The 272930-nt window shown below is 43.3% G+C and overlaps 1 protein-coding gene across 1 annotated transcript; it reads right to left on the bottom strand.

Annotated features, from left to right (window-relative positions):
• Positions 1–18739: 18739 nt before the first annotated feature.
• Positions 18740–205239, bottom strand: HS6ST1 (heparan sulfate 6-O-sulfotransferase 1). The gene is made up of 2 exons (XM_064666937.1): positions 204347–205239; positions 18740–25337 (listed from the first exon to the last, which is right to left on the bottom strand). Exons 1-2 carry the CDS (start codon positions 204862–204864, stop codon positions 24629–24631), a joined length of 1227 nt encoding a protein of 408 aa, XP_064523007.1. The 5' UTR covers positions 204865–205239; the 3' UTR covers positions 18740–24628.
• Positions 205240–272930: the final 67691 nt, after the last annotated feature.

Below are 272930 nucleotides of genomic sequence, written 5' to 3' on the forward strand. Positions count from 1 at the left end.
CCAGATGTATCCAAATCTCTTTAAATGAGTTGGGTTTTCACTCCCCACTCAGAAGCTGTTCAAACCTCGCCACACTGAGCGATGGAAATCACCTTCCAGTTGCCCACCTCAGCTTACCTGTAGCAATGTCACACTCTTTGTCTCTCACATCTGACTTTAACTTTTACAACTTTTCTTTTTCTTCCCTGCCACCACTCCCCTTTACCCTTTTTCACTGACTAAACAAGACAGGTTCTTAAAATAGGGTGACCTTACAGTAGGTGACCCAATTTTCTGTTGGCAGCTGCTTGCTCACAATCACACTGCTGCTGGTCCTTTAGTGAAGATAACCCAAAGAAAGGACTCCGACCGTGCTGCCCAGTGATCTCAGCAGATGTTCGGAGCTGTAGAGGGAGCACTTGCACTGCGGAAAAAAATCCACAAGTGCCTGCTGACCCCTCCCCTGCCAACTTCCAGCAATTTTTAAGCTGGGAAAAATTTGTCACATGTGGTCGACTATGGCGTTCCATGGGGGGAAAAGAAAAAAAAAAAGAAGAAAGTGAAAGAATGAAAAGAGGAAGAAAAAACCAAATTCCAAAGCTGGAGTGTGTCAGGCTGCACCCAGCCCAGCCCAGGGAGGAGGAGGAACACATGCTGGTGTCCCATCACTGAACACACATCAACATATGCAGTGAGCACCAGCTCTGTGGAGTACTAATGCAGGCACCAGGTTTGATAGCAGCAAGTCAGAAGGCTTTTCAATGAAGTTCAAACATAGTTACCTCGAAAAAGTGCAAGTGCTTCCAGGAAAAGGAGCAGCCAAACAGACCAAATTGTGGGTGGGTTTTTCTTTTTTCTTTTTCTTTTTTTTTTTTTTTTGGTTGCTTTTGGTTGGTTTTTTGTTTGTTTGTTTGTTTGTTTTTGTTTTGTTTTGTTTTGTTTTTTACTGTTTATTAACAATAAAATAATGTGAAACTGCTATTTCACTTACCATTAACTTTCTAGTGCAAATCATGAGCAAAATCATTTATTCATTCAAATGAAGAGTATCATCCCCTTTTAGCACTACACTACAGTTAGGATACCCCTCTTACAAAAATGGATTGGTTCTAGGAGAAATGGGCTGGAAACACAGAGATCTTCACAGTACATTGAACCAGGTTTATTTGGTCCACTGCCTTGTATCCAATCATGACTATCACAGGCTCTTTGACAAGAGTGGGCAAAAAATCTTGTAGAAAGTAATTTAGAGACACCTGCATAGTTCAGAATCATCTTCCTACTGCCTGCCATGGCAGAAAAGACTCTGATGTAAAGGCAGAAGACTGACCTTCCTACAGGAAGACCCTATTTCCAAGAGAAGCTGTCGTCTCACCTCCCACTCAGGGAAAGACTTTTCCCCTGACAACATTAAAACATAAAAACTAACATAATACTTCAAATCAAATATGTATTTTCAAGACATTCATGCTGTCACTGATATAACTGATAAATTTAATTTCCTTGAAGGGTGAGTCCTGGATATACAGTGTGTGCTGTGGACGTGTGTCCCCCTTTTTTCGTGTTTGTAAAGCAACCAAGAGTACACAGTGATTAAGTCATAAAAGTCCATGTGCACAGGAGAGCTGAAGCTATGCTCTGTCTCCACTCTGAAGCAAGTCTTGTCTGAGCTTCAAAGTGCCTTTCTGCTTACTTCTGTTGGACAAACCCACTGGGGAACAAGATGCAATCCTTCTCTTCCTCACTGTCAGAGTTCCTGCCTTGCCTGTTTTCTCTCCAGCAGACAGCTGATGCATGAGAAACCTCTCAGCAGCTCATATCCGTGGAATAATAAATGTACCTGATCACTTTTTGTTGCTGATCAAAGCAAAAACTACATTCTAAAAGCAGAAATCAGGAGACAGAGTCAGCCCCATCAAGTATAAACTGAATATTTTAACATCTGGAAGTTGATTTTAAAAGCTCTTCAGCAAAGCCCAGGAATTTTGCAGATGAAGGTGTCAAAGAATGAGTATTAGAAAGCTCTCACTGTTGGGATCCAACCTTGCAACCACCTAAACACTGTCCAGCTTATTTGCTCATTGGTTCACTTACTTAAGGCTGTAAAGCTTCGTGTCTGTGTAGCAGAAAATAAGAGAGAAGCAGCTCCTGTAAGTCAGCATTAACCAAAGCACTGATCAGTGCATGTGGATCAGAAATGCTCAGAGAAATTCATCTGCTGCCAGCAAACAGCACAGACTCTGAGGAAGAAATGAAGCCATTGCTTTAGATACATCTCACTATCCTAAACTATCACTAACTGGCCTAAAAATCCTTCAAATAGGCACTTTTTTTTTTTCTTTTGTTATTCCTTTCTTATCCCAAGCTATACTGGGGAATGACAGGGAAGTTCTCCTCTCCATGTACCAGCCCTAAAATAGGCAGGGCTCATCAGCTTCTGGTACTGAGACAGAATTGATATGACAGAGAAAAGGCCATTTCAAAATCTTCCAGCCCCTTTAACATTAAAAGATATCCTTCAGACAGACAATTCAACCAAAATAACTCATCAAATCTTACATCTGCTTTTCTTAATTGGCAAACCCTAACACAGAGAGCTCAGCCACTGCAGATCTACTTGCAGAGGGGTCCCAGTGCCTGAAGCCAGCACAGAAATGAGAGGTACAGAAATTGCAGGCCACTAAAGCCAGAGAGGATCCACGCTGACTGCTGACATGCCAGATGTCAGGAAAAGGCACACAGTTCTCCTGCAGGACCAGGGGAATAAGAGGAGGTGACACTTGGCTGCAGGGACTGGAGAATTGCTGCAGATGAACTAATCCAAACACAGCCCTGCAACAGATCCAACCCCACTGACACTGTGGCTGTGCACCAACAGGCCCTTGGGGTGGGAACAGGGAGGGCCACCTTCAGAAAAACTGCACCCAGGACTGTTAATTAATGTAGTAATCATGAGCACATATCTTAAAAGATGACAGAATTTTCCACAAAAATTGAAGAACAAAAAAATAGTCACTACCCTACAGCAGCCACAGAAAGTCATAACTTAATAAGTACTTGTCTTTCTTCCTTTTATATTCTTACTTTCTTCATATTTGAGCACAACAGAGAGATGAATCTGAAATTGGTGTAATCCCAGTGTGGCATCACATTCAAACTCAGACACAAACTCCCTTCTGGATCTACAGTTTCCCGAGATGGGGAGGGAGAGGACAAGGAGTCATATGCCTGGGACCTACAACTGCAACCTGGAACCTACAACCTACAGCAGGAACCTACAGCTCAAAGGGCCTTTCCAAGACACTGCTCAGCCCACCTGCACTAATCCAGGTGTGCCCATGGAGAAGAGGGAGAGGTTTCACAAATTCTCTCCCATGCTTTCTCCAGCAAGAGTTCAGAGGTGTCAGACTTGCTCCACAACAAGTGCTCTGCATGCTCACAGTTTGTATGTCACAGGAGAACTGCAAGTAAGTAATTGAAGAATTACTGAAATCAGTAGCCAGGCTACTCCAATAACAGAAATCCAAAGCAGAAGCAGAAGGGAAGGAAAAGAATTAATTCATCATCTAATTAGAAAGCAACTCACAACCTTCTCTAACTAAGCTAGTGGCAGGAGGCAAAGTGTTCAGATAAAAACAATCAGTACTGAACAGCAAAGATAGAAAAACAGTGCAAAGAAACCCACTACTGCTGAAATGATGGACTCATGACCTGAAAGCAGATACATTACTAATTTCAACTATTTATGTCCTTTTTTATTGCCTTTTGGCTCTGGTTTGCTCTCACCGGCACATTAGAAGGTTATTAAGAACACAAGCAATTAATAATATATCCACAGTCACACCAACTCAATTTTGTTTGTTACTGTGGCCCCGTGAGCCTCTTAAACTTATTGTACTTGGGGCTTTTTCTGAATGGGGGCTAAGACCTGTATACACGGACTAGTTCACACACAGAAAACAACAACAATATTTTGAAGTTAGTTTCCGGAGAAATAGCAAACCTGGAAATACTTGGTTGTGGGTTCCAGCTCTGACAGCTGCCAGGGGGCAAGAACCAAGGCACCAGAGCTTTGATTACACAGTCCCATACCAAATACCTCCTCTGTCCTTCAAAGAGCCTTTTGGAGCCACAATTTGCAGGAACATTTTCAACTGTTTGAATTTATCGCAAAAAATGCACACCCACACAAACCACACGATCCACCAGCTCCTGTCTTCTCCTGCACTTGAAATGGAGTTCCATGGAGCAAAAGAGCTCCTCTGGAATGTATGGAGTGTCATTCATTCAAAGCCTTGTTCCACACAGCTCCATCCAGCTTCACTGTGAGGCCTGGGTGGAAAAGGAATCCCCCAAAACACAGCCTAAGGTTATGTTGGGAACGACCCCTAACAGCACACAGTGAACTCCTGAGCAGCTCACGAGTCCTAAGCATTTGTGGAGGCAAAAATAAAGCCAATACTGAGAATACCATATTCAGTCATGTAAAAGCAAGAAGTGACCACACTTATGTGTCCAGAGCCAAACCAGAAGTTCAGTGTACAACAGGAACACAAAATAGAGACATCTGAGTTTCAGAAGGTAACATTTGGATTTTAGAAAAAAACAAAAAAACCCCTACCAATCTAGCATTTTGCTAATGTTTTTTATTTTTATTAGCAAAGTGTAAATCAATCCCTTCTGAACATCTCACTGTGAGCAAACTGCAGGATGGAGTAAGACAGGTCCAAGTCTGACCTGTGTCTAGTTCAAGTGTAGTTCCAGAGTTGGGCGCAGGCCCAGCCCCATTTCTTTCACCCACAGCATTAACCACACACCTGGAAAGCAACTAGATTCACTAAGTTGATCTGACAAGAATAAATGTTTGGAGTTTATTTTGGTGGGGTTGTTTTTGCCAGGCCAAGTTTCCAAACAGGCTGATTCTAAGGCCACATCATCACACAACAGAAGGAACAGCAGTGGGATCACATGAATTAAAAAAAAAATTTAAAAATCTATCTATAGTGGAAGAGCAGAGAGGGGGCAGTGGGATGGGACTAACCTCATTTTTCACAGGTGCTGAAAATTATATAAAATTAAACGCAATGTAGAAACAAACTTTTAAAGTTACAGCAAGGAATTAAATGAAACAATCCTGTAGCTGTTACTGAGAATACAAATGAACTTCCTGATGCCTGAGCCAAGTCACTGAATTGACAACTCTTACTTCCATTAAAGCTGTAAATAAGCAGTCTAGAAAAACTCCCTCTGTGTGTATTCCTCTGGTGCTGTGTGCCATATTCACATTCTAAGTGTTTACTGAGCAGTCCCCACGTTTGAATACAGTACAGCAAGGTATGATCACAATCCAGAACCGCATCAACTCCTCGCTAGAAAATGCAGAAAGAATCCTGAGCTGTCACTGAACTGTGAGTTAATTAACGAGGAGAGGAGGAAATGGTAACATCAACCACGAGACTGCCAACAAATTTCAAACGTAACAATTATGACACAGCTGCATGCCTGTGCAGAAGCAATATTTATTTGGACAGTTCAAAAGCAAAGCAAAGTAACTTAACAGAGATCCAGGGTCCTGACGCTGCTTTGAGGTCAATAGAAAAACAATTTGTGACTGACCTAAACGTTACTTACCCGCAAGGAGACGAGTGCTACATCACCAGGCATCAGCTTCCAAGCATTTCCAGAGACCAGATCCAGAAGAGGTGCTCATTTTCTCTGTTATCATAGAGCCTGTAGCAAAAAGCAGAGCTCAGTCTAATCAGCAGCTTCAAGGTAATAATTTCACACCACTCGGCTGAGGCAGAACTTCACAGCTCATCAGGTGGCAAGTGGAAAAATCATTTTTGTCCTAAATTAGTTTCTTTTCCCCTAGTGAAGATACCATCAAACCCCCTGTCATCAGGTTTTATTGGAGGCCTGTCTAGTGTAGAGGCTGTGCACAGGAAGAGATTTCATCACAGAGCTCAACACTCACTGACCAGTGACCACGAATTCTCACTTCTGCTCATCAGTACTCTGAAAGATGCTAATAAACATCATTATGGATAACAGCCTGTGTGTGTGTGTTCTTAATACAGGCCATAGAAATGGTCTGTGCCCAGTAAAAGGAGCATGTGTTCAGTTGTAACACAGCAAATAAAAAGCCCAGGTTAGCTCTGGCAGCCTGGACCTCACCCTGCAGGCACAGGGACACCTTGCCAACAGCTGGGCTGCCTGAAACCTTCCCATCCCATGTTGATTTTTCCTACAGTTCAACCAACATAAAGATGCCCATATAAAACACTCCAGGCAAAGCCTGCCTGGCAAGGAGGTTTGAATCCCTTTGTTAAGGCAGAGGCAGGTTAGGGAAACTCCACACAAACCACTTTCACCTGGAGGGATCCCAGCTCCTGCCATCACTCCCTTGGCAAACAGCACAGGAGGTATGGTATGATATGAGAGTGGCTAGTTTAGCCACAGCCTTCAGTAAGTTCACTGCACCTCTGTGATCCCTACAGCTCTCAGCAGTAATAGACTTTGTTGTTTTATTATTTTTAAATCTAAACCAGTCACTTTTAAACTGACCATGGGTGAGATTGTCACTTTAATGGGTAATGAGCTTCTGCAATAAAATCTACATATTACAAAAAGTCCAGTCCTGCAAGGAACTGTGTGCTGTGGCTCAGTCACAGTGAAACCACCCAGGAGGTACCAGCTCATGAGCAGCTGACACCAAAACACCCTGCTCTGGTTATCCTGATCCGACAGCCTGTGCTACAGGAAGGTTCCACAGAATCCAAGATTCACAAAATTAACCAACACAACACAATCCTATTCCTTGTACAGTTAAATCATGATGTACAGTGGTACAGAACTACCTCAGAAAATAAGAATTATTAGCCTGCAAAAATAAAAGTTGAATCCTACTGCTCTAGACTACTTCAGTACCAAAGGCAGCATCCAAGTTGTGCCTTTGCTTACATTCATATCCAAAACCAGTAGGGACTATCCAGAAAAAAAATCCACAGTAAATCCCCTGAAAACTGACTGCAGTTCCAGCTTGTCTCTGTAACACTGGCACTCTGTTACCTGTTAATCTGCTGTAGGGTGTCCAAAGCTGCATGTCTGGTCAGACTCCTATGGCATCAACATCTGAGGGGAGTCATTGCATTGTGTGCACCACAGAAAACCCCAGACTCCAGCTAAGAGAGAGGATTTGCTAATTCCAGCCTCCTCACACCCACCAAAGATGGGCACTTTGGGCCCCTCACACACTTTCTTGCAAATGTTATAGTGGGATTTGGCTCCAGGGGCAGAAGAGGTGAATGTAAGAGCCAAGTTTTCAAGCACAGCCTGGAATATGGAATGGCCTGGAGACCTGCACCCCCTGCCTTGGGTGATGCTTCCACAGCTGCTCTTGCCAGCCTAGGAAGACACATTTGTGAACTGTTCTGTCCCTTCCCAGAGGTATGAAGAGGCAGGTTTTGCACAAAGGGAAATAGTTCCTGAAAATTTAAACACCTTTACGATTAGAACCCCAATTTCCAGGAAACGTAAACACTTGTCTCAGACCAGTCAGGAGAGCAGAACTCAGAATTAAATAAATGGGCGAGAAGAGCTTCCTAAAGCCTTGTCTGGGAGGCCTGACAATGCTCACGTGGTGTACAGAGACAGTAACTTTTCCAACAGAACTACAGAGAAAACCACCCAATTCTCCACTACCCTGGGCACAGTATCTAAGGCCCCTTCCTGTAACTGCCTCCAAGCTGAACTGTACCTTCCTATGCAGATCATGAAATCCAAAGGGTTTACTCAGGCCTTATTCCAGCTGCTCTGCTCTGTACATAAGCAGCAGACCCCACTGACAAAGGTTTTCAGACACCCTCAATACATAGATGGATTTAGGATCTCATTTTCAGCTCTGACCTGCTCTCTCCTCCCTCACTGAAGGGCCAGGTTCACATGGCTCTGTGCACTTGAGCACTTCAAGGGCAGTGTCACAGTCACTCAGCAGCTTATGGACAGGCAGACAGGCTTCCAGACAGCTCACTTACTCAAGCTAGTTTTAAATACTCTTTTTCTTCTTTCTCCTCCCTCCTTTTTCAGAGCAGAGTTGTTTTTCTGCCTCTCAGGCTGAAGGGCAGGGAGGCAGCCATGCAGACACGGATCTAGCAGCTGACTGTGCTTGATTCTTGATTCCCTCTGGCAGCCCTGTCAGGACCTCGGTGTTCATATTTACGAGATGTCACTCCAGGAAAGGTTCTTACACCTGTACTGAGCCCCTTCAAAATTCACAGCCAGGAAATATGCATTACAAATCAAAAGTCTTTTAATTTCAATTCTCATTCCTTGCTGCTTTTTTTTTTTTTTTTTTCTTGAGAGGAGCCCAAGATAAAAGTTGACCCTGGTCTTCCACAACAACACATGTGGGTTTCCTGAAGATTTCTGGAAAAAATTCAAGTCCTGTAGCAGCTCTCCCTGGCCTCAGAAAACACACATGACCCTCTCTCTAGCTGCACCAGAGCAGCATTCTAACAAACTCCTCCTTAGTATTATTGTGGGAAATTCCCTGACCTGGAAAGGAGATTATTCCTTGGAGTTCTGACCAAACCAGATCACTTTCCTTCTCACCAGCACACTTCTCAACAGGGAAGCATGAGTAATTTCTCAGCTATCTTTTCCTTTTTAAATATACTTACTAACATCCCAGTTGGGCAAAACGCTTTCAGGGCTGAACACAAGCCTCTGTGTTTTCAAGTCTGGCAACAACCAGCAGGCACTGATATTTCCCTGGGGCTCCCAGGGAGAAGCCCTGAAATACTGGTTACCTTTGTGAGCTCCAGCAGGAACAGCCTCACATGGAGCCAGTGGAAATGCTCTCAGAGATATTCCACATTACAGTTTACCTGATCTACAGTGCAGGCAATGAACCATAATTTCATATTGCACAAAACACAAAGTGCATGAGCATGTGCTCCTCGCTGTGTGTGAAGTCCCTACTCAGCTGCCACCTTTGAGAGCAGGTACTCTCTAATCCTCACTTAAACCCTAGCTCCCTTCCTCTCCCACAGGATGAAGGCTCACTCAACCTTTCAGAAAATTCACTCATTTCCCTGACTTCTGTATGGGCTTTGTCAGCCTGGACTGGAAATTCCTTCAGTACTGCATGCTGTGCCAAGTGTCATACAGTAGGGCATGGGGTAATTAAAAGGAGCAGATAATTTTGACTGAAAGGCAATGAAACCTGAGCTTTGAAAGGAGCAGGGAAGGATTCATTTGTAAGAAGCTCTGCTGTGATAAGAAATTTAAAATTAGCATGTAGGTTGCAATCAGGATAACGTGCTGTTGGATACAGTGGTTACTATGGCAGGCATGCTGAGAGCTGCAGAGGCTTTGTGCTCCTCACACAGAACGTGTGTGTAACAGAACAGATTCATGTCCAATCTATCACTTCTTCATTTGCAATTCAAAAGCAACCCAGGTTTGGCTCCCCACACCTTCTATCAGCAGCCACAAATGAACACCACTACTGACAACAGTCCACGCCTACACATGGACTTTAACTCTCAAACAAAAACATGGAAGCAACTTATTTTCTGCAGTTTCACAACTAAAACTCTTGCTGCTGGGGCTGTCAGGACTTCTCAGCTCGATCACCAGAGCCTCCCCTCTCCAGGCTCTCCCACACCCTGCTGTCCTCTCCTCTCCCTGTCCATGTGACAGCTGCTGCCCACAGCTTCCTCAGGCTCACACCACACCACTGCTCCTTCTTTCTCTCTCCTCAGCTCTTTCTCCTGTACTCATGGTATTCAGACTTGCTGCTTCCCTCAAACTGTCCCCTGTCACATCCTCCCCTCTGCCCAGCTCACAACGTGGGCCTTTCTTCAGTTCACCCAGGCCTCCTTCTGACTCGCAAAAAGTCATCCAGATGCACAGTTTAAGAGCTGGTCTACAAGTTTCTTTCTAACAGCTTCCTAAAATCACACTATAATGCTTATAAAGCAGACAGATGGATTTGGAGTAATGCTCTAACTATGCTATCTCCAGTTCCTTCGATCCTAGGATTTGAAAATGATGTAAAACCCAAAATTTAAATCCCCACATTCTTCATCTGGCTCATATTTACATCCTTAGGATCTAAAAAAACCTCCAACCAAAACACAAACAAACAAACAAACAAAAACTCAACACCCTCTCTTAAAAATAACCCAAAATCAAATAAAAAATTACAAACCCTCCTGCCAGATTGTTGCTGGCAGCACAATTTGTGAGAGGCACAGCTCCCTCCGAGCTCTCTTTAAGTTTTTACACCTTACCAGTCCTCATTCCTCAAACTGAGCTTGCTCTAGCACTGTTAAGGGATCTGGAGATGCAAACCAAGAAATACTTTTGGTTGTTACAGTGGGTCAGTCTTTCTCAACTGTGGTGCTCAAAATCATCTTCCAAGTCAGTCACTGGGATTCAGTCAGGTTCCAATATCCTCTGTCTAGAGCGACAATCAGAACTCACAATTTTCTGTGTATAACTGCCTCTGAAATTCCAAGCTGTAGTTTCAAATCTTCACTTGTGTGAAGAAAAGTATAAACTTGGAAAGTTTTTTCTCAAAGAAAAGAAACTATTATTTTTTACACTTATAAAAACCTCACCTCATAACATGACAAAGTTTTGAGGGAGGAGAAAGAACAGTCCATCTGGAGATGGTAATAAATCTGACAAGAGACAGAAATTCTAGGCTCCAAGACAGAACTTCATTATATTAGGAAAAATGACTAATTACCTTGTGATTCATGCACCCTAATGGAGTTTGAGAGTTCAGTCTGCCCCATCAGTGTCATCAAATCATTGTCCCCTCAAAATTATGGCTCCTTGCCTGCTCTGTAGATCAGGAAAGTATGACAGAATAATTGGGTATTTAAACAGGGTGACAATAATTTTAAAGAGCAATTCTGTGTTTTTTACACGCCTCAATAGGCCATTTTCTAAAATGCTTTGAGGAAAATCTTCTGAAGTTAGTAACATTCACTTTTTTGGGGCCTAAATGAAGATCCAATAAGAGCTTTTATTTACACTTAACGACTTTGCAGGTCCTCACATCATCTACAGTGAGTAGCTCCCGTCTTACCTCACTGTTAAAATCACCAATTATGGCAGAGCCCAGGGGTGAGGCAGAACCCATTTTCCTTTCTCATGATCTACGTTACAGCATTCTGAGGCAGGGGCTCCTTGTGTTCTGTGTTTTTACGGCACAACAAGGGCATACTTGATGAACAAGGATACAAATGCTAAAGCACTTCAAAATAACATGATGCACAAAAACCTGTAGCATTTATTAGTATCAAAACCCAAGACAGGGCAGGTCTTTTTGCTGTTTTGGTTTGGTTTTTTGTTGTTGTTGTTGTTGTTGTTGTTTTTGTTTTTTAATTATTTAAGCCAGAAGCCCTGCAGAGAGAGGAAACAACTGAGTTCTTAAACAGATGAGAAAGGCACACTGACCTCCTAGGTCACTGTTTTAAGCAAGTTTCCATGCAATTCTTTATTACCACACACCACCACTTAACAATACAAAGGACCTTAAATGTGATAGGCAGAATAATTTGGCCTGTGTTCAACATTTAAATGGAAGCTCCCTGATATGACTGACGACTCAGAGGCGCCTGCAGCTATCAAGACGGCAGGGAGATCAAGACAGAGTAAGAGAGAGAAGAGGTGGGCAATTAACCAAGACCACCTTTCCATTTATTTTGTCACAGAGCATCCTTTCTGCCAGCAGCCCGTGCATCACCAGCTTTGGCGTATTTCCAGCCAACTGCAGCCAACGCTTCCCTGTGTCACCTGTTTATAAACAGCATTGCAGAGTGTCCTGGTTTAATGACAATATGTTCAGGAGGTGGGACCTCTGGTGAGGTAAAATCCCCCTTCTCTTCGGCCTGTTTCCCTCCCCCCAAAATATTGACCAATATTTTGAAGTTACAAGGAGTCTGAATGAGGGAGGAAAAAAAGATGACAATTTTAGTAAAAAAATTACAACGGAGAACAAAATAGAACAAACAAACCCAAACAATAACAGAACCAATGTCACCTAGACTTTGGTTAAGACGGGAAGAACCTGGAATAACAAAAAAAGAGAAGTCCCAGTGCCACCGAGGCAGCAGCGCTGGTCCCGAAGGACACCCCGTGAGCGACAGGGATGGAGCCAGAGCGGCACTGGGAACTCCTCAGAGTCCTCTCCCGTCACGGCCGCCACGGCGACAGGAATTCCTGCCCGGCAGGAAAACTGCGGCCGAAGGACGCGGGGGTGCGGGAACTCCCGGGAGCGGCCGGCGGGAAGCGCTGGCAGGGTCCTGCCCCCGTACCCGCTCCCGGGACAAGGGCAGAGCGCTCCAGAAACGCTGGGGGGGTGTCTTGTCCTCTCCTCCCTCAGCTCTTACGGTGTTTCACCTCAGGGATCCCCTTCCCACTCCTGCCCCTGCCCCCGGCACAGCCCAGTGGGGTGGGGGGGCCTTTCGTGCTCCCGAAACTGCGGGATGATATGAAAAAAATTAAACAAAAAAAAATCATCCTCATTTAGCTAAAGGATAACACAGTGTCTGGAGAACAGCAGCTACGGGCACCTCCTGGCTTCTGCTCTTCTCCACTATTGCACATGGAAACCTGCACTGGGTTACCTCCATGTAATCCAGGATCCCTGGGGGAGAAATGGTCCTTTATAACAACGTCGGGATGTGCTGCCTTTCTGTCACCTCCCACCCTGCAGCAAGTGAAGCAAATGTAATGGATGCTTACAGAAGAACCCAGGCTTACCCCAGCCTCGGCCTCCAAGAGCTGGCAGACATCTTTTGGATGTGGTTCAGAGCATCTCTGTACTCCTCTTTAAGGGCATGAAGGGAAGGAAGGTCACAATCTCTCTACAGTTACTGAAGTTCCCACATAACAGTCCCTGGGTTTCAATGATGGAGTTTTTCCTGCCACCACAAAAGAGCTTTGGATTCCATCCTACCCTTAAAAAGCCTGACATGGTTTGGCAACCAGCAGCTTGTCTGTCTTTATGCCCTTATGCTTATTCTCTCCAACCCTTGCCCTCCAGCTTTCCAAACATTTCAGCATCATTTCAGTCACGGAAACCTTTGCCTTAAATACCAAAGGTAGGATATGACTGAATCTATGGAAGTGCCTAAAGCATCAGACACCTTACAGGCAAAGTTCTTCCCATAAGACATCTGTGCTCAAAAAAACCCCAAATAGAACATCAGCATGAGAAGAAGGACTGAGGGGAAAACACCCTAGACAACCAGAAAACAGATTTTGGAGAGGAAGAAACACACTTAAGCACTTTTAACACACAAAAGGCAGCTCTGGATTATCTAAGAAGTGAACGATAGAGGCAAGGGCTGCTGTAAGGAACACACCATCTCCCACCTCCCACATTCCCATCCCACCTCCCCATCCAAGAGGATGACTGCCTCACTGCAATGAATACTCTCATTGCCAGTTTCTTTGGGTTTTGGCTAATCCAGACATGCAGGTCACCTTTACAAAGAACAAGGAAGAAAGATGAAACAATTTGTTTTCACAAAGAAGCCACAGAGGGTGGGGGGGAAATAACCCAAACCCCAGAAAATATAAGACAGCTAATAAGATTCCTGAACACAGAGAAAACAAACAAAAAAGAAATATGCTGATGTGGTTTGTGATTCCAGTCCTGCCACAGATGTTACAGGGACTGTGAATTGTAAGTGCTTCTACTTAATAGAGTTCTTTTCCCTTGTCAAGATGACTAAAATATACACAAAAGCAAGAATGGGCCTAGAGCAGAAAGCCCCTGACATGCAACTGCTAACAAATGGCAGATCATGATGAGACAGTAAAGCCTGTTGTGTTGGCATGTAAACAGAAAGCTTTATTTAATGCTGTAATTGTTCCTTCCAAACACTGTCCCTGTGGATGCATGGTTTGATTTTCTTGTGAAAGTCCTTAAATGTACATATAAGAAGTCCAGACAACACGAACACATGTGCAGAGTTTAGCTGGCAGGCCAGCAGCCATCCCTGCTGGAGGACACTGCAGTACCACACACAGCCCAGGCCACAGAGCTCAACTTGGCCAGAGTTTTAGCCCACCAAGGCCTGTCCCTGTCTCTGTGTGCTGCCTTGGCAGAGCTAATCCTGGATTTGTTCCTCCCTGGAGAAGGTAGCCCTGCTAGTGCCTTTCACTGCCCATGGCATGGCAGGGCACACAGCACTCGCCACAGCAGAGGCAGGCAGGTGATAGATGGTAAAAACAACCTCTAAATTATTAAGACACTGCAAAGAAGAAACAAAAAAGCCTAAATGTGCTCAGATCAAACCCTGTTTCCAAAAGATTATGGATGTCTCTCTCTAAGGGTACCACTGAAGAACTACAGACCAGGCCATGCCCACCAAGGCCAGGACTTCAGCCAGCACTCTGCCCCCCTGTTTTACATACATACTTTCCTTTGAAAAGCTTTCCACGTGGAAGAGCAAAATCATTTGCCTCACAACAGTATTCAGAAACAAAAGCATGGAAAACTATCCAGAACAGTTGCAATAAAGGCTCTAGTGATAACGTCAGGGAGGATCCTATCAAGAGTTTCTCCTCAAACAGGATCACTGTCTCCATTTTCACCCCTGAAACAACTAAATGTTGGTCATTTTAGCTATTTCAGAAGGTCAGATTACCCTCAAAACAGAGGACTCTCGAATTTTTGCAGTCACTTCACACTTGATCTTGAGCAAAACCTAACAAGCAGCAGAACTCTCAGTGTTGCATATCTCTCCCAGTGGCACAGTTTTCCAAGATCTAGGTTGTGCAGTCCTGGAGCAAAGCCTCAAATAACTAGCTCCAGTAGCAGCATGGCTTTAGTATTTCCAGCAACAAAAAAGGTTTGCTGATTCATTAACCTAGGAAAATTTAAAAGCCTACACAAAGTTGTGGCATCAGTTTATAAATTCTCACTTAGCACCCAAATATTTGATATTAAGGAAAGAAAAAAATATATGATCAGTAGAAATCAATACTGATGGGGGCTGCTGTAATATGTAAAACATCTGAGCATTCACCAGTTTGGCTGCGAGCTCTTGTTCAGAAAACAATGTCTGGCAATAATTATCTGATCCCAAAGTAAGGGCTCTACAGGGAAGTTATTTACCCTCTCACAGAGGCCATGTGACTTATACATGTTGTCATTGCCTATGCCAGAAAACTGATGACTGATTACCACACATTCATTTCATGATCAGGTATCCAGACTGAATTAACTAGATTGGGCTGCATGGAATTTCTTTACCATTTACAGCACAACTGAGCATAACATTTGGTTTAAATCAATAAAAAGAAGGCGCTTTTAAATGGAATCCAGCAAGAACTAGAATATGTTAAAGCTACATGAATTAAATATTTATTATTTATCACTATTACTCATTTACTGCACAAACATATGGATTCCATAACTATAATCTGATACAATGTATTAGTGGGGAGGGCAAAATAAATATATAAATAACATCCAGTTCATTAAACATTTGCAAAGCACTGCTATCCCTCATCCATTCCCAGCTCGTGGAGGACAGGTATTCAACTTTTCCCTTGTGTTGTTGGCTGGATATTGATTAAAAAGCATCTCAGTTCTGCAGCTCCCTGTGCAAAGGTCACAAGATCCCTGCCTGGGATATTGCATGCCCTCCATCCCTGGGGACAGATCTTCTGCAGAGCAGGACTATGGGGTGGGCAAGGGTAAGGCAGGGACATGAAAGCACTTAAGAGTAGAAAAGCTATTGAGAAGCATCAGAGAGAGAGAGAGAGAAATGAGTAAATTCATGTCAGACAAAGAATTCCTAAGCCCTAAGAAACACACACCTAAGTATCACACACCAAAGCTCCTGAATATGCCAAAGTATAGTCTGATTAATGAATAAATATTGATAATCTTATTCATTTTAGGCTTATAGATGATGTCTGCAAAATATGAAGGCATGATCTCTTTTCCAAGCCACATACTTCCCAGATCAATGAAAGCACACAGGACCTTGCTAGAGAAGCCTTCCTCACTGGAATCTCTGATTGCTTTAACAGATACATAGCAATGCTCTATTCAATACTGTTCAATTCATGAATATTTCATGACTACACCCCTTTTAATTTGAAGTTTATGAAATAACTACTATAGTAAAACTCAAACTGTTTTACTGTTAAGCCCACAATATATTTTTTTGAGTTTGTGTATGAATGTGTCTCAGTTTCCCCTTGAGCTGAGAAGGTCTAAGCTGATATGCTGGCTTGTACCAGCTGTGTGATGCTCCCAGTTAATTTCTGGCAAGTTGAAGTCCCCCATAAGGACAAGGGCAGTTGACTTGGAAGTGTCCCTTAGTTCCTCAGAATACCTTGTTGGTGTCATCACCCTGGCTGGGAGGTCTAGAGCAGAATCCCACAATGACATCCACATTATTTGCTTGCCCCAGGGGCTCCCAGCTGTGAGCTCCAGACATTCCAGCCCTTCCATTACATACAGTGCCACCCCTCCACCTCTCCTGCCCTGCCCATCCCTCCTGAAGAGCCTGGAACCATCCAACAGGCACTCCAGTCACAGGGCTCATCCCACCAGGGTTCACTTATGCAGTGATGTCAAATCTCTGGGACTGGGCCAAAGCTTTGAGCTCCTCCTGTTTGTGATCAATCAGTGTAGAAAATTGTTGGCATTTCAGCGTTAAAGAAGACTTGCTCTGCTTTTCCTCCTCCAGCAGACAGTGGCAAGAAAGAGGTTATTAAAGAGTTAACTCTGTGTGAGATCGTAAGCCAGAGAAACAAAACACAACCTCTAACAAAAGCTCAGTACCACCTCCTCTGACAGGGTACAGTGAGATCAACTTTTCTATTCAGGAAGAGCACGGCTGTCACCTGGGGCAGAACAGTCAGGGGCTGCTTATTGTTAGGAGAACAGCAGGATGTAAAGGAGGGCACTTACCAATTAACCTGAGGCAGTACATCCCCCAGAAGCAGCCCTGGATAGTGTAAAATGACCAGATAGAATAGAAACAGGGACATCCTGGACACAAGCATAAAGAAACTGAATAATCATCAGTGTGACCAAGGAAAAAATCAAACTCTGGAGGTCATCCCCTCAGTAATTAATTTCTCTGCTTCTTTTAGCCCTCCTTCAAGCATCCTTTCTGCCCCTTTCCCTTTTTGCAATAGCAGAACCCTTACTTCCACACGCTTGCTAGCTATCCTTCCTCCTCTCCTTTTCCTGGAGGTTTCCATTGAGAGGAAGAAACACATTAAAGATGGTGCAAAAAGACCATGTGCAAATGAAAGCAATTTGCCAGCACAGACTTCTTGTGCCAGAGCACCCTCCAGGCTTTTGGGAAGGCAAAGGAGACAAAGAGCAGTTTCAAAGGGGAACAGCACAGGACCCCACGCAGCAGGACAAGCTGTGTCAGTACCTCGGCAGCCGCGCTGTCTGCAGGGAGGGAATGGAGCCGGGAATTCCTCTGGCAGCTCGGCAGAGGGACCATCCCAGTCACGGCGAGAGGCAGCCCCGGAGAGCGGGACAGGAGGGCTCTGGGCAGAGGGAGCAGCACAGCCGGGAGGGACTGACCGCAGGACTGTGACTGTGCCTGCCCCTCCCCACGGGACCACAGGGGGACCTCTGTGAGATCCCAGGTGAACATCCTCAGGATCCCAGGTGAACCCCTCAGGATCCCAGGGGAACATCCTCAGGATCCCAGGGGAACCCCTCAGGATCCCAGGTGAACCCCTCAGGATCCCAGGTGAACATCCTCAGGATCCCAGGTGAACCCCTCAGGATCCCAGGGGAACATCCTCAGGATCCCAGGGGAACCCCTCAGGATCCCAGGGGAACATCCTCAGGATCCCAGGGGAACCCCTCAGGATCCCAGGTGAACCCCTCAGGATCCCAGGGGAACATCCTCAGGATCCCAGGGGAACCCCTCAGAATCCCAGGGGAACATCCTCAGGATCCCAGGTGAACCCCTCAGGATCCCAGGGGAACATCCTCAGGATCCCAGGTGAACCCCTCAGGATCCCAGGTGAACCCCTCAGGATCCCAGGTGAACCCCTCAGGATCCCAGGCATTCCTCTCACACTGTCACTCACCTGAGCCCTCTCCCTGTACCTGCACGGCCCCTCAGACAGGTGTAGTGGAAGGTGTGAGCTGTAATAATGCTTTGCTAAAATCACAGTGTTGTTACTTGCTACACTTTGCATAAATACCTTGCTGTTCTCAGGATACTGTGAAACACTTGTACCATCACTCTCCTACCCCTAACTTACTTTCACTGTACCAACCAGGCACGAGGCTCAGTTCAGTAACTGCAGAACATTCACACACAGCAGTTGCTGAAAGCAATTCTGAACATGAAACAACAAAAAAAAATCCTGTTAATTATTCTGTAATATTTGGTATAACAACCTCCATTTATTGCCTGTGAATATGTCCATTGCAGTGACTCTGAAAAAGAAAACTAAGAGGACTGTACAGTATCAAAAGTAATTAATTTTTAAAAGATTAGAGGTTTTAGGGCGTTTAAAGGCTTTTTGCAATGCTGGCTGAAATGTAACAATAGGAATGAACAGACTGCAGTTTCTGTTTGAATGTTTCTTGTTAGGAGTCTGTTTTTGTAGCAGAAAACAAATATTCTCCATCAACTCCACTGGCAGCTTTATCTCTCTGTAATACACAGGCAAGACATATTACACTGAAACAACATCCAAAGGCCAATTCAAGGATAACACACACACCAGATGCTCAATTTTAGGGTTTATTTCATCTGCTAACATTCATTCTTGATCTAGACAAAACAATTTTCATGATTTTTAATTCAATTTTTCTTGTGGAAGAAAAGAAAAAAAACATTTTAACACTTTTTGTAAGATGTCATAAATAAATATATAAAGTTTTAAGTGTTACTTGGCTCAAGTTAAAATTTGCCTTTTATTTTTTGTTTGTTTTTTTTTTAAGTTCCTGAAGTGGGGGAAAAAAGTGCAAACCATACATATTCAGCTCAGTGGAATGACTCCAGCCACAATCACTTTCAGAGAAGCTGAATCTGTTTGATCTACAATATGGAGGATGGAAGGTAGGTGGGGAACAGCTGTATTTTTTTACCCTCAGTCACACAACTCCTAGAAGAACTGAGTTCCTTGGTAGGTAAAGCACACAAAAAAGAGGAGAGGAAGAAGAAAATCCTGCCTGCATTGCCCCTTCTGTGCAGATTGTGCAGCAGAGAGGAAAGAAGAGACAATATAAGCAAAGCCTCAGATGAAAAGAAATTACAATGGAAAATAAAATAGGATACCAATGGAGATGGAGAAAAAATCCTGTGGCTATTGTGTGTTTGCCTGGCAGACTACACATAAACACAGAGGAAGTTCACATTGAGAGAGGGTGGGGATTTTTGTCTTGTCCTTATGAAAAAAAAAAGATTAAAAGGGGCAATAAAAATAAGTTAAATCATATTCCAATATGTACAAAACAAATCATGCTCAGTAAACCATTTGAATATAAAATTATTCATTATAGTACAACTCTCTCAATCCAGTCTGCAGAACTGACACCTGGGGGAAAACGGGAAGGGGGAGTTGTGGGGCTTTGAGGAGACAGACTCATTTGCAAATCTTGTTTTTTTCAGCTTGCATGGCTAAGAATTACAGAGAAAACTGCCTGCAGCTGGGATGACACAGGCTTTAACACCCACGTGCTTATCTGGGCTGCACTCACCTTGGCAGAACTCCTGTGGCTGGGGCAAAACAGCCCCGGAGAGCTGGGACTGTGTGCACAGGCACGAGCTCTGCTGCATCCTGGTTCACCTGAGCTGCTGCTCACTGACCTGTGCTATAAAGGCTTGGCTCTACTCCTGATCAGGCAGAGAATCCTGTGTTCACTTCTGCCTCTGGAACATGATCTGCTAAGATTAGTGAAAACAAGAACAAAAAGAGAACGCAGCCCGTCCTGTGATTTGAATCCAGCAGGTAGTGCCAGTTGTATTCCAAGCTATAGCCCTGAGAATACAACATTTAGCACAGTTTGGGTGGTGAATTCCTGTTACCCTTTTTTTGTGACATTTGGAAAATTCTGTGGGACAGGAGGGGTTCTAACACCACCAGTAGGAAGCTAGAGATGCTTTAACCCCAGGATATGAATCTGGGCCAGGCCCTGTGCTGTAATGTTAATCATTACCTCCTGTAGCTGTCCAGTGACCTCTATGAAGTGACTTGATGGGCTCAGAATTGAAAACTTCCTAATTGTCTGTACTGCCACCGTGGTGTCCTCCTACCTCGCTCACACTCTCTGCAACTGCAGCTCTTTCGTGCTCCAACAGGACAGTCCTGGGAGAGAGGATGCAAAACCTTGTTGGGATCTTCCTTATGCTGCTTCCATTGCCATCCCAGTTTTGTAAGGGACTATGGAGTGCAAAAACATCAACCTGAAGCGCTTCTCATTTATTCCAAAATGTTGGGCATGAAGGGAGAAATTCAGACAAGCCAGAAATTCACACTGATCCTTTGACGAAGTACTTTTTTTTTTTACGATTTTGAATCCTGTGATAGTCTGGGTTGGCAACCTTACCAGTCAATCCTGCATTTTGTGACCCAGGCCAGGTACAAGATGGCACCTGACTGTCTGGAAAATTTTGGAGAAGGCAAACTCCTTCAAGAGAGCTAGCTGGGACGAGGCGAATCAGCAATAAAAAGTTTTCTTCAGCAACAACACCCACCAAGCAGTGAAGTTTACACTGTTTAGGTGACTAAAAGCAAAGAAGATCTTCTTAGCACTGCAGCATGTCTTGGCCTTTCCACCTGCCAGAGCAGGACTGGAGTCTGCTCAGAAATCCCCACTCCCCATCCCCTTCTGTGGGTGTCCAGGGTCAGCACAGATTGCAGAGCCCAGGGGCCATCCATCCTCTGTGCCCTGGTACCTGAGAGCTGCCTGCCTGAACTGCTCACTCACATAACACTGCACAAACCCTCAGGAACATCTCACACAGCCCCAGCTTCCGTGGAGGCTTTCCAGGGGGTAACCCCATGGGATGGATAAGCATCCAACTAAGTAAAACCTGAATTCAGGGGGAACTGCCTCACCAACTCCCCACGAGACAGGTCGCAGTCGTGCACCTGCCCTCAGCACTCCAGGGCTCACCTGACCTGACCTGGGTCATGATGCATTGACAACCCCCTGAAGAAACACTTCTTGTAGTGAAGATGATCTTGATGTGTCCGTAAGTCACGGGAAACACATTTTGGAAGAAAGGGGCAGATATTGAACAAGAATGTACTATCTGGCCACTACTTCTGCCGGAGTGCCTTAAAGCTGTTGGTCTCCATTAATTTTAAAACTACACACACATTTTCCATGTTATTGTAGCATCAAATTATCAATCCTAAAAATAAAAAAAATAGTACCACTTCAAACTGTGGTACATATAAACCACAAAAAACTACATTCACATTATGTTAAAAAAGTTCCCTTGAACCCACTAAAGGAGGAAGGTAGTGCCAGGTACATCCTGCAACCTGTGCTCTGGCACACAGCACTTAGAATAAATTAATTCATGGCCTACAGCCATGACCAGATCAGCACAACAGCCAGGGTGAGGGATGGCTTTTGGGCCATTCTCTTCCTTTCCATTATTTAGGATCTGTTTCAAAATGCCCTATACTTTTATACTTTGGAGTACCTTCTTAGAGTCTATAAATTTGTTATTCCAATATACAGGTGGGGAAACTGAGGCATGTGTTGGGTGCAGGATTTAAATCTAGAAAATTCTGCCTCAGTGCTCAAGTGAGGTTAGCCCTCCTTTTGTGGGTTGAAGTAAAACTGTTAACAAGACAGTTTTCAATATAGTTTCATTTCTTTTGCTTGTTACTGCAATATATTACAAACAAAATGTTGGAACAAGGTCTTCTACTGACATGCTTTTAAGGTCAGAGGCTGCCTCTGATTCAGACAACCCTGCAGACAGATCCATTAACATCCAGCTGGTTACTCAGAGCCTGTAACACAGGAAGAGCTCAGGCAGACACGGCCTAATCCCGACACAGTCCCGACAGTGCCACGTGGACGAGCTGCAGTAACCACTTGTGCATTATGGACCCGTCCCGCAGGACGCACGGCGGAACGCCTCTGGGCAAAGCTGGGAACTGGGCACAGGAACAGTTGCTTTTTATATCTTGTGTATTGGTTTTGTGGGTAAACAGCCTGTAAAACTGCATTTTTAAAATACAAATGTTTTCTTTAGTTACAGCAACACATAAAAGCGCTGGGAACCAGCAGACATAGCTTCTCCCAGTCTTGGAATCGAGAGATGAGCAAATGGAGTTGTAATACCTTCTGCCCCCAAGCCAACCACCAAATACTACTTCATTTTGCTTCCCAATTTTCACCTAGGAGGAAACAGGGGCCATTTTGTGGCAGAAGTACTGACACAACCTTAAAGACATCAACACCACCAGCACATTCTGGTACCAGCTGAAGGCGTGAGTAACAACGTCCCACTGTGCCTGCAGACAGGCGAGCATGTGCTTGAGCACTTTGCAGCAGCAGGATGCAGACCTGACCAAAATCCATCTGAAATCAATAGGAAAGACATCCTTTGACTTTGGTAGACTTTGGCTCAGGGCTGTAACAGGGCTGTAATTGAGCCCAAAGTGCTGTTTGTATTTTCTGTTCTCAAGTTTTCGGTCGTCTTTACTCTTCTGGAGAAGAACATCTCCAAAAGTAAGGTGTATCCCCCAGGGTGTGCACAAAGCCCCTCTTTTGCAAAATTCACTCTGAATTTGAAACTGTTGGAAACAGTGTACAGAGGCAGAGAGAGAATTAAAATACAAACCGAGCAGCATATCAGTGGATTTGTGTGATGGGAAAGGGATGCAGTAAAAATGACATGTTAAAGTTGAATGCATCAGCTCTCTGCCTCTCCTCCAGTGATTTCAATGCCATATTTGATTTGCAGTTAACATGGCCTTTGAAAATCAAATCATATTCCATTTGGTTCAGAGTTTGCCCTAAACAATAGCTGGTTCAGGTCTTACAGGCTGAGCAATAACGGGGTGAGACATGAACCAGGCAAAAACTACTTCATTTCCATGCTTTCAACCAAAGAGAGAAGTGCTTGCAACAGCAAAAAAATAAGCCATACTTTAATTTGGTGAGTGGGAAGAGGAATTAGAGAAGTCATTGTTGTTCTATGACTCAAAAGTCAGTAAGCAGAACCTGGTTAGACTGTCCCCACACTGGAGGATTAAACTTACATGAGCCTCTAAAAAACAGCATTGAAAGAGAAAGAGTTCTGCTTTGAGAGTGGTCTGAGACTAAAAAAACATTATCCATGATTCTCCTTTCCAGTTTTATGAACACAGCTTGTTCATTTAAAGTAAGAGCTGCAGAACAGGCACCCTGCCAAAAGACAATGTGCACCGTGTCATAATTAATTCAGACCCATAGTCAGAAATTTTCACAGCTCTGGAAGAGAGCTCCATCCTGTTCCCACTTAAATCAGTTCTACTGACTTCACTGGAAGCAAGCTGATGCCCATTATCTCTTGATAAAAGCAAGTAAAAATAACTGTAAAAATACAGATAGGGTACATCTGTATGCTTATTCTGGGTCAGTATTTCACATAGCAACAAACAAAACAAAATCACGCCCTCATCATGTTCCCATTAATGATTGATCATTTGCAGGGTCTTCCTGGAACCTTGTTGTGCAGATTTATGAGGGAGTGTTTAATTTCATCTTCCTTTCCCTCAGTATGTAGGATAGGGTTTTCATGTGCTGTTAACACATAATACTGATGCCGGCATGAGCAGCACTGGTGTAGGGTGACAGGATGGTATGGGAGTGCATGTTTGAGCCCATGTGGAATTTCGTTGGCTTTTATCTTGTTTTGGGACCCGTCTGGGAAACAAATCTGGGAGCTCTGTGCATGAATTCTCTATTATTTTTGGGATGAAGTTGCATATGTACATGTGATACCAGTGCAACGTATCAAAACCACTGTGCTAAGTACATATCCCAGGCCATAGTCAATCTGCTTTAATGTTTCTCATCCTCTAGCTATTTTTCTTCTTCTTTTGTTTTTATGGTGCTCTGTGTTCTGGCAGTGGCTGCCAGCTGACACACTGTGACTGCCCGTGTGCTCAGCTCAGCCTGACAGGAGAGCACATCCTCAACTCAGTCACCATTACCAGTTACAAACAACACAATTCTATCCCACCTCCCACACAAAAGAAAACCTCAGTTTCCTTGGTTTTTAATTGTGTGTCTTTATATCATTATGCTCAGGGAATAAATAGATTTTTAAAAATCCTACTTCTGCCATTTGTGTTTGAATTGTGAGGATAAGAAACATTCTTCTGTATTTGGCCTTACAAGTGGGTAACTGCATTTGTGCATTTTTTACCTCTGCATTAGAATGTTGACCCTTTTTTTTATTTTTATGTATTTATTGTTTTTTTTAAGAATCTCATCGGTCTTGTAAGAAACAGTAAAAAGACCCTATGCTTAAGGAAGCAATCTATCTTCTGTTTTACAGACTTGCTTTTAAATAAAATATTTTTTTGTTGTTTTTGTAATTTTACTTCCATGATCTCTTATATGGAAACCCTAGAATATCATTAATATAAAAGTCTGCCTAGGCTACCACTTCTCTATAATATGGCTCATGTAGTCCTCAGTGGGCAAACGTCCTTGCTCTTCGGTCTCTTCCTTGGGAAGTGCTTCATTGGACCGGTGAAGAAGCCTCTCTTCCCGATTCTTTATCCTCTGCTCCATCCTCTCCAGCTGCCGTTTGTACTGGTAGCGCTGTTGGAAGAGGTCCTTTGCATAGTCATAGAGCTGCATGTCCAAGTCATTGAGCTCCTCGATCCTGCGGATGGTGTCATTGTCCACCTCCACCCCTCCTGCCCTGGTGCTGTTGTACTGCATAAAGGGCCGGATGAATTTCAGGTTAAAAGTTCTCTCAAACAGGTACTGAGTCTTTCTCTGGAACTCTGTCAGGCCGAAGAAGGCCATGTCTTTGAGGTTTTTTTTTGCGCTCTCCAGCAGGATCTGTGCTCGCTTGTTCTCTGGGATGAAGGACATGTTGTAGCAGCCCACCAAGCTCAAGTCAGCCAACATCCTCACTTGGCGGTTGTTGGCCAAGTTATACGGGCAATCCATGAACTCCTGCAGTGTGCAGCCCGACCAGTCTGTGCCTTCATAGCACGATGGCAGCTCTTCAGGAGTTGGTGTCCTGCCATCACACATGTGCAAGGAGGTCTTCCAAGTGGCTCCTCGTTGGACGTGACGCCATTCGCTGAGGTAACGAGATACGGGGTCTCTCAGCAGCGTGATGTAGTAAAATTTTCTACAAGAGGAAGAGAAAATAGAATAAATATTCTGCTAGTAATAAGAAAGATGCTTGGCAAGCAGAAATCTGGTGCAGACAGCAAAAAAAGTTGAGTAAATCAACATCACAACATCCTTCCCACCGTATTCTTGGATTATTTTCTTTCAATATCTCATGCGAAGGAGGTTTTGCAACATTAGACCCACGTTTCCGTCTCTCACAGCCCCACATTTTAGCCTTGCCAAGTAGTAACACTTTCACCAGGACGACATCCACTTCCAGCAACAGACTGCAGTGTCAGAACAAATCATCAGGATTGAACCAATCTACCACCTTCAGAGAACAACTGTGACTCCAGGGACTGCCTGGCCTTTCACACCAACCACCACGTGCCCTCTGCATCAGCCAGGACTTGCTCCACAGTACAGCCCAGCAGCCCATCTGTTTATGAGCTGGGCCTATCACTTTCACTTCATGCAGATGCTGACCAGGACACCTACTGCTTGATTGATCTGCTGCCGAGCTGGAATCTGGGAGTCTGCAGTGAGTAGCAGGATAACACCACAGGAAAATAAGTGAAAAACAATGGGAAATCAGGAATGCAATATGCTTTGCAGAAAGAGAAGGCTAAACTGACAATGAGCAATAGCAGCAATAATTTATTCCCATTTCAGCCAACCTGATATCAAATCAAACAAACTTTAGATACACTTTTGACACATGAGACTAAAAAGAAAGAAAAAGCAAGACAATCAGGAAGAACACACATAGTGACATGGGGCATTCCTGCTGTTCCAAGTATAATGCAGTCCCCAACAATACAAACTGTCCTAGAACTGAAAACATGAAAAGCTGTACAGAGACCCTCCAGCTTCAGCCCACCTTGAGCCTGGATCAAATTCTGGGATTGACAGTGGTGGCAGTCTGCAACAGCCCTCTCCAGACATAGGGAAATGGGTCTTTTCTTCTCTAACTACCAGCAGCTCGGGACTAAGGAGTCTCTGTGCATTTCTAGAATGAGGAAATACCTCTACTTGCTAGGGCTGGCAGGGAATTAAACCCACATGCAGGTGCAGGGGGCTGTGTGACACCTTGCTTTGGCAGGTAATGCACACATGCTGCTGGAAATGTTTCCTATGGGGTGGTGGAGGATCTACCTCCCCATCAGGAGTGCATCTTTGGAATGCTGCTCTGGCTCACTGCCCTGCCAGCATGGCTTGGGAACACTGGATGTGATGGCCATTGCGAGGCCACTGCACAGCTTCTTGAGGTAAAGAAAAAGTAAAAGTATCCTGCTGTGGCTAGTTTTAAACCACCCATGTTTTCCTAGCACATTCAGTATTATTCTTCCTAATAGTAGCCTAAGTTACTGCAATAAGAGCAATTTAATTAAAAAAAAAACACATCAAAGTCATTGCCCAGGAAGTCTGATATTAATGAATGCTTGCTTTCCCAATTTATTACTAACTTGGAGAACGGTTGCTCCAAAGCAGTCAATTTTGGTCTTTCCAACAATGGCAATGGATGTCCATTCTGGCTCCAATTCCTCTCCTCCTCCTGCCTTCAGAACCAGGGCTGGTAAAAACATTTGCTATTTTTGGAAACTTTTCCATCTCTCTTCATAGCAAAAGTATCAGGCTGTCTAGTAATACTGCCCAGTACTGTCTGTGTACAGGGAGAGGGGAGAAAGAAGGGGAGCAGAGTACAAAAGAGAAACACTTTCCTTAAATCTACCTCTTTTTCATTCCTTTGCCTTGCAGCCTGTAACGATTCCACTACCCTGACTGCGAGGCAGCCGTGATTTATACAGTCTGAGCTAAGAAACCTCTAACAGATGGGGATAAAATATGACAGTGGAAGGAAAAGGAAGGCAGTGATGAACGCCAGATGTTCAAGTGACAGACATTGATGCTAAACACTACCAGCAGTTTTTGACTTGGGAACTGCAGTGGACTTTTTATTTACACCAATGTAATCCAAAGGTTGCATTTATCCCTGAGCAGGCTGAAGCCCATCATTATTTCGTGGCTTACAGAAGCAACAAGGTTCACCTAAGATTAGGGGCTCATTTATGAGGTATCCAAAGACACAGGAGGAGCTGATTCCTGTCCAAACCTGCTGTCTGTACAAGTATGGATAGGGAAAAAAGGAAGAATTAGCATCTGCATTTGGTAGACAGGGGAACCACAAACATTAATAAGCCAAATATACAATAATAAATATATTATTATAAATTATAAATATAATAAATTCAAATGGGTGTTTGTGGCAGAGCTGGCACAAAACTGATTCCTGTAAGCCTGAGTCCAGCTTATGTTCTCTCTGTCTCTGTTTAAATTTTAGGAGTCGATTAGTAAATCAGGTTAATAAATATCATGCAAAGCTTCAGGAGTCCACTGAAACAGAGACAGCTTGAACAGGACGTGGATTGAAAAAAGCTTAAGGAGCAAGTATTTCTTTCTTCACACCTGCACTGTAAGAGTTCCTACCTTAGCTGAGGCGATACACTAGTAAATATTTTACCATGAGTGATCTCTCTCAAAGATTCATCTCAAAAATTCATCTCAGGAAAATAGGTTACATTTTTTGAAATTTTACTGAACTCTTTCCAGCTCTGTCACACAAGAAAGTGCTTGAAGGAAGGAGCCTGCCTCCTAACACAGAAATCAAATTTATCTTTGGAAACTGGAATACAGGCACTGGAACCAGGCCCCTGGAGGTACTTCAGGAAGCTGCCCCAGTGGGGTATAAATAAAATTAAAAAAACCTCAACAAACAAACCCAAACAGAGACTTCAAAGCAAAAGAACAGTTTAAACTGTGTAAGTTGAGACCCACCATTGACACAGTGAAAGTTTCACTCCCAAACTTGTATTCAGCTTTCTGGAAGGATCTTAGTTTCTGAGGTACAGATTAGATTCCCTCAGCTTTCAGGCAAGTGAACAGCTCATCTTCAGGAAGACTGGGACCTCAGGAGCCAGAGATGTGCCACTTAGATGTTAGATGGATGACCATGGAAGTATGCACCCAGGGCACTTAAGAGGCTGAAGTTTCCATTCCCAAAGTGCAGTACTTGGGGATTGCTTTCAAGTTTAGAGAAAAGGTAGGTAACTCTAAAGCATCATCTATTAGCAGTGTTATTAGAGCCGTGAGAAGGTCAGGGGAACTCTGTGCCAGCGTGGCTGAGAACATGGGCAGTGCCACTTGTCAGCAGGGGCTGGAAATTCATGAGGAACCACACGCCAGTTTGGCCATGCAGTGCCAAGTCTCACTGGCCTTCCTGGACTGAACAAGCCTGAGCAAGAAAAATGGACATTCGGGTTAGTAAGATACTTTTGTTTTTCCTCCCACATGAAGTGGGGCAGAACCTCATGAATGCTTGGGGTTGTGATCCCCAAGGGGACAAAGACAAGCAGAAGCTGAAGTCACATCTCTGCTTTTTCTTGCATCACCGTTCCTGGCAGCCCCAACAAGAAAATCCACCTGAAGCTCCCTGAGGTACTTGCAGAGTTGCAACCTGGACCTGCACGCAAGCAGCACAGTTTTGTACAAGGAAAGAATCTCTAGTGTATCTATTAAATAGAATAGAATTAAAGAATGTTTTTGATAAACAACCCTGTATTAGAATTGAAGTTTCAGGAAGAACAAAATCCAATATTAGAAAGGAAGGGCAATCTTGTGGTTGTAGTGCACAAATGAATTCAGGAAACCTCAGTTTAAGTGCCCCTTCTGTCAAAATTAGCCTGTGTGTCCCAGACAAATCTCTCTCTCTGCCCCTGTTTCCCATGTGCGAAGGGCTCACAATGTTTCCTTTGTCTGTTTTGGAAATTCAAAACATAACATCTTTTGGAGCAGGAGCCCTCTCCTTCCCTGATTATGCAAAGCCCCTGTTTCAGCACGGATGGAGGTCAGAGGACAACAGTTAACTGAAGGCATATTTTCATGACACAGGCGTCAGAGGCACTGCTGCCCCACAGGATTCCCATCCGGATTTCTCCTTCCCACTCTCACAGAGCAGCACAAAGCAGCCTTAGTATTGCCAGCAGAGGTATTTTGCAGGGCCATGCTGCAAATGCAGCCCCTGAGCAGCCCTGGGTTAAAAATAACCCTTTCTTTTGTGGCTGAAGCCCCCTTTTAGTAATATTCTGTCTTAGTTCCTGTAAGCAGGTTCCTCAGCTAATGAAGGGAAAATGCAACCCTTCTTCCTCTAAAAAAACAATTCCTTCTCTTTTGCTAACAACCAGTCAACATAATTCTGATAAAATGACAGATTCTAAATATGATGCTATTATCTCTCTTCATTTCCATGCTTTCCTACACTCTGATACACTTTTCGTACTTCTCACTGCTGGTCTCTAAAATCTGCCAAGAACTGCTTATTTGACTGTGTAATCCCCTATTCTTTGCTATGCTTAAATGCTTCCCTCCCACACAGCCAAAATATCTCATTTTTTTTTATTTCTGCAGGTTCTTCACTGAGCTTTCAAGCATCCCTCACAGGAAAAGCAAAATCTGTAACAAGTCCTTCTTGACTACTGTGATGGCCTTCCACCAGATAAAGAAAAAATACAGATAGCCACTTCCAACTATAAATGCTTCATCTGTCTGCCAGGAGGGGGAAGGGTAAGGAAGCTGCATAGGTCAACTTCAACCAAGTAATCCCAAATTCTCAAAGCAACATGCCCCCAGGCTATAATTTTTCTCCTGATAAAGAATTTAAAAAAATGTTAAAAAGTCTTTCTCTACCCTTGCTGAATTAACTGAACAGGGTGTCTGCCAGCTTGCAGGAGTGAGGAATACTGTTTTGTTTAAAATTTGTGGCTGATTTAAGACATCCTTGTAAGCCAAGCCCATGTATTACACACTCCTCAAATCATTCGAGAGGGTCCTTATTCCATTCCTGCTGGCTCACTGTAAATAGTTTATCACTGAAACAACCAGGGATTTTGCCTCCCACCAGTGAAATTCAGATGTGCACCTTCCCTGCCCTCAGTCTGCAGGGACTGAGGGAGGAAGAACCAGAGCACTCAGCATCCCCCCTGCGACCACCTAAACCCTCACCTGACAGACACTGAAGGAGACTGCCAGGTAAGGGTTATCTCCACTGAAAACAGACAGTGTATCCTCAAGGAACAGGTCCAGCAAGGACTTACAGGTAAGTCAGGTGTCTCTAATGACAGACGAGCTGAGAATGTGGCAGATGAAAGATTACAAAGAATTTATATTCTCATTATAAAGTCATACTAAATGTTACCTACAAATAACAGATGTATGAAAAACTTTTTTCCCCTTCTGCACAGAGAATAACCTTCTGCACAGTGGGAAACTCTGGGATGCAGAACCCCCTCCAGCCAACCCCATCACCTGGTTCAGTAAAAGCTGCTTCCTGGCTTATTCACCAGCAGTGCAGCTAAGCCATCCTTACCATTTTTAAAGTCCAACCTTGGGAAGACTCCACATAATTCCCTTTTCCCTCTACAGTCAGATTTCTTGCATAACAAACACATTCTCAGTTAGAGATTGGAATTTAATATATGTACAATGATTACTTCCTTTGGTAGCAAATAGCCCTAATTTTCCTGAGTCTATTTCCTCTCATCTGGTGTTCATTTACACTCTTCCTGCATTTCACACACAATAAACTCTTCAGTCCTTTAAAACTCATAGAAACAGAAAGAAACCCCCAAACAAACAAACAAAATAAACACATCTTTTCTGTCCCCTGCATTTAAAATAAAGGTTGCAACACAAAGCCCCCAAAGCCAAGAAACTGAATAGCAAACACAATCCTCCAGCTCTCAGCCTGGGTAAACACCTACACCGAGGATCTTCTTTGCCAGGAAAGGAGAAGGGTGTCAGTGCTTGCCTTGGGGGCTGGGTTTGTTTTGCATAGTTGTGTTTGTTTTGCCTCATGGTTTCTGCATTTGGGACTTGGCTGTATTAAAATATAGGATGTCTGGAAAGGTAACAACCAACCCTTATGTAGGCTCTGCTCACCCTCCAGATCCTCACTCAGGGACTCGTGCCAGGGTCTGATTTCACCACGGGCCGTTCCTGGGGCAGTGGTGCCAGGGCTGTGCTTTGACAGCCCACTGAGAGCCACCCCAAACCACCCTCGGGCTACTCCAGGAGGCAGAGGCAGAGGAGAAGAGCCATGCCTCTCTTTTCCCCCATGTGTTTCATGAAATGTGGAGGATTTTGAACACTTTGAAATCCTGGTGAGGCAGCTTTTCATCATCCCATGACAGTCACACTGCAAGTGCCAGCCCAGGCCATGGAGCTCCTCTGTGTGTATCTGTGTGCACCAAATGCCACATCTGTGTGCAAGGGCACTAGGAGCCATAACAGAGGCTGACAGTGAAAGAAGAGACAAAACAGCAAGCAGCAACTCAGGCATTTCACAATAGGGACACCCACCTCCCCATCCACCCAAAACAATCTTAAACAAAAGCTCCCTTTTGGTGTTCACAAGCCACGCATGGGCTGAGTCACGGCTTAAAAACACCAGAGAGAGTCAAACAGAACTGCAAGGGCCTTCTCCAGCCTGGTGGTGAAGAGACCTGCAGATGTGAAACCAAGGAAGAGATCCATCTATGTGCTTGATCCAGTCACCCACAGCAATGCAGCTTTGATTTTGGAATCTGTAGGAGCAGTAATGCCGTGTGTCTGCACACACGGCGGCTGCAGCGCAGTGTGAGGTGTCTCTAAAGCTGACCTACAAAGAAAGGCAGGTCTGCAAAGCAATAGTTAGAATAGTACTGCATCTATACTCCTGTTACATAGAAATTCCTTCTGAATTATACAGGCAAAGGCAGCAGAGCTGGAGTGGAGACACAAAGGATGTAAGCCAGACACAAGGGCAGATGGGTGGAATGAGGTTTGTCAGAAGGCTGGGAGGGGATATGGAGCCTTGGTGCCCACCTTGGGACTGGCAGTATGGTCCAGGCTATTCCACACTGATTGGATACACATGGTAATACCAGGGAAGGTTTCATGCCTGGAATCAAATGCATCAAGACAGGTATGGCTCACTCCCCTGAAGCCATCAGAAATGGACACTTTCAGGACCACCATTTCCATGAATGAAACGAGGGTGCACTTTTACCTCAGATGCCAATGTTCATCCTACACTGTTACACACGCAGCCCCGATTCAGACTTGTTAGCAATGTAATAATAGGCTTCTACCCAGGAAACAAGTGTGGTCCTATCACTCTCGTGTCTCATGCCTCTTTTATATCCAATTAACAGAACAGAAACAGACTGCGAGTTTTAACAGCATCTCTGCTTTTCATAAAAATTGCGCTGCTGTGTAAGCACAAGAATTTCCTGTTGAACTGTCTCTTTGCAAACAAGTTAATCTAAAAAAAGATACATGGCATGCTCTGAACCTTAGGAGTGAACCGCCAGTTCATTTTTCAAAATGACAGATGTGATGAAAATTGGCCAAAGGCTTGTTAAAAAAAAAGTGGGGGTCAGGGTGAGGGGAGCAGATGGGGGCGGAGAGGAAGGCATTCCAAAGCCCTCTGGAGCCTTGGACTCCTCTAGGACCCATTAAAAGCTTATGTTACTTGCACCGTTTATAAACAAGCGCTTTCTTTTGCCATCATAACCTTCCTCATATCAAGAGCTTAGGAAGTGTTGACTGCTGTCCTCTACTGAAGCAAGGCACCAAAAATGATGGCAAGTTACAAATCAAATGCCTTTGATTTATTACCGTTCCCAAGTTCAGGAGGTTTGTTGTGATTCCTAAGTGACCTCAGCAAACTGCCTAATCAATAGCCCATCGGAGCCAGAAGGATTACATCAGTGCTGGCAGAGGACACACGGCAGAAAGGTGGACTGCAACTCCTGCCTCTTCTTTGCATTCTTTTGCTTTTACTACTGGCCCTGCTGTCATCAAGGTAGGAAATTTCAGGAAGGAAAAACACGGCTGTTCTCCAGAAGAAAAACTTTCACTCACTTCACGTACTGGTTCTATCACAGAGACTGCCACTTGTATTGATTTTGGCATTACATAAAATGCAGATTTCAGTAACACATTACACCCATATTTGCTCTAAAATATTTGCTAGAAGGATACTGTATCCCTTTCTTTTTTTTAGTAGTTTCTCCCTGTATGTGGCCACATTAGAACCAAGCAAGAAACAAATCAACCCCTCAAGAGTAATGAGACATTTGCAATGAGACACTGAACTTTTCATCCCTGTTTCAGTGTCCCACTGGACATGTAGCATAGGATATCAGTTTTCACCCTAGCACTAGGTAAGTGGAAAGCATTTGGGATCTCATTCCAGCTGCACTGTAAGTGCTGTCCCCTAATACATTAGCAGAGCAGGCTGCCAGGGCACGGAGCCTTCCCCATGGCACTGGGACTGAGCTGCACTGGTTCTGCACAGAAACCTGCACACCTTCATGAGTCTCTGCCCTGGGGAGAGAGAGACTGCCAGGCATTTAGCCTCCCCAGGTGTCAAGATGGATGCAATTAATAAAACACGTGAATATTTAAACTAGTAAAGCAGGATTTCTGCATCTGATCCCTGCACACTTCAGGATGCACAAGAAAGAATGATCAGAATATTGCCACACGGAGAAAAGAAAACCAGAAGCAAGTTGATAAAGTGCAAAGACAAAGCAGAAGTAACTATGCAATATGTAAAGATATTTATTTGAAACAACTGTAAATAAAACAGATAGGCTGGAATTTGCATTTTCTTTTGAACTGTAAGTCAGCTTCTCTTGCGAATCATAGAAGCTCCACTGGCTGTGAGATTCAAAAAAGATTCAAGGAAAATGTAACAGCATGATAGACAGGAAATATGGTTCCTTGAAGAAGATTAAATTATAAAGAAACCATACAGGAAGATTAAGGAAGCAAGAATAGTCAGAGGAGCAGATATTGATCGCTTATGCAGGACAATTGAATTTTTCAGCAAAGGGAGGCAATATTTGTGTCAGACAGCTGCAGCTGCAACACTGCACCCCTGAGTTGCTGATTGATCAATCTTGTTCCAATCAAAAACTGATGGATGGCTACTTTTATTGATCTGAGTGGCAAGACTCTGGAAACGGAATGGAGATGCACAGAATTTTTAAACTGGATTGACATACCCTGGACATACAATGGACTAACATTACAACTTTCAGCCAGCCAGTGAACATCAAGAAATGAGACATTCCAAAGAAGAAAAACAGCAGCTCGACCCCTTCCTGGAAACAGGTACAGTGCAAGGACTGGTTTCCAAAGAGCTCTGTGAGCCACATGGGGCTGTCAGCAAAAGGGAACAACCAACTACAGCCCAGCACAGCCCTCAGTGTGAGCTCCACACTGCCACACACCCACGGCATCAGGCAGGGCACCGGCCCTAACTCCATTTCCCCAGTTCCTTCTTAAAATCAGAGCCAGAAGAGGTTCCCACACTGCTGCTTTTCTTGTGAATAGTCATATTAATGGCTTACAAAGAATACCCAAACTCTCTCTCCTCAATGAACTGACTCTCCCTTGCTCAGGAATAGCAGATGCTGTCAAGCAGCAAAAGATAATCCTCACCAAAGCAGAGCTACTAATCAGTCACTTTTACATTTAAGATCACTTGGAGTTGCCACTGCCTTATACTGTTTTTCTAATTAATTGCACTGGAATGCACTTAAGCAAGACCCAGATCAAAGAATCATCTGCAGAGATTGAAATAAATCCTGTCTGTGTTGCTAATGCCTTGGAAATGGATGACTTTCTAAGCCTTCAAAATCCTGAGTACTATGGTTTAAAACTCCAGATACTGTGAGATGCTTTCAAAGGAACAGATTTAAGGATGAAAAGGAAAAATCTCCCTTCATTTGATTGTAAGACAATTAAACAAAGGCAATTGTTCAACTAATTTATTGTGAAGTTTGTGTATCTAAAGTTCCTTATTCTTCACTTTTCTATCACTAGAAATCACAGTTCAGGAGTGTCAATTTTCAGTACAGCAGAATTGTATCATCTTTACAGATTTTTTTAATTTGCTTTTATGAAGGGTTGAAATCTTTTCAAAATAATGATAAATAAAAATGACTGGGGCTGAATGTGTTACCAGTTGGTGCAATAAATCACTGTCTCTTCCTCTCTTTCACGGTCTAGAATATCATCAAAATGCTTTGATTGATTTACAATTTAGTAATCCAGCCATCATCATCCATAATTCTACAATAAACCACGCCACTTAATGTAGCTGTTACAGATGTTCAGAAGTTCATTCCCTGCCTTTCAGGAGGAGATATTGACACAGCAGCTGCAGACACCAGGACTAGCTGGGGAAGAAAAATTTGTTTTCAGCACAGGAAAACATCCCATTTTCCTCTAACAGTGCTCTGTCTTTAAAGCTGAAAGACACGCTGCTAACCTTGATACATCCAGGTTCAATTATTAAACACCAAATATCTGCATGCACGTGCACACCCCCCCGCCAGCTGGCAGGAGTAACAAGATGTGTGGCTTCTGTCTAAAACACATAATTTCCTGGGAAATCAAGGCATTACTAAAAGCTGTATGCAACAAATCCATCAAAGGGTATGCAGTGAACAGCAACGCATCTCAGGCCATCACGAACTCCACTGTGTCCCGGGTCAGCCCTAAGGAGGGAAGTGCTGGGAGTTTGCTCTTAAAACCACCACCAGAGCTGAGCTGGGCTGAGCAGAGGGGGCTGCAGCCCAACGAAGAGGGGGCTGCTCATTATGCAGTCTCTGTAACCAACACCAGTCCTTCCCCACAGCACAAGTGGAGACTTCGTGGGCATCGCTGTTCATTTTTCTCACAAATTATTGATCTGAAAACAGTAGGTTAATTTTCGGTTTCGACTTCTTTTGCTTGAGCCTGAAAACAACCCAGCATGAGCTGCCCTGCAATTAACACTTTTGTTAAAACTGTTTCCTAAAGAGAAGGAGAATGTGCAACATGCACAGTATGAGGGGTGGGTATTTCATTCCAAACAACAAGAGTACTCCCTGCCAGCCTCAGCAGCCACTGCTCATTTAAAGCAGACATACAGACACATCCAACAGGAATTGTCAAAGTGATGGTCTAGCTCACAGAAACAATTTCTCTCCTAAGTGAATCATTGTGCTGAGGAAGCTAACAAAGACTGCAAAATTCATTAGCTGAGCAGTGCTGGAAAGGGCTGCTCCAAATCCATCACTGCTCCATCCTGGCCAGCCAGCATCCTGTCCCTGGGAGTGACCTGTCCCAGGCACTGCCGAGAGAGGTGCAAAGCTATTTCTAATTACAGGAATCCTCCTGTTTCCTCTCAGCAGCACTTGCAGGCAGCACGAATCAGACTTGTGGTTTGGGGCTTCAGAGGGACATCTGAGTCTTCAAAACTTCAACAGCTGCAGGATTACTCTGCTGGGTGATTCCTCAGACCTGCACACTGTGAGCCTTGAGAGAGTTCTGAAACATCCAGTGGGTATTTCAGAGGGACAGCTCCCCTGCACTGGGAAGAAGGGATATCATGTCCTCACAAATCTTGGGTTCTTCTGCCTCCAAGGGTGGTTAATGGGGTTCCTTGCCCTGTGCTTAGCAGGAATACCTATGAATACCAGAAGAGCAGCAATATGTTGAATGTGATTTTGAAAAGCTGCTTTTTGATTAATAAATCCTTGAAAGGCTTTCAATACAGGCCAACGTTATTCCCTCGCCTTCCACGGGAAGGACTCCTGAGGTGTCCCAGCCGGCCAAAAGGTAGCCAAGCTCTTCTGCAGCTAATTAATAAGTCTAATTATAACAATAAATATAATAAATAATAAAATAATAAATAATACAATAAATAGAATAATAAATATTATTATTATAATAAGTCTAATTATGTGCTTAAAAGCGTAGGTTGCCATTCCACAAAGCGCTGCTTTCAACTTAGAAAATCTTTCTGCATCTCTCCAGAGGAAATACACAGCAGGACTATTCCTGCTCATGTTGCAGCCTGGGAATCCCCCGACATGCCAGAGCAGAGGGAATCCCCGGCTGTGCCCAGCCTCACCCGGCCCCGCTCCCACTAGATGGCACCTGCCTGCTATGGAATGGCTCTGGCAGGGAGGGACCGCTCCTTACACCAACCTTCCTTCCCTTCTCATGGGATTTGTCATGTCTTACACAGTAAGGCCACAAGTGCAATCTCATTTAATTGCCGGGAATTGGTAATTGTGCCTGTGTCCCTCTGCACAGCGGCGCTGGAGGCGGCAGTGCCCGTGTGCCACTCCCCAGCCTGGCCGAGGTCACCCAGCTGGGTACCACCACCAAGGACCAGTCGGCACAAGCGCCTCCTCCCAGGGCAGTTCCCTGCTCACACAGCTTTCCTCCCAGAGGGACTGCCGGCACTTGCCCCGGGGTATTTACATTTCCAATTCAGCAGCTATCCCTGCTTACAGCCGCTGCTCCCCCCCGCCCGCTGGCCCGGGGTGATGTGGCACACACAACCACAGCACTGGGGTTTGTGCTGGGGCATTACAGCTCTTTATCCACGCAGCCTCTTGCTTAAGTCTCTGCCTCAGGCTTGACTACAAAACACCACCTCTGAAAAATTTACACAGGCATTTTCTCCTTCCTTAGCTTAGGTTACATGAAGAGTTTTGCTGGCATAGTTGTACTGTGAGAAGTAAATAATAAAAGAATATTGCCAGCCAAATAGCAATGCCAACAAAAAAGGCTGTGGGTAGCTATATATGTGGTTGTGGGTATGGTTTATCCTGTGCAGGGAAAGGGGTTAAGCTATGGAGCAGAGGAACCTTGCCAGTGTAAGTTCTCTCCCAAAAGGGGTTTATCAGCACAGCTCTACTGAAATAACCACAGTTTGAATGCAGGCATGTGCTTGGTCTCCATCAAGACAATTATCACAGAGCAAAAGTTTCTTGTGTTTCTTGGTGAATTTTGGAATAAGAATGTGGCAATCCCCATCCCTAGAGCATGCTGTGCTAAGTCTCTGCCCACTGGGATCTGCTGGGCTGGGGCCGTTGGCTCTTTCACATTCGCTGGCAGCTGCTGAGCTTCGAGAGGCTTTCAGGCACCACCCACTTGGGAGGGATGAGAGCTGGTGATCCAGTCATATGAGGCTCCATATCTCACAGCCCTGAATTTATCTTTTCTTTGTATATTTTGCCAGTGGGAGCTGGAGCGTGGCAGAGCCATTGCAATCCATTTCTTTGAATGCTCTGTGGGATCTCAGCTTGGTGTATTGCACTTTTTCATCCCAAAGAGAGGGTGGTACAAAAGCAAGAGATGTGGAAAGCTTTTAGCATCACAGAACTGCCAGCACTGCTTCCTTTGGCTGCTCCCTTTAACCTGAGGATGTTTTTTATTATCAATTAGCTCAAACACAAAAATGCTACACCTCTCAGTCACCTGCGGGACACAAGTGCTGGGGTCCAAATTCCCCTTGCTGGTCTTTCTGAGAAGCTGGGCTGATGCTTGTGGTGCATCCTGTTATTCCAGTCAGCCTAGAGACAAGTGCCAGAGCTGACACAAAAGGTATGTATCAGAGACAGAGAAAACCAAAGGTAAATTCCTCCCACTCCATGCTTGGGCTCGGTGTACCTGTCACTACATGTGTATCCTCCTTATGCCAGACACAATGAAGGCAGAACAGCTGTAGAGAGGGATAGAAAGGGGATTGATAATACAGAAAATTAACAGTGAAAAAATCAGTACAGTAAAGATTCCCAGTGTTCGCTCTGGGAAGACGAGGTGTTCCTTCTGGAGAATTCCCTGAAGGGAGGAACAGTAGCAATAGATTTCAAAACGAACAAGAAATAAATAAAAAAAAAAATTCCAATCACATACTCTGTATCTCTATATTTAAAAACTAAAAAGACTACCAGATGCAATTACATTCATGATTAAAAGATCTAACAGAAGCATATTTAAATTCATTAACTTAGTCCACACTTTCCTACCTCAGGAGACCAGCTGCTCCTGGAATACAGGGCAGCAAAATATAAACTACATCTTGCTTGTATTTGATCAAAACCTTTTCAGAGTTCCAATGATCTGGCTGTTAACATCTCTTAGGTGATAATTAGGCTCTTGGGGGAGGAAAACATTGTTTGGGAGAGAAAATGCACTGAGGAAACATAAGTAATGGAGCCTTCTGCCTTCCTGAGGAGTCAGTTATTCCACTGTATAAAAAAGGCAGGCAAGGGCAAAATGAGACCATTTTCAAACAGAGTCTCATTTTGCCTGGGTATAGCAGCAATCAGCAGATGCTCACCTCTGTGCAAACTGTTTACTTTAGGTTTTTCTCATTTCTCACAACATATGTTTTAACCAAGAGATTTCAGCCCTTGTGCACTGCAGCTCACGAGCACGGCTCTCCTCTGGCAGACAGGCACTGCGTGGTTTTTCCATCACTGACTGACACATGTTTGGTAGCAGGTACCAGCTGGGGCTGAGCAGGTACTTCTCCCAATTTCTGTCTTCCTAAGCAGGGTCCCTGGGCCACCTTGGCCTCCTGGTCTCTCTGCTTAGGGGACCTGTCATCCAGGACCTCTGGATGAGGCTTCAGGGCATGTTCAGAGGTGCTGTGAAGAGACAGAACGTCCCTGTGGGATGAAGCCCGTTATCAGGGACAATGCATAGTGATATTCTCTGTCCCAGGAGGACACTAAATTAACAGCAGAGGCACTGATTTATTTCTATTACTGCCATGGGACCTATCTCCCCCTGATGGGACAGGAAGAGACTTAATTAAAGATCACTGGGAATTTCTGCTTATCGTTGTGTCCATCAGGTGTCTGTCCTTCTCCCTGTGCTGTGCCTGGTTCTGGTCTCCTCCACCCTGCACAACAGAGCTCACTTCCTCTGGATAACGACCTTCCTTCTCAAGAGATCTTTTAATAATTCTGACAGTTGGAGTCTCTCCTACCCTTCCTGCACAGTTCCCTGTAATCAAGCACAAGAAACATCAAAGGACAGAATTGCTCTTTCAGACAGACAGCTACACCTGTGTCTGAACTGCTGGGCAGACATTTTCAGGACCCAGTTTAGGATTTTCCTCTTGTGAGTTAGTTATTATCCACGGCAGAGAGTTCTGAAGTATGGAAGCATCTGCTGTCCCTCCTCTGGGAAGCAGGGAGTGCGTCTGGGAGGTTGCACCATTCCTGAAGAGCTGTAATTCAGCTTGAAACCAGCAGATTGAGAGTCCAGCCTTTGGTGCCACGTGAAGGTCAGGTCCTCACTGCAATGTGCCTGAAGTGCCCAGCATCTTCCCACAAGGCCAAGGCAGCCCTGATGGTTGCACAGGAGCAGGAACAGTTTCCTGCTGTCTGTGCCTCTTTGTTCCAAGGAAGTCAGTGGAGATGTGGCTGCTCCGGCAGCGCGATGTCCCACTCAACTTCAGTCCTCCTTTTTCACTGCAGCACTGGAGAGATCTCTTTCATTTTGCTTTAAAAGCCAATATAAGGCAGCTGACATGCCTTGACAAAAGTCTGAAACCCAAAAATAATTTTAGGTATCAAAATCCCAGCTTCAGAATGTTCCCTGTTTGAGCGCTAGCCTGGGAATACCTCACAGCTGAGGGTATGGAGGGGAGAGCTCCTGAGAAAGACACTGCCACGACTCATCACCATCCCTCTGGTGAACAAGGACACTGGGACAGAATTTGTCAAAAAAATTGTAACTGTGACCAAAAGCAAGAAGAAGAAAATAAAACAAAAATAGGGAAAAGGATGGGAAATTGCAAACACTCAAAATCGACTTTAAATCCTAAAACTGTTTCTAGTAATTAAATTCCAGACATGTGATTCTGGACATGTTTCTATCTCATAATCAGATTTAAACACAGTCTCACATCCTCATTCTGATGAGTAGGAACTACATGTTTTCTTCTTATATATGGGAACATGCATTATACATGTTATATTGTGTTTCAAATGCATAAGAAGATTCCCCCTATTGCCATATTTTTGGGACAATCCTTCATATTGCTCCAAAAGTCAAAAAAGTCCATTACAACATGAGATCACTTTCCTGAGTGGGTTACCTACAGCAAAACTCACACATATTTCATGCAGTACCTGTGTGGTGCATGTAACCTTGAAAATAGTGGGATTATACTTTGTGAGGAATTTATGTGAAATCGTGAGTGTTTTCTTCTCTTTCTAGTGTACACAGTCTCAGAGAAGTCGAGATTATTTGCATATAAGAGCAAAATGCCCATTATTACCATGAACACACAAAACTGTATGGATGAGACCTCTGATGGCACTTACTGAACCTGGGTGCTTAAGTCCCACATACAGAGATGTGTCTTGTTCTCATCGTTGAGGAGCCTGTGAAGGCTGCTGTGAGTTCTTAAGATTGGGAACTGAAGATGGTGGATGGTAGATTTATGAATCACATTCCAATTTTTTAACTCAAAGAAGCTTCAGTACCTTTTATTACCCGTTCCCTTCATGAGAACGTTACCAGTTATCCTTGAAGACTGATAGCTCCATCTGTGCTTTTATTCATCCCCAGTGAATACATGGATTTTCTTTAACCACAGACTTTCATCTGTCTGAGCCTTTAGGAGTAGCAAAATATGCTGGGAGAAAAACTCAGAATGATCCAGATGACGGGGTAGGGAAGACAAGGAAGGAAGACAAGAAAAGGCGAGCTTGAGATGAGTTGTGATTATATTTGTTAAGTTTAAATTTGATTAAATTTGTTAGATTAAATTTGCAAAATTACTTAGAGTATTGAACAGATCAGCCTTGAGTTCATCATCAGGTCAATCTGGTTATAAAACAAAGGACTTCCCTTTTGAAGAGGTGAAACAAAAAATATTAGAGACTTTCTCTTTTAAAAACAGTTTGTGCAGGAGAGGATGTTCTGGCTGCAAATGACACTCCTGGTTCTCTTTTGGGTGAATATTTGGGGTGAGGTGAGCTGAATATGTTAGCATCCAAAAGCTTTATCTTCAGAACTGTTATTTACTATAATCTGAGCTTTCCTTTTTCTTTCTGTGGATAATGTTTTCACAGGTCTTAAAAACTTCACTGATGCCAAAGTGAGAAACTCTGATGACGACTTTTTCAAACAATTACTGTTAATACACCTGAGCTACAAACACCTCTGGCCTCATTGCAGGCTGAAAGCTGAACACCTCAGAGTTTGATTGTCACTTTTAATTGACTGAGAATCAGTAACTCTGACAGAGAACTGCAGTTGTTACCAGTGTTTTTCTGGGCACCAGTGCTGACCTCTCCATTCCTTCCTGTGCTTGGCCTCTTGCACTCAGCTCAAGGTGCTCCAGCCACTGTTGGTTTGCTGAAATCTTTCTGCCTGACTCTTACATCACAGCTACTACATACTTCTGCCAAACTTGCATTCCATAAGAGCACAATCCACAGCTCACTGAACTCAAAGGAAAAGATTTGCACTGGCTCCTAGAGGTTTTGGAACTTATTTCACCTATCTCCTGCCAAATGCCTTCCTTGAAGGCAAAGCAAACACTGTGTATCCCTTAGGAAAGAGAAAAACGTGATGAAAAACGTGGGGAGAAGCTTGAGGAGACACAGGGAGGGCCAGACTGCTGAGGGTATGTGGGGCTGCAGACATGCTTTTGGAAGGAGGGATGCCCCTGAGGGACCATGGCCCATGGAGGACTCATGCCAGGGCAGGACTCTCCTGAGGGAATGCAGCCTGCTGGGGATCCATGCGGGGCAGCAGCAGTGACAAGAGCAGAGCAGAAGATAAAACCAGTAAAAACTGTGGGACAGGGACAGACAGAAACAATTGTACCATTACACATGACAACAATCACACTTGATCCTCCCATTTGTGCCCAAACCCTAATTTCGAAGAATAATCTCTAGGTAAAGTAGGAGCTCATATCTCCATTGTTTCAATGCTGGGCCTTTCTCAGAGAGAGACAACCAGGACCCCAGTGGTGCTATCACCTTCCTGCAAAAAGGACAGATATGTTTAACTGAGGATGTGTGGACCTTTCCCAATCCACGTTCAAAGAAATCTTTTGAAAATCACTTGGAGCTGCTTTGCTTTCTGTGCCCTCACCAGCTCCCTTAGTCTATGTCTACACCATCAGATCCAGGAACTCTTATCTAGGTGGGATAACCAGCTTGTCCAGAGGTCCAGAAGTACCCCAGCCACCCCATGCTCTGGTTTCAATGGGCTGGAGGAGAGCTGTGGGCTGCTCCAGGCAGGCACCTTGTTAACATGACAGAGGGATTAGGGTATAAAACACACATATCCCATCCCTTAGACAGAAGTAGTGTTAAACATCCTTTGGAAGGACAATTTGAGGAGAAAATTGATTGTCAAGCTTTGTTTAGGGAGACAAATACTGTTTTCTCCCCAGAACTATGTCTTATTTGCCATCATCACAATGTCAACCTTCTATGCCCAGTTTGTCACCCGGGACTCTGGTGATCTCATTGCCTTCTTCAGGAGCACTGTGGACTCCCAACAGTTCAACAGCACCAAGAAAACCAAATACTTCTCCCTTGCTATTTCACTAAGAAGTTAAAAGGTAGAAAATAAAACACTCAGTAGAAAGCTGAGGCCTCTCAGTTCAGTCAGTACTCTGCCATGAAAACATCAGTCTGTCAGTCCATTCATGTGGCATTTACTGACCCTAAATTCCCACCTCCACGTGTACATGCAAAAGTGGGTTTTATACTGTTTGTGGTTGATAGTTATAAAAGTCAAAGGATTTATGAATTGCCAGATTCATGCATTCAGAAAATTTGACTCAGGCCCCTGGAAAACCACTGGACCAGCTGAAAAATTCCACCACATTAAGCTGACCTCATTCTGCTTAACTCCAAGTACTCTGGCAGGGGAGCCCAGGATCCTTCCAGCTCTAAGTAATTCGCTCTAGTAACTACAGGAAAGCTGTGGGAGGTGTCCTCTGCCAAAGCTCCTTCCCTCCCTCCCAGCAGCGATGCCTCTGTTCACAAGTGAGCAGTCATGATTTCTGTTAGTTGTGGCCCAGTTCTGCTCTATTTTAGGATTTCTAGAAGCTGTTAAAAACTAATATCCTCTCACTTTCTCCTCCTAGAACCTAATTTATCACTGACTCCTGCACAGTTACACTTCTCTCTCTCTGCACTGGCACTTTCTCTCCCATGGTATAAATTTTGGACAACCCTAAGGGACTGTAAGCACATGGGTGCAGTGGACCAGTGACAGGGAAAGATGTAAGCAATTGGGACTGCTAGGCAGGGGGGAATTGTGCTAATTAGAAGGAAAAGGAACAGTAAATAGCCAGAGACAAAAATGCACAGATCCTCAAGCAGAAGCCCTGTGGCAGTAGCAGAGCTCCCTGTGGTCTGTGACCCTCTGAAACAGGGTTACGAAATGCACCAATTTAGTAATAGAAAATTCACTCTCTGAGTGTATTCAGTGTCATGTCTGCTCACTTGCAGTATTTTTGGTACATTTTTACAACTGTTTGCGTTACAGTCACCATTAATTACAAGCATTTAGCTGGATTCAACTCATAAATAAAACAATTGCTAATGAAGATTGATGACCAATTTGTGTCCCAAATGGCACTTGGTTATCCACAGGGCGGTGCAAGGACAAAAACAGTGCATGTAGAGAGTTAGCAAATATGAAATAAGGGGAATATTTTGGCTTACAGAATCTGCACATTAAGGAGTGATGCTTAATATAGTGTGGCTTGATGATCTAACACCAGGCTGCATTTGTTGGGCTGACACAAGAAGTTCCACCTGCACTCTTAGTGCACCCACATACGACTGCCCATCTCATAAGCATTTCTAAAGACAAGCAAATGCTAACTACAAATTAGATGTGGAACCAAGAATTGGCACCTGGAAAGGGAGTCAGTACAGGAAGAAAGGAAGCTTTTCAAAACCATTGGACTAATTAGGCTACATTATTTCTAAATGTCAACTAAAGTTACTGAGCCCTTCCCCTATGAACAGCTCAGCTTTGCACTAAAATACCTATTTACCTGTGTGCATAGGCACAGAGAGCCTCTTCTGGGGCAGCTGCTTTCTCAGGTTGGAGTCCAGTGAAATAAGTGAATCTCTGTCCAAATCTAACAGGGGCTTTATCTCACAAGTGGCACCAGTCTTCATACACTGACAACCCACTGGTTCAAAAAGTCATGGAACACAATTGCTCATGGGACTGTCACTTGGTATAAAGCATTTGTATGCCATGAAACACAACCGATCCCCAACCTGCTCTGCCTCCAAGCACGATGGCACAGCCAAGAAATGTGTAGTACAGGTCAAGAAAGGGCCAGAGGTAGCTGCCAAATGCCTCTGATCACAAATCTGCCTTATATAAGGTTGGCTTAAGTTTACAGGCTGTCAGAGGCTCCTGTGGGCCAATAAAGTACCGGGGGATCAGTGGTAACATGCAGAGAAACACACTCTGACTCCTTTAAATTACCACTGGGGAGCCACAATATAAATTCCAGGATGCAACAGGGCTCCCCTCTGCTGAGAGGATAATTCAGGGATCAATTGCACTGCTGGAAGTCCCTGCCCTAGCACCAATGTGGATCAAAGTGAGCACCATGAGACTCCTGTCTCTGTCTGGAAGGGCAATGGAGGGTCCACATCCCACAGTCCCCCTAGTGCTGAACCAGGGTGTGACTGTGAACACACTGCTCACACCACAAACACCTCTGAGCCTCCCACTCCAGCACAGCTCACTGTTTTGCTCTCAGACAGTCAGTATTCCTTCTGCTTATTTTGCACATTCACACACAAAAAGCAAACAGACAAAGACAAATTTTCCCTTCTTCTCATCTCATTACTGAAATTTTCCTTCAAGCTCACTAATTTTATTCTCTTTCAGGTATGAGCACTCCCAGCAGCAGGTTTCCAGCAGCAAATTAGACAAGCTAAATTACTGGAAGTTTACCAAAGGAAAAGGAAATAAGACCTCAAACACCTTGTAGACTTTTCTCTCCCTCAAATCGGTAGCTTGTTTATCCTAATAATAATAAAGCAGGCAGAAGGATGTAATTAATGTCAAGCACAATTCATTCCTGTTACTTTGAGGTACTAAAATCAAAACCAGAAATCCTGACTTTGAAACAACATAAGAAAACTTTTATATGTACTATTTTCTAATTCAGGAATGTCCATGTGCAATGTGAACTGCTCAGCAAATTGAGCCAGGAAATACATTAAGTGAAAGCTAATGTAGGGCAAAACTATTTTACCTCATGTTTGAAACTGTTCCACCAGGTTATTTCTCTGCAGCAAGGGTAGAACATTTTGGAGAGGAGAATGAGCATGCTAAGGAGAAGAGAGAAGGGAGAAGATTTTGCACTGTGGGTTTTTGGCTAAAATGGAAAGAAATCTATTTCTGGTGGAGTGGACTCTCCCACACACATGATTAATGGATAAATTGTGTAAGAAAAATGTCTCCATCCCAAAGCAGACCCAATTATGTTCTGCATTAACTGAAACATATGGGAACATTTCAGTATAAACAAAAACTGCACTGTATGAGCTTTTTTCTATGAGCTTTCCAGTTCATTTAACCCTTGCTATGGTGAACATTAAGAACAGTCTGAGATTACTGGTGTAATGCTCCACTGTGTATTTTTTGGCTCAGATAATGCAGCAGTATCTCCCACCTTTTATACTGATAAACTGGAAGCCTACTTGTGTTTCAAAACCCTGTAGATCCTCTTCTTTATGCCAAATTTTCCAGGTGAAGGAGGTGGATATTACAGTGGGCTTCCTGAGAGCACCCATGCTGAACAAAAGCCAATTTTTTGAAGAGAAGGATGGCAACACTGTAAAACCATCTATGCGAAAAATCCTATTCATGTGAGCTTAGACTCCCAAATTACTCGTCTGCTTCCAAAAATACTGCCACTGTGTAATTCCTAGATTTTGTTTCCCTTTCCAGACTGTGCCCTTTCACCTCCATGCTGGGATTTCAGAAGCACTTCTTCCTGGTTGCAACAGTGAACACCAGCAGCCATGGTGAATCAGGATGACTCAAACCTCTGCTAAAGTTCATGCATCTCTGGGGTTCCCGAGCAGTGAATCATTGCTCTGCCCTTTCTTCTCCTTGCTTTCCTTGCCCAGACTTGCCCTGCTGAGATGATCAGCTGCCCCATCACATTTTTCATCAGGTAGATGAGGAGCTGTCAAGATTTAGACAATTTTCTTATGTTAACTAATCTACTTATGTTTCAATACTAATGTTTACCATGTCAACTAGTTTACTTTTCTCTTTGAGAGCCCACTGACATCAGATCAGTAAATGTACCTCCAAACTCTCATATCCTCCTGACTGCTAAAACAAGCAAACACCAACAGCCTGGGCATGGCTGTAATGAAAAGCTTTGAGTTTTTATACTCATACAGTGTGTGTGGCAGGAACGAAGACTCCCAAATCAAAGTGAAAGGTCCTTCTGCCATGGAAAACAGAAAATCTCTTCAAGTCGATGGCACAGTATCAAGTGACAGGATACACACTGATTCTCATTTCCTGACCAAATCACAGTGAAACCAGGAACTTCTTCATTTCACTGCCATTCATAGAAAGTAATACACACTGATTCTCATTTCCTGAGCAAATCACAGTGAAATCAGGAACTTCTTCATCTCACTGCCATTCATAGAAAGTAAAACCACAAAAGACTACTGCATTTTTGACTTCTGAATTACAAGGGTCATTGGGCTCCTATGACTTCATTTTTCCTTGAATTCAGCATGTATTCTTGAAATAACCTTATTTTAATTGAACAGTTGTCAGCAATGCTCAACCCAGTACAATCCAGTGAATTTTCTACAATCTTCAGCCTGGGTTTGTCCAGCTTCATCAGTCTTTATTAGTCTACTGCCAGCCTGCTGTTCTCCTTACAGACTGCATATCAATGGTTCTTTAGACTTTAGACTGAACCCAACAAATTGTGCTCTTCAAGCTTCTTCCAAAGGCCTGGTTCCCAATCTTTTTCTTTCACCTAACTTTCCAATGAATCCTCCTCTATTTGTTTTCTGCCTTCTCCAAGTGTGGGCACCAGAACTGAGGAGGGTGAGTGAATGTTACACTCAAAGCTGCAGGAGATGCAGTCACAGCTCCTGGGTGGGTACTTGCTGTGTACCTATAGTACAGCTCACAGAGGAGGATCCTGGCAGCAGATCCCACTAATATCCCCTGGCCCCCTTCAGATGTTGTTAGGATGAGCCTCATGCTGCTGTGCTTGGGATAGTGTCCATAAACTGATCCCATCTTATCAAACAGATTGACATTCTCAAAAAGAGCATAAATGAGGTAACTATAATGATGGAAATACAGACAAGGATATTCTGGGCAAATTTCACACTGTGCTACACAGCGGAACAAGGACCTAAAATTGCCCAGGACTGAAAATGAGATGTTACAGCATTTGGCTTCTGGATCAGGAGTTCAAATCAGATGGAGGAGGGTAATGAACAAAACCTCATTATCATCTAGCAGCCACTAATGAGTGTCAGGAAGTAGATGAATACAGGACTTTGCTGACTAGCAGTGGCAGCTCCTATTTTAGCAAGAGCTGTCTTTGTAAGAAGGTCTGGAAAAATGTGCCAAAATTCTGAAACCAAGTAATCCTCCAAGTAATTCTTGCAAGATGGCAAGTTAGGGGCAATGACTTTATTTTTAGGTCATGTGCTTATAACCAGCCTGGAAAAACAGTAAGGGGAAGTAGTTAATATTTAGACACCTGTGGTGTAAGTCAGTCATTTACTTCTCCACTCCAGAGGGCAAGCACACAGGGTTGTTGCCATGGGCACCAGTTTCTCCAGAAGCAATGGAGGGGTATATGTGCCCACCTGCCCACACTGAGCCAGCAGGGAGGTGCAGCAGTGGTACTTTCTGAGGAAATCTATGGCACAGCTGCTGGCACCGCTCCAAGGCGGGAAGTCCGGAAGCCCACAGGCCTTAGCAACCATCAGCTTTGATGATTTTAATTTGGCTGGCAGGGAGGAGGGGAGGTCAGTATGCAGCTGTTCTGCAAGCTACAGTCTCATAAAGATAATTGCATTCTCACTTTTAAAGAGGACTTTCACTCCATAAGCAAATGTCTTTTTCAAGGATCTGTGACACAAATGAGTGTGCCCATTCTCCCTCCAAGCATGGACTGTGACAGTGCTGTGACACAGAGCAAGTGCCCACTCCTATCCCTCTGTGTGCTCTGCCTTCACTGTTTGACTGCCTGAGAGGTTTTCACCTTTCTTTCCTAAACATCCTTTTTGGGTACCTTTTCTTTCCTACATGAAGTGCAAGCCCAGTAATATTCCAGAAGACGACAACTGTCAGACCTACAGCGTTCGAGTCAGCGAAAATGCTGATGAAACGTTTTCCTTGTCCCTGACATCCATTGCTGTCAGTTATGGCACTTTTCACACAGTTTGAGTTCACTTTCAAATGTGTCATCTTGGCTGAGGCAGGCTCTTTGGCCTGAGAATCACACCCAGACACCTTAAACCCTTACACCCCAGACCAGACCTGCTGCTAAGGAGCAGCTTTGCTTGGTTTGCAGACAGAATTCCCTAACTAACTCCAACCATGCATTTCACTGCTCTGCCAAGGCTGGCTGTTGGCAGCAACGATACACCAAGAGAAAGAAAGCCAGAAGAATTCCCAGGCAGAAGAACCCTGTTGCAGGATTTGCAGCAGAGGATGGCAACTGGAGGGAGCGCAAACGCGGTCTGTGTAACTCTGCTGGAGCACTAGGACAGGCTTGGGAAGAGAAGCAGCGCCTTTTCTAGTTATTAAAAGTGTTGTAAGAATCTTCTCATAACCTTTTCTCCATTCTCCTTAGTTAAACTTTCCTTGATGACCTTCCCCACTCCTTCTGAGGGGTGGTGTAAATCACAGACATAAAATCACACGCCGTTCTGCACGAGCAAGCATTTCTCTACAGTGAGTCCAACTCACTCTCTGGATAACCGAGGATATTAACAAGTTAAATCTTTCAAACTACTGTTGCGAACAGCAACACTTGACATGGTGACCCCAGACTGGAATAATCTTGGACTCTGATCTAGTTAAACATCCTTGTCTAATAACTGCCTCAGGCTGTCAGACTGCAAACCCTGGAAAATAAAGCAGCATCACAACACAAAAAAAAAAATCTTACTCGTGTCATTCCTGGCTAAGAACCCGCTCACCTTGAGCTGCCAGGTCAAACAGGCAGGTAGGAAGAGCAGGAACAGAGAATTCAGGCTGCAGTTTGTCTCTGAATGAAAACAGCAACCCTTCCAATGCTCTCATAACTCTTTTTTCAGTCTGTTACACCTGCTCTGTAAGGTGTGCTCCTCTGCTCAGCAAGGTGGGCTTTGCTGAGGGTGCGAGTCAGGCCCTGCCTTGGGCCTGCCAGGCTTCACATCCACGCTCACCTGAGAAAAATTTAGGTGATTTTTTTCTGGAGCAAAAATCCCTGGATAGTGACATTCGTAAATGGAGTCAAGAAAGGCTGTTCTCTGCAGGTCTGGGAGCACACACCCTTCTGGAAGCTGCATACTGCCAGCATGTTTGTGGGAGAACTGCAGGATAAGCAAGAGCCTACAAGCAGAATGATGTCACACAGCAAGTGGTCCCTAGAAAGCACAGGAAAACTTAAGAGCAGGAGCTCTGAAATAAATAATAAAAACTGAGAAATCTGGAGTAAATGATTAAACAAAATGAGGCCCCAGTCAAGGAGGCAAAAGAATTCATGACAACAGGCCGTATATCCCATTGGTGGTGGCTGTGTTTCCTGGATCACGTTCTTCCTCTTTAAAATGCCTTATCAATGGATTAAGGCTTTGACAGCCACTCCCAGACCTGCCAGCCCGGGTTAGGACTGCCTCACTGTCAGACAGGGACTGGGTGAGCTGGAATGCCAGGCTGGACCAGACACATGGCACCCACTGGACCCTGGGACCCTCAGAGGGTGAGAGTGTGGAACATCCCTTGGGGCTCCCGTCCTGCTCCAGTCTCACGCTGATCACAGCACAGCGCTCTGTCAACGCCAGCACAGGATGGAAAAATTAGAGCCTTTGAGGTTCATTTACCACATGACAGGTGTAATATTCAGAGTCGTTAAGAGACCTTTCTTCTGCTTTTCAAGAGTGGCAGCAGTTCAAAAAGACCCTTAAAAATTCTTTTTTGTGCACAGTCCTAAGAGCTGCAACTATACACACCCGCTCCTGGATGGGATCCAGAAGTGTCAGCAACAGCCCCAGGGTTAAATCCCTTCCCTTCTTACTGACAACAATAGTCTAAAGCTCCCCATGAAACTCTTTGTTCCATATCCTCTACAATGAGGCCGAATGAGACCCCAGGGAATCCCACAGTGATAATCCAGCTGCATGTAACTTGCCTGAGGGTCTGTGAATTAACATTTGCAGTGACTGGGTAGGTAAAAACTTTCCTCACAGCCATTTTTTGGCACTGCAACACCCATCAGAGCCTTGAGCATTCCTACGGTGGCCACACATCGTGTAATGTTTGTTATGGGCTTTTACTCTGTGCACACACTTGGGTAGAAGTCCAGTATATGATTCCTCCTACTCCTGCTATGCTTTTCTGGTCTTCTGTCAATTAACTTCCTTAAAAATACATATCCCACCTCAAAGCCTATTTGAAAACCCTATATTCCTAACAAGTTTTTAGTCTATCCTGGGTGCGAACAACCATCTCCTCAACAATTCCCAGGAACCCTCATACAGTTGATTTAATTTCTTGTGACACACTTGCAGTTTCTGTCATTTTGCCTCTGGCGCTGGCATCCAGCCACAGTGGTGAGTCATTGACAATTCCATTTCAAGGGTTAAATTTACATGTTTTACATAATGACTACACATATTTTTCAGTTCCTACTAATTAAATTCATTGAGTCTGCTGTGACTCCACTGCCACTATGTAAATGGAGGCAACCTACCATTGTTGAGAGAGGCGCAAGGCTACCAGGTCCAACCCTCTGTCAATCACTCTTTGGAACACAGCCAGGCCTTTGCAGGGCTGCAGAGATGACCTAGACACTACAGCATGTACTTCTGGACCTCTGAGAGGGGGAAAGTATAAAGTTTGGAAAAATAGTATTCTCTTCCAGGTTTGTCAGAGACCAAGACTGTCTCTGTGCAAGCTGGGAAGCATCAGGACTTCACTATTTGCCAATTGCTGGTTACATACAAAAGTGCTCATTACAATAAAATTTCCTACTTTAGTTTCTGTTACTTGTCTTCAGCGAAATTCTGTGCTTGGAAATTGTCAGAAAATACACAGCCCTGCCTCTCCACATCTGCACATTTCTGGATTCCTCCTGCAAAACGTTCTTTTCCCTGAGTGTCCCGGTTCGTGAGGAACAGAAGGTACTGAAAAGGCATGAAAAGGCATCAAGCTCTGGGAAGGACTGGTTTGGAGATATTTCACCTCAGACTTGGCAGACTCCCAAGTGGCAGACAATGCAGTGCAAACCAAAGACATGCTTGTAACAGAGCAATAGGAAGAAAACACTGCCAGCTTTCAGGGAGAGACAATGCCCCTGCCTGTCTCTGTACACCTATCTCTGTATATTCTGATCTTGATTGGCATCCCCCCTCTCAATTATCATTTAAACAGGCCAATATATGTGATCTTTAAACTACTGAGCCTCCTCTGACAGTGGAAATTCTCTGGAACTCCTGTGTGAAGGGAAACATTAAGTGATCTTGTCTTGCTCCTTGCAGTCCTGGACAGATTTCCTGCTCCAAGCTCCAAAGCCCCCTCTAAGCTGTATTCATGGAGTGCTGGCAGAGCTGGGAAGCAGCAGGAGAAAGAGCCCTGCTGGCAGGGCAGCACTGTGTCCAACACACTGCTGGGGGCTGCCCAGGAAAACCCAGCCTCCTCTGCTGGGAGAATCCCTAACAGCCAATGGTTAGGGAAGACAAAATATCAAATGTTCTTCCTAATTGGACTTCTTGCACTCTGAATGGCCACTAATTATTTTGCCTCCTTACCAACATCTTCCCCATCTGGCTTTCAAGTTATATTTCTATACCTGCTGTAAGATGTATAATAGTCACTGAGGAAATTATAATCTTACCTTTAAAGTAGTGAAGCAGATAGGATCACACAGTGATATCAAAGCCACCAAAAGACAAATCCAGGTCAAAAGGGAAAAGGAAAGAAAAAGAGAAAAAACACAGTTAGATTTGTATTTCACGATGAGCTAAACAGGAAAAAAGAAGATAGTTTAATTAAATTTAGTTTGCTTTCTCCAAGCAAATGATAAAGTAAAAACAATGGGGCAAATGGAATAGAGTGACACAAAGTGCTTTTGTCAGTGGATAAAAATTTCAGAGATTTATGCAAATAATCTTTTACCAGCATTCCTTCATCACACTGATGTGCTGTCATCAAAGGAGTAATAGGAAGATCTTTTATGCACTATGGAATTTAACACAGACACACCATTCCAGCAAAAGTACTGGGTGCAGACAGAGAGCAAAGGCAGGGTATGTATCAATACCTCTGTTTGCACACACTCAGCAGCATTAACCCCTTGGCAAAGCTCCAGTTCCTGGTGGTACCAGCCCAGCCCTCTGCATTTGCCAGGTTATCCCAGAGCCCCAGGCACAGTTCTATCATCCAGCCCTTCTCTTAGCAGCCTACTTCCAGCACAAACCATGGAAAAGGCTTTGGAGACCTGGTAATGCTACAACAAAAATCCATAAACCAACACAAGTTTGGTGCAAAGAAGGGATCAAAAGGGCAGGGGAATAATTACTTGCAAGAAAAGAAACAAAGACTGTTCTAAAGCTAGAAATTCTGTGAGTTTCCTGGGGAATTCATCAGTGAGACTGAAAGGTTTCCAGTACTACTGACGGAAGGAAGCAGGAAGCAAGCTCGAGTCCTTCAGCTGCCTCATAATAAGTGCTCCAACACTGTGGCAAAAGGTTTTACATGAGTGTCTGGGAATGAAGGAAAAAACCAAAGCAAATGGGAAATTCTTTCTCCCATCACCTGTGTCCCCCCATGCCTGCATATATAAGGAATCTGGTGTGGCATGTTTGAATTATTTTTATAATGTTTTTCACTTTCAGTGATGATAAAAATTAAAACTACAATTTATTTTTTTTTAATACTAAGAGGAACCTTTTCTGGGAGTTGTAAAATCAAGTTTGCTTGAATATTAAAAAAACCTGACCAAAATGGTGTCTTAAAGTATTTCTGCTTTTCTCTACTTGAGCTGCAATGCTTGACCCTAAATGGCACACAAATAAAGAGTTGTTCTTCCAGAGAAATTAAGATCATACTGTAGGAAAAAAGACCACAGACAGATACAGAAAGCAACTGTAATGTGCTGGAGAAGTACAGCTAACGTGTCTCCCACGGTGGCTGGAGGAAGACATGCACTCTGTTCATCCCAGCCTCGCAGGAATATGTTAAGGAGACCCCTGGTTCAGCTGGGTCGAGGCTCTGATTCCTCGCTGCTGCCCCAGAACTAATTATCCCAACATGCTGCTGCCTGGGCACCTCTGTGTTGGCTCCAGTTCACAGGGCAGGAATGCTCTGTGCCAGTGAGATCCTCCTCTCCTCCCCCAGGCCCGAGCCGGGTGTTGGGAGATCGGCCCTCCAGCCTCGGGACACATGTGGGGGCAGGCAGCAGAGGAGTTTCAGGGATGATGCTCACTCTCACTCATCGAGAGGCTGTGAGGAAAACCAGAGCCTTCTGCCAGAGCATTTCTGCCAGAGTATTCTTCCATCCACCTTTTTTCTGTTTATGAAAAAAGACAGGGAGGAAATGAAATCTTGGATAAAGTCACTGTGCTGAAGGACCCAACAGGGTGGAGAGAACACAGCTCGAAATGAATTCCAGTTATGATCTCACCCCTCAGTAACCACTGAGCAAAGATGAATGAGAAATGAGCAAGGGCACAAGTAACGAGACATACATTTCATACGGTCACAGAATTAAGTGGGAACATGAACTGTGTCTGACTTTCACCCCAAAACCTTCACAAGCTGTCTATTATTGCCTTGACACTCACCCATGTACTGAATTCATTCAGTGAATTCAGTCTTTGATAAGAAAGCAGTGAGAATGGAGGAAAGCAGTTAAAAAACAACATGGCAAGTGGAAGAGTGAGCTCTTCAAGGTAGGAGAACCCAAAAGGTCTGGAGTTCGGGCAGAGTTGGTCTGGGGGCTCTTCCCTCCCACTGAGATCTGCCCCCAGGTGGTTTCTTGTCTCTGGGCTGGGGTGAATACTGCTGGTTCAGTTTGTGTTTGAAAGGGACAGGAAGTTTTGTGAGAACTTCTTTCACAAGATTCTTTATCTTTTCTTCTGTCTCAGCAGGGGCCTGTAGCTCCACATCCCCATGGGGAGCTGAATGAACTATGGAACACGTCCTCTGCTACAGGGCCTGAAACATGGCACAGGAATCAAGGAAATTTACTCTGTATCTCTAAGATACTCTGATGCCTGGAGGTACAATATTAAGGCTGTACAATATTAAATCAGCAGAAGAAGAGTCCTACACAACTAACTCCAGAAAAAGATACAATTTTCCAGGTGAACACACAATGCTTTGTGTCTCTCCAGTTTGGCTCCAGCCATGCTGCACTACTGGAAGATTACACACAAAGGCAAAATGGAATTACTAGTCTTTATTCCCAGGCCAAACACTACATGAGCTGCATGAACATGTTTGCTTACAAAGGCAACCACACATGTGACAGTGTCTTTGACACTTGAGAGCATCTCCTACTGCAGGGTCAGAGGAACTTCAGGAACATTCATAAAAACAGTCCTGCAGCATTCTTGGCCAAGACTTGTAATTCCAAAAGGCAGGCAAGAAACTGAAGTTTAAGGGAGCCATAATTCCAGATGCACAGAGTGGGTGCACTCAGGTCAGCACAAGGCCCTTCCCCATGGTCAGGCTCCTGGTGCCAGTTGGTGCTGATGCCCCGTGCCGAGCAGGGATGGGGCAGTCAGGGTGTGGGAAGGGGCTTGGGAAGGAGGGAAGGGTAAGACATGGTGGCAGCTGAGACCTGGTGCTGTGACCTCCCCACTGCCTGTGTCTCCACCACATACAGCTTCCCCTGGCTGCTCCCACCCTTTGATGATGGCTGGCAGAGGCCGGAGGAGCCCGGGGAGCCCTTGGGACAGGCATGCTGCTCCCAGAGCACCCTTGCTGCTGTGTGGATCATCCCCTACAGCTGTAAACGAGTGGCTGAGATGTAGGAAACGTGTGATCCTTGTCATGATGGAGCTCAGTTCAGGCTATTTTAAGCATCATCACTGCATTTCTCTGGTCCTGCCACACGAGCCAGCGCAGGTATTTATACCACAGCCTTGATCCCCAGAGGACTGTAGCATGGCCACAAACACAGCTGAGGTATCAAAGGGATTTGGAACTTTTTTTTGTCTCAAATGGCACGGTACTGGTGGAAATACTGTTACTAGAGATGAGCTGAAGATAATGTGGTTTGTATGGAATTGGACATGCACTCTGTCTCCAGCGCTCGCTCTTAAACAAGAAAGCACTGCTCTGTCTGCTGCACTTCACTCCCTGCTGAGCCTAGGGCAGATTCCAGTCATTCCAGAGCTACAGACCGTTTTAAGGGTCTAAGATGCAAGCACATCAAAACTCAGATTTCCTTTTAATTTATTTCCTTTTAGCCTGTGCTAACAGGCACAGTGTCTCCTATCAGCAAAAATAAGAGCATCACCCAGTAAATCTCTTTCCAGGGGTCAACATGAGAGCAAAGAACAATTGTCTACAGAGAGCAAGATTATTTGCTTAATTCAAAACCATTTTTTTCTCATTAGCTGGCAGAGAAAGGGAAGGGAGTAGGAAAATCAATAAATAGAATAACTTTAATAATAATCACATAGGGAAAAGTTGAAATGAAGTTAAATAAATGAAGTTTAATAATGATTTTTAATTACAGGGGCTTTCATTTCACTTTTCAAATGGATCTTAAAAACCTTGCCCTTAGAAACCTCACTGTATTTATGAAATAATGAATAATTCAACACAGCTGCAGCTGACACTTTACACACCACTGATAGTAATAGCATTGGTATGATCAATCTGCAGAATGCCTCTTTAAAGTTCCTACATCTGGCTGCTAATACAGCTCTGAATCACAACGCCTTTTGCAGTCCCTCATTTTGTGAAGAGATGCATGGAAGCAGAACTGAACTTCCTAAGCTTCTGCGTGCCATCCTTCAAAGGCTGGATTGCTCCACGAGACATCTCATTCAGGGCTGCAGCAGGAAGCATGAAAGAGCGGGCTTGGAAATTCCAGCAGGATGGATCCTGGTGGTTGGCTTTGGGCAGGGAAAGGAGAATGCTTAAGAATGTGCCTGCAGGAGAAAAGATGATGTGCCCTGGCACGCCAGTTGTACAAGTGAGAGTTTTGTCTCTCCCTGGACAATAATTTCTGGAATCTTATAAATGGCAAATTGTTCTTAAGGTCTGAACAGGAGAGTAAGAGAAGTTCCCTGCTCGATAATCATACAAGAAGCCTACCCCAGCCCCTTTTCCTGGAATATCCCTCCACCATCAATGCACTGAAGCACTGTTTGTATTCAACAAAGAGAAAGCTGCACATTGCTGAAGTGAGCTCCTCACAGACCAGTGGGACTGCCAGCAAAGCACTGGGGATGGACAGATCCTTAAACATAACAGAAATGAAAGGACTACCATAAAAAACCAGCAACAAGAAAACAACCTCCAAAAAACAAACAACAAAGACATTCAAACTTCAGAAGGAAGTTCTCCTGTGAGTGGCAGAGTTCTCACTATGTTCCATGACAGTAAGACAGGATACAGCTTTAAAGTTCTGCCTTAACCAGAGCAAAGCAATGACTTGAGAGTGTACTGTCTGCACTTGATGCTTTTGTTTTTAAGGAACCGCAAAATTATTAAGAAATGGTGTCATGTTGCATATTAATCCAGCTTTTCAGATGGTGGATTCTTAACTCTGTGGTACTGTTCAGAGGCAAACTCAAGGGATGGGCAAACTCAAGCCACTTAAATAATTTATGCACGTTTGGAAACTCAGGTGTACATGTGATACACGTGATGCAGACACTGCTCTGGAAACAGCCACGTGGCTGAATAACTTCGTTCACAGGCAAATTAATGTGCAAAATATGCTCATTGATTTTGACTGCCAGGATTGGGATGCCTTGCCACAGACATGAGGGGAAATAGGGTGTGATTGTAGTTCCTGGGGTTCAGAAAACTACTCACAGCTTATTAGCAAACTCTGTGTTTTGCTCAAGTTCAGTCACTCATTCCTTTCAACTTGCTTTCTTGACAACTAAATAGAAAGGCCCTTCAAAACAATTTCTACACTTAACTTTCAATCAAAATTTTTAAAAGATATCTAGAATATGCGTAGGAAATATTCAAACAGTAATGTCCCTTTCATTTGGGGCTAATCCTAGGGAAAACCCCTAGGTCTCCCAGGAGATTTCAGGTTTTATTGGTCATTTGGAAATTTAGACATTTTAATGTAATTCATAAAAAAAACTTTGGAAGCTTGTGCTCTCATTTATCTGCCAAATTCAAGAAAGAAGTAGTGTTAAAGCTTACCAGGCAGCAGAAAAAAATATCCTGAACAGCTACAGGAAAGAAATCTGTGCTGAGAGCCCTTTAGGCACGCTGGAGGAGGATGAGAAGAACTGACTTTGTGGTGGCACCTACCAAGATGTCCCTGTGGCTCACTCAGAGGCTTCTGTAATGCTTCCCTGCAAGGAGCTCAGAGGTATCCACTGACATGGAGGGAAGAGAGATTGTGCCTTTGGATCCTTCCCTAAAGATACTGACATAGGAACACCAACCCCAGCAGGGCAGCAGGAAGGAGAACAAACTGTACTCCCCACAAAGATTTGGGATTTAACCATTTCTGTCACTTTTTGCAGTGCCTCATCCTAGCAAAACAGGATTTCCTCTGTTACAGAGCAGGAATATAATATTGGTCCAAAGGTTTGGTAGGTAACTCTAAGAAAAGGTTACAAATGCTCTCTTTTCCTTTCAAAATCAATGAAGAAACAACAGAAAGCCCAACAAAATGGGATTTAAAAATGAATCCTGCTTTAGGTGTTAGACCTGCTATTGGCCTTACATGTCTCCTGTGTGAAGTCAAACTCCAGGGAATGCTTTCCAAGTGTGACTACACACTTGGTAAATTCTGTCATCAGTTGGGGATCTTATTGGCACAGTTTGGGTTTGATATTCAGAAAATACCACTGAAACTTATCTTAAATGCTAATAAGAGAAACAACTACGCAGCAAGTCTTCCGTCTTGAAGAAGCTGCGTGAGTTTTGCTGCAGCTCCCCTCAAGAGCCTCTTTCAGCCAGGGTTTTTATCCCTACAAACCACAGCCCTGCTATTCCAGTCACCCAGTTATTTACCCAGTGATGGGTACAGAGCATTCAGACAGGCCCAGGTATCAAGCAAGCCTTCAGGTCTGTGAAGTCACTGAGACGGTGCAAAGCTCCAAAGCTCTGAGGTGCTGGGAAAGCTGAAGTGCTGTATCACTTACAAAGCAAACATTCATTTTACAGGAGAGCAAATTCTGTGAAACTGCTTTTAGATGGAAATGGAGTTCACAAAAACTGCTGCTTGGGAGGCAAGCTTTGGTTCTGCAGTACCAGCTCCTCTGCAACCTGATTTTTCTCAGCCAAAGAGAACAAAAAGCAGAAAAATCTTGATTGAACAGATTTTGTTTTGTTTCTTTTTTTCTCTTTCCTTCAAAAGAATTGCTGATGTCAAAAAATGTCAAAACACAATTAGGGAGGCCTTTCCTCCCCTTCTGTATGCTTTCTGACAGTATTAAATCATTACCTTCCAAATTAGTTTCAGAATGATCACAAATAAATGGGAAAAAAAGCACTACTAGGGATATGGAGCCAACAGGGCTAATGCTCAGTTTGAGCCTCACGTTCACTGATTTGGCAAGTCTTCCACACATATTCTGGCCCCTTCCTGAGACTGTTCACTTGACATCTCCTCTAATTTTGGTGTTTCAGTAGAGCCCATGATGAAGCTAAATGAATGCTGAAGCAATCTACAAATAGCAAAGCTGGTCCTACAAACCCCTTATATTTTGAGAAACAGAAAGACAAACATTGTCTTCAAGAGGACTCTGCAGGTTTGAGCCCAAGGGCAGCACTGGTGCAGCAAAGATCAAACACAAACCTGACCTACTGCAGTGCCTGACCTTTGCTCACAAGGGCTCTGACAAAAGCCACCATCACAGGGAGTTCTGCCATACAATAGTTTCAAGAAAAGCTAAAATAAGTAAGTAGGAAAGCACTGACAGGAATTTGGGGCTGGAGCCAGCACGGTGGGACTGATGTGGCTTTGCCAACATGTAGCAGAATAAGAGACTGTATTTTGAAAAAAGTCGACAGGGGTTTGAGGGCCATGTAGTGCTGTCCTGGGTTCAGCATCATTGCTGAGAGTCAGTCCAAGCCACTCTGCATCACACCTGACTGAGAGAAAAAGAAGCTGGCTTTCACCTACTTTTGTTCTTCCCACCTGCAGGCTTAGGCTGCTGCAGACAGCTGCAATGAGCCCCCTCTCCAGGGGTTCATTTCTGGCAGACAGGAATTCCTGACAGCACTGAACTACTTTCCAGCTACCCCTCTTTCCCCACCTGGAACGTCCCTGCAGCACATCCTCTGGGCTCCAGAGCTTGTCACATCTCATGCATCTCCTTAGGCTGGAAGCAGCTGAAGCTGGTACTTTACATGTTTTGCAAAGCACCTAGTCCATCCAGGTGCCAGATAAATCACAACAATCATTTCACTTCATGTAACTTTGTCTTCTGCTGCTAAGTGGAAATGTCAGGGAGAAAATGGGGGGGGGGGGAAGAGGGCTGCTTTTTTTTTTAACACCATCCAAATTGCCTGGGTCTGCAGGATGCCATGGAACTTTCTCTTTGGGGAGTCTTTCTTCAACACTTGTAGCTCTGTGATTCACAAATGCTGTAGCCTTCTTCTATGTCCCTGCCTCTGGAAGCCTCATTAAAGGACAGAAAACTACCCAAAGACAGAGCAAAGTGTGCAGCTGGAGGGGAGAGGGGCAGCAGAGCATCCCCCAAAGCTTGCCTGCCCTGCTGCTCCTGCCTCTGCTGCCCAATGGCCTCGCAGAGGATGCCTGGGGAGCTGAGTTTGCAGTACAGGTGATGACAGCAGCGCTGCTGATAACAGATCTGGCATTAAGGAGCTTTGCCATTTATCTCTCAAAACCTCTTAGTTTAACAGACCAGGGAATAGATAAAATCTGATCAGCTGGATGATGGGCCTACCCACACCACTGGAGACAGGGGTGCATGAGCAGTGACTGGAGGGTTTTCCCTCATGTTACTCTACTATACAGATTTCAGCGAGAATTTAGGCAGATCCATTTCCCCCTCTGTCTTCTCTTTGCACACCCATGTGTGCACCACTCACAACAGTGCCAGGCCAAGTATGGAATGAGTTAGGACCCTCCACCTACAGACATGTCTGCACACAGTCACAGCTTTGATGGTACAATAGTCCCAAATTTTAAAAACATTCCTTCCTCACTATAGGGGGTGTCCAAGGTGAGACTGCAATCTCAGTAGCTGAGATATAAGGAAAAACTCTACAGTGGTACTATTTAAAAAGCCTCCAATTAGAAATAATGCTATGATCACACATACTAGTTCCTGATTCTTGTGCATATTTGAACTATTCCAACTCAATTTACTGGACATGACTCCCCCCTGTGTACAATATATAGCAAAAAAAAGCTCTACTTTTTGCAGGTGAACTCAGTGTAGTCAATAATTAAACAAATATATACATATTTATCTCCCATCCACCCATTTGTAAAATGCTTGTGAATATAATTTTGGTTTATGGATCACTCACAGCTGTTTCCTTCACAAAAGAAGAAAGAAGACAGAAGAAATACCCTAGCAGGACAAGGTGACTGTTCAAAGCTGAGCTGTAACTTGCAGCAACAGTTTCTCTGAAACACTCACCCACCTCCAGAACTCCAGCCCAGCCCCAACCTACACTTCCAGGGCCTCTTCTTTCCATAAAGACAGAAGTTCCCTCAGAACAAAAAGTCTCTGTGCTGAGGATTTTGGAGAGGGAGGAGAGGCATCTACCTTTGCTGAAATACCTCCACAGAGGTTTTCCCCTCCAGTGCCCGGGGTGCAGCCTCAGGCATGCAGTGCAAACAGGGTACAAGAGGAAACCTCTTTGCAGAGTGGGAAAGCAATATCAGCTCTGTCAGTCAGGGTGACTGAAGCACAGCTCTTCCACATGTGCACCTGACCTGGCTGCTGTACATAGCACAGTGTTTAACAAAGGTCAGGAGCCTGCTGCCCAGAGCTGCTGCCCAGTTCTCACAGCCCGCCGTGTTCCGGAAGCCAGCGAGAGCCTCATTTAGAATCATGTTTTCTTATGCACCAGAAAATATTGGTCCTGCAAAGGACTCCCAAAGCCACTTGCCTAAAGAACTTCCCATTTTTTGCTAAAGGGCTTCCATCTGCCTTTTTCTGTCCCTTTTTCTGTCCCCGGGCAGCAGGCACTGAGAGCAGATGAATGTGCTGCATTACAGTTTTTTCTTTTCCTTAGAGAGACTTTTGGGGCTAGTGAATGATGACAGTAAAAATATATGGAAAGGAAGAGTGATCTGCTGGCACCAAAACATGGATTTTCTGGCAAGTTTTGATGAAAATTAATGAGAAATACATGCAGTCATGGTCATATCAGCCAATATTGACTCTCTTGGACTAGTTACCAGATGAAATCATGCCCTGGAATGCAGGCTGCTCTGCCAGAAGCATTATTTCTTTCTGGAATTCAATTTTTCAACCCAAGAAACAACCACTTTCTGTCTAAACTGAAAATACCAGACAAGAGTGTCACCTTTTAAGCACATACTGAAAGTTTGAGTAAAAAGGAAAACAAACAACTCTTCTGCCTCTTTACCTAGCTCTGTCAGTCTATTCAAATACTCCTTTCAGGCTGCAAAGAAAAAGACTAACACTTTTAGAGATCTGGCTGGCTTCCAGCACTGACAAAAGTCAGGCATGGCCTATTCTGCCCCACATTTTCCTCAAAATGAGGCAACCTCTGGCCACGAGACCAGTAGGGGACACACCAAAAAGTGAATTCTCTCAACCCTGACTCAGAGCAACACTTGAGCTGAGCCCAGACCATTTCCCACTTGGGGTAGGAAGACTTTAAGCAGATCTTTAACTTCAGGCATGTGCTTAAGCCATTTGCTGCCAAGGGTGGAGCACTGAACTGGGAGAATGTGCCTGTGCAGGTGCACAGGTAGTGGGCAGTGCTGGAGCTGCTGTTCCACAGCCCTGGCCCAAGGACTGGCACACACCAACACTGATGGGCACTCTGGGGTGTCCTATATCAAACCCAGCCACTTAGCTGAGATTGAGGAGCATCTGGCAGCCAGGACATCAACAGGATGTCACCTAAAGGTGTAATGTAGCAGTTTATCCCTAAAACCTGTGCAGTCACACAAGGATATACATTTGCCCAGGGAATGACTGAATGTGGGTGGGTAAGAACTGTATATCATTGTGCTAATTCTAGAGCACAGAAAGATGAGTGAAAGCTGGTGATGATGGACTTTTTAGAAAGAGACTGCTGGTAAACTGCCTGGGAATCACACTGTAAACAACTGCAAGTTGTTTCTGGTCACCTAGTCAGGAAAATCAAGCCCTAAGGTTTGCCAGGTTATTCTGCATCTATTTGCATGAATGGGAATAAACTCATGGGTCAGGGAATGAGCAAACTAAGAAGCAAAGCAGAAAGCAAGCAGGTGGCTGCAGGATGTGCCAACCCTGTGCAAAAATGAATGTGCTTCAATTCCTGCCTTACAATTATAATTTAGTTGGCTTGTCCCTGAGAAAAAGCTCCTAGAACATGAACAGAGTGGGGACATCACTGATATGGGCCCTATATTTGCATTCAGACCAGTATTTGCTTCCTTTGAATGACTTTGCTGCATGCAAGTACAGCTATGGCACATTTTCAGTGAGGATGCATTATTTGGAGACTGCCAGGGAGAGGCTGAGAGCATGAGGCACAGCTGTCTTCCACTTGTTTAGACTGAGTACAGGGATGTGAGAGCAGCAGTGGGCTGTGCAGGGACATGCATATCCCTACAGGAGCTGTTTGTTGGAAAGATGTGCTGTGGGAGCAGGGGCCAGAGAGGTTTTTGGGTTTCCACAAAGGTGGTTGGTACTGACAGTAGAACAGGAGAAAATGTGCAGCTTTTCTTGGGAGACTTGCTCAAAGCAAGGGAAGAATGAGAATGAGGACAAGACAGCCTGAGGGGACTCAGATGTGCCCTGGCCCAGTTCAGCTACTGCTGAACTCCCACAGAGTTTTATCAGGTAAATCAGTGAGGGCAAAGCCAGTACCAATGGTACTTCATTTGTGGCTGTGCCTTTGGAGGGACATCCTTTACATTTACCTCTCTGTATTACAATAAAGCACCAGATAAAGGCACTTAATCTTCATGTGGGACAGCAGGAGCCTTTTCCCACTGATTGATATGTCAACAATGTCCTGTATTTGATTCTGAAAGGGCCCTGATTCCCTTGCAGCAAATACTGAATAGCTGTCATGGAGGTGATGGGTTCAGAATAGGGAGACAGAAAAGGAGAAAAAGGAGCCAGCAGCAATCTTGCTTATCTGTGCCTTGCTGTGTTCACAGTCCAGGAGAACTGATATCTGTATCATTGAGATATGGCCTCATTCCTTTTGGGACTGCAGTAACCATCTTCACATGGAAAACAGCTAACAACATGTTACATATAAAAGAGCTGATCCCCAACTGCTCCACTTGAAGACTATTAATCTAATTTCTTTATGATTATCTTTTCAGAAATTGGATCCAGCTGTTCAGCAATCTTCTGGGGGAGGTTAATGAATATGCTGAGCTTGCAGAACAAAATGTTGAGCTTCAAAAAACTTCTGAGTTCATTTTTAATGAAATGTTTTAAATTATTTGCTTTTATCTATCTTGCAAGCTTCAGAAGTAGCCCTGGCACCCTTTTAACTTGCTTACTTGATATTTTTTGTTAAAAGAAACTCAAAATGCATGTATTAAAATGCATCATGATGTTGCCCTTTTAGCCCGACCAGTATGCAAAATTCAAAGCCTTCCTGTCTTGTTTCCATGAAAAATTGATAAGGGTCCAATATTTTCTTTGTAAATAAGGGAGGACTGCACAAGAATCTACAAAAAGTCATCTTCCCCCCGAAAACAGAAAGAGTAAAAAGAAGGATCAAAACTACTCTTGGAGGCTGGGAGGATTTTAGGAGCAGGTATCCTACATGCCTGACACACTCCTGGCCATCCCTGAGCAGTGTTTCTAACTACCATGAGGAACAGCTGGATGTGGCTTGACCCAGTGAGGCTGTCCCCCACCTTCTCCAGAACTCCTGTGTCTCAGGAAGCCCTGCCTTGGCATTCTGAAGGACTAAAGCTCCTCCAGGGCTGCTTTCACTGTGGAGAACCCGAGAACTCGCTAACACAGCGGCCCTGCTCTGCTAAGTAACATCCATGGAAAACATTTGGGACTTAGCTTTGGCTCTGGCCTTCACTGCCAGACTGCAACGTCAGCAGGGCCTTCTGGTATTAAACTGTTACCAAGAAAGAAGCATAAATGGTTTCATTATTTATCCTCAACGTAGAATGCCTACCACACACACAGATGCTTGCCAAGTCTGTGACTGAGGACTATTTTTATCTTCCACCACCACAATATATTTATTCCCCCAGGAAAAAGGGAATGCAGCAGTGTAACCACCTCCTTGTGGAACATTTGGTCCTTGATAATTACTGCATGGCTTCCTCCATGCCCAGTGCTGCAGCTGGGATGCACGGCACAAACACACAGTGAAGGCAGTCCCTCACCTTGACATCCCACATGGCACAGCAAAAGCATTTCTGAACATGCCACAGAGAAATTTCTGCCTGGGGCCCCAGACCAGCTGATACAGGCTCTACCTCCACGAAGCCCTCCATCAGTTTGGGTTATTTTGCTTCTGATTTTAAGGGTGGTTTCTGCCTCACAGCTCCTGTGTATACTCAAGGTGCACAATTCCAGTGCTCAAGGATTCACCAGCAGGGTCTAGTTATTCACCTGTATATTTACTGCAGGTATTTCACCCTGTTCTCCTGAGCGAAAAATTGACTGGGTGACCTATGATTACATACCCTCAGTACAATCCTGTTTCAATTCTGTGTTCTCCTTCTCATTTGCATCCCTATCCGTGAACTTCAAAGTAGACTCTAAAGAGTGGAGACAAACTTTTGTATGAGGAGCATCACTCCCTTGCTCACCTCCAGGACCAGCTCCAGGCACAGCACCACAAACTGCTGTGCTGTTTGTTCTCTCAGGCCAATTTTTCCCATAGCTGTATTGTTGGCCTTACAAAACCATTTGGCCAAAGAAGTCAAGAACAGCTCTAATCTATGCTCATATGTATAATTTTTGCATTTTCCAGCATTAGGCATTTACAGACGGACCCTTGAGACAAGTTTATTACTTCCCATGTTTATGTCCCAGGCAAATGCCAGCAGGCAGGAGCAGCGTGCTTCTGCTCCAGTCCCTGCCTGCCGACCTCTCGCCAAAATAGTTTTGGAGGATCCGACTGCCTTTTGGGCAAGCCAGTCCTCCTGTCTGTTTATCCCCTAACTAAACACTGGCAAACACAAAAAGGACACACCACCTTTCTGCTGGAAGAAATAAACTGACCTTCAGTCTGGCTTTGCCCTTTGCTCTATAAAATAATAAAAAGAGTAGGAAAAAATATGTACTTGGTGCACAGCCCCGGTGACTTTTAGACAAATCTAAAGCCAATCTGCAGTGCACGAGCGGACATAGTTTATTACAACTCTGGCATTTTTACATTGGTTTGCTATCAACAGGAAGCAAACTGTTTGAGAAATGCCAGACAAATGGCCCTGTGAAATCCTGCAGCCTCCTAAAGAAGTGCTTTTAAGCAGCTAAACTGGGGAAATTTCTCAAAAGACACTAAGCAATAGCTCACAGTCAGATGCACTGACAGAAGGACAGAGCACTGTTTCAACCACAAGAAAATCCAGTCTGCTATCAAGTTAGAAGCTGCACTAAGCTAATTATGAATCTGGATAATAATCGTGAGAGGAAGCATGAGAGAATGTTCCCTACGAGTTGCATTTATCCTGCCCAAAACTCCTCCTGCAGCTCCGTAGGAACACGGGCCTGCATCCCAACAGCCTGACTCCCAGCTCAGTGCAGAGTGCTTTTCTGGGGTCTTGCTCATCCCTAACTTGTTCTCTCTCAAATCACTCTGCAGGGGTACAGCTTTCATCACCAAAACCACAATGAGAGTGGAAATTCAGGCTGTCCCAATAAAAGTCCCAGCTGAAGAGCCACTTTTATGTAATTGCCTATGAAAGATAAAATACTCTTCACGTTCATGCTGTAAGTTTCATGCTTTGCTGGGAATAGACTGCGTAACACTCTGGTGGATCTCATATACAGAGACATCATATCCTTTTCCAAAGTTGCCAAAGTCACATTTTTGTAACCTCTTTCCTCTTTGCCTTGGACTGGTGGGTAGCAACCATAGAGAAGGGTGAGCTTTAAAATACTGCAAAGATTTGCAGTGGGAATGTATCCTTAACTTGCATTTCTTTCTCGCAGATTGAGAAGTCCAGTTCAAAATGCCCCTGTACACAACATTCTCCTCCTTAGGAATACTCAGGATACCTCTAGAGCACTCAGTGCTGCAAATTACTTATGGGTAGACTCCAATCTTTCAGTATAATTGCTGGATACTGTGGTATTATAAACACTGGCAAGGACATCACAGGTGGAAAAAGCCTCCTCATATATAAGGCTTACAAAGATCTTACTCTAAATTGACATTTAGCTCCTTCCTAATGGTAACAGAAAGCTTCACGACTGGTATGTATTTCTAGAGCAGCTCTGACACTCAAGAGTAGGGGCACGCATTTAGAAAGATGTCATTTACACTTTGATTCTGAGCACATGCAACACCCACTCCATGAAAGAGTTGACTTGTCCTCTATAAATATTTTTGAGGTGACTTCAAAGGCCAGATGGAATCTCTTCTATGGAAGATACGCAAACTCTAGGATTAGACACGTGGGGAGGGAGACTCAGCTCAGGGGAAAGATAATGAACAGCCACGCTCTCCTTCCAAGGTCACAGTCTCATGTCCAGCCTTGATAGATGTTTCTACCTAGAGACTGATCAGAACATGACATAAACTGGGGCACTCCTAATCCAGTCCCTAGGCAACAAATATCTATATTAAAAAACAAACCCTGACACAACTTGGTGGACGGTAACTGGCAAAGGCAGGAGAGACACAGAGGAATGAGGACATGCAATTTAATGACCATTTTGACCTACATGCATTCTCATCACTGTAATAGCTCAGCTGATGTTCTTAAAAGGGTTTCTTTGTGCCAAAGAGGAAACGCTCTGCTTGTGGACTGCAGGGAAAACTATTCTTTTTCTCTCTGTAACGAGTCTAAATGGTGAAGAGGGAGCCCGTGCACCGGCGTTTTCCGGGCAGCACTTCTGCGCTGCATTCAGGTGCAAGAATGATCCACATTTCTTTTGGCAGCAAGGTCAACTGAAGTAGCTCCTGCCATCCCTCCTTGCCCTGCACGGCTCTTTTCCACCCCCAAAGCACTCACTCCAGCAGTGTCAGAACAACTGCTTCATGGAGCTGAATGCTGGGCTCCATCAAGCAACTGAGCCAAGTCAAAAATAACCCAGCAAAGAAGGGAGCCCTGACTGCTCTCCTGATCCGGTTCAGTATGCAACCCTGGAGCCAGCAGCTGTGGGAGACAGGGAGAAAGGAGGGCAGTAAAGGAACTGTTAGCCAGTGAAGCCACCAATAATCAGATTTTCAAACCATGCCCTAATTTGATCCTCACATCCTCCAACCTTGTGGAATCGCACTATTTTTTTCCTCATTTTATATATTAAGGAAAGAATGAATTAGTGAAATATCCCAGCCTGTATAACTGGAGAGTTGGGAGCTGACAGAGTTAAACTGCCCCTACTGCACTCCTGGGGTGTGCAGTGCCATGGGATAGGGTCAGTCAGGCTCCTGCCCCAACAAGGGATCAGAAAGGGAATTATACACATATATACATAAAAAACACCTTGTGTAGCTCCAACTTACTAACCAAAAGAAGATAACTCCAGAAACATCATAGAAACTCCAGCCTCTGCTTTTTCACAATGTTTTTGGATATTCCCTGTCAGAGGAACTGTCTCTCTCCTCCTTGCAGTTCAGCTGTACTTCCCCTAAACACGGGCAGAATTTCCAGCAAATCCCACTCTCAACCTGCAATACTATTACATTTCCTTTTCCAGATTAAAAAAGCAGCCTCAGAATTCTTAAACGAATACCCAAGAGACTGTTAGGACGAGAAGACTCAGAAATACCACAACAGAGTATCACAGTGCACCTCAACACAGGAAGAGCCTATCAAGGCTCCAGGGATGCACACCAAAGCCAGACATCCACCCAACCCTCGCTCCCCCTTCTGCTCTAGCTGGATATTTGTCCACAACAGACTGGCCTCTCACTGGGTGTTGCCTTGCTCCACACAGGTGCAGTGACCACTGGCAGGACTTTGGGAACCTCCACTCTCAGAGGTTTTAAGAAGTTAGCTAAAGACCTGTGAGGAGCAGTTTATTTGGAATAGATCCTGCCTGGGGGCAGCAGAGTGGAGTAGATGACCTCCTGTCCTTTCTAGGCCCATCTCCTGGAATTCTGATGAAAGCAGAGAGAGCGTGGAAGTCTGATTCCAATCCTGTCTCTGACACTGTGTTTTCATTCATCCTTGCAACCACCATTAGCTTCTTGGAATGCTCTACTTGCCATAAAACTGGGATTAAAGCATTTCCTAATTCATATAAACATGTAAAGCGCATATACTAACAGACAGAAATACATACATGATGTATATCTAAAGCTGTATTTGTTTCTATAATCATTTATCCACAAAACACACATATACTGTTCCTATAAACAAGAGTCATTCCAGATGAGCATGAAAACAGTACATGAGAAAGCAAACGGAAAAGAAAAGCATTAAGGCTAAGGATACCATAAAAATAATTCCATAGCTGGTGCTTCTGACAGCTATTTTTGCAGAAGCAAGTCCCCATCTTAGACTAGTCAAACTTTGCTGACAATACAAGTGAGCGACTGTAACTCCTGAGGCCAGAACAAATAATCTACTGTCACAGTACGCTGTAAGCATGGTATTCCAAAACATCAGATGTATCAGGAATATCTCCCTTTTGTGCCAACATGTGCCAAACTGAGCACAACACAAGCTCTAAGATTAAGGAATATTCTCCAGCTCGTGCTATACTGAGAGAGGCTGTATGAGAAGGACAGACTTACATAACAAAACTTCTGTTTGAAGGCCCCCAAGGCAGAAAACCTGCATTTTAGTGGGTGCTTTTCAACCAATGACTGAACAAAGCAGGCATTTAAACTGCACTTAAAAGCACTCCAAAGAACAGGAACAGAACACAGAAGAATCTTTCTTGGCTCACCTGTTCAGCTGTTGCTTTGCTGTGCTCCATGCCAGCAGCATGGTCTTACAGATAATACAATACCATATAATACATGGTCGTGCATCTCACATATAAAATGTAGGTTACTAAAATACATTTTACAGGTACAAAATACAGGATGCATACATAACAACCAGCCTCCCCTTCGGTCTGTACAAATGCAGGGCAGCCAAACCTAATGGCTGCTTGTTGAATCACGTTCACTGCAGCTCTAAATCTGCCTCTGCTCCCTGCAGAGGAGCACACACAGACCTTGCAGGAGCATTCATGGGGCCAGCTGAGCTTTCTGGTGTCCTGCTTGTATCTCCATACATTATCTATGGCTGTGCAACAGCTAAATGCATATAGACAAGTTTTAAACACCACATAATGATTTCACAGGCCCATTTCTGCAGAGATTAGATGTCTGTTCTCGAGAAATGACAGGAAATGACTGGGGAAAATTTATGAAAACTGAAATAATCACCATGCAAATCACCAAAGTGGGTTTGAGATGCAAAGGGATTTAATTCATCAATTTGCACAGATTAGGCAAAACTGAAATTCACTGCATTAAGAGCTCCTATTTATTTCTTAAAACCTTTCTTGGCAGGAAGCCATTAGGTACTTGTAAAAGATTAGAATTATTGGTGTTTGATGGGCTCTCCTAAAAGGAACAGAGGGAGAAAATGGCAGACTGGAGTCATTAGGATCATCTTCTGTTAACTCTCGTATTTTACAAAAATATACTTTTAAAAGCATAAATAGATGACAAATTGCCTATCTCCTAGCTCAGTTCCTGGACATTCCCACTCTCCATAAGCAAGCTTCCAGGCAATCTGCCTGCACTCTGCAAGTGTTCCTCCCTCCTCACACTGACACATCCCATAGGCTCAAAGATTTGTTTTACAGACTGCTGTGTTTTGTCCTGCCACGTGAACACCCAACCACTCCACTGTAACAGCAAATCAGCTGTTCTAGGCCACTAAGCTGCCTCCCTTCTTCCTTTTAATGATGTAAATGGGCTGACTTCAGTCCAGGAGCAGGACAGCTCTCCTGGCTGCCTGCAAACCTTCCTCATGCAGCATCTGTCAGTGCAGCTCCAAAGCAATCAGCAACTCTTTCCTGCTCTTCTTACCCCAGACATCCCTTGTTGGGATGATGCTGCCTGTCCCAAACCCAGTGTTTTGGGATGCTTCTAGGAAAGAACTACAAACATTCCAGCCAACTTGACTTACAAGCTAATCTCAGGTTTTATTGGGCAAGAGATTAGCAACCTAATGCACTTCATTAGCTGTGCATCAGCAGACCCTTGTTGTTAAACAACTGTAGTGATGTGATTTGCAAGGTTTCTGGAAATAAATGCTCATGTTGACCAAAAAAAGAAGAAAACCGGAAATCTCTAAGACAGTTTTACAACACAAAGACATACCCAGAGTAGACAAAGCAGTAATTTGTGGTTTTCAGGTAATTAGTTTTCAAAATTACATTTGTGCAGACCTCCTATATCTAATAATTTAAAAAGATCCTTTAACTTGCCTTCAGTGCTGCTTCTGCACTAGAATACTGACAAATGGAACTTGAGAAATAACCTGAACTCAAAGTGCCTGATCTTGAAAAACTTATTTTGAGCTGCCTGTTTGAGCAGCTGCCTGAGCTCTCAGCACATATGGGACTGTATGAGACTGGGGTTACTGCTTATTCCAGAAAAGTGGGCCCAAGTCTAATTTCTTACATTGTTTCTCCTTTCCCTTAATCTGTTTGTCAGCCTGAAAAATGGTTTGTTATGCTCACTTATAGGATTCCTTTTATTTTGTCCAAATTTTGTAAAAGAATCTGTTTTGAATGTCCAGATCAGAGTGAAAGCCACCACAAATTTTAAAATTCTTCTGCAAACAGGTTACATGGCATTTTAAGATGTTGCCTCCTCTGGATTTCACTCAGCTATCTCTGATGCATTATCACTGCACTGCTTGTTGTAGCTCACACAGGCACTAAAGGAGAACTGGCTAAAAACCTGGGTGAGACAGAAGGGATTTGTCAACAGTAATGTTAGCTGTAGCCATGTGGCTGCTTAATTCCAGTGTTTTGTGAAAATTAACTGTATGCTGACACTACCTCCTTGTTTTATAGTTTGTATAAGGTGCTAATAGCGACTAAACTACAACTAAAATAAGGGATGGGATAAAACGTGGCCCGTGAAGAGGAGATTTGGCAGCAAGACAGTATCAATCAGCTGGGGCCCAGATCTGTGCTGTGTGTTGCACTACTGAAGGCTCAAACCTGCAGCTCTTCTAGAGACTTTCAGTCTTGTCACCATGCACTTCTTGTATGATCAGTCAACAGCAGGAGGGAATCTTGCATGAGTTACAAGAGTGTCCTCTGTCTCACCTTGAGAAGTTCCAAAGAAACCACGTGGGGCTTGCGCTTCGTAGGATGAATAAACAAAGCTTAAATGATAGGGGGTTCTGAGATTCTGTGGTTTTGCTAAGTTTTTCCCCTGCTTTGTATGTATAATACAGATTTATGTCTTGCTTACTCTGAAAGGTCACGCCAAAAACTACGACAGCATGAGAATCGAGAGAATGAGAGCTGCGTAACAGAGAAGACCTTTCAATTTAGGTTCCTTAAAACCTCTAATATTTAGTTTAAAATTCCAGCAGTTAACAAGCATTTTTCAGAAGGGATGTCCTTGTTAGGAATTCAATAGCTCTACTCTTTCAATTATCAAGTAGAATCACACTCATGCTTGAATACCTAGGAGCAAAAATGGGTACAAGCCTCAAGCACAAGAACATCCTTTGAAAAGGTCACTTTTAAAAGACATTCCAGAACGCAAGACAGGGCAGCTGTGTTACCTCCCCCAAGAGCCTGGCATGTTTTCACTCCTTTTAAATATAATTCTGGGGAAATGAACAGGCTTCATTTTTCTCCTCAGCTTTGCAGAGACCTTAGCCCTTGGAACACAGGTACTCCTGTTCTACTGCATGCACAGCATCCAAATTTTGATATTTATTCTAATTGCCTGTGCTGGGAGTACAGCCTTCCCAGCCAGTCAAAGGAGAGGAAGACTCCCCTGGAAGGTGACACAAAGCTCATCAAACAGAAGCCTCTCTCTCTGTTAACAATATAAAAAGGCTGAAGTTTGATGCTGTGCTGCTGTTCTGATGATGTGAAGTTGTACATTAGTGCCAATTAAGAGTGAATTAGTATGAATATACATCACTGTGCTTAAGCACCTTCAAACCCAAGGACATTTTGGAAAACGCTAGACAAAATTCAGTTATGATTTACAAACTGTATGTTCTTAGACCTTATGTTCATATACATACATATACAGCCCCTGTGCGTGTGCCTGTTTGGAAGTTTTCACTCTACTGAAGGTGCTGGAACCTCTACCTGCCTATGGAGCTCCAGAGTAGGATGCCAGACATTTCATTTCAAATTTGGCTTTGCATTTTTTTCTTACCTTTTTGGTTTCAGTGCTGTTGGTAACAGCTGGCAGCCAGCAGGGAGGGCTTTTGAGTTTCCCCCTGTGCCTCTCATCTAGATCCTGGCCCTGGCAGAAACTATTTTTATTATTGCTTAAATGTCCTTCCCCAAACTCCACTTTCCTCAGTGTGCTAATAATATTAAAATCATTAACAGCAGTAGTTCAAGGTAGGAGTCTGCTGTGCACTTCAACTCCTCTGCTTTACACTTATAGCAAGGGAAGAAAAACGGAGCTTTCATTAGAAGAAGACAACAGTGAGGTTGGGAGGCACTGGGGTTTTTTCATTTCAGCTATTATCTGTATTTTGGAATTTGTTTCTACAAACTGTCAAAACAGATAATGTTTGAGACACAGAGGAAAAAAATAATCACAGTATTTTGAAGCTACACAGCTTTAGGAAAAGCTATAGTCACAAGGATGACTGGTATCTAACCAGCTCACAACTTGGAAAGAAAAAAGTATAGGACTTTGGAACCATGATTCACATTATACGACAGCAGGACAACCAATCACTGCTGTTTCCAAAGGGTACTCCTGAGAAACTGCCCTCACTGCTCTGAGTGACAACAGGAAAGAAAAAACAGGATGGGGAAAGGTTAGTCTATGCTGTATAGATCCAGCATATAAACTGGGTAAGGTTGCTTTTACTCATCTTGGAAAAGCTGAAAAAAAAAGGATGAAAACTAAGCAAAGGTTTTATGGCATAGAGAACCCTGACATGCCTCTGCAAGTTCACTTGATGCTTCCCACTGAAATGTGGGACAAAATGATCTAACTCAAAAAAAAAAAAAAGCTAATGGAAAACAATGCTCAAAGGAACAAAGGCAGAGGATGCTCATTAGCCAAGCTCCACTCTACATAATGCCCTGTCCTGGGGGAGCTGCTGCCCTGCCTGCACAGCTCTGCCTCTCTGGGGCTCTCAGGTGGGGCCACGGGGTCTGCCTGGAGCAGAACCCTTAGAAGGAGCTGGCAGATCTTCCCCTGGTTTCTCCTCCATAAGAAGGAAATAAAGCCCCACACATTCATTGTTCCTTTGCCAAACAGTGACATGCAGACAGGCACATGGGGAAAGGGAGATCCCGCCAGGAACCAGCTGCTGCTGCTTCTCCCTGCTGCAAAGGAAAGCATGTGTGTTCCTGCATGTGTGTGTGCATGGGCTTGGATGGAGAGAGAGGATGAAGTAATGATTCCCCCCCAAACCAAGCCAATTAACATTCTCTTGGAGGCTTTTAATTAAAGTGAATGTCCGCCCAACAAAGAAGGCGAGTCTGGGAGGTTGACATCGCATCTCCTCAAAAAACACACACAGACACACCTCCCAGATAAAGGCTATTTATTATCTGCTCAAGAGACTTTCTGGGATTCAGTCCCCTCTTTTGGCCTCACTGTGGCCAAAGAGCCCCTTTCTTATCTGTCTGACAGGTCTGTACAATGCTTAATTGACTTGCCTGGGGTCTTGAGTTTTCTTTCTTTAGGGGAAGCAGGGCTTTGGGGTGGTGATGGAGAGAGATCCCGTCCTGCTTTTAATGAAAAGACTCCCATAATAATGCCATCCATTTGCAACCATGACCCCCTAGAAGATACTGTGTGGACAACTGTTTTCCTCACACAGTTAGTGGGAGCTGGGAAACACATGGGGTGGAATTCTCAACTACTTTGGTTTTTGTTTTCCTAATACTATAAAAAATACAGCATTCAGGAGACGGAATTTCCCTTACACTGAAGCTGATTTCACAAACACCAAAACCTTCAAAAAGGTCAGCCTTGCTCAGATATAAGCATGGCTTACTGCAAACACACTTTTGACACGTTAGGAACTTTGAGAAGTGTCAGCTATTGCTGAAAGCCCAGAGAAATCCTAAATGGTCTGAAGGCACCTGAGGTGAGTACTGAATGTTCACAGACCCACAGGTATGAACACAACAGCACTCAGTCCCCAGAGGTGCTATCACTGCCTCAGTAATGACTCGGGGACACAACTTCTGTCCATGGATCTTAGGATTAACTACATTTTCCCCCAGCAGCACTGGATGGCAGCATGGACCCTGTGAACATGGTCTGATGAGGAGCTGAGCCACCTGAACCACATGCTGCTGCCAGTAGGAGCCACACTGCTGTCCCCTCACCATTTTGGGACAGGAGGTCTTGGCCTCTCCTTCAGCCCTCCTCTGGCACCCATCCGATGCCTCCTCGAGCCACATCAGCACATCAAGCTTTTAAGTACAAAACCACGTCAAGTCAGGGTGCAATTTGCACTCCCACCTTTTTTTCCAAGTCAGTGAGGCAAACCCACTCCCTGAGATGCCAATCACCCAGCCAGGCATGGCCTGGGGAGTGGCAGCCAGACAAGCACCACGCCTGCCCCTCTGACAGCGTGTCATCAGTCGTCATTTCAGCTCAGAGGTTCTGAACGTGCACCCCAGGCAGTGAAGGGTGGTGGGATGGGGCAGGGTTTGAATGGCTTCTTTCCCATAAAAGAGCACCACAATGGATCTTCCTTAGTGACAAACATCTCAGGATGTGTTCCCAACCAGTTCACACACCACCGCAGACTCATCCGAAACTTTGCCACAAATGTAGTCTCAGGGACTGCAGACGAGAATATTCCTTTATAAACTGACCAGGGCTGGTCTGGGTGGTCCCTGGCTCCCCCTGCTCCCCATCCCTGCAGCACAGCAGGGCAGCAGCCAGGACACACTGCTCCTGCCCTGAGCAGACCGACCTGCTGCCAGGCTTGCAATCCTGACTAGGGCCAGAGCTGGGAAGAAGCGAGGAGATGAAGGAGTTGGCATTCCTTTTTGGCTGCTGCTGTAGCCAGACATTGGTGAACTCACTGAACCTGGTGAAATCTGGCTGCTAAAAATTTGCTTCTCTTTCCCAGAAGAAGAGGGAGGTGGCTTCCCTACAGGAGGGGGAGCAGCCCACCTCTTCCACATGTTGCCTGAAGAAATTATTTTATCTTTGACCCTGTGATTGTGAAACTCATTTTTTCCTTACTGATGGATCTGTGAGAGAATGTGGAAATGGTGCAGCAAAGAAATAGTAAATAAGCTAGGAGGGAGCGCTCGAGGGAGCCTTCCCCTTCTTCCCCCTCACAGCTTTAGGGCAGCACTTTGGAAAGGCTGCTGACAGCCCAGGGAATGAGCCATATGTTGCCACAGGGTAGGTGAAGGCAGAGCACTTGCCATCTGTGAACATCTGTGAGATTCATGGGCCTTTAATACACCCTTGGGCTGAGTGAGGTCTGTACACTCTGGCAGTTGTATGGAATAAAGTTCAGGAAATTCTCAATAGAAAACCAGGAAAACTGGGATTCTTATAGTTACTTGCAGTTCAGAGAACTGGCCCATCACTAGTAGTTTGTTCCAGGACTAAAAACTGTCCCTGTGACTCACATTCACTAAACATACTTAGTGTCTATTTGCTGCATTATGAAATCAATTTTCATAATAAGGTAACAAAAAGGAGAAAACTGAGAGATACAGGAAGTCTCTGACTGCATGTTAGGAAAACATCCAGATAATGTAGTAAAACCGAAAGGAAATCTGCAATTAAGAACAAGGACATCCCATAAACTGTTTCTCCAATAACAGCTTAGTATCTTTTCTATCTTGCATTCTGAAATTAAAAGATGCTGCTTTTGCATCCCACCAGAGCTTTCCCTGCTGCTCTCGTGCAGAGGTGTAATTCAATAGCCCAGAACTGTGTCCCAAGTTCCCAGCTGTGCCCTGTGTGCACACATCAACCCTGCCTTCCCAAGGTATTCAAATACAGCAGAGGCTTTCTAAAGGTCCCTGTCCTCACACAGCAGCTTGTACACACCTAAAGGCAGACAAAGTATATTGAGATCCTCAGGTGAAAGTATACAAATGTAAAGAATAATAATTATAAACTAAGTTAAAGAACAAGTCCATTTCAGGAGATAAAAGCATCATATATTCTATGTTGATATATTAATATATGATAATTAAATCCCTCTAGCACTAATGCTGGCTTGGCCTGGAACCAAAGCAGCTGTCTTGGGGGATTCTCTGCATGGCACTCCCTTTTACATACACTAGAAGCAGACACTTATCCACTTTTAGGCCTTTTATAATGTTTGCACGGACAAAAATAGAGAAAGAGGCAAAGAGGGGAGGCATGGGGAGAAAAGAATATGAATAAAAACAACAACCAAAAAGAAAGGCAGCCTGGAAGTCAGGAGAGGCGAGTTTCCCGCAGCACAGCTCCGGGGGTGCTTTCTGAGGCTCTCAATGGTGATTCAGAGAGCTGGCGCTTACTGGAGGAAACCAGGCTAAAGAGATTATCTGAGTTTGCAATTGTATATTGCTTGGGTTATTATACAGGCGGCTTCTGATGTCCATTTCTATTCCAGAGACAGAGCTAAAAAGCGCAGCTTTGTTTTCTCCAGCTCAGAAACTGGGATGTGGGGAGGCAGCTTTTAGCAGTGCTGCCATGGAAAAAAGTCCCTAACTTCCCTAAAGTCCAGTGTTACTTTTCCTTGTCTGCTGCTATATCAAAGCTACAAATTCCAAAACGGTTTTCAATGTACATGTTAATGGGTGCTGCAATGCACCCCCAGGACCTACTGGGATCTGACACTCTGCACTAGCAAAGAGTCCCGTTATTTAACCTCCTGAGCTGCACCGTGACCTGAGCTGAGACCAGGAGAGTGCAAGGTGCCAGGCACAGTGAAAACAAGTACTTCAAAGGAAGACAGAATGATCTCTGCAGAAAACATAGCAAAAATACAGCAAGTGAATAATGAATAATGTATTAGGAATTCTGCATCGAGCAATATATGCAGCACTGTATTCATAAACTTTGCAGAAAGGAAGGAAACACCAGACTTTAAGGAATATTAACCATTGGTTGGCCTGTTACAAATCATTATAAGCTAAGTTTAAGAAAATAAGTTGCTCAGGTAGAAAGGGTCTAATCACAGGTGCAGCTGAGACCCACTTCCTGCAAAAAGATTTCTGTGTCAGAGAAACCTCCTCTCTTACCATCTTACAGACTAAAGCACTGCTGCAAGTACAAAGGGACATTCTTAATGTTATCACCTTGTCTTCAGATGATCAGCCCTACCTTTAGTCTGGTGTTGTGGTTCTGTGGGTAAGTTAACCCGCCTGACTGTGTACCCTGTGGTTAAACCAGTTTATTTGGAGGTGAAGAGTTCAACATTTCCAAAGCTTCTCTCCTGTGACTGTTTCCCTCTGACCTACTTCTCCTAGAAGCGTTAATTTATAAAGTATAAAACTTATGTCCATATAGAGCATCCAAACCCCCACTAAAAGGTCTGCAACCTCTACCAGCATTACTATAAGACCCCTGCCTTTTGTACTGGCCTTCCTTGCTCTGCAGGATGGCTCTGTGTTCATCCCTGTGTGCAGAAGGCCTGGCCTGTAGCTGGGAACATAAAATTTATTGCCAAAGGTCAACATTATTTTGCATTTCGTCCAAGGCTGTCAAAGTATTTTCAAGCATATAAAATAGCAGTATCGTGGCGAGGGATTTCATGGACTATCCTTTCACATAGTTTCATATAAATGGATTAAATTACTGCAAGCTGACTCCATCAGTGAGATACTGGTCTCCAAACTGCACACATATGTGTAACAGAGCACAGGAAGATACAGAGAGATTGAGGTCACACTGAATAAACAAGAACAAGCACAAAGTCCACAAACCTCTCTTTGTCTGTGGATGGCTCTTTACAACCCTGCAAATTGAAGCAGCCATGTAAGAACCACCTGATACTTGGGAAGCTGGGCACAGCCCCAAGTGCAACACAGAGAGTGCCCCAGGGAGGCAAGGTGATGATTTCATCTTGGCTATTGGGCAGGTGTCCCTGCACACACAGGGAGTGCCTCGGGACTGCCAACCACGCCATCCTCCCAGCTCTGCAGCTCCACAGCAGGAAGTTTGCTCCTATTTCAGCACATTCCCCAAACCTGGCTTTGAATGGTGCTGAAGGAAAGGCATGCCAACATTGCTGGTTCTCCTAAGCACCACTCAATCCAGCTGGGTCTTTAGAGTACCTTGTTCAGCATTTGGAAGAATATGGGGCTCTGATAAGAACAACTTGTTTAAAACAGGATTGTGCACAGCAACAACGGACACACCAACACCAGCTCCCAGCTTCTCCTCTTAGAGCATTTACTGTTCACTGGTAGCAGAGCTGTTGCCACCCCCAGACAGGAGCAGATCCCAGAGAGGACTATAGCAACAGCAGTGGGAAAGGCATTTTTCCAGCAGACACTGAAGCTTCTGCACGAGAGAGGCTTGTTATCAATGCCAGTTTCAGTTACAGCTTTCCAAATCTTGCCACACCAAAAAATCAATCCACAGGCCACAACTCTTGAAGAAGCCAGGGTTCTGCTTCTCTGCAAAAAGCAATATTCTGGGACAAGGCTTTTTTCTCACACAATATCCTCTAATGCTGCCACTGGCAGCTTCTGCTGAAAATGTCAGTGTTTCATTGCATCTCCTTCAGCACACAGGAAAAAACATTCACCTCCACTGAAGTCACTACTCCTGCAATCTAAATTTCCTTTGCCTAGCATGCACTGTTGATTAGGCAGAGTGACAACACGGTGTGTCAAACTAAAGTAAACTAAACTAAACTAGCACAGCTCAATTCTTTTTGTATCTTTTACTATAGCTGCAACTAAAAATAAATATCAGCCAGTGACATACCAGGCACTAATAGGAGTCTTCCTTTTTTTTATTTTAGGAGACCTTACAGTATATTGTTTGCTTTCTGTCAGGAAATTTCCAGTCTTAAATCTTACATCTGCTAAGGTTAATAAATCTCACTGTGTCATCCTGTTCTGCTCCTTATTTCTCCTTTTCTCTCTGTGCTCATGCATGTTTGGAGATCTGTGCTGTTATTATTTATGACACTACCAACCCCCTTGCCTGTTCAGACATTTTTATGACTCGTGACCACATTCCAAAGCACAACGTTAAGGGGCTTAATGGCTGCGGCAGAAAACTTTTCAGATATTACATATGTGTCAGCCTAATATTTTAATCATGCTGTGCTTCAGGTACAAGGCGTTGCCCTCGGGGGTTTGTCAGGTTACAGCACACTGATATATGTTCCAACAACTCTTTGCCTCAGGAAGGCTTAATCAAAATTTATAGCAGGGCAGTGCATTCTGTTCAAGGGCATGAGCAGGCATGAATCCTGCACCTTGAGCTGTATCATCTTCCCCAGCTGGTAGTTGGCTTTTTCTGCATGGAAACAGTTAATGCAGCTGACCAGGCAGTTGTTTGTGAGCTTGCCCCCATTCCCAGCACTCCCCATTAGGGTGTATTTTCTAACCTGCTTGCAGCCCCTGTGACAGGGGTGAGTCGGTCCTCAAGCAGTGTGGGGATTCTCGAGGGTCTCCTTGTGCTGGGAGTGTGCAAGGCAGTGGAAGAGGCAGTGGAGGGGTGATGGGGAATGAGGCACACAGAAACCCAGAGCTCCTGGTCCATCTAAGGAATGGATTTCTAGGATTTACTCATTTGGGTGATTCTGCACACGTCTCCAGTATTTAATAAGACATTAATATAGAAGTAGACCAGGATTAAAAACCTGTCAGTTCAAACAGAAACACAAAGCACAGCCTGAGCAGGATGCCCTGGAGCTGCAGGCAAGGCCCTCACTTGACCCTTTCAGTGCCATCTGGCCATTTCTCAGCTCTGGCGCCAGCGAGTTTTCAAAAAGCGCCTTTTAAAAGGCAACTGAAACCGTGGAAAGCCTTGAGGCATGGACACATACCCAGCTACTGCCCCTTCAAAGCTCTGAAGGCACGGCTCAAATTATACCAATCATCTCTTAACTGATGGGGGTTGCTCCCCAGAAGTAACCAAAATACCTCACATGCATTTTCCCCTGCCATCTGCCCAGCCTGCCACACTACATAATTATGCTCTGCTCAAAGGTTGGCCCTGATTGTGCAGAGGTGAGCCATGAAAAGGAGGATTAAGTCTCCTGACTGGAAAGCTTTGTAGGAAGGACTGATCCAAGGTCAGGCACACACATCTCTTTCCCACAATGCCCAATGGAAAAAACTGAACTGCAGATTAGGAGAAATGGCCAAGAGAGCTGTTGCTACCTTTTTTTCAAGCTTTTAAAAATAAAACTTGCACCAAAATTAAAATAACGTATGCAAGCAGGATAAAAATGTCTCTGCATGTTGGGAATCATTTGACCATGTGCTTTAGCATCTAAACTCAGACTGGCCCAAAGGAGAAGCCTAAGTACAAAACACAGCCTAAGAGAGAAGACAAGCATGCTCAGACTGGCCACATTTGGAGAAGACCTTACCAGAAACTGTTTCCTGGGGCTACATTTAAACCAAATATTATGACAAAAACTTGCATTCAGAAAGCTATTTTCTGCCTCGGGATGCAAACACACCTGCCTTCAAGCTCCTGCAACTATCAAAGCCCAAAGTGGCCACTCTTTCTACTGGAGAGTCCAGTGCAAATTCACATTTCTAAAGAGTATTTCAGACACAGGCGCCTAAGTGAGAAGTTAACATATCACATACTTCAAAAATAAATTAACATACACTTCAATACAAAACAAACAAAATCAAAAGGGCACTGTTTAAATATTACAGAACAAAGAGATCTCAGTTTTACCTGTCTTCTATTTTTAACAGCCTTCCAATTAAAAAATTACTACAAGAATATAATGACCACTATTGCCTTCTTGTGTCCTTGAATGCCAGCATCCAACTGCAACTGCTGATCTTACACTCAAGGTAGAAACTCTAAAGGACCAAAAATGCTGGATGTCTTTCAGCTATGGTTGCCCAGCACCAGCACAGTGAGTTTTCTGCTGCCTGGGCTCCTGTGCAGCGCTGCAATGGGAACGTGCAGCAGGACTGAAGCCAATGGCAGTGCCACACAGCTCAGATCAGCCCCCATCCTGGTGTCTTCCTGACCCAGGGCAAAAAGAATATGGCCAAAACAAATATAATGTCATGTGCTCTCTGCATTTATGACATTAGGAATGTACAATGACCAAACGATTATTCCTCAAGGGAAGGGAGGAGCTGGAGGCAAGGACTGGAGAAGGCTGAGAAAGAAGGGAGCCTCCAGAGCTGCACTCCTCGCTGGGAAACTGCTTGGCATCAAGGCAGCATTCAGCACAGCTTGAGTGCAACCACCACTCTGAATACGAAGAAAAAGACCTTCTGGTCTTCAAGGGGAAAACAAAGAAACACCTCCAGCCTTGGAGGGACAGAAAAAGGACTGTTCAGCCCTCAAAAGAACAGCAGAAACAGGCCATTGAGGAGTGCTGCTCTCTGCAATGCTTACAGTCCTTATGAAAACCTCTGCAGGAAAAAAGAAAGTAACTCTTATAGCACAAAGACTTGCAGAAATGCAGCGTTGCAAACCCAGCCAGCCTTCCTCCCCTGCAAAAAGCTGTCTGCTCTTCTCAGGCTGAGCTCTTCCCTGCACTGCCTCTGAGACGAGATGCTTCTGCCACCATTGTCCTGATGCAGAGAAACTATCTCTGCCAACAAATTGACAGAGAATTTCAGTCTTAATAATCATCCTGCCCTGCACTTCAGCCTGATCCACATCCCAGAAGGAAGATTAATCCTCTAAGCCTCTCAGCTGCTAGAAACGATACTTACAGGCAAACAACTATCCCCACTCATTCTCTTCCCTCAGATGATAATCAGAAAAATGTCTGTATTTGGCTCACTATGACAAGCTGATTTTAAACCTCCTAAGGAGCACAAGCTTGTTGGCTCCAAGGATAACCCCGCTCATCCCTCTGCTTTAGCCCAGCAGCCTGGGAAAGAACAAGCCAGGCCACCTCAGAGGTCTTTTCCAACTTAAGGACTCCGTGTTTCTGTGCCCCGTGGAAGGGTTAACACAAGCTGGTCACACAGGCAAATCCTGAGCAGTGCAGCACATCCCAGCATGTCAGGCCTCTGCAGGCACCCAACAGCTAAGGAAGGCAGGCCCTGGTAATCCCTGAGCTCTTCTCTTCTCCCAGACAGTACAATCACAGGTGCTGTTCAGTTTGACTTCAGTGTATTCATCACTATTAATGCATTCCTTTGATTTGCAAAACGACAAGTAGATATGGAGAGATTATGGACATCTTGGCACCCTGGTGAACCAGAATGCATTTGCAAGGAAGTTGGAAGTTAGATGGCTTGTTGGGAAGCCAGCTCAAGCCCTCTCTATAAAGAAATCAATACCTTTGAACTTCATCATGCCATACCTTAGTTCATCATAGGTATTTTGTAGATCCTTTGCAAGGATAAGAAAAGCAGTGAATAAAGATGTGAAACATCATGATCACAGCATTTAAGAAAGAATTGGGTAAAATTTATTTTTTTTTTTTAATTCTTAATTTTAAGGAAATTATACTTTATCCTACAAAAGTCAACTTTGTTCTTATTTAAAGTTTAAACCATTTGAGTGATGAACCTGATTTTTTAATGTATTTATAATACAATATACAAAGCTGTCACAGGGACTGGAGCTAGTAAATCATACATTTTTTTCATATGTAGATAATATACACAATTTCTGGGTGAAGAAAATTGCCTTCTGGTATTTTATTTTCCCTTGGCATCAAAAGGGGCTGGAGGAAGACAAGACAGGCAATAAAATATATTCAACACACAGAGCTTGCAATACTCTGTGGCTGCTTCACATTAAGAAGGGGTTAATTAGAGCAGCAATATAAAGGAGGCAGCAGTGGAAACTACAGTATTCAGTGCAGGGAGAGGAAATAACTTGCCCAGCCTGCTAAGCACTCACCAGGCACCAAGGCATGGAGAGAGTGCAGAGCAGACAGCCAAGGAGTTCTGTCCTCTGACATCTTAATAAATCCTCCTCTAGCTTTGGCTTCAAACGTACGGCACAACAGGTCAAAGCAAACACTGCATTTCTGGGAGGGAAGGTGAAGTAAAAAGGCACAGCTAGCTGAGGTCTTCCATGGAAAGTAATTTGGTTGCTCAGCATCCTGGGATTTGGAGTCTGTGTGCCATTTCATTCTAGAGTCAAGGTTTGTCTAGATTTTTGTCACTGAGGAAGGTCATCACTACCCTGTTTCTAGGAGATTCAGCAAACATGACATCTAGATGGAGCCACAGCTTTGGAGGAAGCTGTGTCCTCCATTTGAAAGGGGTTAACAGAAGGCCCAGGAAGAACCTGTGGGCACTTCAATGCAGCAAAATGAAAACGAAAGCAGATGGTCATGGGAGTGACAGGAGTAGGAGAAGAGTTTATTCTCAATGTTTAATTATCTGGGAGCTAAACAAGTTGGGAAAACCACACAGAAATAACAGGTCTTCATCTAAATATCTGAGAAAAGAAACACTTTTCTTTCAGCAGCTTCACGTTTTGTTCTCGCTCTTTCTGCAAAGTGCTTAAAATGTTTAGGGATCATCCATTGTCTGAAGGCCCCGGAGCATACAAGCCAGGCAGGTCATTCAAGAAAACTGTGAACTCACAATTTTCTCTAATTAATTCATTTCTTTGTAAATCACTCTGAGGAGCCTTGATTACTTCAACACCTTCCTAATCCTGCTCTCAGGCAGCTTTCTCAAACTCACACCTACATTTTGTAGTCACAACAGTAATCCCTTCTGCAGCGAGCTGGGTAGTTTCTAACACATTCTCCCCCTCCAACTGGGCTCTTTTAAGGATAAGGAATCATTCAAAGGGCTTTGCTGTAACTAATCCTTCTACCTTTCAAACAATAAAAATCAACTCAGCAAGTTCAATAAAACTAATGGTAAAAAACCATAAGCCTAGAATAACTGAGTTAAACAGAAGATTTTACAACAAACCCTCAGCCCTTCAGTGTTGAAATTCAACTACACAGGAGGGCTCCTTTTTTATCCTTGCATTTCTGAAGGCTTTCTTGATAAAGTTCTGTGACAGGACTAATTCTGTGTAACCAAAGTGTGCTAATTGAAATGCAACCCATCATTTCCTTCTAGGTGATTTGTTCTTAATATCTGTTCTGCAGCAGGGTTTTGATACTCAGATGCACCCACTGTGCCATTGGGAGGGAGGAAAAAACCCTATTAGCTGTAGCAGTGATGATGAAAAGCAGAGAAATCAAAGGGGAAAAAAGACAGAAGGCTTACTCTCTTTAGTCAGGGCTATTCCATATTCCCCATGACTCTCCAAAGCTGGGCCAGTGCAGACAAGTTGGCATTTAGTGCCCTGAAGGAACAGGATGGGAGTTTGGCACGAGGCTTTGAAAGACAGGCTGGGTTTGGATCCCATCCTTGCTCTCCAGCTGACACCTGACTTTGGACAGAGCTCAACAGGAAGCAAGGCATCTGTAAAAAAGCCTTATCTAGGGAACAATGAGAAGCTAATACAGCAACCTAAATGAGACATGACTCAATTAATGAGAGCTGATGGGGCTAATGACTAAACAGATGGTATTCCTAAAAAAAGACAAGGGAGGGGAAATATAGCTGTGATAATCGACTTGCTGCAGTGTAGATGGCAACTCTAATCCTGTCTCTTGCAGAGCATCGAAGCCTCTGAGAAAAAGGAGTGCTCTTTGCCTCAAATGCCTCAGAGCAACCTGCAAAAGGAAGCTGTCTGCACACCTGGACTAAGGCACCACATCCCTCCTTCCTGCAGGCAGAAGACAATTTTATTAAAAAAGCCTCCTACTACAGCCACCAATAGGCCTGGTAGGAATTTTGCTACAACCATGACTTCTATCTCTACATATACCCATTCTTTGGTTTTTGATTGACTACACTAGAACCCCTTTGCCAAAGTCTTTCAAAGACAGAAGTGCTTACAGCTGAGACATGGCTCGATCCGAAGGAGCTTCTAATTGCAGAGCACCACACAGTGCTGCTGTCAGCATCCTCATGTAATGGTAACTCAAGGACAGGCAGGCTGGCCCCTCCTGAGACACTCCTGTACATTCCTGGAGCAGCCTTCAGAAGGTTTGACTAGATTTGATCCCACTTACTGTTGTAACTCTGCTGAGATTACAGGTCAGATGTTATGGGCCACTGGACTCTCAAGGTGACTCAACATTAGGGTAAGGAGTAGCTTCTGTCCTTTTTGATGATATGTCAAATACAATTACATTTGTGACATCTTATCATAGGCCCGAGAAACTAATGAGCTCAAACCTACAAACCTGATCCAAATACAATGCTTTCAGCTCCAACCAGCAGCCTCCTTTTAAGCATTACCCATATGTTCATTCATCAGCCTTTCTTTGATGAAGCTGCTGTGATCAATACATACAGTGCTGCTAAAGCTTCCTGTGGATTAAATATGCCACTGTAGCATGTCTGTTCTGATAACAGGTTTTGCAACAATGGGACCCTCTATGGTGTTTGCCAGCAGGAGGGAGGAGGGAAGGTTCCTCCTGCTCAGCGATGTGTTATGACTGACAGGAGTGTCTGCTCTGGGGGAACTCTGGATTTCCTCCCCTGCACCCTGGGATCGCACACGGCTGTCTCCCCCCACGACAATCAGCCTAATGCAGCAAGCATCAGAGCCACTCACATCCCTTCGGATTTTTGCATTCAGAAACAGAGGAGAGGGAAAAACAAATTAAGAAAAGCAATTTTGCTACTCCCAAACTTACAAAAATACTCCCCTAAAATGGGCAGTGCCCAACGCATCCCTTTTCCTACTTATGGGCATCTCTGAATTTGACACTCTTGTGTCACTTCTCACCCATGTCCTGGTGCTGCCATCAGGGGGTACCTTGCTCTGACACTCAGCAACCCACAAGAGCCTGGTCGTGGAAGAACCACCAGCATCAAGAAACCTGCCCACTCCTCCAGGTACTTTTCCCAGAAGAGGAAAGGCTGCAACAGTTAACCATTATGTTCTAGCCAACCAGTGCAGGATATTTCTATCTCTGTAAGAGGGGCACTAGGATATTTGTGAGATTTATAGTTGAGACATACAATAACATCTTTTCAAGGAATATTTGAACAGCTGCCATCCATCCCATTTTCTAAATGCAATTGTCTTGATGTGCCTGGTGACTAAAGACAGCCTGTGACAGGAAACTCTTCTGAACACAAGTGGCCTCACCAATTGCCACAAACATACTGGACACAGTCATGAATCATTTTATGATTAAAATGGAGAAAGGAGCTGTTCCTTGGGGATGATTCTGGGATGAATCTGCTGGGTGCATGACATGCCCAGGGGATGGGTGAGATTCTGCTCTCTTAGCTCTCCTCAGCTCTGACTGCTGGGATGAGGCTGACAGGGAGGTCAGTGTGCAGGTTCTGCCCAGCTTTGGACTGTCTAGAGCGGACTTTCAGCCTTTTCTTTCCACTGGAAAAAAAGAAAGAAACAGCAGCATGGGTATGTCCAGGCTTGAGTTCTTTTTGACAAAAGAACATTAAAATATGCTCATTAAATTCACAAAGATTCAGCGCCTGATGCAGGTACAACTTATGAAAGAACAAATCCAATAAAATAAAATGAAATTTGCTGCTTCTGTTTGATACCTGCTATTGAGTGAGTGCCCAAAGCCAACAGGGCTGACTTGCCTGAACCTTTCCGCTGACTCTGGCAGCAAGGAGCATTGTCTGGCTGCTTCCCAGGGAAAGAACACATCCACAGAAATTAAAAATGAGTGTTTGTGGGATGGAGAAGAAAAGAAATCTCTCATGTGAAGTCTGAAGTTACAGATCATAATGCAGGATTCATTGTTTTTTCAGCCTTAGCTACACTAAACAATTATATCAAAACTATTTAAAAAAAAAGAAATATTTTCTTTGTTTCTTTGTCTCTGTTCCTCCATTTCCACTTCCATGAAGCACATGGCAGCATGGAGCACACCAAGACTAGTTCAGATTAGCTTCACAAGTTAAAGACAGGAAACCATCCCTATAAAGTAGGTGACCCATTCCCCTAAATTAAACTGCAGAATCTTTCTCAAATAAACAGCACTGTTCCTTTTACTGCAGTAAAAGGAAGGAATTACAAATAAAGAAAATCTTAGGCAAAAAGCATAGAAGGGGAATTCTTAGGCAGAAGCACAAGAGAATTAAACTGAACATACTGGCACAGCATCAACGAATCTTTCAGAGAAAGGCTGACAGTCCTGCACAATAAATCTGCTCCCTCTTCGTTACAAGCCTGTCTGTGAGAACACTCTCCACTAAAAGCATTGCTATTGCGAAGTTCTATTTATAACAATCCTCATGGCAATTCCCTACTTCTCCTCTTTCCTACCCCTTGTCAACAATCACCATCATTATCTTTCTTGGATGGTATTGAAACAAAGGTGAAGCCTGTGTTTCCCAGTTTTAAGAAATGGTTCGTATTACACAGAAGGACCAACCAAAAGGTACTGAAATAGTGACACTCAGGTTTAACTGATGTCAAAGTCAGTTCATATGCATATGATTTCCATGATTTTGCCCTCACTCCCACTCCTTTCTTTTAATGATATCCCTCCTGCAGCAGAACCAGCCCCATAGCTGCTTATCACGCTCCAGGGACAATTCATGCAAGTGCTCATCATCTCGTGTGTGTGTCTGTGTGTGTGTGTTCAAGTGCATTTTAAGGCCCAGGTTTTGAAGGGACTCATTCCACATCTCTGACTGATACCTGCAAACCCTGTGCTCCTGTATCATGCAGGAACAGGGACAGCAGAGGCAACAGCAGCACAGTATCGTCCCCCCAGCTTCACCTGACCTGATGAAAGCCTGGCCACTCTGCAGCTATATTAGTCAGTCCCACAAAACATGCTAACTACCCCTACAATCCTTTTTTCTCTTAAATCTTTTGATCATTATGGCCATAAAATTCTCACTGTTACAACTGATGCAGCAACACTGGAGCTCGTGTCTCATCAAGGGAAGGTGGTTTGTGTTCTTTATTTGTTCATTCCTTGATCTCTGAGTGAGAGCAGCAGTTGGGAGCATGGCAGGTGGCAGGGGAGTTGCAGGCAATTCCCACATTTGTTACAAAATGGAGCACTTCTTGATCACTGTCTTTTTAATGAGCAACGAATCATCCAGGAGTGAGGCTGTATGTGTGCAGCGAGATCCTCTGTGCTTCCTGTCCTTATTCTCCTAGTTTTGAAACCAAAGATTCTTCCTTGCAGTCATACTCCCCATATGTGGTTTGAGTTTCTGGGCCAGGACTGCCTGCATTTGAGGATTACAGAGAAAACCAGGGCAGGGACACCACTCTTGTGGTTCTGACCCCTGGGCACGGGTTATTCAATTGCTGGGAGAGAAAAGAGTGGAAGCAGAATAGTCATTATTTTTGTTCCCAGGAATTTACACTTCTGAACAAAGATTCTGCGGACACACACAGGTTGCTAAGCTTTCAGTTTGCTGCGTGCAGCTCCAGTTTTAGCACTCCAACAAAAGCAGCTGTGGCTAAACATCTTCTTTCAGACACTAGCTGTTTCCTCCAACCACACTGTCCCAGATGAGTGCTGTCCCCCCTTCCCCCTGCTTCCCAGTACATTCAGGGGCCTTAAAAGCCATCACAAACAGCATCACAAGCTCAGGGCAACACAAACCCACTCCACACAGTGAGGGAGCAGGATCCTGATTAGCCAAAGGGCAGCCCAAGAAACAGAAGCCTCTGTGAGAAGGGTTAATGAGGGATTTTAAAGGTATCTAAAGAATCAATACATGGTGACAAACCAGGGAATAGCTGCATTACCCATATATGCCTCCTGATTCAATTTTCATGATACTATTTCAACTTCATAACGATTTTCATGGTTTTCTGCATTAAATTAAAATGCAAACAATACTCTTTAAAATATTTAAAACAAGTGATTTCAACTTTCTGTAAAAGAGGCAGGTATCTGCTTTTATCTTAGGGTTACACTTCCAGCCTGATACCTCCATTAAGTAACTTGAAACGGTGAACTCTTTAGGTTTCACTGTAAACAGCAGAAATGAGATGATGGCACCTCCTTCACAGGCTCCACCTGCAGCCTCAGTTTATATTCAGACAGGGATTACAAAGACCTATCAGGTGAGTTATGTGTTATTAAAAGGAAACTGGCCAAATGCCAAGTAGACCAGCTCTCAATATCCTTTTCCATTCATCTTTAATGCTGCTTTACCTCGTGTCTGTAAGTTTTCCAAAAACTTTTGTGGTCTTTCAGGTTTTCAATTATTAAAGTACAATTGAGGCCCACAGAAACAGGCAGGCAGATTCACAATAAAACTCCAGCACCTTCTGGAGTGTGAACAATTTGCCTTGGGGAGCACTGCTGTTACTATAATGTGGATTTATTCTCCATTTATAAACAAGAGTGAACAAATGCTACTGCAAAATTTCTTCTTGTCATCACAGTCAACGGAAAACAAACTATCATGAAGGAATGAGATGTCCCTGGATACTGATTATGCACACAATGACATCCATTTGAGCTTTGTTTTGGAGTTTGAATGTGAAATTATTAAACAACACTGATGTTTTTCAGTAACCTCCTGGCAAGCACTTCGGAATTTCTTATCTTTCTTACAGTAAATGAGACTACACAAAATTACCTGTTTAGTTTTTTTTTTTCCAAATGACAGTATTTGGTACTACTGCTCACAGATGATAGAATCTGAAAAGTAATTTCTTCCACTTTCCCGACTCTTTATGGGAAAATTGGCCTTTTGTGCTTGTGCTCAGTAAAGCACTCAGTGTGGGTCCAGCTGTAACCGACACAGGAGCCTCCAGCTGGGAATCCCTGTACTGCAAATTTTCACTTACAGCTTCAAATGCCACTTTAATAAGCACAGATTTAAAACAGGATGTCAGAAAATGAAGAAACATACCCAAAGCAAAGATATACAGGATTAATGAACATGAAAATGCTCCTTTGCTGAATTTCTTTTGATGCTCGGCAATTGCTTATTTGCAATCAGAAAGAAAGGTGTTATAGGTGATGTTATACCTTCCTGTATGTATTATATCTGTATCTTCCATACACGTAAAAAAGTCATATTAACCTTCCTTTTTTTTTTGATTTCAAAATGCTATTCCTTTCATTTAGCACTTTAATCCCCCAAAGGTTTTTGTATTATTTTAAGTGGAAAAAAAAATTATGCCAAAGTCACATTTGTACTGCCAGTAATCACTGTAACAGGCTCTCTGGCCAAAGCTGGGGGGATGCAGAGTGTCAGCAGAGCTGCCAAACCTGGCAGTACCTGTGGGCAGGCACTGCTCCTCCAGCCACAGCTTTCTCTGCTCCCAGGAAAGGTGAAATGAGCTGAAACAAACCGAACTTGGGCAAGTGTGAAGGAAACACTAATAAAAAACCAGAGTTGCAGTTTAGTCTCTACAGTGAGCCAAAGCCTGGGGAAAAGAAAAAAAAAAATCTCAGATAGTCCAACCTGTTAAGGTAATGAAAGATTAAGCCCACTAATACAAAAAGGCTGCCCCAGGTCCCTGGCACAGCCCCACTCTGCTGTGTCCAAGCCCATCTCCACGGGGCAGCAGGTGGGAAAGGGGCAGAGGGAACGGTCAGACCAGCTAATGCTGCCTCCCTCACAAAACTGGCACTGTCTTGACATGGAAGGCTGACTTCTTCTGTTTAATCTCCAAGCAATTTTATTTCCTGAAGAGTTCCTTTGAGAGAGGTGGTTAATAAGAAAGGCGCTACAGAAATGAAGAATACAGCTGATTGCATACACAAATCAGAGTGGGGATTTTCTTTGGGGAGGGGGATTTGCAGCTGAATGGGTTAATGATAAAAGCAATTGCTGGCTTGTTACTTCTTTTCCTCCCCCCTCCCCCCAAGCTCCACAGCTGAACAGGATGTGATGTGAGGGGAGGAAGGATGGTTAGGGACAGAGAGATGAAAAAGTGCAAAGCCATTTTGACTGCTTCAAATATTTCTGCCAAGCCTGATAGCGCCAGTAGCAGAGGAACTCAGCATTGCCTTGCTGGAGGACCTGCCTTTGGACGTGACTCCCAGACAACCTTTTTCCTCAAAGCCTCCACTTTTCATGATTCGGGAATGAGACAAAGAGCAAGAGAGGAGCACGCTGTCGGAGGGCAGCAAGCGGTTATTCTCCCAGGCACGGGGGGCTAATGGGAAGGATGCCTGTGTTGTGAAAGGCTGGAAAGGAATAAAGAAACAGAGAAATAAACTGAGAAATTAAAAGGCAGGAGCCTGAGCCCTCTAGAAGCAGTAAACCTTCCCTTCTTTTCTTTGCCCTGATATCTTTGGAAGCTGCTGTTAAGACATAGTGAAAGGGGTTTTTGTCAGAAGCCCTCCCTGCAGATGTCTTCTGATCCCTTTGGAGGCATTGCAGCCCCTAATACAGCTGTCACTTTCTCCCCGCTGCTCTGAGGAAAAAATGGGGGAAAATATAATACTAATAAATTTCTGCCTAACCGCCCGAGCTGCCACTGACAGCCACCCACTGGGGACTCTGGCCTGCCCGGGACACCCCGCTGGCTGAGAGAGGGGCCCAGCGCTTTAAACTGCTTTCACGGCACATTAACACCCTGCCTGGCAGGAGCAGGATGGAAGAATCCAGGGCTGTCTGATCCCCTGAGCTACGGGAGCTGTTGCTCTCTCCCACCCTCTGTCCCCCCTGCCCAGCCCTGTACAAGTGGAAGCAAACAATACTTTTCTCTCGATGCAAATGCAAGGGAGAGGGAGACAAGGAAGCACCTTACCCTCAACCCCTCCTCCTCTTTGTGAGTTCAAGCAGATAATAGTGAAAGCCAAGGCCCATCTGTGGCTTCTGAGCAGACTTTGTCCCAGTTACTTAGGCTCATCTCTAAGCCTACTTTAGGCTCCCTGCAGTTTAATGCATCTTTAAGAATTGTCATTCCATGGCTCCCTCTCTCTGCCCCTTCCTTGCTCCCTCCTCTATTCCAATCCTGCCTGTTCTGAGCCTCCCTCTCCCCCCATTAAAAATTCTTCACATTTGAATGAGTGTATTTTCACCATTGCTGAGCTTGGAAACGGGTCCTTCCCCCTCTCCTTTGCATCCATCCTCCTGCTGAATAAAAACTGGGCTGGAGGAGCTCTTTTCACACATTATTTATTTCAAAGCTCTCTCTTGCTTTTCATACCAAGCCATCAGTGTGTCAGGCTGCCTTGGGACATCCTGGTGATGCTCACAAAACCAACACCTTAACGTTCCCAATGCACTTGACCATCTTCAAAATTCAATTCTTCTGCTTTTATTCTCTCACCTCATGCTGTACAGAAGGGTGAGGATCAGGTAAGAAAGGTGAAAAAGTACATTTTCTTGAGGATTATTAACTTACTTTACTCCCCTCCCCCCCCCCCCCCCCCAGTGCTGGCTGGAAAACATTGAAGGTCTGATAATTTTTAAAAGGACTGAACACATGAAATCACTGAGAGCTGCTGTCTGGGCTCAGCACCTTGGAAGGGCAGCATGAAAAAAATGCTGAATTCCGCATTTATTTGTAGTAGGCCAGCACCAAGACAGAAAAACCCTGTCACAAACAGAATATATAATGCCCATCCCACTGCTCCCTGATGGGGGCAGGGACAAAGCTCCTCCATGGCTGAGACAAGGCTTGTTCCTTTGTTCTGCTCTGCATAGTCCCCTTTTACAGTGACTCCAGGTTTACTGCACAAACCTCTGCTTGTTCAAGGACTTAAAAACCCAGTGTTGCCCAGAGTTTTGGGTTCTGTTCCTCAGGGAACCGGAAAGCATTGGCAGCTTGTAGAGGCGTGTACATCTGAGGTGGGTGTTTTACAGCCTCTTCCCTACTCTGCAGGGTGTGACTGCCTGAACCTACAGCTGAAGAGAGAATTTTCAGTCTTGGGCTCCTACACAGAGAAAGCAGGAAGAGGATAGGAAGGAAAACAGCAACTTAAGGATGTAGAGACTTGCTGGAAGTCATGGCAGACCAGGGGTAGGGCAGAGAATTAAAGTCCAAGTCCTGGTTTTGAAGATTTCCCTTCCAATCAGGATCTCCTCAGTATCAATGGGGAGGGCTCGAGCACAAAGGCCTCAGATCCGTCAAGGGCAAAAGCTCCACTCCACATGAAAAAGCCTTATTTCCAACATTAGAAATCTGAAAAGGAAAAGGCCTTGCTCTGAGGCTGGAAAATCCTTTGAGTGGTTACAGGGATGGCAGATCCATTTAATTCTGAAAGCTGGAGAGCCAACTTCAGCCAACATCTGACCACCACCCCGATCTTCCCTCCCTCACTGGAGTTAAACCTCTGATGTCACGCCCTGTTAAGTGACAGTGACCTTAAGCATGGAATTAAAGATGGTAGTAGCTTTTCTAATTAAACACTGTAGGGTCCATTCTAAAGCTGGGGAGCAGAGTGGAGCACAAAGGGTGCTCAAGACCTAACCTTAGGATTTGCTTTAGCTAACAAGTCACCCCAAGCAGGAAAAGAAACCAACTCATTTGTCTCCTTCCCTCCTGCTGCCCATCTGCCTGACACATAAAAAGGCTGCTAAATCCCAGACTGGATTTCTCTGCTTCCTCAGCACTACGGTTTTGACAAAGTTCTCATGACATTGGCAAGACACATTTGCAGAAACCCCAGCACTGCATATTTCTCCACACAAATGAAAAATGTAATACTCAGAGCAGAGAGAATGACTGCAATGGCATGGAATAGTACAGCTTTCTCTGGATGGACTGGTAATGATGTTTGATGCACGGAAGAAATCCTGCTGGAAATGCACTGGATTTGTTCACAGACCTGATGCTTAAGTCCTAAGACCTCTTTGTATTCAAGACAGATATGAGCAAAAGGATATTATTCTGAAAATAAAGCCATTTGTAACATTTCTTGCACACAGAACAAGACTGACAAAAGTGGAAAGATCCATAACTGCTTTGAAAGAAGTGGGAAAATTTATTTTGTGCTGTTATGGAGGTGAAGAAGGAACCTGTGTGACAGCCTGTATGCTCCCTGTCAGAACATGCAATAACAGTGATCTATTTTCTGTTTCCCACTTTGGAGCTGACTGAAAAGCAAGTAACAAATTAGAAGCAGTGTTATGGCTGCCTCAAACACATGAAATCAGACTGCTTTTGTAATCCACATGTATTTGTATTGCACATATATATTGCACATTATATGACTTGTACTTAAGCTGTAGGAAGGGAAGCTGTCTGAGGCTGCTGTTTCTAGAATGGGGCTGTGTGACATTCTCTTAACAGCATTTAGGGATTCAGATGCTCACACCAACATTTTCTGTGAAAAGCACAGTCATAAAGCACCAAATCCTCACTGTGGTGTAAGTGAGCTTGTTTCACCAAAATTTAAGGGGTGATGTTGATTCATATCAGCAATGATCTGGCTCACTCTGTCTGCAATGTAATGAGGATTACCCACCTGTACAAGTGATCAGTCAATATAAATAAAGACTGCAGACCTCGAATGAGGATAAGAGCTACACACAGCAAGGTTCTCGAGAACCCAAGTCACAAAGTTCACTCAGACACTTGTGAAAATTTCAGCTGACAAGCTCTATATGCTCACAGTGACCCTAAGAACGTGTATTGTGGAGGGAAGCAAGTGGCAAGTGCATTAAGAGGCAGGGTTTAATAGGTTTAGCAAGGATTAATAGACACACTGACATGGAGAGGCTGGGGTTTGTGAACAGCACTGTGCCACACTACACTCAGCATCACAAGGACTTTCTAAAAGTGGATGAATAAACAAACTCAGCCTAAAATAAGGCCAGGCACATATCATAAGCTCCTGCTGGCAGAGCCTGTGTGAAGGTGAGAAGAGGTGGGTCTCTGCAGGACAGTGCTGTGCCAGCTGAAGCCCCTCTGTGCAGACATGTTTATTCTGGCAGCACATGCTTTTGGCTGGAAAGCTCCTCTCATGTGTGTGCACTCCAGGGAGAACTGTTACTAAAACAGCACAAAGAACATTTTTGCTAGTACAGCTGATTCCATAGCAAGAGCACTTTGTCAGTATGGTGCTTTCTTCCCTGAAAAAGCACTTCCAGTGGAGCTCTCCTAGCAATTTTTAGGTTAACCTTAGCATTGACTCCAGCTTTCACACAGGACTTGGAACTTGAATTCTGAAACTTCGAAAAAGCTCCTTTAAAACAAACCACCTCAACCAATTTTGCCTTCAGGTCGAGCTCTGTATCTCTGACACGTTCCACTGCTGGCTGATGTTCAGCAGCTGTGTGAGGTAATTAGTACTCAGTGTTCAGACACACATGGTGACAAACTAAAACCATAAACCCACGTACATACCAAAGGCAAAGAAATGAGGCATCCGATTTAGTTACGGCAAAGGATGGACTGCTGTGAGGACATCAAGCCTCCTTTCCAGATGAGAATATCTGGGCAAGCACTGAATCAGACCACTGTGCTGCCTTGTCCAATGCTAATTATAATCATACTTCCAGTTCCACACCCTGGCAGAAGCACTTTTGGGGGTTTTAAGCCAGAGAATGGATTAAAGTTGACACTGAAATGTAATGTTTTGCTGCCTAACTCCCCAATTTCTTCATAAATAAAATTACAGAAACTCTAAATAACGTATTTCAGTTGCTAACCCTTTGAAATGGGAGGCACTCTTCAGTCAAGCCTCAGGATGGAGAGAGAAGGAATAGCTTCTAAAGACAGGGTCTCTGTGGACTGCTCTGAACACCATCCCGGTCTCATTACCTTTCCTGGATTGAAAGGAAAAATGCAATTGGCCATCAATTAGGAAGAGTTCCCACTGAACCTGCAGAAACTCAAATTCATTGTTAGCTCATTAAATGTGCTAACATTTGTAAAGGTTCAAATGGGCTTTTCAGGCTTCAGCCCAGCAAGAGAGCTATTCCTGTTGCTTGTTAGATAATTGTCAATTAATGAGTTTAAATGCTATGTGGCAGTCTAAATGAGAAACTAACAGCTCTTCACAATTCAATAAAATCAGGTGAAATGAAGAGAAATAAAAATGTTTTACAGAGTATCCCCAATAAATTGCACTTGGGAAAGCACACATGTATGAAAAATGTGTGATTTCAGAGTCTTTGCCTGGTGCCACTTTATGGCTGTAACCATCAAGAAAGTGCCTGATGAGATGGCTGCTACATTTCCAAGTGGCAATGCATCAAGCAAGACCTTACAAACCTCTGGTACCTCCTTTACCTTGTTCTGACTGTTAGTGTCAGAGCCAAATAATTTACAATTCAAACCACACACACACATTTCCCTGTATTTTTTCCTTCCCATTTCCACCAAATGTTAGTAACAAGAGGAATTTGCTCAGAACTAGTCAGCACAGGTCTGAAAAGCCTACAGAGCACTCACCACACATCAGTGTGCTTTCACTCCGTGATCACTTCCCCTGCCTGCAGTCACCTAAATGCCAGGGCAGGAGTGAGATGCACAGCACAGGTGAAAGCAGGCAAGTGTTTACTTAGAAATAAGAATCTTCCCGAACAGAAGAAAGGTAAATATTTTGCCTGGGGCCCTGGCAGGATACACATACCTTCTTTAAGTCCATCAAGGACTTCAAGTTCTGCAGGAGAAGTGCTGCAGTTCTAGTGTGCATAATTCCCACCCGTCCTGGGCTCAGACTGACAGCTGTCTGGGGGTCAAGAGGAGGGTGACTCACTGCCTTCCTACCCCCCCAGACCCCCTGCCATGCCAAGAGGGGTGTATTCTGTACATCCCAGATGCTCTTCATGCTGAATTTACTACCTGACAATCAAAAAGGAAAGGACTAAACAATGGGCAAAGCATAGTGAATGACAGTGAGATGGGGCAGAAGAGGGAGGAGGGGGAAATACGCCTGGGCTTCCATTGCTTAAAAAAAAGTTAGCTCTGTTAGATGTTAGATTTTCAACAGCTCTTAGGTAACTTGAAAGATCAGCAGAGCAGTATATTTGGGGTTAGAGAAACCGAAAAAAGAAAGGGCAGCTGCAGCACTCTGTGACAACTTAAAAAAACTCACACAAAAAAAAGGTTAGATGGTTTAGCTCATAAAGATACAAGAAAATTCTGGGAAAAACTAGATCAGTTCCTATCCCTGAATCAGACCTTATTCTAAAGGTGAACTGAGTAGTCAAACCAGATTGCAAGGCTATCAGAAATTCAGTGGTTTCCCTCACATATGGTATCCCCTGCACTCCTGCAGAATATTCCCTATTTCACACTACTTGTAATTTGGGAAGAAAATATACAGTAAAGAGAAAAGCTGTCTCAGAAACCAGCCCCAAAAGTGTCACTGGCCAGCGAGAACTAGAACTGCTGATGTTCTGTCTAAGCAGATGTGGACAGAAGTTCAGCAATCCTATCCCAAATGGTTTAAACTGCTGGAGAGGAGACCAAAGGACATGTCTGCCTCCATGTAATCCAGTTTCAAGACCACCAGTTAGTGTTCCTGTTTGGAACAGCCACAAGATGCAACATCAGCAGCATCACGGAGAGATGGGTTGGCAGCGAGGACAGGCACTGTTCCAAACTCTCACACAGTTTTTCCTGGTTTCATTACCCCAGGCAGATGCCTCTATATAACACAAACAGGTCTGTGGTTGCCAGTTTTCAACTACTACTGTCCTCCAGGACCCAGGCATGTCTGTCACCTTAAGCAAATAACTTCATGTTCCAGCAGTCTCCTCTGCTTCAAATCCTGTAAAAGAGCCAGCACTCTGCCTGCTGAACTTGAAATGAAGATGTATGATTCAATTCCTTACAGCCAGTCAGGAGCTATAACAGCAGGCTCTAATGTTTTATTACCTCCCTGGAAGCTGGAGTCTGTAGACCTGATTTTCCCAAACCCTTTACTGACCTGCTGTGTGCAAAGCACACTCCCTCACTCTCCAGCTCTGTATTTCTCCTCTTGCCTCGGGTCTATTTTTCTGCTGGTTTGCACTGGTGGTGGGTTCTGCAGATAATCTCCCAGTGCACCCAACCACCAGGACCACCTCTTGTCTGGACTGTGGTTGTTATTCCTAGTGTTGATCTAACAGCAGGAACATCACGCACGAGGTGTAGAATTATGGAGCAAATTCAATCATCTTTCTGTATGTTTAACATACAGTAACTCTACAGGCTGGACTCCTCACTGTTTGTCTACAATACCTGAGACTGCCAAGCAGTCTCCCATCCCTGTGCTGGACAAGCCCAAGACACTTTGGTTTCCAAGAGGTCTGAGGTGCACTGAGTCCACAATAGTCAGAACAGTTTTGGGCTATGGCCCCCAAACCCCCTAAAGCTACAGCTCCAGAATGGGCCCCTTCACACTGTGTCTTTTGCTTCCTTACAGAGAGCTCCTTCCTTATAATACTAATATTATTAGCACTGAAACCTTACTCTGCTGTGCAGTTTACAAACAGATTAATACACCATTTTCCCTCCGACCAGAGCACAATGCTGCTTATCTGCTGCCTTTTAATGCACCATTTAGCTTTAGTGACAGGTCACAGAGGCAGGGAAAATCGGGGAAAAAACCTCAAGAACCCACTTGACAAAAACCACTTGTTAAAAGGAGTGAGCTCCTAATTGCAGCTTTCTGGTGTCCCCTCAAAGGAGCCACGAGCTGTGTCTCTGGCAGGCTGGAGCAAGCAGTGATAACTGTACCTGTGCAGCGGTGGTGGCAGACACCACAGAGCCTGTGAAGGTGACACAGCACACTCACTGCCATCAGTGACCACTGGATTAGTCCCTGCCATCTGTTCTTACAGAAAGGTGAATGTGCTTATTGAGGAAAGTTCTTGATTTCAATGCTGGCTGAGCTGCTGACTGCTGTGACCTGTGTGATTGATGCAGCTGACAAGGCTGCAGAGCTGGCAGAAAGCCCATCTCAGAAATGGCTGCTGAGATAAGGCTATCAAGCCAATATGATTAAAAAAATAAATAAATCAAGGAACCAGAAGCAATTCCGTATACTCTTCTCCATCCAAGAACACAGTCTTAAAAACAAGGCTGCCAGCTCTCTCAGGATGGCCACAGCAGAAATGCTGTGGTATTCTCAAACCCAGGTTTGTTAAGCTTTTTGGTCCTGGCAATAAATATGGAATCCACAGGACAAAGCTCCAAAGACCCTTCCTGCACTGTGAGGTACATCCCACAGCCATGGTGACTGCTCAGAGTAAAAGAAAATGCTGCAAGCAGAGGCTCACAATCTGACACAGCTACACCAGCGGGTGTCCACGTCGGGTTGGGACTGCAGGTGACACTGAAATCCTGCTGGGCATCCAAAGGCTGGCCAGCAGGGTCAGACAACACCCCACTGACCAAGGCCAGGTTAGAGTCTGTGACAAGTGAACAGTATTTTGATGTACAAATAAACAGCAGTTTCTAACCTTCCCACGTGCAACATGGCACCAGTCACTGCAGTTTATACATTCTGGTGGAGAACACTTAGGGATCCCCCCAGGCCTGGTGAGAAGGGTTTGTTAGCCACAGATTACAACAGTTTACTTGGAAACTCAGAGCAGCAACATTACTTTGTGCTGCTTCGCAATATTTGAACCACTTGAAACATTTCCTGGCTGGCTTTTTAGAGCAGGATGCACAGGGAACACGGAGCCTCAGCAGTTTGAGGAGGGGGCAGGGGAATCCTGACCCCTGTCAGTTCAAAGGTAAACCTAAGGGTATGGCTAAGAAACCCCCAAGTGTTGCTTGCTCTCAAGTATGCTGTGTTCCTGCCTCAGTGACTGTTGAACCCCCTAGCCAAAAGCTGTGACTAAAAACTTGGATTTCCTTACTGTACATCAATTTGTGTCCCATCCTAATGGCAATAAAGGCTGTGGAGTGCTGATGCCTCATGATTAGTATTTTAAATGCCAAAGCAGAACATGTAATCTGAAATGAAACTATGGTTTCATACTGAGGTTTAACAGCTATAGCGAATTCCAACAGCAGCCTTACAGCACAAACCATGCAGGATGTTTCACACTATGTGCCTTTGGTTTGATTTTGCAACACACTTTCTCTTTTATATTTTTTGAGACATTTTTGGACATACTGATGTAGAGCCTTCAAGAGGACTTCCTCCTGCTGTCAGCAGGTATGTCACAATTTTCCTAAAAGTGACTCAAGTTAATTAAAATGTTGTTGCAGATACTTCATGAAAGTAATTTTATTTATCCTTTGCAACAAAAACCCAACTAAATATTCTATGAGCTGCCTTTATTATTGCCCTCCAGCAGGTAACTGCTGAGAGAAACAGATGTGGCTTATGCTTGGTTAGAGTATTTCTCTAAGAGGCTTAAGTCAGGCGTCCCTTAAAGAACTGAACTGGCCCTACACAACAAACTATTTGACCTTATCAGTAAGGTTGAGGATTCAGTGAAATACCACAAGAAAACAGCAGGTCTAATAGGTTTAGGCACAAACTGGACAAATACCTATGCAAAGAACCCCCTGCCAAGCAGGACCACCCAATTCCACCTTTCCTAAAGACTTTATAAAAAAATAACTCACCTCCCCCATCTTTTTTATTAGTTAAGCTACTCCTCAGAAAAAAAGGAAACTGAAGAGCAGACAGTCCAACAATTAATTTTCATGTTGGTTGGTCAATGGCACCATTAAATCATTATGTGAACAGAACAGATTTCTGTAGCACACAGACATGCTGTATCTTTACTTCTCTCATCCTGAGAAATGTATAATTACCAGTCTTTATAGAACAACTATAGAGTAAAATTCAACAAGGTAACTCAGTGGATGAGTTTCACACAGTTTTTTTATAATTTTCATTCCTTATCTATGGATTCAATAACTGTAGAATAAAGTAAACTAAGTAATAAGGACTCAGCTGCACTGACAGTCACATTTGCTTCTAAGAACCATAGTGAGATTGGTTTCACCATCCTTAAACACATAACTGTTTGCTAGTTTATATGTGCTAATGAAGTCCCTTTCTGCACTAAATTACTTCTTTATATTAGGTTAGAAAGATGAAATACACCCCAAGGCAGGAAAATACTCATAAGACACTATACAGTAGTAACAGGAAAATAAGAGAAAACTATATCTGGGAATGGAGCAAGACAAACCAGTCACATTCCTGTCAACCTCTTGCTGTAAGAGCCTGGGAAAATTGCAGCGCTGTAGCTGGGTATAATTTTCCTGATAATGATGGTTGTAATAGGAAATGAAAGAGAAGTTTTACAGGGAGCTGGGAAATAAATGATTACAAAGGTACAGATTGGTAAAATCAGATCTGGGCACATATTTTGAGAGGGGGTCAGTGCTTGGCATGGCAATTCTCCAACCTCCTGACAGCCCTCCACCCCTGTAAGCCCTCAGGGGCAGGAGGGTCTTTCATCTCCTGACTTGTTTGGCATCTGCTCAGAAACACTCTCTCCAGGAGAAGAATACAAGGGCTGGAGATGCACCATCAGAATATTATAAGCCTTTGAGAATTGCAAGTAATGGGTGTGATTTTCTAAGTTAGTATAGTTTATCTCAGCTGATGCCAAGGGAGTTATCCTGGTGAAAAAGGGTAAGAGATGGTGAGTTTGCTGTTTTATTCTTACATTGCTCACAGAATCACACAAAATCACAGAATCAACCAGGTGGGAAAAGACCTCTGAGATCATTGAGTCCAACCTTTGACCCAACACCACCTGTCTACTAGACCATGGCACCAAGTGCTCCATCCAGTCTCTTCTTAAATACCTGCAGGGTTGGTGACTCCACCACCTCCCTGGGCAGACACCCCCAGCCTCCCCAGCATCCCCAGTGGGATGTGAGTGCTGTTCTTGGCAAGGATCAGTCTCCAAACAGAAACAGCAATGGCAATTGGACCCACACCAGTAATTTTTGGTTTTTTCTTTAATCTAATAAAGCACTCACATCATCATAGAGCAGAACAGGAACAACAAAACCCTCCTGTGACACAGGCCATTTCCCCAGTGCTGTTTGTCAGACACATGTTCAAGTGTCCAGACTGATGAGGTATTTGCAACTCCTCTTCCTTTCAGCATCATCAGGATAAAAGGACCGAGGCAAATTTGTAACAAGACATGTTGCTCCACAGGCTGCATAGGAAAGGCCACTTACTGGCACACCTGGCTCCACACTGAGCCACTGGGGCCTCCAGGGAGCCAAGCTTTGTCAGAGAGCCTGCTCTGTCCTTCAAACAGCTTAACAAACCATTTCCTTTTCCCTTTACTCTGTATCATCACAAGCTTTAAAAGCCCCCATGCCTCGTCCTCCTGAGTGTTCTTTTATTTCTGCAGTGTGCAGCCAAGTTAAATGCCAGAATAAAAGCAGGGAACAGAAAATACAGAGGTGATACAACAGCATGAAGCCAGTTTACCCGTTCTTACCTCATTGTGATCAAAATCATAGCTCTGTATCTGTTTACAACAATGCCATGAGAAACCAAGAAAAGTAGGAGTAACTCTGTCAATAAATTTTCAACCATTTCATGTAAAGGATAAGGCAATTCAATTTACAGAAGTAAATCTTTTTGGTTATGTTAGTATTTTGAGTGCAAGGCTATAAACTAAAACATATTAAGAAAGAGTTACTGTTGTATAATTAATGTTCCAGAGAAGAAAAATATTTATGCTAAGGGATGACATTAACTACATTCCCACTTGAGTGTGTGTTATGGTACAATATTTAACTATGTGCTTGCATTTCTCGAATACCTATTACAACCTATCTTCTGCTGGACATGATGCATGTGTATTATTGGGCTGAACAACATGATTATATATCAAAAGAAATAGCAAGAATTGTTTTCCAGTTATCACAACAGAATGTCAACTCCCTTCTACCACAGACTTGCACCCAAACTGATGACCCAAGGCAGTCCTCCTTCTCACACAGGCCAGCTTTGAGCAGGAATACCTCAGCCTGAGAGATTATATTTTTAGAATGCTACAAGCAACAGAAAAAAGAAAAATAACACAACCACTAAGCAACTTTTACCAAGATGCCTTGCTCCTGATACAACTGTATCACAGCTGCAGTGAAAGCAGGGATTCACATGCCACTTTGAAGTAAATACAAGAGAAGAAAATCCAGGGTTTTCTGTAATGGATATACGCTTCCTTTTCACTCCTCATATCATTCCAGAAATTTAAGCTGACTACACTTAGTTCACTTGAGAATACACACAGTGTTTCAGGCATACCCAGGCTCAGGAAACTGCAAATTCTGGTTGAATTTTCCTATGAAAGGCTGTGAAGTAGCTCTGCAGGAGTATTTAACGTTTACATGAGCCCTCCCACAGAATTACACACCTACATCAAAGTTTAGTGTCTAACCCAGCAATCCCAGTGTTTCCCTGGGAAGAGGTGCTGTACCTCTGACAGGGCTTTAACCCCAGGGCTGCACTGCTCTGCTCCCTCCCTGGGGGCAATGCAGGACAATCAGCACTGAGCCTCAGCAGGGCTACACTCTACTCTGGCAAAGCTGTAATTGCTTATACAAAAGAAATTGAAACTTAAAATATGACATGTATTTTTGATACATTTTGTCTCTTTTATGCTAAATTTCATTAAAATCTGCAGGATTCATGTACACAGTCTTCATCTTGCTATAACCTTGACTTGATTTTGTTCACCTTGAGATTTCTGTTTAGCTCCTTAGTAACTTCTAAGTCAGGAAAAGTTTGTTTCATTTTGACATGTTTCAATACAAGGTGTGTTAAAACACCAGAGACTGAGGAGTGTTCAGGAACTGAAGAAAAGGAGGAGAGGGAAAATTTCAAGGTCATTAAAACTATCTGAGAGTCAGTGGATTTCTAGTAAAGCAAAAATAGAACCTGTTTGGACTTTTTTATGGAAAAGTTTGTTATAAATAGGGACTGTTCCTTCTAAACAGAACTCATATGTATGTAAGCCTCCCAGTCACAGCTACAACACCCCAAGGGCACAGTTTGCCAAAAATGGTAGACAAAATTTCTGGAAATCTTCCACATGTGCAGCTGGCAAATTGACAGTTTACATCTCATTCAACCCCCAGCAATGAATTCTTACTCTAACATCAACCAAAAGTAAACTGGAGTGATGTTCTTTTCAAATGTGCTGCCTTCCAAATTCCTGTGCCCAGAAATACACACCCAGTTTTAAGAGCAATGGTTAGTAATTCTGCTGCTTCCTCTTTCCTGCACTTAAGAAACTCTCACCTTTACTGATTCTCTGAAGAAGCCTTGAGTGAACACTGTCTTTTCAAGGATACACTCCTCAACTACTGTATTGGAAAGCCTCATTTTCAAGAAGAATTTGAAAAAACCCCCACACCAAAACCCCTACCATGTAAGCCCTCGAATTGCCACTTGACTTAGTACACAGCAGGCAAAGCTGCTGTGAGAGAAGCCTCCTTTAGGAGTGCAAATCCAGTGCTTTCACTTCCCAGTTTTTCCATAATACCACAAACATGTCCAGCTCCACTCCTCGAGGTGTGCACGTTGCCTGCCTTCAGCTGCATTTCAAAGCACCACATTTTGTGACTGAACATCCTTGCTAAAGCACTTTTTCAATGAGTCATTCCACAATGATGACCAACGACTGCTCTTCTGCAAGGAAAGTAAAGGCCAGCTATTTGTGCTGGCTATGGACTCGAGACCACCACTGGCACTGGAAGGTTAAACTAGGGCTCACAATATCCCTCATGCACTGGAAAGGACATCTTAGGTAGATGCTCCTAAGAGATTTACTTCTAATGCTACATAAGCCCCCCAAAGTCACAAAGACCTTTGGCATAGACACAAATTCCAGCTCCTCCATGTAACTAAACAAACCTGGACAGAGCTTCATGAACGGCAAGACTGGAAGAGAACATGAGAAAAACATGCAGAAGGAAAGCAATGACTTCTCACACTGCCCTGTGTAGTGCCTTTGAGATGAGCAAGAGAAAAACCTCCTTCTTCCCCAGGTACAGAACCACCGCTTTGAATTTTCCAGCACCAACTACAATTTCACTTGATAACTATCACTTACACTGAAATAGTTTTAAGAGAGCTACATCAAAGGAACCAGAAAACCCATGCACAGTATTTATTTACCCTGTGGCAGAAAGCCAACATCAGTGGGTGAGCACAGGGAGTGCACGCTGGAAACCTGAAAGAATGTGGGACTTGGGGAAGAAAGGAATATGTTGCTGTAAGCAGTGTTTAAATACTTAGGTTAGAAACTCCATATTCTGTCCTGTATTTGTCTGGTAAGTTTAATTTTTATACTCTCCATGTCCTACTTTCTGTGATGCTCAGGAAGTCACTAAACTGAAAATAATTGGAAGCTGGAGAACTATTAAGGGGAAGTATCACATATGCTTGCCCTGTTTTAGTCTTCCCGGGGCTATCAGATTAGATGGGTTTTTCTCCTGCTCCAGTACAGCTGTTCTTATTTCTATTCTTTTTCTTTCAGAAAGGGTAACATCCCACATGAACACAATTTAAGGTCAATATATACTTGTGCAAGTGTATCAAGATTACCTATGCATGTGTGCTCACGAGCTGGATCACTTCAAACTCTGCTTTTATAGACACGGTTCAGAGCCACAGCTCAGATATTTGTGTGCTCCCTATGTGGTACACGCAATATTGATGGGATTTTGCTACATTTCAAATTTTCAAACTGTAACACGTACACAGCTTTTAAACCACGCAGTTTACATGAGTGCTTTTACACTTGTAATTACCCTTTGCTCTGGAGTTTCACATACTCGGCAAAACAGCTTCTCAAACAATGGCAGTTTCTGAGTGTTTGGGCTATTGTATCATTTTGCAGTACTGCGTTAACTACATGTTTGAAAGCAAACACATTTCAAACACGATTTAACCCAATTCAGACAAAATTATGACTGGTAGCAGCACAAAGACAGCTACTCTGCCTTTGCAACATCTGGAGAGCCACAGATATTTAGAAGAGGAAGGAGGCAGAAAACACAAGCTTGACAACAAAACTGAAATTTTCAGCAGTTGTCTACAAAGTGCTATCACAATAAATCGCAGCACTGGCAAGAACAGTGACGTGGGAGATACCTGCAACACCTTCCAAACAATGCAAGTGACAAACCTCCACGAGGAAACATGCAGCTTAGGTCACACAGAGGGTGGGAGAGGCTTGGGACGTCTCCTGCACTCAGGTGCAGGCTTCAAACGCCTCTCTGAAGGCTCCTTTTTTAGATCTCAGAGACTCTCCTGGCTCCTCACACATCTTCAAAGGTGGAAGAAAAGTTTTCCAAGACTCCAGAAATTAAATATTCCTTATTCCCTTTTATGTACTTGGTAATTAAAGGTGGGCTGGCGGAAAGGATTTGGGACAGTCTTACCTATTACAGCAAACTTGTCAGCAAACACTTTGTGGGAGTGTGCAGAGAGTTCTGAGTTCAAAGTTACACTGATTAAACGTACAGGTAGGTTTTCTTACATTTAAAATCTCACTCCCATTTTGAATTACACTTGGAAATTATTTTGTGACTTTCTATGGAGGTCTGCCTCACTGAAGGAAAGCAGAGAGTTTCTTCATACACAGGGTTGATTTCCAATGCTTTTCATTACAACATTGGCACAAAGTGAGCAATTCTGTTGGCAAGAGACCTCTGTTGCCTCACTTTATACTGTTTCTAGGTTAAATGGGAAACTTGGGTTTGGATGTTCTTTTCTTTTTGTGAAATGGCTCATTGTTTGGGAACATGTATTTATAGAGCATTGAGGATCATAGCATATCTTTCCCACTGCTATTTCTCTCTCTGTGAAACACACTCCTCAGAAGTCACTTGTAATATCACAGACAATACGGGGGAAAGACAAAGAAGAAAGAAATATTCATAAAGAATATTTGTAAAAAAAGGTTTTACACTTACCTGCATGTTTCAGTTCATGAATAAAGAGAAGAAAAAAAGAAGATCCAACAGCAGCGAAAACATGGAACAGAAAAAATAAAAAATACACTGTTAATTCAGAAAAGGAATAATCAGCAGCAGGTTTATATAACACATACAACTTGGTGCTGTAGGAGCAGAGGCCTGAAGATCTTGCCCACTGCCTCTCCACAAACTAGATCCCATACACTGGATCTCAGAAGGTTTAAACTCATGGCAGAATCTCCCCCCGGAGTTTGGACAGAGTTTATTTTATGGCTGAGGACACAATTTGTTGAAGTGAGTTTAAATTGTGGAGTGTGGCAGTTTCTTTCTTACAGCACAATGAAAGCCTGGTCAAAGTATTTACTCCTGAATACACTTCAGATCAGCAGTATCCTGAAGATGATGAGATTTTTGGCATATCTTTTTGTGTGTTCTAGTAATTTTAAGGGGGAAAAAAAGGCAGAATAAAACATTTTGGCAGGAAAAAGCAATGTTTTTCATCCCTGAAGAGGGCCCTTACTTCTCTGTTTAAAGGTCTCTATGCTCAGAGAGAATTAACACCTATTTACCATCAGAGTGCTTTCAAGGAGTTTGAAGTTCAGAGGATTTTTTCTCTTTCCACATGATGAATTTTAAAAATACTGGACAGAACCAGGCAGACAAGGCTCTGTCTTCTAGAAAATCCTCCTCTCCCTCCCTCCCTCCCTCCATTCCGCCCTCCCACCATAACTGAAAGGCTGAGATGAAAGCCTGCACTTTAACTAAGCCTCTGTCTCCAAGAAGTGAGGCTGAGTTTCAGTTCCTGCACTGTACACAAAGGGAAGCCATTAGAAGCCCGAGGGTTACAGGGAAAGGCACTGACAGGTTCCTTTTAATTAGGCTGAAAACTAACTTGGTGAGAATGGCTTGTCTGTATCAATAGCTCTAATTGACTGTTCTGAAGACAGACAGAGCGAATAAAGCAGGGGGTAATTATTGTCTGTGACAATTTGATTGACAAGCTTGTCCCCTGGAGGAGAATCCAGAGAGCCTATTGTCTAGCAGAGCCCCCAAAATAAAGCATTTGCTTTCAGAGGGCTCCATTAAAAACCCCACTGGAGGGCTGGGAGATTCGGCATTTGTGCTAATGGGGGAACAGTCACTCCAACCAGGGAGGCTCCAAACAAACGGCTCAGGTGTGTTCACCAGGGGGCAGGGGAAGGGGCTGAGGGGCAGAGGTTGGTTCAGCCCTGGGCAAGAGAAAGGAAATGAGGACAGATGATGAAGGTGCTGCCTCGTAGAAGATTTTCAATTCATCACCATGGTCTGTCTTAAGAGAAAGCACTGCTCGAGGTCAGCCAGAAATATATAGGAAGCAATGAAAAGGATGCTGTTGTCCAGTCTAAGATACCAAACACAGAAGAGCTGCTACCCACGCTTGTTTTCTAGACCACCAATCACAACCCCAAACAAATGCAGGCCATGTTTTTAAACAGCACCTTAGAAACTCTATTTTAGCAGAAGCTGAAAGCTCTCCAAAGTACTGTGCTACTTGCCAGGCATCCCACAGCAACGGTGAGGGGCTCCCAAAAGACAGAGAAAAGTTGGTAGGACAGAAACAGGAGGAAGAAATCATTAATTAGAAACAGGTAAGTAGGAAAGGACTAATACAGACACCTCAGTGCTGCCCACTTATTCACCCACTTTCAATTTTCTCTCACATCAAAAGAAACAGCACTAAGTAAAAGCTTCTCTACCAAATGCTGGCCATGCTTGTTTTCTCCCTTTGAAGACTGTCTGAATGTGTGTGTTTAGGGAACAACAGTGGAAATTAAAAATCAGTATTAGCGGAGGTACGAATTTAATTTTGATTTGCTTAACTATTTAACTAATTACTCGTTTTCTTATGGAAACCTGAGATTTTTTCCTCATTTTATTTTTGATGTCAGATCAATTTCATTAGAAACTCCCAGCCACTTTACTAAGAATATTCCAGTTCTCCACATCAGTGAAAAAAAAATTATTTGGGCAGTTTTATTCAAGAATGACCCTTCAAACTACCAGGTTGTTCTTTCACTCAGAACCACAGAGCACAGCAAAGTCCCAACACGGAGGATGAATCTGCAGCCAGAAGTGTGAGGGGGTCCCAGCCACATGGAATGGGGCCAAATCTCACTTGAGTCAAGGGGAACAAAAGATACTCATCAGTTCCAGCCTGTCACTGCATGTGATGGCAGCAGCCAGGTCACAAACAGTGCTTGGTGTAGGCAGGTACCACCCCCCCCCCACAGTGAGAGGCAGTGTCTTTGAGAGCTTATCCTTTAAATGTGGGAGACAAAGAATGAATGGCAAACTGAGCGACAGGGTAAAGCAGGCTGCCCAAGGGCTCAAAGGCAGGCCAGGGGCAGAACTTGTGAAACCCCTCAGATGTCCTGACCTCAGGTTCAGTGCCTATGCACTAGCTGAGGGTCAGCAGCCCATCCAGTGTCACATGGCAGACAGCTTCCATTGTGTGAAGGAAAAACACAAAGTGTGCTGGTTTCATTTTTCTCTTGCACAGAGGCAAATCGTCTCTGTGAGTGGCAGCACTCCTGACTCCTGAAAAATCCAGTGGCACTTTGGAGCTTTCCTTGTTCAGGGGCAGGCCCATCAGTGAGTGCTGGGAGCAGCTCATCTCTGAGAAAGGCAGCGACCTCTCACTGCCAGCTCTGTGCCCCTCTCAGTCCCCATCCAGCCCTGACAGGCGCCTGCCTCCCCTGGCTGGCATGAGGCAGGGCTGCTCCACATCTTAGGCTCTGCAAGAGTTCAGATTTGGGAGCTGTATCCTTTGGCACATGCAAACAAGGCTCATTTGATGCCAGACAGTCTGCCTCCTGACTGTCTTCAGAAAGAGGGACACAGGTCAGCAGGCCCCAGGCTGGATACCAGCCTCCCAGGAGGTGGTCCCAGAGGAGTTAAGAATTACTGAGACATGAACACGGGTCAGTTTATAGAGTTCAATCTGTTGTTCTGCCTGGAAGGTCAAAGACATTACTTCAGGAACTGGAACTGTGCTTAGAGGTCATTGCCCAAGCACAAATTGCAACAGCACAACCACATAAACCACAAAATCTCAAGAGACATTGTTGGAGAAGTCACAGGGTAAGAGAACATTGCAGCCTGGGCCTTGAGAAATGCAGACACCCTGAGGCATCCTAGGCCTTGGCTCTGGAGAGCATCCCTAGTCTGCAGAGCATAGGCTGAACTCAGAGAAAACTTAACCTTTGAGCTACAAAAAAGATTTTTTTTTTTTAAGTCAAAGAATCATCAGATGGTTTGGGTTGGAAAGGACCTTAAAGCTCATCCAGTTCCCCCCCAGCCCCCGCCACGGGCAGGGACACCTTCCACTAGCCCAGGCTGCTCCAAGCCCCATCCAGTCTGGCCTTGGACACTTCCAAGGATGGGGCAGCCACAGCTTCTCTGGGCAACCTGTGCCAGGGCCTCCCCACCCTCACATGGATGAATTTCTTCCTAACATCCCATCTAATCCTGCCCTGTGTCAGCTTAAAGCCCTTCTGCTGTCACTCCAGGTGCTTGTCCAAAGTCCCTCTCCACTCTCTTGGACCCTTCTCTTCTCCAGGCTGAACAATCCTGACCTTTTCAGCCTGTCTTCACCAAAGGGCTCAGTGACCAAAGTCATGTAGAAGTTTCATTTTTGCTCATATCAAAACCCTTCCATTTTCTGGATCTTAGACCTTTCCTGCATATACATAGAAAAAATATCTCTAATTTTTTTGGCTGAAACTGTTTGCAACATGCAACTAGCATTTGTAAATAATACTGATTCCCCTCACCCTTAATCATATTTTTCAGCCAATTTACTGTTCACTGACTATTTTGCCACTATCTACATACGAACAACTTGGATTTAAAACCTCACCCTGCTGCAGATGCCAAAGGGAGAAAAACACACCTCAAAACAAATCACAGGCTGGCTTTCTACAGAAAAACATTTTAAGATACAATACAATTGAGCATTACAATCAAGAGAAAAACCCAGCAGCTACTGTGACAAAAGGCTTACAACATGAATATAGGACTTAGTGACCACTACCATGAAAACATAAGCCATGTTTAAATCCATAACTAAGATCACAGCAGCAGCTTAAAAACATAGCCAGGTTATTATAGCCTGAGTCAGATGAGCCAGGCTACTAAACTATCTGGACTAAAGCCAAAGCTAAATCAGTTTTTAAGCTGTAGGAATATTATATAAAAATCCTAGACTGATAGCAAATTCCCTGCTGACTTCTTCCTGCCTTCCAGATGAGGTAGATACAACTCAGTGCCCTTCCAAATTGCACTTGTGAAACTACTGGGGTGTAAGCCCTGTTTAAAACCCCTCCTGTTGGAAGGTACTTTGGTGTTGGTTGGGAATTGTTTCATGAACAGAATCTGGTTTCAGGCACTCAGGTACAAGCAGCTGGCAGCCTGAGCTACCACTTATCCCAGGGAAGACTGGGAGGCCAGTGTTTTCCCTTCACAGAGTAAATGCCACCCATCACTCAAGGTACATCATCTCATCAAATCTGTAGTTCCAGAAGGCCTCAGATTTCAGAGTGTTACTCAGTGTGGTAACTAGCCCGGCAAGCGCGAGGCAACAGATGGACCTGAGATATTTCTGTGCCCCCAACTCTGGCTTCTGTTAAATGTCTGCAGTTTGGTGTGATGGAGGACATTTTGGCTGATAAAATGGACAGAAGCAGCTGCTCCTGGAGCCATGAGTCTTGGTTTTGTCTATAGCTGGAGATAAAGAGCCAGGCTCTACAAAAAACAGGCTCACATCCCCTAGAAGGGCCAGAGGATGCATCTAATACATCCATTGCAAAGGACACTGGTGTCTGTGCTGGAAGGCTGTGAGTATGGATCAAAAAGCTGCTTTGAAATGATGGATAAGCCTCAATGTTACAGTTTCTCCATGGGCTAAGGGGGAACGGATTGCTGGGCAAAGGATGAACCTCCTGCTCTGGAAAAATGAAGAGATATTTTCCAGAGTTGACCAGGCAAACCTTTATCTATCAAAGAAAGCAAGCGAGCAGTGGGACTTATAAAGGATGATTTCCCAGGGCTTGGGGTTTGATTATCCCATGTCTAACAACAGCAGGAGCTCTACTCAGAGCTTCTCTGGAAGCAGAGGCATGTGTCCCACATGGATTCATTAATGTCTAATAATGTAGCTGAGCTTACCCCTAACCCTCCCCTCAAGCAGGGAATTAATTTGTGTCTCTTTGCTTTGCCTGGCCACCTATTTTCAGTGAACTTTCCAGCTGAAATTGCCTAGTGGATTCAAAAGCTTTTGCAACTGGAGTGACAAGCATGAAATTAGATGATACAATCACACACACCTCATTCCCTTTAGAAACCAGGCTAAAAGTGGTTTAGGACCTTTTTCAGCACAAAACTGCTAATGGCCGAGCATTTCAGAATGAAGGTTTTTATTCTGGTTTCCTACACTGGGAGGGGAGGCAGGAATAACTGAGGGCTCTGGGATTGAAATGTGGTGCACGCACCAGACGCCTGAACCCGTGGGTGACCTGGGCAGAAAGCACTTTGAGTCTGAAGGCCATGCTAATTGGAACCACACTGCCACGAGCAAAGTAAGGCATGGTAGCTCTTCTTCCTGCCACCAAAGCTACCAGGAAATATTCGCTTCCTTAACTGTTTGTGAAAGGACACACTATTAATGACTACTGCTAATTTGTATTGTAAACACCCTGTTCTCAGACCTAGCAAAGTTTACATGACTTTGCTGGTAACTGGGACCCAATTATTCCTCCAGGTTTTGTGCTGTGCTGCAGGTTTCCAAGTATGGCACAAGGACTGACCCCACAAATAAAGAGTCACCACTGTCCTCCATGCGCTTCATGCTTTGAATCCACTGGCGTTTTTTAGCTGCTGGCACCATTAAGGAAGATGCTGTTCTCAATTAAAACCAGCCCACTGCTTCCCTAGGCTTAATTAGAAGCAGGGCTCTACATTCTGGCACCAGCAGTATTTTCTTTTCAATTAATGGGCTTAACAGGCAGCAGATGCCAGTGTCTTCCTTTCTCCCCTCTCCGGCAAGCACTCCGCCCCTATTTTAAAACCACTGACAATGGTTTTAAAGAGACAGCTAATTCAGATACTGCTTCTAGAACTGAGAATGGCTGTAAAAAACCCCAAATAAATCCATGTACATTTCAATGCTGAGAGAGCCCATAGTAATCTTCCATCTCCTCTATACTATAATAAATACTGAACAAAAAGGAGAATGGTGAATTAAATAACAGTGCAAACCATAACAGTCTAGGATCAACCTTTGTGTGTCATTTCCATTGAGTCCAATGGTAAGGCTAGTAAGGAATGGGGCATGCAAAAAGATTGCAGTTGATTTTTCTTAATGAAAGAATCCACACTTTTCAACTTTCTTGCATTGTTTTGTTGAACATAAGATGCAAAGAGAAAGCAGCTACTCCTCTTATTGGAAAACTGTAGAATTCTAATTAAAAATGGTGTTGATTCTCTGTTGTATAAAAAGAAGTTGTAGCCATTACCCCTCTGAGACTATTGTCTCTCTCCTCTACATTGTTGCCTGCTTTCAGTAAGTTTGTAGACTCTCCTCTCTTTAAGATGACTACTCCTCTATGGCTGGAATTTGTCAGACTTTTCTACTCCAGATACTTTGGTGGAGGATTCAACAGAAATACAGCACACTCACAGAAACCCTGCTTGCTTGGAAACTTAGTTAAAAACCGTGTTGGGGGAATCATTTACAGCTCAGGATGATAAACACTGAACAGCCAAGGGGGACTACAAAGAGGTTTCAGATACACCTGACAACAATGCTGCCTTTTGGCAGGCCTGGGCAGGAGGGTATTCCAGAGGCAGGGATGAATCATACATGAAATCCTGCCTATAGCCTATCAGACACAACTTCCTTTTAAACCTCAAGGGCTAATAGCCAGGAGGTTAAAAGCTGCTTTGTAATACAGTCTGATAGCTGTCCTACTCCTGTTTTTCTCCTTACCTTGTAAGGAAGGTAAGGGGAAAAACCTTTTCCCCTCCCCTCATAAGCAGGAGGAATATAATGCCACAGCACAGAAGCACCAAAATCTATGCACTGAATTGCAGTGCCCTAAACCAGGGCTTCCATTTTACAACAGTGGGCCACAAAGCAATTCTGAAACCTGATCATATTTAATGCTCAAGGACGTGTATCTGTCCCAAGTGCTATGACAAACTGCATGATGTGGAGATCCTTCTTTTTACTAAGACCCATGAACACTCACCTCTCTGCACTGGGTAACTCCCAGTTACTGTCCCCCCCAGGCAGCTGTACCTGGCAACAGATGTCAACAAATGGCAATATTCAGCAGGTTGGCCAACCTTGTTCAGTGTTCTGAACATGTCAAATCTACAAAATCTCTTAGATGTAATTTCTCAGCACTGGAGCACAAAAGGTCTGGTGTCCTCGTTTTCACATCTCTACAACCGAGGCCAGCACTGGTGTTCATGTCATGGCAGAGAACCAGGAAGAAAGAGGAAAGGAATAGCTTCCTTTCCTTTAGTCTAAAAAAACTAACTTCTCTTTCCATTAAGCAGCTGGATCAGATCATGTTTAAGAGGAATCGTCCTTAATTAATTTGATAAGATTAAATTTAATTTAGAAAAAGCATAGAAGCTGCCCAAGGGAAAATCTCCCTCCCCACTCTATAACCCAAACTGTTTCCAATTCCATATTCTCTTTCATGGAAACTGTGAACATGAAAGATAGGGTCACGTATAGCATTTAAAAAGGAAATAACATAATTGTTGCTGACATCAAAATCATTACTCTTATTCCAGGAAAGTACTGAACAACTGGGAAAAGAATAACCAAACAGAAGGGCAAGGGGAAGGCAGATGAGGGAGTTGTTCTTATGGTAAGTCTACTTTTTGAAAACTGAAAGGAATCTGGGACGATTTTGAAATCTAAAAGTATTGTTTAATCAGAACTATGCCCTTCTAATGCTTTCTTATTTCTACACTTATTTTGTTACTGAAAAGAAAACAAAGCATGGAATTACATTCCTCTGTAAGCAAACCAAAACAAATATATAACAGAGCATTTCTCACAGAGAGAGAAAAAAGAATCCAGAACTGTCCCACTCAAGTTTTAGACATTTCCCTGAGATGACTGTCTTGGAAAGTAGCTGGATGCCTAAAATCTGAGGCACACTCTGGGAGCACCATTCTGGTTTCGTGGACTACATTCACGACCTGTACAGTGAGCACCTCTTAACAAGGACAGCCAGGACAGACATCTCCAGTTGGCTTGGATGGGCCTCAACCCCATGAGGTGGAGCAGATACTGCAGAGGCAGGACAGTGCTGGACCTGAACACAAGGGCGGCTGCAAAGAGTCGCTCTGGGTTCTCTCACCCAGCACACTCGACTGCTCCAACTGTTTTCCTAGAACTTGTATGATGGAAACGCAATTATGTAAGTTCTGCCTGCTGTGACATTAGAAAAGTCTTTAGGCAGGATTAGTGCTGACAGCAAAACCAGAGAATGTTTGATTTGCCTGTTTTTATGTGCCTCTTTCTTCCCAGCTTTCTGGAACTCCTTTTCCAAGTTGGAAGACTAAGAAAGGAATGGTACTTGCAGGAAGCTTCCTGACCAGCACACCAGGAATCAAATGAGGTAATTGAACTGAAAGAGCCTACTTTGAAGGAAACAATAAAAGCCTCCTTGTGCAAGATTTAAGAGAACTGGGGAGGAAGAGGAACTACTGTGACACCAGGCTGGAGAAGATGGATTCTGCCCAGGAAATCACACAGCTTATGGTAAGTCTGGCTCAGGAATCCTAACTCAAGGAATTTTATTTGATGCAAGCCATTTTGCATATGCTGGTTTGATTTAAAAAATGCAGCTCTGTCTAGATGAGATTTACTGATATTTTTTCTGACATGCCCAAAGGGTCCCTGTGTCAGAGCTGTCTGATGCACACTGATGCTAGAGGAGTTCCTGTGACTTACAGCCCAGCCTCAAAGCCAAAGGCTTTAAATAAAGTCCCCTCCAAGGCCTCAGCTGCCAGAAGCATCAGAAAAAGGTCTTGAGAAAGACCCTTTGGCAAAAATCCACTTCACCAGGCCGAAGTCACTTTTGTGTGAGATGGAAAAAAAGCATTCACTAGAGCATTTTCATTTTTGTTCGACAGGAGTGAGAGGGATCTTACCTTCTCCCACCACTGTTACCACTGGGTATTGTGCATTGAACAGCTTGTGTTTTTTACAGCCTATCCACTTTGCTGTTTGTACAGACAGTTTATGCACCAGGGAAACAGGTGCATAAACAGTAACAAATAGGTGTACAAGAGATTTGAGACAGACCTGTTCCAAGTGGCTGCTGTTCCTTTAAACTACTGCGTGAAGGATAAGGAGCTTTGGGATTTGAGCAAAGTTAGACTGTCCTGCCCCAAGCTAATAACAATCTTCCTATTGTAACTCTCATCTCAGTGATCAGTCAGCTCAATTTCTTAGCTTAAACAGGACTTTCTGGCATTCAGTGTTTACATGCTCTTCAAAGACAGAAATTAAAGAAAAGTTATTGTATGCAGTGAAATATAGTACTGCTTAAATATCACACAGTTTTATAGATATACACTTCAGAGATCTCAAACATTCGGTGTTGTTCCTAGGAGTAACTAAATTTGAAAAGAAGAGGCACATTACAAATTGCTGCTAATTGTGCCATCATTTTATCAAATGCTAAGCATTCCTGCCCGAGAGACTGTTTCTTCTCTGCCACACATCTAGCAGTAGGAAGCCCTCATAACAATACAGAAGTACAGCCCAAGTGAATTGTCTAGATGGGATACCCCATACATCCTGTTGCCACACCAGGGAAATGCATTTAGCAGCTGACTCCTACAGTTGGCCATTAACAGAAAGGCCAAATATCCGAGGGCAGGCAGGAGAGTCTTCCTGGAGCGAGCAATTTCTGTCCCCTGTACACGATCCCAGAATTGCTCTCATTGAGTCCATTCATCAACTTGAAACGAGCACCTCGCTGCAGAGCCTGGCAGACCAAGGGCTGCTGAATTTCAACGAGTTCTGCTGCCAGTGCTCAAAAAACACACACTGAAGAAACCTTCCTGTCTCCCAGGCAGACTTGGTGAGTCTGTTCTTAACACACCTTCCTGTAGCAGACTCCCACTGGGTGATTTAAACACACTTTTTAAAAGGAGTATTTAAAGAACTACTGAATCATCATGAATGTCTTAGAAAACATGATCTCCACAATGCACAGATAAGAGAATGTGCTTTGATATTTCAGCCGATTAAATAACTGCCATCAGAGGCTCGTCCTGCTTTCCCATGCGGATCACTGAGGGCAACAAAAGATATCATCTGTCTGTGAGACTCTTACACCCTTAGACTTTCATCACTGCTGCTATTTCAATATATTGTCTTTCAGCTGCCTAAAAAAAGGCATCTGAGTGAACGCAGACTAATCTAACAAGTCATCTCTCTGTTTCTCAGTCGTAAAAAAAAAATTCACTGCAACATCAGCTTAGAAGTTGAATAACCAAGTCTGCAGCTTGGCAGCTAATTGTGCCCTGACCGAAGAGCAGCAACAGAGTTCATACTCCAACCTCCCAGCAAACACAAGTTCATCTAATTCTCAGAAAAGAGGTAACATTTAACTGCTCAGAATATAGGAAATGGGTGATTATTTTGAAAAAAACCAAAACAACAAAACAAACCCAAAGCAAAACAGAACCCCTCTGGGTCAGGTTTTCAAAACAAGACAGTAGCCAAAAGCTCTTAGATTGTTCTGAAAGATGAGATTTTGTTTTTCCAATTAAATCTAAGTGTTGCTTTAATATACTCTGCTTCTGATCTTGTTCTTTGTTGTCTCCCTCACATATAAAATGGACATTTGCCCTAAGACAAGTATGTCAATTGATGTAAAGTTCATTATCTCGTGTTTGATATAGTCATGATTTTGATTAGAAGTCAAACACGCATTTGATTATTAACTTCCTATTATAGGTGACATTATTATTCTGAGAAAAATAAGTAACAAAAGCTAACATAACAAAGTTTATGATCTTGAAAAGTTTCTATTACTAGAGGAAAACAAATAGAAAAAAGACCCCAACAAAACAGCATGGCACTGAATCAGTGAATTTTAGCATATCTAGCTACTTAGAAACTGAAGATCTGCATTTATAAAAGAAAAAGGCATATTAGAAAGTGTCCTCCAGGCTTTAAAATACAACATCAGCACCATCTTAAGGGTTAGGTGTTCAGCTAAATACTACAGCAAAAAAAATCCATCTTGCCTATCCAGTAATGCAAATGCACCTCTCAAAGGGCAGCCATGGGATGAAAGAAATACGGATACACCTCTCAGTGTAGCCCTTGCAGCCATACTCTCATGTTGTAACAGAGAGCACCTCGAGGCAGGTTAGCAGTGCACCTGGCTGGAGTTTGTTGGGAATGTAAGGTTTGGACTTGCCAAGTTCAAAGCTAGGCCAGGCAGCTGCTGGTTTTGTTCCTTCTGTGAGCTTTGTAGCAATTCCTTCCAAGATTTCTTCAGGACTGATATATGCTCTGGCCATGACCGGAGCATCATCTTGGATTAGAAATGTGCTTTCCACTCTGGGTAACCATCCTGAGTCTTTCATGTCCCTCTGCACATTGGATAGACAGTGTAATGCAGAATGTAACGTGTGAAAATTGTCACCCCATCAAGTTAAGTGTGTGCTTGTTTCGGCAGGACAGATCACACAGGCTATGATCAAGGAAGAGGAAGACAGCTCCCATTTTTTGGTCAGTAGCTGGGCTTTCACAATTTAGAAGTTAGCCAGCAACATTTCTTGTGAAAATACCCCCAAAGCTGTGCAAAACAATGGTTACACGTTAAACAGGCTAAATGAGTTTATACTGCCTGTGTCTACCCCATTACAAATCTGTTCCCTACAGTACAGTAAACATTATCTGTATCAGCTGAGCTTTGTGTGTCCTGGGGGAGAGCTAGTAAGAAATTAATGGATTTCATTGTCAGGCTCTTTCCCTTCCTTCCTCCTGCTATATCCTCTCAAGCTCCCATCTTCCTTGTTTTCCTGTTCTAGCTCTATAAATCACTCTCCTCCTTGGGTATCTCATGTTTGCCTTGAAACTGCATTCCTCTCAGCCACTAATTTTCAAATTACGAAAAGAAACAACAGGATTTCTCTGGCAAGAGTTACTCTACATGAACTCTGGCTGTTGACTGTTTGTGGTTGTGCTGCTCATTTAGGACTGAAGTGTTGGCAGTGCATGCACCACATTCACCTTTACGTGTTCTTTCCCTCAAAAGCAGAGCAGCGTCATCCTCCAGCTTCCTCAAGCCAAGCCAAACCAAAAATACACCCTTCATGTACGGTGACTAACTGTAGCCAAAGCCTGTGGAGATCCAGCAACCTGCACAAAGAAATTCTTCTACAACATGCCTCACCATGCAGGTGCAATAGTCTTTTGATGGTTAAATACAATAGTTGAATTTGAGTCCACCACAAGGTAGATTCTCTTTACCTGAAGGAACATTTGAGCTCCGTCATCACACCCGGCCCCGTGGCAACCACTAAAGTGTGACTTGTTTATCAGAGAGCCCTTTGCAGAAGGTAGAGCTAATTAAAACAAGATATTACAAGATAAAGACCTACAGAAGGCAAGCAGAGAGCAGATCCAGAACAAAGCCTGCTAAAACACACAATATGCTGCAGACTTTCAGCCAGTTGGGGTAGCTCAGGACATGCTGACTCGAGGGGAGCACTGGAACCCCGCTTGGGCGTGGTCTGGATAAGATACAGACATGGAAGAGACACATTTACACACAAGATTTGGCATTGCCACTGCAACACGAATTGCTCTGACAGCAGAGATCACTACAGGAGCTTTATTTCTCAACATTCCCTGTTAAGTATATCCCCTGAGCAAGCAGGGGAACACAAATGGTTCTTGGTAGGCATAACTGCTGCCAAAACTATTCTTTGGAGGAATCAAAAGCGCAACTTTATCCTACATAAAGAAATCCATACACGTGCTTTGTTAGCCACCCACATAAGGACAAAGCAGAGAGGCTGAATTTCATTTGGTTTTCATTTTAAACCTTGCATTTCAAGCACTATTCTTCATGTTGGTCCAACTGACCTTGACATTTTTATATCATGATGGAGTTTAAGTGGAGTCCAAAGATAAAATTCTCTCTTTGGTTTCCTGCTCCCTGTTCCTATGATACTTAAAACTGGTGAGTACAGAGTATCTCTGTGATAGTCCTACAAACAACCTGTGGGACAGATTTTAGATAGTGAGCAAATATAAATGTTTACATCATCATCTGCTTCTTTTATACAGCTGCAACTCATTCTTTGGGCTTAATACTACAGTATTTTGCTTTAAACAGTATTAACTGTATGGCAGATAAATAAGCACAAGAGGATGTAATTTATCTACATTTTCAATGAGAGGTTCATGAAGTCCCTGCTAAAAGGCCATTAAAATAACATAGAACTACGAATGAGAAGATCCTGTCACCAAGTAAGCAATGAAAGGCATAAACAGAAGAGAAAAACTCTCAAATGATCTCTGTACAGCACAGAAAGGATACTGGGCTCCACCCCTGTGTTCTCCCAGGTAAGTGACAGAACTCTCACAGGGTTCAACAGCATTCTGCCTGGCCTTTGAAGATGTGGAAGTGAGAGGGAATACAGCAGCACCTTCCATCAATTGATGTATAAAGCCTCCCAAGTGAAAAATTAAACAGGGAGTTTTAGGCAAAGAGCTGGTTAAACAAAACCAAGCCCTGACATCTCAAAAACACATTACTAGCAGACAAGCACTGAAATGCCCACAAGGATCTGTGACTCTTGGCTTCTGCCGTGATGGATTGCCTTCCAGAAGTAAGATCTGGACAATGTGATGGGCAGCACTGTGCTCAATTTTGCAGAGACAGAGTGAGCACAACCAAAATTGATAGCAATGACACTGAAAATGCTATCCTAGGCAAGTCAGGGGCATGTCCTCCAGATGCTTACTGCTGTCTGATGGCATCTTACCACCTACAAACCACAAGATGAGCTCAATTAGTGAAGATCTGAAACACATATAAACAAATGCTATCAACAATACAGTATAAATTTCTTCCCCAAAAGGGTTATGAAGCACTGGCACAGGCTGCCAGGGCAGTGATGGAGTCACCATCCCTGGAGGGATTTAAAAGGTGTGTAGATGTGGCACTTGGGGACATAGGTTAGTGGTGGACTTGGTGGTGCTGGGGGAATGGTTGGACTTGATGACCCTAGAGGTCTTTCCCACTTAAATATTCTGGGATTCTACAGCAACAAAGCAAAGCAGGTTTTGCCTTTCCATGTACAGTCATACAGCTGAGGGAAAAGTATGTGAAATGTCATGGAACTGAGATTAAGAAGAATTTATCACACCTAAACCCTGTCTCTTCTCCACTGGGGAGGGTGAAAGGGATCAATTCCATGTGTGGAGTTATTCCAAAAATCAGGTAGTACTAAAAAGATTTTTTTAAAGGAAGCATTTATTTCCATTAACAAAAGACACAAAGAATAATAATTAATGTACTGTCTCAGTATAAAAGGACAGAGGAGGGATCTGACTAATTAAGCAGTACTACCTCTACAAAGAAGGAAAATCTACATCAGAGAAGTGACAGGTGTCAGAGATGTGACCATAATTTGTCAAAACAATATTTTGACCAAATTTTATATCTGATGCAGGGGAGTTACTCTATGTGCAAGAGCAGAACCTGGCCCACCTCACTGGACTGGGCTGGGACTGACTGCTCAAGTGCAAGAATTCCAGGATATCTTGACTAAGGCCCACATCAGACTTGCCCCATAGGGAGCTGGTGAAATCCAGTAAGGAACAAGTAATGAGAGTCCCTTGATATATCCTTTGAAAAAGGATAACCCAGCTACCTGCAAGCAATCCTCTGTGGCTCACAAAGAGGGCAAACAGTGGGTGTTTTCACCCTGGCAATCTGTCCACCTCCTCTGTGTCCTGCAGGGTTTTAATGCTCGCCTCTGCTTCTCCTCCTTAAATGAGGAAAGCATTCCAGAGTCAGTGTGAGATGAGAATCTGTGTGTTTAAACTGCCTAAAGGTTATCACACACATTTGGAAGAACTGCCCAGATTCTAACCATATGTCACACTAGAGACAACTACTTTTCTTTTTTAATGAAATACATAGTCTTGAGACAATAGCTATTACTGGCCCCTGACAGGCAAGCACTGGTAATAGCAGCACCTTGCTCTGCCACTGGGTTGCCATGCTCAGCCATCACTTGCAGGAAGATGGAATACTTCACTCGACATTTATTGCTCTCAGATTAGTAGGACTATAAATTAAGAAACTACTTGCAGCCAAAATGTGACTCTCTACGCATAAGAAGTCTCCTGTAAATGCACTGTGATGTCAACAGAAATATTCACTGCATAAATGTAGCCAAATCATTACCAAATGAAGCCAAATATGCCTCATGACAGCACGAAAAAAGGAAGAAATTCCAGGCCACAGCTCTTCTCTGTATTTTAAAAGGACTCAGTAGCTGCCAAGGTCTCTGCCTGCCTTGCCCTATCAAGGATTTTTCAGCACCACTTCTGAGAGCCACAAGTAGGATCTTGCTGCTGAGCTGGGTACCCAGAGGCCAATAAAAGCTTGGAGAAAGGGGCTGCTGGTCTTTGGGACATATTTACACAGTGACTTACAGAAGGAATTCTTGGTCCACAGGCTCTGTGGGAAACATCTCCTGAAGTGAAGAAAGGTCATAGATTTACCACAAGTGTGCCTCAGGGGGTGATACAGGGCACCTATTATGTGTAAATCCTCAAGACTGTAGTCCTAAACTACAGTGTTCACGTGGAATTATTTTTCCTCAATGTTTATACTGTAGAAAAAAAAATATTGCCTGACCAGCAGCATAGTTCAGCCCTGAACTTAAGAAGACCTCTTCAGGGTCTAAAGGGGCATCCCTTTAAACAAAGATGAACAGACTGATCCAACTCTGAAACTTCCTCTCATTAGCCACTGTGATTTCCTATTTCCATGAGTAATGTATTTCCCACAAAGATCACACCATTTCTTAGAGCAACGCTATTAAGAGACATCCTTTTGCTTGGGTTTTCTTTGTGTGTGTGCTTTTTTTTTTTGTTACTCTTAACAGGAACAAAGCTAATTTCAAAGCATTAGGGTATGTTGTCTTTTTGGCACAAAACTGACAGATGCTCCATATGCTGAAAATAAACCTTAATGCTGTTCCTGGGCTGCCCTCAGTGAGCTTTGCCTTTTATTTTCCCTAGCATGGGAAAAACCTGGGTCAAGGTGAAGGTTTAGAGGATTCAGCAGATAGTTGTTTCTCTGCTGCAGTCTAGGAAATGCTCATCTGGCTCTGCTCCTGAGGGGGGACTACTGTGAGTGCAGCATATCAGCAAGTTACTGAAAAAGGAGCTGGACAGGCACATGTCACAGGAAGTGACATCCTAAAGTGACATGACAGTTACAAACACCTGCTTGCTCTGAAAACTGAGCAAAACCAAGGCAAGTGAAAAACCTGCATCCCTGTGGCTGAAGATACCACTGGTGATGAGTGGAAGGTGGCCCTGCCAGGGCAGGGGTTTGGGAACTAGATGGTCTTTAAGGTCCCTTTCAACCCAAACCTCTCTGTCATTCCCTGATGCTCATGAAAAGGAGAACACATATGCTGTACCTTCCCAACAGGTCTCCCCCCAGTTCCTTTACCTACAGCTCCTTTGTTCAGCAGAAGCAGCTCAAAAACAGCTCTTCCAAAACACCACTAAAACACTCACCTTTGAAACCAATGGAATTTTGTTCCATTGAACTAAGGATATACAATTTTAAAACTAACAAAACCCAGTGGATTGTCCCAGAGAACCCAAATTCCAGCATGCTTATTATTAAGCCACAATGGCAAAATAGTAAAATCTATGAAAATTTATGGTGAATTTTCATTTACCCAGGAAAAACCATAAACTAGCTACATTTTGCAGTGCAAGTCCTGATGAGATTATTCCTTGCCAACAGGGAGCTTGACACCAACTGCTCATGCCAGTCTGTGCCCCTAATCTCTGTGTGCATAAATATCCAGATACTACTATTTCTACTATTAATAATGATAATAAAAATAACTCCCCCACATCAGGCCCAGTGAGAAATCACAATCTGAAAGCATTTCAAAAGCTGTCAACCATGAAAATCAATCAGTGCTGACAACCTCAGCTGAAACAGGGCTCATGGAGGCAGTTTCCAGCGTCACTGGAGAGCTGCCAGCTTAATCCCCTCGCTGTAAACACAGTGTTGGGAGCGCCTCTGACAAGGGAAAATGAGCAGATTACATGGGGAGGTAACAAGCTTGAACTGCACCACGTCATGAATGGCAGGGTGGAGGGGAGAAATCAGCCTCCCTTTCTCTCCCAAATTGTTTGCTTTTGGCCAGTCTTTGAGTAACTCTTCCAGCAAGACAAGTTACCCACACACACATTACTACACCCTTACTCTAGAAATCAGGTGGTGATGGTAAGAGGTCCAACAGAAAACAAGCCATTTGCAAATTCTCAGCTCCTCTCAACTTCACAGCACCATACTGATCCATGCACTTGACAGCCACCACAAAAGCAGGTTTGGTTTGAGTTTCAGGAATCACCCCATCCCAGGCAGAACACTACACCAGGGCCTGCTGGTTCTCCTGCCTTCTCTGACAAAGAGGCTGTTGAGCGTCCTCTGGGCTCTCTCTTGGGCCATCCAGGAAACAGTATTTAAAGGGAGTAGATGGTCATTGACTTGGACATGCAATCAAACTGATTACTCACCACAGCTTTCAATATACAAGGTTCTCTTAAACGAAACTGGCACTTTTAAGTCTCATTTGTTCACCCTTTCTTACGCTTGTGACCCCTCTGAAATGGTGCTCGCTTGATACAGTGAGAAACTAAACCCAAATGCAATAAGGAAAGTCCCACTGATCATTCACAGGTTTGTATTACTTACATCCCATCCAGAAGTGCTCAGACATTTCTCGACCCCATGGTTTCACCAGCACTACAACCGAGCCAGTTACTGCTCTCCCTCACACTCACACGGCCTCTGCTCTGTTGTGCAAACAGCTGGCAGTTGTTCTCTGAGAATTAGTCCACCAGCCAGAAACTGCAAATATTTTATAAGGCTTCCTCCTTGATTTAAGGGCTTCACTGAAAGGAATCCGTTCAGAGGTCTGTGTGCCACTGGCACCAGCCGTGCCCGTGTGCAGCCTGCCTGCTGCTCCCAGGGGTTGCTGCAGACAGGGCACAAATGAAGGAAACATCAAAACCCTCCAATGCCCTCCGAGTTTTTGTCTTTGCTGTTGGACACCAGGGATTTATGATTTCAATGGTTGTATTTTTTCAAAAACTTCATGCTTTTGAACAAAGAAATGAACCCTTCAAAACACTGCTTTACATGCCAGTTCTCACCCAACAGCTGTTACAGATAATATTCATGCCTTATTATTATTCATGAACGTTCAACTGAACCATTTTTTTGTTTCCACAAATGTTAGGGAAATGGCTGCTTTCTCCAGAGCTGAAAGGGTGTTTGTGCAAGAACAAGAATCCCTATTATTACCTTAATGGTCACTATTCTCAGTTGTTCGTTTCCTCCCTTCAGAAATTTAAATCATGCAATCAGAACAGAGCACCACCATCACCTCACTTGTAAGACACTCACTCCCAATTCCAGAGAGAAAATAATTCGAACAGGCTATTTCTACAAAACTGTTTATCCAAACTACTCTGTGAATCAATGTCATGTTTGTTGAAATGAGAAGGAGTAAAATGGCTTGGAAAACAGTCCACAGTGAACACTGGCATTATTTTTTATCAATAAGCTAGTGATCAGCTTTATTTCTGAGCAGCTCTGCACAACCAGACAGCATGAGAGTGGGAACTGGGGGTGAAAGGAAGAGGATCAGAAACTCCTTGAGGAGCTTGAGAAAAGCTTGACACTTTTAGCTTTAAGTATTTCCTTTTCTACTGAACCTTTAGTGAACATTATCCATCTTAGGGAGTTTAAATTAAATTTAGTAGAGTATTTTGATACAAGAATCTGGCATTCTTCAATCTACTTATATGGCAAATGGATTTATGTGATGCACAAACAGCAGTTTTACACCTGTAATGCATCAGTAGGAGAAACAGGTATTTTTCACCTCTTCTTCAAACTTGCTTTCATGCTTGATAAACTAAAGACTTCCCTATTTGAAAAGCTTCTTTAGAATAGCATTTGAGCAACAAAGTTAATCCTTGCTCTGCCTACATGCCTGGAAAACAAATCTTACAACTCATTCTGAAACCAAAAGAAGGTTTAGATCAGATATTCGGAATAAATTCTCCACTGTGAGGGTGGTGGGGCCTGGCACAGGTTGCCCAGAGAAGCTGTGGCTGCCCCATCCCTGGAGGTGTCCAAGACCTGGATGGGGCTTGGAGCAACCTGGGGTAGTGGAAGGTGTCCCTGCAAATGGCATGGGGTTGGAACAGTGTGAGCTTTAAGTCCCTCCCAACACAAACCATTCAGTGAACTCCAAGAGTCTCCCTCACCTGTGTCATTGGTCACCTCGGTGTTTTCCTAAGAGGAAAGTGTAGATTCAGAACCAAATCTGTCCCAAAAAAGAAGCTTCAGTGGGTGCAGAGGTGGGAAAACTGCTTTAAACACAGATACAGGGTAAGGATGGTGGCTTTTCTTAGGAGCACAAAGGCACACAGAAAACTGCACACGGATCTGTGCTGGGGTCTCTCCCAGCAACACATTCCCAGCAGATATGACAACAGATGACTCGTGACACCAAGTTCACAGGTACCAGAACATCAAGACAGGAAAGAGAGTATGTCAAGGAGTTGCAGAAAGGCCTTACTACACATGTGAGGAATAAAAGGGCAGAAGAAACTCAGGTAGAAAAATGTTAAATAATACACGCAGTGTAATCCTGACTCTACATATGCTGTGATGGGCTATAAATTGGTCATTTCAGAACCCAGCCTCGAGAGTTAACAAGACTGCTGAATAGAAATGCCAGTTTGGTGCTCCCCAACTGTCAAAAAGCAAAGACAGTTACAGGAAGTAAGAACAGAAAAGCAAACATGGAATTGTAACTGATGGAAGTACAGACACAGACATTTCTTACCATCTGAAAAAGGATGCACCTGACCTAGAAGACACTTTCAGCCTAAAATAGAGATAAATAAGCAGGCACGTGGACAAGGGCTATGGAATGTTGTGACACAGCAGATTCCTGGAGATCAGCTGTCCACTGTACCTGGGACTGGAATGGGGGTGGCAAATGGAACTTGCAGGTGGCCAGTTCACAAGGGCTGGGGAAGCAGTGCTTCACACAGTTATTTATTTAAGACTGTGAAACTCATTTTCACAGAACGCTGGAAGTGCCAAGAAAATTAAATTAGAAAAATTAATGGAAGTAACAGCCAAAGGTGTCACCTCTGACTCCGGGAAGTCTTTGAGGATGCAACACATCTACCATAATGATATTCTTGCCCTGTCCTGGGGCTATTTTGCAGGCCTTCAGTCTAGTTGCTGTTGGATATAGGGCCTGGGCAGACCCTCATGGTCTGACATGATACATCATTCTTTAAAATAATTAAAAAAACCTAACAAACATAACACAACTTACTCAGAACAGATTTAAATTGGGTTTTAGTACAATATCTGTGTCCCACTGAAGAACCCTTCAGTGGAGCTGATGTAAGGAAAGTCCCTTGTAAGAAAAAATGTAAGTATGACAGGTCCTTTCAACATGTTTATACATCTGTTCTGTTGCACTTGGATACAGAAAGGACCTAACTTTCAGAATGACAAGGATGCTCTTACATTATGGAAAAGTAAAATCAAAACAGAAGCCTAGAGAAAAATAATAAAAAAATATATCTCCCCTGTCCAAATTAAGTCCATTACAACAGCATTGCCACAGTGAGGTGTCTGAAGCTCTCAGCAGCTTTGCTTGGCAGGCTGAAAAAACAGGAATCTTTCCTTTGTAATAATGCATGTAGGATAAATCAAGCACAGTTTTACTGTTCTTAACCGTGTGACCCGATGATCACCTTCCCTAAGTTATTATCCACTCATACCTTGCACTATCCTTTCATCAGACATATCATAAGGATACAAGCTTATTCTGGCTGGAAAAGCCTATCCACAAAACATACTTCTGTTCTTTGGATGATAACCTGAACAATACTCCCAACCACAATCGAATAAGAAGCTTGTACTGAAAAGATTTCCCTAGTCTGCAAGTGCGAATGGCAGCGATAAAAAGGGAATTCAGAATGAAAAATCCAACCCTAGGACACTGATGGTGGAAAAGACAAAGCACTAGAAAAAAGAGAAATACCTCTGTGATTCAGAGAAAATGCATAATTAAAAAAAATTTGGAGAACCTCATGCAATCAAGGCAAGAATCAATTGTGTGTGCATGGGGCAGCCCTCAATTCCCTGGAGGATTCCAGCTGCCATTCATATGCTGAAGAGATTTCCAAGAAACAATTAAATCCCAACAGAGGGAGTGGAACACAAAGAGGGAGAAAAGGAACCTAAAAGGAACTACCAATTTCCAGCTGCAGGCTGCCACACACCTGCAAAGGTGGGAGCAGCCAGGCTGAAGGGCAGGCAGGGAGGACAGGGCAGGCAGGAGGACAGGGCAGGCAGGAGGACAGGGCAGGCAGGAGGACAGGGCAGGCAGGAGGACAGGGCAGGCAGGACAGGGCAGGCAGGGAGGACAGGGCAGGCAGGGAGGACAGGGCAGGGGGGAGGACAGGGCAGGTAGGACAGGGCAGGCAGGAGGACAGGGCAGGCAGGACAAGGCAGGCAGGGAAGACAGGGCAGGCAGGAGGACAGGGCAGGGGGGAGGACGGGGCAGGTAGGACAGGGCAGGCAGGGAGGACAGGGCAGGTAGGACAGGGCAGGCAGGAGGACAGGGCAGGCAGGACAGGGCAGGTAGGGAGGACAGGGCAGGCAGGGAGGACAGGGCAGGCAGGAGGACAGGGCAGGCAGGAGGACAGGGCAGGCAGGAGGACAGGGCAGGCAGGAGGACAGGGCAGGCAGGGAGGACCAGGCAGAGTCCTGGGCTCAAGCAGAGGCCTGGCTGGCTGGGCTGGGGGCTCAGGCTCTGGCTGCACAGCCTGTCAGCCTGAGCTCACTGTTCCTCATTAATCATCTGGTGCAAAGCTGGGCTTCAGCAGAGCACTGACATGAGAGCCAGGATCTAATAAAGCCCTGACAGACTGAAAGGGAGACAGCCTCCTGCCTGTCTTGCTCCTTCCCTTTCAAATGTGGGGTAAAGGTTGGGGGAGAACAAAGAGATACCAGCGATTGGTAACAACTTAATATCTTTGTGCAGCTTTATCAGGCTTTTTAACTAATGACTAAAGCAACTTCACCTCTACAAAATCAATCATCATGTCATACAAGTCTGAAACACTACAAAATTAAGTGCCTGCCCCAGGGATATAGAGCATGTGTCATGTTTAAAGTGAATCTAATTCTGCTGGGGGTCCCTGGATGTTACTTTTTACTTTCATGTTCCTTGGAGATATTCAGAGATGAGGAAAGACATGGCAAAAGAATCCAGAATTCATGCCTTCCCTTAAAAATATGATTCAAGTAATCCTTTAACTCACTTATCAGAGCTGTGTGCTTATCAGAGAAGTGAATTCAGTGATCTAAAGAATTTAACCAGAAATACACCCGTGGGAACAAGGCTGCAGCAGTCCAACAGGATGGACAACACACCCTCCTTCTTCCCCAAGATGCTCAGCCTTTAACAGAAAGGCAAACAAACCCCACGTGTTACCTCCTGAGTCCTCACTGTAACCACTTCAAACTGACTCTTCTTTTTAATTTTATCAATTAAAAACAGAGGGTCTGGAAACCATCTGTTTTGAGCCACCATCCTCAAATCCAGACAAGGGCAAGCAGGTGAAGGTAAGCACGTGTGGTATTCAGTAGGTACAGCATTCCTGTTGAAGGGCAGATGAACAGAATCAAGGCTGTGCTTCTACAACAGGTGCCTGTAGGTACAAAATTCCTTGAATTTCCCTGGGCAACTTTCACCTTTCTCATGATACTGTGTCGTGTCAAGTTAGTTTTGACATCAGTATCTTACTCTGGATTGCACCAGCAACGTGATTTAGTCTTTGTCACTCAAAGATACTGAAGATGGGTATCCATTTTTAAGAGGGAAATAACTCAGAAATTTTAAGAAAATGACTGATAGCAGGAAAGAGAAAGGTCCAATTTAAAATAAATAAATAAGTTCCTAATTTAGGACTTGGCAGCTCTTTTCCCTGCTAGCAGAGAGAGAGAAAAAAATTATACTATCCCCCTCTCTTCTGTACATAAAAAAGAAAACAAAAACTTCTGCATTTAGGCTCACATTCTCTGCAGCCTCTTCCTCCTGGCAGAAGGGCAGAGTGAGGGCTATGAGTAGCACATGGGCCTTTGCCTGGTCCTCATGCAGGTGCAGCCCTGTCCTCCTGCACCACTGAATCACTCACACCTTCCTTCCCTCTTATGCCATTTAGACAAAAAACTCTTCTAATTTATGAAAAGGAAGATTTTTCTCAAATTGAGTCAGACACCTAAAAGTGTGATCAAGGCTTAACTTCCTAAGCAATTTAAAAAAAAGAACATCCCATTCTCGTTCAAGTTTTTGTAACCCCTGACTAGATATTTATATGACAATGACTTCAACTACCATTATCAATGGCTGTTGCACACAACCAGATGAGACCATGACAGCTTTTCTCTACAGACAGAAGAGGTGGTATCTGTACAGTGCTTTGAGTTTTAAACTGCTTCTATTTCAGTCCTGTTTGCAACCATACTAACCTTTTAACAGCAGGGCTCCTGCCAAGGATCAATTACTTGCCAGGGGATTTTTTTTTTAAAGCTCAAATTTGATACAAGCCTCGGATTCTTTTCCCCCCCTTTCATACAATATATAATTCCAAGCCCTCACTGTTCACAAACTTTCCAAGAACTGTATTTAGACAAAATGTAAACTGGCATATTTTCCATTCACTCCATGGAAATATTCCGAACCACTTTTGCAAGCAGCTGAAGATGTGCTTTTATCTTGCCATGAAGTCATAAAGTTTAATTTGCAACATCACAGTTGCTTCTATGGCAACAGATGGTGACATCAAACACAGGATCATGACTTCACTATAGGATCAAGAAGGATTAGCTTTGCACCGAGGAAGTTAAGATCTAATACAAACAAATAGCTATAACAACTGCAAAGGGAATTTACAGCGGGATAGTTTACTCCTTGTGTAAATGTTCTTCTTGTTTACTCCAGTATGAAAATCCCTTTAAATCAACCAGCTGTTTGTAAATTAAGCACAAATGGATTAGCTTAAAACAAGTTCAAAGGTTTAAGATGGGGTTTGCACACATACCCAGTTGTGAGCCTACAACTTCCACTGACACTCAGAAAGAAGAGGCCAGAATTACAGTATCATTCCCTCTCCATAACCTCAAGGACTTTCACCTGCCTTAAGCAGGCTGTAGTGTGAGTGCAGCACACTCGTGTTTAATTTTGAGCACAGCTTGTTACCCCTGAAAACCTTGTGGGGGCAGTTATTTAATTACACAATATATTATCTTTCCTAAGAGATTCCCTATATGGATGAATTCCCTGGCCTTTCACCTTTCTGTTGCCAAAACGGGACCAAACAGAGTGGTCCCAGCTTGAAAGGCCCCTCTAGAGACACCTATTTATTACTAATGTCCCTAGCTAGAGCCTACCCTGGGTGGGACAGCATGTGCAATCAAAGAATCAGCTTCCCCTGAGGAAAAATATGGAGATGGATCTCTCCAGGACACAGCTGAGTCTGATGGCGGGATATGGAAATCCACATTCTGCAGCTGTTGCAAGGACTCTTGCAGGTGGGAGAAGAGACAAAAGCCTTACAGCAGCAGCTCAGGGGGGGAACTGTCCCTAGGGAACCACCTTTACAAAAAGCACTGCCCCAATTCTGCTCCTCTTTGCTGGGTTCCCAGGCACAGCCCTCAGCAGCTGAAGTGCCACACACACGCACCGACACGCGGCTTCAGCACAGCAGATGCCAAGTCTTTCAACAACTGGGATTTAACTTTCTGAGAAGTTTTCAAAGGGATTCTGCTGGACTACAGCATCCTCTGTGTCTCCCCAGACAGTTTTTACGCTGAAACAGTGCCAGCCTGGCCAGCTTTGCTGCCTGCAGAAGCAGTGAGCTGGGCACTGTGAGCATCCCCCCACGGCAAGAACTGCCACTGGGGGTATAAAGGTAACTCTGACTTCACGCCTGGGCACTCTCATGCCTCTTTGCTGAGATGCCAACTGGGGTATGAAATTCTGTTCCACTATCAGAGTCTTCTTTTATGCAGACACATCAATTAGACTTCTAGTCCTGTTGCATAAAGCAGATTACGTTGATTAGCAAAGCCCTTGAGGAAGGGTAGACTTTGAGCAGTTCGCTCCAGAATTACAGCCAGGCAATAGCTGCAGCACACAGCAGGGCAACAGGCTCATTTTAAACCTCACCATCCATCTCAGAGGTTTGTAAGTGCTCTCTACTTTTATTAGAGGATTTGGCAGACTTTGTTGGACTATCCTTACCATAGTTAATGAGCATTTAACTTACAGTAAGGGACTCACCCAGGTAAATACATTCACTTTGCATATGCACAATTAATATAACACCAAAGCAAACCAAGAAAACAATAGCATGAGGCACACTATGGATACTGATGTAGTGGGATACATTGCTTACATTCACTTCCAAGCACATTTAGTTTGAGGTGACAGATATTGTGACCTTCTTCCACACATACTTATGTGATAACATGAAATCTTTCAGTCTGTGTTTATCAACTCTAGTTTTCTTTTCCTGCCGCTCCTCAGGTCCACTCAACTTCCCTGGTGTTCCTACTGAGCTCAGCTTCTATCTCAGTAACACTATTAGATATTGTCTCCTCTCCAAATACTTCTAAAAGGAAGACAAAAGCTAAAAACTTGTTGGCCAGAACTAAAAGCATTTTTTATCTCGAAACAATAATCATTCAGTGAAATAAAAGACTGAGAGAGAGGGGAAAAAACCAAAGAAAGGCAGAAACCCTCAATGCTGCAGACATTTGAAAAGCCATTTAAATTCTGTGCCTCAGCACCAAGAAGCAAAGCATGGCAATAATACACCCTCTGCCCCCCTCCTTGCCTGTTGGGTTCTCAAACAGGGTGCTCTGTGTGATACACACAGGAGGCTGCTCTGCCTGAAGAACATGGCAATTCCTCTGCCAGCTTTCTGCAGACCCACGAGGCAGAGCAGTGGCTCCATCTAACACTGCCTTGGAGACCAGAAACAGCAAAGAGACTGCAGAAGCAAGCATGCTTCAGGGGTGTGGAGGAAGAAAAGACAAGGAGATGTACATATCTGGATCTTTTAGCAATTAGCCCAAGCAACAGGAGGAACAGCCACTGAGCACACAATGAACAGGCACTGAAGGCACCTACAGGAAGGGCCAACTTGCAGAAAACTATTTTGCAACATCTGCGACACCTAGAAACATTAAAACTAACATGTAAGTGTTCCCCAAATGGTGGGCAGGTTCTTCTGGAATGAGCTGTGTGCAGGAGTCTCTGGTCCAATTCATCCCTAGGTCTGAGGAGAAGGAGTATCATTCCTTCCCTACCAAACTGAAAGCAGGAAAAATGACAGTTCCTGCACAGAAAGCAAGGAATGGTGAGGGATGAACTCTTCGGGGGAGGCTACAGAAATACATACTAAACTCCCTTCCTAAGAGAAATCAAGCCCGAGCTATTGGAGGAGAGAGCCCAGCACTTCATGCATGAAGATGCTGCTGATGAGTAATGGTCAGTAGCAGTGTTGCTCTGGATGTGTCTAAACACACACTCAAAAATTATAAGGATGGTTTGTGGCCTTTGGTTTTGCTAAAAAGACCTATTTAAGATCCAAGTTCTTTGAGTGTTTCTATAATGGCTCTTAAAATGAATCAGGTGCCTGCATTTGACCCACTTCTACTCACTGCTCCAGGAAAGCAATGCATCCTCGGAGTGCTGACCAGCAGATGAACCCAGGGCTGAGGCTCACTGGATCCACCTCACATAATGCTGCTCATTCAAGTGTGACCTCCAGAGGCTCAGATCCCCATTCATATTTCATATTCCGCAGATGTTTTCCCCCCACTTTTGCTGCCTGGTTTTAATGCATCGCTGGGTCTCCGTACAACCCCCCCTAAAACAGATCTTACTTTTTGTTGTTAGCAAGCAACCAGGTGAAAAGCAAAACTGAAAGGCCTGACAGGCCCAGCTTCCCACTGACATACTCCCTTGTTTATGTCAAAAACCAGGGGCTGTAAGTGACAAGAAAGCAGCAGAGAGCAGAGGGTGCCAGAATCATTTAAAAGGCAGCAGTGGTGTGACAACCTTCAGCAGGCCAGAGTCGATGTTTGTCAGGCTAGGAGGGTGGGATTGCATTAAGCTGAATTTCATTAGGAAAAAATAATACTCAGAAACTATTAAGGGGTCCCATGTGGCTGCTTCACCACATTTAATTTAATGTCTTTCCTCTCCAGCGACCAATCCACCCTCCACTTTCTTACAAATGATGACTTGTGGGTCTTAACCTTACAAGTGAAGATACGTTTGGCCCATTAGTTACCCTATTTAAAGGCTTTTGTTAACTTAGAGTAAAGAGCTTGAGCCACGGCTTTACACTGGGGCTCCAGATCAGAGAGGCAGATGGTGTCATAAAAACACCTCCCCCTACCCTATTTATGCAACTTCTGGTGTGTAATCGACATTCACTCTTTATGTACCATTTTCCAGGCACCAGGTTATCCCCACAGATCTCGAGAGTCTGAAATGCTGCTCATGAGGAATGCCCCGGGCAGAGTGTGTGCTGGAAGCTGGTGTTACTGGCCTAGTTCTTGGCAAGAACGTCCCAAACAGCAAAACCCAAACTCCAAATGCAAAAGCCTCATTGAATATGTAAAATTCCATTTGCATTTCAGGAATTAGAAATGAAATAAAAGACAGAAACTACTTAATCTACAATACAGCCTTGATGCTACAGTGCCTTCTATGTCTGTTTTAATTTTTAAACTTCTTGTTTTTATTGCCCAGAACCAGTTTGCCCAACAAATGCATGTATTTTCCCCTTCCAGAAAGAACTGCAGGAAAGATAATAAATCTGACTCTGCTGGCTACAGAAGAGGATTTCCCAGCAAGCTGCAAAGTTCACAACCTTCAAAATTCATCTCTTAGGAGTGACAGATGACTCAAAAATAATGTCTGCAGAATTAAGGAACGAAAAAAAAAATCCTAACACAAGCAAGTCTCTCTTTTACATTACTTTTCTGAAAGAAACTGGAAGACTAAAGGAGAAAAGAACCCACAAATCCCAAGTACTCAGTACTGAGGAGTGTCAAGAGGCAGCATACAGGTTCATTAATAACAATAATAATTAATGAACAACCTCTTTAGATATCCTGTCTCATAGTCAATGAGTAAGATCCCTGCAGAAAAGGTTTCCAAAGTCTGGTCTGTTTGATTTTCAGAAGGAAAGGAGAGTATTGTGACTTGCTGGTAACACATATAAATTACAGAGCCACGTTAATTCCATTGCTGAAACAACGGAATTGCAGAACACCACTTCTCTCTTTGTGCCCTGGCTGCAAAGCCCAGTGTGGTCACTGGCTGACAGGGGGCTGGAGGCAAGATCCTGCCCACCAGAGTCTCACTTGCTGAGCTCTAATACCATGACATGTACAGCAATGAGCTTTTATTGATTTTGCATTTGGACCTGCCTCGAACACTCAGGCCGTCTCTCTACAGGAAAAAAAGATTATGTGGGAGTGTAGGAAGGACAAATCTGGTGCTAAAAGTAACAGAAACTGAACAAATGGTATTTCAACACTTCAAAACAAATTGAGCTCTTTCTCTAAAAACAGAAAAAAAATGCTATAAGAAAATAAAATATACAGGGGAACTAATAGAAAGTACTGATACTGAAACACAGAAGGAGCTACTGAAAAGAGACATTGGCTCAAATTTTCAGCTGACTCTGTTCCAAGAAACTCCCTTCCTGTAATCAGTCTCTGTACCCACAGTCAGTTCTGCTGGGCTGTGGGTATGTGCTCACCAGCCCTGCCCTACTTGTTTCCCATGGGAATACCTAACCCAGCCAACAGGAGAAAACCATCCTGTGTGCATCCTTCCCCCCTTCCCAGCACAGGCACTGTGGGAGAGTCAGCACAGCCACCAAGGCCTCGAAAGGTGTCCTGGAGGAAGTGGGGACCACACTAACCTGCTTCTGTGACTCTCTCAAAACTGAGACTGGAGGGAAAGCCTGCATTCCTTCAAGGGTCAGGGAACGTGTTCTGCAGGAACCTGGGAGCGACGCTGCCAAAAACCCCAATGGCCAGAGCACCCAAGAACAGCCCACAGCCTGACTGCAAGCAACACCATCAGCTCATGGGACTTGTGCCAGGTCTACAAGATGCCCTGGGCTGCCTTCCAAATTACAGAACAACCCAGTCCACAGAGTCTGTCAGCAGCACAGTCCCAGGGGACCAAGGGCTGCCAGGACCAAGCTGCTGCCCGTATAGACTCAGGCAGAGCTGATGTAACCACACGGCTGCAGGCAGAGATCTCCCTGTGTACCTAGACCAGGCACCAGTCTGAACACACAAGCCCCAGACTGTCAGTCTAAGAATCTCTTTCATAGCACAAAAATCAGTGGTGACTGTCCCAGCTGAAGAACACAACAGATCATCATGGAAAGTCACTCTGTAGAAGCCCATCACTTTGGACAATTGCCCAGCAGCTAAATGTCCACAGGTGGACAGACATTCCTGGACCCTGCTCATGTAATGACTGCCAGGAGCCCTGTGTTCCCCCGGCTTCCAGGTTTGCAGGGACAGCCTGGATCCCTGCAGAGGTGCAGGTACAGCTGTGCCAGGTGCAGAGCAATGGCAGAGTGCTCATTTGGAAGGCTCAGAGCTAGGCAGAGACTAATGACCCACAAAGACAGTGCAATCAGCAGCAGAGGTATCATCATCTCTGCCTCTTTTTTGCACACCATTTATAAAAGCCAGGGCAAGGTATTTAACAGCACCTGGGCTCAAAAGACCATAGGATTTGCAGCTGGAATGACAAGCAATACCTGGGGCCATGATTTACCTGCCTGCTGCTGGCACTGGTGACCCAAACTGGAGTGTGTGCTCTTTGCACGACTGCACAGGGAGGGGGAAAGTACCAAAGCCTGAAACGGGACACAGTCAGCATCTGTATTTTTCAATTTGTGATCCTGAGGTCAGATTTCACCTGTTCTATACAAGCAATCTTCCTCACCCCTTTTGCTATAATTTGTTTTAGTTCATATGAACTTGTGAGAGGAAGTTCAATAATTTGTGAAGCGGTGATGTATAGAAAATTCACTGCAGGCTACTAATAGGTTATTAATAGAGCAAAAATTGCTGCAGATTAGAGTACATAAGCATGCTGCCTAATTGCAAAGCAAAACGTCTATCACAGTAAATATGTGGCACTTGAAGTGAAATACGTGTCCTGAAATCTTGGTTTTCTTTGCACCACTTATCAACTCCGTGTCATGTTAATCCACAGAAGGAGTCGTGCAACAGTGGGGAAATTCAATGAGAAGGTTTTAAAGAAGAGGTAACATGCTAATAACATAATCCTGCTTTCTATTCTGTCAGGTAAGCTGGAGTCTTGGAGACCCTGGAAAGGTGTTTTATGCTAAGCAAACGTCTGACATTTCTCCTTGCTCTGCAAAAATTCAAAACAAAACAAAGAGATGGATTCAGGTCTCACAATTGATTAAGTTCACCAGAACTGTGCTTAAAGACCCTGAAGAGACCCTGCTAATAAGACAGATTCAACTCTACCCATAACTTTATTGAGAGCACATTTTCACAGACAGTCCATGAACTCTAAGTAAATCCCCCCACACTCCCCTCTAGGAACCTATTCCAGTGCCTAAGTTCACCACTTTTTCCAGTATAAGCACAAGTTCCATGGCTGAAATTTAAGAGCATTCATTCTTGGGTCATGTTTCCCCAGAACATGTAACACCAGCCCCTCGCAGCACCAGCAAAAGCTGCAGTGGTTGAGCTGACAGCAGTTGCTGCTGCTGTCATGGGCTGGTCTGCACATTATCCCTCCTCCTCCATCCCAGCCCTTGCCTGTTTGTCTCCTCCTCGAAAGAGATGACAAGTTTAAGCTGAGGCAGTCATTAATAACATGGTTTGGTTTGAAGCTAGCCCAACACAGGAGCTAAAATAATCAAGACTTTTCAGAACTACTACAGTACAAATGATGCACAGCCCCCAGCAGAGCTGCCTCCTGCCCAAATGTGCCTCCTCTTTGTCACTGCAACTCTGAGCAGAGCCAGGAGGCCCCACCATGGCCCAACTGCTCTGACAGCAACATCAGCAGCATGGCTGATGACCTCTTCATCCTGGCCAGACTGGCACCCAACTCCACATTGGCACCCAACTCCACATTGGCACCCAACTCCACACACGGGACAGGCAGTAATAGGATGGCTCAGTTCTTCTAAAAAGGAATATCTTTTCTTTAATAACTTAGAGTAGCTCCTGCTCTTCCTAACCACCCTGTTCACAGGAGCTACAGATCTTTTTCCTTTCTCCCTGGCAATGACTCCTGGAGCTGTTGATACACCATGGATACTCAGTGTGGCTGCCACAGAACAGTGTTTCAAATGACAGAAGCTGGCTGTGCTGGATCCCCCTTCTCTCCACATGCTCACAAGTAGCCAAACCACAGTCACCCCCACTCCCTGCAAAGCACCTTCTGAGAAACATGCTCCAAAGAGGCTTTCCAAAAGAGCATCCAACAACAGGTAATAAGTTGGAGCTGTCAAGAAAGTCCAGGTAACAAAATATTGTTCGTTTAATGATGCAAGAAAATGTGGGGACACAAATTCAACAAGCTGTGTCACCTCAGCTGTAGCTGGGGAACGGGGGACTGGAGGAGTTGGAGAGCTGAGACAAACAAGCAGAACCTGCTGCCACTCCCTGGGTAGAAAATGGCACAATGGTGTGTGACACAGCACTTGGCTTTGCTGAAGCAAGTAAGGCCCCTGCAGAAGCACAGTGCAAATGCACGTGGTTAGTGGTACATTGTTCCATGCATCAGTGTATGTGCTGGGGCCCAGCTGGCAAACTGGATGTGATGAAGACAAAGCCCTTGTGCTGTTTCTCTGAGCACAGTGGGACAGATGTGGTTAGCACTACACCTTCTGCAGAGAACTCCTCAGTTGGAACAACTATCTCTGAAAAGAACTGTGGCAATGCTCAGAATGCTGCTGAGAGTCACCTGTTCCTCTGCACTCAAGTCATATTTGGTTTCCCAGTTGAACTGGTACAGAGAGGCAGAGTATCCCACTGGTCCCTTGCAATGGCTCTGGAGCAGAGCATCCCTCCACTGCCCTGGAGCAGAGCATCCCTCCACTGCCCTGGAGCAGAGCATCCCTCCACTGCCCTGGAGCAGAGCATCCCTCCACTGCCCTGGAGCAGAGCATCCCTCCACTGCCCTGGAGCAGAGCATCCCTCCACTGCCCTGGAGCAGAGCATCCCTCCACTGCCCTGGAGCAGAGCATCCCTCCACTGCCCTGCTGCCTGAGCCTTGTGCCCACGCGGGCACAGACACACGGGACACGGCAGCACCTTGCTGGCTCCAGGGCAGCCTGGCCATCTGTTCCTGTGAGCAGTCACTGCTGAGGGGTTGGGATTTCTGGAACAGGAATTCCAAGCTGGTCTGTCCTGGTTTGCTCACAGAGACAGTGGTTACAGTCAGGAGCCTGGCCCTGGGGGAGTATTTTCCTTTTCAGTTCTTCTTTCCCCACCTTGCAGCCTCACAGAAGTTAGGCTGACTGGCTAGCTCTGCTGTCCACAAAGATTGCAATGTTAAATCCTCAAAGTACCTGTTTCCTACACAAGAAATCTACCAAGTAGGCTGCCCTCTATACTTCAGCATATGGGATCCCACATTATGCATGCAGGCTTTGTATAGCTGCATGTAAAGCGATATTTCTCACACATAAATACTCATGAAGCAAAGTCAGTTCATGCATCCTTATTTTGCAATTCAAATCATGCCTCATTTGTATCAGTGGAAATCCACTGTGGTTCAGGGAAGGCAGTAACTACTCTATTACACCGTGCAAGAGTAAAATGCTCTCCTGGAATGCCAGTGCCTCTACATTCTGTATTTTTCTTACAAAAAAATTCCATTAAAAACTCACACAGTGATCACAATTAAAACTGCTCTTGCCAGTAGATTAAAAGTACCTAAGTCAATTCCCCCACCATGGCAAGTGCTTCGCTCGCCTCAGTCACATCCATTAACACCCTCAGTAGATGCCAGCATATTCTCTACATCTAGATGGGTTTAAAACATAAAAACCACCTCATTTTGAATTTAAAAAGTAATGGCTATGTATAATAATGTTTTAGAATCATTATAAGATGATAGTAGCCCTACTGCTCGATAGGTAAATGATTTCTGCCTGCATTTATGGTGATATGGATTTATCTCTTCAAAAGTATATGAATACACTTTCTAAAATGGAGAGATTTTCAAGCAGCCCTCCAAGGAAGGCTTCATGAACCACTATTTATTTTTAAGAGTTAAGTTTTTGGAGAATTTAAAAAAATCTCTGGCTCCAATTGAGCTTGCAAGTGCTGTAGAGTCTGAATACATGTGAAAGTCCCATACTAAACAACTGTATCTTTGGATTGTAGGTACAAAAAAACAAGGGGAAAACAAACGACAAAACTGAAATTCTAGGTAGAAGAATGTGTCTTTCACTCAGCAGTCACTTAGGTAACATCATAAGGCTTCTCTCATGAGCTGTAAGGTGTGCCAGCCCTGTGTGGTATCACTTCCATATTACTCTGAGTGTTGTTACAGGGGCTGGGACCAGTGGTTGTAACCAAACCTGTGTGTTCTACACCCTCTGTGTCATTTCTGGTGGGCTGTTAATAATGGATCATTTGCAGCAGCTGCCCAGGGCACACCTGACACCTCAGGCTACAACACTCTCAGGCTGTTTCTTTGTCTTCACACTAATGACTCAGCTTGATAACTCCCCTCCGGGGTGGCATCAGCAGCCACACACCCAGCCTGAGGGGCATCTCTGCTAATGGGCCACACTGGACTGGCATATTAGGCAGCTGCAACGACCTACACCATTAAAGACTCCAAAAATATCCCAAGCCTCAGAGAGTTAAATCACCCACTGGGAAACTGCCTGCCCGGGGGAGGTGCTGGACATCCTCACCTGAACCTAAGCACATATAATCTTGGGGTTTTGGGACTTCTAATCCCACTTCTCAGATCAAGAGGAGGACCAGAACTCCAACAGGAACTGCAACTGCCACTCTTGCCAGGACTGGATGGTCACTTCAACAGGACTGCGACCCTCAGCTGGAGCTTTTCCTGTCCTCTTCCTTTGCAGCCAGGGGGGCCACGTGGTGCTCAGCACAGGGGCTGACAAACACTGTTCTGTTCTTGTCCCGGGGTGCTGGGTTATACTGATGTCTTTGGGGGTTAAAACCAGTTTTCTCTGTATCATTGTATTTATTGTAATCCTTTTAGTAAATTGTAACTCTGACTTGTAATCTCTCTTGAGCTGGGTTCATTTCTCCCACTGCTTTACTTTTAAACCAGCACAGTGTTCTACCTACATACTGTCCTGGCCCCAGCAGGGAGCTGCCCCTCACTGGGGAGGAATCTCCAAAGTGGGTGATCTGGAGGCCTAAGGATGGCAGTGTCACAGAGCCCCTGTGAGTCACATTCCTTCCTGGACCCAGAGGGTGCAGCCTCACAGCTCAGCCCACGGAGCAATAATGTGACAGATGGCAAAAAGTGCTTCCTAACTGCAGGAGAAACAGTCAGAAACGCTGTGTGATGCACAGAAGGGGAGAGGGAGGGATAAAAAATGCCAGAACAAAACAAAACTCCTTTAGAACACGTACACTTACCTAAACCACATCCAATGGGGAAACAAGTGCAGATCAGAAGGCATCAGGGACACATGAAAAAAGGAGAAAAAAAAAAGGAACAAATTAGTTGCAATTACATTAGCTTGATGATAGGAGCAAAGAGCACCCAAAACAAATCAGACCCAATCTTTATTTGAGTGAGCAAAGTTTACCAAATTAATTCTACTCCACTGCTGCCTTTTTGCTGTGTGTTGCTTTAGCAGCAGCATGATGCATGCAGATGAGTTGACACAAAAAGCAGAGAATTCAACCCAAACCCTCAGTGTACTATGGATGGAACACAACTCCACCTGCAAGGCTCTCAGAGCCTGCCCACCTACAGCTGTTTGTGCACAGGCTCAACACAGGTGGCTCGGGCACACAAAGGCCCGACTTTGCCTTCAGATCTCACTGACTTTGGTTAAGCAGTTTTAGGAACTTGATTCCTATTGAGCCCATTAATTCTTAGCTGTGCTAAGCCTGGAGCAAATTGCAGGAGTGGATAATCATCAGGGGAAAAAAACTGCTTTAGGAGGAAAGGAAAAAAAGACAGGAATATGAATAATCTTCAAAAATCTTTATTTTGCACTGTGGCTTTTTTATTTTTTATTGAGGCTCCTGTTACAATGATATTTATTTAATGCAACATAAATTTATTTTTTCATCCCATTGCATGACAGGAGTCTTAATTCTTAACAAAGACTTTGTAGGGGAGCAGCCAGCACTCACTTCCACTAGTTGCAGTAACTCACAATAACCTACATTTCTGTTGCAAACAACACAAACAGGCAAAAAGCATCTTTTATTAACCTCAACTACACACATTTTCACTTCAGCTAAATCTACCTTTCTGCTTTCTTTCCCTAAAAGGGATGGACATTTCCAACAACCAGATGATCATACTATTGCTCCCCAATGTCTTCTTTTCCAGAGTCTTTCATTTTGGTCTTTGGATTCCTGCCAAAACTTACTATGATTTTTTGCCATTGCTTTTAAACAAACCTTCCTCATAAACCTCTCTGTCAGCTCAAACTAAATTGTCCTTGTGAAAGAAATGGCCCCCAACTCTCATGGTGTTAATCCAGCCCTCCTGTGGACAGAGGAGGATCATCTGGTCTCCATCTTGTCCATTCTCGGAGCAGGGGCAGCAGATGAAGGGATTGGGAGCCAAATCCCAAATAAACAATGGTAAGTAAATCCTTTGCACTGTGGGCAATATAGAAACACAGCCACCTAGAGTAGGCTCTGCCAAAGGACAGCCACACTGATGGCAGACTGGGCAAGTTCAAAGAAAAATCCACTGAGAATTACAAAATATGGTAGGAACTGCATCTAATTCAGGAAATCTCTTGATTTGAAATAGCTGGAGATCAGGACAGTTTCCTCAAGGGGACGCAGCAGACACCCCTGACTTGTTTCAGTTATCTGTAGATGTTGCTCTATGACCAGCACTGGAGACATTGTGTTAAAATGCACTTTTAATCTGACCCAGAATAGCTACATCCTAGCAAAGGCTGCATCCTGGCTGTTCTCCCGGAAGGCTCTGTATGGCTACAAATCAGGGAAGGAGCTCATAAGGACAAAAGTATTAAGGAAGAGAAAAGGAAAAAAAATACGAAGGAGGAAAGAACAGTCCTCTTACTCCATGAGATTAATCAGAAAAAATTTATAAAACCCCAACCAACCCAAAAGGAACTAAATAATCTCCGCTCGTTTGGCTTAATCATTAATACTCAAATTTTGAAGCAGAGATAACCCAGAACCCAAAGCAGGAAGCTTCCTTTATGTGACCACAGCCCCCAGACAGGAGCCAGGGATCAGGCTGAGCTCACCCTGCCCAGCAGCAGAACCACCTCAGTGCTCCATCCACAGCCCCAGGGCGTGCCCAGGGAAAAGCACTGCCTTCCCAACCTGCCACTTTGTCCTCTGGGGCCAGAGCTTCAAAACCAACCAAGCAAACTATGACCCTCTCCCCGCTGGTTTGAAGGGCTTCCTCCCCTCACCACCAGCTCACATCGTTCTGTGTCACTCTGCGCTGGCTAACCCAATATTCTCTTTGATTTTTTCTGAATTTTAACATAATTTATAAATGAACATGAGCAACTCTTCAGAGCAGGCTAGGCTAGGTAAAGTGCAGATGCTCCTTCAGTACCACTTGGTCTTCATTAGCAATACCATTTTAGTCACTGGACAGTTCTGCTGACATAACTCAGCACCAATTCACAGCTCCAGACTTGCTGCATCATTAAGGAGGATAAATGTACCTTTATCTTTACAAGCAAGGACTTCTGCAGGATTAGAGCTGCAGAGGTATAAAGAAGAAGGACGATTGCTGGCCACCTTCTGCAGTGTATTAGAGGCACCTCGATATGAATCCAGAGCCAGACAGTAATAGGGATTAAGACTAGAGGTTTGTGGCACTGCCAGAGAAATCATGCAAGCTCCCCAAGGTTCACAGATGCAGCGGGAGCAGCAAGGGAGCAAAAAGGAGACAAAGCTAACGGTAAGACGAAGAGACGACAAAATTAAATATCTACAATGTGAACTTCTCCCCAGCTTAGATTCAGACTTTAAGAATTACAGCATAGCACAAAACTAACACAGTATGATACTCCATTTAAATCCCTCTCTTCTTGCGTTTTGAAAACCCTAATTCCCACAGCCTGAGGACAAACAAGCCCTCACACACAGATCAGTTATCAGCCAGCCACGCTATAAGGGAACAAAGCCCATTTAGCACCCTCCACTACAAGGAATTTCCTATGAAAAACAAATAAAAAAAAAAAAGGCAATGTTTTCTGCATACCTGGGCCTTGGCTGGCTGTGGCAAGACAGCAGAACTCCTTGTTTCAGCATTTAAGCAGGGTTTTAGTTGAAAGCCTCGGGCATGGAGTGACAGAGCAATACTGCTCAAATAATTTTGTAGCTCAGACTCAAATGATATCACCACTTGGCATTTATGCCAAATGCCCCTCTTGTGCAGCACAGTTGCCTCCCCTCGATGGGCAGGATGAACAGAGCAGAAGAGGGGATGATGTGGGCAATCCCACACGGCACTGGATGCAGATGCAGAACTCGCTGCAAGGCCAGCTGGCAGAGGGACCTGCTGAGACCTTCTCCCAACAACCCTTGTGCAAGCTGAAAAGAAGATGAAAACCAGTTCCACTCAAAACATGTATTTCAAAAGCCTTGATGACTTTCACTGCTTCTAGAACAAGCTAACATTTCATTGAAATAAAACCATATGGTAAATGCTGGGGGGGGGGGGTATGTTTCCAGATTACTCCTAAAAAGGTTTGTGTGGAATGAAACCACACTGATTCCTTTTAATTGTCACTAAAGATTTTTCATTTTCTGTTTCTGTATGAACTGGGATGATTTTATATTGGACATTGATGGAATTACAGTTTTTCCCCCCTCAACACATTTAAAAAGTATTCAGTATTCCATTTTGGCAGTTCCCATATTTAGTGAACTGAAAAACAGCGATCAGATGTCTCAAAAAAATTTAGCTTTTCTGGCAATGAAAGTGATACCTCTAATACTGGAATATTTGTTTTACTAAACACTGAACAGTATTTTTCGGAGCTGAGAAGAAAATCTAAGGATTCCTCACAACTCTGTGACACATCAGCCATTCCATTTGGTCTTTGAAACCAACGGTCAGTTTGGGGGCACTGGAATTTAATTTGTTTTCCACAAACAAAACTAGCATGGACATAAACCTGCTGTTACTGAAATCAGTAGCTCTGACTTCAGTAACAGTAGAATTAGATCAAAATCCTTCACTTTTTCGGATCCCACCTGCATTCAGTGGAGCCTTTTCTCAAGGACCAGGACAGAGCACGGTTCTGAAAGCGTTACTTCATTACACAGATGTTTATTTTACAAACCCCAAAAATATTGAGCACTATTTTACCAACTTTTCTGGTAAAGTGTTTTTCTTCCTTTCAGGTTTATGTTTGTATTAAGGAAATAGTTTTGTTATGAGAAAAGGGGACCTAGAGGTTTGCTTTGACTGAAAAGGAAGTGGAACAGAGAGGCAAATAGAGTTGAGAGTGTACTGGACCATGAAGCACAGGTTCCCAGACCCTGTCCTGCTGTACAGCTGTAGCAGCACTGTTTCACTCCTGGGCCTGTTCTCCTCTGATCTTTGATTGCAGGCCTCTGAAAGCAGGAACTGTCTGTTACCATAAGCTTATATGATGCTCAGCACAAAAAACCACCCTCATTTATGCCACTTTGTTCCACCAAATTACAGTGACTTTGCAGATTTCCCTCCACATTTCTTCTCAGAATCTCTCTGACTCCAGCAGCAGACCTGCTCCAGCACAGCCACAGGGAACAAGCACTTCAGTAGCCAAAGTGCTGCCTCCTTCCAGAGAGTTTGTCACTGTCCATGAAAACATAATTTTACCTCAAGGGCTAGTAAATTGTATCTTATACACTCTTCTCTAGTTGCCAAATGCTGCTGCTGGTCGGTCTAAGGGGTGAAGCTGAGCTCTCAGCAAAGGTTCAGAGGCCCTCTCTAGGCTGTCTGCTCCCACCACACTGCCTGACATTACCAGTTTAAAAGGTCAGCACGGCCAGAGCTCAATGCCAGCCAAATGCCCTTCCCTCTGAGCTGTCTGTGCCATTCTTGACAACCAACAACAGAAACAAAGCCCAACGGGGGACAAAAAACCCCAACCAGCCAGCTAAAGAAAAGATGATCTGAGTCCACTTGACCTTCCCTCTTCCACAGTACTAATGGCTTTAAAACGACTTACACACAGAGTACACGTGCAAAACACCTTAGCACAACTGTCAGGACAAAGGAATCACTGTTGAGTACATCTCCCACACTCAGGGCTTGTTTACAGTTACTCAAGGCTCTCATTTGCCTTGTGGTTGGCAAGGTATCTTGAACCCCAGCTTGGTTTCTCCCCCAGCCCTCTGAATTGCATTAAAATAGAGCCTTTCTTTTTTTTCTGTTTGACAACTCCAAAAGAAATAAAAGAATTAACAAAGGAGTGTCAGCTCCTGAAGAGTTAATTTTCTATGCAGTTACAAAAAAATTTCTAGAGACTTTCAAAAAGTCTGCCTGAGTTCTCATCCCTTGGGCTCAGTCTTCACTGTACAAAGCCTTTAGGTGATGAAACCTGTATTCAGACACAGACAATCAGAGATAAAATAGCATTAAAGGTTTAGAGATCAGTAGGTATGACAATCTGTAGAAGCTGTAAACTTCCACGTAATGACATTTGCACACAAGTCTAAAACTTCAAGAGAGAGGGGGAGGAGACTTAACATTGTCAGTATATAACTTCCTCAGGCCCACCTAGGTCACACTCTCATTTGTGCTTGGGAATTAGAAAAATACCACATAACTGCAAACCCTCTGGCATCTTATCAGAGTGAGAACCATGGATTTTATCACTTGCATTCAAACACCAAATAGAAACATTCTGCCCCCTTCTCTTTCCATCCCTTCCCTCAATAAACTGCTCCAGCCCTGACATATGAGAAGCCTTTGCCCAGCACACACTTTCCTGGTAAAAAAAAAAATCCATGGATTGCTGTGACATGATTATCCTGTTCACTTGATCATGCAGCAGAGAAGGGTCTAGTGGCCAACTACAGCATCCCAAGACACAGTTTGCCAAAGCAGCTCACTGCTCTAAAATCCCATGTGCTGTTATGAGCACGGCTGTATCACTGGAGACACTTCTGGTGTCAGGAAAGGAATTAAAACCCAAGAGAGGAGTTAAAAACCAAAATCCTCTTGGAAGTAATTTGACCTGCAGGCATCACAGGAGACATCACTGCTGGTGGAACCAGGAGAAATGGGAAGCTCTGGGGACAAGTGATGTTCCCAACCCGCTGAAGGACATGGAGGACAGCTCCATGTCCATACAGAGTCAGTACCTAATGGTCCAGAGGGGCTGGCTGTAAAAATGACTGAACTGCAGCCTCAAGGAAGGTTTTTGTTCAGACTGAGCACAGCCCTGAACCAATGAGGTGTGTATATCAGCTCTGCCAAGGGAGGAGGACAGCGAGGAGGGACAGGAGGGCTCGAGTAAAGCTGAAAACACTCAGGCTCTGTGCTGGGGTTGACTGGGATAGAGTTAATGTTTCTGTAGTAGGTTGTATGAGACTATGTTTTGGATTTGTGCTGGAAACAGTATTGATAATACACGGATGTGTTTGTTATTGCTCAGCAGTGCCTGCACAGAATCAAAACCTTTTCTGTTCCTTGTCCCACCAGCAAGAAGGCTGGTAGTGCACAGGGAGTTAGGAGAGGACACAGCCAGGACAGCTGACCCAAGGGCTTTTCCATTCCATATGACATTATGCTCAGCAATAAAAAGCATGGGGAAGTAGGAGAAATGCAAGGGTTGTTCAGTGTGAAGGTGTTTGTCTTCCCAAGTCGCCATCACGTGTGATGAAGCCCTGCTTCCCTGGAGATGGCTGAACACCTGTCTGCTGATAACTGCTGAATGTATTCCTTGTTTTGAGCTTTGCTTGTGCATGTGGCTTTTTATTCACCTATTGAACTGTCTTTATCTCGACCCATGAGTTTCTCACTGTGACTCTTCTGATTCTCTGTGGCTGTGCAGTGCTCAGCTGCCAGCTGGAGTTAAACCACAACAGGGCCCTCGTAGGGTAAGGCACAGCTATGGAGAAATGGGAAACATGCACCCAGCCCTTCATGAATAATCCACAAGGACACCAATGCCTGCAGTAGCATGAAGGCAAGAAAGCAGACAAGTAACCAAACCAACAGATGGACACCTGGGAACAAGACAACCCCCCATTGTTTCTTTCATGTCTATATAAAGCAGCCTAAGCAGCCCTGAGACTTTCTGTGCACACAGTCCCGCCCGGGTGGCAGGAGCACAGTTATGTAAGACACATGCAGTTTTTAGATTCCAAACAATACTTTTATGCCAAAGTGATATATAGGCCAGCTACTGTCAGAAATGAAAATGCTGCTCATGAAAGTATTGTCCTGTGCATCAGCAACAAAAAGAATAAAACAATTTTACGATAATTTCCCTAGGGCTGGAGAAAAGCTCAGCTAACTGTTCTCTGTACCGTGGTAAACTCATTTTGAACACTTCATATTGATAGAGTGAAGCATAAAATGCCTCCAATTAAGCTCAGTACAAACTTGAGGGACACCTCTTGTCCTTCAGCCAACAGTGACAAATAGGATATTTAAAGGTCCACATCTCTACCTCAGCCCACTTATTTCAGTAAGCTTTTGTCAGAAGATAGGAGTGGTTATGGAAGCCCATCTTTGCCTGTTGGGGTATACTTTTAGCACCTCCTAAAATTTAGGAAGGCACCTCCAGCAGCACATGTAAACCATCCCAAATCCAGCTGCTCAGTACAGAAACCTGCCAACCATCTGGAAAGAGTAGCACATCTTTATGTTCCTGCATAAACAAAGAGACATCGATTTTTCTGAACATCGGTGCAAGTCAGTAGATCTTATTTCAGCAGAGTTCAAAGCAACAGCAAAATGACAGCTGCTGTCTCTGTTGTGAAAAAGCTCTCCAAGAGAAAGAGTTTGCCATGGTTTCAGGCGTTGGAGGTGCACACAACACCTGCTTCCTTCTCAGGAATCCAGCCCTTTCAGGTTCTGTTAGGATAAGTTTAAGCACTCACCCCTGTACAAGCATAAAAAGAATTAGATTTGGAGGTGCAGTCTGCTGCAAGATCAGACTGTAGGCAGAGACACCCTTCTGCAATGAATAAATTTTCATTAACCCACTCTTGGGGTTTTGTTTGTTTGTTTAAGTCTGACGTTTATTAGGTTTGAAAAAGTATGTGTTTGTGGTGTAGGTATAACAGTGGCATAAGAAACTTCAAAACACACACAATTCTTCGACAACAGAAACGAGCAGAGAGGTATTCCATCCCCTGGGACTTTGCTTGCTGAATTTAATTGAAGCTCCCATGTTTCCACCTTGCTTCCCAGCCCTTCAGGTTGCTGGTGGAGAGCAGCCCTGGCCTGCTGTCAGAGGAGAGCAACGCTTTCCCCAGCCCGGGCTGTTGCAGGCATTCCTGCACACCTGCATTCCTGTTGCAGGCATTCCTGCACACCTGCATTCCTGTTGCAGGCATTCCTGCACACCTGCATTCCTGTTGCAGGCATTCCTGCACACCTGCATTCCTGTTGCAGGCATTCCTGCACACCTGCATTCCTGTTGCAGGCATTCCTGCACACCCTCTCAGGCCACTGCAGGACACGATCCCTCAACACAGAGCTTGGGACCCCAGTACGGAGGAGAATCATCTGCAACTGGAGGCTACAGAATAAACATTTCCCCAGATGTGGGCATTTTCCACAGGGCATCTTGACGGAATTTTTTTATCCTTCTAGGAAGGACCTGAGAGGGACGCAAGGGGGCCATGCCATGGCTGTAAAAATGGGAAAACAATTTGCAGCTCCTGGCCACAGTGCAGGAGTAGGACATGGTAATGCTGGGTCTGCTCTCCATGCTCTGCTCAGTAGCAGGGCCGAGGGGAGAGCACTTGGCTGTTCCTAGGAGGAGTTCACAAGCCCCCAGACATGCTATAGCTTCCCTCCCCTGTTTCCTCTCCTGATCAGCCAGAAAGGTAGACATTTAATATCCAGGCTCATTACTTGTCCTAATGAAATGTCAGCAGCAAATGCACAGGTGTTTAACTGCTGCTGGAATGCCTGCAGATGCCAGTGATCCCTCAGGCAGGGAAATCATCACAGTCAACAGCCTTAAAAAGGTCACGAAGGCAGTGCAAGGTCATAGGAGACCTCTGACCTTCATTTGCTGCACTCAAGGAGCTTTAGCTCTCCCTCCCTTCACTTTCCCAAGCCCCCAGTGCATTCCCTGCTCTCCCCCCAGCCCTCTTTGGCAATTCAGCCTCTCAAGGGTTCTTCTGCCTTATTCAAAACAAGTGCAAATGTGTGACCTAAGGGAGACCTGACTGGGACTCAACAAAGGCGAGTTACAAACAGCTCAGGGCTCCTGAATGGAGCGGCAGCTCTGCCTCCCTCCCTCTCCCGCTCTCCCCAGCATTCCCCGGAGAGGCTGAGACCGTTCATCTGCATTACAAGCCCCGGGCTGGCTGAAAGCATCCTTCTTCCCAGCGCAGGGCAGGGGGGGTGATTTATGACTGCGCCTGACCCGGGTTGGGAGCCACGGTGCTGGCTGGAGGCAATGAAACTGTGCAGCAAGGCGAGGACAGGAACCCGAGGGAAAGCACGAACCAAAACCAGGAACAGAAAGAGGGCAAACAAAGAGGAGACCAATGCAGTCAGGTTCCTTCCACTCCAAGTTTAAGAATTACAGCTACTAAGACTGTCAAATCTTCCACCTGGCTTGCCTTTCCCGAAAGAGGGAAAGGACAGAATTTCTGCACCGTTCTTTTTTTTTTTTTTTTTTCCCCTCCTGCTATAAGTCACAAACCAAAAAAAGCCTGTAGATATTTAGAGAGCTAGAGGCTGCCATTGCAACAGTGCAATGTTGTTAGAAAGCAGAACAAAAAGGAAGGAAAAATACAAAGCAAAATTTTCAATAAGGCAGTCAGAGCTGGTGGGTTTTAGTTCTGGCATCAGCTGCAAGCACCCAAGTATTTGGCAAGTCCCATCCTGCTCCTTGGTTGCTGCAGAATCACACCACCTTTTGGCACAACTGGCAGCATCTGAGCAGAGCTCAACCAGGAAGAATACAATAAGGCACAGAAAGAGCCTGTTAACCTGCATTTACCTAGCTTGGCTCAAATCAGTTCTCCATAAAACCACATTAAAATTTAACCACTAGCTGACAGATTTGTTGTTTACTTTAACAACACCTGCAGTGCTACCTTGGATTTGCAGAGAAAATACTACAGGTAAAACTATGAATTCCAGTATCTGTTCATTTATGTCTGCCTGAAAAATTCACTAGTTGTCTTCAAAGTTTCTGTTTGGTCCCACCTAAAAAGTGAGATGAGGAATCACAGTGGCTTATGAAATCAAATTACCTTTTTCCAAAGTAGAGGGAAGCCAATACCTATAAACTCACAAATCTCGATACTAGGCAGAAAAATCAAGTGCTCATTTTGGAATAAACACACAATAAAACCTTAAGTAAAGAATTAAGGAGAAGATTGTGATATAAGGCATTTAAAAGCAGATGTGTCAATAGAAAGCCTTTTGGTTCACACGGGCTTGGTTTTTTTGTTCAAGCTTTTGCTTGGAAGTGTTTTTACCTCATTCATGGTGCAGTGTAAAGTAACCTGCTCCTTCCCAAATGAAAACATAACCTCTCTGGGTCTCCTTCAAGTTGTATTGTCTTTAGACTTTCCCTTTTCTTTGTCCTCTTCTCCTACCAAACGTTTTAAGACACTGTGAAATCCTTACCAACACTTCCTACTTCTCCCTTTCCAAAACCAGAAGAATACGCTGTTGCTGGTGGAGCTGCACCTTTCCAGGATCTAAGTAAAAAACTCTATGCCAAACTTGGAAACAATGGGGGAATGCTGAGGGATTCCTCCAGCCACCAAACATTCAAGCCCATCTTGGAGGTCCCCAGCGCTCCGGAGAATAAACACTGGACTGAGATTCTGCCACCTCTCCCCAGAGCATGAGGATGCTCTGGTATGAGGAGCAGCTCCCTGCCCTGGAATGGCCAGAGATGGAGATCTCAAAACACATCTCTGTTTTGTCCTTGCTGCTGTGCAGACCAGGACATCCAAACAGCTCTCCTGCAGCTCAGGCAGCCAAAGCTGCCCAGCTGTGAGCACTGAGGGGCCAGTGCTCTCTCTGCCCTCATTGCCCAGCGCTGACACAAAGGGCCTGCAGGCTGGGAAACTGATATTTATACAAATAAATAAATGAAATCTCACAGGCATGCTCAAGTGTTTCCATAAATTGAAATCTATTTGGGCAACTGCTCAAAGAACAACTGAGGATTATACTAAAACCACTCATGTAATGCCAGGGCTTTTGCTCACATTCCCCCTATGACAACTTAATTAACAGTTTAGTTACTCAGGCCAGGTTGTTACATTCTCTTTACAAGAACTACATTAGGACTGAGCTGTGTATAGGGCTGCTGGACACAGGATTTCCCGAGTAGATGGGGCTGCCAGAACTGTTTTAAAATTCTCCCCTCTTCTCCCATTAATCCTCTCTACAGCTCCTTTTTCCCCTTTAAATTTCACCATCTTACTCATTCATCAACAGGCAGAAAGTGGCTCAGTAAATTATTCTCAGCCCAAAACACTGAGCTTTCAAATGTGAGTGAATTCCAGACCAGTCCTGAATTCCCCTCGAGTTTATCAGAGGTCAGGGCAGCGCCAGGCGAAGCAAGAAAGAAAAAGGTTTAACCCCACATTCCTGGCTAAGAATACTCTCTCCCTTCCTCCTTCCAGCCCCCAGCACTCACCCTGAAAAATCTCTGTATTTCAGGAGTAGAGGTAATAGAATAATTAGTAGTTGGACAGTGATGAGAACTACTCTGTGAAAATCTAGTCTGGCCCTTCCCACTTCTTTTGGGAAGAGGACCACAAGGTGACAAAACGCAGTAAGCACAAAAACCGCAGCAAAGTTCCCAGGCTAAACTGCACAGTTAAGTCATCTCATATGCAAACAAAGCAACAGAAGCATTTAAGTGCACATAAGAGGAAGTTATTTACTTTTTTAGTGAACTTTTTTTTTTTTACTCTCAGTGTGAAACAGCATAATAAATTATAAGTTCACTCTGTTTCCTTTTATTTCAGATATCTAAAGAGTTCAACACCTCATTCGCCCAACTGTTATGAAACAGCAAATGCGTTTCTACAGCAGAGTAGCAGGTGGCTGTGTTGAGATGTGCACACTGCAGAGGTATGAAAAGTTTACTTTTCAGATCTGAGGTTTCAGAGTAAGGAAGAAAACAGGAAGCGGTTATGTACAGCTGAAGGCCAGGGAAGAGCAGCGACCGACTGCAAGGTGAAAAGTTTGAGTTTCTAAATGTAAAGATTCTCTCTCAGCCCACATCTGTATTCTCCATAGTTGTACAAAAGACACCACAATGAAGACTCTGAACACTATGAACTTACACTTGTCAGCATCCAGCTTTCAGATGTCTAATTATCATTTATTTGTTGCCATCACTGTTTAAGGCATTACCTTGTCCTCACCTGATTTAAACAGACACCATGGGCAAGTGGAGAAAATGCACATCTAAGCCGCGGCTCTGACTGCCACCAGCTTCTCCCACAGCATTGTATGAGCCACATCACTTTGTCTCCATGTAATTTAGGAAGTCTGTAGGGCTTGGGCCACAGCTCACCATTTATACAGTACCCACCAAGACCCCACTGCCACATGCAACTTCCCACCAACCTGAGGAACAACCTCCTCAAAAATGCAGCTTATGAATCACTGCCTTACAATAAAGATCTTAAAACACCACAGCTCCTGAGCCAGCTTGGGGAGTGCTGAGGGAGGGGAGCACTGCAGGACTCCTGGGCAGCAGGAGAGAATATTTTTCTCTCATTAAGATTTTTCTCCTGGGCCCAAGGCTGCCTGAGAGGGTTTTCAGTCTCTAACAGAGGTCTCTTCTCTCCTTCTCCCTTTCTGTGGTACTGTGAAACTGCACTTGCTAAAGACAAACCTGCTTGTCTCATAAAAATGTTTCTAAGACACATTTTCTCTCTTTACCACGCACCAGACTGCACCACTTTCCAAGGATATCTTTTGCCAGCATTTCAAGTGTCCTCAGACAGGCCAAATGCAGCTGTCAAGAGATGTCCACTCTGTGCCTCAGGTAAATCCCAGATGGATGGTGGCTGGCACCACACGTTTCATTCTGCACATTTCTTTGTAACTTTGATAGTTAAAAGGTAATTTTCTCAGAAACCCACAATATGACTGAAAAAGCACAAGGGAACTTCACTTTCTTTTTTTGGTCAAAGGCAGTGGGGTAATTGCAGGGAAAGTGTATCCCTCATCATCAGGTTCCCTCTCTTAGCACCTATTAAGAGATTCACATTAGAATTTCCCTGGTAACACAATACTGACTGTTTCAACAAGGTCCAAAACTACCCACACACACTTAGCCATTGCTTTCCATTCCAGTATCTCCATCACTGTTCTTCCAGCTAATGGCATCTACAAACAGATTCAAGCATCGGATCATGGGGTCATTTTGAAACCTGGTTCACAAATATTAAGAAACAGAGATGGAGCTCAAAGACACTCTATTCCAGTATGAGAACTGTGACAGGAACTGAAATAGTATGTCCAGGAGCAAAAGCTAACGCATCAGGGAAAAGAGAGTACAAAAGTACTGTTAACCCTGCACCCTGTTTCATACTTCCTGCAGGAAAATTAGGTGCTTTTTTAAGGTACTGATGGTGATTCCTCTCTATTGTCAATTGGCACTAGTCTTGAAACCTAGGGAAAAAACAGTTATGGAAATAACCTGAAAAAAATAGAAAATAAAGGAGATTAGCAAGTAATTTCAGATGATAATTCTATCAGTTCTAGCCAGCAGGTGCTGCTCTGGTGATAGGAAGGGAAGTTAAGAGTTACAAAAGCTACATAAAAACAACTGCACCACATGAAGACAAAGAAACATCATATGGATGCATAAAAATGAACAATTAGAACTACAACTGCTACATGGAGAAGAAAACCATAAATATTTCAGCCCTGTTATTATTGATGCTGCATGCCACAGCCACATTCTGTACTATATCATTACATCTTCACCGGCTCATTACACAAATAACATCCTATTAACAACATGTTGACTTCAAACCATTGTTATCCCTCCTCCTCTCATTCTCTGATATTTGACACTAAAATTATTCCAAGGACATGAGAAACGTCAGGAACTAACTAATAAAATAGTTTCTTGCCCCACTCCTGTGTAAAAAACAGCCCAAACACGCTGTAAGTAGAAGGGAAAGGAAGCAGAATGTCATGAAAATGTTTTGATATTTTTTAAAAGAATTAACTGAATCATTGCTTAACATTTGCCCCCTTCCCTTACTTCAGTAACCTCTCCTCTTTCTAAACCACTTCCAATCCAGAGGGGAAACATAAGGGGCTTTCTGTTCATGGAATATTTATGGACCTGGAGACCTGGGAGCCTTGAAAAGAAGGAAGATTCATGCATAATACAGGGACAGGACTTGGCATGTGAAGGGACAAATTTACCACACTGGCAAACTGAACTAAGAGGCAGAAAACCCATTAGAAACAAAACCCATGGCTCACAAGTTGTGAATACTGAACAAGAACCAAATGCCAGAACAGGTAACCAGCATACACTGCCCAGAGTAATGACATTTCATAGTACCATTTATTAGCTGACAAATGATCAAGCTTATTAAATTAACCTTTCCCCATCAGCAGGTGATTGAAAAGTTCCCCCGTCTCTTAATTACAGTGATCTTAGGAGAAACTAAAAACCAATCAGAAGCAATTTATACAATGGAAGAACCCTCAGCTCTTCAGTGTTACCCACTACACACAAGAGATCACTCAGCAGGCACTGCTCTCTGCCTCTGAGGGATGCAGGACACAGGACCTGATCCACTGACTGCCAGAAAGCCTCAAGGAAGGTCTTTATACCATCCTTTTCTCTTCCTCAGCTTTCAGTGGCCATTTGCTCATTCCTGTGGTCTTTATCAGCATAATCCCACTTTTATAACAAGAAGGTACACAAGAAATACCTTTTTATTTAACCCCAGCAAATAAGAAAATGATAAACTTCAAACAGAAGGGGGTATTGCAGATGACAGAAGCAGAAGTGTGTATTACAGCCTGACTCTGAGGCTGTACTACAAACTATGTAAAAAAAGAACAGATGTGAAGGTGTGATGACTTCCTTTAGCAGTCACGAGCTGAGAAACAGGGAAGAAAAACCCACTCCTTCTCTACAAGAAAAGGACAACGTCCTTCAGATCCCAAACTCCTTTGTCTATTGATTGTCTGCAGAGGTGCAAAATGAGTAAAGACTTACAATGACAAATATCCCCACGTGACTGCAACACGTGCAGAAGACTCTTTGCTGTGTGAGTGCAACCTGATGTCTTTCTTTGCTTTAAAGCCACCATTACCACACCACATGTCTTTTCCTAAGTACATCCAGGGCTTTCAACTTTTCCAGTGTTTTAGGGTGAAGGTTTCTAGAAAACCTGTGTGAAGAAACCGGTGTGGTATCTCACCTTTCCCAGTTTGCACAACTGCTATTTCCTTCAGCACCTGCTAATGGACATAAGGACTTTTTATGTTTTTAAACTATAGGGAAGCTTCTCCATAGCACATCCAACCTCCCTGGCCTGGGTCTTTCCCAGACACCTCAGAAGCAGCTCATGTCAACAGGAGCTGACAAAGCCAAGGCCGAAACAGCACTTGAACCAGCAGTCGTGGGGATGTTTTGAAGAGATTCATCCCTGTGGATGCAATGGGACACTGCAGAGTCCCCAGTGTGGTTCCCTCCTTCAGAGCTCTGGAGTCCTGGGAAGGCACAGAGCGGGTGGGATGGGCTGTCCCGGCATGGGCTGTCCTGCCATGGGCTGCCCCCTGCATGGGCTGTCCCCTGCATGGGCTGTCCTGCCATGGGCTGTCCTGCCATGGGCTGTCCCCTGCATGGGCTGTCCCGGCATGGGCTGTCCTGCCATGGGCTGTCCTGCCATGGGCTGTCCCCTGCATGGGCTGTCCTGCCATGGGCTGTCCTGCCATGGGCTGTCCTGCCATGGGCTGTCCTGCCATGGGCTGTCCCCTGCATGGGCTGTCCCCTGCATGGGCTGTCCCCTGCATGGGCTGTCCCCTGCATGGGCTGTCCTGCCATGGGCTGTCCCCTGCATGGGCTGTCCCCTGCATGGGCTGTCCTGGCATGGGCTGTCCCCTGGGTTCCTGCCATGTGCTCAACTCCACGTGGCTTTACCAGAGGGCACAGAAGCACAGTGCTAATAAAACACCCTGTCACCAGGCCTGGGAAGAGGGGGCAGACAGGGTGGGTTTTTACTGCTTTGTTCTTGCTTTTTTCCAACTCTGAAGCAGCACTGAGAATATGAAGACAACATTATCATTTCAACTTTCTCCGAGAAATAAAATTACAGTGCGCCCTTCAATTCTCTTTGAAAAGCATCTGAGCTCAATAAACTCTTTTATCAGGATTAGAGGTGAAGCTGAAAGCAAATGGTCTCTTTTAGCTGATAAAAAAAATGCATTCCATTTCTCAACCTCCCCACCCCCTGGGCCGAGAGTTTCATGCATATTTGACATGTTTTCCATCTAGACAGCAATACAGCATTTCTACCCACTTCCCTTTTTTCTTCTAAGCGACTCAAGTGCACAGTATTTCTTCCTGAGAGCCAATTTATTTTTTAATTGTGTCTGAGTATTCTGGGATTTTTATCTTGACTCCACATGTTCTAATTCATTAAAAAAATAATAAAAACCCAGCAAGGTATATATTACGAACAAAAGCTGTTTGTGGTAAACTAGAAAGTGCTTATGGGGTTATTTACTATTTATGATTGTCATTACTATTACAGTAGAACCTGGAGGTTTTTAAGTAAAATTGCCATTCTACCCTGCTAGGACATACACAAAGCAGAAAGGCTGATTCTGGCCCAAGGCATCTACAGTACTTCCAAAAAACCTGAAAGAAAGAAGGAGTGAGAGAGAACATTTATGCTAGCAAGAAAAACACAGGAAAAGGGTGAAGTTGCTTGCCCAGCACCATGAGACAGGTCAGGAGAAGGGAGATGGAATAAGATGTCATGTGTAACACTGTAAATTTGTGCTGTGATTTCAAACACCCTTAACTGAAGTCCTAATTACAACCTTGGTGATAGAGTAGAAAAAGTTCCCCCGAACAAATTTATAGTGCAATAAAGAAAACTTTTTAATACTTCTAATAAACCACAGATCAACTGCAGCAGATCTCTACTGAATTCTGGGTTTAGAAAGTAGTTAGAAAAATTCAGGCAATTTAGACTCAACTCCCTGACCTAAGGGAAATGAATGCTGATTTACAGATGCTATTCTACTACTCGAAAATGTATGTGTTAGTTATAAAAACCATTATATTTTTATTTTCCTTTAAAAGTCAGAATGTTTGGGTTGTGCTTGCAATGATTGCTTTTGGTCAGTAATGAAGTGCAAGGTTAAGTTACAGCATATATGTGGTAAGGACAGCAAACAGTGACCTAAGTGCAGTGAAAGCAACTGCAATAAATGCTTAGAAAAGGCTTAAGTAGGCAGAAAAATGCTTTTAAGATTTTTCCACTGCAATGTTTGTATTCAAAATGTCATCTTCTCTCTTGCTATACCATAAGTTAAAAAAGTTAAACTCTTGCAGTTTCAATGTAAGAATGTCATCATTATTTTTTATATCTCCCTTAAATACATTTAAAATATTTTTGTAGAAATTGAAAGAAACATAGGAAAGGTAACAATGTTTTATTTGAGACCTGCTTCATCTTAACCAAGGCTGGTGGTCCACAGGTGACTAAGTGCCTGTGAAAGCACACAGGTCACCTCCTCCTCCTGAGCTACTCTTTTTACCCTCTATTGCTACAGCTGAGTGCAACAACACTTAAAAATTAATGTGGAAAAAGCACAGCACTGGATTTTAACATAGATTCAAAGAAGGCACTTGGAATCACTGTTTACTTTGCCCCTCCAACAAATTTTAGGACAGAAACTGAATGAAAGTGAAACTCTGTCTGAAAATTATATTTCCCCAAGTCATTCAAATGGTAATCTAGAGCTGAAGGAACTAAGTACAAAAGTTAGAAAATAGATTAAATCTCTTGAAAATGTATTCCACAAGCATGTCAAAGTCTCTCATTTTCATACTATTACAGCTGTGGGGCTCACAGGGACACCAAATCCATCAGGATGATACAACACAAATAATGCCACCCCCAGCAGGTGCCAATTCAGGGTTTCTTTTTTCTCCCCAGGTGAACATGCAGAAAGTTTCAGACTAAGCCTCAGAAGGCTCAGGCACCTCTCAAGTGAGCTTATGGCAGTACTTGGCTTCTGCCCACCGAGGCTGGGTAAGGAAACAGTTTGTACCCTGCCCAGGCAAATGCAACAGGATGATTTTAGAAAGATGACAAATCAGGCAGATATAAATGGAGCTGTCAACACCAATTCTACCTTTCTTGTTTTTCTCACATCTTTTATCCCTCTCCCCATCTTTCTCCAAGAAGGATTTTGGACCCTGCTGTTAGGTGACTTTGCAGGGGAACTGTAAGAGATGCAGACAGCAAGCAAATGGTATATTTTCCTGATCAACAACAGTCAGATGTGTTAATTGGGTGCTGTGGCTTTACATTTTCAAAGCATGTGTGGGAGTGACTGCAATGGTCCCACTCAACCTTTTGAATTAGTGACCTTGTGTTTAAGAAAGGTGGTCTCCCTTTTCTACACTTCATTTGTCTGTGAGAGCTAAAGCGCTGTATTCTGGTCTCAGATTTCTTTTTGCCTATCCATTCAGCACTCCTGCCCTTTCCTGTTACAATAATCAGCAAACCTACTGTTACAAGCAACTGCTACTTTCATGAACAGCCTGACACCCTCTCTCCCCTGGAAGGTAACACAGAACCCTTTAAATGACTTGGGTTTTCACATCTTGCTGCCTTACACCTTCATAACCAGATTTGTATTAATGAATTTCAGAAATAATTACATTAAAGAAGTAGGTAGCAGGAACATAAGGAAGAATGTCACAGGGATTAAGGCATCATGGAATCTTTCACCAAATTAACAAAGTTTAGGAAATTCCAGCTAACATACTTCATGCCAAACTCGCCCCATGCTTTTACAAAGCCTATGCATTTGTGTCCAAGTGGCATCTACTCATATTCTACACCTATTGCACAATTATGGTAATATACACAAAGTATACATACTAACACAGCAGGAGCACTGAGCATATGTTTCCATTTGCAGCAGAATTCATTATGGGAAAAGGAAGGCTTTTCTCTGCAAGGAGCTTTGTCTTAATGGATGAAGGAGTGGGTTTCTCTCCCCTCTCCCCTTGTTTTGCTATTACTCATTAAATGCACAATTTCCTTTTATAAACAAGGAGTCCATACAGTAAGCAGGCATGTTTGGATAGATCATTAATGAAATAATAGTTTCCTGGTCTCCCAGTCTGAAAGATGAAACCTAAACCCAGGGCTCCCTTCTCAGTTGGACTACAAGAGCACCCAGCCCCCCCCTGCCCAACCCTCCAAGCCCCTGGCAGCAGCCTGACCAATCTCTTCTTTGAAGTGCCTGACAGGCAGAGAGATGATTTCAGCAGAAGCTGCTTATATGTGGTCTAGAGAACATAAATATTTCCCATTTCACTATTATGTCTGGAGACCTCCAAAGAGATCCAGAGATTATTTCCTCTACAGTTTACCTCAACTGTTTCTTTCGGAAGCTTGCCATGGATAGATTTTGACAATGAGAATTCCTTAGAAATCCATTGTGGTTTCTGAAACATCAAGCTCCCAAGGAGTAAGCCAGAAATTTCAGCCAGCTTGCAATATCTAGGTTTCTGTATAGAGGAACAATCAGGTGAGTGCTAAGACACTGGTTTGGAAAAAGGAACCAAAACCATCTAACTTGGTATTTTGAGAAGTAATCATACAACGTGGCTCATCATCAGGGCAACTGAGGGCTGAGAACACACACTGTCTTTGGGAATCACTTACCAAGCTTCAACACTCCCTAATTAGAAAGGGTACTCGGTGTTGTCAGAATTCTACGAAACGTGCTTTGATTTAGTTTTCAAAGTGAACTAAGAATTACACCTCCAGTGTTCCAAGGTGCTCAGAAATCACCAAATCAGGTGAGACAAGTGCCTGAGGAACAGACATTTAAAATACAAGGGTATAGTATAAGCTCTGCTGGAAAAACCATCAGGAGTTGTTCAAGCTTTTCTTTTCTTTTTAACCTGGGATTACCCTCTCAGAAAGAACTACTACAAACTGTCAGTTGTTTCCCACTCAAAGTAAGAAGGGTAGATTGCATCTGGCCCCCTCAAAGGGGAAGGGGAGCTTTGGAGTGACTCACATCCAGCTCGGGTGGGTTTAGCTCTGTGATCTCTTTGTGCAGAGTCTACCACCAATACTTTTTATTCCACACATACATCCACTTTCCCACCAGGACACAGTGCAGATAATTGCAATCCAATCAGGGGTTTGATTTTCCTTTAAATGACTACCAAGTGCAAGTGCTGGAGTTCAGCTCCCCAGGGGCAGAGGGAAGGGCTCAGCTCATGGTGGCCACCAAGAGGAGTGTTCTGAACGGCCCCAGTGGCCAACTGCTCTCTCTCCCAAGACATCTCTGCACAAAATCTTCAAGGACAGGCTTAGATGCACACACAGACTCCTAATTCTACTCTGCTTTCTTTTTCCTCTTTTACTTTGAATGGAATCTTAGACACCAGAAAAGAAAAAAATAAACAATTCTTAGTTGCAGTCAGGAATAATGAAATCTCCCACCTTAAGCAGCAAACACCATAGGATCAAGGATCCAAACTGACTCCTGCCTGAATTCTTAGAAGATATCTTTATTGCTGTCTGGGCTTTACTACACCTTGAAATGGCACTTAGGACTGGGTGCAACAAGTCTAAGTTCCTTCTCAGGAAGGATGTTGAGAATGTTTGGACAAAACAACAAACCCTGTTTTCTCAAAAGGTCTCTAAGAGCTTTTAGCACTACACAGGGAACACTGCCAGCTAAAGAAGTGGAGGACCACACCTCCCACCCATGGTGTATCTGGGCAGGAGCTCAAGGGGTTAAACCTCCCAGCAAAGTACCAAAATAATGATCAAAAGTCAAGAAGAAGTTAGGTCCAAGAGTTCTTCTAGAAGTGTATATCATGAAAACTGTGACTAAAACAGGATAACAAAATACAAAAGAAATTGTGGAATGAGGGTCATTCCTTCAGGGCAGTTTCTGGTTTCTGTTGCCCAGTCCTTCCTCTTTCAGAACAATTTCAATGTTCTGGCTGGCTGTGTAACAGACTCTGATGAACATTATCAGCTAAAGACCTGCGTGTGTCTCCTTATGCACTTACAGCTTAAGCCAGCAGAAACAGAACTTGTGGAAAGAAAAAGCATTTGTGAGCTTATTTCAGGTATCACTTAACCAGAAAAACTCTTATTCCCCCCAAAATATCTCTAGAAGCTTTTCTATTTATTTTCCATTTATCCCTCATCTTTCTCCTGGCAGACCTACTGGAATCAGGTTACTTCCTCTCCCTTTTGATCCAAGACACTGGCTATGGAGTGGCTCTCCCCTCATCCCTGGCATGACCACGTGGTTGAAGCTCAGAACTTAGAACTGAGCTATTGCACTTCAAGTGTTGATGTTAAATAGAAAGAGAGAGTTTAACCAAATCAGCCCCATTTTCATTTCACTTTAATTTTAAAAGTTTACCACTCATGGTCAGGGGAAAAATGTTTGTGTTACTGCAGTGAAGGCTACACAGCAAAGACCATAAAACCAGATCAAAGCCTACGAGGTCTACCAGGTCCTGACTTTCAGGGCCCAAAGTCACATAAATATGGCAACAACATGAAATTACATTTGGAGTCTGAATTTCTAAAAGTCAGGTTTACAGCACAACCACCTTTCAGTAATTAACTCCTGCATTTAAAGCTCTGTGTATCGCTGCACCCAAACCTCCACACCTACAGCATGGAACTCTTGCTTAAAGGTGACTTCTACAGCTGTAGCAGAGAAGTGAAAATTGATTGTAAAGGTGGTATTTTTCCTCTTTTAAATACATTTCTTGGGAGTTATCCTTAAAAATATTTGCTATTTGTATGAACAAGTAATTTGTCCATGCATCACCCAATTACTACGAAACCCCACATTCCCTGGGGGTGGGTGGTAGGAGCAGCTGCATATGTCCATCCCCATCCCCAGCCCCACAACTGACCATTCACTAAGCTAAAATGTCTGAAAATTACAATTGTCAAGACAGGAGGTGGGTGGGGATGTGCAGACACAAAACAGTGCATGGGGACAAATGAATTTTTTTTCCCTAATTACTCTTCTTCCCCTCCCCTGAAGATGAATAATTTAATCCAGTGGCCTATTAAGCTCATATATATAAAAGAGGAGGAGCTGCTGACTTCTGCTGGTTAAAAATGGCTCTTGGAGAGCTGTTTTTAGAGTTCTGTGCAGAAACAGAGCTGGGTGCTCACTGCAGAATTACCAGTAGAACTCCAAACACCTTCAGTTGCTTACACTAGACCTCCAGAGCCGAGATGCTTCTTACACTTAGACTTCCTTTTCTGTGCAGTATTTTGGCTCTGTCCTTCACACTGACAATTTTCAGAGCAGTTCTAGCAGGGGCAGGGAGGCCTGGTCTCCTGTTTGGACCCACGGGGTGCAGCAGTACGCAAGATTAACTCAAAGGCTTATTTTTAGAGTCTAATTCTTACAGAGAAACAACATAATCTACTAGGTTTTTACTTTCCTTTCATGCTTCGCTGGCATTAACTCATTTGTTAATAATGCCCATCTGCGACGGGCCGGTTTTATATTCATAAATTTCACGGTAGATTGCAGGCTTTAGGGAGCTCTCCAAACATCACCTTCCTCCCAGAGAAGTGTTCCCCGTGCCCTGCCCTTCCCTGCACCCTGACAAGGAAAGCAGAGGCATGGTTTGTGTCTGTGTGTCCCAAGGAGCAGCTGTGACCCCCCAGCCCTGGGAGAGCAGCCCCAGCCAGGGCAGGGCAGTGCTCTCAGAGAACCTGACACTCTCCACAGCCCAGCCAGGGGGAGGAAAGAGAGCTCCTGCTTTCTGGGGGACAGCGGGTCCACGGATATTAAAAGAACAAAGGTTGCAGAACCATCAGCCCCCCACCTTTCAGGAGCTCCAGATTTAATAAGCAGCAGTTTTGAACAGAATTGGAAGAGGAACGGGAGGTGAGCAGGTAGAAGCTGGCAAATTACGAAGTTGGAATGAATGGAAACTTTCTACAAGGAAATTTTAGGGTCTTCACACTCTGCAAAGTGCCGTTTGTGCATTCCATAGCTCAGCTACTGGAACAGATTATCTGACCAACAAGGAAGGAACAACAATGGAAAATCTATTAGCTGGTGGCTGTGGAGCATCACAGGTCTATTAGCCATTGACTGATTAACCTGTTGGGTGGGAGTCAGACTTTCTCAAACCTAGTTCTCAATAAACTGTTCAAAGTCAATACGACACACAGTGAAAATTCAATTTTCACTTTAGCAGTAAAGGGGAAAAATAGCTAATTATTCTTTAGAGCGCAATTGATCCTTCCAGGTCTCCTTTAATAAGGGATTAGGCATTATAATAGACTATTTATATATACATTACCAACAAAGATCATCTGGGAAGTAACATAAACAAATAAAAACACCGGAAGAAAAATACTACATGCCAAAACTCACAGAACTTTAAATACTAAACTACAAACAAATGGCTGTCATGCCACAGAATCTCTGTGGAAGACTGAAAAGATTACGAAGTCGGCACAAAAATTACCTTCTTCCAAAAAAGTTTTTTTCAGACAGCTTATCATCTTAAAATTGCAGAATTTCATCTCCCAGCACTGCCTGCCAGCACACAGGCAGATTGAACAGAGGCTGGGAAGGCAACAAATAACCCCCAGTGCCAAAGCCAAGAGCTTTACAGACACCACTGGGCTCAGTGGTTCAGGTTTGCCATGGTAAGTTCCTGGGTGCAGGTGAAAAAGGCAATGCTGCTGATTTTCTGTGCAGACTGACAGCAGTGGAGAGAGTGGAACAGAGCACACCCAGGGACATGCACAGTTTGTGTTTGGCTCATGTGGACTCTGCTCCTGCAGTGCCAAATGCTCCTGCTGCCTTGCCCTAACTCCTTTCCACTGCTGTGTCAGTGGGCTGGGGACACACCAACTCTACAGCATCTGAAAACACCTGGTACAGGATGAGAAAAAACCCCAAATCAATATTTCATCTCTGCTTCAACATCACACTTTGGTTTTCCTCTCAGCTGTGCTGAGGCAGACATTTGTGGCATCTCGTGCAGAAATCAAAAGTGACGTGGATTAGAGAAAATCCATTTAAATCAACTTCTTGCTGGGATATTGTTTTAAAGTCTGGTCCCCGAACACTTGCACAAGTACAACCAAGACAGTGGTGATGTGGCATGGGATAAAAACAAAGTACAAGAAGAAACAACAAAAGTCAACTGAAGAACATGTGTTGTGTTGCTTGGTCTGCAGTAAAAGTGAACTGTAAACTGCAAAGTTACTGGTAACAGCACAATTCTGGCTGCAGAGACCTCAGTGTGAGCTGTAAAATGTATTCACGATGCTAGCTCAGATGCAGGTACTTTGTGCCACACAACAGGAGGTACTACTGATACCAAAAATAAGGTGCTCCATGAAGGCAGCTCAGCTTTGGACAGAGCAGCTGCAGGGCAGAGGTACCTGCAGCCTGTGTCTGCATTTCACTTCACCCCACTCACCTGAAGGGCTGTCGTGGAGTGAGCACAGAAAAGGAGGCAGACTATTAAATGCCAGCCCAGAACTCCTGTATTTTACAACTTTTACTATCTCATCTTTATCACAAAGGAAATGGCTTATCATTGGCATACTAAAGCCTACCACACCCTGAGCCTAACTCATCCTACCTGAAAGCAATGTGAAAACATATAATTAGACAGAAAATGTAAGCGAATGAAGGAAAAAAATCTAATATTGGTTACAGGTAGTGCAATAGTTTCAGTGGAACAAAGTGGGCAACACACATTTTTAAAACTACACCAGCCTTGAGGGACATGGGGCATGACATCTACCCAGCTCTGTAAACTCAGTCAAGAATGTGAGGCTGCATAACTGCTTTCTGACACCACAGAAACACTGAGATCTTTAGAGGTCTTTCTTTTTTTGAGAAAAATCCTGTAAAAAGCAAATTAAAATAACACAAATACTTGTTTTCTATGCTGAATGTGAAGATCACGGTGCTCCTTCTCCTCTCCCAACACTTTCCATCGACTGGGAAAAAACAGGGCTGCAAGACAAAGCCTTCCAAAAGAAACTCCCTGTCAAAAAGGGTTTGCTGCCGAATTCCTCAAACTAGATTTACTTGAGAACAGAAACAGATTTTCAGAACTATGTCACAAGTTCACAGATTGATGGTGAGAAAACCAGTGTCAGCCTAGGTTTGGTCCACCCTGCTGTGGTGTGTTTCATTCTGAACCACTTCTCAGCCTTAGAGCTCTGTATTCTATGCAGTCATGGCCACCCCTTCTCCAGGGAAAGGTGTGCAGGGATCTGGCCAAGGGTGGGGGAAGCGCCCGATGATGATGCATTGCAGAGACATAAAATCCTTCGAGTGGTCAGAATTTCATTGCCTCATCTTCTGGCACCATTCTTTGAGGCTGAGATTGCATAGGATGATACACATTCCTGTCTGAGAGACACACCTTCCTCTGGAGAGGGGAAAAGTGGGCATGGAAAGAATCAAACCTCGCAGACAGCAGCACTTCATAGTGAGATAGGGCCATAACCAAAACCAAATAGAACAGTTGGTAAAATACAGGGAGAGAGCTCTGGAGCCTGGGATCACTCTCACAAACACTGAAAGGGAAATTCAGTCACCAGAGCTCAATAATTAATTTGAAAATATGAAACACGGTATCAGAAGCAAATATTTGACTTTAAGACTCAAAATGCTCAATCCTGTAAGTTGTCTGCAGCTGTACAAATCTACTTAAACAAGACCAAAAAGTTGAACAGGAATCTGAAATTGCAGCACTTGGATTCCCACAGCAACTAGAGATAAGGAAGATCAGGAACAGTCATTTTAGTGTTTGCTAATCAATCCCCCCTTTCTCCCTTCCCTCCCCCCACAAACAGTTTATATTACATGGTGTTTAACCTAGCTGGATACTTTCTTTATTTAAGACAGGGATGTGCCATCTGGTTAGCAATCAAATAACCTACCCTGTCTGAAATCAGCAATAATGACATTTTCCCTCTGTGAAATGCTGTTTCTTCAGAACATGCACACAATGTTGAGGGGGGACCCCATCACAGACCTCACCAAAACACACAAAAAACTCCCCCAAACTAACCCAAACCAGTTCTGCCCATCCTTGCCAACATCATCTTCATGCTCTTTTCCACCCCCTCAAAACAGGCAGGCAGTCACTGCATTCCCTCTGCAGGGGATGAGCACGGAGAAGATGAACCAAATAACTAAGTATCAGCCTGCTTAGTGACATGCAACGTGAACCCTTGGCTGCACCTAAGGAAAAGGAAGGGCAGCTGCTGAAGCCAGGGGACACCAGCTCCTGCAGTAAAACAAGGGTGTGGAACTGGCACTGAAAGCAATTGGCTTCCTCCAAACTCCCAAAGAATTACCAGCTCCCATCTCACAGCCCAGTACCTGTGTGTGGCTAACAGAGCTGTTTCCCTCTCTCTCTTCTGCTCAGAAGAGCGGAAAGTTTTCAGATCTAAGGCAAAAACAAGTCCCAGGGTGGCTCCAGCCCACGGAAAAGGGAATCAATCTGTGGGACCATAAAGCTGCTCCTGGGTGCAGTGAGTTCTCCAAACAACCGTGGCAGCCTGTTCAAAGCTTTGCCATAACCCACTCCCTCCCTCGGTGTGCTAATGCAGCAACAAAATGCATTAACCCACTCTCAAATAAGTACTGAAGGTTAAGGTTCGTAAATATAAATGCAAGACAAGAAATAAAACTTGGGTCCATTGAAGAATTATCATTGCTCTGCTCAAGTTTATTCCCAAGAGAAAGCAAATGCATCAAAAGCTTTCGAGTGAGGGACACATTTAACTCGCTTTTCATCACTTGAGAACTGTTGTTTAAGTTTAAAAGCTTTCTATTTACAGCAAGGCATTAACAATTACAAAGAAAATAAAAATCTGTGTTCCTTTCTCAACACGTATTCCCATGTCTTCTATTTCAAGGGTGCTCATAATGACTTTTTGTTGATTTTTAAGAAAAAAAAAGGACACGGGCTGATTACTTTCGTTTTGGTGATTATTCACCGAACAGAAGAGAGACAGGCTACACAAACTTTGGCTAAGATACTGTAAAACTCAAACAGAATTAGCTCTACTTTGTGCTTGCCAGCATGAGAAGCAAGGAAAAATTTAAAATGCTCCCCTTACTCTCCGTTTCCTACTCTGCAGGCACACCTTGAGCTGAGTAACCCCACGGGAACCAGGAGTGCTGCTCAGACTGCAGCCTCCTCCACACCTGGAAAAAACAGCACCAACATCCTTCTTCCCCCGTCCTGCTGCGAGCCTGGGAACATGTACAGACAACTGGACTTGCAAGCTGGGACACCCACAAAGCTCATCTCGAGACAAATTAAACTGTGCTGTACCAAATCCACACACCTCTCCTTTTATGCTTCAGAAATGGTAATTTTTATAACGTTTGCTACATTTGTTTTGAAATTATTATTTTTAAAAGAGAGACCTCTTCCTTCAGGGAAGAATTTTCCAACAACCTGGTATTTTTTACTGATCACTGCATGATTTCAGAGTCCACTGCCATTGTTTATTTCCCTTAAAATTACTACCAGGCCCACAGATATGATAGCTGGATGTTTTTCTAATATGTTTTTCCACATTTTTGCGGGTTGTTTTTCAATTCCTTGGCTCTGAACACTCTTTTAGCTGTCACAAATTAGGCTGATCACAGCATCTCCTGTTCCCAACAAGAGGACAACCCAGTTCTCACTGAAATCAATAGGAGCTTTGCCACTGATGGCAGTGCAAGTAAGATCATGCACTCAGCCTCTGTAACATAAGTAAACAAACATTTTCATTTTCGTGTCTGAACTGGTAATGCTGGAATAATAGGTATTTTTTTTATTCTAATAAATGGAAAAAAAAATCTAAGTATAATTGCAATTCAGCTGCTGCCTGAAGGAAGGAAAACAAAACCCAATGAAGCTTTTTATTACACTTGCTGTTTGCAGAAAGGATGAATGATCCATTTGTGTCTTCCTACTCCATTTAGGAGAGGTGCCCAAGCTCTGGTAGAACACCCATCAAACTCCTCTATTTACTGGAGATGTTACTGCCCCAGATTTCACCCATGGGACACACAAGTTTACTCTTTCCAGGCTGCACACTGCCCTGTTCCATTAACATTGATAACATTTTTCAGTGGAGTTATTTTAGAACCCTAAATACCAAATTTTACTGTCAAATTTTGACTGTAAGGGTCTTGGATTAGCACCAAGATAAAAGAGGTACCTTTGAATAGAAAGAGATTAACGTTGATGTTGAGGGTAAAAGAAAGAGCTTAATCTGGCCTCTACAGTTAGCACACAACAGTCAAAAGCAGTAAAGTTACACAATATTTTGTTAGATAACCAGAAAAGCTTATTTCTTCTTCTTTGTTTAGGCAAATAAAAAAGACAGGTGACAGCCCATGCACTGCAGTGTTACTACTCCCTCTGAACCCAGAGGGTGCAACACTCAGGGAGCCCCACTGCTCACCCTTCCACCAGTGCTGCTGCTGCACCCCAGACCATCCCCACTGCAGCTACACTGGGCCAACCCTGCCCTCAGGAACGTGCCAGCACTGGGCACGGGGCACAGGGGCACCTGACTGGGACAGGACCTCCCTGGCTCAGTCTCCAGCTGTAAGTCCTCAGCTCAGCACAGAGACAGAGCAACTTTGGTTAATAACGGGATATCTACATCAATTTATAGCAGCTGAGAAAATAAGCTGGTGTTCTCTTTTTTCTTATCCATTTTCTCTTTTGAAGCATCAGCTGTTCAGATGCAAATACAAACTTCCAGTAAGCAAAGCGTTTCAGAGAAAGCAGAAAAGCAACCCATCTGTAAAACAGACCTGTGTAAACCCAACTTCCAAAGACACTCAGCTGTTTCAGAAAAGCAGATTTCTCTTTAAATTAATGACAGACAGGACAATCTGTGATCAAGCAATGAATCAGACTGGAATTAAGGGTATAAATTCTTTTGTGCCCTCAGTTCTATTCAGTATCTGGTGAGGCTGACTCTGCATTTTCCCAGTGCCACCCAATTCTAACCCCTAGCAGCACAGGACCTTTCCCTGTATCCAAGATAAGGGAAGGATTTAGTTAAGACTGCAAGAAGATAGAAACTTTGCTTCCTTCCAGGTATTCTGCAACCTGTAAAAAGAACCAACAGCAGTAATACAAACAGCAGGCTTTTATGGCTCATGACCTCAAAGATCACCATCACAGGTTTTCTTATCTTTTGAGACACCCTTCACTTAGCAAGACACCTACTCAACAAATGCAATTGCATAACATAAGCAAAAGGATACTTTCCAAATAAACTAGCCCCATGTGGTATTAATGCCAGGCAGCCTCTGTGTTCAAGGCACAAGTACCACTGCTCCTTCTTGCAGCCACTTTAGGTGTGTCTGAGGTCACAAATCCTGTCAGGACAGTCACTGATCATAAGGACTGGCTGTTTCATAACTAAAACATCTGCTTGTGGAACTATTTTTTATTATTTCAATGGCAAGGAGCCAGTTGAGACTTTTCTGAATCAGTGAAGGTCTCGCTTATAAACTCAAGCCTCTTTGTAAAGCACTGATAAAAAACAGGAAGCAACTTCTAAAACTCTGCCTTCAGCCTATTATTTTTCACTTCCAAGGAAATCCATTCCCAGTCCAGCCAGGAAGATTCATCACAGAGCTACAGCAGCCAGTGAACTACTGAGACATGTTAATGCAGCACTCACAGCCAGGTACCCAACATGGGCAGTGGGGACAATCAGCTGCTGAAGAGAAAACTTCCTGTATAAGCACAATGCCAGACTGCTCCATCATTTGAAACATTGCAAGGAACAAAGACATCAAAGAGGGACCCTGTCATTTACTCCCACTTGCACAGCTTCTGTAATGTCCATCCACTCTTACAGGTAAGTAAGAGACACAGAGTCAAAACGTTGTATTTTTAGATGCTGTAATGTCCAAGGCAAACAAAGACCTTAAGGACTCCTGAGCTTTAACTCTGCATTTCTCAGGTTTTACAAACTGACATCAAGCTTTTAATGTCGTTCCCAATGCAAGAATCTAATGCTTATTCCTGAAGCAGACACTGTAAACATATTGATTCTTCCCCAAAAAGCAGCAGTATTTTCATCCATGCCACCAAGTACCTACTGACACACAGCCAGTAAATCACCTGCTGGCTGACTGGGAGCACATTGTTTCCACTGCCGTGCACCAAGTACCACGTGCATGTGACTCATTTATCTCCTGCACTAAAGGCTGAGCAGAACCATTAAGCAATTTTTTTCTAAGCATCATATCCATCTACTAATCAGCAAGGAACTCTATATAGTTTCATCCATTACACAGCACAGGCCCTTTCTTTTTCAGGGGCTTCATTGATAAGTGGACTCAGAGAGGGAAGAGGCCATACAGAGCTCTCCAAGTGTACAGTGGGGCATAACTGTGAGAAACCATTATTTTTCATTAAGTTTTTAATAGTCAGTTGGCACGGGAGAGCTTGGTTTTCTTCAAAAGCCTGCATTTCTTCCTGTCCCAGTGAATATTTAACCATCCCCTGGTGATACTGTGTTAAGAAGTCATGCATGGTACATTGGTTTAATAACTCTTTGGGATATGAGATGGCATGTCATACTCAATCTACCACAGAAGCCACTCCAGTCAAGTGGAAACAGTTGTTGAGGGGAGTGCTGATCTGTGTAACGACTGCACTCCGGCACTGCGTCTCATCCGACCGCTTCGCTGAGCTCCAGGCCTTCCACAAGCACTACAGATGACAGGTGAAGTCCAGGCTAACAATGGATACCCACCACACAATTAAAAAAGGCAAAGAAAGAGCTTCACCCCCTGTTTTTATTTACTGTACAGACTAAAAAATAAAACTAAAGGTTTTATTTTGACCCTCCTCCTCCCCTTCATTGCCCTGTCTCGCTGTATCCAAGTACCACAGTTGGTGGAGGTGGTTCACTGCACGTTTCCCTGTCCAGAAGATGAGCAGCAATCAGGGCCAGCACAAAAAGGGTGCCCTGTTCCCTTGCAGGATAAGGCACTGCACAACTGATTCCCCCCCTCAGCTCTGAATTCAAATGCTTTTGCAGCGTCAAGAGCTTTATGCATATTTTCAGAATCTCAAGTTCAAGACACTGAAGAAATGTTTGGAGATCATCCACCCATATCATTCTCTCGCCACAATCACCCAGCTTTGCACAGCAATAAGCACTAACCTCCCACTCTCTCAGTTTAGTCACAAAGAGGGAGCAAGACAGTGTCACCTCCTCTAATGCCCCAGCCTTTCCACCACGCTCCCTCTTCCCAATTTCTTCCAACTTACTCTGGTGGTTCTCTCTGAGTAACACACTTAATGTTAAAACATGACAAATATAGCAGAATAAGCTGTGCAACATTATTATAATGCTGCTGGTAAGATCAAAATTTAAAACAGACTTTACATATATCATATGCCACATGAACTATATCAAGTATATTCATCCAGTACGTGCTCTCAGTATAAAACAGTACCTTCCCAAAAGGGTGAATTTCAGTTGGTCATTCCAGTTTTTCTGCAGGCAAACATAGCTAAACAAATCCCTCCTTGTTGGGAATGGGAAATTAAAGGACTAATAATGAAAATCTTCTAACACACAGATTGGCAGTTTGTCAAGAAATACATCTATTGTATGTTCAGGGTAATTTCATCAAATTAGTCTTACTTCACCATTTCCTCTTTCCCTACTCATGTAATTACAAACATCACACAGTAGGCACTAAAACTTTCTAGAGTAAATTCAAAGCAAAACCAACACAACCACTGAAAATTCCATACATCACTATAAAAACCTCAACCCCTCGAAAACTATTTTTACAAACACTGTTTTTACCATCTGGATGGGTCTACCACCCCCACCACCAGAGTTTGATGTAACTCTACTCTTAGAGAGTAAAACCTATGGCATAGACTTCTTTATAAAGACATTTGCTGATTTCAAGTAATATCTCTACTAAACTCTGTTTCAACAGACTTACCTATTAAATGTCAGGTCAACACAAACTTAGAGAGCTCAGCTTTAAACTCCTTACAAGAGACGACTGAGATCAAGTGGTAGAAAAATTAAATGAGAATATAAGCCAGTAAGACCCCACACGAGTATTTAAGAGGTATTGCTGCCCCACAGCTCCAAACTACTTTGCCAGGAACAAGGAGTTTAGTTTAGGGGATGTACCTACGTTCTCTGCTGTTTTCTGTTTTTCTTTTGTTCTCATCTCCTGTGTATGCAGGACAAGCTGGAAAATATCTCATATGGAATTGATAACGGACCTACTGGAATTCAAATATTTACTACAGGGGAATCAGTCATGCAGTGCTTTTTCCTGCAAGCAATCATATATTCCCAGCACAGATAACATTTTCACACATAAATAAAGCCACATATCGTTCCTATTTCTATTTGGAAAGTATCAAACTTCCAGCTATGGAAAAAAATACACTCACAGTGCACCAAACCCACCCAAAGCTTCAGACTTTCACGTCGAAGTTTTAATTAAAAGAGACTGTTCCCATGTTTAAAGACACGCATGTGCAGTAACATCTGCAGATTTCAAACCTCACTGGGTACCCCTGTGAATCATGGAGGATATTACCACCCATAAGCACTGAGCCTGCAAAGCCAATTTCCATTAGTTCCGGTTCTGCCCAAGCCACTCCATGGAAATATTCCAATTGTTTGTCCCGCCTAAATGGTCTCAGTCAGCCCCCTCCATGTGTTTGTTGTTCCCCGTGTTCAGCAGAAGGTGTCACGCCACGCCAGCATCGGGCCTGACACGGGGACGGCTTATCAGCCACTGCTGCTTTCAGCATGGAACAAGCTATAGTGGAAAGTGCAAACCAATTTAATTTGACAGAAGGGATTCACACCATGGCACGCAGTTGTCCATTAACAGAACAAACCCCTGTCCCCCTCCCTTTCTCCAGTTGGCAATTGCAGCAAATCTTCCATGAAAATACATTTCCTGTAATGTTCTGGTCATGGTCGGCAAGAGCTGCAACCCATTTCCATAAAGCCACCATGTGGAAAATTGCCTTGGCTGTTAAAATGGACTAATGCAAAGGAATTTTTTTCTTAATGTTGAAGGCATCAATCCTTTTCAAAAAACTCCAGTTTTCAGGACATTAACAGGTCACCTACCAGCTATAAGGCAGAGCCCTCAAACTAAAAAGATAGCAAATCAAAGAGCTGTAAAGAAAATAAGAAAAAAACCCCCACCTTCATCCAAGTATCACTTGCAGATTGCTAACCCAGCAAACATCCAGAGAAGAGAGGCCTCAAGAAACTTCGTAACAGTAACTCTGTTTTTACCAAAGTATAATCCTCATGCTGCAACTGCTAAACCAAAAGCTTCCATGGTATTAGTCAGCCCCCCCAAAGCTAAATCTTGAGTCTGCAGCCAAGTGACTGTATGATAGAACAACTCAGACTGTCAAAGGAGATGCAGAGAGGCTCTCAGGACTGGAGCCTCATTCTCCAGTACTGCTGTTACCTGGTGAATTTACTCTTTAGCTCTCAGTGGACCTGCACAGATCCTGTTCCCCACTCTTGGTCTGCAGGGCTGACTGAGCCATAACTTTTACCTACACCTGTCTCAGGCTTCTCCTGCACTGTTTCTGCACAGGTGAGCGAAACACCTCTCCCTTGCACACTGCCCTCCCTCAGCTCTTCAGCTGTGCTGGCCCAAGGAGGGGAGACACAGATTTGGTCCAAGAGGTGAGGGCTGCAGCTCGGACTGTCGGGAACCTCCTGTTGCTCAAGGCCCACTGTGCTGAGTTGAAGGAGCTTTGCATTCTCTGTCTCTGGAAACCCCTTTGAACTTCAGGGTGTTAGAAGGCTAGAAGCTGCCAAATGATATTGCCTGATCTGGAGAAGTTTCCAAGTAAATTTTATAGAAATACCTGTGGGATAAGACACAGGTAGAGAAAGAATTTCTTTTTGGAAAGGAGAGACACTCAATGTGCAATCAATCAAGTGGCACTGATTGATCTCAAACCAGTTCCTAAACTGGTAAATGGAAACTTAAAGGCAGAGCCCCGCAGAGTCTGCTGGTTCTGTTTTACAGGGGACATAATCAAATTATCTCCAAAAAATGAAACAAAATATTGTTGGCTACAATATTTTTACACATCAGGAATGTAACAAATAAAGTGTAAAGTTATACAAAAAGCTCACAAAGCTTATGCTGGGAACCTTGAAGTACAGGACAGCAGAGGCATTACTGATACCATTTGCAAAACTGAGAAGTGAGAGAAAAACTAAAAAAAAAAAAAACATTCAGGAAGTTCAGTCTAATGGAACTGAGAAACAGAAATCTCTGGACGTGTGTTACTTGCAACGCATCTGCTGGAAGTTTGGGAACTTCTCAAAATCAGGCCAAAGGTGTCTAAAGTTGGGCACTATTATAGATATATTAAAAATAAGGACGTATTTGAAGATATACAGTTTGTTTCAGAAGCCTAAGGCTTTGCAAAACTAAAATAGAACAGAAAATAGGTCCTGGAAATCTTTAATTCCCAGGTGCTATTGTAGCAGTAGGTCAATTTTGGATTACTGTACAAGAAGGAAAGGCAAAGATCACTGTAAGCCTTAAGAAAGGGTCATCAAAGCAAAGAAGAAAAAATTTTTAAGGAGATTAAATATCTGATTAAAATAGCTAATAGAACCTAGAAAAATATAAGTTTGTGAGCACATAAGTTCACTGAAATTTAAAATTTCTTTTGTGATAAGGAATGTACTGACTACTAAATTCTTGTGGCTGTGGTTCCAGGCTCAAAGCTGTGCCTAAGAACATAGATCTAGAAATACAATGATGAGTATTCCTGTTTTGCCCTTGCTGGCCCCAGCAAGAAATCAAGAGGTACTTCCACAGTATCTCCATGAACAAAAAAGCTACTTTACAGTGTTCTTCTGTCTCTTCAAACTTCATTGGTTTCTTTTCTAGGAAAAGAACTCCATCATATTATAACCTTTTTTCAATCCTGAGAGGCAGCTAGGGGAAAAAAACCCACATGAGGAAAGAAATGGGACTAGAGGAGCACTCTGTGTATGTGTGTTGTACACACCATCAGAAGGATGTAGTGTTGGTTGCCGTGTGTGGTTGAGATATTTCAGAGTACAGAAACTGCAGTTAGAGGGGTGCATGAGAAAATCTACATAATGCTGCTTTCTTTCTGTGTAATCTTGCTTTCTATTCATCATATTTGCTATGCAAAAATTTAGTGCTTTCAGGGTCGGTGAGCAGCTGAAGTGCCTTGAAAGAAAAGTCTAACCTCTCCTAATCATGTGTGCTTCCTGGAACCACTCTGTCAGCCCTCTGATTTATGATTCCCACTCTGCCCCTGTGATTAAAAGCATGACGGTTTGTTTGCATTTCTACTTAGCCTGATTATTTTTTTGCCCTTCCTCCACCTTCAGACAAGACACTGCAGATGACAGGTCTGAGGGTCCAAGAGCAGGAGCAGGATCTGCCCTGCAGCACTGCTCCCCTCAGGGCATCACCCAGGGAACCACTGTATCTGCTGACAGTTCCAGCACTGGCCACTGGGTTTTACTGTGACTACCAACGAGAGGGTTTCAATTTCTTCTCTGTTTAGACTTGAAAATCTGAAGTTTCCAGGAATACTAATTAAACTGAGAAGACATTTTTCAATTCAGGTCCCTGTAAACCCCAACCTGAGAAGCGCCGTGGGTTTTGCCTGACTGACAAAGCAGCTGCTGGGTACTTTTGAAAATACTGCCTCCCAGTCATGCTGGCAACTCCTCACTGGTCAGACAGGTACTGAACAGCACAGTGGTAGACGGAGAGAAATTACAGTTTAATGGTAATGAGGTCCAGTGATACTTGCAAAGGAGAATAGCCACAGCAACAACAGGTAGGTTCAACCAGAAAAATAATATCCATGTTATGTCAGAGACATGACTAGTCCAGAAATTCAGAGGCATCCCAACAAGTAAGCAACACAATGAATTCGCTGCTCTGAAAACACAAACCAGGGAGCCAGATGTCATGACCAAGATCAGCATCTCAGTTCACCATGGCACAGCTATTGAGGATGAACCACACATCTGGGAGGCTAAAAGGACATGGACAAGTGGCTCCTGGCTGGTTGCTATTCTGCCATGATCTCTGTAGCTCCATGAGTGTGCAAATGTTAGTGCACAGATGGAAAATACCATTGTTTCCACACAGGAAGCCAGTGGATACACAAATGAATAATGCACTCCCCCAAGGCAGAGTGTGCTCTCCAGACAGGGAGCTTGCAGGTCCAGGATGAGTGAATTAGCTCACGTATGGTTAGTGCCAACAACCGTTAAAAATATCTGCAGGGCTATAAAGACACTTGTGTGTACAAAGGGCACCCATTTTTGGAGAGCCAAAAAGAAATTACCATGAATGAAAAATTAATGTAAGTCTGACCAAGTCTTGGCAAACTTTTATAATGCTGAGTAACACAGTAAAAATGCATATTTTCTTGTTCAGACATGTCTACAAACTGGCTTAATACCATCTGCTGAAGGTAACTAGAAAAACAACACACCAGTAGGGTTTTGTTAATAGTTTGGCTAAACCAACTAAGGTATCCTCTCTTTGATCATCTCTGCAATCACAGAAGTCTTCCCTTCTTTAGAAAAGTAGCTGTCAGTATTAATAACTCCGCAAAGCAGTGTTTGAGTAAGAAGTCTCAGCCACTTTTACTGTGCTCCATCAACCTCTCGTCCCACCCAGTTTTGCTTTTCATCTCCCCCCGAAGACAACAGAGATACTACACAGAATTTTCCCTTCTTTTCACATGGTTTTTGTTTAAAACCAAAATTGAAAACAATCCTTTTTTAATATCATGACATGACAAAAAAACGATACATCTCCTCCCATGACCATTGTTTTTTCTGTCCTACAACTGGATTATTACTGGGTGGCACATCAAATGTTAGAAAAACATACACACACACATGGTTAGTATCTGCCAGGTTCCATGATGTTACTTCCCTTGCATTAAAAGAATATGATTAACTGGAGCTTGTACTGCCTCAGTAGTTTTTTTTCTGCAGTCACAGAATTCCCACGTATTTATAACTCATGACATTTCATGAACTTGTGAAATCTTCTGTGTTTCTTTCTGAAGCAGAAAACAGTAATTTCAGCAGAAATATGAATTTCATTACGTTTGACTGACAAGCTCAGGCCACATAACTGACTTAACATACACAAGGCGTGCTCCCTTTTCTTTTGATTTATGAGTCTGCACTAGAGTTACTTTTTTCTGTAGGAACAGAAGCAGAGTATGTTTCTATAGCTATATCTCTATTTTGCCCTCACTACTTTTAATCTGCAACCTTTATATAGAACATCTGTTGCTGCAAGAGTAACTGAACACTCCAGTGACTGTGCAGCAGTAACAGCCCTCATGGCAGTCTAATACCATTACCAAAAATCCAACCTTCACAGGCAGGAGTTTTGACAAACACCAACACCTCTGGAAATGTACTGACAATTGCAGTAACATTATTTTCCATATTGACTTGCCACTAAATCATATTATCTCTTACATTTCATTTCAAAGGAACTGCTAGAAAGAAAAGATCATGCTGTGTTTTTCAGTTGTCTGTACATTATTTCAACTACGTACCTTTTATTGAGTGATCTTATTTTAGACCTCCTTTTTCATTAAAGAATCCACATCCAATACAGAGAAAACCAAGGCTCTATCCCCAGTTTAGTTCTAACCCCAAATATCTTACCACTTACTTCTGCTCATAGACACAAAGTGATTTAAAGTCCACTAAAAAAAAAACACTCGAAAAATGTAAAAATTTAACTATGAGTGGAGCAATAACCTACAGTAGAATCCCTTTAAAACACCCACCCCAACAGCAGTGATTATATCACACAGCTTTCCGTGCAAACAGCAGCTCTGAAAGGAAGCTGACACAACAGCCCAGGACTGAAGGGTCAGAAAAACCAAACAAGAAATTTCCACTTCCTCTGCACAGGGATTCAGCACAGAAAAGGACACAGTCAACAAAATAACAAGCTCTGGCTCCCTTCTGCTTGTGAGCTGGGCTCTGATGGAACAAAACAGACCTCCAAAGACCTCATCTCATCCTGCTTCCCTGCCTTCTCCCTGCTCATGAGGTGACACCAGGCATGTCTGAGTAGAGTCCTTGGACGTACAATTGCTAATGCAAGCCAAATAAACCTGCAGACATCACATTTTCAACATACTAGCACAAACATACTTGTAAGAATTGTTAAATGCTTCCAATTTTTCATATACCAACCTGAAAACCCAACAAACAGTCATTGCCAATGTTTCACAGATGTGAACAATAGGTTTTGTACCTGTGGGATGAGGAAACATGATGGCAGTTGTAAAGGGTTTACTGTACAACACTGAACTGGTTTATTAAGATAATAAGTTGTTTTGCCTTTCACCGTTCAACTAAAACAAAATGGAATCACTGAGCCTTTCCTTCCCAATGCAGCTGTATGGCACACTCACAGTTTGCAGTGTTTTCAGGTAGTGAATCAGTGGGGAATAGTGAATGTCTCCCTTCCTTTTCTTCTCTCACTTCAGGGTTCCTCCTCACCTCCCTTAGTAATAACCATGGATAAAAGTGTTCTCACCATACCTGTGCACACACACTTCATTCCTTTACAAGGTTTTGCTCTGGAGTTACTGGGTGACCTCTCTCAGTGCAGAGTTCCCAGTGCCCACTGGCACAGAGGGGCAATCAGGCCGAAGCAGCCGCCACGACAGATGAAGATGTGCCAGCTTTTGATTATGAGCTGCAAGGCACCCGCTTCCAATGATTCCATTTTCTCTGCCAGCCCTTTTCTTTTGATATCCTCCCACCTCTTACCCCAACTCTTTTATATTTAATTCTTGAAACTCTTCTTCCAAAACGAGGACAGTCACCGCTCACAGTCTGTACTCTCTGCCTTACACTGACTGCTGTTGAACTGTAAGAATCCACCCAGAACACAGATCTTTAAAAACCCATTCCATAGTGTCAAGCATAGAAGACTTTCATAGGACATATAAGGCCGAGATCACTGAAATGCACAGTTTCATTTTAAAGGACTCTTCCCTCTCCTAGCAGCTAATGTATCTGTCCAGACAATAAAATTAAGCAGAACAGAGTTGCCTTTGCAGATCTGCCAGTGACTCAGTTACAGCTCAACCACTTTCTGTAAAAGGGAAATCAGTGACCTAATTAAAAAGCAGAAATAATGCCTACCTCTTCTCCCCATCCTCCCCACAGCAGTCTGGGAACTCAGATGGAAAAGCAAGCAAGCACTTTTCTCCTTGATGTACTTGCAATAGAAAATCAAATGACTTAAGAACAAAGGCCTGTAGGGAAGATGCAGCAGGCAAGTAAGAATCACCTGTGACTTATTTATCCTGTCATTTCACAGATGAGCTCCCAATCTTTGCTATTAGCATTACTCACTGCAGCTGTCAAAAACCTCAGGGGTTAACCAGGGCTTGACTGGAATAGGGAAGACACTGGTCCAGTTGCTTTCTGAGTATTTTACATAAAAATAAGTGGGATTTTACACTTTCATATGTAAAATTGATTGACAAAAGATACCAGACAATAAGAAATGGTAACTTCAGATAGCAAAAAGGAAAAGGAAATTAAAGCAAGGAAAATAAAAAAAAAAAAAAAGACTGATGTATCCGGAATTTTCAATTATTAAGGGCTTGGCCCTCCGAGATATTCAGCAGCTCTTTCAAGGCAGGAAAAAACACAAGCTTACTGTGATTTCGGTGGCATAAGTCCAAGCCTACTCTCAGTAGTATTCCTGCCTAAAAACATATCACCAAGTTAAAGAGCATATTTTATGATATTCTATGAATGGCAAGGAAAATGTACAAAAAAATACAAATTAAATTCTTTCTTGCAACTCACTGCTAATGCATCTGCTTCCAAACTGCAAGTAATCCAGAATGCCACAGAAAAGTAAGAACATGACGAGTTTCAGAGAATTTTAACCCGTTTCCAATTATTAACTTGAAAAAAGTACCCAGTAAGCAATAGCCCCTCCTATGTCTCTTTTCAAGAAATTGTCAATGTATTGCCATTACAAAAAGGTACTTCTTAGCTCTACCAATTTGTTTTTCCACATTAGATTCGTGTACTTTTTAAAAAAGCAAGATGAAACACACTAATTTTTAATATTACATGCAAAGCTTAAAAAAGAGACAGGTCCAAGCCTAATCTCAATAAGATTAAACATCTGTCTGAGCCTCTGTCATTACTGTTCTCTGTGATACCTTGTTTGTTGTATCACACAGCAAAAAGATTATTTTAAACTCACTGAACAATCCCTAAATTGTCATAAACTCTTGGAGCCACCAGGTAGGAAATACAATTACTTTCATTTTGGTCACCACCACCTTGTTTTGATAGCTGGACAGAGGAGGAATTTTTTAAAAACTGTTGGAGGCAAAGGCACTGTTTAAAAGGAAGCCACTGCTTAAAAGGCTGTCACTGACACAGGCTTGGAAAAAACTTGCTCCAGACAGACAAACAGCAGCTTCTGACTATAAATAGTACAAAAAACTCCCCACTAGACCATACAGAAGGTGACAACATCCACGGGAGAAAATTTAATTCTGTCTTACAGAGCAGCTTTACCACTCTCAATGGAACCCCACCAAAGCACTCAGGGTTTAGAGCAGCTCCTGTACAGTCTGATCAAACTCTGAATTAGGCTTCCTGCTTCCATTATCTCCAGGAGGGAATGTGTAGATATTTTAGCTCATTTCCTACTCTGCATATAATCACTCATTTGGTTATTGCACTATTAGCCAAGGGTGATATGATAATTCTGTTCCACTGACAACAAACGAGCAGATTACCTTTAAACCAAGACCCAGCTGTAGGCACCGAGTGCTGCTGGCTCCATTAGCAAAGCTTTTCCTCCTGGGCCCTCTCTGCTTGTTTCAGGACCTCTGGTCTTTTGCAAGGGAAAAGGGAACAGCCCTAGCACACTATGAAGGATGAGGAAGCTGTTTGTTTCACATGTAAACACAATTTTATATGTTATATATATGCACAGCATATAATGTGCCTATTTTTCTTTTTATGACTTAGAAATAAAAATAAATGTAGTAGATTTTTACGGTGTACTTGCACTGATCACTGGATGCCATAAAATATTTTGTTAGGCACAGCTTTGGAAAGAATCAGGAGCTGAGCAGGTGCCAGCTGTGCAGTTCCATGGTGCCAGGCAGTCACGCTCCTTAGTGCCTCCTAAACTACAGGGGCAGAAAAGGATGGCAACTCCACCAAACATACACTGGGACAAGTGGAACTTAGTGTTATCAGGTGTCCTAGAACAGTTAACTCCTTTTACATCAACTTCTATTCTCTCCTTCTTTGCAGCAAGGTTACACCATTGGCTTCAGCTAAAACATACCCAGTTTGGGTAAAGTCGAAGCTGAATCAACCCCCCCCAAACACTCAGGTCTCAGGGAAGTCCAAGCACACACAGGACCCATGCCAAATGATTTGCAAACCTCACAAACATGCTCTACTATATCTTGTTAAAATACTTGTGAGAGAAGCAGCTCTCCAGTTACCAATGCTGCTTGGCAGCCTGCACAAAACAAAAGTTATTTCCAAAGCAAGTATCAAAATACAAGTATTGAAATAGTATGAAAAAGCAGGAGTAACATTATCCTTCCTGGTGCTGGAGCAATGTCCCTCAAGAGTCTTGTAGAATGACATTTTTTTGAAAGTGAAGTTACAACCAGTAGCAAGAGAAATGTTTGAAAGGAGACCAGCACTGAAAAATGAAATCATGTAATACAGGTAAGGAGAGAAACAACCTTCAAGAAAAGACAGGGAGCAATACTGAATCCTCAACTGCCAGGTTACCTGCAAGAAAGGACACCAAGGCACCTTGGAAGGAATTCCATGTGTGATTTCGCCTGGTAGGTGTATCTGTAGTGTTTATATGTCAGGTTCAAATGGCCCCTACTCAAATTCAGTCCCGGGTCCGCATTTCTTGTCAATGGCCGAGCAACAACAGAGAGAAATGCTTATAACTGAGTGGAGTCAGGACCACACTCAGAGTTATGAGATTGCTGCCAGTTTAATTTGAGGTGCCTTTGAAGCAGTTTGTGCCCTTGGGTTCTGAAAGGACAACCAGCAGAATTCAGCAGAAGCATGAGAGTGTCACCAGGGTGCTGGTGACGCCTTCTGTACATAGTGTGAACTGGTCATAGTGGAGAGCAGGTGGAAAAGCTTCAGAACAACCTGAATCATCACTTGTGTATCTGTACAGATAAACGGACTCATACAGTGGATGCTACATCCAATGTTGCAAATGCTTAATTTCAGTGCAGTACCCTCCAGAGAACACACAAATCCCTGGGGAAAAGGCAGTGTGCTGCATGCCAGAGCAGACCGGGCTGGAGCTGAAAATGTTGCTCTATTTAGCTTCCACCTCCATGCTCCCATTCAGCAAACACTGTTCTCTTGAAACATCAGTGTGCAGGGCAGGAGGCAACCATTGGCAAACCCCAGGGATACACTGTCCCCACGGGATGGAAGCTCGAACACCTTGCCCGAGTCCCTTGCCAACATAATTAAATTGTGCCATTAGAGATTCTTTGGACAAGGTTTCTAATACAGCATTTCCCGCCTCATTTCCTGCCAAAATCCCGAAATGCAGGCCCACATTCTGCAGTAAGTCATACGTGCTTTGTGGCATGGCATAACACTTTTCATTCTCTTTTTTTTCCCTCCAGTAATGCTGCTGCTTAAGGCAAGTGTTTAGCACTGGAATGACATAAGCATAACTCCAACATCTGTTCTCTGAAGGAGGGGAAAATGAAACAAAAGAATAAACCACGCTCTTGTACTCCACCCCTTTAAATTTCTCAGGTAAACTAAAAAAAGCAGGAATCCTTCTCGCTACTGAGACCATCACTATCTCTTCTTTTACTTAAAAATCCAACAAACAGAAAACTAAAGTCTGAAACACACCCTTGTTGTTTCTTGCTGAGGATTGGTTGCACAGGTAAATAGGTGTAAGAGCACCTGAACCTGACCAAGCTAAACCTTATGCCTGTGTACCATAAAATCACAGGGCTGAAAAGCTTAGATATTGGGCAGCAGTCTGCTCATGTACAGCAATTCACATAAAGATCAACCCGTGACAAGAAGGTTTTCCCTCAAAGCCACTGATCCAAACCTTTTTCAGTACCTCTGGCATGTGTGTGGTGCCTGACAAAGCTTCCCACAATCTAAACCTCCCACATCTCTCTGTCCTTGGAAACAGGAAGTTGGATGTGGACTAGTCCAACCCAGGAAACGACCTGTCTGAGACTGCACCCTACAAATTAACTGAATAACTGTGCACCCTCACCGAAGCCATGAAAAATTAAGCCAGAAAAAAAGCCTGAAGGCAGATGGAGATTCTTAGCCAACAAACTAAGGTACCTTCCAGTGTGCTCTTTCTGCCTTCCTTTTCTACCAGGATGCAATTGGCTGCAGGACATAAACCCAAGCAGAATTGTCCCACAGGGCCAGACAAAGGTTAATGGCACCAGAGCCTCTGTCCTGTTGCCAGTGAAACCAACTGTGCTGAGCAATAACTCTGCATGGACAGCCCAACCCTCACTGCTGTCAGACACCAGTCCTCTTTGTCCACTCCAGATTAGATCAATACTACAACAGCTCTTCAGTGAGACACCTTATCCCTGGCAGCTGGATGAGCCCCATTCCAGCTCTGAGCTCTCCCACTGCCATGAGAGCTCTCTCAGAGAGAGACACAAAGACCTTTAGTTAGTGTACATCTCCTGAGACTGTGAACCACAACTGTTATCCATGCTTGAACTTCACTGCTAAATTGTTGAAACTTTTCTCAGAAGTGGCTAAGAATCCTATGACAGGTTCACTTAGTTCTGTGGCTTTTAGCCAAACAAATCAATTCCATCTTTCTCCGGCTCAGAGTTAGTGAGGGCCAGCATTCACAATTTTTTTTTCCTCATGTAGAGAAACAGAGATAAAAGGGAAGGTGGCACCACATGGTAAAAAGAAAACAAAAAAAATTGTCCAACAATGTTTGCTCCAGTGTGTGAGAAACAGTTAATGCATGGAGGCTCTGTACAACATTTGGACACGACCTCCTGATGCTGTGATGACACAGTTCCTACCTCTGGTAGAGACTGCTGTAGCAAGCAAAAGAAACAGCCAATAATTTTGACTCGAGAATGTAGCAGAGATTTCACTACCCTCCCACTCTGAGGCAGGCAACTGGCTGTACTACTGTAGTACTCTCAACCCAAACACAACAGGTTTGACATTGCAATATTTGAAAGTATGTAACCTTGCAAATTTATAGCATGCCACTAATATCCTGAAACCTGTGGGCACGGATTTGTCATACAGCAGGTGTGACCTGGCTTCCCCATTTCCACAGAGGCTGAAACACTTCACCTTACCATGGGAGAGGCAGGGTGAGCAACAACCTGCCAGCAACCCACACCCTCACCTTGCACTGACTTGTTGATGGAGTCATACCCTGAACAGCTCGTCCTTGAGGTGCCCCCCTTCTCCCAAGCAAGGGGACCTGTAGTGAGCTGTAAGAGGAATCAAAACTACACAAGTGCTGAGAAAGCTGAACTCCATATTTAAACCCCAGAGCCACATTTATTTCTGGGACTAACACAGTGTCTCTTTCTGTCTTCCTGCCAACAGATGCAGGAAAACTGTTCCTGTCTCCTGGGCTAGCTTATAATTCACTGATTTTATAAAAACTTCTTCAGAGCTGTACAGTGTCATTACAAAGGAAAGAAAGAACAGGAGCACCCAGTACCTGCCCAAGCTACTGAAGTGATGCCCACTGTGTCCATGTCCAGAAGTCTCATTTCAAAGGCCAGGTTTCTCCTGCTCCCCACTTCATGTGCCTTTGAGGTGGCTTTTCTAACCTGAGTAAGTGGAAGTTAAACATTTTCGGTTCTTGTGTCCAAGGACTACGTGGATAGTCCTTGAATCACAGAACCAAAGTGAGATGATTCATGAAGTCAGAATTGCAGTTTTGACACTGCTCTGGATGCGCTCCAACAGCAGTGACATGCTCTGTACCTCTGTCCCATTCTACCATCACTATTCTATTCACAAAGAGCAGAGGAACGCTGGCACGCCAGAGAGGCTACCTGGAGAAATCACAATCCATCAGAGGAAGCGTTACAACATCATGAATGGCTCTGCCATTCCCACAGCTCAGCTCCTCCATTTAATTCAATCTTACATGCTCAACTGAGGCTGCAAAACAAATAGGGGTCTGTTTAGTGCCATATCGATAGTTGCATTTTAGAGAGGACATCTGTCACCCAAGAGCAGCAGCACTGAAAGTACTGACCAGATAGATATGAGCTTTTAGCACATTAAGCATGTTCTGCATTGATCCAGTGACCTGGGGGCAAAGAGCTCCAGATATCTTCTTCCTGACCTCAAGGCACTGGTCCCACCTCCATCTCTAACAACCAAGCAGAGCACTTAAAAAAGTACCCTTCTCATACTTATACTCTCCTCCCTCCCCCCTCTCCTGTGATGCCATCAGCTGTGTGCTGAACAGAATGAAGAACGAATTTCTCAAAACCTGGCTATAGCTTGGCCATACAGGCTTGGAGGTGTGATTTAAAAGCATGGCTTAGAAGCACGTGAACTCTTTTATAGAGCTTAGAGGGAGCTTAAACAACTCGGCCTTTGTTTCAGCTTGCATCATCAAGCAGGGTGGAAAATAAAAAAGATTATGTGACATGTAGTATAGTCCCAGCTTTAGGCGTTAGTCACAGTTAAATTAGTTATAACCAGGAAGGGGGAAGAAAGGCCAATAACCAGAATGAGTTGGTATAACCAGCTCCTACTCTGAGCTCCCTCACCGCTATAAACACTTGCTTAACTGTGTTCTGGAGCACGAGGGCTGTATTCTTAATTGCAGAAATACACTGAGATTCAGAGTTCCTGCTCACACCCAGTAACTGGATTTGTTTGAAGGGAGGAGTGTTTGTGCTTTATCCTGTGGGAAGTTGTTAACGCCCACTCATTTCCCCCTCCTGGTCTCTCCTCACTGACCCCGGAGAGACCACTGCACATGAAAAAGAGTTTTTCTTGAGACGGGGAAATTACAGCAATATGCACTATAGAGTAAAGCCTGGAGCATCCAGGAGCTTAAGAGCTGACACCTTTGGAATTCTGGTTCCAATCTATAATAGGGTTGTGTTTTTTTAGCCCAGATTACAAGATTATTTTCAGAGTAATTCAAGATATCACGGTTTACACAGATAGAGCACCCTGCTTGAGCTTAACACATCTATTTTAACTTGGTTTAGTTTAAACTTCCACAAACATCCCAGCACAATCACATATTTCCAGGAAAAGGAGTAAAGAGCCATATAAATGCCTTGGGGTGCAAGTTACACTAACTTCCACAAGAGAAAGCTGTTCTCAGATCTGTTCTGCACTAGGCACGAGCCTCTAAAAATCTCACTTACCCACAATAGTAGAGTTGACAAATATAACTGTTCTTTCTGTTCTCATGAGCAGTTATTTCCAGATTTAGGATTGGCTGGGCTTCAATCCAAAAATCTAGACTTTTCATGACATCCCCAAATAACTTCACAAGTCAGGAAATATCCTAATTAGGAAAGGGGTGGATCCATCCTGCCTGAAGGACTTGGCAGACCAAGCATCCCACATCTCCCAAATGTTCAAAGAATCCATCCTTCAGTTCCTGCAAGGTTTCCAGCTGGGTGAAGCCTGACAAGCAGTGCTCTATCACGGCTAACCATGATCCACACAGCAGTCAGGACAAACTACTGATCATCCAGCACGCTTTAGAAACTGCAGCTGCACCCCTCATACTGTGATTTATATCGTCATTATGGTACAACTACACCTCAAATGTGTGAAGTCTTCCCCCTCCAACACCAGCTAGAACACAAGAAAGAAGATGCTCTCATCAAAGAGGCCTTCTGACAGAAAGCCTCCGGGAGAAGTTATTTCCAAATGGAAGTAGCTGTGCTGTGGACAGTCTGCAGGAAGATTTACTTCTGCATTTGCTTTGGGGATATTTAGAAAACCAACTCAGAAGATCTTTACTTCTAGTGTCTGGATGACAGGAAATCTTCTCACAGTTGCCTTGTTTACACAGTCCAATCCAAGCTCGCTCCTGTGGCAGATCCCAAGACAGGAAGGGCTCTGCTGTAGAACTCTGCTTGTGGTGAGGCAACACCTACTAGTGTGAGCACATGATGAGCACTCAACATGCACATACTGTCATCCTAATTTGGTGTCCAGGCACATCCCATGGTCAGCAGCTGAACCTTTGCCTCCGTTTCTGCATTTATAGAGAAAATATGCAATACCCCAGCTCAGCATGGCACAGGGATTAACAGTTCCACTGTAGAGGAATTTGAAGAAACAATGGACATGTGCACATCCCACGGATATGCTCCTCAAGAGCAACAGCCCTTACACACCTTTGCTAGGTAATGGTTTTGCCATCCGTGGTTTCAAGGCTGGGAAACCAATGGGATACAAACATTTCTCCATTTCTTGTGCAGGCAACTTATTTCAAAAGAGCTCCAAGGTGACACCATGTAACAGATAGATATAAAAAATAACTATTGTTGAAACACTTCAAGTCAGATGGCAAGGAGCACTTTCCCCGGATACGAAAAGTAGGCAAAGTTCTCTGCTGCCTTTTAGATGCCTGGGCTATCCACAAACACAGACTCACAGGTATAGCAATTATCTTTCCTTCTTATGCACCAAAAGAGTTTGCTGGTGCTGCTGTGCTGGCTCAGTCACAAAGGAGAAGCTCTCTGAACAGCTCTGGTGTCAGAGGGGGGGAGCAACACATGGTTCCCACAGGTGTCATGAGAGGAGCAACCCCTGCTCTTGCGAGCTCAACTGTCTGGGAGGAACATAAAACCTGTGCTGAACAGTTCCAGGACCCAGCAGCCCCTCACACGCAGGGATCAGCTTACAGTTTAGCAGTATAAAAGCTGGCTGTGCAAATAGTGTGCATAACCCAGTCTTAGCATTGTCAAACAAACATGAAACTTGCCTGAGCAAGCTGGGACAGACAGCCGGGTTAAGAACAGTCTCTGCTTGCTTCCCTGAAGCACACAATAATATGGGCAGCAATCCAGCCTCTGTAATGCCCGACTTCCACACCCCTGGCTGGGCCTTCTGCTGGGGTAGAAACGGGAGGGACAATTTCCTACTTGCTTCCCAGCTGGTGAAATCCTATTAAACACAACTGTTTTCATCAACCCATTTCAAAGGTTCAGACAAAACAAGTGTATTACCCCTGCTGGCAGCTGCTGTTACAGGCACTGTGGAAACACTTCAGCTAACTATGAGAATATTTCTTCCCAGGAACTGCTGTCAAAGGCAGGTTAACACCTAGATAAGAACCACTGGCATAAACGTAACCCAGAGAAATCTTCAGTAACGTTTCTGAGGAAAGGGTGTTCAAGGAAGACCTGACAGCTACAAACACCCGACCCACAGGCCCATGAAAGGGCCACAGCCTCAACCCCTGCTGGAGCCAGCCGGCTGCTGCAGACACACGGATGTGTGATGCTCTCCCCACGTTTGGCCACACGATCCACTTGTTTACCACAGCACACAGAAACCTGCTTCCCAAACTGAGGGAACTGAAAGGACTGTGGAAAACTTCTGTGTTACAGCTGCCCCAAGTTCATGCATTTCAAAGCACTAACAGTGATTTTTGAGACCTCCCCCGAGCTTTGATTGGGCTTTCAGGGAAAGACACCTTTCTTCTTTAATACATCATTACGCACAGAAGTTGCTACAAGCGGCGTGTCACAGCATGGAAAACCCTCAGACTTCCTGAAGGCAAATCCATGACCTCTTCAGTTGCCTCAGTGCAGCTAACACTGAGAAAGAAGTTGAAAAGTCACATAGAACTTGCCAAATTATTCTTCCAAGGAGCTACCTAAGTCATACTAAAAAAAAGACATTCTTTGCAATTAGCAGTTAAAAAATCTAAATGTGTTTTAGAAGTCAGGGACAAATGCCTTTAAAATTTACTAAGCTAGTTGTCTCCCAAAGTGTATTGATTCAAACTAGACTTTTCAAGTATTTGGCTTGCATACTGTAGTCCAATATTATTCCTTTAAATAATTACACACAGTTTTGGTGTCAAATCCTACAGAACTCCCAAGGCAAAGAAATTTGGTGGAAAGAAGGGCAAGAAATTCAAACTGTGCCTTCACTAAGGTGGAAGACTTTATGGTTATTCAACAAAAAGCTTTACTGGTTACTAACAAACCATCTAATATCTGAAAATTCAAGTCAACACAAGTTGGCTTTCTTCTGTGGTTTCTTCTTATTCCCTCATCCTCAGCTGTGGACTGATTATCTTGTTTTTCTTCTATCCCCAATCTCAGATGCTCCTTTTACAACCAGAAGTCAAATACAGTTCCTCCTGTCATCGAACAACTTCCTTGAACTCCCTTTTTGGTGGGAGTCTCATCAGTCCTCATGACATGTGATCGAAACAGAGTTCACACTAATACAATTGTGGAGCTGTTTTTCAGTCCCTTCTTGACATTCCCAAGTCACAAATAAGAGATCACCTACAAACAGCCCTCTCTTATTAGGAACGGTCAAGGACAGGGTTATTTTTTTAAATTCAAACTCACGTATCATTCAGTGGTTTTTGTTTTATCATTTCAATATTTGGAGCTGTCATTTTCTTAAAAACAGAAAAGGAAGCTCATATAAACTGCTGGTGCACTGTATGCTTGGAGCTTGACTGACTTCTGAACACCCAGGGTTGAAAACTGGGCACTGTAGTGTTCAGTGCTGAAAATAGCAATTCACAAGTTTTGAGTTTCTATAATGTATGTTTGCTATGAATGGCTCAAAAAACAGGTGTCAGCTTCATCCAAGTTAGTCAAAGGCATGAAAACAACCCTTTCTGAGTAGTGTTAAGAGGCTCATCCTAAGACGGTAATACCTCACCTAAAATATCTGACTGCATAGAATTCGACTGTTGAGATTAACAGTTGTTTTTGATGTTGGGATGGTTACATTTTGTAAGCCTAAAATTTTCTTATTAAAAAAGGAGCCCTTCAAGAATCAGAATAAAAAGAGCCCCTAAGTAAAAATCCAATTTATGAGAGTGAGAAGGCTTAGGCAGTAAGAGATCTGTAAAAGGAAAGAGGAAGACAATTTATGAAGTTCAGGAAGACAGTATTAAAGTGATCAAGGTACAAGATGACGCCAACCTGGAGGAAGGTGTTAGTTCAGGAAATGGAAAAAAAGGTCGTTCAGGTATTGTGAAGAAATAACACACTACTCAGAAAAAGCCTACTTGCAAAGTACAAGAAAAAGAGCAGAATTAAATGCTGTGCCAAACAATCATTTCAATAATGAAGGGCAATACTGAGTCATTAGTCTTTAGTGCAATATTACATTTCAAAATCAAAGCCACCGATAGCAACAGTTGGAGTCCTGACACGTAACACAATATGGTTGTTAAAAATACAGGACCTCACTCCAGAGCAGTGAAGCCTTTGGCCAGGTCTAAGGCTCTCCTGGAGTCAGGCTGTGTACACATAGAAAGATGCTGTCATTTTGACACGTACATGGAAATCTAGCCAAATAAATCAAAGGAAAACTGCAGGGCCAAAAAAGGCTCATGATAAGTTATTTTGGATGTGTTACAAATAATGTCACCAACCACAGCAGTATAATCAATGACAGAAACTTCGTTCATATGCTCAGAACAAGAAGTTCCAGTTTTGCACCCCTAGAAAAGATGCCAAGGCACTTCCTTACCTGACAGGGCTCCTATGCACATGCACCTCTTTTTTTGTGCAGCATACCACGGATGAAGGATCCCCTTAATGGGGAGTTTAATCTAAATGACCCCTGCTGTACTTGCTTCAGCAGCCAGGATAAATCTGTTCAATCTTCCTCCTTGCACAACTACCCACATCACATCTGTCTTTTCTCTTTCAGAGGTACAGGCTGAGAGAGAAGGGAAAGAGGCAAAGAACAGAAGAAGGTAATGCTGTCTTTTGTGATTTAAGGCATGTTAACAGAAGGGATGGTTGACTGATTATGATCATACTCAGCGATTCTTGGGCTCCTTGTACTTTCTCTATCTCCACCAGGAAAGCAAAACCTGTCAGGAAACTGGTGAGTCAGCATGCAGCTGCTGTTTGTCTTAGCTATGAGGCATTGATTTTTTCCCCGACACTTTGATATAGGGTCACAGGTATCCTAACTAAAACCTTTACTGAGAGCAAGGGGGTCACGGCAGCAAGAGCTGTGAGGTTAAATAAAAAAGTCCATTCTATTTTTACAGCATTTGTTTGGATGTTTAAATTTTCTGAGAGAGCTGAAGTAAAAAATACAAGACAGACTTTTATTTAAGCTGTTTAGATAAAAAAGGAATGGCCAATGCAATGCTCTTCACAAAATCTTTCAAGAGTCACTGAGTGTACCTGTAAACAGGTATCTTGTACATCTGTGTTTCTAATTTACACAAGAACTAAGGCTAAAATGTAGAGTAACTCCAGTAAGTGGAAGCAGCAGCACTTTTATATCTCTATCACTTTTTCAGAAACATAGTCCCTTTTAATATATGTGAAGTTAGACAGTGCAAAGTCACCAGGCATTTTGAAACTCTAAGCAATGCTATATGGACAGAAAATCTTGAATTGCCTTGTTAGTATTTCAAGACTGACATTAAGCAAAAGGAAATTTGGTCTGTTGTAAAGACAAAAATGCAAAGGCTGCTCAGGAAGCTGAGGTTTCCCCCCTCATGTAGAAGTGCTCCATAAAAGTGATGACAGTATTTTAATCTGCAGTGAAGTGTAATCAAAGAATCTCTGCTTAATAGGCTGGAGATTAGTTATGAAGTAAAACACAGAGTCAGACCATAAAAAGTTAATTGCAAATAACTGTTTTCTTGTTTAAATTGGCAGGAAATTGTGAAATATTTCCTCTATAAAAGCATAGGTGAGCTATAATGTAGAATTTACCATTAATAGGGTGGAAGGGAGGGAAGAACAGAGCAAAGCAGTAATAACATGCTAAGAAACCAGTTACTGCTGAAAGAGACAAAGTGACTGGGCAGCAACAGTCTGGACATTAACAGGTAAGGCTGAGATTTATGGTTAAAGCCAGCTTCAAGACAGATCCCTGAAGGGGCAGAGACTGGAGTGAAGTCACAGACCTGAAGTCTGAAATTAATCTAACACCAGGTGCTATTTATTACAAACTTGTAAGAGGCTTTGAGATACACAGGTGAAAGAACAATATAATTAGTCCTGCTAAGAAATTCAGGTTACAGTTAGAGGTGGACAACAGGAGCTTCTTTATCCTTACTGGATGCATCACTGGAACAGAGACATCCCAGAATATGTGATATCCTTAGTCCTGCTCATCAGTGTGTAGGGATGAAACACATCCAGTGGAGTGTATTGTACTTCTGAGGCTGAGCACAGAAATGACATGGACGTACACCATCTAATAAAAGTAGAATAAACTAAACCCTATCAAGTGTACAATGTGCTTTTTGTCTGATGACCTCTGTCTGCATGGACCTTTCCTGAAAACACTTTTTCCACTCACGAGATATTTCAAGCTCCAGCAGACATGCACTGGGAAATAGCTCCTCCTTTGGCAGTAATGCATAAGAATATCTGAAGCATCCTTTTCAGATCTGAAACTTGACATGCTACAGTACAGAGGTGTTTAAGGCTCTTCGTGTCTTTGTGACAATAATCTCCAAAGGACTCTTCAAAGAGATTCTCAAGTCTGGATTTCCAGCAGAGTACTCTGTTACAGAAATAGAAAGAGGAACAGAACTACATCAAACAGCGATTACTGAAACTGTGTCACCTTGCATCTGTGCTAGTGGGTATATTTTCCTTATCGTTCTACTTCAACTCCTTTAGAAAAAGTAGAGGGATTTCTGTTTGTTTGTTTTTAAGGCCACCCACCATTTGAGAAACAAGTGAATCTGGAATGGCTACTTCAGCTCTGTGTTCCTCCTGTACTTCATTTACTCTCTAAACACATTAACATCTTAGTTTACAAAGATATTTGCTTCTGATGTATGAATATCATTCCCTTCCATCCACATCACACAAGATTCCATCAAAAAATCATGACTTGGCAGCTATTGCAATTGTGATTATTAGGAATTAAAGACCATGCTTCATCTTTGCTTGACAAAGCACAATTTCAGTCAATAATTGGAAACTCCTCTCTGCTCTAATACTTTGTGGAAATACCAGCACAAACAAAGCTTTGTGGAGTTAGACTATGCCACTCTGGCTTTCTAAAGCGAGCATAAGCCCAAGTGTTAACTGTCAAAATATTACCTATTTAAAGCATTACTACCACAAATGTGCTGCCAAATAACTGAAAGTTTAAAATAAAGAGACATAAAGCAGTGGTTTTGGTTTTATGACTGACTGAAGGCAATTGCTGCTTTCCCACTTCCCAAGATGCACAAAAGCCATAATGTGTAAAACGCAGCAGGAGGCACAGCAGAGAGACTGAATGTGTGTGATAGATCTGATAACACAGATATTTCTAAGCAAATTTAAAATCAGGTGTGTTCTATCATCAGTACTCTTTGCTTCCAGGTCAAAGTAACTACAATACCACAACCACAACCCCTTTTGACTCATCTCTATCATGATTCTTCTGTGGCTCTGCTTGTCACTGCTGTCACTAACACCTGGGATAGGAACACGTTGTCAGGGGTCACCAAGGGCTCTGATGACAGCCCAAAGCGTGGGCATTGTGTGCAAATATGACTCAGATGAGGCACATCAACTTCACCTAAGAAATGAACTCTCGAGGTTTTCTGAAGTAACTCCAGGCCTGCATATCCTGAATTACTTTCTAGAAAACAGGTCTCAGGTTATGCTCCTCCAATTTCTACAACAGGCAGCCAAAAAGCTTCTGCTTGACTGCTGAACAAACCCATTAAGCCCAGCCCCTCGAGTCGATGAGGGAAGAGGCCACAAGAGGAGGCTAATCTCTTCCTCCTTCCTAGAAGGAACAGATGGCCCAGGGGGAGGGCACTATCGTAATGATCTCCAGTTATAACATAATCTTCTCTAGCAGTGCTTTCTCAAGAGGTAATATGACCTCATCCAGTTCATATTCTAATATCCAGCTAAAGACTTTCCCTGGTGTCCTGCAGGAAAAGGCCTCACCACACACCCCCAGCCGTGCCCCGCCAGTCACAGCAGGTAAGAAGCAGCTGTTCTACTGGGCAGCAGCAAATTCACCTTATTCGTCACCCACAGCCCCCACAGCACCAATGAACTCCAAATTCCTTCCACCACAGATTTCTTTCAGGATGCAACACAAAGCTGACAAGGTGGCACTGCTGAAGATGCCTCAGTCTGGATTTGCTGGAGAACAGGCCCTGCTTGGCATTCACAGGGACAAACCAGGACCCTTCAGCAGAGCCTGGAAACCTGGGCAGAGCATTGCTTTGGCCAGGCTGTTTCACACAAACTGTAATCTCTAAGTAATGAACCTCAAAAAATTTGCCTGCACTGGTGGGGTGGAATCCATCAGCTGTGCATTTACAGTGGACTATTTCTTAATGGCTCTCCCTACACTGGGAGCACATAGCAAAGCATCCAGTTCAGTTATTAACAAAATTCAAACTAGCTCTTGTAAAGTAATTATTTCTGAATTTTTGGATTTAAAAAAAAAAAAAAAGAGGTGATTATCCGAGGTTTTACTCAGAATACAGTACATTTTTATTTGCAGAGTCGGAAATGATAAGGACAAAAAGGCAAAATCTCAGGTTAGGAGTGCTGGCAAACCTCTAAGCAAGGAAAACAAAATTACTATGTTATGATGCAACTTGTGTTTAAAGATTAATGAAAAACAGCCAAATGCATAGTTTTGAAAAATCAGGTTAGTATAAGCACACACTCAAGCAGGGACATATCTAGGAACACATCCTCTTGCTTTGTCAACAGCTGCAACAAAAAAAAGTAAGAGTAATTAAACCTGGCATACCACCCAGAAGTCTTAAGCTCAGAAAAATACAGTTCCTCAAAGGTACTAAGGCAGCTATTTGAAGAGTTCCAACTTTCAGCTGCTTTTAGTAACTATGTCAAATATAAAGATTTTCACTACAAAACTATCTGGCCCTTTGGAATCGTTTGGCTGTGAAAGATCGGCCTGGCTTTATGGGTGAGCACAACCAGGTGCAAAAAGTTTCCTATCAGACTATTAGGCTTTGAAATACTGCACATGCTAAAAGTTTGAGAGATGAAGCAGGCTACTGAAAATAACTTTATATGGATATTTCTCCACCAGTCTTTTAGAGAAACTAGTCTGAGTTGAACTGGTGAGTGGAAGAAATGCCCTTGCTCCCTGCAGACAGATATTTCTCAACTCCCAACACACACAGATCCACAAAGAATGATAAGCCCAAGCTTTTAAAAAGAGCTAATATTATAAAAATGATTTGGTAAAGCTTTTCATTCTCAAACAGTTGGTCTCTTGACAATGTGTCTCTGCAGCTCCTAAGCACACATATAATAAAAACCTCATCAAGAACAGATCCCTGCAAAGGGACAGATATGTGGTTGGAAGCTGTGAAAGTTCACACTTCAGAAAAATCAAATTAACAAACTGCTGAGCCCTGTTAATTGTTTCTTTTAAAAAAACCCAACCAAAACCATAAGCTGTAAATAGCTAATCAGAGAGATCTAGAACTTGGACTGATCTGTTTAACAGCAGGTTTTACTAACCTGCCATAGACTTCTTACATAAAAGTAGGTGGATTACAATTTTTTTCTTTCTAAAGCGTATGAAATCTTGAGAAAAAATACTGAAATTGGAAGCATGCACGTACTTTTGTCATTTTTGTCCACAGCTGAACTCAGAAACCAAACTTTAAGGACAGACTAGCACAGAAACACACACAAAGCCAAGGCTAAGCTCGTGTCTCGAGGCAGCTCATAAAAAAAGTCAATCTACCTGTGCTTGAAGCAGCCTAAGAGAAGGCAGAGCCTGTGTGTGAGCCGGGGAGCACAGAGCCAGCCACACTCCCTGTGTCATGGGCTCTCCAGCAACAGGCAGAAAGGCAGTGTTAAAGGAGCTGTGTGCCTTCAAATCCTTTCCACGTGAACAAAGTGTCTCCAGGAAAGTGCCAGCTTCCATGCTCCTGTTTTCAGGAGGCAGCCGAACCCAGCAGGATGGCAATGAAGCCTGGGTTGCTGAGGGTTTGTTTGTGTTGCTTTTGGGAAGAGGTAGAAGAGGAAACACGTAGAATTCCTTCAGCGTAATTTATTTGTCTCATTGTTTCTGCTGCATGTTACATTAGAGTCAAGCTCACACCTGAAGTGTCCTGCAAGGACAACTTCAGAACCCCCAGCTCTGCTCTGGTGCTGGCAGCAGAAGGCAGCCAGAAGGGCCCTGCAGCCCATTTCCTGCGGGGGCAAACAAGGGAACCTTTCCAACACCTCCAAGGGCCTTCCTTCAGTCCTCTGACAGAGGACACAGACAAGTCACTCGTGGATCACCTCACAGACCTTTCTAATTCTGGAATTCAGATTAAAGAAACGAGTGTGACTTTTTTTCAGAATCAACTGAAGAGATGTGATCTCTCAGGTTGTAGGTGAAACAAACTGAAGGGAGCAGTTCACAGAAGCGGCTTAGCCTCCGCTCTCTGAAATACCAGCATGATGACTCAAGGCACACATCCTAGGATTGCTGCTCTTTAAAAAAAGTCTTTTCCAGCAGTTATTTACGCCTAACAGCACAAGGAATAAATAGGCTTCCATTCCCAAAATCTTGGAATTTGCCCTCTACTAAAGGCACGAAGAGAACTGCAGCTGAGCGACTTAACTGATAAACACAGCCAGCTTCAGAGTTCCTTGGAGTCCCAAGTTGTACAGCCCCCAAACAAATTACTCTTTTTCTTTTACTGACTGTGTATTAAACATAACGTTTGCTTCAAGAAGTGGTGTCCAGAAGCCTTTTGAATACAAAACAGGAAAGTCACTGGAGGGGGATGGGAGGGGAGCGAGAACAAGTAGTTTGGGTTTTTTCAAAGAGTGCTGACCCGTCAGAACTAAACCACCCATCTCTAACTCTTACTGTACCAATGCAGAAGAAAGACAGAAAGAAGGAAAAAAATGCAGTCTTTGGCCATCTAGGGCTCCTAATCATTAAGCCTAACACAGAACAGCAGAACAATAAAGAGAGCAATTGCATTGTAAATTTATGTTCCATGCCCAGGTTATGGAATGTCGTGCAATAGGGCACTAACTGCATTCCTTACAAAGGGAACAGCTTGAGCCTCATGATTTGTGCATGTGGGCAATACTGAATGACCTTCATGCTTTCCAGCATTCACTGGAAGGCAGATTTATTTGTAATCACAAGTCAGCTGTTTTGTTTTGGGCATAAACATATATTTGGAAGAACAAAGGTTTAAACTTTGTATTAAGTAGCAAATGCAGAAGGCAGTATGTTAGCTTTAAAAACTGAATTTGAAGACTGTACTCCAAAACTCAGACTGAATAATATTAGAATCTGGGAGAACTCTGCTGAAATAGGTGTTTGCTGCTCTTTTTTTTTTTCTTTGAAAGAGAGATATTTTCATAGTCCAGTTCCATTATAAAACCGTAGCCTTTCTAGCATATACCTTATGTAAAAACATATCCTGTATCAAGATAAGAGATCCAACAGTCACAGTTGACAAAAAAAGTGATATTGCTCTTACTGCAACAGACATAATACAAGACTGTTCGTATTCTAACAAAGAAAATCCACCAAATTTTTATTTTAAACCAGCACTGCCTGCCTCTTATTCCCCATTTTCTTAGGCACCAAATAAATCACAGTTTGGAAACTGGACTGCAGTACAAAGGAGCAGGATCCTAGGACAGTATTATTAAAATAACCAGCAGCTGTTCATTGCACCAAACCATCCCCAAGATACAGCGAACAGTAAATTCTGGTTTTTGTTCAACAGACCAAGGTGATAAACCCCAGATTATCTAAAGCTTCCACATCATAGGTCTTGTACTCCTGGAAATGAAGTTCTAACTTAGATTTAAAGGAAGTCAAGAGACCCACATGAAGCAGAACTATTTCTGGGTATGCCAAGACATGAGGGAACGGGGCAGGATTAATTATTTTTCCAGCACTTCCAAAAATCAAAACAATGAAGAAGTATGTAGAACCATACAGTTCCTGATGCTCCAAAACAAACGGCAAGGAAAATGTTATTTACAAGCATGTGAGATGAGGCAATAGGCTTCTGGTTCTCAACATCCTATGAGTTGCAGTAAGGAATTTAATTGCTACCTCACAGTCTGAAGTGCCCCATTCCCAGGTACCTGTACTAAAGGGGCAACTCCTGAATAGGATGAGAAAGTTGAATCCTGAACGTACAACAGATTTTAATACAAAATTGCCAATGGAAGCACACAAGGCTCTGAAACAATTCATAAAACCACACAGGTCTTTATATAAGGTTAATGGTTTGCTAGCCAAGTGTCAAGGTTCACAAAACAGGTAATTTTTGTTCCTTTTTTAAGTCAGATTTGAACTTTGCACATTTTTCCTTACAATACCTTGCTAAAATATCAACAGCAATTAGATGGGCAGAGGATATTTTCCCCTAGAGGTGTTTTCAAGAACCCTATCATAAAATGAGAGAGCACAGGAAAGCCTGAATACTCAGTCCTTCGGTTACATACTTCGGTTTGCTGCTGCTGGGTCAGGCAGCATGACAGCAGCCTAAGCTTGGATGACTAACACTGAAACGGGCTGAAAACAGCAGCAATCATGACAGAGACAATAAAGAACCCCAGCAATGGCACACAGCTCCAAGGAAAGAAAAATCATTAAAAACTGCTTTTAAAAAACACAGGGAAAACACAGTTATTATGCCAAAACATACTTTCTTAAAGGCCACTTTTCATTAGAGATTATATATGATATTAACGATATGCATATAAATAAAGCATATGGCATAAGCAAATATTAGCATAAGGTCTTGGGCACCTTTAAGAATGACACTTTAAGGCAAACAGATTACAAAGTGCTGTAACAAAAGCACTAATATGTCAAAGAAAGTGTGCATGGTGTTAAAGAATAGTGATAATAAAAAAAAAAAAGGTCTTGTGAAAGAAAGATACAGCAGTGTATTGAGCTAAAAACCCCAATCTTTTGGAGATCTTAATGTAAGCCACTGTCTTTACTAGAGTACTTCAAATAGAAAATTTCTCTGAATCTTGTAATTCACGAAGAGACCAAGGCAGAGAAATGATGGGCTAAGAGGGCAGAAACACACTGGGCATTCCACACAAATGCAGAGAGGTGCTTTAGGATGGCTCTCCCTCTCTCCTAGTGCACATATGAAGGAGACTCGGGGAACATGTACGAGGTAACTCCTTTCTCCAAAAGACTTCGCCTCAGGTCTCCCATCAAGATAAAGAGCAAGGAACATAAGAAAGGGTGTTAAGGAATGTTTTCTGCAACGTGCAAAAAACTATCAGGCAGGCTAGGGGGCTAAACCAAGGAGGACTGGTCTGCCTCTCCTCGGTTGCGCTGGAGAACAAATTCAGCTGGAGGAAAAAGGTTGGGGCGCAGTTTAGGGCAAAGCTGATTGCAAAGATAAGCCTGAGGCTAGGGTATGGCGTAAAGGGCACTTAAAAGGGGGCAAGTGATGTCTGAGGTGAAGACTAAATGTTTACAAGAGAGAGTAAACGGCACAAATACGTGGTCTTGCTAACGGGTCCACAGAGGCTTCCAGAGCAGAAGACCGTGGGCTTGAGGGTGCAGTGTCCTGGGTACATGGGAGGGAAGGAGCAGGAAATCTGACTGGGTATGCAGAGGGAAGGTGCAGGGCACAGCCTGGAGGCCGGGAGGGGAGGACAGGTGAACCGGGTGAGGAAAGGTTCAGGGCAGGTTGAGGCACAGCGCGTTAGCAGGGAGCCGCAAGGCACGGGAGGGGGCTCAGCAGGGCAAGGGCTGGGGCGAGCGGCCCGAGGGCAGCGGGGGAGGGAGGACGGCGGCCGGCCGGTACCTGGGCGTCTTGGCGGCGGCGCTCTCCCGGCGGTCCAGCACTCCGGGCACGCAGTTGGTGAGCTCGGTCCAGTCGGCGTGCAGCCCGCAGCTCCAGCCCGTGGAGAAGCGGGAGAAGAGCCAGGTCTCCCGGCGGTTGGGGCGGTAGCAGGTGCACTTCTTCTGCCCGGGCCGGCAGTCGCAGGGCACCTCCAGCCGCACGTTTTGCACCAGGTGGCGGCCGAAGGTGGTGCCGCCGGTCTTCTGGATGTGCAGGAAGACGATCACGTCCTCGCCCTTCATGTCGAAGGCGAGCTCCCGCTCCAGCTCCCGCACGGGGAAGTAGTACTTCTTCACGTAGTGCGGGTCCGGCGTGGGAAAGAGGTCCAGCTCCTCCGAGTAGGAGCGGCCGCTGGGGGAACCCAGGCTCAGCCCCGGCCCCACGTACTGGTACAGGATAAGCATGAAGCACACCGAGACGGCCACGATCAGCAAGAACTTGCTGGTCCTCTCAACCATGGTCCTTCCCGCACGCTTCATGTGTCACCATCTCCCGGGGCTGCCGGCGCTGGGCAGACGGCGGCGGTGCCGGGGGGCGGGCGGCGGAGCTCCGGCGTCTGTGCCAGCCGCCTCCCCCCGCTGCTCCCCGGAGCAGAGCCTTCCCCGGGGGCGGCGGGCCGCTCCCTGGGTCGCCTCGGCTCGCCGCTGTGCCCGCCCGCCCCGCCGCGGGCAGCGCCGGGAGCGGGGCAGGGGCAGCCCGCAGCCAGCCGCTCCGGAGGCGCCGCGGCACAGCGGCGAACTTGGGAGAGAGGGGCAGGAGGGGGGCGGAGAGGGACCGAAACGCAGAACCAGCCCCCTCCCGCCCTCCCTCCCCGCGCTTCAGGAAGCCACCCCCATCCCGGCGCTGCCTCCGCCGTGCCCCAGCCCCCGCGGCACCGGCGCGGCTGTGCCCGCCCCCGCCGCCGGCTGCGCCCGGGCTCGGCTCGGCTCGGCTCGGCTCGGCTCGGCCGGCAAAGCGCTTCCTGCCCGCGCCGCCCGCGCCCGGCATGCACAGCGCCGCGCCCCGCACCGCCCCGCGCCCGCGGGCCCGCTCGCACCGGCCCGGCTCCGCCCGCGGCACAGCCCGCCCGCGGCTCCCGGCCCGGCCGCCGGGAACGCTCCGCGGCCGGCGCTGCTCGGGCCCTCGCTGGAAGCCCCGGCGCTGCAGAGCCGGGCGGGCTGCGAGGCGGCCGCGGCTCGCTGAGGCACTCGGCTCTCAGCGCTTCCAGTCTTTTATGTGCCGCCGTACAATGAATCCCGAAGAGCGGGACTCGGCATCCTCGGGGGCTAGATTTCTACTCCCCTTTTGTAACAACAATGTTAGTAACGAGAAAACGTGCATGGGAATGGGAGTGGGTCTCCCCACATGTGTCTGCTGCTGCCGCCGCCACATGGGCCACCGCAAGCCTATAGTTGCAATGTCGCAACTGGATGCAACAGGAAAATGCTCTGGCCACACAGAGGGTGATGATGGCTGTGAGCAGGAAGAAGCCTGGGCACACCGACAGCCGCAGAATGTGTAAATAATAATAATAATAATAGGTGAAGCTGAGGCAAAAAGCAACAGAGGTGTTATTTACAGCAAACTTTCTCAGCGAATGCTTTGTGCTCTCGGCCGGGCAGGCTCCATCCAGCAGCGCGGCTGCTGCGGGGTTCGTTTGCAATACAAGTCTCCCAAATGAAGCAAAGCGTTGGGAGTGCCAGGAAGTGCCAGGCACGCAGCCTGCTTACAGCGATCTCCTCTGCAGGGCAGCACTTAGCAGGGAAGATGCTGCTGCAAGGATCAGTGCAATACGGACCCGCAGAGCCCGGCGGGCGTGCTTAGAGCCCGGCATCACCTTACTGGAGCGGAGTCACAGAATCACAGAATCACAGAACATGCCGAGTTTGAAGGGACCCACAAGAATCATCGAGTCCAGCTCCTGGCCCTTCGCAGGATCATTCCCGAGAATCACACCGTGTACCTGAGCGTATTGTCCAAATGCTTCTTGAGCTCTGTCAGGCTCAGTGCTGTGCCCACTGCCCTGGGCAGCCTCCTGCGGCAGGGGCGAGCAGGGGCCCGCGCTGCTCTGTCAGCACGGCGCCTAAAGGCAGATGGGGGGCTCTGCCACCAGGTGTCCAGGCAAGCCCCGAAAATCGCCATCTGGTGCCTCTCTCTGCCGCCTGTAAATGGAGGATGAAATATGGCCCCATGTCACCGAGTGAGGCTCAGTGTAGTGGCAGTCATGCTGCCACTTCGAGACACGAGTTATTGTCTATGCAGAATAATACGAACAATTGTTAACTTCTAGCCAAAAATCTCTAACTGAAATGCCCTATTCTCCTGTAATTACTGCTATTGGAGAAAGTTTTCCAAGTTTCTGGGGCTCTGTAAAATAGGAGTTACAGCTAGATCTTAGCGCTCTGGCACTGAAATATTCCATCGGGTTACATTTTTTAATCCAAGTTGTGCCTTATGTAAATGTAAGGGAACACATGCAGATGGGTCATTGTTAAACGCTGGGTCAAATTTATAAGGGCTGAGGAGGAAATGAGATCCCAGGTTTTCATTTGAACACCATGACTGATAAATCTGCTAGATTTTGAGATGGCTGCATTACTCACAAGTTATGGAGCCCCAGTGAGTTATGCAGTTCTTCCCAAACAAGAAACGATAAAATGTTTATAGCACCCAAAAGCATCATATATTGTGTTCAAACCATTTATTTTGTTTGATATTTTCCTCTTAAAAGTCTGCTTCTGATTCTCATCTTCTCATGTAGGCTAGTTACTCCAGAAACAATGATGTCATTCTTATGCACAAAGTTCAGCTACATTCAGAAGCACAGTATAAACCTAATTTACAGGTTTGAAATTTATATTTTGATTTGGGAAATATGGTCATATACATGAAGTTTACATACATGGTTGCACTATACACTGCAGCATAAAAAACACAGAGCAAATTTGAGGATTGCAATGTGTTTGCCTGCAGTTATAAACATATAAATATTTAGAAATGCCAGAACTATGAAGAAATCAGCCATTAAGATATTTCCAGATATTTCCAGTTACACGAGCTATGAATTGTTTTAAACTCTAAGGTATGAAATACTTTTGCCCTTTTCATTAGTTATATAGATGGACATATTTAGTAACTGATTTATATTTGTGGTAAGTATAGTGCCTGTTAGTTTGTAAAAGACCATACTAAAATACAATCCATGTAAGATAAACAGACCACAAAGGAAAATACAGGGTTAGTGGCTGAAAATGTGCTGTTTTCTTTAGTGCAGCACCTTCCATCTAAAAGTGGGGGGGATGGGGAACTTGCTGGAAATATAGGGAAGGCCTACGCCCTTCTGGTTTGCTCCCACCCACACAAGTAGCAGACATCCTACCTAGGAAAAACTGCAAACCCAAAGCTCTGGGGTCAATGGTTTTATTTTTACTGAAATGCTTTGGAATCCTTCCCTGATAATTCTCTATGCTGCCCTGAAATGCTGGTATTTCAAAGGTGCTTACAGGTGTGACTCACCTAAGCTGCTCGCTTAAGCAAATATTTAAATCAATCTCTACTTATACTCAAGGTAAAATGCCACTGAAGACAATGATAGAGCAATTCTCCGTTGCATGGGGAGTTAAACATCAAGTACCACATCAGTGCTAGTTTAGGCCAGCGTGTTTCTTAGACAAGAGAAGAAAATAGCAGAGTGAAAACAGCAAGATCTACACTTCCCCTGGCCCTTCCATTGGAAACAGCAGTGGAAAGAGGTGAGAAATCTGAAAAATACAAGTTGTTACTGATACCTCCTGTTACCTGCTGTAACTGCCTGCTTATTCTCTGAGTTCCCTTGCACCATGCCTTTAGCCATTATCCACCTTTCCAAGCTGAATTTTCCACTCTCAGGCCAGACCTGCCCAGGCTTTCCTACATCTCATCTGCGATTCATCACAGTAAGTCTGCCTAGCTCCAGGAGCAAAGCTTTGTTTCCTGTGAAACAGTGAGACTGACACTCTGCAATCATCAAGATACCTAAAATCAAAATGCCTAAAAGCATTTTAGAGGGGAAAAAAAAGTTGTATATTTATCTCTAACCTGTGCACTAGAGGAGGTGCATTTTCTCTCTGCATTCTTCTAGGCAAATGCAAACAGAAGATCCCCCCACAGTCCACTGAAAAAGTTCTCTGATGCTCTGGTGTCTTTCTAATCCTTTGCATCCTTCCACTCCTGATCTGTGTCAGACTGAGGAAAACACTCTTCTCATACAAGCAAACTGAAAGATTATATTTGGCACTTTCACAGGAATACAGTTGATCTAGGAGAATAAGTTCCACTGATTTTCAGTGATTTTCACAGGACTAAGTCCCTTCAGGTGTGTTTGAAAGGTCTATTGTCTATAATATATTCCCTGTGTTTGTGAAGGCATTAACTTAGAATTCTCACTACAAAATAAATCAGACTGAGGTCAGGCCAGCTAAGCAACCTAAGCTTGATCTACACTCGGCCACTTTCCTGGGCAACAGACACCTTGACAGGTAAGCCAGCACTCATGATTTATTCACTGTAAGACATTGCTAGGACTGAGATACAAGGATTAGAGATCTTCTTACAGATAACAAGAAACAGACACAAATTTTGCAAATGCAGTTGAAAAGTACTTTACCATCGCTTGCTTCTGGCCATAGGATGCCTAAGGATGACTAAATATTTACCTTGAAGTTTACTAAAATATTCTGCTTTATATCCCACAGAGGCTATATGCCTTCCTTGCAGAGAAGCTGAGAGTAGTGGCTTTGGCTTGACTTGGAGTAAGCTGTTCTATGACAAAGCCATTCTGGTGGTGCACAAAGCACATAATACTGTGTTCACCTGGGACTTGTGAGGGCATTGCTTTGGTCCCCACCATGGCAGCCTGTCCCCTTCCTGCTCTTCCCAAGCAATGGCAAAGTGCAGGCACTAGGACTGAGCCTTCAGACAGCTTGGCCTGCATCCACAGTCACCACCAGTGAGAGCAAGCAGCACTCAGGCTGAGCTTAGACCTGTATGATGGGATGGGTCCTATAGCCTGGGTGTAAATTGCTAACACGTGCCAGAGGTAAAAGTTTGTGTATTTGCAGTTAGAAGTCAGATGAAGAGCAACATCTGAGTTAATACTGAGCTGAGGACAAACTCAGATATAGTGAGAGTACAGCTTATCACAGAAAAGCTCCCATGAGAAAACAACAGTAGGAAACACGTAAATCACGTACAACCTCTGCTACCAAAACCTCAATGAAGTACTTATCTCAGAGCCTAATAAATAAATAGTAGCTCTATTAGGCAAGGGAAGTCTAAAGGCTTCTTGACTCAGAAGTTACACTACTTTGCTGTCAATTAGTATAACTTAGTTAACCAAAGTGCTACAAAAAATCCTCTTTAAACACTTGCAAACCCAAAGAAATACCTCAGTAAAGACACCTTTAGTTAAAAGTTCTACTGCTCACCATTATGGAAAAAAAGAGTGTATTTACTTTGTTTCCAAAGGATAAACTCCCTGTTTCCCCAAACAGGTTAAAACAAACCACTCGTTATCCCACTCTAGTTGTTTTTGTTTTTCTTTCCCTGGCTCCTTCAGGAACACTGGGCACATGATACTCATTTGCTTTGCTGCTGTGTGTGTGCACAATATACTGAGGGAGGAGTCAGGAATCATAGACTGTAGCCCTTGGCCTGTAATATCAATGCTCAGACCTACAGTGAAGTGTAGAACTCCTGTTTTGCTAATCCAGACTGGTTTTGCTCACCCACTGCTGTTGCAGCAGGTGGCAGTTGCCAGCCCTGCACGTTTGTGAGGAGTGGCAGCACTCTCACACCGTTTCCCTACGATACTTGTATTCCTAGTTGGAGCCCTGGAGCAGTTTGGAAGCGCTGGTTTAAGGGCTCTCTGGCTTCAGTACTAATGCTGTAGGTTAGCCACACCACCACAGGGCTCTCATGGCCAGAGAGGTGATCTCTGCCCCCTGAGTGCAGCATGGTTCCATTTAAGTCAGGGAAGCAGGTACTGAATGGTGCCAAAATCTATCAGACTCGGCAAAACTAGTTCTGATTTCAGGCTCTTGCACTACTTTTGGGGGCAACTGGAAAAGTCTGCTGTCTACCAAAGTCAATCTTAGAAACCCTGACAGAAACCAAAGCAGTGAAGGCACTAAGAGCTGTCCTAAACAAAGGGAAGTCCAACTTCAACAGCCACAGAGACCAAATCTGAGCGTTCAAACTACCATGACACACCATGTATTTATGTCACAATCCTGCTCCCTTTTCTCATGTGGATGCTGTGGATCTAAACACCTGTGTCTGTGTGGTCGATGCAGACCCACCCCAAGAGCCTCCATGTGCAGCTCAGTGTTCTGAGACCTCCTGTGATAAGCAACAGTTGAATTTCTCAAAGCCACAAAGAGATGCTCCCATACAGTGACTGCAGATGCCAGACTCGAACGTGCGACATTGGAAAGACCTTAACTGATCTCTCAAACACACAAATGCCTACAAGTTTAAGCAAGGAGCTGAGACTGCAGCTGAAACATATATAGTTTCTAAGGTATTAATCCTACTGAGGGAGAAGTTTGTGGGTCCACAGAGAATCACAGAATATGCTGAGCTGGAAGGGACCCACAGGGATCATTGAGTCCAGCTCCTGGCCCTGCACCCATTCCCAAGAGTCACACCATGTGCCTGAGAGTATTGGCCAAACGCTTCTCGAACTCTGTCAGGCTTGGTGCTGTGACCAGCTGTTCCCCATTCAACTCTTTGTTTTCCTACTTGCACTGCAACAGCTGCAAGATGATGCTGTCTAGGCTTGATGGAAAGGACAGGCCTATTTGGTGGTAGCATATTATTAGCATTATTACCCATTAGTTCATGGGTATTAAATAAATGTAAGGGGAGCTTGGGTTCTACAAGATTTCACTTCCCCCCAGCTCTGTCTCCTGCAGCAGCTGTCCAGTGTGACACAGCTGTCCACTGTGACATGCCTGTTAGCAGGGAACAAGTGTAACCCTTTCAGCCTTGCTCTGTAAACCCCCTCAGAACAAACCCTTGGCTTCTGGCAGGGACATTGGTGTGACGTGTTTAGAAGCACCACGATGTCCCATCGGGAGGCAGGCAGTGCAGCAGCAAAGTTGTTGGCTCTCTCCACACCTCTAACATGTCATCTAGACAGTCAGAAAATGGTGCTGGAATAATTTCAGTACAAACAGCTCAGTAACTTTCTGCAGTGACTTGAAGCTTAAGATTAGCTTATGGCCAAGCTTGCTGTCCTGGATATTTTGTATCATACATATTAACATAAATATTATTGGGAATATAATTGTTTTATCTTTATGCTCTTCAGTAAATGCCAGAATGCGTGGGGAAGGTCCTTGTCTCTTTGCCACTGGAACTGTGGAATATAAACATATAAATGTCCTGTTAACACATGCACTGTTTCTTAATGTTTTATACCATTGTTTCCTTGATCTTTGTAAAAAAACCTGACAACTCAGTTTGGAAATTGCTTTCTAAAGCAAATGTGCTTACAGGATTTTGACTTGAGATCTCTGTGGGATACCCCAGAAAAAAAAACCTAATTAGAACAGGCATTCATCCTTCCTTGCTGATGTTGTAACATAAATGGTGAACAGACAAAGCAGGGATGCTGCAGTTCATGAGAACTGAGTTACATGCACAAAAGTGACTAATCACTTTCCTGTTTAAGCTTCAAATTAAGAAGTTATGTAATGAAATGAATAAGCTGAAAGCTGTAAAGTAAACTACCTATATAGTAATGATGCTTAGAGATGTGCAATTAAAGTGGAAATGTGCAGAATTCAGTTCTTAGAAGGCCTTTAGACAGAAGTCAACCACCTGAAAAGTGCAAGGAATTTGAAGTGTACTGCTTAATGGATTTTTTTTAAAAAAGAAGTTGACTGGCAAAGCCAAGCTGTGGATAATCACAGCCTCTGCCTCGTGTTCACAGCATCAGCTCTTTTGATGATGTTTCTGCTACAGGCAATGTAGCAGAAGAGCTGTAGAGCTGACCAATAAAAAGCTGAATACTTTCTGACCAAATAAAAGCCATTGGTTTAGAAATCCCTTAATGTGAAAAAAAAAAGAAAAAGTGCAGAAATACAACCCCCTACCCCCAATTTATTTTTCAGTATTTGGAGCACTGTAAAATTAGCTCAGTGGAATAAGTTCCCATTGCAGCTGCCTCTGTGCAGTGGGAGCTGCATGTCCCAGAACCAAGAGATGAAGGATTTCCCTGCTCTGCTGCCTGTACACTGGGCACTGTGCTCAGCTTTGGAGCCAGCCACTCACAGACCTGTTGATGCTGCAAACCAAGGGGATTTTCCACAGTTGGTTTTATCACAGCAATTGTGATTGGCAGCATCTTATCAAAACAGTCCTTATAAGTGATACCAAATCAACACTTGAGAGCAGGAGGAAAAGGAATTTCATGGAGATCGCAAGACCAAAATGAAGTCCACAACATTTAAAATTAAAGGAAAATTACTATAAAAGGAACTCTTGAGTGTTAAGCATTTTTAGGCCACAGCAACAAGAAAATTAGGAGAAAAGGCTGAAATGCCACCAGGCAAACAAGTTCTTGGTTACAATGAAAACAGTGGGGCCCATGTAGAGCACCAGGGCTGCAGTGAGAGGCTGCTTGCCCAGACTGAATTTCAAGTTCTTTTCTGGGCTGTTCAGTCCTAGGTGCCACATCAGTCCCTTTCTGAACTTTGCCACAGGATGACTTAGCAGAAGGATAAGACCAATGATCTACCCAAAGTGTACCTGATAGTGGTGACTTTAAATTGCCCCAGATGAAGGAGTGGCCACCTTCAGAGGGATCATCAGTTCAGCCTGACACAGGCGCACGGGGAAAATAACTGTAGACCCAGCAGTGTCTGCTGTGAGGGCTTATGTATTTCAAGCTTGATCTACTTAAGGCATTATCCATAGTATATGAATCTCTTAATTCTTTTTCTTGATTTGTACACTGAGCATCAGTGATAGCTGGTGGCACAGCCTTGTCTGCCTCTTCAATTTTCATATAAAGTCCCAGCAATAAGCTTAATACGTACAGATGCAGTACATGGTATTACAGACAGCTGGGATGGACTTGGAAGAACAGTAAGAGAAAAAAATGAAGTCAGTTTGAGCCTACTAGTCCATACATAGCAGAAATAGAGAATTAAACTTTAAACACCATAAAAATATATTACTCAAGTTTAGTATAAACACAGAAGTCCCAACAACCCTTTCACCAAGTCTCACTTGACAGATAAGCATAAAGCTCTGTGCAGTTGAAAAAGCAACAGAGTTACACTGAACTTGTGGAGATTTTTTTCTTGGATTTGATTCCTAGACACTGACAATTTCAGTTAACTGATTCCTCCCTCTGTCACTACAATTCACCCAGCTCGTACTTCCATTTATGTCTGCTGCAATAAAAAAATCCTGCCTCATTCTCATCTGCCAGGAGGAAGAGAGGTTATGGTCATCAGCTGCTCACAGCCAGAATTACTGGAGAGAATTCCACATCTCTCCCTGAGAGGATGCAGTGTTACCTTCTTCATTGTACTGTTTGCTAACTCCTGGATGATGCTGAATGGAAACAGGAGGAATTCCAAGAATTCATCACTGACAGTAAAATAGGACCAAAGCAAGACCAGTCAGTCCTGCCAATTTTTGCATGTTCTGAAGAAAAACACAGAATGTGCACTCTGCTGTAGGAAGCCCAACTACCCATTTCCTGTAAAATTTGTGTCACAGAAAAAGAGGGAAACCGAATGTACTGACAGCAACTTTCCCTTAATTGCACAAGTTTTAATCTCTCCCTCTGATACGTTCATTGTACAGTTAAAACAGTTGGAGGTTTAATATCACTGGGGCCTTTTCTTTTAATTACCTGTTTTATGTCTCTTTTTTTTCCTTCAAGCTGGTAAAGTTTTGCTTATCACCAATTAACTACCTTACTTACACTGCAGAGGGGATTAAAATACAACAAAGGGCACCTTGCTGAGGCTTAGTCACAGACAGGGCAATGGGTCCATGCTGATGATACAGGATTCTGCAGCTGCTGGAACCCAAGATCCTTGTCTCTGTCCTTCTCTCAGGCAGAGCTGATGTGCCTACACTGTGCTCTGATGAAAACCTGGCTCTAATGTTGCTATCTCTAACTGAAAAAGTATTAATTTGCAATGAAATAAAACGTTTTCTTCCTGTTTTGAAAACTGCTAGAGGAATATTCTTAGTTTAAAATGGAAAGAGCTGAATTTATGGAAATACGGAACATTCTTTTCAAGAAAAATGACTATTTCAAACTTAGTTTCCTAGATTTGATGAGAAGTTTCATGAGGAGGCTACTTACTAAGCCAGAGGTTATTTTCCCTAACACTTGTTGACTTAGGCACAAGTGCCTGTTTCACAACACTGTTGTATTTTCCATAGGAACTGGACAAGCACTTCCTAACAGTGCATAAGATTCTTTGTGACCAAACACACTCAAGGGAAAGCTGTACTGTTGAGGAAAGGGAAGAAGAAAGATTTCTCCTTCCAGCCAGAATATTAAAGCCATCCACATATCTGTCCTTTTGGCAACCTCTTGGAAAACAGCTTTTGAGAACACCAAGATAAGAATCTCTGAACAGAAACAAACTGTCTGATACTATTCTTACAATGGAAGTGGCCTGAAATAAAATGAGTCCACACGGGCTGGATATTGTTTAAAATAAAACTATTATTCTTTCTAGTTTGTGCTTTGCAATATAGTGAAGTGTATTATAATAGTTCCCAGGGTGGACACTCTTCTATAATAAAAATTATTTATTTTGGAATAAGTTTGCCTCAAATATGGTGTAGGTTCTCCCACAGACCCTCACCCCCACACCCCCTCAGCTATTTTTCTAGAGCAGGGTCCATACAGAGGACTGTTCTGGAATTCTTCCTGTGGTCATGTACCTAACAGAGACATGCTGGGAGCTGGTGGGAGATTATAGAAACGCTCCTTTGGAGGGAGAACCTCTTTAGGAGTGACACACGGCTTCCATTTTAAGAAGTCCAGCCCAGAGTCTGGGGGTTTGTATCAGTGTTAAACTATTGCACCTTTCAGAAAAGGGACATCACAGTTAGCTACATACTTGCATTATTAAACTCTGCAATGCAAAACAACAGAAAGAGTAGGGCTGTTGAAAAGCAAAGCCAAGCTGGGTAACTGTAATGCATTGGAGCATTTTAATTCAGAGCCTCCTCTGCTCCTGCTTCTGGCTTGCCAGGGTAAGAGTGGGAATTTTCTTAAGGGTAAGAGGGTATAGGAAGGAAGGTGTTTAAAGTTTGTCCATGACACAAAAATGGATATTGGAAAAATGTATGTTCTACTGAAGTGAAAGCTATAACAAGGCAGTACATGTCCTTGCAGGAATAAATGGATATTGCTGATAACTACTGCTGCCACCTATGAAAAGAATCCGAAGTCCCCAGTAAAGCAGAAACCAAAAGAGGTTATGAGTACTTCATCATTGTTCTTCAGACAATCCAGCAAAACCTACTAGAAAAGATTCCACATCATTCCTGGAGACAAATCCTGGAGAAGTTTTTGCATAAACTCAAGTAAAATGTGGTTAGCTCTTTACTCTTTACAGCTTCAAGGAGCTTTTCAATTGCCTGCTGATAAGGCAAAGCCTCTGTATAGTGTTTGTTGCCACTGCACTGACAAGAATTCCTTTAGATAACTTCAAGAGTCTACAATTCCACATGCAAAATTCTAGAAACAATATGAGAAATGGATATGTATCAAGCTGGTCAGCAGATGGTGTTGGTTTGGATATTCTGATCAGTGGAGAAGGAAAAGTGTGTTTTGTTCTCATAGCTTTTTACAGTTTCTGTTTCCACAGCAGCTGGAAGCCCTGGACTGCCAGTGCCTGATGGCTTTTGCCAACAAAACCTCTGACAAAGATGCTCAGCTTTAGAAAAGTAGCTAAAAGTGCACATATTCCAGCAGCAGAGCAACGCCAGCAACTGGAAACCAGCAAAATGGATGTGGTCTCTTTGCTAACAAGAGTAGTTATACCACAAAAGTGCCACCTTTACTAGCATTCATGTGGGCACAGAGGAGCCTGACAACGTGTGTCTGGCTTGCCATCAATGCTCAGAGCAGGACTCACAGCAGGTGCACTGCAAAGAGCCGTGGAAGGGCAGCTCTGAGCTGCAGACTGGCCCAGCAGCAGTCACAGGGCAGCCTGTGGGCACAGTGAGCAGCAGCACCTGCTGGCAGGAGCCACAGGAGGAAGATGTCCTGTTTTCTGGTGCCCTTGCACTGCTGAACTGCAAAATGCCAGGGAAGGAAAGGTCAAAATGGGGAAAAAAATTCTCCTTCACTATCTCCCCGCTTAGGTCCCTCAGGATTATTTTTCTACAAATGACTGTCATTCTGGGAAAGGTCTGGGGCAAGGAACACACAGAGCTTAGCAGGAGGAATAGCTGTTAAGGTTTCCATACACAGCTGGCTGTCTCACTGCTCCCTGAGATTTTAAGGGGCATGAGTTGAACTGTAATAACTCACAGAACTGTAAACTGCCATTGATTTTAGCTTTCCCTATTATGTCAGCTATAATTTGCAATGATTTGGGAGCTCTTCAAATAATTGAGCCTTCCTGCACCAGGTGGAGCAGGCACCTCTGTAGAAAAGATAATGTGGGCAAGCTAAGAGTAGAAATTATCAGACCTCTCCCTAGGCAGGCCACCCCTAAGAATTATAGTCCCAAAAACAAGCCTAAAAAGGGGAGTCATTTCTCTCTACGGAAAAAGAATTCAGACACAACTTTTGTGGTGTGCTGGAGAAAAGAGGTGGAAAGAAACACGAGCAGCATCCACCCACTTCAGATAATCTGGGGAGAAGCAGCAGCAGGGTCTTGTTTCTGGACATAAGACTGCATGAGAAGAACAACTCGTGCCTGTTCTGTGCCACTCCTCTGAGCCCAGAGCAAGATGAGGGTATTGATGCTCTGCAACACATTTTCCTTTTCCAGATAACTACACATTAAACCATGAAAAGATCTTGCTGTAGATCCACACACTAACAATTCTCGGTAAACTTCATCATGTGCTTTTTAAAAAATTACAACTTCAGTCATGTGCATATAGGAACATTTTAAATGTGTTGATAGGAGATTGTGCAATCACTAATAAGTGATCAAAAAGCCTGGGTTCCAGAGAACTGAGATCTATTATCAGTGGCTTATGACCCTGGCTAAAGAATGATAATCACAGTAACAGACAGGGAAGTTTGAGAAAGTATCATAGCCAGAAAAATACTTGAACCAAGTCCATCCCCCAGGGAACTGCCACATCCTGTATGAGTCCCTTTTTCACACTGTGGTATGTTTTATCACCACTGGACCTTGTGCTCAAGTTTACTAACTCAGGGCAAATTTTATGAACTTCATGCCATCAACTTTACCTACGATGTTTAGTCCAAACAACTGCCTAAGTCCCCAAATTTATGCCATCTTGCCCTAGTCCTGCATAAAGCACAAGCTCTTGCTCCCTGCACTATAGCAGCTGTGTGCATGAAAATGCAGACACACATATACAGACCTGGCTTAGCTTTAGACACCTGAATATTCAGTCTTGACCATGTTGTACTCAAATTTACTTCTGTTTTCTTACAGAGGCTATAATGGGAGTGAAGAAAGGAAAGGTTAATTAGTATTTATTGTTTCCTTGCCAACATCTACCTCTAAACAGACAAACCTGTTACTGCAGTAAAAAAATGTAAGACAATCCAGTGCACTCTAATTTGAGTTCATCCAATCTTTTGAGTTGGCAACTAATGTAATTCACTGAAGACAGAGACAGTGGAGGAGTTCTCAGGGGTCATTTGAAGAGAATTAACCCTGGTCAAAATAGAGTCATATCTGTGCCAGAGCCTAAACTGAATACACATGAAATTTAGGCTATAACAAGACAGATCAGAGTTCTGTAACTGCCCTGATCCTTACAGTATGGTGAACTAAACCATTAGAAGCACATGCTCTCTGATCTGGCATTCTCGAAGACAAATTTATTTTTCCTGTGTCTAAAAAGAGATGCAGCAAGCTTGTTTCCCATTTCAGCTCTTAAGATTATCATAACAAACATATTTTTTTTCCTAAAAAAGGAAAATGAAGCTATCCCAAATTAACAGATCAGTGTGAATACAGCCCCAAAAAATGTTTATATTAAGCTGCTTGGCAATCATACAGTTTCAGCAGATTTACTTTTTATTATTCTTTCTTTATAAGTAGTGATGCTTCACTCCTTAAAACCTCATCATCTTTTGATCTTGTTCTAAATTCTTTTCAATTCTACCTCTTAAGAGAACAGAATTCTCTTTTGTTATCTGGAATTTTGTATCACTCATTTTTAGCAGTGCATCCTGCTGATAATAAGCTGATCTTATGAATCAGTTAATTTTCTATCTGAATATTCTTAACATTTTCTTAGAAGCTCATTTTCGACACTGGTTTAAGTCACTGATAGCAAGTTTTTATATATTGCTTATTTTTAATGTGGTTTGTGTTTCATTAAAGCTAGAAGTCCTCCTGTCACAGATCTCAGATGATGTCATGGTGACACTAGACGTATCGACTTAAATGTTTCAAAACATCATGTATTGTTGGGAAAGCTGATCACTTAACAAGCTGTTGTGTTAGCAACTCATCACACTGGATTTCTGGGCCCTTAACCCCATTTCCTGGAGGTTGTGTGACAAGCCTCTTCCATAAACTCTGTTGAGCATCCTGGGCACCAGTTTTCCCCTTCCCTCACAGAAGTAGGACCCTGCTGCCAACGTAGTGCTCTGCAGTAGCTTCAGAACTCCATTTCCTGGGGCTGTAACCCTGTGAACACCTAGGGCTGTCTGTCAGCTTCTTTGGGTCACCAAAGCAAAAGGGCACTCAGCATTTGAGAGGGCTCCAAAATACCACCCCACTCACTTGTTTAAATCTGTGTCCCTATTTGTCACTCACTGCTTGAATTCCTTCACACACAGCCCCTTCCTGCTCCTCATGCCCTGGCTTTGAAGAGTCAGGTACTGTTGGAAATGAGCACTGTATCTTCTTTCAAGAATGGACACCCCTTCTTCTCCCCAGGCCACCAGTTTTTTCGAGTTTTTGCTCATCAAATCATACTTCTTCCCCATGACCATGTAACTCTCATACCCCTGCCCTGGGCAGACTGCTGTAGCTGTCCGTGATCCTTTCGAGCCCGGTTCTCCGTGGTTCCAGTGCCCAGATAACATTCCAGCTTGGATACTGTCAATTCACCAAACTCCATCCCCCGTGTTGCATTCCCTCCATCCTTACATCTGACTGCTGTAGTGCAGCCCCAGCCATCCCTGCTCACTGGGAAAGGCAATTTGTTCAAGGCTGGCCTTTTAGCAGTGCTTTGATGAATGGAATATGACTTGCATTTCACACTTAATGAAATTTAGGAGGCAGCAGTTTGAGATACTAGAAAACTTGGCAATAAAATGCCAATTAACTGTGACTTAACACAGTGTATTAACAGAGTGTTTGAAATATCCAATGTTCTCCCACTATTCCTTATTATTGAATTGTATCCATTTAGTCCCATTATGCCTTCTTGATAAAGAGATTATGCAGTCCTTGGCTTCCCTGTTCACTCCATGTTTTTCAGGTGGATTTTACAGGCTCTTCTTAGCTCCACACTGCTGTGACCAGCTGCTCTGATAGCAAACCCAGCTCATTTAAAGCAAGCTCTGATATATCTATATTGTAGGCATATTGCAGCACAACAGCTGGGACTGAAACTGAGGCACATCTCTTGATGATAAAGTTGCAACAAGGGAAATTCCAAGTGTATATTGTAAAAAAATTGAAATAAGCATGGTGAGATACTAGAACAGGCTGGTGATTGTGGAATCTCCAACCCTGGAGGTACATAAAACTCGACTGGACTGATCTTGAATAAACAGCTGTGACTGTGAGGTTTGCCCTGCTTTGGACAGGAGGCTGAACTGGATGACCTCCAGAGTCCCTTCCAGCCTAAATTATATGATTCTATTGTTAAAACAGTACAAACCCATCATGAAGACAGTTTTATACATATATATATATATTTATTTTCTTATTTGCCTGTCTTTTAAAAATGTTTTCAACTAAAATACACTGGAGTAGGAGAGATTTAGTCTCTCTAACAGGGCATTCAGAGTAGCTATGCTGCAGCAACTTCTGGAGTTTCTGTTTTGACTATATCATAAACTTAAGTGTCTGAACAGAGATGCTGCCAACTGCTCCTGAGATACATCAACAGCCTAAAGCAGATGACTCTACCTTTCTCCCACACTAAACAGTCAAATTTTAGACTACATCATAACAGCAGCAGTTTAAAATTGTATCTGATGCTGTAACTGCCTGAAGTACACCTATAGCCAAGCCCTCCTACATGGCACATGGAAAAGACCCTTCAGGGGATGGCCTGAAGGCATGTCCACAATGTTCCTAAGCAGTAAGCAAAATAAAAATCCTTATTCTTCATTTTTATTACATCTCAGCAGGTAAAGGAATCAGTGCAAAACAACCTGCTCTTTGGCTGTGGAGCCCCACCTCTGTGGGCTGCCTCTGTCTCTAAGAGTCTCACACAACACTGAGACACTTGTTAGCACATCCACACTCGTTTCATTTGCTGTGATTCCCTTCTTCTGTTCTTCTCCTCTAACTCCCCTGTTCCTCAGGCTGCTCTGGGCTATGTTTTGCATCACTCTTCCCCACTCAGTGCTAACCCCACTCCGAGGAGCTGCCTGGGAGCAGCCCTGCAGTGCTCTGTACACACGGTACCTGGGACAGGGACAGGCACAGTGGCCTTGGGGACTTGACAGAAAAAAAAGCACAAAGCAAGTGCTACTTGTGCTCTCTAACTGAGAAACCGAGGCACAGAGATACACTCCTTGCTGCTATCAGCCCATTTGGGTTCCCTCCTAGTTTCTCCGGTGCCTTTTTCCTGTTTCCTAGTCCCAAAAGACTCTCCTGGTGAAAAATGAAAATCACAACACAGAACCTTTCCTTTTGAGGCAGAAACCTCTCCTCCACACGTGGCACAGCCCCTAATATTAACCAGTGCTGCTATAAAGAAGGTGGTAAAATTTCTCCTTCATTGGAGTTTTGTTGATTTGATGGCAGTTTAAAAAGCACAGAATTTCTTTATGCTTAAGCCATGGTTTGCACGCAAGGTTTCTTCCTAACCCCCAGCCCTGCCTCACGGGCTTGTTTTTGGTTTAAATCAAAGGCTTTTTTGTACATATAAGCCAGAGCTCTGGGAAGTGTTTTACATGGGCATAAATACTTAATTGGGCTCCAGTGCCAAGCTAACTGTTTGGCAACAGCCTACGTGTTTGCATCATTTGGACCAGCTCACAGCACGGGGTTTGTTACACTGCATTTTAGCACTTGGAAATGGGGGTTACCCTAATGAGTAATGGAAGACCATTTAAAAACAGAATTGAAAGTTTAGTGGAAGATAAGAAGGAAGGCCAGTACAGCATCCTTTCATGTGAATAGTTTGCTATGAGGCAGGGAAAAATACAGTTTTCATCACGATCATTTAATGAATCTTGAATAAGAGAATCTTGAATGGAGTTTCAGGAAGTGTCTTTCCTGATGCGTGGAAAAGCCTTCAGTTAAAAAGGAAATACTTTTGACTTGTAACTGGATCTTTACAGCAAGCAGACAGCTAGGGTATCCTAATCTGTCAGAGTTTCCACTGGACTGTGTAAGTTGTTGTAAATCTCTCAAGAAAAGAGTCTCTGCCCCGGTGCTAGCTGCCCTTATTCAAAGGCACTTCAATTTCAAAGTTCATTTCTTAATTGTGATGATTACATACTTGTGCATACTGGTTTATGAAGAATAAAGCACTTATCTGCCTCCTAAAATTACCACGTTGTTGCTGGAAAAGGAAAGAAAACACAGAAATGCATGAAAGTCACAACACACAGGGGTCAGTGTGTTGTTTGCAGAGACTGTTGTTATTCCTTCCTCCCTGATCATGCCCAAACCACTCCCAACTCCCTGTATTGATCCGACTTGAGGGCCCTCCTGGCAGAAAAGGACAGAGACTGAGGAGGAGGAAGGCAGCAGAACAGCCCAGTCTGGAGCCTGGTGATGGGAGTGTTTGAGCCTGGAAACTGGACAAGTCTGAGAGAAGTTGCTGCAGCTTAGGAGGTTCTGTGCTCACAGAAGCAGAGCAGCAGTCCCAGAGTCTGTAATGACACCTGATATTTGCTGAAATTGTCATTTCTTTTGTGAAAGCAAAAATTCCTAAAAGTAAGACAAAGCCCCCTCCCCTCCCATACTGCCTGGTTACACAGGGAATGGTGCCATGAAGTATCAGCTCGAGTGAGACACGTTCTAATGGAGCTTGTTCATTGTGTCGGTGTGAGGAAGGGAGAGGACAAGGGGTTACTCATCAAAAAATTGAAACTTAAAAATAGCAGAAATAAAGGTTGCTTGTCTAATCTCAGTTTGACCCTTTTTCTGCTTTGAAGGAGACAATATTGAATTACATCATTACACGTGTACTTTTTGCCGGAAGAGGAAACAAATTTAGCCTTGAGGGCCTAGGCAAAAAAAAAAAAAATTAAATTACTCAGTGGCTGAGTAGATTCATGCAGTTGTTCACAACAGTCAGCCCCCTGTCCCAAATATCTTCCACTGTTTTCTGGGCTTCTTGGCCAAGGCCCTGATTAGCAGTTGTTAGGAGTATCAATAGTATCAGCAACATCAATAAAAGAGCATCAGTAATGTTGGCCATCTGTTCCCTCATGAGTCTGACCCATAAGAATTTCCTTCTTATTGTGAGAACTTTGGAGAATGCTTCTTAAAAGCACTGGCCACAGCTTCCTTCTGAATGAGAGTCCAGCTCAACAGCCACCTCAGAAGGTGGAAATAAATATGCCTGAGCACGTACTGCATAAATGTGCCACACAAATGTGGCAAGTGCCACAGGAAACAATCCTTCTTACTGTCAGCACAGAGGGTGAATCAGCTGCCTCGCTGCTGTACAAGACATGCACCCAAAGTGGGAACCCAGAGGTGATGTGCTGCCTTCAGGGCAGAGGTCAGTGATGTCACTGAATCTGGGGTCCCTCACACCTGGAATACTTCAGAAAAATGTTTCCAACAGGTTTCAAACTCTAAGAGAATACAAGATGACACTAACATGCCAAATCCCTCTAAGGCTATGAATTCAGTCATATTTCTTTTCCTTGAATGCTTTGGATAAAAGAATTAGTATCTAATCAACAGCAAAATCAGATGGAAGTTTGTTCAGACCACAAACAAAATACCCCATGGCATTAGTTGTAAATGTGTGCCACATAAGTTTACTTGCCCGTTTGAAAGTTTAGAAATTGCAATTATTGCACTGCTGATCAAAAATGCCTGAAATAATACAGACTCTGGGCCCAAAAACATATCACAGAAATTTGTTAAATCAAAAATGCAAATGAAGAACACACATTTTTGCACCTGGAGCTCATCAATTCTGGGACATCAGACACCACTAGGTACTATTTGGATTACTAGGAAAACTTTAGACAAATTGGTTATTTTAATACCTTGTAATTTTAAAGAAATACAAATCACATATATCAGTACTGTATTAGTATCTTGGTTTAAAACATATTATTAAAGATGTAAATACGATTAAAAACATAATATTGACAACGATTTCTAAGTGCTTTTCTTCAGATGAGCAGATTTATAAGAAAAGTGTCTGGAAAATATTTTGACTGTCCTTGAAACAATCAATAAACTAATGTAATAAGAAAGAGGAACATCCTGTAATTCTGAGTACAGCAAAGGCTTTGGAATTCTGCAACTGGGTTAAATTTTTGCCTTAAGCAACTAACTTAAGCTCTCTTCCTTTTTAGTTTTCCTGTTGGTAAAAGAGGAATTGCTTGCTCCAAACCCACGTCCCAAGTGTTACCAGGCAGAAACGCTGTCCCAGTTGCTGGGGTGGGTAAGCTCCTGTCAGGACACAGCAAGGCACCCTCACAGTGAGGGGCACTGGGACAACCTGGCAATCCCAAAACTGGAGATTCAGCACTGGGAATAGAGTGAGATTAGAAAGGTCACAACACTGCAAGCTGGCACTATTTTCGTATTTGGCACAGGAGAAGATTGCCTCCATAGCACATTTGCCTGGTTGCATATTGATTTGGCTTCTCTGATTACAAACAGAACCTAAACTGATTAGAAAACAATTAGGAGTAAATCTATATGAATGGATTTTTTTCCCCCTTCTCTCTTCTTGGCCAGTTAGCTTGATGTGACATGAGTGAATTTGACTCTAACTTTGCCACTGACTTGTGAAAAGCAGGCAACAAGACCATAAGTTATCATTGCTGATTCAAGTATGAACTGTGAAAGTAAGTATTTATTCATTCTGTTTCTCAAGAATGAAAACCTCTGCCATCTTCAGTGGCCTTACAAAGGAATAACAAAACCTAGGTACGGCTTCTTAAGGAAATACTCTTATTACCTGTGACCTTTGTGCAGCCTTGCTGAAGCTGTAGTGATAACACAGTGTCTTGTTTGTCCCTTCAGTCACTCATTTCAATGTTCATGTAACAGTCTAAAGGAAAAGTTGCCATGGATTCGCAGTAACTGCCTGACCTGAAAGAGTCTAATAACGATGAAGACTGAAATAACTTTTGCTTTTAAATTTATCACTGGGAACTAATGCTTAGTGCTATTCCACTCACAGTTTGCAGGCACTCCTATGCTACATGAATGATTTCCCTGGAAAAATAACACTTTTTTTGTTCAGTGAGCAGCAAAACTAACAAAGCCTGGGTCTGGACAGATTTGCACACTGTGTTCCTTAATTCACGCCCTGCTCCACAGAACTCCCATGTTTTCCCCATGCTCCCAATGCTAACTGCCTCCCCCACATCCTGTATCTGCAGTTATACAACATTCAAGCTATTCCAGGGATGACTCATCATCTCTAATACTATATATATCAGAATAGATAAGAATATGTGTGTGTATATCTATATATAACTGTATATATCAGAATATTTAATACCCTATTTAAGAATCCACATGTATTGGAAAGGTAAAGTTCAACCCACTCAGCTTTCTCACAGAATCTGGGAGCTTGTCCTACAACTAAAGATTTTTCACAAAACAGGTAGAAACTCCATATCTTTGGAAATATTGCTCATCTCTGAAAGTCCATTGAAATTGTAAGGAGAGCAGTGGAGGCAAAAAGAAAGGGACTAATGTTAAAAAACCTGCTAGAGATACACATGGAACAGAGCTGGTTCATTCTGCTGCACAGCTCAAACCAGACCCAGACCCAGACCAACCACTCTGTTACAAGATGATGTTGCAGCTCTACTTCTCACTAGGCCAGAAATGCCCTGTGCCATTACCTGGGCATTTGGCCCTTCACTTCAAGAACTTCTAAGCTGCACTGCTGCAACTGGGATAAGCTGAAGCAACTGAAATCCTCAGGTTGCTACACGAAGGAGCTACTGGCAGGTAGCTTGCAATCCTTTCCCTTCCTTTGTTAATGAGAATTTGGATGTTATTTCATTAGAGATGTCTTGCAAGGAGGGCTTGGTCATTCTTATGTCATCAAGGTCCAAATTACAACTTCAGAGAGCCAATGAGGTGGGTAATTCTGTCTTTCTTGTCCGGAAGAATTTAAAAAAGTATTTATCTGTCATGCTAGGAGAACTTTTCTTCAGAAGACACATGGACCTAGAGATTTGAGAGTCCACTGCTTTGTAACTTGATTATGGGAGAAACCCCCATGTTATAGCTTATGGATTTAAAGTTTAAATACCTGTTACATCATCTCTCTGCTTCTCATGGATCAGCTTTTTACCCTGTGTGTTCTCCGTAAATGAAGACCAACTTCCAGGTGTTGTGAAAAGGTGGCAGTTTTTGCACAGCTAACACTTTAAACTGGTTCCCTCAAAGCTGGACAGTGAGCCAGGCTGGGGCCTCCATGGCACACATTCTCCTATGCCGTGAAGGAGGTGGGCTCTCAAGTTTCACATTTGGCAGTGAAAGTAGTTATAGATTTAAAATACTTGGTAATTATTATTTTGTTAGAGCTTTATGTACCGCTAATGTCTATGCTGTGATGAAAGATGTCTTCCTATTTGACTGGAGAGGCATTTGTGGCATGTGAAGCTTAGATTTGTGATGTCCTTGGTTGTTTCTTTACTTTCATGTTCCTAAACTTTGTGAGTGATATAAATACAGAACTGTCACTTGCAACCTTGAACGATTTTCAAGACAGACTATTTTTTGTGATATAGACAAAGGTCCTTATTTCCTTTACCACTTTGGACTACCATTTATTGTTCTGCCTCCATGTAATGTATTCCTAAAGCTACCAACATAGGCATCCTAGATCATTTCCCTGTGTGTGCCACTGCTTTTTTTTCCCTTTTAATATTTATTTTCTAAGACAAGCATCTCCAAAACAGTCTCGATCATTACTGAGAGTCACTTCCAGAACAAAGTTCAGTCACACTACAAACAATTTTCTTGATTGCTGCTTTTCTTATGTGGGAGAAAAGTGAGACAGCATTGAATTCAAATTATACTGTATGTGGAGATGAAGAGCCAAGATTTCTTGAAGTTACAGTGCTCCAAGCCACTATTGGCAAATATTCTTTGGACCAATGCTGCTTTAATTCTCTCAGGGCATGCAGCCCTGAATAAAGGGAAAAAACACAGCCAAGAAAAAGCAGCATTCCTACATGTAGCAAACAACTTAGGATGGTAGCTCACAGCAAATGAGGGAAAAGGAGCACAGTGGAAAAAGAAGAGACAGGAAACATTAACATTTTGTGATTTAGGTAGATTAGACCATTACTTTGCAGATTCAGATTTCCTACTGATCATGGAGAAAAATGGAAGCTATTTTGACTGAAAGAAAACACAGTCACATAATGAATTGCTACTTAAAGATAATGGTAGTACTGTAATGCATTCCATAAATATTCTTGAATTAAACAGAGACATTTCATTCCTCCTTCCAGCCATCACAACAGAAAGAAGACACCAAAAAATGGCTTGTCCTCTTTTAACCTAGACCTGGATCTAACGTGTATATGTAACCTAAACCCCTAAACCAACATAATGCAATCAGAAAGTGCTGACACAGAACAGTATAATGAAAAACTTCTCTTGGCCTTTTGGGTTGTTCAACAGATGACACATTCCTTCCTTTGTAACTAATAACTGTCTATTTGATTGAAATCTGCATGGAACTATTCTGGTGTCGTGCAGTTTGTCCCTCAGTTGCAAGGCAAACAGTCCACTGGGGTGGTGACTGTGAATACTTACACATAAAAGCATAGGGACAAAATAGAAATATCTCACTATCTCAACTGTTATTTCTACAAGGGAGCTCAGGCAGGCAGACACCATTTTTCAAATTCAGATAGTTGTGGTGCAGGTCCTGCTGCATCATAATGTGGTTCTGGTGTTCTTCCAGAACTGGATGTTAAACAGAACTGAATATACAGCCTGAGGTGGACGCAGTGAACATTTCAGCATGCTACAATTGCTGTGCTCTACACCTTCTGGAGAGGCTTAACAGTGACTTCCACCTCTGCAGTAATGACTTCATGGAACATGTGGAACTTGTGATGCTGGTGGACTGGTGTAAAAGCACATCATCACTATTAAGCGTTTGCTGGTAGATTTCCAAGTTAATAGTCTGGATATTTATTGGAGATGTAGGAGCAACAGCAGAATACAGAAGTGGTAATGTTTCTGTAAGCATATGAAAGAATAAGAGGAGGCATAAATTTCAATAACTGGTGTCCGTGCTTTCAAATGTTTGAGTAGGTGAGATGTGCCCTGCAATTTTGCTAAATTTAGCTTGCTTGTTAAGTTCTATTTACTAGCAATCCTTAGAGAAGGATTCAAATGTGAACCATTGACAACAAACTTCTCAGTATATCAGAAATTAAGGCTTGTTTGGGTTTATCTACATCTTCTTTCAGTTTGTGAACATTCATTGTTCACAAGTCATGCTGGCTGATAATCTATCCTACATGTTCAGATTTCATTTGTGTAGCAGAGGAATATACAGCTCCATTATGGAAAAGAATGAACAAGAAAACCCTAATAGAAAACAGCTAGTCAGCAGCTAGTCATGATCCCAGATCCTCCCAGAGACAGCAAACTGTAGGACTACAGGTGCCAAGGAATTCCTGGATGATGTTTGCAACTCTGCCTACATTATCCTTGGGGAAATGCCTTTGTTTTGTCAAAGGGACCAGCTCTATGAGATATGGTATAAGCCTTCTTACAAAGGGCTGCTATAAGGTATTATATTGCATAAACTGGATAAACATATGGAAAAAACTGTCTTGGCCTAGTTCTGCAGCACTGACCCTTCAGTGACTGCTATGGAACAGTACTTGCTTTTCATGATGATCTAGGCTTTTAAGCTCTTCAGGATATTTTCATCCATGACATTGCCTTACTGCTCAATTTTGAGGCTTTGTGGGGTAGATATAACACTGAACTACATGTGCAGATCTACTTCTGACCTAATACTGGGATTACCTTCCATAGCTGAACACGCAACACCAACATTAAGTGTTTGGTCCCAGTCTCTCTCCCTCCAAAGCACACAGCTTCTTTGATGGCAGTTCTGTACATCTGCCTGATCCCTGCAGATACATGGAAGAAGCATTTCTGAATCCCAGTATGAGATTTAGCATTAAGAGACAAATAGCTTCATGTGTGCAGAGCAGTGAAAACTGGCAGCAGGCACTGTCCGAGGATCCAAGAAAAGAAATGTTTCACAGCTACCTATTCTTCCTCTCCTTATCTTAAAGACTTTCAAGGACTTTGGATGCTCTGCAGTCTAAGTGATTAGCCAAAAGTCCCAAATCCAGCATCTGAGAGGAAAAATATTCGAACTGCTTACATGCTCTTGCATCACTCAAATAGCTCTCATATGTGCTGTAGAGCTCGAGTGGTGCTCACCAAATCATATCAGTCCTTTGGCTGACTATACATGACACAGCATGTGTCATGCTCCATGTGACTATACATGACACAGCATGTGTCATGGAGCATGTGAAATGCTCCAACTGCCTGACTGGGTGGCTTAGGTGGTCTCCTTAAATCAACTTCTGAAACTTATCTCTCAGGACCTAAGCAGAGGTGGCAGTTCATAAACTCTTCTAGCCTGTCAAAGTTGTAGCATAAGTTCATACTGTTACCTGCAGAGTAGCTACTCTGTGCAGTCTGGAAATCTTCAGGGCAAACAGACCTGGGCAGCAGCAAAAAGCTCACGAGCCTGATGAAACCTGCAGGAAGTGGCAGGGATATTTTGGTACAGTGCTCCCCCTCTCCTCACTCAGCCATGGACCTGTGCCGTCTCCTTGCTATGAAGCACTGTGACCATTTGTGGTTGCTGAAATTACCACAAGGTAACCAAGACACCATAATACCATAAGCAAATTCTAGCTCAGGGAAATGCACTTGGCAGTCTTCCACTTTCCTTCCCACAGCTGAAGGTATCCCTGCTCCTTGGCCTGTTCCATACACTGCACTGAGGCACAGCTGACTACCTCGTCCCCAGATGGCCTTTTTAAGACTGACTTCCCAAGGTGACCTTGGAGTGTCTGCACAATGCTTGCCATCTGTGCCTCAGCCAAAGATCAAAGCTACTATGTATTTCATTCATGTTGCAGAGAAACTAATTCTGCAATGGTTAAAAAAAAAGCAAGGCAGGAGGAATCACTGGACTGATTTAATACAGCCACAGACATGCCCACTGTTGCCAGTTACTGTCTTGAGAGGAAGAGGCCACATTTATCCAACACTGTCTTTTTTTAAAATTTGTATTCTCAGAAGCTCTTCACCACCCTCATCTTAGCTGAGAAGAATGGAACAACTGAGCCACGACACTTTGGAAAAGGGCTAAAAATTTTGGCTTCCTTCTCCCCGGTGCTCTTGACCACTCAGACACGGACAGGTTGGTCACGCTGTGCAGTGAGCAGTGGGGCCTGAGCTGGAGCAGGAAGGTTGCCTGAAGCATCTGATCAGACTGGAGGCCTGGCCATACATTTCCCTCATGGCTGAGGGCAGAATTTTGCTTTGGCCTGCCTGTTCTACAGCATTTGTCCAATGCAATATGCTATTTGAATGTATAAACTTGAGCTGAAAGGAATATCTGCCCTCTCTGTACCAAGGGAGCAGCGCAAGTGGAAAATGTACATGCAGGGAACTGCCCTTTATCCTGAACACACAGACACACCCCACCACCCCAGCACATTTCACAGGCAGCACTGCTGCCACTGGACCTAAAAATAGTCTGGAAAAAAGGCACCTGGGGCATTTGGGGAGCCCATTCTACCAGCTCCTCCCGGTGGTGGGAAGGAAGTAGAGCACAACGCAACTTGCTTTCAGTGTCTGCATTATCTCTGAGGAGAATGGAATCAAATGCACTCTCCACAAGCTTTTCTGGACAGTATCTCAAACACCTGAGCTGCCCCTTCAGCAGACACTTCAGACTGGAGCCACAGACCAGCAAACGAGATGCTCGAGACAGAGACTTGTAAAACCTCAAATATGTGTGTGCATTCCCCCCCGACCTCATGACCTGCACAGCTCACCGTGGTGGTCCCTTTTCCTTACCCTCTGATGCTACCCACTGGAAAGGACCACCCAGCCTGTTCTCTCACTTACTGTGTGCTCTTTGCAAGACCTTGAAGAAGGGAAATGAAAATACTACAAGAGTCTTGGACGTTGTGCTGCCCGAGGAATCTCAGGCTGGGAGTGGCTGTGCTGGAAGGCGCACTCTACACTTGCAATACAGCCCTCCCATTTTCAAACAACTGGAAGTACAGGGAAGGTCCATCCACTGAGGGAACCAATACATATTTGAGAAGTGTGCTGACAGAAAATCCTTCCACCGCAGGCAGAGTCTTCGCAGCCAACAAATTTAGCAGCACTGAAGTGACTGCACTGTGCCCCACACATTTTTCCCAAGTAAAATCATCCTTTCCACCTCTAAAAGCACACTTTTTCTGCCAGCCATTCAGCCTCATGCTGCTGCAATAGAAAAGTGAAACTACTACTGAATGGAAGAGGTAGGTGATTTATGAGAGGTTTTTCTATGAGAAAACAATAATCCAATTAAAAATACCAGTGATGGATGTGTGGTTAAAGATATTCCCAAACTTAGCGTCCTTTGACTTCTCTTGGCTACCACATTTGGCAGCTAAGCAACAAAAACAAACCCTCCATCCAGGCTAATGGTTTTAGCAGCCAAAAGCTAAAAAGCATCCACCACCTTCTCCATGGGACTCCCAGGCCAGACCACAAAGAAGCACTTGGCCTGGCCCCACGCACTGGTTTGCAATTCCAGGTCTCAGAGGCTGAAGGGGACCGTGCCCAAGGGAATGTTGCAATTAGCAATAAAAAACCCACTCTTAGAAATGATGGCTCTTGGTGTATTTCACAGTGGATTTAGAAGTTGTTCTGATTCAAACCCACTGGCAGCCTCATTCACAGCACAAATAACACCAGAGCACCATCCACTTTTGCCTTGGCCTGTCTGTAACCCAACATCTGAATTTACTAGGAATTGAAGCCATCAAGTTCTCATACAAGTGACCTTAGAGTTGAGTTATAAAGTTTACGAGAGGGAGAAAGTTTTTCTTTAGAATTTGGAAAGATTCCTATTAACTCAATATGCCATGCTTGCAAAGGTTCTGTCTCACTACTGAGGAGAGGCAAGGAGTGCACCAGTAGTAAATCCATATGACAGTAGGTACAGTGGGAGCCAGCCTTGTCTTCATACCTGGTACAATAATGTCTGTGCAGTCAAGGGAAACTGAACTGCTTTTTCTTCTTCCTTGCCTACCAGGGCATGGATGAATTATTTCCTGGTGTGTGTTAGTGTAGCTTTGCTGAAACCACTGGTGCTGCAGCACTTCAAACAAGCAATCCCTCTAGTTCAGAGATGCTTATTTCAACAGCTCACTAAGGATGCTGGGGCCTGCACCCACCCTTCTTATTGCTTCACTAAGGCCAGAGAGAGAAAGGAACTAAAGGAGGAGTGAGGTGAAGCAAGCAAGGAAGAGACAGCACATCTTTAGTGTGATGTTGTATTCATGATAAAGGGATTTTCCATAACAAGCATAACTTGAAGATTTGCATTCTCTCTTCCTCCACCTGCGTGGCTCTGCACCACTTACATGATCTGAACCTGCCAGCTGACCAAAGCTGGGGACAGTTATTCCAACTAAATCCCTTCAAAAGGAAAAGGGAGGCTGTAGCACTGGCCAGTCGCTGCAGAGCCCACAGAGGTTGTGTGGAAGCTCTGTTCTTGCTCCCCAAGAGCAACATCTCAGCTCTCACTGTTCCTGACACGCTGGCACACGTTCTGCTGGGGTTACACACTTCAGCACTCTGCTCAGCAGAGAAATAAGCAGGTCTTTCATGGCATCACAGGGGAATGATGGATTTTTATATGGACAGGAGGAAAATCCATTTCAAACCAAGCTTTCAGGAGTTTGGGAAAGACTGAGGTCTGTATAATACTCAGAGAAACATCCTGCTCCTTTCACCTCAGGAGAGTGGGATTTCCAGCAGGTGTGGAGAGCTCTTATGAGGGAGATTCTCTATCTGTTGTGGGGTGGGGGAGGCTGGAAACCTTGGGGGAGCAATGGAAAACAAACACCACCTTTACCATAGTTTCACAAAACATCAGAGACACTGAAGGTTGGATGTAGAGAGCTGGAAACACCACAGTGGTACCAGTAAGGCGGGCAAGAGGTTGGGGCTTTTTCTTCAGACCTTTCTTTATCTCTTTCTTACTTTTTTCCATATAAGTTCATAATCCTGCTTGGCATTTCTGCATTTCCCCCTGCCTCAGTAAGGGAATAGTTTCCTGCAATCTTACATCTTGAGAGAAGGGAGGCAGCAAGTTACCCTCAGCAATACTGAAATCATGTGGCACAATGCCTCTGGGAAAGACTTTTGACTTTCTCCCAGTAAAAAGTGGCTAAACACATTGCAGTAGCTTTTTTTTTTTTTTTTTTTTTTTGCAAGACAATGAAAACACACTTCTAACTGTGCCCATTTTATACTTTACATCAGAGTATTTCCTGAGGCTCTTGCCAGCCTTTCCTTTATTTCACTACTTCTTCAATCAATAAATCATCATGAATCTCATTTCCATTTGTAAGTCCATTACTGCAGCCACTGACTGTCAGCTGAGCTGAAGGTCTGAGGTATTAAATGGTACCTACTACTGCATTTCTACTAACACTGTGCCTCTTCTTTGGAAACAAGTTTCCACTTGATTTGGAAGGATCTGCCCAAACCTTGAAAGGCTGGCAGACTTGGAGCATGCCAGTGAGTGGCATCCTGGCAGAGAGGTTTGGTTGCCCTGGCATCCCTTCAGTAAGTCACTGGAGGAATTTTATGTGAAGGGAACAAGAAGAGAAAGGCAACAAAAATAAATGAGAAGGAAAAAGAAAGTGAAAAAGGAGAGAAAATTACACCTGCAAAAGGAAAAATTGTTGCATTTTTCATATACAGAGTTCTGCTACAAATACAACTTGAAATTCCAAGTCAATATTCCAGAGATTGAGGAAGATCAGAAGAGAATAAATGCAAGTAATAGGACTTGATCATCAAATCTAATCACCAGCAAACCTAATGGTACTAATCACATCCTCCTTTCAGGTTCTCTGGAATGCACCTCCTCTAGGTGATACCTCCTCTAGGCTTCATTCATTACAATGCAGTGACCACCAAGCTCCCAGATTCAGGCACTCAAATAAACCAGGTTGTCCATCCTATCTTCAGGACTGAAACCTCCCAGTGGCAATGATCAGAAAGCACAAATGAAATGCAACTGCTTCAATCTTATAGGAATATCTTCCAGTTACCACTTTACAGAGTAAGAAAATATTATAACATGTTTGGAAGATTTTCTAGTACAACAGTTTCTAATGGCAAATCCAGGTCATAGCCCTACAAAGCTCAGCTTTAAACTTAATTACTAGCTGGGCAAAATTTGCTTGAACTTCAGAGGCAAAGTTAGGTTTCCATGTGCCATCAGAAAGTCCAGCTCAACCCTCAGCAATCAGGTACAGCAAGAGAAAAACAGAGTAAATAATAATCTTATCCAATTCTCATGCTACTGACTTTTTTTTCTTCTTGCCTCGCCAACACATGGTGATTTTGGGGAACCTGAAACTGATCTTAAAATATGACCAGGGTATTCCTTTCATATTCTTTGCACCATTAAGCTGAACTTCTCCCTTACAGAATATTCTCTGTCCTACTTAATTCTGAAAATTTCAGAGTAACTTTACTTGCTTAAAACTACTCAGTTGCTGTTGAATAGAATCACAGAATTGTTTAAGTTGGAAAAGCCTTTTAGGATCATCAAGTCCAGCTGTTAACCCAGCACTGCCTAGTCCAACACTAAACCATGTCCCCAGGTGCCCCATCTACAGAGCTTTTAAATCCCTCCAGGGACAGTGACTCCACCACTGCCCTGGGCAGCCTGTTTCAGCACCTGACCACCCTTCCAGTGAAGAAACTTTTCCTGATATCCAGTCTGAACTTCCCCTGGAACAACTTGAGGTCATTTCCTCTTGTCCTATCACTTGTTGCTTGAGAAAAGAGACTGACCCTCTGCTTGCTACATCCTCCTTTCAGGTAGTTGTAGAAGGTGATATGGTCCCCCCTGAGCCTCCTTTTCTTGAGGATAAACACCCTCAGCTCCCTCAGCTGCTCCTCATCAGACTTGTTCTTTAGACCTTTCACCAGAATAGATCTGATGCTCTTCTATAATTTTACACAAGAAAACCATTCTCGAGACATTGAAAATCGAGCTTCCAAAAAATTATGATAGCACAAAACACATGATTAAATTTACAAAGAACTTTCAGTTAAGCTTGCCAAAATCATGCTTATACCCAGAACCCTTTCACAGGATGTAAAGTATGTGTTCAAGTACAAGAACACCCAAAAGTATGCTCATCATGGGTACAGCGAGCTCTCTCACAGCGAGGCTATGGTAGGACAGGACTCCCAAATAACTAACCAAAGACAGCTGACTAGAAGTTACCTATACTGATAAAGAATCCTAGATGTTAAAAGGATAAATATTGCTGTCATAGGTCCTTCGTACCAGCCCTGCTTACTCTATTTTAGCCAAATAATTCCTATTTTAAAAATAAGCCTCTGCCAGTAAACAAGATCTGTAACTTCTTTAACCAACAGACTGAAAGTCATCCTAAACCTTCAGCCCCACTCAGTGAAAGGAAGCAATGGCAATCTTGTCTTCTGAGGTACTCTCTATGGGATCTTTTCTCCCATCTACTTTCTCTGTCCATATTCTGCTTCTTGCTCCCCTGCTGCTGGATGCCCACTCATTTTACTTCATGGTTCTCATGCTGTTTGACATTCCTCATTCCTTGCTGTTAACCTCTTTCTCTCTGCTGTTGCTTTTCTGTTTTTCACTTCTCTTCAGCTGCCTAGCTCTGTTTTGCTGAGTAGTTTATTGGTAAAAAAGTTTTTTTTCTGAAGCTGGAACACAGAAATCTTCCCTGAATACAACCAATTTGGTCAATGGAAGCAATAGAGAGGACTCAGATCTCTAGGAACCCTACACTGAGGGGAGGAGCGAGGGAAGTGACTCTTCTTTCCCAACAACATAGGAAACATAATATCCTCCTTCAGCAACTACAGTTCAGTATGCAAGTGTAAATAGACACAATTTACAGAGTTACAGTATGGACATTATTGGGTAATCTGGGTAAATATGATAACAAAATATTTATGTTGTATGTTTGTATAACCCTGCTATATCCCCAGAAAAGTCCTTTTTCTGTTTCCTTACAGGCTCCAGAGGTAGCATACACCTGGTACACACTGGCAGTGACACCTTTCAATATGCTGCTCTTGTGTGTGCTCCACTCAGGACTTGCTGCCACCATTTCCCACGTCACTTAGCCCAAGGCATCAACAAGCAGGTCTCACTCCAGGCTGTGAAAACGCAGCAGCTTCTCCCTTCTCTCACTACATCATCTCCTTGTGCTGTTACACACAAACAGCTACAAGGACGGCTGGAAATTATACTTCCAGCAGCGCCGGAGCAGGGGAACTTGACAGCATCCTGGAAAAACAGCTTAAATTCCCCTTTGGTTCAGCGACATTAATATGGCTTCGCTGGTTATCGTCCCCAAGTGAGGGTAACGGTAACTCAGTATCCCGACTTCAGTTCGTTCCTAAGGTTCTCAAGACCTGTCGGAAGTCACTGGGATGGCGATGCCGAGGCGCAAGAAGAGCCAAGAGATGGCAGCAGAGAGCCCCTGCGGGAGCGGCACCGGCCGCGGCCACCTTTCCACACCGACACGAGGAGGTCTCCATGAGTTCGGAATATAAACCTAACAGGGGAAATAATCTTAAAATTATCTGAAAAAATCTCACCTCGTTAACTGGCTTGTAAAGACACCAGCGCTCACTCCTGGAATGATCCCAAGGCTCTTCTCTTTTCTGATTTTTTTTTTTTAATCTGGCAAGGGAGGAACTATAGGAATGACAAGAACTTGCTCCTTCAGCAAGTGAAAAATCCTGGCACATGCCAGAGCTGTACAAGAACTGGACAAAAAGCAGCTCCTTGAATGCTCCAACAGCCACCTTGAAGGTACGTGATCCCACCAGCACCATCAGTGCCACAGAGGCAGCTTCAGGGCACCCTCCTAACACCAAGTCCCATTCCCCTGTTTTGGCTCTTTAACACATTCTAATCTTGGTATATTTGCTTGTGAAAACAGTTCCGTGTCCTGCTCTGGTAAGGAAGTCAGATGACTCCTTCCTCACTTCAGTTGCCCAGCAGCTGACAATGCCTGTCACACCAAACCCTGTGCTTCGGGGGTTCCTCTGTCTGAGCCACATCCACCGGGAGAGGAAGCCCAGGGGGGACTGTATCTGCAGCTCTCATCTCAGAATGGGCCTGTGTCCACATGTTTGTAACTACAAGGCTAGGAGAGGTCACTTGTCCAGCCTTTCACCTGCTTGGGGTTGAATATGTGCTTGAGGAACTTGGAAAACAAGTCCTTTAATTCCCAAAGTGCAAAAATGAAGACACAAGTATGGAAGAACTAGGAGGCACCTATTGGGTGATGAGCTGCCTCCAAATTCCTGAATAAACATGTTCATGGGAAATCTGCTTTTCTTACATCAGCTTTAGCAGCAGCTGATATAATAGAAAGGCATTATAAAGGATATAAATGACATTAGGAACTGGAACGTTGCTGTGGTTAAATGAGTACTTGTCCTTACACAGCACTGTAGGCCTGTGCCATGCATTAGGGGCATGGGATCTCTGCCATTAGCATGAGCTCTCACTGCTCTGAGAGCTGGACTTACAGCTGTGTTAATGAAAACCTTTAACTGGCATTTAACAGGTGAAGAAATAAGCTCTTCTGTACTCCTCTGCAGGGCCAGCCCTACGCTGTGTTTATCCACCTCACACAAAAGGTTCCCAGCATTGTTTACTGCTGGGGTTGACTTCTAAGGAGTGAGATTTTTCAGGAGTAATTTGAAGAATTGTCATGGAAGGGCTTACTGCATCTAACAGTCTTTTAGACTGGCCATTCTCCTTGGATGCCATACAGGGTAAAGAGTTGGGACCAACTCTAACTAAGAAGCCAAATATATTTGAGAGTGGCTGGAAAGCTCTGAGTGCTAAAGAACAGTAGTTGGAGCCTTGAGAACTTTTAGCTTTACCAAAGGTCAGACAAGATGAACATTAATCTGTAAAGCTGTGTAAAACTATCAGTCCCACCATCTGAATCTCTACTGATTTCCTCCAGACTTGTCAGAACTTTGATATTGCAGGCTGTTTCTTGTCTGATGATACACAAATGAATTTCCAGCTGTGTTAGTCTCCAATCCTGACTTGTGTAAGACAAGGCAAACATCACTATCCCTGCACGAAGTAAAATACTTTCTCTACAGAGCTGGACTTCTACAGGAAAATGGAAAAAGAGAAAGAAAAATGGGATTTGTTTCCAGGCCACTTAATTCATTTTTCATTTTGATTCCATTTTATGAGCCTACACTCCCTCACACACATGCATACACACCATCTCTCTCTTTTGATTCAACTGTCACAATCCAGTGTTGCAGGACACTGACCTTGGATTGTAGCTGAGATCTGCCCTTCCAGGTTTATTGTCATTATAGATCTGCCATCACAGTCAACATAAACTTCTTTTGAGAAGACCCACCATCAAAGGGTTAATTCTGTCAGGCATCATTCTTTAGGATTGGTAAGAGTGAGGCTTGTGTGTGACAGGCTCCAGAGGCTTCTGCAAGATGCAGATGAGGGGAATATTCCAGTTATGATAGTACCACAAAAATTCTTTTCTAACAAGTCTCCCCTTGGGAACTGCAATCTCATTTAGACTTGCATAGACTTGTCATCAAGTATAAGATTTTGAAATCTAGTAACAAATTAGCCTAAAAATAATACCTCAAAGTCATATATGCAAAGTAATATAAAGTTAAGAGATGCAAAGCCTGTAGAAATCAAGCTATTACAATGCCAGGATAATTACCAATTCTTTCTGCAAGTCTTTAAGCAAGCACAGTTGGTATGGGGTTTTTCTAATTACTATAATCACTGATACTTTAATATCCTTTGCTTGCCCTTAAAAATCAAATAAAATCACTGATTTATGAGGTTTAAAAAGCTCTTTATTAATGGTATTGTAGAGGTTTCACAACAAATGTAACAGCATGTTGCCTGGAATAAAAAAACAGACCCTCATTCACATTTCCAGGTGAGAGTTACCAATACCTTGTAGCTATCAGACTGGGCAAAATGATGAATTTCTTTAATGAACAGGTGAATTGGAGGTCAAACCAATTAGCAGATAAGCGTTTGTTTAAAAGGGAGTTTAAAGGTTCTCATGAAAGGGAAGATAAAGCTTTTTCTGCCAGTTCCTGCAGTCTGAGAGAGGTGCCATCAGCAGGAACACACTGCAGTGAGGCTGGGCAGTGGGTGTTGTCACTTCTACCCCTGCTAACACAAACCCTGACTCCTTTCTTCCTGTGACCCTACCAGGTCACTGAGCACAGCCCTGAGGGGCCTGAACGCTGCTGCAGTGACAGGAACCCGGTAACCGGACAGACAGACCGAGAAAAGACACAGCAATGGCTGGAAACTGAGCTCCCAGGAGTATGGGCACAGCCCCAAGGCTGCCAGAGCTCCAGGAGTGTTTGGATGATCCTCTCAGGCACAGGGTGGGACTCCTGGGGATGGGCCTGTGCAGGGCTAAGGGTTGGACTTGATAGTTCTTAGGGGTCCCTTCCAACTCAGCATATTCTGGGATTCTGTGAGGCCCAAAACTGTTCTGTATATAAACCCCACAAACCTTATCCTGTAGGGAAACATCCACTGAGGGGTGTGTGTACACACACAGTGTAATTCGTGCTTCCTGCCCACGAGAGCATTACTGAGGAAGAGCCAAGGAGCAAAACAGCAAACCAACCTGCAGAAGCAGCTCACAGTTTCCCACAGCATGGGTTAATGTGCTCTTAGTTCATCTGATCCAGCTTGTTACTTTGTTTGCTTTAATTACTTTCACAAATTGTCAAGATGTTAAATCTATTCTTCTGTCCCAGTTTTTATATAAATTCCTTTGTCCAAGGGATTGTCCAAGAGAACTTTGTTTGCTGCATTTTCTCCTGAAAACTTATTCTTGATTTATTCTGAAAAGCATTCATAGGAAAGCTAAAAATACCTGCAAGATGCTTAGCAGGGGAGTTTTATTTGTAATAAAGGCAAAAATGTATTTATAATTGAAAATTAACGAGCACATTCAGGAGCCATGCAATCAAAACCTGAAGGACAACCTACCTAAACCCCACAGTTACTAGCCTAGAACACAAGATCTACTTTGCAAGTTCTAATTCTATTGAAAAGAGTGTTTTAACAGCCTAAAAAGCTGTATTCCAGTTTGGCTTCAGAGTCACATTCCAAGGGATTACATACAAGAGTTGAATTACATCTGAGCTTAAGTGCTCTTAGGACCAGGTCACAAAACTTCACTTTTCCTTTTGTGTTTCTACAGACATCTCGATTTATACTCAAGCTTTGGTACCTGGAAGCTCTTATCAGGCTTGCTGAGAATTATTATTACTTTCCCTGGATAAAAGAGCTTGAGTTTTATAGGATAATATGCAACTATTATGAGGAAAACACAATACCTACTGCTTAAATTCAGGTTTTTACTTACCAGTGTCTCCCCCCTATTTTGTGAAGGCATTCACAGCCCAACATGCACAGCCTGCAGAGTGTACCAGCTCCCTTCTTCCTACTGAATGACCCAGAACAGTGGACTGGAGATCAGCCAGAACCCTGACAAGAAATCCTTTACATCTATTTCACAATTGAGTAAATAAGTTTTTCAAAGTTATTTCAATTGCATCTTGATATTTTTAATTTTTTTACCATCACAGAGAAAAAACCATGTTATTAAAAATCACACCTGAGCTGTCCAGACAGCAACACTCAGCTGTGTCTGACAAATCAGAAGCATGGTCCACAAAAGCATGAGTCCTTACACAGCTCTTCCTTTGTCTACACTACACACTTTCAAGTATTTTCACTGCATCTAGGCTTTCTATTATTATAGAGATAGAAAATGAATCAGACAAGCAGTAATTTCCCAGTTTTGTAATGATTCTTAAATTATACTGGAGATATTCCTTGATGTCAAGAGCTGGGGCATAATCAGGTCACATTTTATTTTATATATATTTCCAGCATTTGTAGTTTTGGAGAAGAGCTTGAAGTTGTTCACATGCAGAATAATTTAAAAGTCAGGCAAATAAATCCCTTTTTTGAAATCCTGAACTTTTAAACCATCTCAATATTTTCCCAAGAACTTTCCAAGAAATACAACAAGGCCTTAGGTGAAAGATGGCCTTTGGAAAAACACCAGGGCTTTGCCAATAATGATTTTACAGACAACATATGATACACAAAAATTACACTTGTTTTGCCTCTTTGAACTGCAAAAAGCCCTCATTCAAAGTGCTTTCAGTGGCTGTTCTGCACACCTGGAGCCTCAGCTCTCACACAAGCATGGCACTGTACACCTATCACTCACCTGAGCATCCCTTCCACTTTTTGTCACATCAGCAGTTTGCTATGCTAATTAAAAGCAAATCTACATATCTCACACTATTTGCATTTCTTCCTTGATATGAAGTAATGCACCCTTCTGCATGAATTAAGTGCCTGCCTGTGTCGTCTTTTCCAAATCTTTTCCCTCACATATCTGGTCACACAGCCCCAAAACCAGGTCTTGAAATACTCCCAGGAGATGATGTACTACAGGCCTCTAAAGATTATTTTCACAACTTGAATAATCAACACCGTGATCTATTTCTCAGTTTATATACTATGACCAATTCACTGATACAGTTCTAACCAGAACAGTGTTTAGAAGAGTGACAAAATGAGGAAAGGATGATGTGAAGGTCACTTTGCAGAAGCCCAGGGGTCTCTGCACTGCCACGGTGAGATGGCTTTACGTGTTCAAGCAGCAAGACACTTCTCTCAAGCTCACGTGAGGGGAGATGGCACAAGAAGCATAAGAAAACAGGAAATGCTTTTCTAGAATCTGTCAGTATAAGTCAGTGTTGGAAGGTGAATTTTGTCTCCACTGTCTAAAGCTGACATCTTCTCCTTTGATAAGGAAATGACACTTGCACTATTCCATGCAATTATTTCATCCAAATACTAACTATCAAAGCTGAAGTGATGACTGAAGCAACACAGAACAAATTACTGTTGATATGGCATAGATATGCCCTTTATATTCTCAAAATTTAATATGAATGCATTTTCAGGCTGTCCTGCTAAATGTTGGATTTCAAATTGTGCATCTTGGGAAGATGATACAATAGCAGAGTAAAACTGTTTGAAAATTAATGCTGTTACAAATACTTCAGGTTATTCAAAGTTTGCCTCTGTCTGCAATCAACTACAAGCAGCACTTCTTACAAAGAAAACAGAGTATTTAATTATAAATTGATACCTCAGACCAGCTTAAGGCTGCATACAATAATGCTCCATTCAACAAACAGCTTGTACATTGAACAGTGTTACTGGTTTCCACCATTCCACATTTGAATTGCCTAAGAACTAGGATGAATATTAGATCATTTGAACACAGGAAGGACCAAGAGAAGTACCAGGAACAGTACAGAAATAAAGAGACAGAAGCAGTATGTGTGAAATGGCCCCACCAATACCAAGCAGAAGAAAGGCCTGTAACATCTGAAGTGACTCACGAGATTTCACAGCAGATATTCACAAAGTAGAGAGAGAATCCAAGATGTACCTACTTTGATCTCCTTCAAAAAGGTTTTCTTATAAGGTATTAAAAGGTTAATGATATAGTGATACATCAGCCCAGAAACTGAGATCTCTGTGCAATGGGACTAGTCACTGACACACTCTTTTACAGCTTAACTTGCAGTAAAGCCAAGTATGGAACAATATATTACTTCCATGCAACAATTTCTTTCCTGTGTTTCTGTCTGAATCAAGATTCTTGGATATTGCTATTGATTCCTGGAAAATAAAGCAAACTGCAAGGAAGTACCACTCAACTTTTCTGATGAAATACTCTAGTAATTCTAAAAGGCTGTATAAAATTAATGATTTTTCTCAAAGCAATTATGCCTCAATCTGTTTTGGAAAAGGAGAGGCACCTTAACAGTAGTGTCCAAAGGTGGGAATGACTTTCCAGCCCTTTATGCTCCTATCCACTGTAACTCCCATGGACCACAAAGAAGCTGAGAAATGATGTGCTACCTCTGCTGGCTGCTTCATTCACACACATCCTGAAACCAGGCTCATGAGAGAATTACAAAATCTGTTGCAAGTTTGTGATACTTGTAGTAATATCCTACCTCCCTAGCATACTTTTTTCCCCTTATACTTGGAATCTACAGAACATTTTTATTATTAAAATATAAAAAGGAAATGACAAAAAGGACTAAATTTATAATTCTCTGTTGGCTGATTCTGTATTCCTGTTCTCACTAGCCATGCTGATTTTTCTTAAAATATCCCCCCCATTATAAGTGATAAAACACAAGAGTCTAAATCTTTCCTGACTTTCTTTTGTCTTTTAGTTCCATTTATGCTTAAATACTTCTAACTCCCAATCAGAAACTCATTATTTAACAGAAAGTCATACTAATGTCAATGAGCTTTATACCAAACTTACAATGTTAAAAAAGCAATTAGATACATAATAGTTGTGCTCTATTTTTAAAGTTAAATGTCAAATAATTTGTAGCTGATTTAAAAATTCAAGTGTTGCACTAGTGCCATGGGCTACATCCTGGTTGTTTTAAGCAGCTATAAACCCACGCTTTTAAAGAAAAACTCCCCACTGAGACCCCAGCACCAAATCCACAGATTCCAGTGAAAACTGTCACATTGTAATAGACTTTGGACAAGGGCCTTATAATTTGAGAAGCTCTGTTACAGATGGTTCTGGCCAGGGCTGTCTGCCAACATAACTGAGATGTTAAAGAGGTTGCAGCCCGAGCAAAGTGATCTTGCTCATTGGAAAGCCTGAGAGCTGCCTTAAAAAACAAAAGTAGGAATGTTTTGTGCCTCTGCCTTGCTTCTTGCAGAAGACTGAAAAGTGGATGTTGGTAAGAGGAAACAGGTTGGCCAACATCGAACTAACTCCTTCTGTTTTTCATGTCTTTGATGTACAGTTCAAATACAACTTCCTCCCCTTTTTGAAAGGCTCAGTAGATCAATGTATGCATATACCAAAATGCTACTCACAACTATTTTCTAATAATATTTGATACCAGTGTGAGCCAACCAGCAAGAAAAAAAATCAGTAACGTGCTTCCAACACTAATAAAAATGGTCAGGTATTTTCTGCTCATCACTATTGTTTGCCCAAAACAAGGGTACAACTCACACCTACCCAGAACAGCCATAAACTGAAGAGTTTGCCTGACATGGTGTTCTGTGACTGCCATCACTGCCTTGCTATGCCAGGGTCCTACAAATGCCACTGGAAAGAAATCCTTCCTCAGGGTAGTCCTGAGGACAGACTGCTGAGAGCAGAGACAGTTCACTCCTTTTGCAGATGAGCTGGAAATAATTTCCAGTTCACCCAGGTCTCTTTTCTTTGTCCAGCACCTTAAAGAACCGGATGGTTTCCTTGGTGCTTGCTTTTCTCTCCCCCCATATTCCTCCAACCCAGTCACTGCATTAAACTGATTTTGACACCACCTTTGTTAGAGACATTGGCTGATGACCACGGATACTGTGCTGTGTATCACAACACAGATGGGTTTGGTACTTCAGTGACTGGTAGAAGCTCTAACGACAAAACCATAGGGTTTTTTGCCACTTGGGAATTTACAGCTTGAACACTTGTTTCCAAAATTACTTGCAACTAGAATTCCTGGTGACAGTTATGTCCCTAGGGGTGATTCAGTGTAACTGTAAATCTCTAGTTGAAGAGATGGATATATGACAAGCAAATCACTTCATTACTCTGCAAATACAGTTTGGTGTCAGTCACTTTATTACAGTAGTTTGTAAGTGGCATTTGGCTTGCAAGGGTCTCATCAGCAAGGAAATAGTTTTGGGTGTGGGTGCCCAGACTCCTATAAATCCTGGAAACTAGACATAGTGTTTATCACTGCCTTCCCTGATGTGTTGGGAATGCAATAACAATTCTCTCCAGATCAAATACATTATTCAGCCTGGGTCTTCTTCACCTTTCCACAGCCAAGAAAGGCCCTTTCAGCCTTTTGCAGCAATGAAGCATTAGCCTACTTCAGTACCTTAAAATGGCCACAGAGTTAGGTCTGTGGACCTTTCAAGTGCTTTTGCTTCGTGCCAAGGTGAATCATTGGGAGCCCAAACAATACTTTTATGCTGTTTGCAAAGTGTCTGATGCAATAGGCTTGTCCACAGTGAAGATCCCAGATATTCCACTCAATGGGATTTCATGAATAGTAGAGATCCATCAGTATAAAAGCAGATGAAAAATCAGGTCAAAAGTGCAGTGAAGACATCACATACTGGGATTAACAGTCTTCTGAAAACTGAGCTATTACTTTGAACTTTTGAAGCAGTTCTCCAACTGATGGGAGCCTTAGGACAAGTTATCAGCCTTACAAAAGATACCAGGAGCCTCCAGAAAATATTGTCAGGAAAAAACTCATTCAAGAGCCTAAATCCTTCAGCTGAAGGCTGACTTCACTGCTTAGCAGCATAAACTAAATTCCTCTTGCCAGATTTCTTATGGTTACATAACAGCAGCATCAAGACAACCTCAAAGAAGAATATTCATCTTGGGATCACAGCAACCATGAGATCATAGCTTTTACAGTTTGCCAACACATACTTTGCCTTGTTGAGCCTTGTTATTCAATTAGAAGATCCCATTTCAAACAGTGAGAAACACCCAAGGCTGATGGTAACAGTCATGCAATTCTAGTTGAGTACCATATTGTTAGAAGATAACAAGCCAGGCTTCAAATTTAGGAAAGCAATTAAAAAATGTCTTTGGTCAGCTAGCAGGAGCAGCACAGGGTGAGTGGAGAAGACAGAGGCCATGAAACAGGAGATGCTGCTCCATCTTTCAGACTCCAGTCTGGTTTTGAGGCCAGATTTACAATAGGAGCTGTATCTGGCTGGATTCCAAACAGTTGCAGATACTGTTTGATACAATTTTCTCTCTCTCTTTCTGTAACATCATACAGAAATATTATCATCCCTAACAGCATGCACCTTTCCCTGATTCACTGCAGAACATAAGGCCTTATTCCTGATCTCCTCTTTTCATTTTTCTCTGAATAAAGTCAGAACCTTTAGAAAGAGCAGCAAGCAAAAACCAAGGGTAGTTTCTACCTCCATCATATGTACTCTGTCCTTATATACAGCTACATTAAATGTGATTAGTGTCTACTGAAAATATTTTTCAAAGCACGGTTAAAACATAACAGTTCATCTCTTGGAATGAAAACAACTGACAGGAAGCTCCATTACAGCTGCAGCAAAGCCCTTTGGGCACACTTTGGTGCACATTACTGTGCTGCTTGGGTGGCTGAAGGCAAGGGAGCATCATAACCCCCTGAGGTAGCCCATTATGATGGGGTAAGTCATGGTCTATTGTGTTTTAGTACTCAGATGAACGGCACAATTAGCAAATTAACACTTCATTCACTTGGTTTTATTGAACCTGAGCCATACCCTATTTTACAATTCCACAGGACTTGAGCTGCTGTGGCTTAGCAGTAAATTACAAAGCAGTAGTTTTATGAAGTTCTGCTTTGGCTAAGAAAATATAACCTGGTTTTGCTAGTTATAAGATTTGCTGGTTAAATAGAGTTTCACTAATTAAGTGTATGAAGTCAGCAGGGTTGTTGAGATAACTTAAGGATTCAGTGTAGAGAACAAATGTCCAAAATTGTTTCTGGAGCAGTGAGATAGCACTCTTCTGTTTTTCCTTCCCTTTGTATAGGAAACCACTGGATCCTATATAGCTAACCTTAAAATTTATTAAAAACTAAAAATACAGTCAATAGCAGAATCAAATGCAAAATTCTAAAAACCCCACTATAATTAGAAATAATAATGATAATTAGGAAACCTAATAGTGGGAAATACATTAACAAAACTGTATGTGGGTCTCCTTTTTTTACTGCAGATTATGTAAGCTTGAAAGACTGAATTAACAGGTTAAAACAGCAACAGTGGTGAACCTCTCCACAGCTAAAACAACTTGTTTTAGTAGCATATCTCGGTTTTGCCATGGAATTCACGTTCCTATAGTGAAGACAGACGTTTAAAGAAGTGTCTTTTTGCCCCTGTATGCACATCACACTGAGTCAGTTTGAGCAGCACCAGGGGGTGTGCTCAGCTGGAAAGTAATATACTGCAAAGTCTACCCCAGGAATTTCATTTCTATTTAGACTCTTCACCTTATTTGAGTTACAAGTTTTGTTGTCAAGGGACAAAGATATAACCTTACAGACACTCTAACATATGGGTTTATTTTCTTCAGGTAATGAGAAAGTAAAAAAAAACCAAAACACCTCATTTGCTCAAATATTTTACTAATACACAGATATTTTTATGTTTGTGCCTAGGTAATCTTATTAAGCAGAATGACAAGTCTTTCTAGAAGGCATGGCACATGGGATGTGTGGCAAAATACTGTGCACACTTTGCAAAATTGAGATTATTACCTACTTTCCTCCTGTTGCTGAAGGAGTGAATGTCACTGCCCAAAGGCCAGGAACTGTGTATTCCCCATTTATGCTATACAGATGCCTTTTCCAAGCATGCATTCCCCAAGGATTAGTTTTCTCCTTGCCATTATATAGGTGAAATCACTTTTACTTTACAATAAATACTAATTATCATGACTCTGATGCAAACACTAACTAATGAGAGCAATTTCTCAGCTGATACAGACACTTTGGAGCTATGTTGTCACCAGCTGAAGTTCTGGCCTTGAATCCAGAGTGGGACAAATCTGGAAAAACAGGAAGAGCCTTTATACAGATGTGTTCCATCTTTTAAATATTTACAAATCAGAAAATATTCCTTAGTGTGTACAAACTCCATGGATATTAATCATTTAAATATTTTAAATCTCCAGCAAGGTCAAGCAGCCAAGGGTGGGGTGATATGTAGTAACTGTGAGCACCTCTGCTCGAAAAAGGGAGGCTCTGGCCTTCCCACACCAAGTGGAATTGTGGTGACAGTGGTGTGTACACACAGTGTCAGTGTTTCTACAAGTTCCTGAGTGGAATGTGTAAGAGAGGTGGTTGGATACATTATATCTCAGGGTTCACCCAGCCTTTTGGCCCTCCTGCTGCACGAGGACTCGCCCATATTCTCAATCCCTGAACAGCCCAGCTGCCAAGCTCACCTGAAAGATCTAAAGCCTCACTGAAGGACAGACCCAACCGTTTCACTCTGCAATTCATTCAAACATTCTCCTCTGATGCTCCAGTGGCTCCTCTCTCCACAGGCAGAAGGACAGCCCAGCTCACACTCCCTTGCCATCCATGCTGTGCCTCAGTAACCGAGCAGGGGCTGCCCATGCCAGTCCTGGTGCCCCAAAAACCTTGCTGGCCCTTCCCTTTCCTGCTGTTCATGCCCGACTCAGTGGCACACTCTCTAAGAGAAGCTTTATCCTTTTTTTCTCGGTGTGCAGGCCAGCAAGATTTTTAGCTATGAATTTTTGAAAGTTAACAAAAATGTTGACTTAGGGAAGATTTTATCAGCTTTGCCTTAATTGCTAGAAGGGAATAACTAGTGATAAAAATCATGTGCCTTATTAATATATAAATAAATTATGATAGCAGCCCTTCTATCTCTAGGAGGTTGGCTGAAAAACAGCTTGTCTTGGTTGGGTGGCATTTACTTTTCTGTCTGTCAATATTTGGAGGATTTTATTACCTTGCAGTGCCAAGTTTAAAATGGCTAATGGAAATACTAAAATGGAATTAATCTAACTAAATAAAACTGGTTCTCTGTGTGCTACTCCCTTGACAGTAACTTAATGTGCTTTATGAAACAAAGCTATGGTGGAAAAATGGGTTATATTCAAGTTTATGTGTTGTTCATTTACTTACTTTCAGAAACTTTCTTTTCCAGCAGAGGCAAGCCATGGTGCCTTAAAATAACTATACTTCAAATATTTACACAGAAGAGAAGGTTAGAAGTGGCCAGAGGGTTTCCAGCTCCATTGATTTACCAAATGTTCTACTTCTGGAAAACAGCAGTAAGGAATAGATCAGTACCACAAAGTTTGGCCACTCTAACAGTGGTTGCCTAACGTGAAAATTACACACACTCCAGCTGATACTGCAGTGTTTAACAAAACCCCAGGTGTCAACAGAAGACTTTTGTCAAGGCAGCTTCCCTGCCTGCAGTGACAGCACCGCTTTGTCATCTGTGAACTGGATGCAGCCTGCATTTCCTGGGGGGGACTCCATCATACCTAGAAGAGTTGCTGTTCAGAGACATCAGTAACAGGAGTATTTCTAGTCAATTTATGAAAGAATCAGAGACTAAGATAATAAGTCTCCCTTCACACTACTCATTGCACTGTTTTAACTTTATATGCTGACTTCTATCTTTTCCAGAAGAACTTAATGAGTTGCTTGCAATAAAGAAATAAACATTTCCGCTGTAGAAAGAAGGAAACAAAAGACCCAGGAGACAAAACAGAACTCAGAAAACACTACAAGCACTGATGCTGAAAGAGAGCCTAAATAAATAACCAGTAAGGCACCGGAAACACAAAACATGATCTCGTTGTCAAAGCAGCAAGTACTGCAGTGAAGCTTTGGGAGCGGTGGGACAGGACAGACATGTATCAGGGATGTGGTACACACAGGGCTGTGTCTCCAGCAGATTCACATGGTTGTTACCAGCAAAGCTGTCTCATAGTTGTTAGCACAGATGCCTAAGTAGTGTCCAAGGGGAGCACAGGCAGAAACAAGACATGCTAATAATGCACACAGAACTCGGAGCTGACAACCAACCTTTCCATTTTAGGCACTGCAAACACAGGAGGTATTTCACAACTACACAGAGAAAAGGGAGTGTGAGGATACTGTGGCACAAATGTTGAGTTCACTCACCTTGCTCTTGGATTGCACACAGATAATTTAAATTCCCTGACATTTACTTCTTACCTAGAGATTCATGCTAGACGTGTGTCAGCTTTTTCACTAAACACTCTGACTCAGTCCTAGTCCCACACCACAAGTGTGGGAGCTTGGAAAGATTCATGACAATTCCTCCTTTCCTTCCAACAGCCTATAGGAAATCTCATTTACTTCTTCATTCTAATCTTTTAAGACACCACTATGAGCATTTCCAAGCCTCCACTATCACTGCAAGGAGCCTCCTGTAACTATGCAGTTACATTATTAGTCCAAAGTGATAGATACAAACCCAAAGAACCATCCATGACATTCAAGTCACTGAAGAGGAATGTGGTTGAGACTGAAGGCACAGTTTATGTGAGCCATGCCCCACCTTCTGGCTTCTTTATTAGCTTCTATTTTCAGATGCCCCAACTTGTTCTAGGTCTTTTATCACAAATTTTCACTTTTTCCTCTTATTTTCTCTCTACAGAGCCATGCTGTCTCCTGCCATCTTCCATGGAACCCTTTCCACTCTTCCCTTACAATTTTCTCTGAGCAGAAGAGCCCAACTGACACACACACACACTGGAGGGATTCAAGCACCATGACTCATTCCAGAAGAGACGAAACAAAAAAGCTGGAGCTGACACACTAAGAGATAACATAGCATTTTTTCTCTGGAGACAGTCATGGTGCCAGTACATTACCTCAGATGAGAATAAGGCAAAGCCAGCTATCTCAGTCATTGCTTCAGAGAATGAGACAATCCTGGACCATCTGGATTTCAAATTGTGGCAAATACCAGCAGTGACTTTGAGGGCAACAACACAAGTCATCAATTTAACCATGGTAACAAGAGTTCCAGAAGTTGGGTGCCAGAAGTCAAGGTTCTCATCCATATCCAAAAGCCTTGAAACTTTTAATGCCAACTTACAGTTTGTAAGGGCAATAGGATAACACGATCCTCAGCCTAATTGCCTGCAAAAAACATGCAATTTGCAAATTGACTTCTTAGCCATTAACATTCTTCTGACCAAGCCTCGCTGTCAGCAGTTTAGTGTCAGCTGGATAATCTTCCAGGAGTGGGTTCTTAATGCAACATCAGTCTTGGTCTTAATTCCAACTTCTTTTAGACCTGGAAGTGGTATGCAAAAGATCCTGTCTGCACTGTTCCATGTAAGACTCAACACTGAAGACCACGTAACACACCTGCTCAGAAGTTAAACAAATTCACTTGACCTCAGAATAAAACACAATGAGTAGTGTTAGTTTTTGTCACTCTTCCTTGTGCATTTCCCAGCAGCATCAGCTCCTCCTGTCACTCACCTTTCAGGGATATTTGGTTGCTAGTCTGCATGCAGAAACATTTTGCCAGAATACTGAAGGTTATCTCCAGAATTACACATGTAGCTTTAAAAATAAAGCCACAAATCCTGGCACTTATATCTAGGACACTGGACAGACACATTGCCAAAAATGTAACAGCATATAATGTTATACTATTTGCAATTAAATGGTACTAAGATATTGTCACTGCAAGAAATATAAAGATCTCTAAGCAGTTAGCATTGAGCCATGCCTCTTCCAGTCTGCAGTTACAAAATAGAGAAGTTACAGGAGTGCTGAGTCTACAGGAAGATTTATATGTGGAGTGGGGCCTTCTGTTCTAAAATGATTTTTTTCACAAACTGATGAAAAACGTGTTGACAACAATTATTCATAATCCATCAGTAAATCAGTTTTCCCTTATGGACTCCTGGGTTGTAAAGAACTTGTTCATTCTGAGTGCTCTGCTCTTGCAGACTGAAATGTGAATCTTGCTGGTGCTGGGGTATGGCTTACATACAGGGAAGTACAGTTTTGTGGAAATTAGCTTTCTCCATATCAAGAAAAAAGAAAAAGATTTGAGTCCCTCCTCCAGAGTGGAGTTTGCTGTCTATTAGGTTGTAGTTTAAGCAGCTCCTAAATCTGGGTGTTTTAAATACCAGATAATCTCTTCAAATCACAAAAATACCACCACAATTTCTTTTACAAATATTCTGTGGAGTAGGTTTCCATTTTGATGGGACAGCACCACTTCTGCAGAATTTGTTTAGCTGAATGAGTTGCACTGAACTGTGGATTTTAAATTGATTTCTCTTCACTTTAAGAAAATTCTCTGATGCTAAAACAAGTTTATTACATTTATACAGTTGTTGGCCAGGTAAGATCAATATTAAAAGTTGGTGAGTTTGCTCCTGGAATGTAAATGACAAAGTCCATGTTGCTGCTGATGGGGTGGCCTGTGGCTCACGCATTCCTTCTCCTTCCAGACACCGTCCCAAATGTTTTTGAGCAGGCAGGTACCATCAGGGTGATTTCCTGGTGTTCGTATTTCCACGGGATTTGACTCTCTGCAGCTCATAGCCTGACACATTTCCTCAAGCTTGTCACTATAAAACTCCAAGTCTCGTCCCCTCCCATCACCATGAGAGACGACAGCAGCTCACTGGCATTCCTGTGTGCTTTCCCATCCCCTGAAGTGCTCATGCTCTTCCATTACCAGCTCAGACTTATTCCTCTTGTTGCTTTGCCACCAAATTCCGAATCTTGTCCCTGACACTGAGGAGTGATCTCCTTGTTTGCCTGGCCATCCTCTGACAGCTCTAATCCTGTGGCACTAGCTCCTGACAGACTGAGGCAGGGAAGCAGGCCAGTGCCCTTGGAATTCCTCAGTTCTGATTCCTGCCTATGGAGCTGCACCCAACACCACTGTGTGCTGTTCACTTTTCTTACTGCTGTGCCACACAACTGTTTTTGACACTTCTGTAGAGTTCTCATTCCAGCCAAGGAAATGGCTCGTGAACCTCACCTTCCAACTATCCAAACATTCCCCTGGATGAAGAAGCAGTGACCAGAGAGCCAAGGGAGGGACAAGAGCAGAAAGTGGGATTCTGTGGCTGTCTCTGCCAGGCTGATGTGGTGCTGCAAGCTGTTGTCTTGGTTCAGGTATCTGAACCAGGAACAGATCATCTATTCCAGGCACCTGAAACACAAACCTCTGGGGCAAAAAACTCTGCAAACTCTTATGAAACTGAGCAACAACTGAAGATAAACAGTGGCCAAGAGAGGTTTGCCTTATGAAACAATTTTGGGAAGTAGTTTGAAGTGTTCTTGACATTATTTTATAATTTTATTCCATTTTTATACTCCAGAAACAGATAGAAACTGTGATAAAAAACAGTTCCTGCACTAGTGGTACTTCAAGAAAGGCAAAGTCTGCCACAGCAGCGAGTGCCCTAAAGTGCAGTTCTGTAGGAATGAGGCTGGGACATGACTACAGCAACTGTTTTTTTCTTTTAAAGATGCTCTTTTTCATTAATTTCTTAAGCTATCACTTTTACCTTAGAAAAGGGATTTCCTACGAGTAAAAATGTTGCTGTTTCACACATGAAAATGGTTAAAGCTAGAAAGACTGCCAAGCACATGTGAGAGAAGCACAGACAAAGGGTGAAGAATGGCACAGAGGACCAGATTTACCTGTGGTTCTTCCAGGTCTACACGATTGCAAAGTTGCAACACCTAATTTGCACCAGATAATACTGCAATACTAAACCAGCAGAAGCCATTAGATAGACCTTATTAAAATATAGAAGCATTCCCAAAGAGTAAATCTGCTTCATGATAACCTTCATCTGATCTTTCCAACGCTCTCATTCTCAATCAGTTCAGAAGGTGGCATTGCAGACACTGTACCATGCAATTATTTGCATGTCTAACAAGTATTACCTTGACATACATGATCAAAATCTAACTTCCACTTTTAATGAAGATGCTATAAATCTTCCATGTGCTTAGTCTGCTCTTCAGTTCATCACTAGGTGGGTACCAAAAGATCTGGAATATTCCACAGCTGAGATAAATTCTGAGACACAATCTACATAAAATTCAACACAGAAAATGAGAAAAGCAATTTTAACATGAGGATGAGGTGTCCTACATGCCCAAAGTTTGTTGCCAAGAGCTTTTCCTAAAAGGCAGCCCAGATACCTGGAGAATCATGTCTGCTGTTGAGTTGTACTTTGCCATCTTGCTTTGTTTACATACTTCAGATGTTGCTGTTGAACTCTCCTCTAGGCATGAAAGATGTTGAAATTTCACCAAAGGCAAAAGCAATATGTGTGCAGTTTGCAAAATGATTTAATTACTGTGCAGTTGGTTGGCAAGAGTGATGCTGAAAGCCAGACAACTAAGTTGCAATCAGTTGTGTGCATATGTAAGATTATGTTTCGAGGAAAGGAAAACAAAATACAGTTGATGCAAATACAAGACGTGAAAAATGCCCAGATTACTGAAAGTTGAGGCCAGAATTTTTGAAAATATTCAGGAAATAAACTGGTCATGTATAATCAAGATCAACATTCCATCAAGTTCTAAATTACTATATTTTATTTCATTATTTCTTTTATGTCCTGGAAGAGTCTTGTAGTAAACCAGCTTATTAGTTTTGTTTGCTTTTCCCTCTTCTTTTAGACTGAGAAACAAACTTCAGATTTTCTGATTTACAGTAAATAGTGGGGAGGAGGATGATTGTGAGGATTTTATTGCTGCAAAACTGGCACATCAGTTATTTGGGAAAGTATTTGCTCATCTCATCAGCTATCTTGTGTACTAATTAAATTGATGGATTATTGGCCAGGGAGAAATCTTCAAAGCTGTTTTAGGAATGCTGGAGGCACTTTGCAGAATCAGAAATGCAAACAGCTTGATGGCTAACAGGATATAATTAAATGCACAAGTGATGTTCCAACACTGCTTGTGGGTTATCACAGAGCCTTCTCCCCCTTCCCACCCCAGACAGGTATGGTAATGGCACTACATGAAGTAACCCTTGAACATTTACCTTCAATATGCAGCTTCCCTATTCTTTGGAGAAGCTTATTCTTTATTGACATTTGTATTTGCTCAGCACATTTTACCTCGCACGCAGTGTTGACACGACACCCCAGCTGAGTGTTGCTCGCACACGGAATCCATGCCAAGTCTCTTGTAGGGCAATATGCACATAGACAGCAATTATTCTCTCTCCAATATTGTATTTAAAAAAGCTTAGGAAAGCCTGCTTAAACTTGGAAAGAGAAATCCTACCCAGCATGTTATTTCTATCCAGGCAAGTCTACAAACAGTCTGATATTATGGCAATAAACCCCAAGAAAATATTTAGTAATATCAGAACTTATTTGAGGCATCTGAGACAATAAGGACCTGCATATTCTGGCAAGATGTAATTAATCAAACAATTTAATCCTTTTCAGTTTACCAAATTCATATTTAAAGGTGACCCATTCAGCAGAGGGGAAATAAAATCATTTTCACATTTTCAAGTTTCTACCGCGCTCCAGAATATAAAGTTAGATTTCACTGCTGGTCCCCACTAAATCAACTGGGATGTGATACCTTTCATTCCACCCCTACCCCACAAACAATCCCTCAGGTTCTGGAAGCACAACCACAGCAGTCTCTTGGTCTCTAACTTCAGTATTTTTTAACCCATAATAAAGAGGAGTAAAAAGAGAAGTTCCTTAAATTCTTGTGCAAGAAAGCATTATTCCTGACTGATTTGTCTAGTCCCAGAATCCAAACTACAATGTGTAGGATCATCAAACATATTTGTCTTCATGAAGCAAAGTTAGATTAAGGTATTTATAGGAAACTTGAGTCTTAGCACCCTGTAGGTCATTACTTACTCAACAGTTCTGAATTCATTCATTATTATAGTACCTCATTTCAGAAGGGCCTAAATGCCTGAACTTCTCACTTCACACCAAAATGACTATGCTGCTTGTTGGGCATGGCATTTGACAGCAAAGTGCAGATGAAATGCCATCCTGAATGGAAGTGGAGAAGGGCTACAGAAGGGAGACAGACAAGATAAATACAAAACCTCCAAAGAATCTAATCAAGATAGATTTATCATCCCACAGGCAAATAAGGGACAAAAACATTTAACACCACCATTCCAAATCATAGTATTCTGAAACAATTATTTAGTATTTTAGGATTTGTTCTAAAAAGGAGGGAGAAGAGAAGGTTCATCCAACACCAGCTCTCTGCTTGCTCCTGTGATACAGCAGCTGTTCCTTGCAGATGTGAACTTAGGATGGACAGAAAATACCGACACACCCCTTCGCATATCCTCCTGTTTGAACAGGACTGTGTAACCAGAGACAACTCCAGCTGCATGAAGAGATTTGCACTGGCTTTACAGACAGCAACTCTGCACGTGAGCTTAGCTGGGGAGTTGAATTCCACTGGCCACAAAGGTGATGAAGTTGCCCCCTTGCCCTGTCCCTCCCCAGGTGTGATCACATGGGGCAGGGCAGGCACAGCTCAGACATCATCACACACTCCAGGACCTCTGCAGCACCTTTTCGTTTGGGTACCACTTAACAATTCACTTTCAGAATCTTAACTGTGATGCCACTTGTCACCCGTCACTAAAATTCTTAAGGATGCAAAACTTGTCACAGTGATTTGGACCAAAGAGAGAAAAGAAGCCCAACGTTGATATCACACCCGCTCCGACAGACTGGGCTGGGAAGGCACACAAATCTTCTCTTTACTGGTACTCTTTAATCTCCTCAGTGCAACAACTGCAAACACTAACAATTTCCCCTGCTTTAAGGAAACAGTGGTACAATGCACACACTAGAGGAAAAGAAAACAGGTTTTGCTATCAGCCCTGCTCAGAGCAAAAGTGAATGACACAGGTTTATCTGCTCATAGGTATGTACAGACCAGAAGCTGTAATGCTGTTAGAAATTATGTACAGGGAAGCTGAATACTAGTTTAGATGGACCTACTTCGTGTTTTCAGCTAAAAACAAAGCAGGTTTTAGTCAGTGCTGGCATTTGAGTTGGAGTTGTTTATTCTCCAAAATGAATTTGAGCCAAGTATTTGATGGTATTCAGCAGTTTACTCTGATTTTTCCAGCCTTGTTTATGAACAATGGCAGCACTCCAGTTTTCATGTAATAAAATAGAAGTGACATAAAAGCGGCTAAATTGAATTCTCTCTGCCATTTGCTAGAAATACAAAGATAATACGAATGCTACTAACGGATTTTAAGTTTGACATGTTGGGCCCTGTTAACAACCCCTGCCCATTTAAAATATTCCTCTTAATCATATCAGCAGCACACAGAACCTCCCTGTAAATGGTTACTGTTTCAGGAACTTACCATAATTCAGATGAAATTTTGGCAGAAGTTTAAGTACTGCAGGGTGGTTTTTTCACTCTCATAGTTCTTGTAAAGAATAAAGCTCACTCAGAGCACTTCCTCCGGTTAAGGTGTTGGGTCACAATCAGGTCTTGCTAATGTCAAAACAGGAGTAAAACATAAGAAGCCCTCTACTCAAATCCTAAACCATCCTTTAGCACATTTTCCAAATTTGCATTCTAGGTACATTCTGTGACTTATGATTCCTGAACTTCCCCCTCTGTGGGCTGATTTTTCTTCTTGGCTGCCACTAATTCATTCAGCTACATCCATGCCCCAAAACATATTCTGTACTATTAGAGTGTTTTCCAAAATGATACTGTGCTGTAAACAACTTAGTTCCAATAGAATTCACAACAGAATTTCTCACAGGAACCACTGTGAGCAAGACAAATGCTGTTACACTCTATGTAAACAAGCAGGTCTTTGTCCTCTATCCCATGCACTAACAGCAATGGAGTGGTCAAAATCACACACTGTCTGCATGTCCTCCCTAATCCCACAGGGGTCCAGCAAAGCTACAGGAGGCAATTCCAGCTCTCTAAGCAGATGTGATGAAGCCCTTGGATTTCTTGCCTCACTAATACTGATTTGACTCAAGAGGAAATACCAGCATCTGACCAAATAAGACAACAGTACCAACGGAATTCACTTTACATTGTGCAGGGGCAGGAACTGCTAAGGAGGGAAAGAAAACCAAACTGCTGCTCACCCAATGATCAGCATTATCTGCTATGGAGTCCTTGCTGCCAGAAAGCCAGAGGTCTGCCTGGGTGCTGTACCTGAGCAAAAGCAAAGTGCAAAACTCAGGGGGAAAACTGGTATGATTATCCTGGCAGTGCTCCCAAGGGGGACAGAATGTATTTTGCAGTAACAGTACTTCAACAGTGTAGTTAAATTGTGATTTAGGGACCACTTGCCCAGCACCTATTGTAAAAATTCACCACTGCAAGGACAAAGGCAGTCTGCTGCTATCCTGCTGTGGTACTGGGTACTGTTTAATTTGCCTCATTGAAGCAGCACTGCACTGTCTGATGAGATTGAAATAAAATTTATTCCAAGCACAAAAATCTTTGGCTGGCTGCAGAATGTCCTGACTCGTTTGCTCTAAAGCAAGTAGTATCTATAACACGCTGAAGAACGACACCCAACAAATGATTAAGAAAAAACTTGCACTGCTCTCGTTACCTTTCTTACTAGGAAATTAAATTTACACATAAAATGAGCAGAATCAGCCCGGGACAGCACTGGCATGGGTACTGATTATGGAAACAGGCTCAAGCAGGTATCCTCCTCCATCCTCACAGGCTTCAAAAGCCATTTCACCCTTCACAAATCAGTGCTGGGGTTTGGCACTTCCACTGATCAGACACAGAATAGATGACAGGCCAAAAGTGGGGCAGGAAAAAAGATCAGGACTATTTATGATCAGAACAGTGTCTGATGCTAATCAGCAACATTTTTTTCTTTTCCCCCCTTGGTAAGAAACAAAATTTCTGCTGAAATAACTCTTTGTGGCATGCTTTGTTTCTTTAGGCCACTAACAGAAGAAACACTTCCCCTTAAAAAACTGGATTTTTAACTGCAAGCCTTCCTCGTGTTCTCTGACAGTAACCAAGAAAACAAGTGGTTCAGGCCACTTTCTCAGGCAACTCGATTATAGAAGCTGCTAACAGCTTGCTAGAAGAGAAGCTTTCAGCAAAAAGCAACACACAGTATCCATCAGACTTCAGCAGCCAAACAAATGCTTCTTCTAACCTTGTTATTTGAGAAATTCCTACATTAGATACACATTAAGGCACTGATGCCTGGGACAGAACACAAAGCTGCCCCTTCTGCTTGAATCATAAATTAAATTGAAATAAAAGCAAATATGTCTAAGCAGTATTAACACAATAAATTGCAGAAAACAATTATTTCATTCACAACAGGGAGGATTACATTAAAATACTCTATCCATTTCAGGATATTGCTTATTATGAAAAAAGCTGTCCTTCTGAGAGGTGTTTTCATTCCTTGCTTAGCAGAGTGGTAGGTTTAACAACTGTTGTGTCCTACAAGGAAAAGTACAAGGAATGTATATGTAGGAAACCATATCAGTACCTAAGAAATTGCCTTCACTTTTAAATATCTAGGTTCTAGATCAGGAAAAAGAGAACATATACAACCATCCCACTGCTTAACTACCTTTACACACCTATTTTTGTAACAGTTCTAGAGGATATTACTTTGCATTGACCACAAGATGAAAACACACAGTCAAGCAGATATTGGAAAACAGTGAATCCTGTAGTTCAAGACACCTTTCATTACTTATGATAACTTGTTGTTACTTATCTGTGACACTTGAGGCTCTGGGAGGAAGAATTCAGCTACTCAGCTCCTATGTAATTCCTCCTCTTCGTTATTCTTCTTCACCAAAGTTTCCCGAAGAACATTTTCTCATTTTTAAGAAGGCCTCGTACCAAAAAAGTTAATATTCCATAAGAAAATTGGACTAAAGTTTAATTTACTGCTTCCAGATAGGTTTTGCTTATCAGTATTCTCATTTCAGCAACTTGCACAGTTTATGGCAGCATATACATTTCAGTGTTGTAATAAACTCCTCTTCATGGGTTTTAAGAGAATATGGAGTTAAAGATTAGCTAGTAAATATTGCTGCTGGTACCAGACATCTTTCAGTGCTCATGACTGGCAGTTTGGTATAATCTTTCCTCTCCTGTCTGCCTGATTTTCATGGAGATTTTTGATTTTAATTCAGTTTTTATTATATTCTGGGATTTACAGATAAGAAAACTGGGCATTTTTTCACAGCTTTTTTTTGGGTGTGTGTTGCACTTAGCATGCCTCACCCCATTTTGGACACTTGCTGAACTGAATTTCTAATCTACTGTGCTCTGCAGACCACACTGATGAGCCACTGATCACACAGAAACAGTGAGCAGTGCAGCAGCTTTGCTTTCTCATCAAGCTTCAGCCCTCCCCAAGGGTGTACATTCACTGAAATCCAGGGGAGCAGGGCTGGACTGTTCAGGACATAAGGAAACAGCTGGAGAATCACAGAATGTCTGTGCTGGAAGGGACCCCCAAGGATTATCGAGTCCAACTCCTGGCCCTGCACAGGACAGCCCCCAGAACACACTGTGTGCCTGAGAATGTTGTCCAAATGCTTCTTGAACTCTGGAAGTTGTTTGCAAATTGTTTGAACATCTGCCTCAGTGAGTGATCAATTTTTTATCGTGTTACTTTTTGACTGCACAACAAGCAACCTGGAAAATTTGACAGGGTTTTCTAGTCACCTAGATTTTACTGTGTTCCTTAGAGCACGGGAAGCACTAAGTGAGCTGAACTGAAAGGAAGAGAAAACGGAATTAAAACACCTTTCAAAAGCTCTCCACCAATTTTTGATTGCTGTGAATGACGACTCAGTCACTTCCACTAAACTGTGCAAATATTTATTGTGTAGGTTAGTAAAAAATCTATTTTGAAACTATACAAAGCATGAAACTCTTATTTGTGAAAGTAGGAGGAGCCATATCTGAAGACAATGCTGAAATGCTTTCTCCAGAAGGTTCTCTGGTCATCCTAAACCTCTGGTTACTCCAGCTCTTGCTCCTCTTGCTGAGCTCATGTCCCCAACCATTTATGACCCAATGGAAGGGGACTCCACTAAAGATGTTCTGATCTTTGCCTTTCTGTTCTTTCACACAGAAATTACAGAACACACATGTATCTGCCCAAATGTCCACACTCCTCCTTAGATCTCCCCTGAGTTGTCCTTTTTGTTTTGATATATCCCCAAATTAGTTTCTCCTCAGGAGTTCAGGCTCCTACAGCTATGCAGGACACCAAGCACTGAAAAATCCAGCCCCCTTTACTTGATTAAGTCAGTTATGCCTAATTTCCTGGGCACTGTTTAAAAACCCTCTGCTTTAAAGATACCCACATTAAAATATGCACAGGGATTTTTTGGTGCACTACTTTGGGTTGAGTTTCTGCAGTATGAAGCTGTGGGAGAGCCTCCTGTGGTTTCTGAAGCAGAAGAAGGGTTTGGGAGGTGGGGCTTATCTGTAATTCAGTTCCCTTGAGTTTCCCAATTTTGATTCCCCAAACGGATTTGGAAAGGCATGAAAATGAAGTTCTTATTAAAGTATCAGGCATATTTTTTTCTTGCTGTGCTTCATAGGAAATACAGAGATGCAAATAGTTGTAATTTTAAAGGTTAATTACTTTACCATAAAACAATATTCACAATTCAGGTGTCAGAAGCATCAGAATGGGGGATACAGGAATGACCCATTGGTTTCTAAATTAGAAAAAAACTGGATGAAAATATCATTCATCATATGCAAGACACACTGGATTACTACTAAATATAGCCACAGCTGCAGAATAAATACAAGGGTAAACCAATATTTTAAAACATTTTTTTTTTTGTAAATGGTATTTTAGTCTATGGTTGACCTGTACTTCTACATGTTTGCCAGAAATAATTGATTTACTAAAATTCAATATTGCGAATCAGCTGCAAGAGAACTGAGTAGGTTATTCAAAGCATTTAAGCTTGGAATCTTTTTTTTTTAAACATTGAATAAGGGCAACTTGTGATATTTACTGTGTTTTTACCGTATATGTTAGAGAGGTCTTTGTGGACTACAATAATCCTTTTTTGTATTAACTATGTACCTTCAAAGTTCACTCTGGCATTTCTCATACACTTGACAATATAGGGTCAAGAAAGGAGGAACAAACTTCATTAAAGAGGTATGAAAACTGCATGAATTCTTATTCAAAGCAGGGACTGCAGATATTCAATCCTTGGAGCATTCATCCAGTTTGACACAGCTAATTTAAAGGAATACAGTTTTCCAGCAGCTCTATGGCCTGCACAAAAACATTTTCCTGTGCTCCTGCAGCCCACATACACCCTAGAACAGTCTGGGTCTCTCTGCCTGTATTTTTGTTATGCATAAGCCTCCTGCCCAACCTGGTGCAAAAGTTACTGTGCTTCCTACTTGTGAGGAATAACAAACTTTGCAGCTCAAACACAAGGCTGGCTGTAACTGCAGTCACAGTACTGATTCTGCACTGACGGGTCTAGTGCACAACTGCAAAGCAGAGAACATACAAACAACTGCATTTTAAGTTCCCAAGTGACACAGTAGGTATTTCTCAATTACATAACAGACACTTAGAATGCTTTTGCTCAAATGTTTGCATTGCAGAGGCATCATCTTCCTTATAAAATTTAACTAGACTTTAAACAGTAGAGACGAGGTTTTCTTGCTAGGTTTTTTCCTCTCTCTAAGTTTTTTTCCTAATCTGCTCAATTATTATTATTGAAATAAGTATTTTTTGAATTGGGTTGAGCTATTTTCAAGACCAAGCTGGTACTATGTTTCTCTAGTGTTAAATACTTAACTGTTCTTCCCCAAGGAGGCCACAGACCTTCTTTGTCTTAGAGCAGGGGCTCTGAACCAAAGGGAATCTCCCCATTCTTTTTTTCATAGTCCCTGCAGTCTGAAGGGCCTCCTTCCTAGTTCTGGGTTATTAAACTGTTATCCAGGGACCAGTTGAGGAGGATACATCAGAAATCCATCAGCACATGCAGGCCCCTCTCCTAAGTCAGTAATGGAAGTGATGGAAAAAATATGGCTGTTCATTCCTGGCCAGGGCAAGGACCCAGAGGGATCCCACCCCACGGCCATGGCAGCAAAGAACAGGCTGTTCTCTAGGACTGAAAACTTGCTGGGAGTGGGAGAGGTGGAATTCTGTAAATCATCTGAAAAGAAAAAGTAAGATGCTGCTCCTTTGCAGGGGTCTCTTGGGTGGTTGGCCTCCACCATCAGGACTACAAAAAGGGTGGGAGAGAGGAATAGCAGAGAAGCTGGATCACAATAAAGGAACTTTTGCCAAGGACATGGAAATAAGAGATACAAAGATCACAAGAGCTTTCCCAGGCTTATAACAAGAGGTCCCAGAATGTGCTCCTTTCTTCCAGAATGTTTTTATTCTCTATCAAAGGATATCACTTTGCTTCATACAAACAGCTCAGTACATTTTCCAAAAGTCAAAAGTTTCACTTTTCCATTTGGCATCACTCTGACATTTCAGGGCCAACTTCACTAGCTGGAATCCAGTCTGACACAGTGAGTAGCCCTCTCAAGCAGTTACTGAGAGCATTGCTATTTTAAGTTGAAATATTTAATCAAGCTGAAAATATGCATGTGGGACAGATATTTTAAAACCCAATTTAATTGCCAGTAGTTTGCAACCTGCAGGGCTAGACACTTCACTGTCAAAAAGCTCCCCAGCAAAAGGCATACTGTGCACAACCTGAAAAAATTACAACCTGAACTTTTAAAAAGTAAAATAGCTCCCCTTACAAGGGCAAGTGCCATCATTAATATTTTTAGTCCTTAAGTTAATATACTTTTCTTCCTATAAGCCTAGGATAGATGAATGAAAATGTTCATCTTGTATGACCTCAGCCCATCCTACAACAGCAGGGGAGGTGACACCATCTCAAGATCCAACCTACATCAGCTCCAGCATTAGAGACACAAAGGCAAATATGATCTGAAGTGCCCCCAAAAGCCTGCACATCCATTTTGTGTGGGAACCTAACCCAAGTTTAATTTAGGATTTTTTAGGCTTGTTCCCATGTTTTCTAACTTATCTTAAATTACTAGCAAAATCTCTTACACTGGACACAAACACTGGAAGCTTCCATAAAGGTTTCAAAGTACAAAGCTTTCAAAGTACGAGATCTTAAAATATTAAGTTCTCTTTGTGGGGTTACAACCTTTAAATTTAATACCTTGGTTAAAACATTCTCACCAGAGGCCAGCTGTAACTTCCAAAGCCTGTTTTCCCTAGAAAGACTTGGCTCAGAACATCACCCTTTGAAACTACAATGGGTTGTACTGGCTGGGAGAAGAACCAGGAGAAAAACCAGAACCTTAATTTCAGCCCAGCCTTTTCCAGCACGAGAAGGTAAGCACAGGGAGGAGGGATGTGACCACTGATATTCTGGGAATGTGCTAAATCACCTGCTGCCTAGCTAGGATTGAGTTGGAGACTTACAACTGTGACTCAAAGTAAATACCTTCTCTTACTCTGCTTTCTTTAATTCTAATTCAGTAAGAAGATACTTTGAAGAAAGGAAGAGACTGGAAAACTCATCTGTAGCACAACAATAGGTTGAAATAGGAAACAAATGTTCACCTTGTCTTAAACATTGGCAGACAGCAAATGTAGTTACCTGAGATGGTTCTCTACAAAAGATTTTCTACTTGATGGAATAAAAAGAAAAAAATCTTTCTTCAGTTAGTTGCCCAGGAGAGACAGGTGCAAACATTTGTTTATTGTGTTGGAATCTGTACATAATGCATAATTTTCAATACCTCCAGGCAAATGGTATCCCATTTTAAGAAATGACTATGCATCAACTGTGTTTGCTCCATAACACCACCTTTTTTTCTGCTTGGTAACTCACTTTGTTGCAAGTAGAAGAGCTTGGGTAGTCTTTCTATCTTTTGGGAATTGTGCTATGTAGTGAAGTGGCAGCCAGCCATTCCATATGGTTTTCATCCCTTTCAGCCTAAAGGACCTTCTCTGTCCTGTTATGTGAACATCTAAAAGAGCAGAAATAGAACCTTTTATAGCACAGATATGAAGATACCACATAACCAATATGTGTAAGGGAAGGGGGAGAATTTAAGAGCCATGCAGGCCATTTATTTTTATTTTAAGAGTCCATATTTTTTCTCTTATGTTCCAAATAAGGCAGTTATGATTATCTGGTGTCTTGGTTTTGGTTTGATCAACAGAGCCCCTTGCCAGCCTGCCTGATTCTCATTCTGTCTGGGTGGCCTCCCCAGCCAAGTTCCCCAAAACTGTGAGTATTTTTAAAATATTTATGCTTTTCCCAGCTGCTTTACAGACAACTTCTTCATTAGTATGATCCCATAATAATTCTTACAGCCTGCCCAGGAAGGTTGTGGAGTCTCCCTCTCTGGAGACATGCAGAACCCACCTGGACCTGTTCTTGTGTAACCTGCTCTAGGTGACCCTGTCTTGGCAGGGGGTTGGACTGGATGATCTCCAGACGTCCCTTCCAGCCCCAATTATTCTGTAATTCTGTGAAAAAGCATTTAACAGTACAATTGAGCACATTATACAACAACACAACTTTTCCAAAATGTCCCGATTATTCACGAGTGTTTCTATGTGTAACAGCTATGGAGGCAACTTTGCAGTCAGGAATACCCCAATTTTTCAGGCTGTCAGAAGTCCCTGTACCTGTCTCACAGGGGCTGTATTGATGACATGCTGTCAGCCAGAGGAATGCACTTTTTAAAACCAACTTCTGAAAATCTATGGTCCATCTTTCATTCCAAAGTACATTCAGAAAATTCAGTTCAGAATTGACTTCACAACAGAACCCTCAAGACACCCTCACATAACCCCTGTTGTCATGAATGAAATGCAGTGTTTAAGGTCAGCAGACTACAGCCTTTCAATTCCAATGAAGTCAATGGGAAATAGAAGCCCACCTCAATGAACTGGACATGTCAAAGTCAAGACTATATATTTTGCTGGTACCACTTTGCTTTGAAAGTCTAGGGTAGACAAGTTTTTATTTACCAAAAGCCAATTCATTAACTAAATAAGGCTTTTTCTAGCTACATTTTTCAGGTCTTGTAGTTGGGTACATTTAAGTGAAGGTTTAAACACTAAAAAAACCCCAACCCTTTGTGAGAAATCGGAAATTAGAATTTCTAAGCTTTTAAGGTGACATTCTAAAAATACACATTTCCTTCTAAGTGACCTTGCTCGTGTCAGCACGCTATTTAGAAGTAAAATCCTGATTTGCAAAGTGTCAGCTAAAAGCAGCTGTGCACATGTGCTCACTTGATTGCAGGCTTTGCACAGCTTTGTTTACGTGGCCCGAATCAGCTCCCAACTGCTCTTGCAATGGAGGTCCCCAATCAGCAGAGGCTTTCCAGGGCCTGCTGCCTAAAAACTGCCACCACACACACATTGCCTGGACTTGAGCAGACCCTACAGAAAGCTGTCTGCTGCACCTTGGGGGTTTGATCCCAGTGCTGCTGGGAGGTTATCACTGCTTTTCTGCTCCAGTTCCCCTTCTACAAAGTATACAATACCAGGTTTTTCTTTCCCTGCTTTTAGGGGATTCATCTCAGAAGGGAAAAAGGTCAGCAGTAAGAAATACCTTAGTAAGTTTACACACAGCTTCATATCCCCCAGAACTTCAGTCTATCTCAGCAAGCTAATTTTTGTACCCTTGTTATGCAGAAGAAACTCAGGCAAGCTCAGCTCTTAGTCTGCAGCCTTCTTTAGAGAAGTGTGCTATGTGCTTTTGACCTAAACATGAATCAGACCACAGAAACCTTCATTCTTTTTGCCTCATGCAAGCTATTTTTCATTACTTAAAACATAACTGGCATCTTTATGACAGCTCAGCTTTTTGCACAGAGAAGGGTTTTCCAGCACAGCTGAATATCAGAGAAGAAAACATTATTTGCGTAACCTGATGATTTTCTAGAGCACCCCCCGTCCCTGTGAAACCCTCGGGCAGCTCCTCAAAACAGTGTTAACTGTGTAAGTCAGTTGGCTAAACTTGGTCCTTGTGGTTCAGGCTGTTTTTCTGTACCTGCCAAAACCTCAGATGCCACCGGGGAGAAAGAGAGGCCTTTCCTGGTAACATGTGAATAATCAAGTTGACAGAAGTGACAATACAGAGCATCCCCAAGTTCACTACATTGTTAGGCTCTTTATAGCACAACAGGCACTTCAGAAAAGTTAGTGCTGCTTTATTGTTTCTTGCCTATCTCTTTGAAATGAACACAAATTTACAGGGATGTGATGAATTTGGGAAGTCCTACCTGCTACTCTGAAATAACTTTTAGTCAAAAATACATACTGCTCTGATTTAAGCTTCGATTTCAAATTTCTCTTTTGCAGAGCTAGGACTGAGCAGCTCCTAAGGAAAGATGATTAATGGCACTTTGAAAGGTACTTGTGCTCCTCCAGAAAGGGTGGGAGCAGCAGATACAGCCTATTGCTAACAAAAAATTAATTGCCTTCATTCAGCAGCAGACTCCAGAAATAATAAATCAACACAGCTGAGAAGACAGTGTCAGAGAAAGTATTTTCATGCAGAATTTTTAATCGAAGACACATGTGATAGTTTCATAGGTTTTGAGGTCAATGTGGGCCAATAAATCCAACAACCTGCTGTTGCTTCTTCCACACATTCCTGTAGTCAGTGTAGGAATTCAATGCACTTAGCCACTCCTCACTAGATGACCAAGTTTCTACCACCAGGAGAGAGCAGGAAGGGCCAAGGTTGGACACTGCACAGGGCAGGGTGTACTAAGTGTCCATACCTTTCCAGCCTAAGTATCCTTGCATCATTACAGGAGAGACCCTCCCACTTCAAACTGGGAAAAAAATTTCTTCTTCATTGCAAGCTGATTTAAAGGCATCTTAAAGAATCCTGAAGACGTACCAAGCAGGCTTGTAAGCAAGACTAATATGTATGATCCAATTGACTCTGGGTAGGTCTTTTACTGTGTATACTTGTTCAGGATTATTTCCACAGCAACCTACTCCGGCCCCCTTGGATTAGAGGAAAACTTGGCCCCCCCCCCGTGCAGATTATTATCCAGCCTTGATGTATTTTTTGTACCAAGAGCTATATTCTGGTTCTGTTTTACTCTGAGACCAGAACAACAGTTCACAAGGGTCTGGAATTAAAAGGAAAACAGATTTTACAGAGAAATACAGATAGTAGAGGGACAAGTGAGTTTATCAATTGAGAAGGAAAAATGTGCTAGTTGAACCATGCTGCTCAAATGTTTTATTTGAAGGTGTCTGTAGGTTGAGTGCCCAGTTTCCAAATGCGTGGTAATTCTGCCAAAGTTACCAGGCACTGTAAGAAAACATGAAAAAAGATTTTCCTCTGCCAGCTGCTGTCCCCACCCATCTGTCAGCAAGTCTGCATTCAACAACAATGTACACACAAAAGTGATTCCTCTTTCCCTGAATCTCCCGAGTCTTAATTTTGTGTCATGGCTGCATTCAGTAGTTTCTGTAAGACTATATCCTCCACTGAACCACTTCTGCAAAATTACAGCAAAAATCTTTTATGCACCATGAAAAGAGATATTCTTCAAGATATTCCTAATGAAAAGATATGAAAGTAAGTTCTTCTCTTGTTTATACCTCTCCTGAAGTTTCTACTTTGGAAATTTGTTGGACTATAACAGTTACAGTTGCAGGCCAGCTAGAGAGTTCTTGATGTTTAGCGAAAATGGAGAAAGGTCTTTGCATGTAGAAGAAACTACTACCAGGCTGGGCATGTGATCTCAGATCAAGAAATGGGAGCTTGGTTGCCTTTTCCTTTTTTCACTCCTAAAGAAAAAGTTACACAAAGGATCTCCCCCTGTGGTGGCCTACACTGGGACTAACAAAGAGCAGCTTGTTGCTTTGCCCGTGGAGAAGTGGCAGGACCAAAGGAGGTCCTCCAACAGCTGGTTAGCTCCCAGCTGTTCTGATACATTACTTTCTCCATATGCTTTTCCATGCATGCAACTAGAAGGCCTTTAAAGTTCTCCAGAAACCACCACTTGAACAAACAGGTCTCAGAGCCAGGGGGTGAGCGCTCTGAAGGCAGCAGCAGTTCAATCAGCACAAGCACAGAGTGAAGGCTGGCTGCTGTCCCTGTCCCAGCTGCATGACCTTTCCTGCTCAGCCCTTCAGCACAGAGCCTGGGAATGGAGAGGAATTCTGCATTTGAGCAGAACACAATAGGAACACTGTTACAGCTCCCGTGGGGCAGCAGCATTTCAGAATATGCTACATGCACAGCTTGAGCTGACACTAATGCTGGCCAGTCAATTTGTTAGCGTGCATTTTCTCTATAAGAGATTCTGGGCTAACAATTAGGGAAAATACACATTTTGGAGTTATATGGCAGATCCTTAGCACTTTCAAACAGTCATTACTCAATGGGAGTTCAAATGAAGAATATTTATTTCTACCCAGGTATACATTATGATGCAGAAACAAGTGAAAGCTGAAGTTATTAATAAACTAGCAAGTTCCAGAGATCTTTATTCAGCAGGAGAAACAGAAGTTTAGGCAGTTATTATTTAAGGAATTCTAAGACCATATATCAAATAAATACCAAAGAGGTTCATAACTGAACCTCAGCTTACAGTACATGGAGGAAGCTCTTCTGGGGGACAGCTGTAAAAGTGATCATTTTCAGAGGACTCAGAGCTACAGCACAAACTGGTGAGAGGACTTCTGGTACATACTCTGATGGCCTGGAGACAATTGAATCACTGCCAGGTGAGTGAGTAGGTAGCCACCTAATCCAGAAAATATTTTAATTTTACAGCAGCAGTGATAGTAACCTGCTAGTACACTTGTTTCCCAAGCAGACAGGGTTTCAAATAAAGCAGGCAGCTCTGTTCTCTTCTTTCTGAGTTTTGGTAAAAACAGAGCTTTTCAATCCTCTTCAGGTTATGCTCTAGAGGAAGGAGGGTGTAAGTATTGCTCACAGCATCATCTAGAACAGTCTAGCAGACCATAGTCATCCATAAGGTAAGAGAATCAGTTCTGTAGTCTTATAAACTAAGACACACAGGGAAAAAAAAAAAGAAACCCAAACAAAAAAATTAACAAAACCAAAACCCCCCAAACAATCAAACCCTAAGAATGACAAGACTAATTTGCTTTTGTAGTAAGGGCAAATCTGGCTCTTAGACAAGAAATAGATTAAGTGTATTCAGAAAGGTCTGTTTTTACAAGGATGATTAATAGGAGTATTTTCTTACTTACTGAGTTACTGTAAATACTGCTGGCTGGATTTAGAAACTTGAAATAACATGAACTTTAAAGTTCATTCACTGAATGATGATTCATAAAACAGTTTCAAAACCAGAACCCCAATGCCAAATCTGGGGCTTTTGAGCCATACAACTGGTAATTGATAAATTCCCCCGGTTACTAGGGGAAATGTATCTTATTGTTTATTAGTCAAAATTTTTAACAACATTGAAGCACTTTCAGGTAGGAATCTTCCAAGGCTGCCAAAGAGTCTAACTCTATAGAAGTAATAATTAGGGATGTATCAGCAGAAAGTCTGTTTGATTAGTCTATAACAATCAGCAGCTCTCCAAAGCGATCACACTGTGCTGAACTGGCACTCGACAGCCCTGCCAGCTCCAGAAATGCAGGTTTTTGGGTTTTACACTACTACAGAAATCTTTCACTTGAAAAGATACTCACAAGTTCCCACCATAACGAGAGGCTGTGCTAGGCAGCTGTGCTCCTGCTGCTCAAGAATGCTCGTTCCTCTATAGCTGTTTCCATACACTGTGCTGTGAATACATTGAAAGGAGTAAATTCATAATTCATCTTCGTAGGAAACCGATCAAAATAGGTTCTGCAGATCCCAAGACAACATTCCACAAGTGTCTGTCCAAAAGCCCTTAACACAGACAGAGAACTCTGCCTACCTGTAGTTTGGTTCCTAAACTATGGATACACCCTGGTACAATTCAAGCTGATTTGGAGGAGCAGAACGTGGAAAGGAATATCTGCTCTACTTGCTTTGCATAATCAAAGAGCCATGTAACTCCCAGAGAAGTAGTTGATGATTTCAAAGCTAGTGGATGGTTCAGCTATGTTGTTCCTATTAAATTTGTATCCATTAGGGAAGATATTAAATCTCCATCCAGGACTTTGGCAGATGGTGGTGTAACATTGTGTTTAAAGATGAATTTACAAGAGGGATCCGTGGGGAGTTTGGCTCCAGCAGCCCTCTTCTCCAACTGCTTCCAACCTTCATCACTGTATATCTTGGGCATGACCAAAGGTATGCAGCACAGAAAATGGCCAAACTGTTGCAGGTTTTCAGGCAGGTCAGAGCCAAGTAGCTTGAGATCAGTGACATAAGGACCAGTGCAGACCAGCTCTGTTACACAACTGTCAGGAACAGAAATGGCCTGAAAAGTCATCTTTGTGCCCTCCAGCCACAAACTTACTGACTAGAGACAAAACAGCTTCATTTTCAAAACGGCCATGTGAGTGTCAGCTGAAGGATGCGGAAAAACATGATGGAAATGCTTGACTGGGCCTCTGACAGAACCCAAGTGGGAGCCTGGAGACTCACTGCCATGTAAGGCTTCTCTGAAGCAGCACAGCAGGAATGCAACTCAGAGTGGTGCAGCATGTCAGTCAAGAACCAGCAACACAGAAATCCAAAGCACATGAAAATTAGTCAGCTATATTTGTTTTGTTGCAGTATTTTTGAAGGTCAGTCAGCTAAACTGATATAGTAAACAATGCAATAAATTCGGTGTATTTCTGTTCCAGGCCCTGAACAAATGGAGAACTCTGCTAATACAGCTCTTTGTTAAACTCTCTATTCATTGGCCTCCACCTAGATATTCCATTGCAAAAATGAAACCTCAACTGTCTTAAAATCCATTTCCACAATTTCCTTTAAGGGAATGCTACTGAGTCATGGCTGTAACATTAGATCTAATTAACTGGGGCTTTGTGCCAGCACAAATGTCAAACAGCTGATACTTTGATTTTTGGCTGTCTGTCCCCTAAGACCATTCAGTAGGTAGTAAACATAATGACTTCCTTAAAATTCCATTATTCTCTAAAAGAAATGCACAAAATTAATTTTTATGCTGTGACTTCACTTAGTTTATCCCCGTGCTCTGTTAGGGATGAAATATCATTGCAATATTTGCACACAGTGTGCACCTACCCTTTAAAAATATATCTGTGCTGGTTAAGAAAAAGCCACAGTACACTGTGACAAGTATGTACTTGTTTTGTTTAGCTGTGTACTTAATATTTTGCAAATGTGTATGCATTTTGTTTCAGTGCTATAATGTAAGTTTGGACATCAGAACTGGATATATTACCAAAACACTACTAGAATAACTCACTTTAACTTCCCTCAGAAGTAAACAGGAACACAGCTACCTATTTCACTGTTCCCTAAATATACCTTTTGCATCCTAAGCAGGCTTATTTAATGTCCTAACTCAGGAAGGTGTTTCAGACATGTTTTTCAGTACCCCTATTAACTCCTGTAGCTGGCTGGGCACATCTCTAAGTACTTCCCTGAACAGGGGCCAGCTTATGCCAGTAGAGAAAAAGCAACCAAGAGCAAAAGCTGCAAGGGGTGTGTCCTGTCTTGTTCAAGTACCTCGGTAATGACACTGAACATGAGGGGAAGTGCTGAAGCTGCTCTCTCGATGCTAAAGTGGGAATGAGCTGTGCACGTGATGCCCCCAACAGGTACATTCTGATCAATGTGACAGCAAAGGCCAGAGTCAAGGCTGGGGCTGTCCACTTGGGGCTGCCTTCTCATGCAGTAAGACAGGTCCTACTACATGGTTCACACTTCTTTCGTGCCTTAAAGTGCTGGAGAGCATCCTTTTTACACTGTCCTTTCTGTCTAGGAAACCAGAACACAGCACTGAAA

Source organism: Pseudopipra pipra, chromosome 10 (assembly GCF_036250125.1).
Source record: "Pseudopipra pipra isolate bDixPip1 chromosome 10, bDixPip1.hap1, whole genome shotgun sequence".
Classification (NCBI taxonomy): domain Eukaryota; kingdom Metazoa; phylum Chordata; class Aves; order Passeriformes; family Pipridae; genus Pseudopipra; species Pseudopipra pipra.

Bases quoted from the DNA above. Each gene is read 5' to 3' on its own strand.
- HS6ST1 (XM_064666937.1), bottom strand. From the start codon at position 204,864: ATGAAGCGTGCGGGAAGGACCATGGTTGAGAGGACCAGCAAGTTCTTG. The intron at 25,338-204,346 runs GTACCGGCCGGC...TTCCTCTTGTAG, and splicing joins GCCGCCGCCAAGACGCCCAG to AAAATTTTACTACATCACGC.